Source organism: Rhinopithecus roxellana, chromosome 6, assembly GCF_007565055.1.
Source record: "Rhinopithecus roxellana isolate Shanxi Qingling chromosome 6, ASM756505v1, whole genome shotgun sequence".
NCBI lineage: Eukaryota > Metazoa > Chordata > Mammalia > Primates > Cercopithecidae > Rhinopithecus > Rhinopithecus roxellana.
This window is the reverse complement of record NC_044554.1, coordinates 113,387,729-113,676,086: the sequence shown is the minus strand read 5'-3', so window position 1 is coordinate 113,676,086 and position 288,358 is coordinate 113,387,729. Positions and strand designations below refer to the sequence as shown.

Here is a 288,358-nt window from a genome sequence, read left to right as displayed (position 1 = left end):
AATATTAAAACATCCCTAAATGGAATGTTTCATCAGTAAAGAAAATACACATATAGCTCTAGCTATATCCTGTCATCGATCTAAGCACGGAACAGAGGCAGGATATGGCCATGGGCTTGCATTTGTTATTAATAGGAAGGCTGAATTTTTCAGGACAAAAATAACATTATCCTCTGAACTAAGAAAATGTGAAGCTGTAAATAAAAATATTAGGTTGGTGCAAAAGTAATCATGGTATTTGCTGTTACTTTTAATGGCAAAAACCACACTTACTTTTGCCCTAAGCTAATAGGTGTGCTTGCCAGCTGAGAGGACAGTATACCTGGTATTGCTCTTCAAAATCCCATCCTTGGGGCTCAGTGACTGTTCTGGATAAAAATGTTCTTGGATTCCAATTTGGGGAATTATAATTCAGCAACATGAACCCTGGGTTAATTATCTAGAAATGGTGAAGACAGATTAACAGGGACCCGCAGCTCTGAGGGCCGGAAGGAATGCATACCCTGGGGCCACACCTGTGTCTTCCCTGGTAGCAAAAGAGAGGTCCCAAGGAGACCTCAAGGACAAGGCAGTCAGGCCTCTCCTGCCTGAGAAATCTACCACATTTGGAGAAGCAGCAGAAACAGGATTCCAAATCTCATCAGTACTGCAGCTGCCATCGTCCCAGCAAAAGGATGCGATGGTTTGAGAAGAATGATAGGCCCGTGTTCTGCAGCCAGAGCTGGAATTCCTGTTATCCGCACTCAGAGGCAAGGACGCCCGCCTCTGGACCTGCCTCCTCCCTTGTGAAACAGGAGTGAACCCCTCCCTGCCACTGAGCTCAGAGAGCCCGGGCAGGGGCCTGGGAGCCTCATTCACCCGGGACCTGTTGGCTTCAGACAGTTTTTCCATCCATTCTGAAAAGCTTCCAGTCCTTTTTCTTATTTTCCAGAATGTTTCTTTACATAACAGTTTCAATTTGGTTCTTCTTTTTAGGGTGTTTTGTCCCGTACTGTGTTATCCCAAAATTTACATTTTGAACTCCTTATCCCCAGGACTTCAGAATGTGACCGTATTTGAGAGACGGTCCTTGAAGAGGGAATCAAGTTAAAATGAGACAGTTGGCTGGACCTTGATTCAATCCGACTAGCGTCCTCATAAGAAGACACAGACACACACACAGAGACGGCCATGTGAGGACGCAGGGAGAAGGCCATCTGCAAGCCAAGGAAAGAGGCCTCAGGAGCAACCAATTCCTGCTCACATCTTGGTCTTGGACTTCCAGCCTCCGGGACTGTAAGATGATACATTTCTGTTGTTGAAGCCTCCTGTCTGCAGTGCTTTCTTATGGCAGCCCTAGCAAACTAACATAGGGCAAGTGAACACAATAAACAAAAATTCCTGCAAGGCAAATGGTTGTTAAGAGAAATAGTCCATTGGGTGAAGTGGTGGCAGGCAAGAGCTCAGATTTAGTACAGGAGTTTGGGGGCCCTGTCCTGCCCCGCCCCACTGGCAGACAGCCTCAACTGCCCACAGCAAAGGGGAAGAGACCAGGGGAGGCAGGTCCTGGCCACGCTGGGTCTGGGGAGCTCGTCCTCAGGTGCTGTGTGGTGTTTCAGGAGCTCCCAGGAGGGGACAGCAGGCCAGCTGTGAACAGCGGCTAAAGGCAGGGCATTTGTGCCTGGCTTGGAGGATTGGATGGAGGAGGAGAGGAGACAGTTTTCCAGGCCTGAGACAGGATGAGCTCAACCCGGGTGGCAAAGAGGAAGCACGTTTGGGGTGTTTGGAGCAGAGGGAGTGTCCAGAACAGCCACCGGGAGCAGTGGGTGGAGTTAGAAAGGGTGAGCAGAGACACCACGGGAACTCAGGGTTGGGCTCCTATGGAGGGCTCTGAACGCCTTGCTCAGGAGTCAGCTTTGGACAAAACGAAGCTGTCTACATCTGAAGAACACTACTCTCCCCTTCACCACCAGCCCTAAGAGAAGACAAGCTGAATCAATGCACGTTTTTTATTAATTTTAAAAACATGTTTTGTTGATCTTCAAAACTGTTTTAAGGAAAGGGGAGTCGTTGGAGATGTTCCAGTTTGGGAAGGTTGGTGCCCTGCACGGCGACCGTGGCCCGTGAGGAGGATGAGTCTGGGAAGGTTGGTTCCCTGCACGGCGACCCTGGCCTGTGAGGAGGATGAGTCTGGGAAGGTTGGTGCCCTGCATGGTGACCCTGGCCTGTGAGGAGGAGTTTGGGAAGGTTGGTGCCCTGCACGGCGACCCTGGCCTGTGAGGAGGATGAGTCTGGGAAGGTTGGTGCCCTGCACAGCGACCCTGGCCTGTGAGGAGGAGTTTGGGAAGGTTGGTGCCCTGCACGGCGACCCTGGCCTGTGAGGAGGATGAGTTTGGGAAGGTTGGTGCCCTGCACGGTGACCCTGGCCCATGAGGAGGATGAGTTTGGGAAGGTTGGTGCCCTGCACGGTGAGCCTGGCCCATGAGGAGGATCACCAATGGGGTGGACGAGGAGACTGTGAAAGCCCCTCCCCAGAGGAGTATGGCAGGTCTGGGCCCCCGAGAAGACCCGTGTGTGGCAGCCGGATGCCTCTGCTCCCCGTTCGCTCCAACCCTGCCACGAGCCTGTGAGCTCACCCAATTCCGATAAGATCACAGCCCTCAGGGTGCGTGGTTGCAGGTCCATTCCCTGCGAAATCAGAGTTAATTAATACAAGGCCATGGACAGAGCCCGACAATCGGGGCCTATTCTCCCCCAGCTGCGCATGAACAACTCCATGTAATATTTATAAACCAAGTTATGCCTGTGCATTGAAGAGAGGCTGGGCCCTGAGGACTATTTTGCTGTCCTTATTTCATGAGTTCAGGAGTTCCACAGGGAGGTGACAGGCAGACCGGAATCCTCGAGGCACACCCCACACAGCAAACTCTGGGCTCCTGAGACCTTTAGAGGAAACCTCTACCCCACTCCACCCTAGGGCTGATGCCCATCTTTGAGAAAGGCCTAATATCAAACTGAATTTACTCTACAGATATCCAAACAGACAGCTACAGGACCCTCTTGCAGTGGGGAAGATGTAGCAAGAGCCCCTGACTTTTGTCAGAAGAGTGGGACTTGAATGTGATTTGTACTTACTGTCCTTGAGGATGGGAAACACACCTTTCTGATCTTCATCTCCTCAGCAGCCCTCGGGGGCATATTCTCTCACCAGGTAAGTGCTAATTAAACATTTGCTAAGTGAATGAATGAATGAATGAGTGAGTGAGTGACTCCAGATGTGAACAGAACCACAGAGCAGATCCTAACCTCTAAAACACATCTAGGGCAAGGATGGGCGAACTTTTTCTGTAAAGGGGCAGACAGGAATATTTTAGGCTTTCTGGGCCATGTGGTTCCTGTTGTGACCATTCACCTTTGCCACAGACAGTGTGGAAAGGGGTGAGCGTAGCTGTTCCAATCAAACTTTATTTGTGACACTGACCTTTGAATTTCACATACTTTTCACATGTCGTGAAATATTCCCCATTTGATTTTTTTCAACCACTTTAAAGTGTAAAAACCATTCTTAGGCCATATTTGTCCCTCCAGCCAGAGTTCGCAGAGCCACCTTCATTGGTGGCCAGGGTATGACTGGCCCAGATGCCACAGCATCCAAGGAATCATGTAGAAGAAGGGAGACCAAGTCATACCCTCTGTTGCTGGATTTCTGCCAAGGCCCCAAACCTCCTACTTGAGCAGCTCAGATCCTAAATGCAGCTGAAGCTGCTTCATGTGGCTCCCTTGAAGCCAGAAACCACTGCCAGGGCCTGCACCACCACCCACCACCACCCCCAGGCCTGGGTCACTGTCCCACCGTTAACAGGAGCTAGAAATATGCTTCACTGTGTTGCTAAATAAGTCTTGTTCTGTGACTAAGACTTTGGGGGTTGTTTGTTACACAGCAGAAGCTTGTCTGTCCTGTTTGATACACGCCCTGTGTCTCTGCTTTAGGAACTATCTGTTGACTGCAGGTTAGGAAGGTGAAGCTTTCCTCACACTCTTCTCACTACCCCTTGAACAATAGGTTGCTTACCTTTGCAAATTTAGGTGATATTTTAAATTTCTTCCACCGACATTGAAGGTATCTTTTGGCTTTCCACCATGTACATCAGGGTGGCAGTAAAGCAGTCTTAATCTGACCTCCTGGCTCTCCTTCTCCCGCCCAACTTCCGTCAGTTATCACTGTACCTTTTCATTGTCGGGAATTGTAACAATAGCATTCAACTTGAAGCCATAAGCAAGTCTTCAGGGCTTTATTCCTAGGTTGATTCTAAAAGAAAAATAGTTTTTTTAAAAGAATGAATGCATGTATGTGATTATGACTGTATAAAACTGTTCTTTCCAGGGCCAAGTAGCACAGTAAAATTTTATTCTCTACAGGTCTGATGTTAAGATCTTCTGCCACTCAAGGGAGAAGGTTCCCAGCATCAGAGTTGAATGGATTTCCTCTTCTTCCTACCTGGAATATGACTTTTTTGTACTGTTTTGGGGCTTTTCCTAGACATTATTATTAGTCCTGCCTAGCTGGACTCTTCCTTCTGGCTAAATGGAACTTGACTTGTTCAGGTGACAATATGCCAGCCTCAGGAGTCACAAATAGTCCAGTCAGTGGGTCTCTAATCTATCAATTAGCATCACCCAGGAAACTTTCTACAACCACACATGCCCAAGTGCCACTCCATGCCAGCTGGACAAGATGTCCTAGGGTGGGACCTCATCTCCCATTTATTTTAAGTTGAGGCCAATCATAACCATTCTGCTTCATCTTGCCAGATACGCAACTTCCCATCCCATCTTGAAGCCGAGGTGCACATAGAACCCACCTGTGGCCAAACAGACATAAGAAAAGGTCTGCCGGAAAGTTCTGGAAGTTTTTCCACTGTGACAAGAGGAAAGACCTTCTCCACCCACCCTCATTGCTCCTTTCTTGCCTTTGAATGCAGTGTGGGTACACTGTGCCTGAAAATATGAGGGCCACCTCCTCATCATGAGGTGACAAGCTGGAGAACAAAAGGTCCTCATGCTGAGAGTGGCCGAACAGCGCAGTGGAAATAGCCAGGTCCTTGATGACATCTTTGAGATTCTGAACCAACTCAGAGATGACCTGTCTCTGGAGTTCTGTTAAGTGAATACTAAATGCGTTCATGGATTAAGCCACTTTCAGGCAGATGATCTGTTACATGCAGTCAAAAGCTCCCCAACTGACAGACCTTACCATGTTAGAGAAGAAGTGTTTCTTCTTCCACGTGGCGCTGCTATCTCCCAGCTCATTTTTCAATCTATGACATAAGCCAGTTTTGCTTTATGGGGTCCTCTTAATGCCCACTGACTTCTTGTGCTGGCTGGGCTCTGCTGCTCTCTGAGGCTACAGTGTAACGTCATTCTTGAAGGCATTTTCATTGGACTCCCAGGGTAGTGCCTCTGTTTCTTGTTTGCCTTGCCTTATCTTTATTGACTTTCTGGAATATATCCTCAGGTAGCATTTTCAGCAAAGGCCTATCAGAAACAAAATGCATCCACCTCGCCCATGCACTGAATCATACTTGACCTTGATGCGGCTGCTTATGAAAACACTGGCTCTAATCTGAATTTCGCCCCTTTGTGGGTGGCCTGATTTCCCCTCCTTGCAAGGTCCTCCATGCTTTCCTTTATCTTTAGTTTTCTAAAATTTCATCAAGATATGCATGTCTTTTTTCACTTATCATGCTGATCACTCACTGAGTTCCTGTTATTTTGAAAATCTGTGTCTCTGTTCAGGTCTTGAAACACTCATATATTACTTCTTTGATAATTTTCTTGTCCATTTTTTCTCTGTTCTTTCAAGAAATATTATAGTCTGATATTTTTCTTTCCTTAATTGATCTTTTGTGTTTTTTTTGTCATTTTTCTCATAGTTCCCATTTTACTCTGTTACCTCCCAACTCCTCTTTGATTTGTTTTACAATCCTTTTGTTTTCATTTCTGAGTATTCTTTCTCAAAGTTTCATAATACCTGTTCTTGTCTTTAAATGCAGTATCTGCTTGAAGAATACTTCAAAATGTTTCATTTTGAAATTAATTTATGATCCCAGAATTGTTTCTTTTCTATCTTGGGTAGTTATCCTTATTTATTCTGATCTTCCTCTTTTGTGCTGCTGGTAGGTCTTCTTTATGTATTAAAGATTCTATGATTCTATGTCATTAATACTTAAGACAGAGAACTAGGTGGACTTCTAGAAAGGTAAAGGGGGTTTTACCTGGACACAGATCTGTTTTCCTGCCGTTTGTTCCCTGAATGGGGTTGTTGGTTAACCAGGTACTTTGTGTGCAAGTACGGTACTTAATGACTGGCCCACAAGGAGCTCACCATGAAACTGGGGTCCCTAAAGTGCCAGGCTGGGAAAGGCATCCTGAAGTTCCTGCAGGAAGTCCGTCCATGTCTGTGGTATAAGTCCTGTTCCTGCAAACCTGCCACCTGCATTCCACGTGGGGCTGGCAGTGGGTTGGGGATGGGGCAGACCTACAGGCCAGGGGAAGAGTCATGAGCATCCCCAAGACAGACTGGCGACTCCTCCGGTTCCAACCGCCACTCCTGCCACACCTGTGGCCACACCTGCAGCTCAGATCTGCCCCACCTGGGAAGCAGCCACGCCCAGTCTCCTGTTTGGTCCAAGGTTGTGCTTCCCCCGCTCTGCCACCTGGACCAGCTTCCATCCAGGTCAGGTCCTATGGAAATCTGCAGAACCATCTCACCGCCTGCCACCCACCGTGACCTGTGCTGTTACAGATGCGTTTCTGCATTCGCCTTCACTGGGCTCTCAGCAGGATCTGATGCTGCTGGGGACGAGCAAACAGGGGTTGACAACTTCTAAACATCAACTTCTCTCATTAAAAGAATCACATTCTGCTTAATTACTACCATAAGTCACGCTGGGCACCTCTGATTCCACAAGCCTGTGCTGGACAGCACCAGGCCGCTCGTCCTCCTCCAGGTCTGCTGGGCCCTCTCTGCTCTTTTGCCTGAAGCAAGCCACACACGGAAATGAGAGGAAACAAACACCCAGGTGTTCCCCTCTACCTAAAGAGGAGAGTAGCTGTGGGTCAGTGCCCCTGTCTCCCTTCCTTCTGGAGGTAGTTCTGGGAATCATTCTTGGCTTCTCCAAGCAGAGCCCCGACTGCCTTCAGCAAGAACCCTAGTGACCTCCCCAGCTCTTCCTTCCAAGTCTCATGCTCCTCCGCCCTCACTCCTGATTTCTGGGGTCACCTCCCCCATAAATATGTTCCCCACACCCTAATCTTGGGCTCTGCTCTCAGTGGGGCTGGACCTAAGGCAGGCGTCGCATCCTCCGCAGGGGATGTGAGAGTTTCTGTTTATTGAAACATGCTGACATTCTTAGAATGGTGATGGCTGGAGGCAGACGGCCCAGGGAGCTGGGCAGATGAACAGGTCCAACCAGGGGCTGTCGGGACATTTGCTCACAGGGCCATGACAGGTTCCAGAGGGAGAATAGGGAAGGGAACAGTGATGAGGAGGGCCTCATGGGGAGGACTCTAAAGCAGAAGTCAGCCAAGGCCTGGGTGGCGTCCAGCTCAGGACCCTTGCTAGGATCTAGCCACAGTGAGTGGCTGCCAAGCATCTGCAACAAGCCCCAGGGGAGCCCCAGCTGCACCTCCTCTGGGCCATGGGCAACCAGGGAGCCGTGCTGCAGACAGGGCCACCCGAGGGGAGCTCCCACCCACTCCAGCAGAAGGAGATCTGGCAAGGCCTGTCAGCCGGTTAGCCTGTCCAGGAGAAGTTTTTCTTTTGGAGATGGAAGAAAGCCTAATGGTGCATCCTGAAACCCGAGGACATGTTCTCATGCTCTCACCCTCTGAGCAATAGTGTATTGAGCAGGAACCACTCAGGGTCATGTAGCAGGGGCTGTGTATGGTCCTCAATAATCACCTCCCTTTCCTTTTAATAATAGGATTTCCCGCATGACCTCCAATGTTAGCTGAAGACATGGCTGCCTAACCAGAGACTGCATTCCCAGCCTTCTGGGCAGCCAGGTTTGGCCGAGCAACTTGCACCAATGGGCTACGAAGCAAAATGGTAGCCTCTGTATCACTAACTTAATAGGCCATTGTTGGTTTGGGGTATTTTGTGTGTACCCGTCTTCTCTTGCCCCCTTTCCTATGGCCGGGAAATTGTTATGACTGAGCGCTGGACCCGGGACAGAAGCCACATGTTGGAGATCCTGGCGCCCTGCCTGTCCTGAAGGAGAGGAGCCTCTGTAGCGTGATGTGGAAGAGAGATGACTCCTGTTTTTACCTAAGCAGCCACATGTGAAGGTTTCTGCAACAGTATCTTAGTCTCCACCCTAATAAATAAAAGGATAGCCTAATGGGGGATCATTCAAGAAGGCCTTCCTGAAGAGGTGGTGCTGAAGCTGGAACTGAACAGAAGAGAAAGGAGAGAGAAAGGCAGCACGGTGAGGGCAAGGCTGCGCCCAGAGAATGATGCTTCCCAAGAACAGGCTGTAGCCCCTGGATCGGGAACGAAGAAGGAAGGAAGACGCAGTGAAGGGATTTGGAGCTACAGAACCAAGAGATCTCCCTTCCTTAGAGCAGACCCCACAGGAGACAGCTTTTGAAGAAAGCAGACACATCTCTAAATGTGTCAACTCGTAGGTTTGTATTCCTGCCTGCTTGTGTGAAATGTGCCCTTCTGCCAAAAAAATAAAAATAAAAATAAAAAGCACAGCCACAAGTGTGAAGTGGGCATGGGCCTGGACTAGAATGTCCACCCCGACTCTGCAAGGAGACAGAGCAGCCACTGTACATGCAGCAGACTGGGGAAGTAGCAGTCACAGCACAGAATCACTCTTAGAAAGGAGATATACTTGTTTCCCCAGAAATCCTTGGTGAGTGCCTGGGGTCGAGGACGCAGTCAGAGCCGCACTGTGGAGACCCCGATGGAAGGAGAGCACAGGTAACGCTAAAGCTAATGAGCCCTGGAAGCCCCCTCCGCTGTGTCTGTATGAAGTCTGCAAGCTCCTGGGTTAACCTGTGTGCATGGTTTTCCCAGAGGCCTGTGAACAGGGCCAGATCCTGTCTCAGGATGACAGGCAGCTCTGGACACCCAAGGGTGCAGCAGTGCAGAGAGCAGAGGAGGCCGCCACTGAAATGTGCATGCAGGCTTGGTGCACAGAAGTGCAGCTCAGGCCAGACGGGACCACCAGCTGCTCTCACAGAGCAGCTTTGCAGGAGTTTGTGCCGAGCAGGTCCCCTCCAAACTGAAGGAGTCCAGGGACCATGGCAGTTCTGGATAAGGATAAAAAGCTAAGGATGGGCCAGGCACGGTGGCTCACACCTGTAAGCGCAGCACTTTGGACAGCCAAGGCGGGCAGATCATGAGGTCAAGAGATTGAGACCATCCTGGCCAACATGGTGAAACTCCGTCTCTACTAAAAATACAAAAATTAACCAGGCGTGGTGGCACATGCCTGTAGTCCCAGCTATTTAGGAGGCTGAGGCAGGAGAATCACTTGATCCTGGGAGGCGGAGGTTGCAGGGAGCCAAGATCACGCCACTGCACTCCAGCCTGGGCGACAGAGTGAGACTGTCAAAAAAAAAAAAAAAAAAAAAAAAAAAAAAAAAAACAGGCTACAGGTGGACCTTGATCTATTTTGAGTTGTTTACTCTGAAAAGCTCTGGGAAATTGCATCCGCTCCTCACAAAGCCCCAGGGTACAAAAGTCAAGCCAGTGATGAAGATATTGGAAGGAGCAACAACCTCAGAAAAGGAAAGTGACTCTGAGCGCGAAGGAGGCGGCACTCAGAAGGGGGGCCTGGCACGCTAGCCCAGAGGCCGGCAAGCTCCCTGAGGGACAGGCCTCTGTGGGAGGAGCAGGCGAGGGGCGGAGGGAAGGTCTGAGGTTCCAAGGGGGATGGAGGACAGTCTACCAGGAACCCTCACACGCAGGGAATGCTGCCCGCGACCACCTCCTGTCTGCTGCGCAGCCCTGACCACAAGTGTTCCTGCCTGGTGTCATGCACACGTCGGAGTGACCCTGCAAGGTCCTTGCTGGGAATCCCATTTTACAAAAGTGGAAAAGGATATAGCTGAGCTGTAATTCAAGCAGGTTGGTCTGGGGCCATAGCTCACCCTGTGGATTTTCTTGTGTCTCCTGAGTGCGAGGACTTGTGCAGCACCATCAGAGGACAGAAGGCCATAACATGAAGAGCCTCTGTTAGCTGAATTGGGAAAAACTATGTCCCCTACGGTTTATCAGGGCTGGCCTCCCAGGGCACAGCCACCAGAGGCCCCAGTGAGCTGCACCAGGCAGCTTGTTCAGGAAGGATCACCTGTGAGCGCTGAGGATGGCACGGTCCAGACAACAGATAAGGCAAAGCCCTCCAGAGTCAGGGTCAGCCCTGGGAAGCAGAGACAATGGTCCCTGTCTGCCAGGAAGCCTTGCAGGTCTCTGATGGCCTCTGGAAGGGCAGGCAGCTCCCTTTGCATTTTATCATCACGTTAAACCTAAGAGTCACTTTCAAGTTGAAGTTTGCATTTAACTTTCTTTTAATTGCAAACAGGAGTTTATGGTCCAACAACATGTAACCCTGTAAATCATCATTAAAATGCCTCCTGTTGCGAAATAATGACAAGAATAATAATCGATGGGTATACATTAAGAGTGAGAGGCTTATGCAGGGCTGAGGCAATAGCACAACAAAGCAAATGTTTGCATTCTTTAAGAATAGCATTCTCATTTATAAAGTATGAGTAATAAAATCAATACTGCTGAAATTGAGCCACAGCAGGGTGGAGCGTGTTTTCTTAATCTTATGACAGGTGACTGGATAAGAATGTTCTATATTCTTTTTGCTAAATAAAAATATGACACAGAGCTTTCAACATTCTACATATGGTCATGGTGAATTTTTTTCCCAAAGAGATTCTAAATGAAGATGAGATATACAATTGCAAATATGTGAGAATCAGGCACCCTTATTAATTAGCCCCCTATCTTAACTATTCAATGTTCAGTAAATATGTGCTGATGTCTGCAAGCTCCTGGGGTTAATTGACCATTGTCTTTGAGAACACCTGAACTTCAATGTGTAGACTGAAGTGGGTGATGGTGCCCATCTTGGGTGGAGTAAGGAAGAGATGTGGGGAAGTGTTCCTTGCCTGGAATGGGAAGGACGGTGCCTCCAATAAAAAGAAAGATGACTGTGACGATGTCATCGCTGTGGTGACAGTGACGGAGAAGACCGGAGAGTGAATTCTGATACTGGGCAGCTCTGGGAAGGTGTGTGGCTGACCCTTCTTCACCGCACGCCTGTGTCAGCAGCAGGGACCTGTGTGACAGAGCAGAGTGATATGCTTAACAACTCACTATGTATAGGGTATGCAGAGGGAGCTACCCTGCAGGAGAAATGCACTTACAAAATTGGAACTATTACTCAGAGTGTGAATTCCACTGTAATCCCTGTCAGCAGCCACGTGCGACTGTCGTTATGACCTTGCACAGCTGCCTGGCTCCTGGGCAATGTCACCATTTCGGTGTGCATCTCGACCTCACTCCTCCTGGACAGAGGACCCAGACTTCTGCGGTCTCCTGAGGATCAGAGCTCTGCCATGCCACCCTGGTGCTGGCCCTGGGGCCTTTCCTGTTCCTGTCCCTGCCCTGCCTCCCTCCCCATTTCGTGCCAGGGCATATCTGCTCAGTGGGCATGACCGTGATTTTCACTTATCTACAGACAAGCCTGGTAGTGATCTCCCTGAGAGCCCTTTTCATGACTGGACAAGGGCCAGCTCTTTGCTGCTTCTGCGGAGTGTTTGCAGAGCCACACCAGGTGCCCTCGTCTCTGACATCGTCTCCTCACCCAGGACTGGAGGAGGCACCTCAAGAGGCACCCAGTGTACTGGAATCACCCCCAGGGAGGCACTCACGAGGGGCCACTGTCTCACTGCCCCCTCGCTGGGCACTGAGAAATACTCTCAATGATGAAACCGTGCCTTGGCAAGCCCGCAGCGGGCTGCCTGCCAAATGCTCTCCCAGCAGAAGGGGCCGTTTTGCAAGAAAGAGGAAAAATGATTGCAAATATGAGCAGACGTCAGCTTTCTCTTTGGAGGCTAAAGGTTGGTAGCAGGATGAGGTCATTCAAAATACACTCTCTCCTCCATCCGAATTCTCCCCATTCATTTGGACCAAAGGAGCCCTAACTCCCAGGGACAGCTGTGTTCAGATCTCCTATGCAGAAGTCACTGCCCAGGCCACTTGGGGTCTCAGATGGCCGGGCGCCCAGCACTGATGGTTTTAGACCTCACAGGCAGTAGGCTGCCTAAAAATAGAAGCCTTCAAAGCATCAGTGCTCCTGGAGCCAGACACTTTCTCAATACACAGAGAAGACACCTGAAAGCCTGATGACATTCTTCATCATGGGCTCAGCAGTGTTCATCCTACATTGCTTTGTTGTTGACGCCCTGTTACCATTTGATGACCTGGGGACCAGTCCCTGTGATTCTGCCCCAGTTAACCCCCAAGGAAACGGAGGCAGGGACAGAAGAAGAGACCCACTCTCGGGATCAGCAACAAAGACATCATCCCTGGGGAGAGCCAAAGGTAGCCAAGTTTCAGGGAGATAGGGACAAGGAAAAGCAGACGATGCTGCTGTTGGGCGCTTGGGAAGAGAGGCTGGGATACAGATGCAGATACAGGGATAGATATGGATATAGAGATAGATGCAAATACAGATGATGCAGATGCGGATACAGATACAGAGATAGAGACAGATACAGAGATAGATGCAAATGCAGATGCAGATACAGATACAGATGTAGACATGGATATAGAGATAGATGCACATGCAGATGCACATACAGATGCAGATAGATATAGATACAGAGATAGATGCAAATGTAGATGATGATGATGCAGATACAGAGACAGATACAGATACAGAGAGACAGATACAGATGCAGATACAGATACAGAGATAGAGACAGATATAGATGCAGATACAGATACAGAGATAGAGACAGATACAGAGATAGATACAGAGACAGAGACAGATGCAAACACAGATGCAGATACAGATACAGAGATAGATGCAAATAGAGATGCAGATACAGAGACAGATACAGATGCAGAGATAGATGCACATGCAGATGCAGATACAGATACAGATAGATATAGATACAGAGATAGATGCAAATGCAGATTATGCAGATGCAGATACAGAGACAGATACAGATACAAAGATAGATACAGAGATAGAGACAGATACAGAGATAGAGACAGATGCAGAGATAGAGACAGATACAGAGATAGATGCAAATACAGATGCAGATACAGATACAGATGTAGACATAGATACAGATACAAAGATAGGTACAGGTACAGAGATGGATACAGATACATATGCAGATGCGGATACAATTACAGAGACAGATATATATACAGATGCAGATGCAGATACCGATAGATCCAGTACAGATGCAGATACAGATAGATGCAGATACAGTTACAGACATAGATACAGATGCAGAGATTACAGATACAGATGGAGATACAGATGCAGAGATAGACCTCCACAGAGAAGTATGGAAGGACTAGAGCTTTACAGTCACATGGACTGAGTTCAAATCTCTGCTCCTCCTCATCCTAGCTGTGTGGCTTTGGGTAAAGTCACTTAGTCTCTCTGAGCCTCGTTTTTCTCAACTACGAAATAAAGATAACAATAACCACTTCAGGGTTTCCTTAAGAACTGAATAATTATAGCACCTATTGAAGACTTAAAATGTGAGACTCTTAGCTAAGGGGTTTTCATAGATTAATTCATTTAATCCTCACAAGAATGCTCTGCTGCTGGTATGGGGAAAATTTGGGCAGAGTGGCTAAGTGATTGCCCCAAGGCAAAGTCCAGCACCTTCCACTAACTCACACAGCCACTCCACTGACTGGGAAAAAGGAATAAGACAATGACTCATGCTAAGTGTGCTTGACTTGGTGGCTGGCTGGCAGTGATTCTCAACACATGGTAACTACTCATTATTACTAGTTCTACTGCCCCACCCACACTCACACATGCACACACTCACACATGCACACTCATATGCACACACACATTTGCACAAGTCACACATGCACACTCGCATATTCACATGCATACATGCACACAAATGCCCACAGACTCACACATACATACGCATGCATGCTAACACTCACACACATGCACACACATTCACATGGACACACACATTCACATACACATGCACACTTACACATTCACAGTCACACATGCACACAAGCTGACACATGCACACACCCACACACACGTACACACACATACATTCACACATGAACATATGCACACACAATCACACTAACACAGCTATACCACACAAATTCCCACACATATGAGCACACACATACACATACCCATACACTCACACAGTCACATGCACATACACTCACACATTTACATGCTTACATTCACATGTGCACACACTTATGGCATACACCCACATATTTACACTCACATGTACACACACAGCATACATATATACACTCACATGTGTGCACACATACTTGCACACTCTCACAGTGTACACTCACATGCTTACACTCACAAGTACACACACATGTTCTTACACACTCATGCAATCATGTTCACACATGCACATTCACACGGTCACACTTAAAACACTCACATGCACATGCATGCATACACACACATATGTACTCACATGAACATATGCCCGTATGCTCATACATGCACATCTTCACACATGGTCAGATACATTCACATATACACTCATACATGCACATACCACATACTCACACTCACACAAATGTACTGTCACACATCCATATGCAGACTCACACACACTCATACACACTGGTGATTGCACAGTGTTTGTTGGGACATCTCACTCCCTTTCCTTCTCCCTTAGACTGCCCTCCATGATCACTTCTCCCCTGACTTCCCATGAATGAACACCTCCAAAGCAAGGAGCATAGTCACTTTCTCCTTCATGTAGGCTGAAGCTCATCATGATCATTCTGACCCAAATCCAGCTTTGGGCTCAAACCACAGCAACAGCAGCAGCAAAGATCGAAGATGTACAGACAAGTGAGAGAAAAATAAAGTTCTCACCTGTGACCTTCCTTGGGGGGTTAGTGTGCACACAAACCACCTAGGGTGTGGTTTTACTGCAGATTCTGATGCAGGAGGTCCGGATGGGACCAAGATTCTGCATTTCCGAGAAGTTCCCAGTGATGCTGCAGCTCCTCAGACCATACTTTGAGGAGCAGATATTATAGAATATTTGGGGGTTTGATCCAGATCCAAAGAGTGGAAATTTTTAGAGCACTTTGAGGTGTTGGAGCACTGTGTACAGCTCTCAAGACTAAAGTGTTTTCAATGCTCACATGATTACTTGCCAAAATCCTAAGCAACAGCAATCACAAACATTATAGCAAGAAGAGACCTTGAAGGTCCTCAAATTTTTTACCCGCACTTAACAGATGGGGAGACTGAGGCCAAGAGAGGCTGCAGGACTTCCTCAAGGTCACACAGACACTCAGCAGCCAAGCCAGTCTCTAGCGTTCAATCTACTGTTGCCCAGTGAGGCAGGAGCACCCTTACCCTGCTGTGGATTATCCAGGTATATGTACTGTGGGCAACATTCCTGGGCATAAAGCTTTGTGAGCGATGGAAGTTCACACCATTTCTTCTAGCCAATATCCCCTGTTCTTACTTTTCATCAGGATTATCCCCCTGTATTGTGTGACTCTTGAGCAGAAGATGACCCACCACTGAGCAATACGTGCACTCCTCTTATAAGTGGAAGTTCCCAGACCAAACTAGAAAATGCTGTCAAGAATCAGCAACATAAGTGAGCCTCAGACAGTTCTGTGCCTCCCAGTGTTTGTACAGTATCTGGAGCACATGCATGTCGAACTCCTTGTCAAGAATGCAAGATAACTAAGAAAGACCTCTGAGAGCTTTGGTCAGGTGGGGGCACAGCCAGAGGCATGTTTAGAGAGCTCCGCAAGATACAGGAAGGACTTTGGCCCAGCAGGAAGGCAAGGGGCAGTTTGCAGAGGGAGCCAGGAGGTGGAGATGGCCTTGGAGGATGACCAGAAGCCCTCCAGACATGACAGCAGGAACACCAAGAACGAAGACCAGAAAGCGTGATGTCACATGGTGGAGGCAATCGTGCAGCATCCTGTAGCTGGCTTAGAGTGGGAAGGAAGGCCTGGCCAGGGAGGCCATGGAAAAAGGTAGGCTTGGGCCAGCTTGCCAGAGATCTTGATGCCATACAAGGCTCTGGGTTTGTTCTGATGGGGGCTCCCACAATTCCCAGTTCTCCCAGGATATTACTCAGCAAAGTCATGGACTTCTGTGAGAAGATCCAAGTCTAAAGCTATCAAAACGTGGCTATTCCTCCTTGGCAGTGTTTTAACTCCCTCTCCAAGAAAAGTAGATGATCTTTCCTTTGGAACTGAATGCTCATAAGAAATATGTTCCTTTTCCTTTTGCTTTCCCAATTCACTCTGTACTAGGGAAAGCCCATAATTAGAAGCATGGCACAAGTCTTAGCCTAGGCATAAGCCATGCTGGATTTCGGTCCTGGCTGTGCTGAGCCATGCTGATGGGACAGGGACACAGCCAGTGACATAACTGGCTACCTTCAGGCATCAGGTACCCGGAGTGGTTTTTTTTGTTTTTTGTTTTTTGAGACGAAGTCTTGCTCTGTCGCCTGGGCTGGAGTACAGTGGCATGATCTCAGCTCACTGCAAGCTCCACCTCCTGGTTCACACCATTCTCCTGCCTTGGCCTCCCAAGTAGCTGGGACTACAGGCACTCGCTACCACATCCGGCTATTTTTTTCGTATTTTTAGTAGAAACGGGGTTTCACCGTGTTAGACAGGATGGTCTTGATCTCTTGACCTCGTGATCTGCCCACCTCAGCCTCCCAAAGTGCCCTGAGTGGTTTTTATGAGTGCCCCTCACTCTAGTGATACACAGATCATACAGAAAATCGAGTAAAAAAGCATGGAAGGATGGTAAGGATCCAGCTTCAACTGGAAAAGGATACCCAAACTATGTTCTTTCCTAAGAAGATTCAGTGGTATCATTTTTATGAGCAACATGGTTAATACATAAATTTAAGTGAGCCCTATATTTGAATTTACGCAAAGTATAAATTTGGGAATGGTTTTCTTTTTTCAGCCTTATTGAAGTATAATTGACTAATAAAAAATGTATATATTTAAGGTATATAACACAATGTTTGATATACATGTACATTGTAAAATGACACCACAATTAACATATCCATCACTTCATATAGTTACTATTGTGTGTGTGTGTGTGATAATGCACACATACGAAACCCACAGCTAATATCATACTCAACAGTGAAAAGTTGAAAGCTTTTTCTATAAAGGAAAAAGATAAGGAGGCCTACTCTTACCACTTCCATTTAACATAGCACCGGAAGTCCTCGCCAGGGCAATTAGGTAATAAAAAGAAATAATCTAAATCAGAAGGGAAGAAGTTAAATTGTCTCTGTTTGCAGATGACATAATCTTGTATAATGAAAACCCTAAAGACTCTGTCAAAAACAAAACCTGTTACAACTAGAAAACTAATTCGGTAAAGTTGCAGAATACAAAATTAGCATACAAAAATTAGTAGGTTGAATGAAATCTTCTGAACATGTGTGTTAGGTCCATTTGGTCTATGGTGTTGTTCAAAGTGACGGTTTCCTTATTTATTTTCTGTCTGGATGATTTATCCATTGTTGAAAGTGTATTAAAGTCCCACTACTATAATTACATTGCTGTTTATTTCTCCTTCCAGTTCTGTTGACATTTACTTTATATTTTTAGGTGCTCCAAAATTTGGGGCATAAATATTTACTGTTGTTATAGCTTCCTGATGAAGTGACTTTTTTTATCATTATATAATGACCTTCTTTGTCTCTCCTTCGGTTGCCATTTGCATGGGATTTTTTTCCATCCCTTCACTTCCAGCCAATGCATATTCTTAAAGCTAACATGAATTTCTTGTAGGCAACATATAGTTAGATCTTATATTTTTATTTAGTCAACCACTGAATGTCTTTTGATGAGAAAATTTAATCCATTTACATTTAAAGTAATTATTAATAGGTAAGAACTCACTATTGCCACTTTGTTAATTGTTTTCTGACTGTTCAGTACTTCCTTTTTCCTTTGTTCTTCTCTTGCTTCCTCCTTTGTGATTGAATAAGTTTCTGTAGTGGTTTGCTGTTACTTTTCTCTGTCTGTTGAGTATCTAGTATAGGTTTTTGCTTTGTGGTTACTGTGAGTCTTACAGAAAACCTAATTACACAAATCTATATGGAACTGATAATAGCTTATCTTCAATCACATACAAAAACTACACTTTCACTTCCCTCCTTACTTTACATGTTTGTGAGTTCACAATTTACATAGTACAAAATTTTTATACAGTGTATCCATTAAGGAAATATTGTATAGTTATCTTTAATTTTATTAATTATTTAATATTTAACTAAGCTATAGTTAGCTTTAATATTTTTGTCTTTAACCTGTATACTGGAGTTAAAAGAGATTTACAGAAGCTCATTACAGTATTAGAGTACTTGAATTTGACTATATACTTACCTTTAGTGGTGAATTTTATATTTTCACATGGTTTGTACTAGTAATTAGTATTTTTGTTTCCAATGAAGAACTCCCTTTAGTGTTTCTTGTAAGGTAGGTGCTATAGTTTGGTTTGTCTCACTCACCCACCCACAATTGTCATGTTGAAATTTGACTTCCAGTGTTGGAGGTGGGGCCTCATGGGAGGTGTTTGGATCATGGAGGTGGATTTCTTATAAATGCCTTGGTGTTGTCCTCATGGTAATGAATGAGGTCTTGCTCTATTAGTTCCCATGAAAACTGGTTGTTTAAAAAGAGTCTGGACCTCCCTCCCCTTTCTCTCGCCTTGTAGTTGCTGCACATGTCGGCTCCTCTTCGCTTTCCACCATGAGTGGAAGCAGCTTGAGGCTCTCACCAGAGCAGATGTCACATGTCGGCTCCTCTTCGCTTTCCACCATGAGTGGAAGCAGCTTGAGGCTCTCACCAGAGCAGATGTCACATGTCGGCTCCTCTTCGCTTTCCCCCAGGATTGGAAGCAGCTTGAGGCTCTCACCAGAGCAGATGTCACATGTCGGCTCCTCTTCGCTTTCCACCATGAGTGGAAGCAGCTTGAGGCTCTCACCAGAGCAGACATTGGTGCCAGGCTTCTCATACAGTCTGCAGAAATGTGAGCCAGAGAAACCTGTTTTTTAAGAAGATAAATTACCCTGCATCAGTTGTTCCTTTGCAGCAACACAAACAGACTAACACATGTCACTTTTCTATTGCAGCTTACAAAATTCTCTCTGTCTTTGACTTGATAATTTTATTATAATGTGTCTTGGTGAAAATTTCTTTGGGTTTAACCTATTTGGGGACTTTTAAGCTTCATTAGTCTAGATGTCCATATCTCTCCCAAGATTTGGGAAGTTTGCAGCAATTATTTTTTAAAATAAGCTTTCTGTTTCTTTCTCTCTGTCTTCTTTTTCTGAGAGTCCAATAATGCACATATTTGGTCATTTAATGAAGTCCCATAAGTCCCACAGGCTTTCTCTACTCTTTCTTTCTTTTTTTTTTTCCTTTTTTTTTTTTTTTTTTTTTTTTGACAGAGTCTCACTCTGTTGCCCAAGCTGGAGTACAGTGGCACAACTGAGACTCACTGCAACCTCCTTCTCCCTGGTTCAAGCAATTCTCCCACGTCAGCCTCCGGAGTAGTTGAGACTACAGGCATGCACCGTCATAACCAGCTAATTTTTGCACTTTTTGGTAGAGATGAATTTTTGCCATGTTGGCCAGGCTGATCTTGAGTATTCCCCCCACCTTGGCCTCCCAAAGTGCTGGGGCTACAGGTGTGTGTCACTGCGCCCTGCCAACTTTCTTTATCTTTTTTATTCATTTTCTCTTTCACCTCTAACTGGATAATTTCAAAAGACACATCTTCATGTTCACAGATTCTTTCTTCTGCTCTGTTGGGACGGTTGAAACTCTCTATTGCATTTTTCATTTTATTCATTATATTTTTCAGCCTCAAAATTTGTTTGGTTCTTTTTTATGATTTTTATCTCTTTGTTGAATTTCTTGTTTTAGTCACATGTTGTTTTCCTGATTTCATTGAGTTGTTTATCTATGTTCTCCTGTATCTTACAAAGCTGCCTTAAAATAGTAATTTTGAATTTCTTTCCAGATAATTCCTAGATCTCTATTTCTTTATAATTAGTTAGTGGAGAATTATTTGTTCTTCTGGTGATGTCATGTTTCCTTAATTTTCCATGTTTTTTGCAGACTTGTGTTGATGTCTGAGCACTTGAAGAAGCAGTCACCTCTTCCAGACTTTACAGAAGAGCTTTGATGAGGAAAGACTTTCACCTGCAGGTAAGCCTAAGGGTGCCAATTGGGTGGGGTGTGGCAGCTCTGGCTCCAAGGAATGCAGTGTGCAGTCTCTATTTGCCTCCATCAGCCTTGAGGCTAGAGGAGGTAAAGACTGTGGGGTTCTTTGGTGACCAAACCTGCAAGTGTTTGAAGTGGTAGTGATGGCAGCAAGGGCTGTTGGGATCTTTGGTGACAAAAGCTGCTAGTGTCCTCTTGGGGCACAATATCTTGGTCCTGGGGAGATGGGGTGTGGCAGTGGCTCAGGCCCCAGGAGGTAGGGTAAGCAGCAGCTGGGGATGAAGGTGCATCTCGGTCAGTGGCATCTCGGTGTCATGTCAGTGGATCCAGCCCCAGGAAGAGGGGTACCACAGTGACTTGGGTCTTAAGGATGTCAAGGCACAGTGGCAACTAACGCTCCTGGGGTGGTGCAGCACTGTTATGGTTCAGGCCCTAGGAAGGCCTTTCCCTGCAGGGGAAGTCCTAGCCAAGGAGATTCCTCTTGGTTCTGGGCCTGGCACAGTGTGTGGGCAGCCATAGCAGTGCCAGATTTCGGATACAGATGCTCAGAACAGCTGCAGAGACAAGTATGGGTCTCAGGGGATTACAAAACTGCTGTGCATCCATGGGTCCTATGGCATGGGTGCACCTGCTAAGGCATGACCATGTACAAACTGCCCACAGAGCTGGGGTCAATGATGCTAGGATGTACCTCAATAACTTGGGCCTAGGGAGATGGGGCATGGCAGTGGCTTGGGCCCCAAGGCATAGGGTAAGCAGCAGCTCAGCCCTGGGGATGAAGGTGCACATCAGTGGATGTCAGTGGCATGCCAGTGGCTGCAACCCCAAGAGGAGGGGTGCCACAGTGACTTGGATCCTAAGGATGTCAGGGCACAGTGGCAACTGAAGCCACTGGGGTGGTACGGTGCTGTTGTGGCTCAGGCCTAGGAAGGAGAGGGCTGCTGCCACTCATGTCCAGGCATGTCAGAACACCATGGCGGCAAGGCTCCAGGGACGGCAGGGTACAGCCATGACTAGGGCTCCAGGGGCAGGGTACAGCGCTGGTGACTTTAGTTCCTGGAACCACTGGGCCTGCAGCAGCCTGGAGCTCAGAGCTCTTTACATGATTTCAGAGGCCCCAGCGCCTCTCGTGTGTTTCCTCAAGAACACAGATCTCATCCAGCTCCATTTCCAGGATCTGTCTGAAAAGATGATGTTTCAGCCTGTGTTCCGCCCTCCTGCTCTTTGCTGAGCAGTGCTGCATAGCAGGAATAATGATTTTTAGTAGGAAAAGTTTGCCCCTTCATTGAAGATTCACGCTTTGCGATTTTCTGCCTCAAACTGTTAATACATTTTCCCGGCTGCAGCAGCTTAGCATTTCGTCTCGTCATTTTATGACGGTATTGTCATACACGTCAGACCTGGAGCCCCAGAGGGAACTTCCTGGTTCTGCAAGCCAAGAAGACCCTTTCCAGGTAGCCCTGTGACCTGTTCATGCCAAGGAGGATGCCTCTCCCTGCTGCCCTTGGCACAGAAGTTGGGGCAGATGTGTTCCCCAAGTGTACCGGGGGGAGCATAGGCACGGTGGGGTGCTTGGTTCCCTGTGATGCTTTTCCTTTACAGAGAACCTTGTAGAAGTGATTGGATTTCATGTGTAGACAGAGAGGAGTTCACAGAGAAGCAATGATGGAAGCAGAGTTCCAATGAGGTTTCTAAAAACCTGGTGGCACTCTCCCAGACATCGGTCTGGCACTTCCTAGCACAGCAGTGAGAGTCTGGACACGGTCCAGATGCCCAGGAAGGCTCTGCCTTGTGTGAATGTCAGCCCTGCCCTGAATCCCAGAGCCTAACTCTGGACTGTCTTACTTCAGGGACCCTTTCCAAGGTGCCCGCACTCTGTATAGCTCACTTGTATAGCCGTACAAGTGACTTACCATTTCTCACAGCAGCTGTGTGGAGCCAGTCTCTGCAGCCTTCGCCTTCAGCCCGTCATTCTCCCCTTGTGTCTCCAAGGGACTTTGTTCACAATTCCATGCTGTACAGGGCATGTTTCTGTTTCCTACCAGGCCATAGACCTCTCGAGGCCCAGGGACTTTGCTTTAAACACCTGCCTGTTATTCCAGTGCTTTGGAGCCTTGATGAAGCAGATACTAAATCCAGGCGTGTTCTATTGGCTCCCTGAGAACATCGTAGAGGCCGGGGTGCGACCCTCAAAGTAATAAGTGATACATTTACTCAATGGGCGCCTGTGGGAGACGCATCAGAGGTATAGTAATACACTTTGGAAGCAGATACTAAAGGAGGAACCCCCACAGCTACAATATGCCTCACTTAGCAAGATACCAGTTTCCTGCAAAGTCATACGCACATATGCAAGGCAGTTTGAAATCAATCAAGCGTTAGTTTGAATACAAGTTGGGGCCCTTGTTATTAAAATCTACCCTGTGGACTGTCCCTTGGTAAAGTTTAAAACCATTCCTGAGGCGACATCAGCAAAACGGCGGACTAGGAGATCTCAGTGCTTCTCCCCCCACAAAATAACAAAACAACACACAGACACTACACAGCTTGAAAACCACGCTGGGAGAGCTCCAGGACAGCAGAGGAGTCACAGAAACCTTGTGGAGAGCAGAAACCAGAGATGCCACTCTGCTCTGCCACCCCATTCCCCCCGTGGGGAGCAGCTTGGAGCCAAGGAGGGGTCCTCTCAGAGAGATTTCTCCCTGCAGGGAAAAGGTGAGCAGAAGGATCCTGCTGGTCCCCAGCACCCCTGCAGAACCCATAGCCTTCACTGCAGGCACCCCTGCGTTCGTCAGCGAGGTTCTGCACAATGAAGAGAGCTGCTCAGAGTCTACACCGCTGCGCTTCCCTGAAAGAAGGGGCCACCGTTGTGCCCCCACCCCTGGGGCCTGAGTAGCTGCTGCACCTGCCCCACCACCCCCCAGAGCCTGGGCTGCTGTGACACCCCCAGCCCTGGGCCCTGGTTACCTCAGCCCCCAACTCTTGGGTCCAAGTTGCCTCCACCCCCCACCCCTGGGTCCAAGTTATCTCCACCCCCCCACCTCGGGCCCAAGTTACCTCCACTCCCCACCCCTGGGTCCAAGTTACCTCCGCCCCCCACCCTGGTCCTAGGTTTCCTTGCCCCCTGCCCCTGGGGCCAAGCTGCCACAGGGCTAGGTGCACCCAGGGCTAAGTCACACTGTGCACCGCCATCCCCAGGGTCTCACTGCTGCTGGACCCACCCCAGAGGGACCTAAGACAGGAGCTGTGGAGACACCAAGGTGCCCAACAGATTAGACAAAAGGCAGAGAGGAAACAGACAGCACCAACTCCCTCTTGAGGGAGGATGGAAAGCAAGCATCGTTGCTATGCCCCATCCCTGGAGCTGGGTGTGTGGACAGGGTGCTCAGGTTGGCTTTCGGCAAGCGGCCGGTGGCTCCCTGTCACAGTGTGTGACAGCCACCATCTCCTCCCCACTTGTCTTTCAGTCTTGAGAGCAGCAACCCCACAGGTGTTCTTTACGGTCCACTGGCAGGCCCCAGGTGACAGCGGGAGTTAAGATTCTGGGGCCAGAGGAGTGGACCCAGTTACAGACACAGACTTTTCTGAATGTGCAAAACCGCACAAGCAGAATCACTGCTGTGGAGGAAGCCACTCGGAAAATCCCATCTCAGAGTAGGAGGGAGGCCAGCGGGACACCACCAGACCTCCGAGAGTGTCTTTAGGGGGATAACTGCATGTTTTTATTGGATTGATGAGGCACAGTGAGCATTAAGAGTGAACTACGCACCTGTTAAAGGAAGCATATGCCCTCCCAGCCCCTGGGAACAGCTGTGGGACTTGCTGACATATCTCCTCCCCTTTAGCTACATCCGTGTCACACCCTGTCCCTTCGCTCCTACACCCATACATCCTTCAGACGGACAGCAAAGAGCCCTGTGCTTGGAGTGATGGTGGGAGAGCCAGGACCCCAGGACCGTGGTTGACATGCGAGCCCTGTCACATGGGCAGAGGAAGAGAAGATGGGGACAGGACACTGAGGGATGTGGCAGGAACTGCTGGGGCAACTTTGGTCTTCTGAGCCAAGTGGAAGAGGGGTGGGTCAATGAAAGTGGAGACCCAGGGTGGATGCAGTGGCTCATGCCTGTAATCCCAGCACTTTGGGAGGCCAAGGCAGGAGGATCACCTGAGGTCAGGAGTTCGAGACCAGCCTGGCCAACATGGAAAAACCCCATCTCTACTAAAAACACAAAAATTAGCCAGGCATGGTGGCAGGTGCCTGTAATCCCAGGTACTCAGGAGGCTGAGACAGGAGAATCACTTGAACCCAGGAGGCGGATGTTGCAATGAGCCGAGATCACACCACTGAACTCCAGCCTGGGCAACACAGCAAGACTCTGTCAAAAAGAGGAAAGAAGAGAAGAGAAGAGACGGAGAGCCCCAGGCCTGGGGGCACCTTTCTGCAGGGATCGCTTCAGAGAATAGGAGATGGGAGGCTGGAGAGTGGGCAGGGAAGGAGGGAGGTGCAGGTCCCCTGCACTCCCAACATTGAGGGAGGGGCTTGTGCCTGTGCAGGCAGCAGGAAAGCTCCAGGCCCCTCTTGTTCTTCCCTGAGGCCTCATGGCCTCCGGCCAGGGCCTTCCTCCCGCAGGCCCTTGCAGAGACTCCCTGCAGGACTGCAGAAGCTTGTCCCACACACCTGCCTCCTACCTGAGAAACACCCTCTGTTCCTGAACGCAGAGCCTCGCCAGCGGGTGATCTAGCTGCGCTTCCCTGAACATACTCTGCTTTTCCGTTCCTGTGGCTTTAAAGCCTTCCCAGTGCTCAGAGCAGCAGCATCCTCAGCAGCCAAGGCAGGGAAACAACCCAGGTGTCCATCCAGGGACCCATGGGCGAAGAACGTGGCCACACACAGGGGAACGGCATTCCGCCTTCACAAGGAAGAAAATTCTGACACCTGCCTCAACACCCACAACACGGGTGAGTCTTGAGGACCTCATGCTCCATGAAGGAAGCCACTCACCAACGAACAAATAAATGCTACACGATTCCACTCAGATGAAATATCTAAAATTCAGAGACAGAGAAGGCGGGCTCGAGGTTCTCACGGCTGCGGGGAGGAAGGTGTGGGGAGGTCTTCCCTAATAGGTACAGAGCTCCCACCTCGCAACATCTCCACCTCACAATGTCTCCACCTCACAATGTCTCCACCTCACAACATCTCCCACCTCACAACATCTCCACTTCACGTCTCCACCTCACAATGTCTCCATCTCACCTCTCCCACCTCACAACATCTCCACCTCACAATGTCTCCACCTCACATCTCCCACCTCACAACGTCTCCACCTCACAAAGTCTCCCACCTCACAACATCTCTACCTCACAAGTCTCCACCTCACAACGTCTCCACATCACAACATTCCACCTCACATCTCCACCTCACATCTCCCACTTCACAACATCTCCACCTCACAATGTCTCCACCTCACAACATCTCCCACCTCACAACATCTCCACTTCACGTCTCCACCTCATAATGTCTTCATCTCACGTCTCCCACCTCACGACGTCTCCACCTCACATCTCCACCTCACAATGTCTCCACCTCACATCTCCCACCTCACAACGTCTCCACCTCACAACATCTCCACCTCACATCTCCACCTCACAACGTCTCCACCTCACAACATTCCACCTCACAACGTCTCCACATCACAACCTCTCCACCTCACAACGTCTCCACGTCACAACCTCTCCACCTCACAACATCTCCACTTCACATCTCCACCTCACAACGTCTCCACCTTACAATGTTCCACCTCACATCCCCCACCTCACAAGGTCTCCACCTCACAACATCTGCCACCTCACAACGTCTCCACTTCACAACGTCTCCACATCATAACCTCTCCACCTGACAACATCTCCACCTCACATCTCCACCTCACAACGCCTCTACCTCACAACGTTCCACCTCACAATGTCTCCACATCACAACCTCTCCACCTCACAACATCTCCACTTCACATCTCCACCTCACAACGTCTCCACCTCACAACGTCTCCACCTCACAACATCTCCCACCTCACAACATCTCCACTTCACGTCTCCACCTCACAATGTCTCCATCTCACGTCTCCCACCTCACAACGTCTCCACCTCACAAAGTCTCCCACCTCACAACATCTTTACCTCACAACGTCTCCACCTCACAACATCTCCACCTCACGTTTCCACATCACAACATCTCCACCTCACAACATCTCCACCTCACAACGTTCCACCTCACAACGTCTCCACCTCACAACGTCTCCCACCTCACATCTCCACTTCACATCTCCACCTCACAACATCTGCCACCTCACACGTCTCCACCTCACAACGTCTCCACCTCACAACGTTCCACCTCACAACGTCTCCACATCACATCCTCTCCACCTCACAACATCTCCACTTCACATCTCCACCTCACAACGTCTCCACCTCATAACATCTCCACCTCACAACATCTCCCACCTCACGTCTCCACCTCACAATGTCTCCCACCTCACAATGTCTCCACCTCACAACGTCTCCACATCACAACCTCTCCACCTCACAACATTTCCACTTCACATCTCCACCTCACAACGTCTCCACCTCACAATGTCTCCACCTCACAACATCTCCCACCTCACATCTCCACCTCACATCTCCGACCTCACAACGTCTCCACCTCACAAAGTCTCCCACCTCACAACATCTCTACCTCACAACGTCTCCACCTCACAACGTCTCCACCTCACAACGTCTCCACCTCACAACGTCTCCACATCACAACCTCTCCACCTCACAACATCTCCACCTCACATCTCCACCTCACAACGTCTCCCACCTCACAACGTTCCACCTCACAACGTCTCCACATCACAACCTCTCCAACTCACAACATCTCCACTTCACATCTCCCACCTCACAAGGTCTCCACCTCACAACATGTGCCACCTCACAACGTCTCCACCTCACAACATCTCCCACCTCACGTCTCCACCTCACAACATCTCCCACCTCACAACGTCTCCACCTCACATCTCCACCTCACATCTCCCAGCTCACATCTCCACCTCACAAAGTGTCCCACCTCACAACATCTCTACCTCACAACGTCTCCACCTCACAACGTCTCCACATCACAACCTCTCCACCTCACAACATCTCCACTTCACATCTCCACCTCACAACGTCTCCACCCCACAACGTTCCACCTCACATCTCCCACCTCACAAGGTCTCCACCTCACAACATCTCCCACCTCACGTCTCCACCTCACAGCGTCTCCCACCTCACAACGTCTCCACCTCACAACATCTCCCACATCACAACGTCTCCACCTCACAACATCTCCACATCACAACGTCTCCACATCACAACATCTCCACCTCACAACATCTCCCACCTCACAACGTCTCCACCTCACAACATCTCCTACCTCACAATGTCTCCACCTCACAACATCTCCCACCTCACAACGTCTCCACCTCACAACATCTGCCACCTCACAACATTTCCCACCTCACAACATTTCCCACCTCACAATGTCTCCGCCTTACAACATCTCCCATATCACAATGTCTCCACCTCACATCTCCCAATTCACAAGGTCTCCACCTCACAACATCTCCCACCTCACGATGTCTCCCACCTCACAATGTCTCCACCTCACAACGTGTCCATTTCACAAGGTCTCCACCTCACAACATCTCCACCTCACAACGTCTTCATTTCACAGCGTCTCCACGACCAGGCACTCTGATCTTCTCCATTCCACCCACCCGGTCCTCCCTGGTCCAAGACATCTTTCTATGCTTTACTGGTCTCCCTTCTTTCATCCAAGCTCCTGGAATCTGTTCTCAACAGAGCTCCAAACTGATCCTGTTAAAGCAGAAGTCAGACCATTCCTCTGCCAAAACCCTCCAAGGACCCCACTTCTCTTAGAGTCAGAGCAGAAGTCCCAGAGTGGACTCCAGAGTCCTACAGATTTGCCCCACCACTTCTCCAACCTCATCTCCCACAGCCCACCCCCACCAAGCCCATGCTGCCACAGGCCTTTGCATGGACCACCCCTCCTCCCAGAATGCTCCCCCAGAATTCTGCCAGGCTCACCCCACACACCCCGACTTCCCCTTCTGCTCAGCCAGCGTATTCTCAAAAGTCCCATCTGGATGCTCCACGCAGCTTGCACTGTCTCACTGCCCCAAGCATACCCAGTTCCTTACCTGGTTCTATTTTTTCTAAAAATACATATTACCTTTGTTGATTAAAGAAAAAAAAATAAGCTTTTAAAGATTTAAAGTTCATTTTATTAGAAGTTTTACTGAGAACTACAGCCTGAGACCTCGGGTCGGGGAGTCTGGGAGTGGTCTTTTCGATGGGTGTTAGGAGACTACTTGACTCTAGTGTTTTAGTTTGTGGTTCATAAGCAGGTGGTAAAGATTGAGTACAGGTAAAATTATGTTGAAGTTCGGGTGTGAGAGCATATCTAGTTGTAGTTATAGAAGGAAAGTTATTAATTTTGTTGGACATTTTTAAGTATTGAGGGGCAGGGCTGCGGTCCCTGGACAAACGGAGGGTATCAGGGAAAAGAATAGAGAATGTCCGACGAGCTCCACACTGCATGTGAGGGCAACTGTTTTGAAATGTGGGAAAATCAGGGGTGCTGGGGAGCTGTGCCCCTAGGTGAGAGTCGGGAGCCTTCGTCCCCAGGGGGCTGGGCTGCCAGGTCTGATAAGAGGTACTGCAGGGCCCGTCGGGCGCCATCATCCTCTTGTGAAAGAGCTGGTCCTGCTGGCCAGGAAGGCCGGGTCCACCCCCGGGAGCTCACGGTGAAGGACCTGGGCAAGTGGGAGGATCTCTGAGCCCCAGATTCCCACTCACAGAAGAAATCTACTAGTAACAAACAAATAGGGGCATGGCGAAGACAACTAACCCGCGCAAAGCCATGTGGAATGGCCTTCCCCTCCCCAGGCCTGTGGACTGTGGACAGCCTGCATTCGCTTTCAGGTTTCTAGTGGGGAAAACCCAAAACTGGAAAACCTGGACCCCTGTCTCTCTCCGTGACCGCAGATAGAAATCGGGAGGTGAGGAGGGGAAGCAGGTGTCTGGACCCGGGACCCTCACCTGGCTTAGATGCAGATGTGCATCTGCCTTACCCAGGAGGGGCTTCCACTGAGGCATGGGCTCCAGATGCTGCCTTGGGGACAGGCAGGGCCCCACCAGAAAGAAAGGCCTCCAGTTCCAGGGAGAGAGAGTTCCTGCTCAGAGAGCCCCAGAGGTAACCTGACCATTCTGTCCAGGGTTCAGGAGACCCGTATTACCCAAGGGTCTGTCCCAGGGTGTGGGTGGAGAGGGGCAAGGAGGGGACAGGGAGTGATGTGCTCAGGCCGGGGCATGGGGAGGACGGGCCGCTAGGAGGAGCAGAATGGCGACCTCAGCAGGGAAACATCCCCAGTGCCTACAGAGAGACAGGAAAAGGCCCAAACAGGTTCCATGCCTGCGTGGAGCTCGGGGGTGCTGGAGTCCCAGCTGCCCGGGATCTTCCGTGGAAACGCATCTGGAGGTTTATGCGAACTCTTGGTGCATGTTCTGAGTCTCTGCCGCTGCCAGGTCCCCGGATCTCAGACACAGACCCATGGTAGGGCAGCTTTGGTTTGGTAACTTCCTCCAGAGATTCTCAGAGTCAGAAAGTGGAGAAACTGGAATTGGGCCCCGCTCATGTTCTTCCAAGCCATGCCGCCTCCCAAGGCCCTTCTGGCTCCAGGTCAAGAGCGGGGGAGGGGGACCCGGGAGGGAACACCCAGGAACGCTGTGGTTAATCATTGCCGGTCTCCTGGGGCCGTCCAGAGCTCTTAAGGAAGTGGCCTGAGGACACCGCTGCTCGAGGGAGGCCCCTAGCTGGACATCAGAGACATTTTTCATCCCTCCCCACGCAAAATAGCCACAGGCGGGCAGCGGGGGTGCAGTCCTCATGCCGGCCAGGGATCAGGACGCAGGGTAAGGAGAGCAAGGCCTACGGGGTGAGGGGGCGATGACCTGCCCAGGACCCCAGCTACACAGGGCCTGGCCTGCCAGAAGCCAGGGCCAGCCACTCTTCATGGAGTCCCCCACCCAGCACCCCAGAAGTCACCTGAGAGTCCTTATAAGGTGGCCAGCACTGCTCAGCAGGGCTAAGCCCACCACATGAGTGCCAGGCTCACGTCCCCCAGGCTTCCTGAGTTGAGGAGTAAGCACTGACCACATGCAGGGGCAGCCTGTCCCCCATGTCCTTCTGTGGACCTCACCCCTTGACAGCTGGCCTGGGTGCAGTGTGGGTTGACTGAGGCCGCTCATCCACACTCTGACCCCAGGGGACGCTTGCCCCATTCTGGATGCTTTCTCTCCTCCTTTCCTGGTCTCCTTTCTTGAGAAAATGTCCAGCAGGTGCTGATGGAGCACATCAGTTGAGTTCATCCTACTCATGTCCCTCCCAGGAACCCCACAACCCTGGCCTAGGACAGCAGGCCCTGCAGACACCAGGCCCCGCAGACACCAGACCTTGCAGGTGACAGCCTCTCCGTGCCCCCACACCACGGGCCTCAGCTCCACAGTTACTGAGTGGTAAAACTTCCCTAACCTGAAAATCTGAAATCTGAAATGCTCAAAAATCTGAAACTTTTTGAGCACAGACACAACACCACAAGCAGAAAATTCCGTGCACAGCTCAAAACTCAGGCGCACAACACACAGCTGCTGCAGGGTCTCTGAGGGGAAACACAATTCCCTTCAGGCTGTGTAGACAGCGCAGATGAAACAGAAATGAACTTTGTGTTTAGACTTGAGTGCCATCCCCAAGATATCCCACATGCAAATATGCCACAATCCAAGACAGTCCAAAATCCAAATCACTGCAGGCCCAAGCATTCGGATAAGGGAGAGTCAACCTGTGCTAAGTGGCTGAGTTCTAAGCATGAGGGCCTTGCTAGGGGTCAGGCCTGGTCCCTGCCCTTGAGAACAGGGGCGTCTCATAGGTTTACAGTGCGTGTATGTAAAACAGAGCCTGTGCAAAAACAAAACAAAACCACAACTCACAGATACGCCCCTGAACTCTGAGGACACCAAGGTCAGCCGCTGCTCTGCCTTGACCTGCTGTCTGCAGCTCTCAGCCCTGAGACGTGGAAGAGGGTGACGTGGGCCCAGCCCCTTCTTGGGGTCTCCTTGAAGATTTGCTCTGGGGAAGCTTGAGTAGTTTCACTTCAAGGACATCTCATGTGTGTCACTGTCGTCTCCGGGATACGTGTGTAGGCAACGGCTCCATAAGGGACAGAGGGTCCTGGCCTGGCATCCTTGGTCCTCCCTGGTCAGTGAGTCTGGGACGTGTTCGTTTGGCCCGTTCTGCATGGAAAGGAGCCCTCGCCTGGGGCCCTAAACTCCCTCTTTAATCCCCGCTTCTGGCATCTCCTTCGTCCTGGCCTCACCCCATCTCAGTGCTGACCACCCTTCCCTGAAGTTCATGTCACAGCCACCACAGGACGTGGCTCCTTCCACCCTGGGCACCAAAAGCCCTGGCACTTGTTGTGGGGGCTACACAAATCCACATTTGGTGCACACAGTCTTTACTGCTGAAGGAGGAGGTAAGCTCTGTGTGAGCCAAAGCAAAAACATTACCTTTTTTTTTTTTTTTTTTGAGACGGAATCTTGCTCTGTCACCCAAGTTGGAATGCAGTGGCACAATCTCGGCTCACTGCAACCTCCACCTCTCGGGTTCACGCCATTCTCCTGCCTCAGCCTCCCAAGTAGCTGGGACTACAGGTGCCCATCACCACGCCCGGCTAATTTTTTGTATTTTTAGTAGAGACGGGGTTTCACCGTGTTAGCCAGGATGGTCTCGATCTCCTGACCTCGTGATCCACCCGCCTCGGCCTCCCAAAGTGCTGGGATTACAGGCATGAGCCACCATGCCCGGCTAATTTTTGTATTTTTAGTAGAGACAGGTTTCACCATGTTGGTCAGGCTGGCCTCGAACTCCTGACCTCGTGATCTGCCCACCTCGGCCTGCCAAAGTACTAGGATTACAGGTGTGAGCCACCGCGCCCGGCCCTACTGTTTGTTTTTTATATATCCTCCACCTCCATCACCACCACAGTGCAGACACTTGGTAAACACCTGTGGCTGGGGAAGAAGGAAATAGTTCTGAGGGGGAAGGTGCTGGTTTCCTGCTACCCTGACATATCATTGGAGAGAGAAAGGACGCCATTCCGAGACATCTGTAACACAGGAGGATGAGGGAGAAAGGAAAGGTCCACCCACCGTAGCTTCTCCCATCTTACTGCAGATGATTTAATATCAAACGAGGTGGAAACGATGCTAGCAACTTACTTCCAGCCCACTTCCTTACCCAGGACAGAGCATGGTACTGAAGACACAGGTAGGATCTGTGGGCTGTGATCAGAATTCACGCTTCCACTTTCAAGGTGAAGCTGTTCCGAGAATAAAAATGAATGATTTTTCTCAAAAATTAAAGGGGCTGCAGGGCATGGTGGCTCACGTCCGTAATCCCAGCACTTTGGGAGGCTGAGGCGGGAGGATCATCTGAGGTCAGGACTTTGAGACCAGCCTGACCAAAACGGCAAAACCCCATCTCTACTAAAAATAAAAAAATTAGCTGGGCATGATGGCATGCCTCTGTAGTCCCAGCTACTCCGGAGGCTGACACAGAAGAATCGCTTGAAGCGAGAAGGTGAAGGTTGCAGTGAGCTGAGATCATGCCACCGCACTTCAGCCTGGGCGACAGAGGGAGACTGTCTCAAGAAAAAAAGAAATTGAAGGGGCTGAGGAAGGTACAGGTGAAGACGCATCAGACGGTGAACACCTGCCAAGCTAACGTCCCAGGAATGTGCCCTCCATCCTCCTGTTTCTCAACCACTACAGCCCTGTGGGCTGCCACTGAACCAAAGGGGTAGCAAAACATCAGCAGTCGGCATTAAGAGACAAAACTGTAAAAACCAGGACAGTTTAACTTCCAGTCCATGCAAACCAAACAGAATGCTGTTTAGTGACAAATTGGTCGCTACTGAAGATGGGCAACAGCACCCAGGGTGCACAGAAATACACGCACACCATGGGTGAGGAGTCAAAGCATCAACACAGGGGCGGTCTGTTGTCTGCACATATTGGTCAGTGCGTGGACCTTCACCCCGAGACGCGTGTGCCCACGGGATTGCACGTCCTCCCTTTGGGGCAGGCAAGGAAAGAATGGGACATCACTCACCTTGCAGGGAGGCATAGGGCCTGGTCCACAAAGCCAAGAACTGGTCTTCGATGAAACCAGGCCAAGCAGGCTGCACTCCAATGCCATGTAACCCAGAACCCAGCTAGCCAGAGATGACATAAGAAAACCTAAAAGTGAGATAATTTTTCAACAGTCACTTGTCAAGAAGGGCAGAGAAATCCAACGAAAGCACAGTCCAGAAGGCGCCCAGGTATCCGGAGACGCCTGAGCCGGCTAAGTGACCGTGTGAGTTACATTCCATCTCTGAGGCTCAGCCCTTTGTATCGATGGGGACAGGTACCCACGTGGAACAAACACACTCAGTTCTGACAACAGCAGAGACTCGGACATTCTCTACCCAGGCAGCCACTCCTTCTGAGCAGGTTTGTCCTTCCAAACAGGCTCCCGTTCCAATCTTGCAGCCGACAACACCTGGGTTCAGAATCTGAGGCACACTTTTCACATTTCCTCAGAAGTGACCAAGATTGGTCCTTTGAGGATGAATTTCATCTTCTGAAGCAACCGAAGATGTCAGAAGCCAAATGCGGTGACTGCAATGGGCTGTCCAGCACAGTCAAACTACAGAAGAGCTCGGCTTCCCAAGGTGAGGACTTCGAAGGAAAAAGCACTCATGAGGATGTGTGTGGTCAAGTGTATTAGATAAAGAAAAATCGGTGTTCTTTCCTTGCTAGGGGTGTGTGTGTGCCTGCTCGCTGGCGCATCTCACACTTTGTTTTGAAGCCTCGGAGAGCTAACAGACTCACAAGTATATGCACTGGGGAACCTACTATTAAAAGGCACCTACTAGCCCATCCCTTTTGAAAGCAAGTATACCTCCAAATAGATATGTTTTGTTTTGATTATATCTCAGATCTGCTTAAAATAGGACCTAGCTGAATTTGGCTGAAATGCACATGCATACAAAATACACTTTGAGAGTCTGTGAACTCTAAGTGGAAAACTGCTCACAAATTCCAATAAACTCTTCCGGTTTTCTGTGACACGAAGGAAAACAGGTACAGGAAGCTTCCAGGACAGGGAACCGGTGGTGGTGCTAACTTCTGGAAGGAATATCTTCTCAAGACTCCTTGGTCATTTCTACCATCAGACCTCTGATTCTCCTCACCAAAGCCTCTACCCCACAAAGGTCCTCCTAGCTGAGAGCAGAGCTTCATATATGAGCATTAAAGCATGCTGGGCATTAGAAGTTTGATCTGTCTTTGCACATAGCTGCAAATGAACTTTATCAGAGTTCAGGGGAAAACGGTCTTCAGGTAAACAGGAACATGGGCCAAGTGGAAATCCCAGTCCTTTGTATATTGAGTAATGAGAGAAGATAAGATTTCTTCTTTGACAGCATGACGGACACCATCATAAAACAGTCCTGCGATGGCAGCAGAGAATCTATCTGAAGAACAAACCCAGTGCTGCGACTGCACACTGAGCAGGTTCTGCCCCCCTGAGATGTGTGGTACCCGAAAGCCAGCCTCCCTCACCAGGAACTGGGTAATAGTCCCCAGAGGTAATGGTTCTGAGATGGCCACAGTCCTCCAGATCACCAACATTAATGACTTGGCTTGGCATATTTGCATAGCTTCACCCAGATTACCATCATCAAGAAACAGTAAGTAAAGAACTGCTGACTTCACAGAAGTCTGATTCACGCTGTTGGCTTGCCACATCTCTGCTCTAACTTCATAGTAAGCCATCCGCACTATGACTTGGAGCTTGGCCTCCAGCATCCCAGTAAAATGAGCTCATGTGTCTGACCCTAAATCCTTAACCACAGAATAGTAGGAGAGCTCCTGGGCTCCATGGTGAACATGGAATCCAGTGCCGAGTCCTCCCACTTTCATGCCCTCCCCACAGAGGAGCTGTCATAGACACGGCAGTTTTTAAGACTATCGTGACAAACGTACTGATCTAATGCAGTTATAGGAGGTAAAATGGTTTACTCATTGAATGTTTGACTTTGTAAGTTTGTATACAATCAGTCACAGTCACAAGGACACGTGTCTACCAAAAATAAGTCACTTAACTTAGGTTAAGAACCTAACTTAATTATTTTTGGAAAGATTCTCACCACGCTTCATGTGTTCACTTATTTTTGTTACCTGATGACATTTGATAGGAGATGCCACAGTTTAAGAAAATTCCATAGGTCATAAGCTTAGCATGGAGGGAATTACATCCATTAATTTTTATTTCTAATTCATTTAGAAATAAATAATTTAAAGTTCATTGAGCTTTAAACCTTTATTATCACAAATGATTCCAGAAAACAAGCAAAGCCACTCTATTTTCTCTAGGAGCCTCTCCGTTCAGTCACTTTCCAGTTGCAGTGCTTTCTAGAACCATCATTTTGAGACATCCTGAACCACAATTTTCTGTCTCACCTCCCAAAAATCTGAAGCACTGAACACTGCTTTGAAAGAAGATCCACTCTATCATGAACAACTTAAGAAAGGTCAGGCGTGGTGGCTCATTACTGTAATTCAGCACTTTGGGAGACCGAGGAGGGCAGATCACCTGAGATCAGGAGTTCAACACCAGCCTGACCAACATGGTAAAATCCCATCTCTACTGAAAAAAAAAAAAATACAAAATTAGCTGGGCATGGTGGTGCATGCCTGTAATCCCAGCTACTTGGGAAGCTGAGACAGGGAAATCGCTTGAACCTGGGAGGCGTAGGTTGCAGTGAGTCGATATCACACCATTGCACTCCAGCCTGGGCAACAAGATTGAAACTCCGTCAAAAAAAAAAAAAAAAAAGAAAGAAACAAAGAAAAAAGAAAAGAAAAGAGCAAATTCTGGCTGCATTTATTTGTTTGCGTTCCAAGACAACCTGCATCAAAAACCAAGTAAGCAGGTCCCACAATCACCCACAATACTCATGAGCTTGGCATTAGTTCTGTGTCTCTGGACTGGTCAATTCTCTTCCCTACTGATTATCTCACTTTTACACCCACTGTATGCATTCCTTGAGCCACAGGCAAACCTGTGGGATAGTAAAGGGACACTCTCCCCCTTTACAATAAGAGCATGTAGCTGAGAAGTGGCTTTCCCAAGGCCACAGAGATCAGAGGGGACCACACCGGATCTCCCTCTTGAGCCCCAGCCCAGCATCACAGGGAAAGAAATGGGAAGGCAATGCAGGGGCCTCAATACCCACAAGGTGAGCATGTTTGAAAGGTCTTGGCCTCTGTCACCCTTTATGAAAAGCAAAGTCGGCCAGGTGTGGTGGCTCACGCCTATAATTCCAGCACTTTGAGAGGCTGAGGCTGGTGGATCACTTGAGGCCAGGAGTTCGAGAACAGCCTGGCCAACATGGTGAAACCCTGTCTCTACCAAAAATACAAAATTAGCCAAGTGTGATGCAGGCACCTGTAATCCCAGCTACTCAGGAGGGTGAGGCAGGAGAATCACTTGAACCCTGAAGGTAGAGGTTGCAGTGAGCCGAGATTACACCACTGCACTCCAGCCTGGGAGACAGAGTAAGACTCCATCTCAAAAATATAAAAAATAAACAAAAATAAAATTTAAAAAAAAAGAAAAGCAAAGTTGAGAAGAGTCATTATTTGAACAATTAGCTGGCAAAGACTCCAACAAAAAGCTGGCTCTGTGATTGGGTTTCTCTTAGTTGAAATGGGTATTATCATATACACACTGTGACTCAAAGCCCATCCCTGCCAGCAAGGCCCAGGGAGCCAACGTGAAGAAGAAAATATGTACTCCCAGGCGAAACAGTCAGTGCAACCCCAGTGTCCTGGACCATCCTGGCTAAAACCACATAGAGACAGATGAATCGCTCACATTGTGTTCCAGCGATGTCTTCATTGGTGAGGCTTTGGGACATCACTTAAAATTCGTCAAATACTTGACAAGTATTTATTAAATACCCTTTGTATGCCCACACCAGGGCTAGGAGCTGGGGCTGGGGGACAAGGTGGGATCTGGGAGGCATGTTAGACAGAGGCTCCTCCCCAAGACCCTTCTCATTCCACGGCAGCCTCCACAGGCCTCTCCAGCCTGCTGTGCTGCAGCGTCTCCTCCCTAGATGGAGGAGGAGAGACAGCCCAGGAGACCGCAGCTTCACACCAGTTCTGAGCTACACAGCCAGCGGCCCATGTCCAGCTACCAAGGGCCAGAGCCTGCTGGTGTCCCCTGGCCACTGCCTGCCCCTCAGCAGACACCAGACCCTTCAGACACCAGCCCTGTCGCACCCCTCTACAGCCTGGGCCATGCACCAGTAGGCATCAAGCCTGGCAGGGGCTCTGCTGGCCAGGCCCCACACACAGGACCTTCACCCTGCCCTGTGTAGCTGAGAGGTGGGTATCAAGCCTGGCAGGGGCTCTGCTGGCCAGGCCCCACACACAGGACCTTCACCATCCCCGTGCAGCTGAGAGGCGTCCGACACAAGCTGAGCCTCCAGCTGGACGATAAGGTGCAAGGACTGTTTTCAGAGGAGGAAACAAGCTCACCAGAGACGTCAGCACCCACCTGAGGTCAGGACCCCAGGCTGGCAGCTCAGGGCCGCCCTGCTCAAGTCACTTCCTACTGTCTGGGGATGGAGAGGGGCGTGTGTGAGTTCACGCAATGCTGACTTCTGCCCTGACAGATTTCCTCCCTGTCCAAGTTCATCTTGTGAAGCTGCCCTGTGTTTCTGGTGTGTCTGTGGGGCTCAAGGAGGACGGCGTGCTCCCCGCCAGGTGACAGTCACCGACAGAGCCGCGCTCACACCTTGTCTCCACCCATTAACGTTCGTGCCAAGTGCCGTGTGTTCATGGATAAACAGGCCTCTCTTACCTGACTCAACCACAAAGGGCAAGAAGAATCTGTCTCCACAACAACAGATCAGAGAGGCCCGGGGCCCGGGCAAGAATAGCCAAGGGAAGGTTATGCAGATGCAATCACCCCAAGCCCCTGCTGTCCAGGAGCAACAAAAGACAAGGAGGGATGTTTAAAGGAATTCTTGTCTCAACTTAGTTTCCTAAGGCAAGGATTTCAGAGCAAGCAGTTATAGGGAGGTGACCCCAGGAGTCGATGCAGGGTGACTGATGGGCAGGCCCCTGGGGCAGACAGGGGGGCAGTCCCGCCAGGAGCTCTGGTGTTCAGCACAGGACACAGCTGGGTCAGCCCATCAGGGCTGGGGGCAACCGAGGGGCTTATCCTCCAGCAGCCGTCTGCCCTGGGCCCAGGGCTGCTCCCAGAAACTAAGCCCGTGGCCTGCCTGCCCACAGGTGCAGTCGCAGGTGCTTGGGGAGGGTGCCCTGGGCGTGGCTGGAACTAGAGATGCTGAGGAGGTGTGGGCAGGTGCTGGCGGCGAGGACCTGAGAGATATGAAGATACACACTCATCAAATGGCAACGTGTGTGTTGTTTCAAGGCTAAGGAAACTGAGGCCTAGAGATACAAGGAGCACTGGTAGGTTTCCTAGGAGCCCAGACCAGGAGTCTGGACTGGAAGTCACCGGGCCTAGGGGGGCCTGAGCTGGGGGAGGGAGGGCAGCCGCCCAAGTCGGGCCCCATGCCATACCCCTTGGGCCTCGCCTGTGTCTTCACCGTCTACAGGCACCGAGGCCTTCCCTGTGGCTCAGAAGTCTCCTCACAGTGCGTTTTGGTCCATCATTTCGGAAGATAAACTAAAGGAGTTACGAGAATTCCAGGAAATTATATATAGGAGTCATTTCCTGCGTATAATCTCTAAACATATCATTTTGTAAATAATTTTTATTATATGTAGGAATTGTAAGAATTACAGGAAGGAGCCAGGTACAGTGGCTCATGCCCATAATCCCAATTCTTTGGGAGGCCAAAGCAGGAGGATCGCTTGAGCCCAGGAGTGCAAGGCCAGCCTAGATAACATAGTGAGACCCCATCTCTATGAAACATAGAAAAAAAAATAGCCAGGCCCAGTGTGTGCACCTGTGCTCCCAGTACTGGCTGAGGTGGGAGGCTGAGGTGGGAGGATTGCTCGAGCCCAGGAGGTTAAGGCTGCCATAAGCCAGGATTGCACCACTGAACTCCAGCCTGGGCAACAGAGCAAGACCCTGACTGCCCCTTCCCACCAAAAAATGAATTACAGGAAGGAACTCAGAGACCCTTACTAAGGGCAGGGAACTCAGAGACAGTCACTGTTTGTCTTCAGAGGACAACATGATAAAGGGCTGGCTCTGTAGAGGGAAACCCTGAGAACGGCCACTGGCCGAGGGTCTTCCCCTCTTGCCACCCAGCCCCTGAAGGAGGCCTCACCCCTCACTCAGCCTCCACTGCTGACCTGGCTCCTGCAAAGCGAACGCAGATTCCAGTCGAGGAATACACACTTAGACACACACCCAGGAGAGCTGCACACATCACCAGCCACAGTCGCATGGCTCACAACGGCCGAAAATGGAGAAAACACAAACGTCCATCGTGGACAAACGGATACACAAAACGCTCCTCCATGCCCTGTGGTGTCGCTCAGCCACAAAGTGACAAGCAGCGCCATCACACACCACAATACAGGCGAGCCTGGAAGCATCGTGCTGTGTGACTATTCTAAAGAAGCTGCCACGGGGACCTCGCATTGTGCCATTTCACTCATGCCAAATGCCCAGACGAGGGAAATCTGCAGAGCCGGAGAGTGGATCCCCGGGGAGAGGCCGGGGGAAGGGAGGGTTAGAGCTCAAGGTTACTCTTGGAGGTCATGGAAGGCTCTGAAACTGTGGTGATGGCTGCACGTATCTGTGAATATGCTAAAAAACCACTGGATTACACAATTCCAATGGGCAATGTATGGTGAGCAAATTCCATCTTGAAAAATCTTTTGTTTTTTTAAGTGACAGCTCATGGACCCAGAAAATCACCAACCAATTCCTGCCATGGGCTTAAGGAGTGATCTAGCAGGCTATGAATGGGGCTTGGCCCACTGGGCAGCCCCTGTCCTCCCATCCCCCCAGGTCCCTCTGGAGCACTCTGTCCCCACACACTGAGCCTCATCTAGCAAATGGCACTTTTTTGAGAACCAAGCTCTCCTTAAAGAACAGAGCAGGAAACTCACAGTGCACTTGCAAACCTCTGGCCTTCAGGATGCCAGCTGCCAGAGGCCTCTGTCACCCCAGACGTGTCCCTGACCCCGGCTGCATGCTTCCCACTCGGCCCCAAACAGGACAGGGTGGAGGCATGGCTGGACTTCCCAGGCAGCAGAACCAAAGACTGGTTTTTCAGGAGGAAGTGAGTGTCCCCAGGCTTTGGCACTGTCCATCACAAATGCCACTGCGTGTCGGAAGCCGCAGGCTGTCTTGGGAGCAGCTTTCCATGATGGCAAGGACACCACCAGCTGTCACCACTCAGCGCAGGGACAGGCAGATTCCCAGGGCACTGCCTGGGAGTTCCGACACAGGTGGTGCAGACCTGGCCTCAGGTTCCCAGCAGGTGCGGCTGGACAGCCAGTCAAAGAGACCCCACTGCGGCCGTGCCCACAAAGGGTCCCCAGGACACCAAAATGCCACGAGACATCATTGTGCAACTAGCCAAGATTTCAAATGTCTCCAGAGCTTAAGCCAAGTTCCATTTTGCTGTTAGTTTCTGCTGAGATGCACAGAAGTTTGTATAAAAGGTTGTTTTCAGGATTTACCGAAGAAATTGTTTGGGGGACTCTAAATGCCTGCAAGATCCAGAACTGGTATTTTTAAAAATTACTGCAAAGCCTAAACCCATAGCCTCTGAGAAGGAGCAAGACGTGGTAGGCCGAGGGCATGAGGCCATCAGAGGCCTGCACCACGGCCCCTCCTCCAACTCACTTCCCCACTCTTGAGCCACACAGGCTCACAGCTTTGGGATCCGTGAAACTCAACCCTGGCTACACATCAGAATCACCTGGAAGATCATTCCTGGGCTCCATCCCAGACAAATTAAATCATGGCTTCTGGCAGTGAGGCTAGGCAGAGGCATTTTTCTAGAACTTTCCAAATGATTCTAATGTGCAGCCGAAGTTGAAAACCTGATGAGACTGGCTGGGGCCTCGGTTCCCTCCAGCTCAAACATCCTTTGGCCCTTCTCTGTCACTCTGGAAGATTCTCTTCTCCCAGAAACTGAAGCGAACGCAGGGTCAGGGCAGTGTTTGACCCAAGGACATGCCAAGCCCATCTCAGCAAAGTCCCAGGGCAGGATATACCTGCTGGGCTGAAGACAGCAGCATGGGTCACACCAGGGCAGCAACTGCTCTCACTCCTTGTCAGGACCACCTGGGCTGCTCATCCAACACCAGGGAGGACCGAGGCAGGAGACCTCTGCAGGGAGGTCTCAGGGCCAGGGCCAGGGTTGGGGCTGGAAAGTGAGTAGACGCAGAGAAAATCTCTGGGCCCTCACACCAGCAGATCCCAGCTCTCCAGGGTCACTCGAGACTGGCTGAGCCTTCACTCAGTCCCGTTTCTCCTTGACATCTAGAAGCTTTGCCTCACAGGCACACTCCCTACCCCCAGCTCTCTTCCCAGCCCCAGCTCCTACAGGGAGGCAGGGGGCAGGCAGCTTCCGGCTCCAGCTCCCTCCATCTGCCACCTCAGGGTTGGGAAAGGGGCTGGTCGTCACCTTGTGTTCCTGAAGAGCTCTGAGATGGGAGCTCCCGCCGTTCTTAGGAGGATACTGGAAACTTGGGGCTGACCTTCCTCTAAATGTTAAAATGTCTTGTATGTCAACCATTTTGGATGCAAATGTTTCTCAAGAAGCATTACAACATTTCTCTGCATCCCTGAAGCCCACGTTGGACAAAGCCGCCTTCCTCACGTGCCTGTTCCTTGCTTTACACAACTGCGAGGCCTTGCTGGACTGAAGGCAGGAGCGAGCTGCGCACCGTGAGTGGTGGGGTGTCCCCGGCCTGCTGGCAGGGAGTCCCTTCGCTCAGCTCGTATCATTTTTCAATCTCTTCCCTTCATGAAGCCAGCCTCTAAGAATCCCTCCCCTTTCTGTCGTTTTATTTCTGAAACTGCTGGAGGTTTGCAGCCAGATAACCAAGTTAGAAATGTTTCCAGAGCAGGCAGCATCAAGTGGGGGTTACTGGTTTATTCTGAGTACATGGCGCCACTGCAAAGACAGGGTCTGTGGGGGTAAACAGTTTGTATGTTTGCGGAAGGCCTGACGAAATTTTCCCACCAGAATGTTACGGATCGCACTAGCCGATTCCAGCCCCCACAGGAGGACAGTCCGTGTGGAACCAGCGCTGAAAAGGCCGGCTCGCCGCTTTTGGAACAATCTGCCCTGGTGTCCGTATCTACTTGTCTCTGTGTGTCACTGGCCAGCGGCTTGAAGAGCTGCCCTGGTTTTACATTTGGAAAAACTGAGGCTCCAAGAGGCAAAAGGGTCCCCAGGGACACTCTGGGAAGCAGACCACCCTGACCCTGTGTTCCTCCCACTGGACTCTCTGTCTCTCTCTCCTTGATGAGCACAGGCCTCCTCCACAGCACCCGAGCTGCGCAGGATCTGAAGAAAGGAGAGGCACACTTGGTCAGCCCACCTTCTTCCTTGAGCGTCTCTGCCAGGCTCCAGGCTGAGGAGTGGGGACCACCGTCTGATCTCTCCATGGCTCAAGGGTTTCAGGCTGGTGACCATACTGGTATCTATGGCAATAGCCCCACCACATTCGCATCCCAGAATCGGACCTCCTGGCCCAGGCCAAGGTCTCCTGACCTGAGCGGAGGACTCAGCCAGAAGACGCAGAAGACATGTTTGCTGGGAAACCCGCCGGTCTCTACCCAGCTCCACAGGCTTCTGCCCGGCTCCACCGGCTTCCCTCTCCCTCCCTGAGGCTCAGTGTCCTGCTCTATAAAATGGGAACAACCCTGGCTACCCAATCTCCCTTACTAAATTGCCAGGACGAAGGAGGTGCTTTGAGAAGAGACAGGCACTGTGCAAACCTCAGGGACCTCTCCCCTCTCGCTCACAGGGCACCCGGTCCACAGAGCCTCACCTCCTCGGGTGCATCCGGGGGTGCTGTTCGTGCAATGGCTCAGCCAAACCAGCAGCCAAAGCGGCTGAAGGCAGAGTCCCTGCCCCCCTGACAGCCCGGCCAGAGCTCGCTCTCCCTTGGTGCCAGAACCCAGAGGCGCTTCGGAAACAAGATTTCTAATCTGGGTCATTTCGAGATGGCTCCTTGGCCTCAGAATCTGGCTTCACTGCCAGGGTCCACCTCTTACCCCATTCCTGTCTGCCCCCTGCACGCTCAGCCTGTTCCTCCCTCCCAAATGTCCCCAGCTCTCTCAGGTCCTCCACCTTGACTCAGAATTCCAGATTTACAGCCTGGGCAACATGGCAAAACCTCATCTCTACAAAAAATACAAAAATTAGCCTGCCACTTAATTAACCAGGCACGTGCCTATAGTCCCAGCTACCTGGGAGGCTGGGGTAGGAGGATGACTGGAGCCCAGGAGGTCAGGGTTGCAGTGAACCAAGATCATACCCTGCCCTCCAGCCTGGATGACAGACTAAAACTTTATCTAAAAAAAAGACAGAGAGAGAGAGAGAAGAGGGAGAGAGAGAATTCCAGATTTTGGTCTCACTCATGTAATTCCCAATTTCACTTGGCAAACATGGCCTCTCCCTGACTATCCTCCAATTTAGCATCAGTGAGGTCCAGACATGGCAGCACAGGACAGCCAGCAGGGCCTGGTCATGGAGCTGTTGCTGTAGGGCACATTGATACGTTGATGCCAGAGGTCACATCCCCTCGCCACCCCTCCCAAGGAGAACGTGAGGGGTTGGACTGGGTGACAGCCTTACTGATCCAGGGCCTTGGACTCCTCCCCTGACACGCACAGTGGATGGTGCTTTACTCATCCTCCTACAAGTCGCTCCTTTCCAAGTGCCATATCCCCAGAGGACGTGCCAGGTGCGGCTGCTGACTATGCTGGAGCCCCATTAAGGCATCTGTCTGCCTGACTGCACAGCTTAGGTCATCACTGGACAGCATAGGGCCCCATGGACCCGACTTCCCTTGCATCTCTCAGCTCTTCTGGGAAAGAGGCCACCTCCAGTACTAGCCCAGGATACAAGTCAGTTAGTGGCGTCAGAAGGAGAGGCCCACCGGAGAGAAAGAGAGAGTGGGCTCCTTCTCACCGGAAGGAGGGGACAGCCATTGGGCAGCACTGGGGTGTGCACCTGCTGGCACCTGGCCTGGCATGTGCTCCAGGTGCAGGAGTGACTTGGGGTGCAAGGCAAGGCTCTATGCTGAAGGCTTCAGGTGGGCACTCTGTGTTCCAGCTTTATGGAGGAAAGACAAATATAAAAGTGGTAGATATTTAGTGTGTGCAACATGGTCTTTTGTATATGTACACACTATGAAATGGCCGTGACAATCAAGCTGAGTAGCACATCCAATACCTCACATGCTTTCCATTTTCTTGTCTTAAGAACACTTGAGATCTACTGTCTTTGCAAATTTCAGATATACATTATTACTGACTATAGTCACCCTGCTGTCCGTTGACCCTCCAATGATAACTGAAGCTTTGTACTTTCTGAACAACAGCGCCCCATTTCCCCCAGCCCCCCGCCCCCAGTCTCTAGTAACCACCATTCTACAACCCCCAGCCCCCAGTAACCACCATTCTACTCTCTGATACTGTAAGTTCCATGTTTTCTTAGATTCCACATAGAGGTGAAATCATGTATATTTGACTTTCTGTGCCTGACTTATTTATTTCACTTAGTATAATGTTCACCAGTTCCATCCACGTTGCTGCAAATGAGAGAATTTCACTGACTTTTATGGCTGAATAGTACTCCATTGTGTACATACACTGTATTTTCTTTTTCCATTCATCCTCCAATGGACACTTAGGGTGATTCCGAACCTTGGCTATTGTGGACAGTGCTGCAATGGACATGGATGTGGACAGCTCTTGAAGGCACTGATGGCATTTCCTTTGGGTACACCCCCAGGAGTGGAATGACTGGTGATATGATTTCGATTTGTGTCCCTGCCCCAATCTCATGTCTACTTGCAATTCCTAATGTTGGAAGAGGGGCCTGGTGGGAGCTGATTGGATCACGGGGGTGGAGCTGCCCCTTGCTGTTCTCGTGATAGTGGGTGAGTGCTCACAAGATCTGGTTGCTTAAACGTGCATAGCACCTCCCCCTTTGCTCTCTTGCTCTTTCTGCAGCCATGGAAGACGTGCCTCCTTTCCCTTTGCCTTCTGCCATGATTGTGTTTCCTGAGGCCTCCCCGGCTGGGTTTCCTGTACAGATTGTGGAACCATGAGCCAAATAAACCTCTTTTCTGTATAAATTCCCCAGTCTCAGGTAGTTTTTTTTGTTTGTTTGTTTTGTTTTTGTTTTTGTATTTTTTAAACAGAGTCTCGCTCTGTCACCAAAATGGAGTGCAGTGGTGCGATCTTGGCTCACTGCAACCTTCCGACTCCCTGGTTCAAGCGATTCTCTTGCCTCAGCCTCCTGAGTAGCTGGGATTCATGGCATGCACCACCACGCCCAGCTAATTTTTGTAATTTTTTTAGTAGAGACGGGGTTTCACCATGTTGACCAGGATGGTCTCGATTTCCTAACCTTGTGATCCACCCACCTCACCCTCCCAAAGTGCTGGGATTACAGGTGTGAGTGGCCGCGCCTGGCTCGGGTAGTTCTTTATAGCAATGTTAGAACAGATTAGTACCACTGGATCATATGGTAGATCTATTTTTAGATTTTCAGGAAACCCTATACTGCTCTCCATGGTGGTTATACAGTCTTGGTAAGTCACAATAACCACAATGTTGAATAAATGAAACAAAGCATGGCAGCCTGTCCACATTGTCACCTCCATCTTCTGGTTACAAAGTCTCTCTTTGGACTTTGCGCCCAGCTGGCAGGGCTTTCCATGGAAGTCTCCTCCTGGAGAAGCACTCTGCCCTAGCCGGAAGAGTGAGAACTCCACACTGTGCACACACACAGTAACCTGCCCAGAGGAAGCACGTGAACCAAGAAAGCCAAATCCAAACCTTTAGGGGAATTACTAGGGATGCTAAGGACCCCCGAGCCAGGGGCTGCCAAGAGCCATCTCTGCCACTAAATGGACAGCTACCTGAAAGTGAAATCAACAGAGACCCAGGTGCAACAATCTGGCAGACTGAGCTAAGCCAGGACCACACCCCTCCTGCACAAACAAGAGATAATGGATAACATGTCATTTTCTGAAGGGTCTAATATGTACCTGGAAAGGAAATAAAGAGATATCCTCTGGTGACTACAAATTAAAAAAAAAAAAAAAATTAAAGCCAGATCCTTAAGATTGTGAACTGACATTGCAACAACCCAAGGAGTCATCAGACCAGCCATGGTTTCTTGGGAGCTGAGATTTTATGACAGCAGCAGTGGTGGACTTGGCCTTTGCTCATCTGAGGTGGGACCTCACTCTGACCCTCAACATGAAAGGCCTTCTATCACAGGGAAGGGACTGACAAGGGGATGGGAAAATGCCAATCTTTCACTCACAAAAGCAAAAAAGAAACATGGCTTTGCCCAGGACTCTGCATCAGAAACAAACAGAAGCCAAAACAGAAAGTCCTCTGCCAGGAGGAACTGGAGATCCCAGCGGTGCCACAGAGGGACGTGGTCTCTAGGTTTGTGCCCACTACACGGTGCGTGGCACCCCAGCCAAGAAACGCACATGACCCCTGAGGCACAGAAGCAAGCGTGAAAACTCCATGCTTTCCTCTCCAGGGACTCAGAGCCCCTTTGGTTTGGTTCATTACAGGACTCGCTGCCTTGAGTTACTTCAACCACAGGACTGGGTCCTACGTTTGGACCAAAAGACAGTCTTGGCATGGTCTTAGCACGGTAGGAGCTGACTAAATGCTTGTGAAGTAAATGGAAGTAGGAATAAATGATGGTACATGAACCAAAGAACACCCTTCTTCCAGATGTCTCCGGCCTCTCGAAAATACCGGGCTGCATGGTCCCTTGAATTTTAGGGCTGGTTCATGGGCGGGACTTTGAACCCACCAGAGAAGCCCAGGTGGAGTGAGACTTCATGCTGTGATCTGAGGGTTGGGGTCTGTTTTCTAGTTCTGCCCACACAGCCCCCTCAACCCTTGACATGAGCAAGGCACCTGCATTAGACAAGCTTTGGTTTCCTTCTCTAGAATATTAGAGGGTTGGATCTGATTCCTTGTTTGCCTTTTACTTCTCAATTTCTCTGACAGCCTCCAGAGATGATACCATACATGCTTTCCCGTTTCCTTTTCTGGTTGTTTTTGGGGGTGGTTTTTGGTTGGTTGGTTTCTTTTTTGATGAGTCAGAAACTCCCAGGTTTCCTGGGATGTCTGTAAACTGTGCCCTGCTCAGAGACAAGGAGCATTTTCGAGACCACATTCTGTTCCCTGTTTCATGGTCGGCTTCTGAGCACTTCGTATTTGTTTTGATTTTCATCTCTGCTCTCTGAATGATGATTTATCTGGCTTTCAGAATAGAAGGCTGAAAGGCCTAATTGTGTGTGTGGCTTCTGGGGTGGTTTCAGTTTATAAATATTTTAATAGGACTTTTATTCCTTCATAACAAATCTCTTAAAAACCTTTGTACTCAGAGCAAATGCCTTGGTTTTTCCTATTAAAAAAAAAAAAAAAAGGAAATTTTTTTCTTTCCCTACCTTAAAAGAGAGAAAAAAGGAAAAAGAGTCAGAAAAACTGTCACAACGCGAGGTGTCCCTAAGGAACCTGTGGTAGTCATACCTGATTTCAAGCAGTTCTCCAAAGCCCTGATGGCATTAATTTTCCATTATTCCTCATAGAGGTCCCAAACCTAAGACAGCAGTCAAGAACAGATATCCCTCATTTTAATTAAACTTCTTAAGGACTGTATTATTGAGTAAATAAGACATACAAGATATTTTGACCCCCAATTTGAGAAGTCATAAAACCAAATGAGACCACAGGAACCTCTGTAGTTCAGGAATACAGCAGCCCGGACCTATCCGGATAACACACTGAGATGATAGGAGGACAGAGCAGCCCAGTTCTCTTTGTGTGTGTGTGTGTGTGTGTGTGTGTGTGTGTGTGTGTGTGTGTGACTAAGTATTGCTCTGTCGCCTGACTGGAGTGCAGTGTCAGGATCTCAGCTCACACAACCTCTGCCTCCCAGGTTCAAGCCATTCTCCTGCCTCAGCCTCCCGAGCAGCTGGGACTACAGACATGTGCCACCACACCCAGCTAATTTTTGTATTTTTAGTAGAGACGGGGTTTCACCATGTTGGCCAGGATGGTCACGATCTCTTGCCCTTGTGATCCACCCGCCTCGACCTCCCAAAGTGCTGGGATTACAGGCATGAGCCAGCGCGCCCGGCCCCAGAGCAGCCCAGTTCTAAGAGAGGGTGGAAGCCGAGTGAAGGCAGGGAAGGAAAAGGAGGGACCACATCCTTGCAAAGATTGTCGCTCGCGTCCACGCCGATTTGCGCTGGCTTTTTTCCCTTCCGGTGTGCTGCTTAGCCCTGTAAATACAGGTTTAGGTTTGAAAACTCTGCATAGGATTCTTGGTTCAGCTCTGACCTGATCCCTTTTTTTCTCAATCCTTCCTCTTGTGCTAAATGCAAGACCCTATGAAATATTCCCCCAAAAATCACTTCAATAATCCCAGGTTGTGTCTACCTGCCACCAAACATGTCTCTGAAAACTCAGAAAGAAGACTCATTTCAGGGACTCGAATGTCTGACATTCTGAAGACACAGACTCCCACGCACATTTCCTTCCTATACCGGGGGATTGAGAATAAAGTGTGGAAACTGTGTATTAACCTAATGGTTAAGCCCAGGAATAAATACTGTCTGGGCTTGGATATCGTCACAGTAAAATGTATTATTGCCCTTAGAGCTACTCAGATGATGTGATGATGCTGGAAGCCAAAAGATGACAGCAGGATTGAACTCTTGCCCAAAAGCAATTACTGATTAGGATTGATTATTTCTACAAAGAAAGGTGACCGATGGATTAGTTGTCACGTCACAGCAGGTTTGGGAAAACCTGTCATAACTGAAAGGGACTAAGCCATGAAGAGACCGGAACGCTTCAAGGATTCCTCTGGATGCAGCTTTATAAACCTGGAGTCAAGAGAACGTTGATGCAACCCCTGGGGTTTCCAGGGCTGTCCTTGAAAGTTCCCATCCTTGTTCTTCCCCTTTCACCAGATGAAATGATCCCATCACTGTCATAACACCTTGAGGCGTGAGGAAGTCGTGTTTAAAAGCACACCATGCTTCTGCCATGGCTCTGATTTTTACAGAGGATTATAAAAATGCAGACCTCGTTTAAGCCCACAGTAAATTAATGGGAAATGATATGTGACTAGATATTTGAAAGCTGTTGCCGTGCCTTATTTGATTTGCCTAATTACATGTTTTACTGCCTCCTTTATGGAACTGTTGCCTAAGGTATCTGAAGTCTTTATACTTACTTCTTCCTTAATAGCTGAATCAAAATGCCATGTGATCATGTTGGCATGCAGTTTTGAAATTGTGTCCAAGCCCATTGACGTGTGTGTCCTGGAGGGAGATGGCTCTTGGTGGTAGAATGTTAGGAACCACAGATCGGCCTTCTTAACCAATCTGATGCAAAGGCTCTCCCAGCCACTCCATCACCTTCTAACCCCATGGCTCCTCCACTGAGCAAAACAAAACAAAACAAAACTAGGGTATAAATATGTCAGGGTAAGAAAGAAAACATGTACACGACATTCAAACACCGTCTGCCACTGGAAGAGAATCCAGGACAATCGTGCACATACTTGGCCTGCTACCATGGCCCGGCGAATTCAGCGGTTACCATGGCGGGGTGGAGCCTGGAGGAGGACTCCAGAGGGCAGGCTTTGTGTGGGCACTGCTCAAACAGAGAGCTGGGATTCAGTCTGTTGGTTTGTGTACTTTGGTGTGAGCCATCCTCACACTGAAAAGGCCAAGAGGAGAAGTGTTGAGTTTGACTTGATCTCATGCCTTTAGGTTTCTCTTGACATCCCGCCCTCCCCCCAGCCCGACCTCCTTCAGGCCCCTCTGATTCCCCATCTGGGGAGACAAATGACATTGAGCACTGTCCAGGGAAGATGACACTTAGGGGTCTCCCCTCTCTGTGGACAAACTGCCCTAAAAGCAGCCCAGACCCCACCAACAACGAGTCCATGCAGAAACCACAGGAACCGTCTTCACTAGGACAAAGAAACGTGTTGAGAGTGCACTTTGATGTCCGGGCCCTGAGACACCACTGGCAGCTCGAGCATTAGGGTTAGGAGAGTTGAGTTCAAGGTAACCCCACAGCAGCACACTCAGCTCCTGAGTTGAAAGACAGAGACCTGGAAAGAACCGTGGAGCACGGGTGAGAGACATTGCTCAGTGACTGTAAGCAAAGTCATTTAGCCTCTCTTCAGACCTAAATTTCCTCATCTGTCAAATGCAGTTGATAATACGTGGTCTGTCTCTCCCCCACAGCATCATGGCGAGGATTAGGCGCCCCCTGAAAACACATCATTATTAGTGGTACCTCACCCTCAGGCCACCTTGCACCGCCACAAGGAATCCTTACGTGTAAAGAGCCAGAAAGCCGTGGAGAGTTTCCACCCTAAATAAAAGAATTCACGAGGTTATTTTTAAGAGTGTAGACGCTCCGTGTGTGACATGCACACACTAATGGGACAGGTCCCATCAGGATTCCACGTGACGCCTTCCCGGTGGCTCATCCCATTCGCTGCTTGGGAGAGGCAGGGGGAACACAGCCCCGGCAGAAAGAAACATTATTTAAGTTAACTCAGTCCTATTGAATGTCCTCTTTTGTCAAATGAAAGAAGTGATCCCTGTTATTTGGCCTGCTCTGTTTGAAAACAGTTGAATATTTTACGTCGAATTGCCTTTGGCCTTAAGTGTATTTGTGCCAACTTAAGTGGCAAGTCCCAGAAAGAGAATTTGCAAGCAATGTCAGTTTGTCTAGGTGTGAAGCCACTTGCAGAGCACACCCTGGGCTCCAGGCTCTAGCTATGCACCACACACTCACTGCCACACCTCAGGGGATCCTACGACACCCACGAAGTAAACATTTGTCCCCATTTTGCTGATAGGGAACTATGCTCAGAGAGGTGAAGAGATTGTCCAAAGTCATGCAGATAGTGGACTTCAACGAGGGTTCAGAGACAGTTCAAACACACTAGCTCCAGAGAAATGACCCTCATTCCAGCCCCAGCACATGGTCATGTCCTGAAGCCCTGTGGTTCCTCCGAGCAGTGCTGTGGGCCTGTTGGCCAAAGGTGCAACACATTGAAATAGGAGGAGAACAAGACCTTCCCTCCAGGCCCTCTGATCGACGTTATCCTCAGAACAACTGAAAACCAACTTTGCAGCTTCTGTTTGGGAAGAAAAGAAGCTACATGGATTCTGAATTTGATATTTCAGTTGCCATAGTTTGTTGTTGTTATTTTTTATTGTTGTTTGCTTGTTTTGGTGTGTTGGTTTACTTTTTAAATAGCAACCATTGAAACGCATTTCACAACATGCCACTAGTTTAACTGGTTAATTAGTAAGAAACTTCTGGTAACTGACAATTATTTGTTGAGCATCTTCTGAGCTGGGAGCTGTGTGACCTGCAGAGATGAGTAAGACGGATACTCTGAAGGCTTTTTTCTAGAAATTAGCAAATATGTTGAGGATACTAATAACTACCCCTAAGTCAAAAGTCGAACAAGAACCCCCAAAGTAAAATATGAATATAAGCAATGATCCAGAAGTCACATCAGCCAAACGCCTATGACATGATAAGCCAGAAGTCCCCGGGCCACAGGTCAAGAAGGTGGGAGAGGCACAGAGGGGGAGAGGCTGCCGCTGGAGCAGGGGGCAGAAGCGAGACGAAGTCACAAGGCATGGTCTGGACTGAGTCATCGGTTCAAAGACACGGGGATCTGCAGGCTTGAAACGGGTGATCTGAGTTCAAGGGACAGAAATGGAGGGAGAGGAATGCATGTGAGCTCTCCCCTCTCTGGGTTCATGAAGAGTTTATGATCTAAAGATCCCGGCACCGTGGGCTGCAGTTACACCTCTGCTCCTTGCTCTCCCCAACAGGGCGTCCCATGGGAGACCACTTAACCCTCTGAGCCTCCATCTTCCAGTCTGTGAATATAGGGGCGCCCCCACCACCTCACTGACCGCACAGGGATGCTGGGGGTCCCGTGAGATCATGGGTGGAAATGAGCTTTGCCAACTTTCAAGTCCTGCCCAATTATAAAATGTTCCTCCTACACCTCAGACTCAGAGTTGAGCACCCTCTCAGCCACCCTGGAAGACACAAAAGAAATCAGGCACACGGCCTTCACCCTTCAAACAAACAACAGCAATAACAAAAGACGGACTTCCAAGCTCCTGAAATGGTGAGAGAGGAACTCAGCCCCCGTCTGTGGCAGGTTGTCACAGCAGACCTAGACAACACAAACACACTGAGCAGTGAGACGCCCAAGGCAGGAGGGACGTGGGTACTAACCTCCCCACACTCGAGGCTAAAGGCTGCAAGACAGTCAGCCAGACTTCATGGTGGTCCCTCTCATCTGAAATGATGAAGAGGGGGCTTCCTGACGGCCAGGCATGGTGGCTCACGCCTGTAATCCCAGCACTTTGGGAGGCCAAGGCGGGCGGGTCACCTGAGGTCAGGAGTTCAAGATCACCCTGGCTAACACGGTGAAACCCCATCTCTACTATAAACACAAAAATTAGCCAGGCACAGTGCTGGGCACCTATAGCCCCAAATACCCAAGTACTCTGGAGGCTGAGGCAGGAGAATCGTTTGAAACTGGGAGGCAGAGGCTGCAGTGAGCTGAGATCACGCCACTGCACTCCAGCCTGGATAACAGAGTGAGACTCTGTCTCAATTTAAAAAAAAAGAAAAAAGAAGAAAGAAGAAAGAAGGAAAGAAAGAAAGAAAGAAAGAGAGAGAGAGAGAGAGGAAGGAAGGAAGGAAGGAAGGAAGGAAGGAAGGAAGGAAGGAAGGAAGGAAGGAAGGAAGGAAGGAAGGAAGGAAGGAAGGAAGGAAGGAAAGGAGAAAGAGAAAGGAAGGAAGGAAGGAGGGAGGAAGAGAGGGAGGGAGGTAGGGAGGGAGGGAGAGAAGGAAGGAAGAAAGAAAGGGAAAGGAAAGGAAAAGAAAAGAAAAGAAAAGAGAAAAGAAAAGAAAAAGAAAAGGGCCTTCCGGGAGGTAGGGGCAAATAGAAGACCCGAGGCTGGAGTGAGCCCTAGGAATCATGCTGTCTGCTTAGATTCCTGTATCACAGCCACTGCTTGCACCAATCATCTGTCAGGAAAATAAAATCAAAACCAGCAAAAGCAGCTCTGCCCAGAGGAGAGAACAGGCATCTCAGCCTCTGTGAGTGGCAGGTAGTGTGCCCACCACCTCTGTTCTCCCATGCAGGTAGTGTGCCCACCACCTCTGTTCTCCCACGAGAACACATATTCTTCACGTGACACGTGAAGGCTTGAGATGCGCTAATCACGGGCATGGTGCTGTGCACAGAGATTGCTGAGTAATGGCAGCAGAGGACCTGAGGGGGAGACGGCTATGTCACGCAATCTCCATCCTTTCTGAAGCTGCGGTGCCCCATGTAGGCCTCCACTGTGGGAGCGTCCCAAGCTGCAAAACAGGGCCTCTTGCTGAGCACGGCCGGGAAAAGGTTGTTCTGCATAGAAGGTCCTTGCCCACTGGGCCTTGTTCCTTCCCACGGTGATGTGAGGAACCCAAACGGCTAGAAGTCCATGACCTTGACCATAACTAACACGGAGGCCTGCGTTTGTGTCCGCTGCCTGGTGACACCACAGCTTGCCTGGAAACGTGGCCCTGCTGGGCTGGAGTGTGGTGCTTGCAGCTTGGAGCCTGCAGTCAGCCCTGGCCCCTACCGCCGGCGCCTTCTCTGACACGCTCCCTGACACTGCACACTCCTCCACGGCCGGCGCCTCCCTGACACGCTCCTGGGACGTCTTCCGCAGGTACCCAGTGGAGTCGTGGACCACAGAGGAGCATCTGTGGAACCGGATGGCTCCTCACATGTGTGCCGTGCTTCTCTGGGCCTGTTCCCTCCCAGTGGCCCTGTGAGTGGACAGCAAGGTCTCAGCAGGAGCCTCAGCCTCCTCCTCTGGAAAGTGGGGAAAGGGTGGATGTCGGCTGCTCTGCAACAAGGGGAACATGGGCACTAAGGCCCTGCACAAACTCAGCCCCTCTTGGCAGTGCAGGGTGCTGCTGTCCAGGGGATGGAGCCTCTAAACTGTGCAAAGAGTCATGGGGCAAGGCAGGGCAGGGCAAGAACACCACTCTCAGGCACTCCTGATTCTCCCTCTTCCCAGAACCTCGGGACTACTTCCTGCCTGGTCCAAAATGCATGGCCCTGGATACTGCAGTGTCTCTCTTCCAGGTCATCTCCTATTTCCATATGTCCAGGTGGGGCTCCCTACTCTGTATTCCTGGTGGAGGGGGCCCTCTTTCTACCTTCCTCCTTCCCCTTACCCATGACAAACCCAAACAGAAAAGTGCTGAGCACCACATGGAAGCTTCCAGAAGCATCACTGCCTATGGAGAGAGTCAGAGGGCAAGCTGTCAGCCAGGTCATCTGGATTTGATTTAAGGCCCTGCCACAAATCAGATGTGTGATCCCAGAGGAGATATTTAACCTCCCTGTGCCTCAGTTTTCCCATCTGTGCAATGGTCCCTCCTTTATAGGGTTGCTTGTATTAACAGATTAAAATTTAATCCAAGAGCAATTCCAAGACATGACCAACATGAATAAGTATTACTATTACGCGAAGTTACGAGTCTGACTTCCCTTCTCGCTAAGTGCAGCTGCCTGGTGAGATGGTCATTGTGTAAAGCCTGCCCCTCCGCCTGCCAGAGAAAGCTGGGATCTCTTTGCTGTGTTCCTTGACTGCAAGTCAATGGTGTGACTGGGAGAGAAGCCCCGGAGCCGCCCCGATAGAACCATCACCCCTTTGAGTGCACATCTCACAGCAGCTGTGCTGCTGCCAGGCCAGGCCCCTGGAACCCAGAGCCCCGCATGGTCTGTGGACTCCGCTCCCGCTGGGGTTCTGTGTGCGATCCCAGAAGTGCCCTGCACAGCCTCCCTCTAGAATGCTGCTTCTATCCTTGTATCGGGGATTCTTCCTCAGGAAACACAGGTCCTTCTCTATGTACCCCACAGCCCCAGAGAAAGAAACAAGCCACCAGCAACATAGTCAGGTGTGCCTGTCAAAAAGTCCCTAAACATGAGAGTAATGTCAAAATTGCAAGCACAAAGCATGTCGAATTATTCTGGTTCTAGCAGCTTTTTTCGAAGCCTAAATATGTGTTCGACCCTCAGTTTCCCTTTCTGTGCCCTTCTCCCACCTCTTGATGGACCCAGACCCTGCCCCACACATTTTCCCTGCACCTGCGGTGCCCAGGTTCCGACCCCTAAATCTGTCTTTGTGCATCTGCTACCAAAACAGCCTTGGCCACTGATGCCCCTGGCTCTTAATTTTGCACACGAAGAGGAAAGTGGGCTGGATCCCCTCTCAAGAAAGCAGAGAAGGGAAATACTCCTTGGAGAGATGAGGTTGGGGCTTCCATGCCCCTCAAGCCCCAGGGCAGCATCGCCCTGTCCCCAACCCCCCATCCGTCCAGGAAGCCGACAGAGCAGGTCCCTGTGGTGATACCTGGGTCCTCCCAGGGAGCACACCGGCTGGCACTCAATCAAGCAAAGGACAGAGCCAAGGCCCCAGGACAGGAACGGCTGCTGGAACCAGGCTGATCCCCAGTGTGGGTGGGGCCACAACCCAATGGACGCCACAGGAAGAGGCAAGGAGGTGATTGATCACTCTTGGGTCCTGTCTTGTATTCACAGCAAGAACCGGGGTGGGACGGGGGTTGACTCTTAGTTTTCTTCACTCTGAAGAGGAACTGTTGCATGAGTTCTCCTGAGGCCAAGACCAGGGACTCATAGAACCCAGGGCTGGAAGGGCTTCTGGCGTTGACACTGTTGATTCTGGCACCACTGACTTCAGACTTCCACGTTGCAGATAAAGAAACAGAAGTCTCAAGGGGCTGCGTGGCTTGCCCGGGAGCTTGGGGGTGAAGCCCTGAGGATCTCCTTAGTCCACACAGACTGCAACCCTCCTTCACCACAGCCCAGTGCATGGGGACGTCTCCAGATAATCTCTGACCCTACTGCGATGTTCAAGTCTCTAGAAAATACGACTCTGAAGGGCCCTGGGGACCAGTGCTCTGACTGTGGAGATCCCAGGCGACATGGGAGCCCACTGCTTTCAGGCGGAGTCATGACAGTTCCATGGCCCAAGGGAGCATGGAAGTGGACAGAGCAGAAGCCGGGAGGGGTTCGTGGCACAGAGCACAGGAGCGGCCTCGGTGACACTGGTTCTCTCAGTGGAACTTGTGGCATCAGCTGCCGAATCTGCCTGGTGGATCTCGGCTTAATTCTGCTCCTGTAAGGAAACAGCCTTCGTGCAAGAAGTGGGTAAGAACAGGCTCCGTGGCTTCATTCATCGAAGAAGAGCAGTTATGGAGCCAGCCAGGGAGCCCTCCTCCAGTGGGAGTGAGCTGAGCCCAGCTTCAGGTGGTTCTGGGAAAAAGCTGCTCGTGGCAGTACCACCCCAGCACCCCCCAACACACAGCTTCGTCCTCACTCCTCTGAGGGGCCCCAGCCTCCAGGCACTGCATGTGTCCCACTCACATTGACCCCTCACCATACCACCTCCACGTGCTCTCCAGAAAGAATCTAAAGCTCACCCTACAGGCCTCTGACCACTGCTGTCTGAAGCTCTGCGTCTGAAGCTCCATGCCAGGCCCAGCTGGGCGGACGGGGCCCAAGGCACACAGGCATCAAGCAGGACTGGGGAGCGTCCAGGGGCTGGGGGAGCAGCAGATGCAGCATCCAGAGGCTGGGGAGTGTCCAGGGCCTGGGGGAGCAGCAGGGGCTTGGAGTTGGCAGTTGCACCCACTTCTCCCCTCCCACACTTGCTCCTGGGTTTTGGGGATTCCCATCAGGGAAATCAGCAAAGCAGAAATTTTGACTTGAGTGCTCAGGAGTGAGGCCCCAGCACTGCCTGTTGGCTTTTCTTCAGTCCCCAGGTGTTTCTCCTGTGCACAAGGGTTTAATACATTAACTGTCTACGGCATCTGTGTCTTAACTAGGCTCCAAGATGGAAGGAATGATGGTCTCGTGGAAGGATCTCTAGGTAGCTGGGGTGCAAGGAGCAGCATGCAGACTCAGCAGGGTCCCTTCCTCCCTGGGCACAAGGCCACCTGCCCACACTGTGCCTCCTTTCCAGCTCCCAAATGTAGCTTCAGGCTCCCCAGACAACGGTGCTAGACCACTTTGAAACTGTACAGAGGCACACACCTGAGGCATTATGTAGACCTAAGAAGAAAGGCCCATTACTTAAAATGAAGACGAAGTGACTCAACAAAGGCAAGCAATGGTCTAAAGAGAGAAAATCAACTCAAAGTCACACAGCAACATAGTTCAGGCTGCACGTTCACATCTGAGCTGATTGCCTGCCTTAGGATGTCTACTTTGACAGAGCTGGCTGTGTGATCTTTCCAGCATCCCCAGAAACTGCAGGGTCCTCATCTCTCAGAGCCTGCAGCCCTCATGCATGTGAGCTGGGTCTCCACAGGGCTTCACCGGGCTCCATGGGGCTTGTTGTGCAGGCAAGCAGGCATGAGGGTGGGAATCCCAGTCACCAAAGGGTTTCCTGCACCCTGCTTCACAGAGTAGCCCAGGCCGGGAAGAAACAGGGCTGCAGCCACAGTCATGGGGCCTGTGGGTGGCTTGAGGGTGGCCCAGTGCCTGCTGCACGGCACTGCTGAGAAACGCTGCACAGTGGGTACTCAGCAGAGCTGGCTCCACATGCCGGTATGGTCCCCTGAGGCCTTGTGTGTCTTGGCAGCTGCCTCCCAGCTGGCCTGCCCTCAGCGCTGGTGTCATGAGGATGTGATTGCAGGAGTCCAGAGAGCCCTGCAGCCACCCCAAAGCTCCTGGGCTTTGGCACGGAGAGAAGAGTGTTGCCTCAATCTGCCTGCAGCCAGGCCACTGTCAGGGTGCTGTGCAGAGTGTGGCTGGGTTTCCTGGGCTATCCAGAGCCTGAGCCCTCCAGGAAGCTGGAGACTCACATCCCCGGGGCCCAGGGATGGGGAGGACCCTGGAGTTAGGGAAAGGCGGCTAAGGTGCAGCATCCCTCCCAAATCCAAAGAGCACTGGATGCAGTCACAAGAGAACTGGAGTGCAGAAGTATCACTGGCCAAAACCAGGAAAATCCAGAAAGAAGTGGAGACTGGATGGCTGGATGGAAAGAGATTGCATGGAATTACTATAAGGAAGAAAAATCAAAGGGGAGAAGGACATGAAAGATTAGAGGCCAACCCCAGAGACTAGAAATAGAGGCAGCACCTGGAGATGCTAGGCAGGTGGGCTCCATAACTGCAGGGCAGAGCGGGTACAAATCTGGGGAAGGGAAGGGGAGATGAGGGGGACGCAGAAACTGCTGATGGGACCAGGGGAGGATGAACCAGGAGGCTGCCTCCCAACCTGGGACTGCAGGGATTTCCCAAACCGGCCAAGCCTGAGCTGAAGGCAGAGTGAGGAGGCCATCTAGCGGCAGGGGCCGGAAGGAGGGGCAGGGGCAGTGCCCAGGAGGGAGCCTGGGGCTGGGGCAGAAGAGGAGGCAGCTTCTGTCCTCAGCAGGGATGCTGGGCATGGGGTGGAGGTGGGGGAGGGTGGGGGAGGGAAAGCTGGAGGAAGGAGCGAGGGAGGGATGCGCATGACCCCAAGGAAGAGAGGCAGAGCCCAGGTAGATGAATAATGGAGCCCCAGCATGTCTGGATGTCTGGCCTTGTCAGGGAGGCTGGGGTTTGGAGCCTCTGCTGGTGCGGGGAGGGGGCCAAATGGACTTACGGGGGGAAAGGCAAAGAGATAGAACTGTCTGGCATCTGGTGGGGAAGGCAGTGCTGGGCTGTGGGGAGTGGGTGGGATGGAAGAAAGGGGAGTGAGGGGCGGGAGGGCAGAGCAGCAGCTTCTCTGGGGGGCTCAGTCAGCAGCCTGGTTCTAACACAATACACATAACTGGAATTGCTTTCTGTGCCGAGCTTCCCGCAACCCACGCGGAGGGACAGGCCCTCTGAACTTAGACGTGGGGGCAGGCTTTCCGGCCTATCATTATTTCACTCTAAAGGATTGGTCAGTCCACAAGGGGGGCGGCCCCTGATGTGCTCTCCAGGGTGTCCAGAGCTGTCTGGAGATGGAAGGGAGGGAGGGGGCCTCACGCCATCCCTTGGGGCAGGGAAGTTTCAGGAAATGCCCTGAGTCACCCAAGCTCAATGCCAAGCCACATCTTCTCCCTGCACTCTGCCAAGAGGAAGCTGACCGCACCTGGGGGCACCCCACGTCCAGCTGTGCCCACGCAGAACTCTGTGCAGCTCAGGCTTTTGTTTCCAAAGCACACCCCGCCCACCTGCGCTTTGCAGAGGTGAGCTGTGTGCACATGCCACCTCCTGGCGGGCCTGTGCACCCAATCTCTCAGGCCCCAGGGTGACAACCCCTGTGGCGGGCCTTCTGCACTCACCTGCATGTGTAAGGGGGTAGGTAGCGGGAAAGACGGGGGGAGGAGGAGGGACTGGGGCAAGAGGAGATGCCAAGGGTGGAGGGCAGGGTGGTGAAAAGGTTTGCAAGTGTCCCACTGGGCCAGGTCGCTGGTCCAGCCCAGGCACCACCCAGTGATGTGACATCCACATGCTGTGCAGGTAGACACATCAAACAGGTCGGCCTCCTCTGGAGAGGACACAGGTCCTGTTGTGTGTCTGTTTTTACTGGGAATAGGATAGGCAGCGCAGACACACCACCTGGAGATCCCCTGTGCTCAGCTGAGCTCCGGCTCCACTCGGTGGAGACTGCCAGGGCCTGGTCAAGTGGACGCTGCTCCTCCGGGGATCATGATTCTTCACAAACCATGGAAAAGAACAAGAAAAAGAGGTGGGATGGGGAGCCTGGGTCAACCTCCCCGAAGGGACCCAGACCACCAAGTGCTGTTAACGCTCAGCCTCTTATGCCCAAGACATGTATCTTAAGATGCTCCTCTCCTTCTCTCCCCCACCACACACACACGAAGTTGATCTGCAAAGGAAACTTCTGGAAACTTCCATTGTTTGAGGGCTGAGCTTCACAAGGGGCCTCTCCCCCTCCACTCCAATGGCCTGGGGTCAAGGGAGAGTGTTTAACTTCACAGGGCCCCATTCGCAGCATCTGATGACTCCTCAGGGTCAGGATTTCCCCTCCACGTAAATAACCCTCACTCCCTCATCCTATGCTAGAGGAATTATTGTACATGAGTGGGATGGGGGATGAGGAGGGGAGGGCATGATCTGTCAAAAAAAAAAAAAAAAAGCAGGGTTGGGGGGGCCTTCAAATTTTATTTTCCTGGTTTAATTAGGACTTTGGAGATTTTTTTTGTTTCACTTTTTCTGTAAAAAGTGAAGTGATTATAGACTCAAAGATTGCCGACTCCTAGGCACTGTGCCCTCTTTCTAGGAAGCCCCTCATTAACCAGAACACTGTTCCCCCAGGGCCCCTGACCCCTTGGGCTGCGGCCCCTAGGACCTGGTGGCTCCTGTGCCTGAAGGCTGGTGGCCTGCTGAGCCCCCACACAAGGCCAGCTTTGCAAGGAGCCTGAATTCCACATTCAGCTCATCCCTGGCTCTGCACTTTGCTCTGATCGATCGTGCGGGTTGTGTGAGTACAGCTTCGCCCACTCGCCTGCCCCCCCACACACCCTGCAATGGCCTCCACACACCCAGCGCACACACTGACCCCCACTCTCTCCTCTGTGCTGGGGTGCAGCCCCCAGACCTACTTTGCCCATCCACCCTGACGCCCGCAGTTCACTCTGTACCTGCCCTTGAGCACGCCTCCATCCCATTTGCAGAGCTCTACAAAAAAGAAAAAAAAAAAAAAAGTATTAATTGAAGCACAATAAAAGAACACTATTTTTACATTTTTCTAAGGCGCTGAAAGCATTTCAAATACCGGTGCTTTAAGTTATGGTCACTCATAATTATCCTCGGTCCACAGAGGCTGAGTCTTCAGGAGAGGCTCAGTCCTCTTTCTTCAAAATGCAGGGAGAAGGAGCCTGCACTCTAAAGTCCCTGGGGAAGAAAAATTAAATAACAGCTGGGCAGCTGTGCCCCTCAAATGTGTGAACGACTCTGTGCTTGATGACTGAAGCTTGGGGGGCGTTAAACTGTCCTTTAAAAACTTAAGTTGGTTGTAACTGAAGCACCTACCATTCCAGGAAAAGTCAGGGGGAAACACAAGGGGGTACACAAAGCCGGGAGTGACTGCTGTCTCCACAAGACATGCGCGCCTCCCTCCCGCCCACCTCTATCTCAGGAAAGATTTTTGTTTTTAAACTCGAAGCCTTCAGGTGAAAATAAAGCAACAGCAGCAACAGAAAAAAAAAATGTAGTCTTCTTCAGGGTTAACATCAGAAGACAAGCTTGTGCGGCTTTGGCCAATCAGATGCGCCCCTGGCAGCTATAATATAGTGCTAAAGGCAGCCTCTCTCACAAGCTCTCCAGGCTTGCTACCATTTAAAATCAGACTCTTTTTGTCTTTTGATTGCTGTCTCGCGACCCAACTCCGATGTGTTCCGTTATCAGCGGCCGGCAGCCTGCCATTCCAGCCCCTGTCTGGGTGGGGAGCGGTGGTGAGTGCCCCGCAGCCGCGGCGGGCAAGGTTATATAGGAAGAGAAAGAGCGAGGCAGCCAGCGAGGGAGCGAGCGAGCGGGCGAGCCGGAGCGAGGAAGGGAGAGCGCAAGAGAGAGCGCACACGCACACACCCGCCGCGCGCACTCGCGCACGGACCCGCACGGGGACAGCTCGGAAGTCATCAGTTCCATGGGCGAGATGCTGCTGCTGGCGAGATGTCTGCTGCTAGTCCTCGTCTCCTCGCTGCTGGTGTGCTCGGGACTGGCGTGCGGACCGGGCAGGGGGTTCGGGAAGAGGCGGCACCCCAAAAAGCTGACCCCTTTAGCCTACAAGCAGTTTATCCCCAATGTGGCTGAGAAGACCCTAGGCGCCAGCGGAAGATATGAAGGGAAGATCTCCAGAAACTCCGAGCGATTTAAGGAACTCACCCCCAATTACAACCCCGACATCATATTTAAGGATGAAGAAAACACCGGAGCGGACAGGCTGATGACTCAGGTAGGAACCCAGCGCCGGGCGTGGAATGTGTGGCTTTCCTGGGGGTTAGGAGAAGCCCAACACTTCCAGACTAAACTCTGTTTGCTCTTCGGGCAGATAGGAAGGTGATTTCACCCACTTCTTCCCCACCCACCTGCCCGCCCCCCATCTCTTCCTCTTCCTGGAGGAGAATGGAGGTCAAGGGTCCAGCTGGAGAAGTTTAGGGTGTGGTGGGGGTGAGGACGGTAACAGACGTGGTTCATTATGGCCCTGATTTGATGAGTCTTGCTACAACGGCCTTCCCCATCCTACTTCTGCCCTGGCTTGTAACTTGGGGAGACCTTCACTTGGGGGGTGTCGGCCCTTTCCAAGTCAGGAGTGGAAATGGAAGGAGAGGGTGGGAATCCCCCTCCCACAAACACGGAGTGGCCTCTGGGCACTGTGCAACGAACATAGCCTTGGGCATTGGAGCTCAGGGCCCCCACGTTTCCCGTCGCCTCTGTGGTTTTCTTTCCCACTACAACCCCCACCCTACACCTCCCCACCAAAGAATTCTCAACTGGAAAAGCCAAGAGGCAGTTCTGACAAAAGGCAGGGGCTCCAGCGGCGACTCCGCCCGTCCCTGGGTCCCTGGCTGTATCGCAGAGCTGGCTTTGCGATTGCATGTCCGCAATTGTGCCCATCAGAGTGTGAACGTATCGATATTTCTTTAAGGATGCTCTTTCCTTCTTCCAAGCCCGAGGTACCTTAGGGGAGGGACTTAGAACTTATTGGCATTGCATCACTTTAGTTTTCAACCTGCTTGCATAAGAATTAAGAGAGAATAAATATTAGTGTGGGGGGAAGGGAAGCTAAGCAAAATATGAATTCCTCTCTCTCTCCCCACCTCCTTTGAGATTTCTGAGCTGCCAATCTCCCAGCCAATTCTAGACTTTCTGAAACTCCATGCACGTATAACTGAAGCCAGAAATGGGTTTCCTTGCAAATATAGGTCAACATCCTTTTTATTGCCCTATTAAAATATTCAAGTCCTACCTTTAGGGCTAGGTGCGCACAGCGGCTGATGGAGTGGCGCTGGTGGGGCGCAAGTGCAGGGGGAGGGTACGGACGGCAGGGAGAGAGGAGCCCCCGGGCCGCCCCGCTTCCCCGACCCGATTCCCAGGCTTGCTTGGGCCGGAGAAAGGCGAGGAGCAGGCAAGGTAGCCTGCTCCAGCTGTCGGAAAGGAGAGGAATGGGAAATGGTCCTGATTTCCTTGTTCTCCCTCATTTGCTCCCGACCACCTTAAATCTGGACCGCGAGTGTAGAAGCGCGCGCCAGTGCCAGAGAGCAGCGCGATCCACAATTAACTCTGCACGGGCCACGGGGTGCCCGGTGTGTGCAGCTGGCTAGAGGGAGTTCTCCGGCTAGCCTGGGGCGCCCATCCTCTCGTCACCCTCGCTCCCTGCGGAGGAGGGGACTTGCCAGGGTCCCTCGGAACCCGATAGGAGGGAGGCGCTGCGGAGAGAGCGGCGGGGGCGTGGACACCCGAGGTCCCAGAGCCAGAGTGGGTCAGCTTCTGCCCTGGTCTGCGGGAGGCCAATACCGCAGAAGGGGTCCTGGGCTCGCACCCCTTCCCAGGACTCGGGCCCTGCCGCCCTGCTGCAAAGCTGCAAGCGCGCAGAGCCGCGCAGCGAGGCAGACGCATGCAGCCCCACTTACTCCCGGGTTATCGATCCCCCGCGGCTAGGGTTTCAGTGCGCGCGCGGGGCTGGGCTGGAGCCGCCGGGCTCTGCCGCTCCACGCGCCAGAGCACAGGCAACGCAGGAGCTAACAGCAGCGCCGGGTTCGCGGTAGCGACCCCGGCGGCGGAGGCGCGGAGATGGGGGCGCCCGCGCAGGGACCGGGGCGCAGCGCGGGCTCCGCCGGCCTGCCCTGGGCCGCGCCCCTCTCCCCAGTCCGCCGCCTGCCGGGCCTCTGGGCCTCCGCGTCCCAGCCGGAGCCCCCAGACAGGGGGCCTACCCTCGACCCCCGCCCACCCTGCCCGGGGACGCAGGGCCCAGCGGCCCCGCGCCCGGCCACTCTCGCCGCCGCGCGCACAGGCAGCATTTGAACTTCTGACCTTCTGTCAACTTCCCTCAGACGAACGAAACGAAAACAAATACTTTTTTCCTTGGGCAGTGGCCATTCCCGTTCCCAACACAAAAGGAGGGGGAAGGACGGCCCAAGTGGGGGTTGGGTGGGGAAAGCCAGGCCGGGATTATCAGGCAGACCCCACAAAGGTCCCCTAAAACCGAGGGAGTAGGGGCTGGCAGTCTGTGAGGTACCCCCAGTTGATCCCTCCCCTACCTTCCTTCTCCCGATTCCAGGAGTTAAGGGTGGGGGAGGAAGGGATGGGGAAGGCGGAGGCTCGGGTGCTGAGGGCAGGGGCGGGGTGAAGGAGGAGGCAGGGGAGCCCCAGGCCCGCGGGAGGTTTGGGGAGCCTGCTCGGACGCCCTCATTTTAAATAACCACCTAGGCTCTGCCCCAGCTGCGTGGCCCTCCTCTTCTGTCTCCCTCCCTGTCTCTGGCTCTCTAATGTGACTGCCGCCCAAGTCCCTCAACCATGGCGAGATCGTCCCCAGTGGAACTTTCAGAGCAGTTCTGGAACGCAGGAGCTGCCGGTTAATATTAACCCGGGAGAGGAAAGCGCAGACAGACACGCTCTCCCCGCGCTGGCCTAGGGTGCCAGGAGAGGGTGCTGGCGGCCAGGGGGTCCTAGGGGGCAGGAGGCCCGAGGGCCGGATCTGAAGCCTGGAGTAGGGTCCCGAGCCGCCACACTAAATAGATCTCCTGTGCGCTCTGGGGCCGCCAGGAAAGACGCTCAGGTGTGGGTTTGGGGAGGGGCTGTTCCACCAAGCGTGGGGAAAGGACAGTGGAGAGAAGTGCGTTTTGGGGGCTGGGGCTGTTTTGAAGTTGGGACGCCCCCACCCCCGCGCTGGGGGAAGCCCACCGGCTGCTGGCCGTGACAGTCGGCGCGGCTCGCAGATCAGGGAGGTGGGCAGGAGCTCAGGCGTGGGGAACAACTTGGCCTCAGCCGACACAAAGCCCGGCCCCGGCGGCCCTGCTGGGCTTCACGGTGGCTGCACAGAGTCGGGCTTGATTCGCGGCACACGACCCAATGAATTAATAACCGGCCTGGGCTTCCCGGCTTTGCCTGCGACAATCCCGCCCAGCGCGGGTGGAGGAGAGGCCGCCAGCCGAGGCCGCACGGAGCCCGGCCGGGGGAGGGCTCGAGGGGCGGGGGCGCCAACTCCCGCAACCCTCGGCCTCCGCCCCTCACCTGCGCAGCCACCTCCCGTCGCGGCCCGGCTAGGCCCCGGTCTCCCTGCCCAGGGTCCTCCATGGCTGCCCAAGTGGCGCAGTTCCCAGAGCTGGGGGCCGGGTCCTCCTCACCCTGTCGCCCTTTCCCTGGCTGCCCTCCTGGGAAGCTGTTTAAAGCTTCATCGGCGCAGCCCCAGGGGAGGGAGCTGCGGTGGGGTGGGGGGCTTGCATGGGGGGTCCGTGTGCGTGTTGGTGGTGTGCGCCTGCGCGCGACGGGCCTCACATCACAGCTCTAAACTGACCCTGGTTTACTGATTGATTTTCATGTAAAACGCGTTCAATCCTCAAGATGACCTCGCTCAAATTCTGCCCTTCCGACTTTTTTTTCTTTAACTGCTGGCAGGCCCAGAAACCTGCAGGCACTGACCTGTTACCAGGGCGGCCCCCAGCCCTACCCCACCCCCAGTTGTTGTATGTTTAACTCTACAACCATATTACTGGTTTTTATTGCTGCCAGATACACAGGACTTTTCCTGTTGCGCAATTTGTCACGTCCCCTTAAAGCGCGGCAGCAGTGGGGCCAGCGTCCTCGCCCCACCCTCTCGAAAGAGTCCCCCCACCCACGCTACAGTTAGGGCCCTGGACAGAAGCTGTCCTTCCATCGCGACAGCCAGACTCCAAGCAGAGCATCCTTCCAGACTGGAGGAGGTTAGAGGTCAGCCCCGCCCTCTGCAGCAGTCACCTTGAAATTGCCTCTCGGCCTCCACTTGGCGCAGCTTCTTGGGGGATGCCACCATCGTCATCTGTGCCAGTTCCCCCTCTTTAAATCCCGTGTCCCACCAGCAGCAGCAGGATAAACATCCAGGAAGCAAGTCAGTGCCCCCACAAACACACACAGTGGATTCAACTGCTTTCTGTCGCATCCTTATCTGAAAGTGACCCAAGGGAACCCCCACAATCTGAGCGTCAGGTAACCCCGTCTGCATCTGCCTAGTCAGTGCTTCCTGATTCCTACCAGGCAACTTCCTGGGAGACTCCCCAGGCGGAGGACTCGGAGACCTCAGGCCTTCCTGGCTCCCCTCCCCCTCCTCTCAAACCCCTCCCCCTCCCTCCACCTCTTCAGTTTGCTCTTCAAACTTGCTGGACACCATTCTATGCTGGGGCCAAGAAAACAAGAGGGGAGGAAGGGAACAGGTTAAAGAAAACAAGAAACACAATCAGACCACAGAAAAGCCAGGCAGAAAAGAGTTCCACGGGCAAAAAGAATGTGGCTGTCCAGATAAAGAATGTCTGTCCCGGTCCCAGCCAGTGCTGCAAGTGGTAACTCACCTAGCCGCCTTCCACCTAGGCTCCCGACCACCCTGCAGCCCCGCCAGCGGCTTCTGACCTCCCCTCTGCCTCGGATAGGGTTAGGGCCTGAGACAAATAAATGCAAGGCCTTCAATTCTCGAAGAAACGCGCAGTGCATTTTTCTTTATTTCTGGGAACTTGCACCCAGGTATCTGTCAGGCCTGCTGTGAGGGATTCTACTCGGAGAGAAGGTGGAGCCTTCGCAGGTGGAGAAAGGGGCCGCAGAAGGGGGGCTGGAAGTGGAGGGCAACGTGGGGGCGGGGCGGGTAGCCCAGAGGGTGCCCCTGGAGGGTCCCGGAGTTGATGTCTGAAACATGCAGGTCACTTGTTTCAGAGAAACTTTATTTGCTTCTTAGGCCCCGCTAGGAGCATCGGCTGTTTCAGGACCTGGAGAAAGGCCCTCAGCTCTACTCTGAGAGGACGTGCTCCTCCATGCTCCTCCGCAAATGCTGCCCCTCTTCCCCAGCCCGGGGCTCAGCTCTTCCGTGTGTTTGGGCCGTTCCAACCCCCGTCTCCCCACCTCTCCGCATGGCCCTCGCGCCTTGAGACTGGGCAGGGCAGGCTGACGGAGGGGCCGGGAGGGGTGGCGGCCGCCCAGGCTAACGTGTCCGTCGGTGGGGGTCCCCTTGTCTTCGCAGAGGTGTAAGGACAAGTTGAACGCTTTGGCCATTTCGGTGATGAACCAGTGGCCAGGAGTGAAACTGCGGGTGACCGAGGGCTGGGACGAGGATGGCCACCACTCAGAGGAGTCTCTGCACTACGAGGGCCGCGCAGTGGACATCACCACGTCCGACCGCGACCGCAGCAAGTACGGCATGCTGGCCCGCCTGGCGGTGGAGGCCTGGCTTCGACTGGGTGTACTACGAGTCCAAGGCGCACATCCACTGCTCGGTGAAAGCAGGTAAGCTGGCCCTGAACCCCGGATCCGCCCCTACGGAAGGCCACTGGCAGACCCCCGGCTTAATTCAAGGGAAAAAGAAACGTGGGGGGAGGCTGAGGGCCAGGAGCAGGGGCACTGGGCGATGACTGCGTTTCCGCGGTGGGAACCTGCCCTGTGAGGTGCCGGCCCCTCGAACTCACCCCGACCTTTGAGGCCACAGAGCCCAAAGCTCTCCATGACCCGAGGTGGGGTCCTGTGACTTCCTGCCCGCTTCTGGAGCCCCCACTGCAGGGGGTGAGAAAGCGTGACTGGGGGAGGGGCGCTAGGCCCTTCCAGGCGAGGGAAGGCAGCCCTGCGCGGTTAGCCAGGTCTGGGCGAGCTCCTTCCTCTCGTTTAGGGCTCAAGAACCAACTGCCCCCACCGGCTGTCCCAAGCGCAGGGGCGTCTGTCCTGCCCCGGAGCCCGCGTCCTGGCTCCTCCCCGCCGGGCGCCCGTGGATCCTAAGCTGCCTTCGCTCACTCGCTGAGCCTTTGGGGAGAGGCCTGGTGGGCGGCAGTAAACCCAGGGGTAACCACCTCCAGCATCTGGAGGCCGCGCGCCGGAAGCCTGCGTTCCTATTGGGAGCCGGGCTGGGACGCCCTGGGCGGCGGGCAAATCCCGGAAAGCCGGCCCGAGTCGGCGTGAGGTTGCCTTCTCTGGGCCTGCAACGCCACACGCTGTTGCTGGCGAGGAACAGCCATAGAGGAGGCGCCATCGCGCGCACGCGAACCTCAGGCCTGGGGCTGTGTGCACAACGCTCTCCTCCGCCCGCATAAATTGGCACGTTTAGCAAAGCCGTTCACGGTGAATTTCGGGGAAACTCTGCCTTCCTCACCCCCCTTCCAGGTTTCCCTGCTTGTCTCCTAAATTCCAAGTTAATGGCAATATGTTAGTAGGAAACACTTTAAAGGTGTCAAGGCACACTTGTAGGTAAAGGCAAGCGTGGCTTCTAGTCCCCACAGAAAGCAAAGGCGTGGAGCGGGGGCGGCAGGGGCGGGTGTGCGGCCCAGAGAGCTCCGGGCCGCAGGGAGGCAGCAGGCGGCACCCCCACCTCGCGGCCTCGGCGGCGGCCCCTGGACCCAGGGCGCTCCCTGCGCAAAACCTCCTCCCCGGCTCCCTGCCCTCGGGGTCCCCCTAGCGGGGTCTCAGAGGCCTCCTCCCAAGTGAGCAGCGCTAATCCATCCGCCGGATCGCGCCGGGAGAGCAGAGCCGCGGCGCGGGAGCCGCTCATTGGCATTCTGCGCACACGGGCGGGGGCGCGGGGCGCAGTGTGTCAAGCCGGGCCGTGCGACTCGACGACTCCGGCTAGCCAGCGCCTGGGGTCGCATTCCGGGGGGCTACGGAGGGCCTCCAACGGCCAGCCCCGCACTTCATGTCGGAGAAACCGATGAGAAGATTAAAAGCCCCCTGTAATTCCAGCAGGAAGATTCTTTCTGGCAATCTCTATTTGCAAAAAGCATGATCCCAGAGATTGGAATGCAAAGAAGACGGCCCTCCCCGCCCTCCTCCCCGGCCCCCTGCGCTCCGCCCCAACTTCAATTATTGTCCTCGGGACAGTGAGCCTCAGAGAGCGACAGAGGGCTCGAGAAAGCGGGTAGCCAAGGGGCCTTGAGACTCGGAGCTTCCAGCGCTCCGAACAGGCCCCGCCATTTAAAATTCAAATACACATCTTGAGTGCTTGGAAGAGAGGCCTGGCTGTGCAAATAGTGCTTGTGAATTGCACACGGGGGGGTTTGCACCTGAGCAAATAGGGAGGGGGAGGCCCGCGAGCTGGGGAGAGAGTGAGCTGAGAAAAGGGAGGGGAGAAAATGGAAGTGTCCGCTTCCAAGAGTGTCTCCTGTTTATCCCAGAAATCACAATGACAATGCTGGGCCCTTTATTGGATTTTAATTAGAAAATCCACACAAGCCTCGGATTTTCACACCTCGGCCAATCTCTGGAATGTTTGTCCAGTTGCTACAACTACTGCAGCTATTTTTCACTCCCCGCCCCCGCCCCTCCGCAGGCCTACGCCGAGACGCCGCAGGGTGCTGCGGCCTGGCGGGCCGGCGGGCCAGGGGTTTCCGCCGCGCAGCCCGGGTGCGGAGCGCGCGAGCAGGCGCCGCGCCCCGCGCCGGGGCGGGAGGGAAGGAGGGTGTGCCCGGCGCCCGCGGGAGCTCAAGGAGGCTTCCAGAGGAATCCAAGTGCAGAGCAAACACCCTCTGGATGGATTCGCGGCGAGGCGGGGTGTGTGCGGAGCTGGGGGTGGGGTTGGAGGAAGGCGGAAGGAAGGAGTGTCACCGGCCTCTGCAGGAAACGCCAGCCAACCTCTGTCACCGCCAGCCCAGACTTAGAGAGTCGTTAAGGAATGTGCCTGCGTCGGAATCCTGTCCCTGGGGCGGTAGGGTTGGGGGAGGGAGGTCTGTGCGGGACCCACCTGGAATCAATCGCCCTGCCCAGCGCTGAGCGCATCCCTAGCCTAGGCGCGCGGGCACCAAGCGTGCGCCCTCCTCCCCAAGACGCGCCTCCCTCTCGGAACTCAATGCCCTGTACTCTCTTCTCTCCCTTCTCCTCACCCGCAGAGAACTCGGTGGCGGCCAAATCGGGCGGCTGCTTCCCGGGCTCGGCCACTGTGCACCTGGAGCAGGGCGGCACCAAGCTGGTAAAGGACCTGCGCCCCGGGGACCGCGTGCTGGCGGCGGACGACCAGGGCCGGCTACTCTACAGCGACTTCCTCACTTTCCTGGACCGCGACGACGGCGCCAAGAAGGTCTTCTACGTGATCGAGACGCGGGAGCCGCGCGAGCGCCTGCTGCTCACCGCCGCGCACCTGCTCTTCGTGGCGCCGCACAACGACTCTGCCGCCGCGGAGCCCGAGGCGTTCTCAGGCGCTGGGCCGCCTTCCGAGGGCGCACTGGGGCATCGGGCGCTGTTCGCCAGCCGCGTGCGCCCGGGCCAGCGCGTGTATGTGGTGGCCGAGCGCAACGGGGACCGCCGGCTCCTGCCCGCCGCTGTACACAGCGTGACCCTACGCGAGGAGGCCGCGGGCGCCTACGCGCCGCTCACGGCCCAGGGCACCATCCTCATCAACCGGGTGCTGGCCTCGTGCTACGCCGTCATCGAGGAGCACGGCTGGGCGCACCGGGCCTTCGCGCCTTTCCGCCTGGCGCACGCGCTCCTGGCTGCAGTGGCGCCCGCGCGTACGGACCGCGGCGGGGACAGCGGCGGCGGGGACCGCGGGGGCGGCGGCAGCCGAGTACCCCCGCCTGCGCCAGGTGCGGCCGACGCTACGGGTGCGGGGGCCACCGGGGGCATCCACTGGTACTCGCAGCTGCTCTACCAAATAGGCACCTGGCTCCTGGACAGCGAGGCCCTGCACCCGCTGGGCATGGCGGTCACGTCCAGCTGAAGCTGGGGGGCCCGGGGAGGGGAGCGGGAGGGGGCGGGGCGGGGCAGCAACAGCAACGCAAAGCAAAAAGACACTCGGAAAAGACGCACGAACCAGACTGAGTTATTATAATAATAATAATAATAATAATAATAAAGTAGGACAGTCCAAAGTAGACTCTAAGGAAACAAGGACCCCGGGAAGTTTTGTTGTTGTGTTTAGTTGATATATATTTTTTGAATTTTTTGGTTATTGTTTTATTTTGGTTATTTTTTCCTCCTCTCCTGGCTATTTATTTGGTATGAATAGATGTTTTAAATAATATGAACCGGACCTTCAAGAGCCTTAAATAGTTTGTTTCTTGGATAATTTATTATGATCATGTGAACTGTATTCACGGGGAAAAGATTATTTTGTGAGGCCAAGCAACCTGCTCAGAGTCTATTTTTCTACATGCCCCTCGTCCCGGCTGTCAGAAAGCAAACCTCTGTCCCCGCCATCCCTCCCTCCATCTCCTGCTTCTCAGCAAGTGCAAACTCAAACGTGCTTCATGGGGGTCCACAAATTATATTTTTATACACAGAATTGTAAATTAGATTTTTTGAGAGATCAATACTTAACTGAATTACATTTCATTTTTGAAATAGTGTAAAATATGAAAATATATTATTTTAATTTAACTAGTTTCCGATGTAACAGCCATCTCCTCTGTTGTCTTTATGGTTTCATATTCCCTTTGTATTCACCATTTTGCCACATTCTTGGAAGCCAAGACTGTTACACACACACAACACACACTTTTCTTTGCTTTTTTTTTTTTTTTTTTTTTTTGACAAACTGGAAGAACTCTGTTATTTTTAACTTCAAAGAATTTATTAGAAAATAATATTTTTTAAAAGCGCACATAGTGATGAGCCCACGAGGATGGAGCCTGCAGTTTGTACAGAGAAAACAAAAGGATGTTTTTGCATTAATAAATTGAGAAATAACTGCTGTAAATTTACTAAAATGTATTTTTGAATATTTTGTAATAGTTTTATAGAAATAAAATGTGCCATGCACAGACCGCTTAGTATCTAATAACTAAGAATCCCTGTTGCAGCCCTTTTTCTTTTTTTTTTTTTTTTTTTTTTTGGCTTCTTTGTTTGGGAAACCTAGTGCTGACAGGCGCTTCCAATATTCGATTTAGATGTGTTGCTTATACTGTGAACTCAGACTGACTGACTTAGGTAACCAAAGTAGGCACACAAACCAACTTCTTCTCATGGCTGGAGAAACCTCAGCTCTGTTTGTATTTATTGTGTGACGCTCTTCCCACGCTCCCAAAGGTTGGGGGTGCCACCCGTGGGGACTGTGCTGTCCCCCTAACCCCACCCCTTATCTAGCAAAGCCTAATGTGTAAGCCCAGAGGAGGTGGCCTGGGGACGGCCACCGAGAACCTTCTCCTAGGACTCCTGTGTGTGGTTGCTGGGCAGACCCCTGGCCTGACCCTGTTCGTGCTGTCTGTGATCTGTAGGGAAGAGGCTCATTGCTGCTTTCTGAGGTCCTGTTGTGCCCCTTCCAGAAAGCATCCTTAGAAGAGAGGACCAGGTTTGATCTTCTCTGAAGCTCTATCCTCTTTTCTTGAGGGGCCCCTTAAATCCGAGTGGCAAGCCCACAGTGGCATGGGCCAGTCACTGGAATGTCGGGGCTGCTGTTGAGGTCCTCAGGCTACGCTGGTTGTCTGTGTGACATGGCAGTCAGGCGTGGACTTTGATCCCTGTTGAGTGAGCATGCTGCTGTGGGTGCTGGGCTGGGGAAGGTCCTTCCATGCTTCATGCTGCCTTGGAGGCCAAGAGGGTGTCTGCCCTTGGCGGTTGTCAGGGTCCCAGGTGGAGGACTACTACCAGTTCTTTAGCTTATGGAAGATGTGTGCCATGCTTTGTGCTTTGGGCTAAATTATCTGAGCAGGCTGAGCCTTGGAAGGGTCGCGCTGCGTGAGCTCAGGGCCTCCTAGCAGCTGGAGCCTGTGTGGAAGGTGGTCCAGGCTTAGGGAGCGGGAGTGAACAGACTTCAGCCCCACCTGGCAGGGGCTCACTCCTGAGGCTGGGACCAGTCCCTGAAGGTTTGCTCTGCTGAGGGTCTGCCCTTGAGTGACCTTCCGGGGAGGGCGTGTGCCCAGGTGGATGGCGCAGGGTCTCTGGAGCCTCCACAGGGCCGGGCCCTTTGCGCAGGAGCAGTCCTCAGCCATTTTCTGTAAAAGACTTTTCTTTAGTGTTCTAGGTGGTCAGCAGGTTCCAGGCTGATGTTTACAATCTCGGAGGAAGTGTGATGGTTTCTGTTCTTTTGGCAGTTTAGTATAATTTCAAGTCAGTCAAAAGTGAACCCAGAAGCACTGGGCACAGCAGCTCCTCTGGCTGTGTTGACAGACCTGGCGATGTGACCGTGTGGCCCAGATGGTCAGAGAGAAGCCGGTCATTGACCAAGCCCCAAGGTGCCTGAGGCCATGGTGCAGCTCTGCTGGTGACTGGGGTACCTTGTCCTCACCCAGATGGGAAATCCTGACTCCTGGGTGGCACTGCCTCCTGGACAGGCCCGGTGGCAGTGTCCGTGCTGCTGGGTGCTGTCCCCAGCCCTCCTGGTCCATCTTCTCAAGATCCGTCCACTGCTTTATATTTACAATTATTTTTCACAGGCAAGGAAAGGAAACCACTGCTTAGAGAAACTAGGTGCAGGTATCAAGAGGGTGCAGCCCAGCCCCGCCAGGACGAGGGGCCGACTTCTCATTCAGGGATGACGGAGCCAAGAGTTTGTGCAACATGTACGCTTGGTGGTTGCTGCCAGCCTCCCTCATGACTAAATGCATATCTATTCCTGTCAAAACGTGTATCAGAATGTACTTGAAACTGTTATCTTTGTGCTCTATTGTTTGAATAATTAAAGAAATTACAGAGACTCTCTTCAGTGTCTGTGATGTGGCAGAACCCGCTCCCAAACTGTCATCTGTGTTTCTCATCGTCTTCCACAAGATAGTGCTGGGAATGTGAAGGAAATTCTCATTGAGCGTGTAGACTCCGTTCTCTCAATGGGTGGGTTTGGTCAGGCTTTGGGACTTTTTACTGGTGCAAGGAGGCAGGCACGTGACTCCACTGTCTGAGGGAGTTGACAGAGCTGTCAGCATCACACCCACATGGGAAACATGGGGCAGACATGCAGGGAATGCTGGTCAGTTGCAAGATTTGGCAAGAAAGCAACAGAGCACCTGCCGGGGAGGCAAGCGGGCCTGCGGGGAGGCAAGCGGGCCTGCAGGGAGCCAGCTCTTCCTCAGTGCAGCCGCTCTGGCTTTCCGGATGGTGATCCACTCCAGGAGGCTGAGAAGCCCAGGAAGTGACTTCCGTGTGACTTCTTGAAAAGGAGTCACAAAACCCTTCGTGAACCCTGCCATTTCTGGGCACTCCCTGGGATTTATGCTCCAGGACAGAGCTAGGCAAATTTTGGCCTCTGGGACAAATCTGGTCTGAGGTCTGTTTTCACATAGCCCCTGGGCTGAGACTGTTTTTACATTTTTTAATGTTTAAAAACAAAAAATCTAATGAAGTCTGCTATTCGTCGACGTGACAATTCCGTGAAACTCAAATTTCAGTGTCCATCTGTAAAATCTTATTGAAACACACCCACACTCACTCACGAATTGTCTGAAGAAGCTTCTCCACTAGCCCAGAGGAAAGCAACAGAAACCACCCATCCTGCACAGCCTGGTGTTTACTCTCTGGCTCTCTGCCGAAGTTTGCCAACGCTCTTTCTAGGATTTTGGATTGAAATCAAGCTTGGCATTAGGGGCTGGGGGCTGAGGACAGGAGTTGGAACACAGTGGCCTACCATCGCTGCGTATTTCTCAATTAGAATTCAATTAGAATTGCCCACCCACTCCTGCTTCTTCCTGAGAGCCATAGGGGCCCCAGGAGGTTAACAAGTCCAGGAAGACCCCGGAGGCAGCCACGTCTGCCTGGTAGGGCAACATCACCCTTCGATGCTGATCAAGTATGTGCGAGGCACACCCTGTGCAGGAGAGGCGGGGCCCAGACACAGCCCGCGGAGTCCCCAGAGCAGTAGCAGAAGCCGCAAGGGGTCACTCTTCTCATCTGTGCGGATCACACCGTAGTGAGAAAACAGTAAGTCTGGATTTGGAGATGCTTTTTTTTTTTTGGCTGAGCTTAATTTTCTCAAATTAAGAACAAAATTTTTTTCACATTTCACTCTATAAACAAGCACTGGGTCCTCTTAATGAAGAGGGAGGCATGAAAGTGCTATGGAGGGTTGCATTTTAATGGCTATCTTTGGTTTGGAAATGAGGGTAGCTGTGTTTTCAGATGGCGTAAAGAGGTTGAAACGAGGGTTGAACATCGGAAAACTGAAGATAGAGTAGAAGACAGATTATGCCAGGAATCAAAGGAAAAAAAAACTCTCCCCACACAGAATTGATGCCTGGATGGAATCCTCCATCCCAGGTGAGGGCCCAAGCGTTTGCTTCCGGGTGAAGTGGACAGCAAAGCCCATTGCACCTGGGAAAGTTCCTTCCTCCGGATCTGAGGTTAATGTAAGGATTTGCCTTAGAACCCTGCAACCTAAAGACAGCAAAATAAACCCACTGCATCTGCGAGGGACGTTAAGGCCCCACCCCTTGAGCGTCTGTTCACCCCATGGCTTAGGTCTCAGAATCCCAGCTGAAGGCCTCTGGCCAGAACTCTGCGGCTCTCATGGCCCAGGCGGCCCTCTAGCAGGCAGGCCCCACCGGCCAGGAGCCTCCGCAGAGGAATGGGACTGTGGAGAGGACAATGTGGTCCCTACCATTTCAGAAAGAGGGTCCGAGTCTCTGCGCAGCCTGGGAAGCCAAGGCACGGTTGAGCCTGCCCGTGTTTACTCCACTGCGCGCCATTCTTAGGGCTGCTGTTCTTCTTACTATTCTGTGAGTGGCAAGGGACAGCACAATCTTCCCTCCCGTGCCTGCGGCCTCAAAGGGTGAGCCTTGGCCCAGTGTCCAGGTCCCACCTCCCAAAGATTCCGACTGGGGCACTGTCCTGGGCCTGGCTCCCCCAGGGCCGAGCTGCAGAGCGACCAGCACCACCCGGGAGAGAAGCAGCCGCCCCTCCCGGGCGTGCCCTGGAGCCCATCCACAGTTTGGACCTGCACCGAACACCAGCAGACTGCAGCAGGAGGCTCCTTCCGCAGTTCCAACTCGGCTTCCGAGGGATGCAGGCCGGTGCTCTCCTCCTCTCCAGCCCTGGTCAAGCCAGGGCTCCCGGGCGTCTTTCAGCCCCCACAGCCTCCGCGTGTAAAAGGCACTAGCAGCACAGCGTAGGCGTCTGAGGACTTTACCTACTCATGTCCGGGCTCTCTCCTCTCCCTGCACCTCCATGCTCTCTCCAGAATTGCGGGGTGCTGGGTGCAGATGGCACCTGCCATTGGACCAGCTCCTGGCTTCTTCTCCACAAGTGTCCCGGGTCTGGGGGGAGCCGTGGGCCCTGGACTTGGGGGAGCTAGGGTCCCAGGGCTGTGAGGAGCCGCTGACTGCAGGCCCGGGGCTATGGGGAGTCCTGGGTCCCGGAGCTGTGGGGAGCCGAGGACTTGGAGCCCAGGAGTGGCGGAAGCCGGGGTCCCGGGGCTAGGGACAGCTGGGGTCCCGGGCTAGAAGGAGCCGTGGACTTGGGGCCCGGGCTGAAGGGAGCCGTGGACCCGGGGCTGGGAGGAGCCGGAGTCCCGGGGCTGGAGGGATCCGTGAACTTGGGGCCTGGGGTTGGGGAGAGCCATGGGTCGGGGGCTGGGAGGAGCTAAGGTCCGAGGGCTGGGGGGAACCCGGATCCCGAGGCTGGAAGGAGCCGTGGACTTGGGGCCCGGGGCTGGAGGAAACCGTGGACCCAGGGCTGGGGGGATCTGGGGTTCCGGGGTTGGAGGGAGCCGTGAACTTGGGGCTTGGAGCTGGGGGGAGCCGAGGTCTGGGGTCTGGGGGAATCTGGGGTCCCGGGGCTGTGGGGAGCCAGGGTCCTGGGGCTGGAGGGAACCGTGGACTTGGGGGTCTGGGGCTTGGGGGAGCCGCGGGTCGGGGACTGGGGGGAGCCGCGGGTCGGGGGCTGGGGGGAGCCGGGGTCCCGGGGCTGGGGGGGCCTTGGACTTGGGGCCCGGGGCTGGAGGGAGCCGCGGGTCGGGGACTGGGGGGAGCCGGGGTCCCGGGGCTGGGGGGAGCCGGGGACTCGGGGGTGCGGGGAGCCGGGGTCCGTGGGTTGCGGGGAGCCGGGGTCCCGGGGCTGGGGGGAGCCGTGGACTTGGGGCCCGGGGCTGGAGGGAGCCGTCCCCGCGCTGCCCTGGTGGAGTCTGGGCGCCCTCTGGTGCTCGCGTCGGGGAAGCGCAGGCGGTGGCCGCGGGGCCGGAGCCCTGGGCCGAGGTCGGACAGCCCAGGTGAGCCCTTAAGGATTCAAGCGTCAAAGTCCCTTCAAACCGGGGGCAGATGACTACAGGCCACCTCCACCCACGGGAGCGTCAAGGAGGGGCAGCGAGATGAGAGCCAGGGGGTCACACGCCTTCCTCTCCAGAGGGGTCAGTCCAGCTTCGGGGTGCTGGGGCCGACCCGGAGAGGCCGCCCTGAGTCCGGGACCCGCAGGAGGCATCAGCCAAAGGCACGGAGGAAGGGGCGTGGGAGATGGGAGGGGATGGTGCCGGCCGTCAGCACAAGAGAGGAAATAAATAGAAAAATCTGGAGATCAGGAAGAGTATTGGCTGAGGGCAGAGGGCAAAGGCCACCTCTGACATCTCACCCTGATAGCGACCGAGTCCCGAGCGCCCAGAGCCGTCCTAAAGGTTCCACGGGAAACCACATCCTGTCACCACGACTCCCTCTGTGCAGATGGAAGAGCAGGTCTCAGAGGTGGCGCAAGGTCTCGCGGGGAGCAGAGGCAGCACAGACTCGGCCGGGGCCACCCACTCACTGCAGCAGCTCCTTCCCTCCAGCCCATCCTCTCCAGCTCCAGAAGCAGGTCTCAGGCTGAACTAACATATGTGCCAGACGGGGAAGGCCAGGGCTCTGGGCGTGCGGAGGAGGGGATGGACAGCCAGGCCGAGGGGCGCCGACCCCCGGACAGAGGTACGTGGACAGAAACAGTGTTCGCTCTGAAACAGGGACGGGTGGTGTCCTCTTGTAGTCAAAGCCTGTGTGGAAAGCGTTCTAGAGCATAGAGAACCCAGGTGAAGAGATGGAGCGTTTCTGCTGACCCTAAGGAACACTCTCCTGGAATCCAGGCTGGTGAAACACAGAGACTGCCTCACCACTAGCAAGTGCTTGGAGCTGGGTTAGGGTTAGCCCAACCCAGGCAGGCGGCGACGCAGGGCCAGCATCAGGAGGGCCCAGGGGCCTGGCCAAGGCTGGCCGTCCTGGGATAGGAGGCCCTCCCCAGCGCCACAGACAGCCCCACTCTCTGGGTGGTGACCAGCTGCCCCAGGGATGCCCTGCCTTGAGGTTGTGTCTGAAAGAAAAACCACCTCTTTCAGCTTTTTCTCCTTTGTCACAAAAAAAATTTCAGAAATAAAAACCTACTGGAAGATTGTTTATAACATGTACAGAAACCGTGTCAGGCTGAGTGTGCAGTAACCGTGTGGGATGACGGGCCACACACACCCGGGAGCACACCGTCACCGCAGCACCTGCACACGTGTGTCACACCAAAGCCAGAGTTTGCCAAGAATATTTACCCTACACCACAGTATCATCTCTTGATTCAAGCTGATGACTAATTGATTTCAGGACCCTCTAGTGGGTTGTGGGAGCAATTTTAAAGTCCCTGCTCTGTGTCCAGGGCCACATCAAGAATGAAAGAAGGGAGTGGTGAGGGAACCCCAGCCCTACATGTCCCTCAGTGGGGAGCACCTGCCCTGGACACCCGGCCAGCCAGGCAGAGTGGGGCAGAGGCGCAGCCTACCGTTCCAGGGCAGGTGAGCCACAGGCACCTCTCCCAAGACCCCTCAGTGAATGTACCAACACTGCCAACCTCTCCTCTGGTCACAGCTCACTCTCTGTTCTAGACACTGGAACCTTCCTTGCTCCACTGGGAGGGCTGTGAGCATACATGAGGCTGGGGCTTCAGGCGGCAGGAAATATGGCAAAAGAGGGAAGGAAGGTGAGTTCTGGAGCTGAGTGCCAAAAAGGGAAAGACCCCAGGAGAAGAGAAAAGAGAAGGAAAGAGAAGTGGCTGAGATGTGCCCAGGACTTCCACGAGGTGGATTGGAAGAATGCTGCCCAGAGAATTGAGCTCAGCCAAAAAGAAAAAAAAAAAAAAAAAAAAGCTTGAAATCACCAGGCAATTATTACAACTGTGGAAAAAGATAAATGAATGTACAAAGCTCCCAGGCAACGCATCAAAAACAGTCCAAGGCAGAGGCAGATCGTGTGCGGCCCAGAGAGATCGCGGTTGCTGCTAAGATGAAGCATTGGCTGGAATTAGGCAGCACACCAACACGTGGTAGGGTTTCAGTAGCTGTATTTATTTATTTTTATTTATTTTATGTATGTGTGTGTGTGTGCGTGTATATATATATATGTTTTTCGTTTTTTGTTTTTGAGACGGAGTCTCGCTCTGTTGCCCAGGCTGGAGTGCAGTGGTGCGATCTCAGCTCACTGCAACCTCTGCCTCCCGGGTTCAAACAATTCTCCTGCCTCAGCCTCCCAAATAACTGAGATTACCGGTGTCCGCCACCACGCCCAGCTAATTTTTGTATTTTTAGTAGAGACGGGGTTTCACCATGCTGGCCAGGCTGGTCTCGAACTCCTGACCTCAGGTGATCCACCCGCCTCGGCCTTCCAAAGTGCTGGGATTACAGGTGTGAGTCACTGTACCTGGCTGGATTTCAGTTAACTTAAAAAAATATAGGCAGATTTGTTCTATTTGCTGTATTTTCCTAGTTTAATATAAGGAACACACTTCCAAAACACAAGATGATGAACTAATTTTAAAGTGCACAGACCCAGGATCCCATGGAAGGCATCATAGGCCACTGTGGGTCTCTGGTCCTGCCCACACCCCACTCCTGAGTCCCTCTCTCTCACACAGCCCCTCACATCCCTGTGCTAAGGTGCCCAGGCCACCTTGGTGAACAGCAATCAGGGCGAGGGCAAGGAGGCAGCTGTGAGATGGGGGGTCTCAGCCACCTGCCTGGGCATGGTCGACAGAATGCCAGCTGACAACGTGCCCCAACCCCGGCACCTCTTCCCAGTTCCGTAATTTAAAATAACTCCATGTGATCCCCCATGCTGGGGCCATAGGCAGGAGGAGGTGACCCTAGGTCCCCAGACACCTGCAAAGGCCCAAGCTCTCCCTGAACACCACAGCAGCCACAGCGACCCTCCTGGCAGGCGATCAAAGCTATTTATAGGCAGAGTGCTGGTGTCAGTTCTCAAAGACTAGGTGTTCAGTCAAAAAAGACCCTTTTTAGGTCAGGGAAATGAGTTTAAAAATACTGTCTGCAAGTGTGCCAGACAGAGAGTGGAGGCTTTCATTGTCTTAAGCAGCCCGGGGGAGCTTCCTCCAGTGGGACCTGCTAGACCAGGACAGGCCTGCCTACCTCCCACACCTGCCCCGGCCCCTGGCTGGGCACACCCAGCAGCTCTCCCTGTCATGTCGTGTCCTTCTGCCCAGCCCTACCAGCCTCTGAGGTGGGCTTTCACCACTGCTCCTCCTGCCCCTCCTGCAGCCTGTGACCTTGGCCCCTACCAAGGAGCAGGTGGGGCCCTGGGGCCTCCTAAGAGAGATGGGCTCTGGCCACTCTCAGTCCATGCCACAGAGACACAGATCCACTGGCTGCCACTGGGGCCACTGGGGTGTCCAAGGGGATGACTGTGTATGAGTGTGTGTGAATGTGTCCATGTATGTGAGTTTGAGCGTGTCTGTGTCTGTGTATGTCTGTGTGTGCATGCATGTGTGTGTGAATGTGCATATGTGTGTCTGAGTGGGCGTGGGAATGGTGTATATATGTGTGAATGTGTATATGTCGGTGTATGAGTGTGTGTGGGGTGTATGTGTGTATCTGTGTGTGTGTGTGAATGTGCATATGTGTCTGTGTATGCATGAGTGTGTCTGAATGTATGAATGTGCACGTGTGTGTATGTGCATGTGTGTGTGTGAATGTGCACGTGTATGAATGTGAATGTGCATTTGTATGTATGTGAATGTGCACGTGTGTGAATGTGCATGTGTATCTGCCTGCAAATGTGCATGTGTATGTGCATGTGCATATGTGTGAATGTGCGTGTGTGAATGTGCATATGTGTGAATGTATGTGAATGTGCATGTGTATCTGTGTCTGCGAATGTGCATTTGTGTGTGAATGTGCATGTGTGTGTGAATGTGCATGTGAGTGTGAATGTGCGTGAGTGTGCGCATGTGTGTGAATGTGCATTTGTGAGTGTGTATGAGTGTGTGAATGTGCATTGTGTGAATGCGTGAGTGTGCACATGTGAATGTGAATGTGCATTTGTATGTGTGTGAATGTGCGTTGTGAACGTGAATGTGCGTGACTGTGCACATGTGAGTGTGTGAATGTGCATGTGTGAGTGTGAATGTGCATGAGCGTGCACATGTGTGTGAATGTGCATTTGTGTGTATGAGTGTGTGAATGTGCATTGTGTGAATGTGCGTGTGTGCATATGAGTGTGTGTGCATTTGTGAGTGTGTATAAGTGTGTGAATATTCACATGAGTGAATGTGCGTGTGAGTGTGCACATGAGTGTGAATGTGAATGTGCATTTGTGTGTGTATGAGTGTGTGAATGTGCATGTGTATGAGTGTGAGCGTGCATATGTGTGTCTGTGAGAGTGCATCCTGTGTGCTAGTGTGTGAGAGAGAGGTGCAGAGAGGCAGGGGATGAAGCATGAGGGGAGAAGGGCTGGGCACTGTTTTCAGGGCCAGCCTCACACTAGGTTGGAATTAGCATTCCCGACCACACCTCAATTCAGGGCACCTGAACCACTGAGCAGGAGCGTGCTAGCTAGGAACATAAATCCTCTAGCCTTAGACTAAGGCACAGCTTAAACAACAAATCCCTCTCTGAGAAGAGGGGAGGGCTCCTGGGACAGGGGCCGTGGGGCGAGTAGGGCACAGGAACTTGTGGGCTGGGTGTGGACACTCCTTCCTCAGGGCAGGAGGCAGAACCGGGGAGCTTGGGTGAACGGTTTCTCCTCAGCTCCAGTGGGAGTGTCGGAGGACATGGGCCATGAAGAGAAGGGGGGTCATGGAGAGAATGAAGGCGGGGCCACAGAGAGAGAGAGAGAGAGGTCATGAAGAGAGAGAGAGTGGGGTCACACGGGAAGGGAGAGAGAGAGACATCACCGGGAGAGAGACAGCAAGGCCATGGGGGGAGAGAGAGACAGCAAGGCCATGGAGAGAGGGAGAGAAAGCAGGGCCATGTGGGGAGACAGAGAGTAGGGCCACAGAGAGAGAGAGAGCAGGGCCACGAAGAGAGAGAGGGATTATGGAGAGAGGGAGGAATTACGGAGATGGAGGGATTATGGTGAGAGGGAGGGATTATGGGGGGGAGGGATTATGGAGGGAGGGAGGGATTATGGAGGGAGGGATTATGGAGAGAGGGAGGGATTATGGAGATGGAGGGATTATAGTGAGAGGGAGGGATTATGGAGTGAGGGAGGGATTATGGAGAGAGGGAGGGATTACAGAGAGGGAGGGATTATGGAGATGGAGGGATTATAGTGAGAGGGAGAGATTATGGAGGGGGAGGGATTATGGAGGGAGGGAGGGATTATGGAGAGAGGGAGGGATTACAGAGAGGGAAGGATTATGGAGGGAGGGAGGGATTATGGAGAGGGGGAGGGATTATGGAGGGAGGGAGGGATTATGGAGAGGGAAGGATTATGGAGGGAGGGAGGGATTATGGAGAGGGGGAGGGAGAGCGGCCCATCTTCTTCAGTGGCTCAGTCATGGTTGAGCCTATCTGTGAAGATACTTTTGATTCAAGCCGGACCTATACCAGGGGCTAAAGAAGATCTTAAATAATTCCTCCACTCTTCCCTGAAATTGCATAGGATCTCGTGTGTGGGTGGGGGAAGACAGATTCTTAATATGAAACACTTAGGGGGTGGGTTCTGTCTTTCCTTCCAGTTGTTCTGCCTCTCCACCCATCCTGTCATTGATGAAAGTAACAGTGGTTCTGAGCCTGCCTTCGCCTTTGACTTCCAGATCGTGCTGATGCGGGTCTCCTCAGATCACAGACAAGGAATTAACTTTGAGAAGGTAAATGGTTTTCCACACTGCGCAGTTAAGGGAAGGAGCCAGGAAACACTCTGCTGTGGTGCTCACCGTCTGCTTGGTTCCTTGCACCGTGCGGGGGGCGCTGCCCTGGGCAAGCCCAGACCCTCCACCCCTGTCATTCTTCCCAAACACCCTCCCTTTTGCGGGCCTCGTTCCAGCTTCCACCTTTGTGCTTAGTCTTTCTCCCAAACGGCAGTGCCCGCCTCTGCTTTCCAGGTGGTTACATTCCACCTGACAGACACAGAGTTCAGGGCCAGCCTGGCGGTTCCGGGGGGATGAATGCCGGGAGGAAGAAGTCCTTAGGACATGAATGTATTTAGAGTTGCCATGCCTTGGGAGATGCTCCTTCTCCTAACCTGGGGTTCCAACGGGGGCGGAAGTCAATGTATCTTTTTAAAACTTGGCCATAAGTTACCAAAGCCTTAGCATTTGTATGTATTCACTGGCTCAGTAATTTTAATTAATTAGAATTTACACCAAGGAAATGATTATGGATTTGCACATGACATAGCCACTAGTATGTTTTCCACAGTGGTATTTATAGTACAACAAATTTGGGCAGCAGCCTAAATTGCCATCACTAGGGGTTAAGGAAAGTAAGGGCCATCCATGTAAGGGATTGCTACTCAGTTATGTAAGGTGACACTGGGGAAGAATATTTAACCTCCTCAGCAAATATTTACATACATTACGTGGTGACAAAAGCTGGTTCCATAACGCAGTGTGCAGCCTGGCCCACTTGGGTGCGTGTGTGTGTGTGTGTGTGTGTGTGTGTGTGTGTGTGTGTGTAGGAACCCACTCTCTGGGCGATGCAATTATAAGTGACTTTATTTTCTCCCTTTCCTCCTCTATATTTTCCAAATGTGTCTCAATGACAGCTTAGTTCTTTGTAAGCAAAAATAAAATATTTCAATTTAAAAATGTTTAAGAAATGATTTGTTTTTGTTTCTCCTTTCCTCTCTAAATCCATGCTGGTTTTTACCTGGTCACGAGAACATCCTGGAACAGCCGCCAGGAAGCTGGTTGGGTGCACATTTGAGAGATTTGGGGCCTCTGCTTTTGCTGTTGCTTCCAAAGTCAATGGTGTAGTTTTGTTTGCTTGTTTTTTGTAAGGAATATCTGAAACGATAGTAAGTCTTCAACCTTTGATGGTGATTTTCACTTTTTAAGTAATCAGAGCCATTCAGAGAAGGATCTTGAGGAGTGTGGGGTGAAAAAAGAACTAGGTGGGCTGGCCATGAAGCCATGAGGTTTGCCTTCACGCCAGACTCAACACTGGTACCCCAAAAGGCCTTTCTCAAATATACTCATCCATGGAAAAAGTGTACATTTTCCCAAGATGGCTCCATAGGGAGCCAGATCTGCTACAAGACCCGCGATGTCTTGGGCAAGCCAGGGCAGCTCTGCCGGCTCGGGGCACACAAAGGTCAAGTGCTGGTGTCTTTGGGCATATTTTTACCCCTGCCATGGAGCCAGCTCTTTGCCACCAGAATTGTCTGCTTCACGCGGACAGGGCTGGATTGTGCCACCCGCTGCCACGCCCCACTGTGTCCATCACCGCAGGAGACCCACTGTGTCCACTGCAGAAGCCCCACTGTGTCCATCACCGCAGAAATGCCACACAGTGGCACTCAGTAAGTATCAAGTTCATGAATGAGTGAATAAGCAACCGATGAACGAATGTGGGCAGCACCAGTATCTCCGAGCAGGTTAAACACGCACACGCCCGGGCATCTGGGCACAGCCACATCAGGAAGCAGAGGCCGCCCAACGGGTGTGAGAGCCCTGACCTGGACTGAGTCCTGCAGGCTCCTGCGCAGCTTCTCCTCATGGGGTCTGGCCCAGCCGGGTGTGTCTCCAGACCCCGCATCCACTTACACAAGAATTCAGCCAGGAGCAGCCTCAGGGAGGGGCTGGAAGGACTTCTCGGGGTCATGGGAGGGGAGGCTGGCTGCCATCCATCACATACCTCGGCTGCCACAAGGCAAGCAGGACAGGCCCCAGAAAGGCCTGCTGGAACAGGAGAGGCTCAGTTTTCTCTTGTCCTGAAAGGAAGCTGGTGGCCACGTGTGGACCCACACGGCCTGGATGGGATGCTGGGCAGGGTTACGGACATGGCCAGTGTGGCAGGTAGGGAGAAGGCTGGGCTGCTCGTGGGGGGTATGGGGCCTGTTGGTGCTCAGGGGGTTCACTGTGTTCTCTTCCTGGTGCAAGCATGGCCTCGGGAAGACGGGGTTCACCCAGCGTTGCTCTGCCTCAGCCCCTTCCCTGGCTGTGACTCAGCCCCAATGGAATCAGGGCAAGAGCCAGTCGTGGACCAGAGAACCTGGGGGCTGGAGAGGGAGACGGCCCCCAGGCTGCGCGGCCGGCTGCGGTTGCTCATTGCCCAAGCGTGGACGGGGCTCCTCCTGGCCGACGGTGTCACTCAACCCCGCGGGGCCGGGTCCCTGTACTGGAGCCCCACGGCCGTCCTTGCGCCTCCAGCTGAGCAGCGGAACCTGCGCTCCCTGCCCTGGCAGACCCAAGGCCGATCGTCGCCTTGTTACTTGGCTGGTTGTGGTTTTGGTTGGGTTTTTAGCTGTCGATATGCTAACGGCTCTGCCTGGGGAAACCTGAATACACTGAGAGGTTAAGAACAGAAGTGCGGGCCAGACACGCGCTGTTCCCACGGCCAGACCCTCTGGGTGGACGCAGATGGTGCGAGCAGAGCCGGCACTGACCGTCCAGGCCCGGGGGTGGGGGGAGCAGAGGAGACCCAGGTGGCTTCAATGTCCTGGCTATCAGGAGCGTAAGGCAAACTTTTCATATGAAACTGGAATGTGTGAAAACTCACTGTTTAGAAACACTAGTTGCTAACTTGTTCGTTCTTAACAAATTGTAATCCTCAAAGGGCCAGAGAGGAGTGGGCAGGCCCAGAGGACAGATCTCCGCGGGGTCCTGGGCGTGTCCAGGAATAGGGAGGGCTGCTGTGGGGGAACGAAGAGCGGAGAAGAGGGAAGAGAGAGAGCAGGGTCAGAGAGAAAGAGAGGGACAGAGGCAGAGAAGGGGGCACGGGGTCCCCTCCGGCCGGCAGGAAAGCAAGCCTGTGGCGCACCCCTCACCCTCTCCTGGTGCTCGCTCCCAGCAGGGACAGGCATCCCAGCCCCTTCGGACGTCCAGGCAGCACTGAGGAAAGGTCCCCAGAGTCTGTGCCAGGCGGGGGCCGTGGGCAGACAGAGCGCAGTCCTGGTCTGCAGCGGGCGGCGCGGCGAGGCCCGAGACAAGGGCGGCCCGGAGGTTCCCGGGGCTGCAGAGATGCGCGCGCGGAGCCTCGCGGTCCGGGGGAGGAGTGCGGGGGTGCGCGGCGGCCCGGCCTGCTTTAGCCACGGGCTCAGCGGGGCTGTCCCTGCGCTGCCTTCTGGGACTCTCCGGGCAGCCAGGCGGGCCCGGGCTCCCTGCTCTGACGCAGCCAGCTGGAGGCCGCACGGGGCTGGTGCGGGGACGCTGGGGGCGCAGGGCCGGGGCGCCTCGGGGCTCACCCTGGGGCAGGGACAGAAGAACCGCCTGACCAGATAAGCTCCGCAAAAAGAAAAAACAAAAAACGTGAACTGGAGAATCGCCCAGGTCCTGAAATTCCTGATGCAGCCCCCAAGCGTGGCCGTCAGGGAGGCTGTCTGGGGTCCTCCGGGAATGAAATATCCCTCCACAAATGGGGGCTTCGAGACAGGGAATTCACTGCGAACTGCTTTTGTGTCTTCATAAAAGTTTTTTCCCCCCCCTTTTTTGAGACAGAGTCTCACTGCTGGCCAGGCTGGAGTGAAGCGACAGGATCTCTGCTCACTGCAACCTCCGCCTCCTCAGCTCAAGCGATCCTCCCACCTCGGCCTTCTCAGTAGCTGAGATTACAGGTGCCTGCCACCACACCCGGCTAATTTTTTTTTTTTTTTTTTTTTTTTTAGTAGAGACAGGGTTTCCCCACGTTGGCCAAGCTGGTCTTAAACTCCTGACCTCAAGTGATCCGCCTGCCTCAGCCTCTCAAAGTGTTGGGATTACAGACAAGAACCTCCTATCACCCAGCCTCGTGTTTCTTAATGTAGTATTTGCTTCACCAGTATTTTATTTAGGATTTTTTTGCATCAATATTTATAAACATTATTAGTTGGTCATCTTTTTTGTGCTATCTCTTCCAGGTTTAGATATAACTGATATATTTGCTTCATTAAAAAGACGTGGAAATTTTCTATTTAAATGCTTTGGAACAATTTATGCAGCATAAGTTATATCTAGTCTCTCAACATTTAGAATTCCTCTGTAACATGTAGGCCTTTCTGTGTGCCTCGTTTTTTGTTTTTTGGTTTTTGTTTTGTTTTTACCATTTTCTTTATTTTTTCTGTGGAGATTGGCTGGTATGAGCTTTAGTTCTCCACAGCAGTTGAAACTGATATACACTGTTTATCCTACGAAATTATCCATATCACATAGGTTTTGAAATGATCTGCAAAAAGATCTACAAAGTAGTCTTTTATTGCTTACAAAATCTCTTTTATGGGCAAAGCACTTGAATAGGTGTTTCTCCACAGAAGAGACACAAACGACCCACAAGCATATGAGAAGATGCCCAACCTCACTAGCCCTTAGGGAAATGCAACTCCAAACCACGATGAGACTCCCCCTCACACCCATTAGGGCGGCTATGACACAAAAAAAACAGAGAAACATAAAACGGCACATGTTGGTGAAGATGTGGTGAAATGGAAGGGACCCTTGAGCGCTGTTGGTGGGGATGTCAAATGTGGTGGCTGCGGTGGAAAAGAGAATGCCAGCTTCTCAAAAATTAAACATAGAACTGCCATGCGACCCAGCATTTCCACACCCCCATACAGCCACAAGAGAAATGGAAGCAGGGTCTTGAAAAGACGTGTGCACACTCATGTTCATAACAGCCTTTGTCATTGTCAAGCGTCCCAAGCGTCCACTGATGGGTGAATGGGTAACAGATGCGCTCTGTGTTTATAATGGAATATGACTCTGACTTGAAAAGGAAGGGAATCCTGATGCGGGCTGTTACATGACGGACCTTGAGGATATCGTGCCAAGTGAAATAGGCCAGTCACAAAAGGGTAAGTACCATAGGATCCCACCCACGTGAGGCACTTAGAGTCGTCAAATTCAGAGGCAGGAAGTGGAGTGGGGGGTGCTGGGGGCTCAGGGAAAGGGGATGAGAGTTTGTGTTTCATGCGGACAGAGTGTCAGTTCTGTAAGATGAAAAGGTTCTGGAGATGGATAGTGGGGACAGCTGTGCAGCAATGTGAACATATATCATATAACAGAACTGGACACTGACAGTTAAAATCATACATATTGGTGTAGAGTTTTGATGTTACATGTTTCACATAATTTGATGTTACATGTTTTACAATTTAAAAAACTCCTTTTTATCAATAGTAATTCCTTCCTTGTGTTTCTTTTTATTTGTACATTCTTTTTTCTTAATGAGTTAGTGGTTTGTCTATTTCATTGATTTTTTTTTCTAAGAACTGGGGTTTTAATCTATTAATTTTGTTAAATAAGCATTTTCCTCTGATTAATCCGAAGACTAATGGAAGAGAAAATTTCAGGAAGCTTCACATGACATCATCTGAATGGTTGTCATCAGTGGCTCCCTGGCCAGGATGGTGCCATCATCTCGGGGGCACAGCCTGCCTCTGGTGACTGAGGTGCACACTGGCAATGTAAGGGCCAGGGAAGAAGCCTAAGCCAGGGGCAGCACTGGAAGGCTCATGCCTGTCATCCCAGCACTTTAGGAGGCCAAGGCGGGTGGATCACTTGAGCTCAGGAGTTCAAGACCAGCCTGGGCAACATGGTGAAACCCCATCTCTACAAAAAATACAAAACTTAGCCAGCTGTGGTGGTGCACGCCTGTAATCCCAGCTACTCGGGAGGCTGAGAGGGGAGGGTCTCTTGAGCCCAGGAGGTCAAGGCTGCCGTGAGTTGAGATTGTACCACTGCACACTCCAGCCTGGGTGACAAAGACCCTGTCTCAAAAAAATAAAATAAAATAAAATAAAACATGGTATTCTTCCGACACCATCCACAGGTGCTCTCCTTTGGTGGCGAGAAAAAATTACCTCCATTGTCAATTTTAGGGAAAAAACAGACTAGCATCTGAGATTGAAAACATCCAGGCTTGCTTTCGAAGCTGGGTAAAGAGCTTAGGTGTGGGTTTTCATTACGTCTCCTCTTCTCAACAGCAGCTGTTACTTGGAATCAGAGAAGTACTCCTCTCCATCTGCCCTGTCCTCTAGTCACCTGCGGTAGGGCCGGGAGGTGCGGCTTTCTTTCTGGAGGGGTTTCCTCAGTGTCCAGCTCTGCAGCCTGGTGCGATGACACGTCCAGAATGCCCCACTGACTTTCCTGTCTGGATCGGCGTCGGACCCTAGAGAACAGCTGCAAGGACCTCTGCCCTCTCGCTGCAGCCTACAGGCAACACCAAAGGTCAGCAAGAAAGCTTCATTTTCGAGCCTGAAGCTTCAGAACTGCTGTGCTTCTCATTTCTTTTACGCACACAGCAATGAGCTGCACCTCGAGGTGTACAACGCATGGTTCTGTGCTTCTGTTCCTAGAGCCACCAACTGTCAGTACGGTGGGTTTCCCACACAACTATCACTTAGTTTTCCCTTCAGACGTGACTGTAAGTCACTCTTTCAAAACATGCAAATACATGTTTGAATAAGAAAAGGACCTGGCTGCACATGGTGGCTCTCAACGGTAATCCAAGCACTTTGGGTGGTGAAGGCAGGCAGATCATTTGAGGCCAGGAGTTCAAGACCAAACAGGACAACATGGCGAAACCCTGTCTCTAAAAATATTAAAACTTAGCTGGGTACGGTGGTGCACGCCTGTGGTCCCAGCTACTGGGGAAGCTGAGGTGGGATCAGCTGAGCCCAGGAAGTCAGGGCTACACTGAGCGGTGGTTACACCACTGCACTCCAGGTGAGACAGGCAGAAACCGCCAAGGGTGAGATTTCAGGACTCAGCTGCCATGTTTCAACAGGAGTTATCAGTGCCACACACCTAAACCACTTCCAGACCTCCAAAGGCTTTGTGCCCAGGGACACCCCTGGGCCTGCCACAAATACACTGCCTCACGTAATTGGTTGCACTAAATAAAGACACACCAAGACCTCCAGCATGCCAGGCACTGCTCGGGGAGCAATGATGGGAAAAAACAATACCTTCTTCAAAGGAACTACCACTCTTGAGTCTCCCCTTAATTCAAAGAAAGCCCCATTTTCTCCCTGAAATGTCAAGTCGTTTTTTGCCCGTATTCTGTAGAGATCCCATTACCCAAAGTCCAGGTTTTAAAAATAAGGAATGACTTATTCTTGGACTATGGATTGAAGTGGAACAAAACTGCTTTGGGTTCTAATCACATGGCATTCTCAGATTATGATTTAGGCTTAAAAATTAAATCGGATTTGAGAAATTCACCCAACACATTTCACTTTTGTTACCTATCGCTTCCTCCTCCATTTCAATTTCCCAAATTTGCCTCTTCTCTTGTTTTCTTCCTCCCTTACTTGGGTCCAAACCAAGGCACTTTCCTTTTCATCCTTACGAGAACGGGGAAAACAGAGTGATAAAATGTTACCTTTGAAAGCAGCCACCGTCTGCCCACTGCAGGCCACCCTGCTTGTGGAAGGCACCCATTTGCGTTACGGAACCAGAGTGGAAACTGCAAGGTTTTATTAACATGACATCCAAATTACATACAATATAGTTCACACACATTTTTTGATATGAAATCACACAAATGAAACAACAGTACATTTTCAATTACGTCACTAGAATTCACATGTGCATTACACAGAGGTGAAGAGCATGAAGAATGGCTGTGTGGCCCTCCCGCACCTGCCTGGACGGTCTGCTTCCAGCCCTGGCAGTGAGACTACGAAACCTGCTCTCAGGGATGAACACAGCCAGAACCTCGCATGTGCCTTCTTCCCACATACCCAACAGTGCTTCCACAGCCACTGTGCTCTTCCCCAGGGTCCTGCTGGGTGGCTCTGTCAAGCCCTGCAAACCGGCCTGGACCAGAGGGATGACAGAAAGGGTGCCACCATGTCCCAATCTGCTTCGGCTCTCACAGCCACTGACCCATAGGCTGTCCCACGAAGGAAGGGAGAGGCCTGTCAAGGGAGCCTCATGTCTTCCATCAAACTCAAGGGGACCAAAGGAAATGGCACTGACTGAGATGGGTGGTCCTGTTTCTACGTAAGAAAGGAGAGGGTGCTGCAGGTGGAGAGTGGGCTGGAGCTGGTCACCAGCGCCCCTGAACCCCAGCACAGACACCAACACCAGCGTTGGGGTGAGAGGGAAGTCAGCCCATCACGGTGCACAGGCAGGCTGGAGCTGGTCACCAGCGCCCCCCAAACCCCAGCACAGACACCAACACCAGCATCCGGGTGAGAGGGGAAGAGGGCCCATCACAGGGCACAGCGGGGGGTGTGATGGGAACTTCTTGTTTCCTTTAACAGCGGTTTCTGGAAACAGAGCTGCCTTCTTTTTAAAGACTTCATTTTCAAAATAGATCATAAATTATGAGCAATTTCTAACAACATGAAAAACGCGTGGGATACGTGAAATGAAAAATATGCATGATGGTATATGCACTGTGATCACAACCTCCAGCGAGGCCTGCACATGGCAAGAACACGCCACTGTGGAAGAACGGTGTCACGGGAGACTGAGCTTCCCATCTTCGGTCTTTTATTGTCATGCTGGAATACAAGTCTCTTCTGAAGACCTGTAAAAATTATCTGTAATGCTTTAAAAAATTAAAAAGACTAACTCCTCCACCCCCAACCAAAAGCAGCATACTTCGATGCCATCTGCCTGGTCAGTTCGGAGTCATGCAACACCCAGAATGCAGGCAAGGAGGTGGCAGTTGCCCTTGACCTTCGAGGCCCACTAATGAGAGAGCTGCGTGAAAGCCGCGGGCTGCAACCCAGCAGCCAATCTGGGGAGCGCAAGGGCAGCCCCCGAGCCTGGCCCCTTACAGAGGTGCGGAAGTAACGTCCTGGGCACACAGGTACCGACCTGAGCCCCGAGATAAAAATGAAGGCTACGGAACCAGAGTGGAACTGCAAGGTTTTATTAACATGACTTCCAAATTACACACAATATAGTTCAAACACATTTTTTGGTATGAAATCACACAAATGAAACACAAAACAGTACATTTTCTTTTCAACTATGTCATTACCATTCTTCACATAGATCCTGAAAAAGTTACCACAGCCGTTAACGCAAAGTGAACAAAGGAGTAGAACAGGCAACGGCATTCCCACAAGTTTAGTGCAGTGTCTGGGAGAAAACGGGATGGAGATCAAACCCAGAGAAACGCACTCCCGTCATCTCTCGACGTCTGAATTTCCAACGCTCTCCCAGTCAACACAGCTTCGCCCCCAACCAGAGCCACCCCGGGTGCAGCCTGCAGAGTGTACACACATCAGGGCTGGGAGGCCCCGTCGGCAAAGCGGTAACACGCGGTCAGACGGCCGCCACCTCCAAGTGGAGTGAGCCACGCTACCACTAACACTGAACTCAAGCACAAGAGCTCCTGCGAAAGCAGAGGGGCGGGAAACAAAGAAGCGGGTGGTTAAGGGCACGAACCGCACACTGCGGGACGCTGGCATCTGAATCGCCACTCACTCCTACAGAGCCAAACTGCAAAACAACAGAATTAAAAAGTTACTCTCTCCAATCAAAGACCTGGAGGAATAAATCGTGAGTAAAGACCTGTCAAAGCAAAGGTTGAGAGGTGATGGAGTTGTAAACACAGTGTGAGAAAGGTCAGCACCTTCCCTCCCAGCCCACGTGGAGTTCTCAAGGCTGAGGCGGAGCAGAGTGGCAGGAATACAGCCCTCACCCAGTGTGGAGCCAGGAGGCAGAGGAGAGGAGCATGGAAAGCGAGAAAGATGGGAAAGTCTGAGAGAGTGAGTCTCGGAATGGGACAGGAGCTACCAGTGATAAGAATGGTAGATGATTTAGCCAGGAAAGCAAAATAGAAATGGACAGAGAGGGAGAGCCCAGAGCATGGCATGGCCAGGTGATCCCATTACTAAATGAACAGTAGCAAGAAGAAGACACGTCCAGCAAACAGAATCACCTCAGACATGAAAAAGGTCACACTCTGTGCTTTGTCGTTGTGGTACCTGAAAATTAAACAGTGGAATTAAAGCCCAAGAGTTCAAGTCCTCATAGAGGACACCATCCTGGATCCCACGCCTGTGGAAAGCAAAGCTCGATTATAGAAATGAGTGATGGCTTTTTTTGCTCCTTTGGTTCAGGGCACCACTGTGTTCTGTGCGTGCATGTTATTAAAAATGTTACACACCTAAGAAAACACTACAGAATGCATACAACTTAAATAGTCCTTGAAAAATCAGCTTCTGCTACGGGTGCCCTTAAAATGAAAAGTAGTTTAAAAGAAAATCATGCTGAAAGAATGCATGAGGTCTACTTTCTAGAGTATATTAAATTATTAAATACAGAATACATTACCATAGTACCTGTCTGCCTATCCACTCTATGGAACATATTAAAATAAACTACATGCTGTTTCTTTTCAAAGGCCTACATTTTTCTACATACCTTTTAAAATCAGTAAAATAAAACCAAGCAAAATACCAACATGAGGACCTCCTTATCTTTTAGTTTGTTAGAAGTAAAAGGAAAAAGCAAGTACTCAAGAAATGTCTCACTAAAATACCTGTTCCATCCGCCAATCTTAAAGATTTCCTACCAAAACATGACACAGAAAAGAGAGAGTTGAGACATTTAAAACATTTGACCAGCCAAGGCAGGTTACAATGTGTGAGGCAAACGGCCTTTTCCAGCCATATGCTACCAGCAGGAGGTATACCTGGGGATCCAATATGAATCAGTGAGTTCCACTTTGGCTCCAGTACACAAACCACGGGTTTATGCACCTCAGAAGTTAGGCATTTAAAAAAATTAAATAGGTTGCAAAAAAACCTTACATAAAATCCTTAGGATTCAATATTAAGTCAAGGCTAAATGCCTTTGGAGAATTCATATTTAAGAATGTCCAAAATAACCTCCATTCACAAACTTTAAAAATAGTTGAAAATGTTAACTGAAATGCTCTTTAAATACACTAAAGTGTCTAAGCCTTTCCCTAGTCGACCTGGACTTGGGGTTTTCCGAGTGGTGGTAGTGGGGTGTCTCGGATCCTTTCCTGTCCTGCACCCACTCCTATCAGTCAATTCCCTGGTATAATCGTCACCTATAATTTTTTGAAGAACCAATGATACCTTTCAAGTTTTCTCTCGCCCACCCCGTTCCCTCCCTCCCCAAATTAAAAAAAAAAAAAAAAAAAAAATGGGGCGGAGGGTCATAGCTTAATGAAGGGAAGCCAAACTGGGTCTAAAAGCGATTATGTGAAGCCAGAGCTGGGCCTACAAGTAGGGAAGAAGGGCAATAAAAAAATGAATCCCAGGAAGAGCAACACAAAAGCGGGAAGCCTGAAGTCACCCACAACGGGCACCGCAGACACCGCACCAGGAGTGTTCCTTGAGAGCTGGCAGTCCTCTCCAGGGAGAGAGCAGTGGAGGGGAACCGCCGCAGGTACTAAAGAGTTTCTAGGACTCCACGATGTGCCGGCACAGCACGCTGCCATCACACACGCTGACCTCCTTGTCCTGTGCAATTACGTGACTAGGACCTGCCTTCGACAAGCGTCAGTCTGATGGTCTATGAGCACATTCCGCTTACCTTCCCAAGGAAATAACAAAGAAATACAAAACAAAACAAACAGAACAAAACAAAACAAAAAACAAAAGCCAAAAGAAAACAAAAGTGATGAGTTCTTAAAACCCATCCCAGGACGAAGGCTCCAGGGCCTGGGGTGTCCTTCACCTGCCCTACCTGTCCTGTCCCAGCTGGTCACCACCCAGTGAAGACGCTCCCCTCCCCTACCCCTCCAGGCCATCCAGTGGACGCCCGTGTGCCACCAAGCACCCTGGCCCAAGGTCTCTCAACTTGACCGGCCTGGATGACCTCCCGATGAGCCAGTGTGTTAGAAGCAAGTTGATGATTAACACTGAGATGACAGCTTCCCCCATCACCAGGCCTCTCCTCACCTGGGTCTGTCCATCCCTTCCTCCTCTTCACCCTAAACTCCTCTTCCACCTCCTTCAGTAACAAGGCCTTCTGTTCACAGAACTGAGCAAGGTGCTGTTTGAAAAACAGAGCCCTGGGTGCAGGATCTAAGCTCTGCCACAATTCAGAAATGCCACAGAAGCAAGCTTCAACAACTGTTTGTCTGAGACCTTTACAAATCATGCTAAGAATGACCCATATCAAAAATAGTCACGGTGAAGCCACCTCCCGCCCATCCCATCTCCTCCAGCAAGGCGGGGTGTGGGTGCCTACGGAGGCTGCTGCCTGTCCAGAAAGCAGAGAAACCCCTCAAAATTTGTCTGGAAAAATGAGATTTACTCTTTAGAAGAATATCAGTATAAGGATTTAACAAACGTGGCCAGACCAGTGGTAATGCAAGGTTATCTTAAAGTAAGCAGCTAAATGAACTTCTATTACAGCACAAAATCAAAACGAGATAACGCAAAAAGAAAAGAAGTAACTTGGCTCCACATAATCAGCTACTGGTTTACCTTACGAGATACACTGATATTTATGGCCTTTAAGCTTCTTGAATTTGTGAACAAATAATACACAGATCAGGATAAATGTATTGACTTACTACCATCTTTATAAAAATCGAATATACACACAAACACATCAACAACTGTGGAACTGTATCCATTAAACTTTGATAAGACAACACGAAGAAACTAATAGCTAAGATGTGGCTGAGTTGAAAGCACTTCCAATCCAATAATATTTTAATTTTAAAATGTCCATATTTACATTGTATGCTAAATGCTCTTGCATCTCATTTTAAATGCATGATGAATCAAGAACAAAGATAATGGTTGCAGCAGATCTTCCACGAGGGTTTGGCTGGTGTGGGCTGACTTCACGTGAGCAGCACACCCAACATGTAAGTACCACTCCTTTCTAATTCTGCTTCTTTCCTTTTCTGTAGTTTCCTTCGAGGAAACTCAACCTTCATTACTGGGATTGTCTGGTACTAAGAATCCATTTTCCACGGTCGTGGGTATTGAGAGGTCGGACTGTGTTGGGCTGTTTTAATCAGTGCTTTAAGGCAGGCCCACATGACTTTGTCAATCACCTTTCAAGAATATTCTATGAGAAAGTCTGCCTATGTGCATGTGTGGACAGTTAGAGAAACATGCACACCCCAGTGCCTGTGTCACACTCAGGTGACACCAAAACAGACCTTCCAGTGGCCATGAAGTCTATCTTCACAACCAGGGCCCAAACAGGATCTGTTTTATTAACACTGACTACAAAAAAGTCTGTTTCAATGCCTACTTTTCAGAGACAACATGCAGATTTTTGGTTTTAAACACAGCACACTCAGACTATTTCAAAAAGTGTTTAAAAAAAAAAAAAAAGTCACGAAACTCATTTCATTTCATCAGAAAGCCCTCAATGATAAAGTGAGTCGGTAGGCCTTCCCACTGCCCAGTGGGTACTGAGTGGTTTGGATCTCTCTTAATTAGAGCTCAAGGGCTACCAAAGTCACCACTCTAACGCAGCTGTGCACTGAGCCAAATAAACTAGACCAAATATATCAACACATCCGTATCTAACTGTGGAAATGAGTGGGCAGTGACAGCCGTGGGAACCCGCTGACGGGCACACAGACCTGCTGCCTAGACAGCCTCCTGCAGGCATGGTGAGGCAAGGCTGACTGACAATCCCATCTTCTGAGGGTTGGCTGGGACACTGGAGCAGAGGTGGCAGCAGCACAGCTGCAGGGTCCTAGCAGATCCTACAAGCGCTGTGGCTTCCTGGGACTGACTGCCGCAACAGCCCCTGCAGCGTGCGGTGTTACTCTCAAGCACACAGCAAACGCCGCTTTAGAATCCCCGCTACAGAAAGGATCGCAGGTTCTGGAAGACCTGCTTCAGCTCTTCAGCTTGTTGTGGTAACTTAATCTCAGAAAGTAATATAAAACGTCAACTGTGGAAACGAGATGACGCAAGTCTGTGACCGTCTCCTTAGTCCCTTCCTTCTAGGAGGCTGACAGCCCTAGCGCCATGCTCCCTCCAGCGGCAGTAAGAAAGAATGGGCTTCTATTTCCCTTAATTCTATTAACAAATGTGACACGAAATCGTAGGTAGAAAAGGTAGCTAAGATGTCTGAGTATGCCCTAGCATTATTTGCTCAAATAGCTCAGGTCCACTTTAGAATATATCCAAAATAGTGAAACTCTTTCGTAAGCAGAAATACAGTAAGGCACTTTTTTCAGTGTTTGCCCAGAATGAATTCTACTACAGTAGCTTTATAGAAAGTATGTCTCACCTACAGGAACCTGCCCGCAATTACGAAAAGCAGTTTCAACGATGACACAGACTCATCTCATTTGGGGTTATGTTGTCCCTGGAAGAAAGCCACCCTCACCCCACATCCCACAGGGAATGGCAGGCCAGAGTGCACATCTGCTGACGGACAGGGCAGCCCTGCTGGAACAGCCTTCAGAAAAACAGAGGTGACTGAAGCAAGGCCACCAAATTCCCAAGGAATGTCATGTATCACAGAGCCAGTGACAAACAGGCCACCTTGCTGCATTTAAAAAGGAAAAAACCAGACAGGTCTGTTCCACCTTCAGGCTGTTCCACGACCTCATGTGGTAGGAACTAGCCCAGAGGGCTGCCAGGTGAGGCCATCAGAGACCCTTGCTCTAGCCGAGGGCCATGCTGTGTGCCTGTCCAACATGCTGCCTTATCTGGGAAGTGTGTTAAAAATGAAAGGGGAGTTCATCGAAACTAGGAACGCAGAGTTGACGCTTTTGAAACAGTGACAAGAAGCAGAATCTGCTGTTCAATTGGCACCATTCCCAACCACCCCACTCACACCCTGGCTTTCCAGGGTATGCAAAGGTCAATCAATAATCACCCAAATTTTAATCTACGTTTTTACAAGAGCCTTCTGAGGGCTGAGAAGACAACTCGAGTTAAGCTCGGTTGAGAAGACTCTTCTAACCTGCACTGAAGATAAGTGCAACCATTATCAAATATTCTTTGCTGTGAAAACTACTTAGAACTTGTGACATTAATGTTCTTTCCTGAATCTAAGTCACTGTGATCGATCATAGAGTCAGATCACAAAGAACAATGTCTACATGCATTGTAAGCACTTTGAAAACAAAACAAAATGAAAAACTTGGAGTTCTTGGTGGTGACAACAGAATGTGAAGCAATCTAACACCAACTCCAGCCTGCTGTGTTCTGTCAGTTCAGCTCCTCTGGAATCAGGCCCGTGGCTGGCTGGCGCTCTGGACAACAGTTACACAGGACTGCGGCTCGGAGAGACCTGTGCTCCTGGGGGTTCTGCGCTGGCCGGCAGCTCCCTTGAAGAAATTCCACAGTGTGTGTACAGCCTAAGGTCAGGCTCTCTTGTTAGGAATCACTCCACGATCAGGGCCACATTTATGTGGGACAAATCTATCATATGCCTGTGAAAATGTAAAGAAACGATCGACATTAACTCTGCGCATCAGCACTCAACCTACCAAGGTGGGAGGAAACTAAAGGAGCCTGGTGGGTCCTGTTTAATAAAAATCCATCATATGAAAAGGCAGAGTGCCTGGGAAGATCTATTAAAACACAAGGGGCAATTCTCCACCAGACAAAAGGACGCACGCCTCATGACAGGATAACTCTGCACTTTGTGCCCTGGTGTCCTTCTACAGGGACAGGTGGGGACACACGCTTGCTACTGTGATGGATGGGAGGGCACAGGAAGGAGGTCCTTGCTCCCGCCCCCTCATCACCACAAGCACAGAACACACTGGTCACCTGTGGAATTTCTGCTGAAATGCTAATGCGTGGGCTGGCTCCTTGAACTTAGCTATGGCTTTCCGTTGCTGAGGAAGCATCTGTAAACTCTAGAGGAAGAAAACAAACACTTTAATGTCAGTTGTAAATGACAATCAAAAATATGAATATATATATTTAAACATTATTAGCTTTAACACAAAATGAGTCCAGGCGGACACTTGGAACAAACTAATTGATTTTCCTTTCTCCCTGGCAATTTTTCTTACTTATCCAGATAATCTATTCCAAAACAGTGCTTTACTAAATCATTACCAAAAGCAACAGTTACGTCTTCCAAGTCTAGAGTTAGGACCTCCCATCATCTGGCCACATCAGCTGCCCCAGCCTGCTCTGTGAGACCTGGTAGCAGGTACCCTTGGATGGAGACATCTCCTCTTCTCACTCCTTCTTATCAGGTGATTTTTAATAGAGGCCCCCACAAATCTTTTTAGGAACAGGACTCATCACACCAGAGGAAGCTGTTTAGTATGGGGCCCCACAGTCCACAGCAGGTGATGGCCTAGTCTACCATCTCGTGCATCCATCCAGCTGAGTGACAGTGAGGGCAGCGGTGCCTGGGGCAGCCATCAGCATAACGTGGTCACACTGTGTACTTTAGAGTTTGTGAACACCAGTCTAAGAGGGTGGTATCTGAAATGAAGTCGCCACCCACTGGCCTAAAACAATGCCAGTGAAAAAGAAATGAATTTATGAAGATTGGCTGAAAGAAATGATGAATCCAGTGAAGATTTACAAAGGAAGTGTCTGAAAAGCGTAACTTACATCTAGTCCTCAAATCTGCTGCCTGAGGAAGAGGGGAGCTGCTTTCTGCCTTCCTAAACCTGATTCAGGATCTAGGGCTGGGAGGGGCAGGCAGGAGGAGAGCACAGCGATCTGCGGATCTGTTGGGTGGCATTCTGTGAACTCTCAAGCAACTCAGAGCTCCAGAGTCTGCTTCTTCTCAATTACTTCAGGACACAGTCAACTTAGTGCCTGCTGTCTGCAGCTCGCACAGGCACCCCTGACTCTTCGTCTCGCACTGCCGCCCAGGCTGGAGTGCAGTGGCACGATCTCGGCTTACTGCAACCTCCGCCTCCTGGGTTCAAGCGATTCTGCTGCCTCAGCCTCCCAAGCAGCTGGGATTATAGGCACCTGCCACTACGCCCAGCTAATTTTTTGTATTTTTAGTAGAGACCGGGTTTCACTATGTTGGCCAGGCTGATCTCAAACTTCTGACCTCATGATCCGCATCTGCCTTGGCCTCCCAAAGTGTTGGGATTACAGGCGTGAGCCACCGCACCCAATGCCCGACTCTTCTAAGAGCAGGGGTCGCTGGGCAGCTCCTGGCATGGGCATCAGCAAACACTGTCCTGAAGGACTGCACTCAACAGGCACTTTTGGTGGCCAGAAATCATTTGCTGTGTCTGAGTTTCTGTACAGTGTAATAGAATAGCTAGAGAAAATAACTACCAGCACAGGATCCCTTGAAAATACTGAGGCATACGTGGCCATTTCATTTGAAAGCATGTCAAACAGCTACAATGGAAGCAAACAGCTACAAACATCAATGACTTGGAAAGTGTTTAAAAAGTTACACTGTATATGAAATAACTGCTCTCCATTTCAATAACTGTAGAGTGTCCATCAGTAAACAAGACCAGCAGAGCTCTAAAGGAATACTCCAACGCTCCGAAAAGGTGTCTTCCAGGGCTTCTGTGACAGTGTTTACACAGAAATACAAAGGTCCAAGTCTCCAAATTCAAGTACATCAAGAAGGCCTGCACGCAGGCTACCCCAGAAACAGCAGCACTGGTCTGGGGACATCACTGAGACAGGCCAGCAATGAGGGAGCCCATGAGGCAGCAACGGAATTGGTCTTTTTTCTGAAACAAGTTCAGTAAAATATCAGACTTTCTCCCTTCTTTCTGAAATAAAAAACGAATACAAAAGAAATTTCTTGATAGTTTCACTTGTCATTAACAGGAAAAGTAAAGCCCTACAACGTAGTCTCCTGGATACATTCTCAGCAATATGGCTTGCAATATGGCTTTCTGGACTTTGAAATTCCGCCTGTATTTCTTGACAGAGACCTGTTTTCTCTGCCAATCTGCCAGACTTGTATTTCAGCATGCACCCCTTTTGTGTATTAGCCTGTGAATGATACTCAGTCACTGAAACAACAGAGCAACTTCCAGAGAGAAAATGCGTCTGTTCTGTTCCCAGGTAAGGGGCTGTGTTGTGTGAGTGTCACTTGTCCATCCCAGCCTAACCCTAACCCTAACGTAACCCAAACCTGACCCCTAACCCCAACCCTAACCTAGGTTAGAGCTGCTGCAGCCGTGCCGTTGGGGTTCTCTCCGTTCTTCCGGCAACAGCGCTAGCATGCTCAGTGCTCCAGGATCCTGGGGGGTTTAAGCAATGCCCAAAAGTGACTGAAACAGTTTCACACAACAGCTGCCAATACTGTGGCAGAGCTTACTGTGAGAACTACAATAATGGGTCTTCTCTAAACTTATCTTGTCTAAAAATATAAAAATTCCCTCATTAGGAATGGATAAGGAAAACTAATTTCATGTATCACAAAACAATGACCGACACTCCGCAATTCACAGATAGAATCTGGATTTTGGAAATACTATACTCAAGCGAGATCCCATCTCTATAAAAAAGAATTTAAAAATTAGCCAGGCGCAGTGGTGGGCACCTCTAGTCCTAGGTACTCAGGAGGCTGAGGCGGAAGGATCCCTTGAGCCCAGGAGGTAGAGGTTGCAGTCAATCATGATCACAGGATCACACCACTGCCCTCCAGCCTGGGTGACAGAGTGAGACTCTGTCTTCAAAAAACAATAAAAATAAAGAAAAAAGAAAATATGCTGTTCTTTTTGGGAAATAACACTTCTAGATATATGTGGTGACTTCCTTTGGGCAATTTCACAATGTGAAATTAGGGCATCAGGCTGCCAATCGTACACTATTTAGTATCAGGTTTCACTTGTAATCTATGTAGTTTAAAAACCTCGATTTGATTGAGGAGCTATCCGCCAAGAAAGCATTAACTTCCAGTGAGATTCTTCAATCAGAGGAATGACTTGGTTTTCAGACACTCGACACAATTAACAAGCGTGCTGTCCTAATACTGGCTTCCTGTCTACCCTATTTACATTTTTGTACCTCCTTTCAGAAATAAACCCTGTTTTCTAGATACAAAATCAAACTATAGAATTGTCAATGTTCAACCATTTTTCACCTACCAAAATGACAAGTATTTACAATTTATTAGGAGCAGAGGAAAAGACACTTTCCAGTGAAAGCTTAAAGACATGGTCGCCAGCTTCCATTGTGAAAATAAACATGTCTACACAACTCGGCAACACACTGCCACAGAGTTAAAACTTTTCTTCACCCAGAACAAACCAAACGCTAGCATTTGCCTCAAGTCTACATACTGACCTATGTAAGGACCTTCTTCTTCACCCCCAGCACCCACATAACATACTGGCAGGGAGAGGGGAAAGGCTGGCACACCAGCTCTCAACCTGATTGGCTTTTCATTTTTCAGAGACATCTTCAGACAACTTCCGAGGAAAGCTTACTGGGCTACTATAAATAAGTAGCAAATGCAAGTTAAAAGGATACACTTCAGCTGGTAGCTTCCTGCAACTGTACCCAGCAATTCCACCCAGAACCATATGATCAAATCAACGGCCACGCCACCTGGCAGCAAAAAGCTTCCATGATGTTCAGAACCCTAGCTTCTTTTCCCCATGAGGTTCAGAACCCTAGCCTCTTTTCCCCATGAAAAGTTCCTCCTCTTTTGAGGAAGAGTCTGCATATAGCTGTGGTTGTGTACATGTCTGTGCACAGCTGTGGTTGTGTGTGTGCATGCATGTATAAAGATAACTCAAATGTTACAGGAGTACAACTGATTCTGTAATCCTAAAAACCAAGCTCTTTTTCTCCCTCTGGCCAACAATTTTAGCACCTTAAGGAATCATTTAAAGGAAAAATATACATCAGCTGCTTTTAAACACAAGTCAAGCTGCTTAAAATAAGCCCAATTTATAAATCATGAGAGATGTAAATTCTTGAGCCCCACCCTAGAACAGACACTAGAGGCAGTGGGGGAGGCACTCCCTGGCAGGAAGGGCAGAGAGCCCCTGCAGAGCCCTCAGTGGGCCTGCTAAGCATTTCTGTATGGAACAGTGTGCAGGACTGGTCCATGGGGCTCTCCTCTATACACAGGTCACTGTGTGACCAACCTCCTGTTGGAAATAGGGCGCCTGAAGCCTGCACGCGATTCCAGTGGTGGGCTGAGTGGTAAAGAAAGATTCACATCAGTGCTCTGGGCAGCTCCAGGCCACACCGAGTTTTCTGTCCCATTTCATGTTCTCATCTATTATCATATAACATGCTGGGTCTTCCTGGACACCAATTCCGGCACTTCCCCTGAATGTCAACGTTTGGGTTCTCTTGCACATCCATGTGATCACTACGGGTGCCCTGGCGCGTTGCTCCTTTTGCTCTGGTATAATTTTAAAACATCTCCTGACCTCTCCTCTTCCTTTTTCATCCCTGGTTGTCCCATCTTCCCCGTCTTATCCTCTAAAGCTTACACATGCTTATCCTCTAAAGCGCAGACAAGCTCTGTGTTCTCCTCCTCTCGGAATGATTGACCACCATGTTCTCAGAACGCTGTGGGAGAGCCTCCAGTTACCCAGCTTTTCCACTGTGGCTTCCCATCACGTGCCCACACGCATCTGTTCTTTAAGCCTGTGGCGTGGGCTTTTCTGGAACCCGTGTCTGACACTTCTTCGTGTTTTCCTTTTCAATGGTCCAAACTTCAAAACGACTCAACTGCTCACTCAAGATTCCAACATTTTCTACCTCAACAACCAGGCCTTCCTGCAGTCAGAACCAGATGTAAAGAGGCTGTCTTCCTGGCGATCCACTTTACCTTCGAAGCAGAAGCATAATCAGTCAGACGCCAAGATGATCCCACCTTCCGCCAGGTTCACAGGGCCTCCATGTTGGGCTGAGATCCGCTCTGTCTGCAAAGGGCAGATTCTCCTCTGAACAGTACCTTCTACGTTTCTATGCCTACCCCCAAATCGGCAGTGTCATGCGGAGGCTCCTGCGCTGCATCTCCGAGGGCTCTCCCCAGCAGCCTCTGGGGGATGACAGCCCCCCTGGCCTTGGGAGCACAGCTGACTCGGGAGAAGGTGGTCACCGCAGCCCAGCCTGGGAGGCCGCGCACCCACTCCCCTTCTTCCCGCTGCTTTAACACAGATGACGGTTTCTTGCCTCTTTCACTTCCTTCCAGATGAACCCAGGAAGAACGAAAGAGTTCATATGTGGTTTATGAGTAGACAGAAAAAAAAATATCTAGTCTTCGAGGAATCAAGTTCTTAACAAGTTACAATTTCTGAAACGTGGTTACAGTTCGAAACTTTTTGGAAGACCATCTTCTGGTTATGATATTTCTATAAAATCTTCTCATTCTTCCTCACTCTTTGAGTCTATAGATAAATGTCTTTGAAATGGACTTTCTGGAGAGGCTTATTAATGTAGTTTAAGGAAGTAAAACACTAATCTGATAACAAAACTGGGTACCACATCACTGCTACACTGAGAAAAGTTCTCAGATTCCATGGGTTTAAAAGTATAGTTAACATGCAGTTACAGCTGGGCGCGGTGGCTCACACCTGTAATCCCAGCACTTTCAGAGGCCAAGGCGGGTGGATCACGAAGTCAGGAGATCGAGACCATCCTGGTTAACACAGTGAAACCCCATGTCTACTAAAAATACAAAAAACTTAGCCGGGCGTGGTGGCACGTGTCTGTAATCCCAGCTACTCAGGAGGCTGAGGCAGGAGAATCGCTTGAACCCAGGAGGCAGAGGTTGCGGTGAGCTGAGATCACGCCACTGCATTCCAGCCTGGGCAACAGAGCAAGACTCCATCTCCAAAAACAAAAAATAACGTGCAGTTACTAGAATTTTCTACAACTAAAAGGCCCAAAGGAATGAACACAGGTCCTCCTGGTGTAGACACCACCTGGCATTACACCAGTGAACACTAGGTGGTGACATATCCCAAAGAGACAGAGACTCGACACTATTCCAAAACATTTAGGATAAAAAATATTTGTGGCTCATGCCTGTAGTCCCAGCACTCAAAAGAAATGGAAGCAAATGGAAGGAAAAAAAGGCCATTTAAGAGATCTATACAAATCCACAGTACAAAATGCAAAATTCAATTTAAAAGACAAGACAGAAGTTAGCTGGTTTGGCAATGGTTCCAAGCATATTCTCACAACGTAGGCTCTGAGCCTCACTCAATGCTCTGAGAAGCAAACGGTACTTGCTGTTCAGGTATGGATCTTGACAACTCGATCAGACTCAAAAATATTCAAGAAAATGATCACGACTACACACGATGAAGCAAAGTCCACAAAAGTAGCAGGTGACATATGAAAACAACAGTGCAACCCTTCCACTCACAGGGAAGTGCAGAACGCCCCAAAGACAGGAGGACCAGCAGGACACTGGGCCACACACGTGAGGCCTTGCCAAGCGCACTGGTCTGTGGCTCACAACAGACTAGGCTCGGGGTTTTTTCATCTGGACTCACTGCTACACAGTTATTGGACCAGAATTCTCCATCGCCATTTATTTTGACAATCTCAGATTAGGATAACCACATTTTAATGCATCTAAAATGCTCTAGTGTCTATTGTGCTCCTGCAAATTAATCCAGATTATGATCGTTTTGAAATATCCTTGAACATAAACTGTACGCCTCTAATAGCTGATAAAGTTATCCTAACTGCACCACTAGTGAGCCCGCTCTATCACAAACAGAAGCAAAGGCTTTGGGTTAACTCTCCATTACTACACACCAATAAAAATGAAACCTATCTCCCCAGGAATCCAATAATGAAGATGGTAGTAATTAAACCCAAGTAATATGTATGTTTCTGGAAGGGCTTTCATCTCCTCATTTTTAGGAACTGTCAACAGCAGATGGAGATCTAAAACATGTACATTAATTACTCGTATCAACCCTAGTGTGAACACGTTTCCAAATTCACCCAAGAAGCTAGAAGCTGGAAGAGATTCTTGAAAGAAAGCACTTTGGACTAAGCACTTTGGACTCCTCAGAACTCTGACATGTACTCTGTGCGTCCAAAAATGTCTTATTTCCAAAGTGCTCTGCCCTCAGACACACCAGATCCCGCCACAGGACACAGGGTGCATGGCAATGGCAACAATGGGCACCGCAGGCGACAACTGACAGGGAAGGCCAGAAATCAGACTCAACAAGCAGGTGGCTTCTTCGCTGGGTCAGCTACAGGGCTCTGGGCCTACAGACACCAGGAGTTTCTGTGGAAAACCCTGTTTCCAACGGACCTCGAACTGTGTTCCCTTTCATGCATCTCATTTGCAGCCAGCTCAGCAGGCATGTTTCAGCATTAGAATTAGCCAACTTTAAGAGATGAAGATACAGTCCAAGATACTGTCATATTTGTAAAATCTAAACCAAGTCACAGCTATTTAGCACGTGAAGCTATTTCTGGAAAGCAAGGAAAAGAAGGCTAAATACTTTAAAATGTAATGTCATTACAAATAAAACAAGTCATTTGATAGAACAAAAAATTTTGTATGTATGTGTGCAAGTGTGAACTTTCTATGACAATATGAGGATCTCAAAGGATAATCTGTTCAGTTGGAGTATTTCTTAAAATTTATAACTAAGAATCTGAAAATTTCAAAATAGACATTTGAGGCAAATGTTCTGATATTAAGTATGCAAAACAGGTATTTGTCTTATTTCCCAAGTATTATTTTAATATGAAGTAGCCAACACAATGGGCACTGTGTTTGAAATCACGAAATGACTGTCTTGGGACACAACCACCCGTGGCACAGATGCCACCCCTAGGCAGCTACCTGAATGGGTCCCACTGACATCAGCAGGCTCTTCAGCTGGGCATCCGTGGTGGACGAGGACAGCCCCTCCACAGACACCACGCAGGGCTGGGGCTTGCACTCCACCACCCGCAGGTTCTGCTTGTTTGGCATCAGGCGCCCCCGGCCCATGGGACCGGCCACTCCTCGACCTCGTCCGTGCATGATGGCCTGGTGACAACAAAGAAAATACATTCAGAGTTTCAAGCTTAAGCTTCTTCCATAGTCACTAAGATATAAAAGTGAACAAATAACTTAGACTCCATTAAAATATACCATGAGCTACAGGATTTTCTGTACTTTTTTTTTTTTTTTTTTGAGACGGAGTCTCGCTCTGTCGCCCAGGCTGGAGTGCAGTGGCGCAATCTCAGCTCACCGCAAGCTCCGCCTCCCAGGTTCATGCCATTCTCCTGGCTCAGCCTCCCGTGTAGCTGGGACTACAGGCGTCCGCCACTGCGCCCGGCTAATTTTTGTATTTTTAGTAGAGACAGGGTTTCACCGTGTCAGCCAGGATGGTCTCAATCTCCTGACCTCATGATCCGCCTGTCTCGGCCTCCCAAAGTGCTGGGATTACAGGCATGAGCCACTGCGCCCGGCCAAGATTTTCTATAGTTTTCTATCCACTATTAGAGAATGTTTTAATAGCTAAATGAGACAACAATATCCAGCAAGTGTAAGTGTAGACAGAGGAAGAGGAGGGAGCTGATGAAGCCTGCACCTCTCCAGGGGCCACACACTTGTGCTCGGTGGGCACTCTGTGTTATCACTCTGTGTAGATCAGGCACCCGTGGAGGCTGAGAAACTTGCTGCAAATGACAGTTAAGAATGTGGATCCAGTCCTGAGAGTCCCAGAGCCCCCATTTCTCCTAGTGTATTACAGGCTGGTTTCAGCAGGACCTGTTGTGCACAGCACTAAGTCCATCTTACAGTCACAACAAGCCACAGCATCATGTACCTGACTCAGCTGGCAGAGATTACATTTGCTATCCTGAAACCCTCCCAGGCAGATTCTGCAATAGAAATTCAGCCATGGCTGCACACCTCCATCATCTGCAGGCTTTTCAAAAGAAACAAAACACAACTGTGAATGAGGACCCAGGCACCCCCAAGTATAATTCTGCTGGTCTCAGGCAGGCCCAAGTATTATCATTTTTAAAATCTGCCAAGGGTTCAAAACTACTGCTCAAGGAACTTTTCAAATAGAAGAGACTGGGCCTGGCGCGGTGCCTCACGCCTGTAATCCCAGCACTTTGGGAGGCCGAGGTGGGCGGATCACGAGGTCAGGAGATCGAGACCATCCTGGCTAACATGGTGAAACCCCGTCTCTACTAAAAATCCAAAAAAAAAAAAAAATTGCTGGGCGTGGCGGGTGTCTGTAGTCCCAGCTACTTGGGAGGCTGAGGCAGGAGAATGGCGAGAACCCGGGAGGCAGAGCTTGCAGTGAGCTGAGATCACACCACTGCACTCCATGCTGGGTGACAGACTGAGGCTCCGTCTCAAAAACAAAAAAAAAAAAAGAGGAGACTGCTGAACTTTCCCATACTTTCTCCAGATTAGAAAGTCAGAGAGAACATATGTGCCCAATGTCTCCAGCCTAGAACAGCGGTGAAGCGCAGAAGGCAGGGTGGAGATGGGTGGCACGTGGTTTCCGGATGGCCTACCCGAATTGTGTCCCGGAGTTTGGGCAGAATGCAAAAGTGGCCTCCCAGTCCATCACAGAAAAAGGCAGAAAGTTTGGTGGAAACTGGAATAGAACCACTCAGGACATGAGTGTGCACACACACAAAAGGAAATGAAGAGAAAACTTCCACAATGCTTAGTACTCTGCAGAAGGCAGCAAAACTATACCTGTGAAGTAAGTTTTAAAACAGTTGCAAGGGGTTATTTCAAGAGAAACCACACTGGAAAATGTACATGAAAAGTTGCAAGTTACCCTGACTGGAAACCAGTAGGAACTAACTAGTCTTCTATTCTAACTAGAGTAAGTTATGATATTAACAATAATATCCCCAACAAATGCCTACTTATATACACCAAGCACCAGGTTTTTTTAAATGCACCTTCTTATAAGATCCTCACAATTGCCTAAACAAGATAGGAAACATCACGATCCTCATTGACAGGAGTGTTTACATTTAAGCTGAAGAAACTCAAGTGTGCTGTGTGTCAACGTGTATGGGGTTGTGCTTCTACTCAAGTGTGCTGTTTGTGTGCATGTATGGGGGGTGTGCTTCTAAGGCTTTTCTCACATATTCAGGGATGACATCTGAAGGAAGAAAATCCAGACCACAGCAATTTTTCAAGAGTCCTCCACTTTAACATGGGCGTTACTGCTGAATCTGTCTGCACAGCTGTTTTCTAGTACAAAATAGAACTTTGTCTGCTCTCATACTATGAAGCGTTTATGAGATGAGACGAACTTAGACTTCAAAAGGAGCCAGAACCATCTTAAGAGTAACACTACTTCTAAGTGACGAGATGACGAGGGGGGGATGAGCAGCTGACCTGCTGTCCTCCAGAGTGCAAAGCAGGGCTGCGTCCAGGTCTCCCTCTGCATAGCTCCACCCAACAGGGGCTACTGGCTTCTGCACCAAGAGAAACGATCAAGACTCTGGGGAGCCAGAAAGCACCTCGCTAGCAGGTGAGGGGAAGGGCACTCTGTCACTTGTGTACATGACAGGATGTGCTCCTAGTGCACAGACGGTCACTCCAACAGAAAAGGGGAGGGTGAGCACCCTTGCTTCTTGCCTGACAGCTTGAACTCAGAGAAGCTCCCTCCAATCCCCAGGGTTAAGGGAAGGATTAAGGAGCTGGGAACTGTGGCCTGGAGCAAGTTACTTCATCTCCAAAGACCTGGGTTTCCTCTGTCTGAACTGGGGCCATGAGCACACACGTGATTTCACATTTGTACAATTTCTGGTGTGTCAGTGAACAGAGGAAGGAAAGCGTGCTGACACGCAGCAGCAGCACGCGCTGTCCTGCGAGCACAGCAGATGCTGCTGGGTAGACAGTTCAGAGCTGCGGGAAGCAATCACACTCCTGGTTGGCTGTGGGTACTCTTCTGGGTTTGTTCTGTGAAATAAGTCAGGAGAGGAAAAGGCTTTGGTGAAAATGTTAATGCGTTTTCAAAGCCAGAACAAAGGAAAGGATGGTTCATTTATGAATGTGAGTACTATTGTGTGCCACGCGCTACAAATCAGAGTGTGTCTGAACACTGCCTCACGCCAACCTTTGCATTTCCACGGCTGTGCACGAGGCAACAAGCAGTACCTTCTTCGCAGGATGAATTCCTTGGATGCTTTTGATCCCTGGAGGGACAGGCGAGTGTGCGTGGGGCCCCGCTGGCGGATGTGGGGGCTGCTGGAGGCCGCCCCTGGTCAGCGTCACCTTGCGGGCAGGCTGCGGACCCACTTCTGGAGGCTGGGGAAGCCGCTGGGGCTGGCCTTCTGGGTGAAAAAAGCCATCGCTCTCTCCTCCCTGCTGAAACCAAGAAGGCAGCACACTGTTCAGTGTCCGCTCCACCAAACGCTCCTCCCCAGCATTAGGAAGCCCACCTCAGCCAGTGTTCACCCACGAAGCAAAACCATTTCAAATAAGTGTGACTCAAAACTTGTCATTTCAGTAGAGCCAGTAAGGACAATTCTCATTGGAAAATGGTCAGGTTCTAACAAGACATCTGAAATTTCAAACACTAAGATCCCCTTTAATTACTGTATTCATATAAGAGGTCTGCGATTAAAATAAATGCTGTTGAATTCCGTGAAACACTGGTTACCTTCAAAATACTTCATATCCAACATGCATTTTCACTTTCAGCATGCGTCATTCATTTTCAAGAGCATTCTTGTTAAAATGTACAGTGTGCATAAGCAGTGGTTTTAAACTCTTAACTCCTATTCCAACCTACCCTAAGAAGCCAACGAGCCCAACTCCTGCTGGCTGTGGTTCTGAGTCTTCCAAACCCATCACAGCGCCTTCCGCCCCCTCTGGATACAGGAACTTCAAATACTCTGACCTCTCCAATACAGTGTTCTGAAGCCGAAGAGCATCCCACAATACTGACTAGAAACTTCCCTTCCTTCTGCTGAGAGTTACAATTGCCATGAGCAACTACAGAGTACATGGATTTCCAAGAAGCGCACTTACTCTATGAAGAACCTTAGAAATACCAGGAATCTTATCTTTTGTGTTTTATTAAGTCTGTTCATCGATGAAGAAGCAAGTACACCCTGGAACTGCGCCACCGATGTTGTTCATACCTCCAGGCAGCATAAAAATGTCTTACAGTGGTGCCTATCGGCTACTTTCAATACCGAGTAGTGTTTCTCCCGAAGAACAGCTGGAGGCTGGGAAAGAACAGGGGCAAGGACGGCAGACACTGCCCTGGTTAATTATGTCAGGATGGATGCTTGGACTCGAAAAGGAAGACGGAGGCTTTTATTAGCACCAGGCCCACTCTCAACATCGATAGGGATGGAGTGTCAGTCACGGGATAGTAAATCCTCCCCAGAGTGTTTAGCGGTGCCAGGGTCTCCAGGGCAACCTGGTCAACCAGCTCAGAAGCAGCCCACATATCCCTGTCCCACTTTTCCTACCAAATGTATCTTGTGGAGACCAAATGGAACAAAGGGATCTGCCAAGAGAAGGAACACTGATTGGGGCAAGATGGATGTAGCTAAGATTTCTGCTAAGACTGTACAAAGTAACAGGGACTCAAGAAAAGATGAGATGAAAAATGTCACACAGGAACAGGTGGCATGAAAAAGTCTGCAAACCTCCTCTCTCCAAAACAAGTATAACCTGGACAAAATTTCCCAACACATGTGAGGCCTCTGGGAATCAAAGAAAATGAAACAAATGGAGAAGCACTTATTCCTGAGCTGTGAGGACAGTGCAGTGTGTGGCAGCTCCATCAGCACAGGGCCGAAATCCAGAAAGGCCTTAGGTCCCTCAGCAGCACTGGCCATACGTGCAGCACCCTCGGAGGGGAAGGCACAGGGAAGCCCATGGGTCTGTGGGCCTCCGGTCATGGTTCAGTTTGGAACAAGCAGCACACCAGCCAGAAATCTGAGAAACCTAATGAGGAAATTCCAGAACGGAAAGTGCTAGAGAACGCCTAGATGGGCTCTCCCCACATGGCTGCCTGGGAAGCCCCAACCCACACACAGATAACTGGCCACAGAGGGCCGTGCAGGGTCCAGAGACGTGAGCACAGGCTCCTCCCAGTTGCTGGCTGACCACTAAGCTACGCAGCAGTAGGGTCAACCCCTAGGAGGCTAGGCTAAGAAATAAAAATAAGAATATGAACACTGAACAAAAAATATTTAAACTGAATGAAAACAAAAATACAACACATCAAAATTCAGGGAGTGCAACTTAAGCAATTACATCAAAAACTAAAAACATCTAAAATCAATAATTTGAGTTTCTACCTGAAGAAGCTAGTCCCCCTTCCTCAAAAAAGGAAATCAAACCCAAGTAGAAGGAAGGAAAATGATAAAGATCACAGCAAAAAGCAATAGCATGGTAAAAAGAAAAAAAATCTGTGAAACCAAAACTTGGTATTTTGAGATCAGCAAAAAACTGATGCTCCTTTAAGGATACTGACCAAGAAAAAAGAAGAGAAGATAAATTACCAAAATAAGAAAACAGAGGGATCACCGCAAGGGACCCTAAGAAATTAAAAAGACATTACAAGCAACTTTACATCAACACACCAGACAATTTACATGAAACGAGCAAATTCCATGAGACACAAGCACCAAAACTGACTGAAAAAGAGAAAATATGAATAGAACTCTAAGAAGTAAAGACAATGAATTATTAAAAACCATTCACAGAGAAAAAGACCCAAATAGCTTCACCAGTAAGTTTTACCAAATATTTAAGGAAGAAAGACTACCAAGCTTATGCAATCTCTTTCAGAAAACAGAAGCAGCAGAAGCACTTTCCCACTCATTCTTTGGGCCTGGTATTACCCTAATACAAGGCCAAAGGCATCAAAAGAAAAGACACCTGCGAAAGAATATTCCTCATAAACATACATGAGAAAAAATCCCCAACAGAATACTAGCAGACTCAATCTAGCAACACAGAAAAGGGATCACACCTCATGACCAGGTAAGATTCATCCCGGAAGCGCAGGGCTGGTTTAACACCCCCTAGTTAACCAAGGGAACATACTATACAAAGGAAAGGACCCTGTGTACATCTGCTATCGTCCAGCCAGGGCTGCAGGTGACTGAGCCAGATGGATTCTCCCACCTAACGCTCTAAGACACTATCATGTGAATTATCATCTCCTGAAACGTGCTGATCTTACTGGAAGTCATTCCTATCTTGCACTATCTTACAGGGGCTACCCCCAACCCCCACACAAAAAGGGAAGCACTGTGAAAAGGCAGACCACTAGCACAATCCAAAGTCAGACTGGTAGTCTGTGTTTCTTAAACCTTCTCCATGAGGTCTTCTACCCAAGGTGTGAGCAGGTATCCCACCAGGCAGGGAGGGCCTATCCTAAGTACACAATTTTTCAGTCTGTATCTTAAACAGCTATGTGAATTCTCTCTAGTTTTATACATGCTTGAAATTTTCTATACTAAAAAGCTTTAAAATCTAAAAATATATACCACATACCCTCATCTTTCATGAGAACCAGTGACCATTTATTAATTTATCCCAAATCCTATTGCAACAGTGTTGCCTGATAGTACAATCTTACTGTGAGATTCATAAATTCACTATGCACGTGTTCAGCTGAGTACAGTGTTCATAATTCACTATGCACGTGTTCAGCTGAGTACACTGAAAACATTTTCAGTGACTACTGTTTCAGTGGCTACTTCCTCCTCTTTACAAGCGTGAACACTTCACACCAGCCTCCAGGTCCCATGAGGGCCCATGTGAGGTGGAGGGGACATCAGACCACTCAGTTCTCCACACAACTCAGCAACACAACAGTCTAACTGACTGTGGTTCTCCAACTTCTACCCTTTCCACTAAGGCGGACAAATGCATGGACTGTGGAAGGTGTGCTCTCTAAGAAGGACTTCCATCGTATGAACTTAAGTAATCCAAATCAGCTCCCTGGTAGCTTAACCAACCAGGTCTCCAAGGATGCCGACTGCATTTGCTGTCTTGTACGTGCTTGAGAGAAGCCAGTGGTTTAGACCCCAGTGAATCTCTTCTGTTCACCATACCAGAATGTCTCATGCACACAGAAGGCACTGAAATATCTACTGAATAAATCAGTAAATACTAGATTGTACTTTTTAAAGCTAAGTAGTTCTGAATGTGCTAAAAAGAGATTATAGTATCAGAATACTAGGTTATAGACACTGTCAATCAGTACACACGTATTTACTACAGGTCACTAAGATAATAAAAGGCCAACTTTCAGCCCAGCACCATGAAGTGTCACATGGCAGAGAGGAGACAGTACCTTTGGCCTAAAGGTAACAATGTTCATAGAACATGATGGACAGCAAGACGAATGCTCTGGCCGCTGCTTCCCTGGCAACCCAAAGCTAGAAACAAGATGGTCTAGAGAGGAAACTTTAAACAACAGCTGGCACCAGAAGTAGGATGCTATTATCTGTGTGTTGTAAGGTATACAATGCGTATGTGTATTTGGGTGATAAACATATAACACTGTAGTAATCTGATAATTTTTACACTGTGAATTAAGAACATAAACATTGAGTCAATAAATACCCCGAATAAGAAAAAGTTCTCTTCATTGTTGTTTTGAGAAAGACACTGGAGAAAATTTATGTCTGGTGATATTAAGGTCAGATAAGAACTCTGAAAAATAAAGTTCTAAACTTTTATTTTCCATTGAAGGAAAGTTTATTTTTTAAGTAGGCTTGATCTCTATTTAAAGTTCAGAAATACGGGTATTACAAAGAGCCTTTCCTTTCCTCATCTGTTTCAAAAAAACTAAAATTTCCTTATGTAGATCTTGTAATATAATGAAAGGGTCCTAATGTGATGGTGTCATACTTTGTTGATGACTTTCTAAGAAATGGCCTGAAAAGACAGGAATAAGGCCTGTGATGAGACAGTCCCTGCAGACAGAGACCTCACCTCCTACTGCCACCTCTGCTCATTCCGTTGGGCCGTGTGGGCCTTCCTGGGCCTGCCGCTGCACCCCTCCCTACTTGGGAAGCTCTTGGCCCCTGACTGACAGAGTCTTCGGTCCCAATGGCAGGTTGGGATGCAGCTACTTGGTTTTTCTTCCCAGTGGATCTGGCTCTCGATGGTCTCTTGCTTCCTGGAGGCATGTGCACCACAGTGTCCTCAGTGCAGGCAGATATCACAAGACACAGAAAGTGGGTGCTTCAGACAGAGTCTTGTGATGCCGACCACCCAACTTTCAAGAAGACTCTTCCTACAAAACTGCTCACCAGAGAGAAGCCCTGCCTGGGTAAGCTCTGGAGTTGCTTATATCCAAGACAAGTTTTTGTACCTTATACAGCAGGGGTCCCCAACCCTCACTACCTTACTACTGTGTCCTGTTAGGACTGGGCTGCATGCACCACAGGAGGTAAGCAGCAGGCGGGCAAGCATCACCACCTAAACTCCGCCTCCTGTCAGATCAGCAGAGGCATTCCATCCTCATGGGAGCACAAATCCTACTGTGAACTGCACATGTGAGGGATCCAGGTTGGTAGCTGCTTATAAGACTCCAATGTCTGATGATCTGAGGTGCAACAATTTCATCCTGAAACCATTCCCCACCGCCGACCCCAGTCCGTGGAAAAAACTGTCTTCCAAGAAACCAGTCCCTGGTGCCAGTAAGGTTGGGGCCCCTGTTATACAGCAACAAATGATATCATAAAACTTTATAATGGAAATTTCTAAGGCACTCCTGGGATCTTAATCATCAGGAGTTTTGGTATTATTCAACATATTCACCTAGTACTGGCAGTGAAATAATCCACAGCTCATATCCGTTGACTGTCTACAACAGGACGAGAAATGTACTAGGGTCGGTACAGACACTGTTTTCCTTCAGTCCCACGGATGTAGCTTTGGTATTTTGTCCCTCCCCAAACCTTCTGCTGAAGTTATCCCCAGTGCTGGAGGTGGGGGTTAGTGGGAGGTGTTTGGATCAAGGGGCAGATGACTGTGAATGGCTTAGGCCATCGCCTTGGTGATAAGCAAGCTCTGAGATCACAAGAGATCTAGCCATTCAGAGTGCGTGGCGCACGCCCCCCGCCGCACCACCACGCTCCTGCTTTCACCGAGAAATGCGCCTGCTCCCCACTCTGCATTCCACCATGATTGGAAGCTTCCTGATGCCTCCCAAGAAGCCAAGCAGATGCCAGCACCATGCTTCCTGTAAAGCCTGCAGAACCCTGAGCCAATTAAACCTCTTCTCTTTATAAATTATCCAGTCTCAGGTATTTCTTTATAGCAGTGCAAGCACTGCCTAATACACCTCCCTGAGAGGTAAGTATTATTATCCTCACTGTGCCCATTAAACAAACTTCAGTCACCCAGTAGGCGCTGGAACATCTTTGTGGCTCCAAAACCAGGGGAGTTTACGCTAACATAATTTGAAACTATATTCAGCGAGAGTTGAAACAAACGGGATTAACAATTAAATCACTTTAATTAAACGAAGGGTTACTATAATGCTGTGCTTCTGAATTTTTCTGAAGATCATGCTAAGCACTGAAGGCTTGAATATAAGTAAAAGGTTGTTTCATTTCATAAGAAAAAAATGAGTTGTTTTTTTTCTAATTAAAAGAACAATTATTCTCTTTTGACTTAGCATGAGGAAAAGCTAATTCTACAGAACAATTTCAAGTTTCTGGGTTTTACTCCAGTTCACACTAGGATGTAAACTAGCATACACATCCCTAGGTTGTGGCCAGGAGTGTGTTTTGGATCAGGTGAACAACTTCTACCCGCGGGTCAAATTCTCCCATTGACTCTTCGATTCAGCAACTTGTCCCTTTGGATTCTGTGGATCACATTCGAATTTTACTTTATTGGTGGTTTTGTTTTTGAGAAAATTTTCATTTCACCTTTCCCAATGGACAGATGTTTATTTCAAGGTACACTTCAGCCCATATTGTAGTTGATACCTACAATCTCTGTCAAGAAGTAGGCAAGCATTACTCAGAATGGCATCCGATACAGCTTGGTGGTCCTGATCATTACTTGCAAATTGACAAGTCCTGTTTGAGTCACAAAATCAGGTATTACGACAGCCATGCTAGAGAGAGGAAAACGCCGGTTTTGATACTACCCGGATACCGCAGATGCTATCCATCACCGAGCTACCTGGCTATCTGGAAATTGCTGGTGACGTTTCTGCCCAAACTTTGCTGCCTACTTTGCCACTTGTGTTTTCGCCTGGGGTTTTACCATTCACTCCAACTCACGGGCAGCACACAGTCACATTCAGCCTCTCCTGGGTTCCCAACATGCTCCGATTAAACATCATGATCCCAGCTGCCATTTCATGTCACCTCTTAGAACAAATAGCAAGCAGAGTGCACCACCACGAGAGGAGTTAACTGCAACGCACTAGACTCACACTTGGCCCAATTTATATGGCATGAACAATTTGGAAACAACGCTTTCAATTCCTTTTACTGCATATACCAAAACAATTTCCTGATTTTGACTTTTGATTTCAGTGTGTTGTAGTACAAATAACCAGGAACAAATTCTTCAACTGATTACATCTGAGAAACAAATTGATTACATATTTTTATACCTATACTCACACACATAGACAAGATTTGACTAAGAACCAATCCAAATTAAATCTACCCATTTATTTATAAGTCTTCTATAAGGTTATAATTATGCATATAATTATAGCATTGAAAGAGATCCTAAAATTACTAGTACTTAAGTAAATTTTAAAATACTGTTGATTCAAATTGAATTTTAGAAAGCTGTTATCTTAACGTCCGCATATAAGTGTTGTATGTGGGTGACAGACTACATTCTATTCATACAAAGTATGTTTGCTTTGAAACTGAATTTCTCCAGGGTGGTGTTCGCTTTTTAACTCTTTAAGCAACACTAGGTTCGGACAACATTTTAAATATCTTCTACTTCCTCCAAAGCACAGGAGAGAGAAAAGAAGTTTTGTTATCTCAGGTCAAACCAGAAACATTTTTTCCCCACAAATGATTATCTTTTAATACTATAAAAATTGCTTTTTAGACGAGGTGGGTTTTTTTTTGTTTTTTTTTTTTAATATATAAAAGGCACTATTTGAATTAAGTAAGCTTAGGGAATACTTTTTATCAGCTTAATCATTACAAAAAAAAGAGGTCTGTAGCCCCAACATTAGCAGGACAAATTTACTTATAACAAATGGTTTAAACACATAGATAAAAACACCTATTGATATTGTCAGGGCTTCTTGCAATTTGACAGATCAAATCTTATTTTCATTCTTAAACCCCATGAAGAAGTGCTATCACTGATGTGCATTCACTAGCGAGCAAATTGATTAACCCCCTCTATAGAAATCTCAACTCTTGATTATACCTATCAGACGTTAAGCAGCATTATTCTAGAGTGACAACACTTGACAAATTCCCCAGCCATTTTTCTCAGCCTTTGTGGCCCTGCTAACTTGTATTAACCCTGATGAAAAATTAATTTTCCTTATCTTCTTCTAAACCCCAAAATCCAAATCCACCAAACTGGCAACTCTTTCTGTAAAGGTATTATGAAAACCTCTAAAAGATTAATTGCATGTCTTCAGGTGACATTAAATTAATTTCTGTACTCATGACAGACATTTGATACTCCGTACTGAGAGGACAGATAACATTGTCAGGACACACAGAAGGACAGGGGTGTAGTGTCCCAGGGCAGCCTCTTATGAATTCTCCTTTCGATAAGGCCATACTTCACTGTCACCGCTAGTGTTGCTGATCTTACAGTCCAGAGACCTCACTGAACAGGTTTCTATTAACCACAACAATGCTGGGCCTATCCCTGTAATCTTTATAAAGCTCACTCAAAATGTGGACAATAAATGATATGCATGCTATACGAAGTTTCTAAATATAAATACATTTAGGGCGCCACTATTTTTTTCTCTGAAGATTACTGGATTAAACAAGGTAAAAGAAAATATTAATAAACAGGCTCACATTCTCTTCCTTCTCTGTGATAAATTATCCTTATGAAATACCAAGCATGCAAAACATGGGGAGCACTTACATCTAAAATACTGCCTATCTGGAACTGGGTCTACACAAGCAGAACTAAAACCAAATCCATACGGTTAGAGACACCAGGTTGGACAGACCTCCTAACTACCAAGCTTCATCAAAGAAAAGGGTTCTCTCAGCTCATGCATTTTGATTTTCTAGTATAGTATGGTGAGAACACGGCACAGTTATTCAAGTGCTTGCTCTCTCTCTTAACAGTCTACCTTTCTGACATTAGTTAGGCCTGTGGCGATCTTTAAAAAGCAAAATGAACTGGCCTCTGAAGGAACAAACCAAAGCCTTCAGCCTCTGAGGTGATCTCATACCTCAGGACTGTCCAATTTCGACAGCACAAACTTACCAGTCAAAAAAGAAAAGGATTACTAAAGTGAGCCACGTGCTTCTGGATGCTGTGGCTTATGAGGCAGGGCATGAAGTCTAGCTCTTCCAGCCACAGTCCCTCACACAGGGGTGCAGCCCCAGGCTCCGAAAGTGGCCCTTCCACAAGGACCTGCTCTGCAGCACTGAGCAAGTTCTGCAGAACAGGTGACCAGGGTCCTATCTGGGTAGGCTGTTGAAAGTGAAGGAAGGGAAGTTACCTAAGACACTGAAGAAAGCAGATTCCCCCTCTGCTGGGGTGGGTGAGTGAACTAATTCTGATTCCTAACTGAAGGTGAATTAACTTCTGATTCACCTGCTAATTTTACTCCCTAACATCATACTCCTAAAAAACATCATATATTAATGAGTATGGAAATTCTTATGTGTTCAAAATAATTTCTATCCTCTAATGACCAATGGTCTATCTTGCCATGTTTAGAGGCCACATGATTAACAATGCTTAAAAAGTAGTCTCTTTGGAAATTATCAATTCTGCCCACACTAAGACATTTCAAAGCTCTTAAAAACAAGTATTCATGCGCAACTGTTTCTCCTCCAAAAGGAAGACGCTAGACTGTACATCTTATCAAATAGGTGATTAATCAGGATTCTGTATGCCCTATTTTCCTTTCACTCTTCTGCCATTTGCCTGTTGCCCACTTTACCGCTCATTAGCACCTTTACACAAATGAGCTCAAACTCCACCCAGCCAACTTGGCCAGCATGAGGTGCCTGCCCTGCGCCTCCACGTGCCTCCCTCCTCCCCCAAGCACCTGGATGTGCATCTCTCATGGCCCCCACCTCTGGGTCAAAAGCCATTTACACTCAGTCTCCCTTCCTGCCTGGTCTTCCCAGAACTGTCCTGTCGGAAATCCACCTGCAGCTCTGCCCTTCTCGTGGGCAGCTTCAGACTCTGGAAGCTTATTCCTGAGTCGCTTCTATCTGGCCCCTCTCAGCTCCTCTTAGCTCTGCTATCCACTCCCAGGCACTGCCAGGGATCATCCTAGAAGTCACCTTCTGCCAGAAATCAAGCGACCAGAACAGCAGCATCCTCCTGTCCGAGACCTTAGAGGCTAAAAACATGGATTCCCCTGAATGACATTCACAAGGTGGAGGCTCTGCCTTTGCATGGGTCTTCACCGCAAACAAGTTACCACTGCAGATTCACCACTTAACACAATTCAAAAAGCTGCAAAACAGGATGTGAAATATCCCATTTTGCAAAATGAATAAAGGAGGACTCTCAGGAGGCGATAATAATTTTTTGCATGAAATAATGCCTAGAAGAATTAGTAATGATTCATGTTTTTTGTCTTTTTCCAAATTTTGCTCATTTACCGGTATCATCTAAATATCAACAGAAACTACTACTTTGATCATCAGAAGTACTGGGGAAAGGGGTAAGAACACTGCTAATTCCGCCTGTGCTATTTCAGTAAGAGAATGCAAGCCATGTTGCCATTTTCAACATAGTATTTAAAAATCTTAAACATTTATAATGTACTTGAAACTGCCTTACATCCTGAACACACAAAAAAAGACCAAACCCCCACTCAGGTAAGCAGCAGTAACTTCAAGAGCCAGCTCTGAAAACACATGGTCAGATGGGAAGACCGGGCTGCAGAGGAGCAGTGTGTGGGAGCGGCCATCCAGGGAGGCGTCCCAGAAGACGACCCACTTGAGTTGGATCCAAAGTAGTAAGTGAGCGAGAGATGGCACATCCAGAAAAGGAGCAGGAGTGACAGTAGGAAATTCTAACCCCAACCAAAGTGCTGAGGAATTTCCATGGCCTCTTAGGCCAGTGGTTCCCATAGGGCGATAGGCAGCCTCAGAAGCATGTGATGCAACGTTTCTGCCCAGCTCTCAACTCAGTGCTCAGCTGTGTCTCATGCCCTTCCACGTATCAACACTTAGGTTAGAACCTCAACAAAATTTGCAAATAATGACTGTCAATCTTTTGTTTGGTTTTATAGAGGATGAGGGACTCACTTTAAATATCTAAATAGTAATGTTTAATTCTTAGAACTATTAACTACAATAATTCAAAAAATGAAATCAAAATAGCAAAAATTACTTCCTAATTCCCACCAATGACCTATTTCAAAAAACATAGTTAAAACAAAATCCAACCGATTCAAGCAGTATCTGTATGAGCCATTTTCCTTTCTTTGCAACTCACTGTAGAAGCATCAAAAATGTGCTGAGTGGGCCCAAAAGAGAGGAGAGCCAAAAGTAGTGGGCAAAAATGGCTCCCGGATCTCCACTCCGAGGACCTGGAGCTGCCAAGAAGCAGGACTGATTCCCAAACCCAGGCAGAGAGGGAACATCTTCTTGCACCAGAAAGTGAGGACATGTTCCAAGAGTAACGGCAACAAATCAAAGGACACAGAAGCAGTTCAAAGGGGCTCTCACTGGTCAATCTGGGACAATTCTAACAGCAACATAAACAATGACAGTGACAGTTCATTGCATAAAGTAAGAATTCATAAGCCCATACTGACATAAATAAACGAACAAATAACGGAAGGAGAAGAGTAAATTATCACAGCAGGAGTATGACAGCTAACAAGTACAGGAGTGTTGGCATTAGAAAAACTTCAGTGCCTGCTAACAATAGTGAAAATCTGATCAGAAATGGGATACTTATATAGTCCCAATAGTCTCAAAGTATCTTCCTATAAATTACTTACCAATTACAAAGGGTAAAACTGTAACATTACAGAGGAGAGACTTGGCAAACACCACGTTTACCCATCCCCCGCCCCATCCAAGTGAATCCTGTCCATACTGGACAAGCCTCCCAACTGAATGCACTGGGAAGGACCTGATATCCCCTCTGGGGTGTTCCTGCCAAATATGGACAACCCGAAACTGATCAGGACGAATCCTAAGATAACCCAAATTAAAGGGCATTCCCTCTGCTCTTTCAAAAGGTCAAGGGCAAGAAACAACAGATTTAGGGGACATGATGAATACAACGAATGATCCTGGACTAGACCCTGGCAAGGTGGGGGGTAGCTACAGAGGACATAATTGGGCCAGTGAATAAAATCCAAATATACACTATGAATAAGATGATAGTATTGCATCAGTTCACAGCATTTTTATTTCTGATAATGTACAGTTGTGGTTTTGTAAGAGGATATCTGTGTTCTGAGGTAACACACCATGTCTCCAACCTACTCTCTCAAAGGTTTGGGAAAGAAGGTTTTTGTGCATGCAAATGGGCAAAAAGACCAGGATAAAGCAAACTTGACAAAACGTAAACAACTGGTGAATCTGATAAAGGACGTATATGAGTTTCTCCTACTGTTCTTCAACTAAAATTATAATAAAACATTCCCTTTCCCACCTCCTCAGGCTCCACAAAAGAGATCAGGTATATATCATTCCAAAAGTGGGAATAACTTTTGAGAAGGTAGAAAGGGAAGAAATTTACAAATGCAGTCCAACACCACAAGAGCATGATCCCACAAATAAACTGGGACCTTCGGCATGTAGCATTTTGACAGCCTTTTAAAAATAAAATACAGGAGCATCACAATTGGACAGCTGGCTTTCCTGCGGGGGCATTCTGTGCTTTTCCCATTTCTCTGTGTGGCCAACAGATTAAAGGACTGTTTACTTCATGTGCTGCCAAATTCTTAAAATTTTCATTATCTTGATTAGAATAAAACAGCTGAATTCAGTATTTGCTCTCATTTTCTTAAAGAACACTATAAACAGCCACTCCAAAAAAAAATTTTTTTCTTTTTCCTTCAACTAAAAGGGTAGTAACATTTATTGAGCTATTATCACATATTCAAGCACTGTGCCACTCACTTTACATGATTATGACAATTAATCCTTGCAAGGATCCTGGGAGGAGAGTTGGTTCTCGTTGTACTGATGAGGAAACTGGGATTCATTCAGGCCAGGTAAACAAGGTTACAGAGATGCAAAATGAAAACCAAGATGCAAACGCTTCAAAAACTATACCATTTCCTTAAATAGGAAGACAGAAACTGAACACCTAAGGCAAAGAATTTCCCCTGGCACTTGTTTGTTCTAATTCCCCTTTCTTGTGTTTAATCACGCAGAATGGTTTTAGATGACTACAGTAAGTTTACACTAAGTAAACATCTTATACTTTTTATATTTGCTCTGTTATTACTTGAATTGTTTTTCTGGGAATTATGTCTTGGTTATGAACAAAATTATAATGTAACAAGGTTGTTCTTTTGGTTTCTTAAACACTTAAAAATAGCTTTCTGAGAAATGGGCCAATGAAGAATATTTCTATATTCTAAGTAATTAAAAGAGAACCACTCCATCAAATATAATTCTATAGATGAACTATTTACTTAATAGTCAGGAAGGCACATGAAATTTTAGCAGTATTTTCTGCTATCTAACATTACTTACAAGCAGCATTAATACGTTCCTTTTGTAATCTCACCTAGCAAATCCAGACAATAAAATGAGTGACAAAAAATGGAAATTCACATACAGAGATTGATGAGCCTCAAAACAAAAGATCTCTTTCCATTTCAAATTCCCCTAATATTTCCCTTCAAAATTTTAAATGTAAAATGTGACTTAATTTGATTCACACAGAAATGTTCAAGGATAGATTCACAGCACGTAGCAAATGATGGCTATACTTAACCAGGACACAATATGCACTCCCTTTCCTGGGCCAGCGGCCCAGGTTCTGGAACCAGGATGATGGAACCCCAGCCACTCGCCAGGCCTATATTCACAGCTGAGGCTACTCACCAACCAGGCTGCTTTTTCATGTATCAAATCCTTCTCAGCCTAATGTTCCAGGCAGTCACTATCAAATCAGTTGCGTTGGCAACCAAAATGAAACCTAGCCATCATCATCATCATCATCCTAGGAGTCCCCATTAAGCATTTTCCCAGTCAATCCGGACTGCTAACAGTAGAATATTGTACCTAATCAAGAAATAAATAACACCATGAAAAACACAGCAGATGGGTAAAGAGCGTAAGATTCAGCATTAAACCACAGTTGGAAGCCCAGCTCTCCCACTTAGTAGTTGTGTGGCCCTAGGCTAGTTACAAAACCTCTTTGAGGTTCAACGCACTCGCCTCAGAAGGATGTTGTGAGTACATGCTCGACACTTAATAAATGATAGCCACTGCTATTATCTGGCATAAAATCACATATTTCTAAAAGGGGCCTTAGAAGCATTCTACAAAGAAAATGGGAAGTTAGGAAGTGCTTCTGTGTACCAGAAGCTTTCGTTTGTTGACCCCTCATAGCAGACTTATTAACCCCACCTGCAGATTGGAAATTAAAGTTCAGAAAAATGAAATGAATGTTCAGGGTCCCAAACAACAGACAACTATTCAAACAGGAGTCTTTCTGCACCCAAAGCCACACTGCTTTACCCCATCACATGACTGCGTGCACAGGTGAGCTCTCAGTCCTAGAGAAAGGCTCCGATCGCTATACTCTACAGCAAGACATTTCAGAGCAGCCAACAGCCAACACGATGCCAGCAATGAGCTCTCGAGTCTGCAGAGCCACTTTTCAAGCTTTAAACCAAGACGCTGACCCTAGTCAACACAATCGTGTAAGAAACAATGCCAGGGATCACGCTGTTCATTTCTTTTCAAAACTGTTCCCTATGCGCACGCATACTGCAGCAGCAGCCACAAAAGGGACCACCATGAAAGGACTAGACGTTCTCTTACAATGACAAGGACCAAGGAAAATCACCTGAAAGGCGATATAATTAACCACAGGGCAGACTACAAAAACCCACGGTGTTAAGACTCGGCCTCCCTCACTTTTCAGAAAACCCAGTTTAATAAAATCCAACGATAAATTATTTCATTGTAAGTAATGAAATATCGAAAATATAGAAGAAAACTCCACTTGATCCACAATTGCCTCAGAGACATGAGTATACTCACAGGAACCTAATTACGTTGTATATCATAGTAAGAAAAGAACTGTGCTTTCATAAACGTGAAGAATCCTGTGGACACATATTTTAACTGCAGTCACCCACCAACCAGAGCACAAGTTCTTGAATGGCACTATGCAAAGACAGTTCACTATCCTGTCTAGAGACGTGAAGAATTAGGAGGCTACTGAATGCAAAGAATAATTTAATCAAATGCATTAGATTTAGTTACACTAGTTAAATTAGAAAAAAGGGAAGGAGGTAATTTAGGTTAGGTTAGGATATAGTTTAGGTTAGAAAAAATGGGAAACATGAACCAACAATAAAATGTTTTTATTAAATAGTAATCATAAAACTGAAATGTATATAATGATATTCTGTATAGGTACTATGTACAAGTTAATCCTCCCCAAATGCTAAGCTCATGTCAGCCAAGGCCTGCTCAGCCCTCAGCTCATTAAGATTTCTGAAGGCAGAAAACATCCCTGAGCATTAAGATCACAGTCCCCAGATGCAGAGAATGCCTCAGCAGCAGTCAGGAGCAGAAACACCAGCCAAAATAAACATTTCCTTCTTGTATTGTCTGAAATAAGCACAATTTGCAATTAACCACCGTTAGCGATATGTTCTCTTAAAAAGAGTCCTCACCCACAAAAAAAAACAAAAAACAAGGCCATTAGGCAAATACTGTTTGTTCTGGTTCAGAGAAATCCGAACAAGAGATCTTCCCTGCTAGGTCAAAAGTGCCAAGGTGCTATTGGAGGGGCCTGAGTAAACTCTAAGATACTCTAACATGTGGGCTAGTTAACATGAGGTGAAAGATAAAGAGCTGTTCCAAAGTACTGGTTTGACAGCTATTTTCATGAAAAAATCCTTTGCTTTTCCTATGTATTGTAAAATTAGCATAACTTTGGAATTAGGTCTGACACAAAAATAAATTTTTTCCATTGGAGAAAAAGAGTAAAAATTCACGTAGATAAAATTCTTTTAAAGGAAAGCTGTTGATGAGTGTAAAAGCTGCTCTTTGATGGTAGAAACCGGACCCTTCACTTCCCAGCCTGCCAGTGCAGAGTACATGCAGCGATTGTAATAAACAGCACCAGTTCTGGTTGCTATGGGAAAAGGCCTAATTCCCAACAATGGGCAACGTCTCATCTTAAAAAGTTCATAACACAAGTAAAAGAATGAGACCCTGATTAACACAGTATTCCTAAAAACAAGGCCAAAAGCAAAAGGGCCATAAGCACTGAAGAAACTAAGGAGTGCTTGAGTTCTCACTGAAAGGTAACAAATTCATGTAATATGAAAGCGTGTAATACCATTCCTCTCAACATTTCCACTTACAATGAATAGATGTAAGAAAACAGATTCAGATAAAACAAAATTACGCATCCTACTGGATATTCTACATATAGAACTTCTAATTATAGTATTTTGTACAAAGTTTCTTATAGCACACGAAAAAGTCATAGTTTTGTTCCACAAACCAAGAATTAAAAGCACTAAATCTCAGCTAATTAACCAACAAAATGAGTTATTCTTAGGCATAAGCAAGGAGCCGAAGTGACGTACTCCTTCACATGCTCACATGTCCTACCATCCTGAAATGGACTAAAAGAGAGATGTTATTTTCTTTTTTTACTGTATATAATTGTTGTGTCTTTCACAGCAATCTTTGCTAGCTGGTTTACTCTAGAAGCCTATGTTTACAACATTCCTACTTTCTTCCTCAGTTTACAGTAGAAAACTGCATACAATGAATAGCACTTTTATAGAGCACAGCAATTACAGAGACCATGGAATTTGCTATGGAACTCGTTTTCATGAAAACAACAGATGAGAGCTACTTACCACAGCTAAGTAAGACTATATGGTGGGATACAGAAGCAAGTGTTCGACAGATCACTTCTTTATGGAAGAATCTTCTGCAGTGGAAATCTATCTGCAGTGTCTGGTTTTATCTTAGAGTGCTAAACTTATCCAAACTATAGTGGAAAACTGGACTTCCTGTGCCTGACTGAAAATGACCTGATACGGACACTGATCAAAAGAAAGAGAAAGAAATGAGGCATGCTCCACTTCCAAAAGCATGTGGTAAGAGCATACAGGACTTCAATTCTAAATTCTATGATGTCTTTTTTTTTTTTTTTTTAATGGGGCAAACTGAAAACAGAAAACAAGTAGTAGTCCAATAGTCTGGGACACAGTTGATGAAAATTAGACACATACCTGCGCTGCCCACCACTCCCACTGTGCCCACAGCTGCTCACTGAATCTAAAGCTATACACAACAAATGATTTGTGTAAAGGAAAAGTTATCTCCAAAACAAACGTAATGATTTTATCACAAATTATCTACAAGAGGAGGCTAAAAATGAGTAATATCTAATTTAGGGATTGTCACACTGGCCTTTCATTAAGACTCAAAAGAGAAAACTAAAACATGTGCCTCGTAACAACATTCTGCTCAGATGGGCGACACCTGTAAAGGCAGTCCCATGAGGTTATGACGCTGTATTTTTACTGTACCTTCACTATGTTAGATACATTTCGACACACAACTACTCACCATTGTGTGACAACTGCCTACAGCATTCAGTACAGTAACATGCTGCACAGACTTGTGGCGAGGGAGCAACAGGCTGTACCGTATAGCCTAGGTGTGCAGCTGGCTGTGCCATCTGTGTGTGAGTACATGCTAGGATGTTTAGACAATGACGAAACTAACATCACATTTCTCAGAACATATGCCCACCGTCAAGCGACAACTCTTATACCAACTTCAAGTAGGTAGAGGTTGGTTACAAGACTGCAACAGAGGTAATTTTTAATTCTTTCTTCAAAAATATTCTCTGCAAATGAGGGCATTCTATGTGAAACACAGACTCAAAGAAGCTCTCATAAAACTTGTCAACTTACCCCACCTGACAGCTTAATCACCCTGACCTTGGAGCTGATGTGGGGCCCGTCTCCACCACCACTGTTTGTCCTGTGCGTGACAGTCCTTTTCACGCCAGGCTTTGTGTCCTGGGGCCGGCCCTGGATGGACGCCACTCGAGGAGTCTGGGGCACAGCTGGCTCCTCCACATCTGTGGGTTTGATCTGGAGTACTTTATGCAGCGGCTGAGTCTGACTTTGAGGAACTGTTCTGGTCTGTCTCAAATGTTTCAGTGGTTTCATCTGTTGTCCTTGATACTGCATGTTGGCACTGGATGGCACAAAATTTGATGTTTTGGGCTGAACGGTTGAAATACTGACATCCTGGTTTTTAACAAGAAGTCTGTTTTTCACATTTTGTCTGACCTGTGCACCTGGAAAGGGCAACAGTGGGTTACCATTGGTGGGTGATGGTGACAGCGCCTGATCTTCCTGTTCTGCTGGGGGTGGGGGAGCATAGAGCTGCTGCTGCTGCTGCTGCGCAAGTCTCTCCAGCAGCTCCTTCTTCCTGGCACCAGCCTGCTGCTGCCGCCGTAACTCCTTCTGTTTCAGGATTTCTTCTCTTAGGCGTTTCTGTTCTTCGATCTTCAAGCGATATAACCTTGTTTCCTCATCTTCATCAGGAAACTAAAATGGAAAACATACACAGTTTACTTTGCTATACAGGCAAGGTGCCCATTCCAGTCAATTTCAATAAACTACAAGAAGACATTTACCAAAAGTCCTTTAATTCAGTATCTGAAAGAAGTCATTCAAAATCTGTTTGAAGACTTTAAGTATAACTCCTTCCTCTGGGGAGAGGGGGAAAAAAAAACCCACACAGCTAAAGCTACTTTGGAAAATCTTATCAGAATATTAAAAATGAAATAATGTAAATTTCCACTCATTTACAAGTTTGAAACCAATTAAACTATTCATTTAAGATATCAAAATATGTTTCAAACAGGAATGACAGCAGTAGGGAGGCCTGCTGTCACACAGGTTTTATCTGGCTCTTCCCTGACAAACCAACAAAAGGTGGGGTGTAAATGACCTGAAAGGCTCTGATTAGAACTATTGATTTTTCGTACAGAATTTTCAGCCTGATCTCAAACTCATTTGTCACAGAATAATTGGTTATAATGAACAGCACAAGTCAATCTCTCTGACCTTGAACTCATGCACTCTCCTCAGAATCAAAATGTTGCCAATTGCAGTATTGGAATATTAATGGTATATAAGGAACGCCTTTAATATTCCAAGCTCCAAACCATTCTGCAAGTCAATACAAAAAAATCTTTGAACAAGTCCAGTAACTTTCATAAAAAGCATCCAGTAAGGAAAATGTATAAAAAGTTAAGCATTTTTAAAGAATTATAATATTCTTTAAAAATCATCCATATCCACAGACCCCTTATAAAAGAATGTAACAAGATTTAATCTATCTAGAATTCAGCTATTTCACCATCTTACTTTCCCTAAATAAACCTTAAGAATTAGGAACTGAGGACAAAAGCACAGCTGAGGAGTCGGCTCGTGCCCTGGAGCTTGAGTGCCTAGTGCCAGCCCTCACTCAGGGACTATTTATCGACCTGGAAGCAATTCTGACCAACTCTCTTCTCTAAATTCACATCTAGGGCAGATTTCAAACCGCAAAAATGAAGGTGGGTGAGAGGCTGTTTATACAGGCAGGCATACAGAGCAAGAACGTGACATCCGGAGGGATAGTGGACAGAAGGGACATGGGCATTGGGGGAGCAGACGGCCGGGGACATATTAACAGGACCCAAGGTCCACTGCCTCAAAACACAGGAATAATTACTAGTCATTGGAATTTCTTCCCATGCAGTCAAGAAAGAGTTAAAGCATGTTCAGAACAGCAACTGAAATACTTGGAAAGACTACCGACTAAGCAGATTCACCCTTTATTATATCATCATCAAGTTGGGGGGACATAAGAAAATAAGTCACAGCTAAGCAAAACAAATAGAGGACCTTTCTTTTAAAAAGTAAAAAAATATATATAATCCTGGTCCCCTTTATATATAGACAGAAAATTAAAAGAAAATAAATCAAGACATTCCATTTATACTACAGCGACCTACAGGTTCCATTTCACTCAAGGCATCTTTTTGAAATAACTCTATGGAAGAATCCTTTAGAAGTTCACCTAAATCAACTATCACGGAAGGAACTGAAAGCCAGATGTGCCAGCAGGATACCTGAAAGGCAACTTCCCCTATTAGGTAGCCCTATTGTTATATAAGTAACGAGTGTGTGACTTCATTTTTCTGAAGCAAATCAGTAATACGTACTGAGTTAGGAGCTGGCTATATACACTAGAAGCATAATAAAACTTTTATCAAAGACTTCTTTATAAACTATTCCAATCCAGTTTGTAAATCTACATTATTTTTTCACATACTGATTTTAAAACCAAAAGTCACTTGTGTTCTAATTAAGAGTTCATCGTATGTTAATATTTCAACTTTGTACTTCCAATTTGGTAAACAACACATTACAACTGCTACAATAATGTATCAGAAGAAAATCTGACTGAAAAAAAATGAACTGATTAAAAGGTAAAACCAGTGTTAACTGGTTTTTATGAAACTAAGAAAGCATGACTTGCCTAAATTCTTATCTAAAGTCATTCTTCATGACACCGACGATATTGGACAAGTTTAACCCACTGCACTGCTTCAGAGCACTCCACACACATTTCACTAAGGTTGACACGCCCTCCAGGTGCCAGCCCTCTGCACAGGCCGCCCTGGCCGACCCCCCTTTACCAGATGAAGAGACTGAGGCTTGTGGGAGAAGACGGCCTCGACTAAAGCCAGGTAAAGACTGAGCTGCATTGATTATTCATACTTACTACATTCTGTGCCCACTGAAAAATTAGAAACAGCAGCAACAACATATATAATCGTAATTCAACACAAAGCAAACCCCCAGAAATTTTAAAGACCAACAAGAAAATTGGTCCTATCTTCTAGAAGTTAATAATGTAAATTAAGAAACAGTCGCAGAAAAATACGGGATTCACCACGTGTCGGCACATGACACCCCACGGGCTGAATCTGGTCCACCACCTGGTCTTATAAGTAAAGTTTTACTGGAACGCAGCCACATCTATTGGCGGAAGAACTATATTTAAATTGCCTTTGTGCTAAAATGGCGAGAGGGGTAATGACGACAGTCTGGACTATAAAGCCTACAATATCTATAAAATACTTGGGCCCTTTACAGAAAAAGTTTGTTAAGCCCCAGTATATGTCAATTCTATATAACGGAACAGTAACTGTACACGTATATAAATAAAATCTAATCTTGTAAACTAGAGAGAATACAAGTGTTTTTTTAATAAACACGGCTGTTAAGTTAAACAAAAAAAGGCCCAGGTGAAAAAAGCAGGAAGATTTTGTGAATAACTTACCAAATGAAAGCGAACTGAGACATCCAAGTTGATTATAAGGCTTCTTGTTTGAGACCAACATTTGTTAATAAGAGAAGTGTCCTACCTCTGGTTCTGGTTTTGCTTCTTCTTTAGGTTGAGCCACAGGGCTAGCTGGCTTGACTTTTACTTCCGTCTTTCCCTGTGAGCTCCTGGAACCCGCCATGGCCCGCGAGGGTGGTGACGAGCTGATGATAGGTTTCACTTGCGCTGAGGGTGTGGCAGAGCAGCGGCTGCTGCTCATTTCTATCACGTGTGATGGCGCTATGGGTAATTCACGCAAATTGCTGTTCCTTGGCGCAGTGGGCTGCATTTGCTGCATGGGTCGCTTGCTTACATTCTGAGAAGTTGTATTCTTTTCACAAAAAGAAAGAAATTCTAATTGTAAGTCGAAAGTTGGCAGAAGGAACATTAAAAGGCAGGCACATTATGAAATAAAAACACAATAAATCATTCTCATCAGCAAATGACTTCTCTTCTGGGGAGCGGATACTCTTCTTCTTGGTTAATACTTTTTTTCTCATACATAAATGTCCCGGATCCATGTGGCAGCATGCCTCATCCTAACGTTAAGGACTTCCATTGGTAAAGGTGTCATACTTGCCTACAGACAGGCTCCTCTTTATAGAAATTACACCAGGCTGATATTTAGCAGGTGCTTCAATAAAGGGACTTACAGTTTTAAAAGAATTGACACAGCCAAAAAAGCACTCTATCTGCCACCAGAGATCAACAGGATTCACATGCTACTATTTTACCTAGTCACTTAAATTTAAGCTGGAACAAGGAAAGAACCAAGCATCAGGTCAATGTCCTAAGAAACATGACCCCAGGGAGAAGAAAGGTGCCAGAACGTTTTACTCGAGAGGAAATGCTTAGTCATGTTCGTCCTGGGGACTCTCAAGAGAGAACCAACACCTGGAGGAGGCAAAGAGAACACGAGAGAGCTGGAAGGGAGGAGGGGAGAAGCAGGGGGATCTCCGAGGTTACACAAGTCAAATATCCCAGTGCACAAGGGTCATGAGAATAGACTACCATTATTCTTTATATCCCAGGTTATAAAGCACCCTCTTCTCAGATTTATAAATCCTTTCTTACTGTTCATATCACTTTAGTTGTGATGTCACTTTAAGAAAGAAAGAAAGGCAAGTATCAGGAAAACTGAGATTCCAAGTAGCTAAGTGACATGCCTAAAGCTCAAGGGTGAAAACGAGACAATACTAAAAAAAGATTGACAGGTGAGAACCCTGACCACTGACCACTAGCTGCCACACTGTGTCTCTTTTTCCTAAAAATCAAATTACAAAGTTTCATATATATATTTAATGGAGGCAAGAGCCCTGACCACTGACCACTAGCCACATTGCGTCTCTTTCCTAAAAGACAAATTACAAAAGCCTCTTATATATATTTAATGGAGGCAAAAACCCTGACCACTAGCCACACTGTGTCTCTTTCTTAAAATCCAAATTACAAAAGCTTCTTATATGTATTTAATGGAGGACAAGGGCAATGACTGTGGCCTTTTATTTTCAGAGCAATGCATTGTTTCCCAGTTTCTTTTAATGCATGACAAGTCACACATTTGCTGACGGTGCCTGAGAACACAACTCCACAAATAAATGTACGCTAATCTCTCTGGACTGAGCATAAGCTCCTTGAAGGAAAGGAATTTGTCTCTTCTGTTCACTGTTGTATTCCCAGGACTAGAGTAGTACCTGGCAACAGAACAGTCAACGTATTTTTCCTGAATTCATTTATGTATTTATTCAGAGACCAAAAAGACAGAGATAATCTACACATCAAAAAATAAGCCACTGGTAAAGGGAAAGTGACTACCCCCAAAAGTATGTTCTAAAGTTACATGTCTATTAATTCCTATCTATCGCTATAGAAATATCTAGATATAAAAAAGATGCTTAAGTAAATATTAACACAGTCTTTGGGACACAAAAGGAGTATCTTATCAATTATTGTAGTCCAGAAAACAACCACCTGAGTGCTTTTTAAAACATGGATTCACTTCAGAACTATGTACTACACATTTTAAAAGTTGAAATCAGAATTAGAAAGTATTCTGACCTACAAATGATGCCCCTCAAGTCCTGTAAGTTAAAAGGCCTCCCAGGAAGACACAGGGAAGTCACCCCTTGACACTTACATGCCGCAGCCCCTGGCGCTGGGGGCACTGCATCCGGCTGCTGCTGGCCTGAGGCTGAGCGGTCTGTACATGAGGCCGGAACTGTGGCTGAGACATCGGCATCAAAGGAGGGGGCGGGACGGACAGGTGGTGGTGGTGGTGGTGCTGGTGCTGCGGCGGGTGCTGTGGTGGGTGCTGGGGCGGGGGCTGGTGCTGGGGCGGGGGCTGGTGCGGGGGCTGGTGCGGAGGCTGATGCTGCGGTGGGGGCTGTTGCTGAGGTTGCTGAGGCTGAGGCTGATGTGGAGGGGGCAATGGAGGATGCAATGGCCCCTTCCATGTCCAAAGAAAGAGAAATAACAGTTCACAAATGGTTATACCGGGCATAATCACTTCAGTCATTTCCTTAAAAACCTCAACACAAGAAAGGCACTTTCACTGGTACCAAAACTTCATTTTAGACTTGCTGATGAAGGTAATACTATCTTAAATGCAGTAATAAGCCAGAAGCTATTACCTTAAATTTTATATTTAATCCAGTAATTCTAGGATTGAATTGTCCTAAAGAAATAAGTATGCAAACTCCTAACTCTAAAGTATGTTCCCTGGAGCACTATGATACTGAAGTACGGAAACCAGTCTACACACATACAAACACACAGACAGCATGAAAGGGAGCCGTGAACAGCACTCTTAAATGATGGCATCAAAACCAACTCACTGACATGAAAAGATCCAATGATACATTACACTGGAGGGAAAAAAGCAGGTGGCGAGAAGATGTGCATTTTAAAAAGGACAAAAAAAAAAATGCTCCTGAATTGTTTCTAGGTAATGAGAGTATTTAATTTCCTTTCTTGTACTTACATATACTCTAAGATTCTGCAATAGGGATATATTAATTGTATTTTTTTAATAAAAAGAAAAATTCTTAAAAACATTTTATCTTCCTTTAACACCCTAGATAATACTCATTTTCCTTTTTTAGCTTAGATACATATTCCATGTGTTTTTAAATAGTTGATTCAAGTTTACCATCGCTATGTATTTTAATAGTAATCCTACAATACAAGAAGAAATATAAACTTGGTAAGATTTACAGACACATGTCAATCCATGAAGCAGAAGCCGGTCAGCAGAGGGCACTCAAGGCCCTCAAATAACCAGTGAACAGCAACATTTTCCTCCCCCCATGCAAAGACTCTTCCAAACTGTCTACTGCAGGAATGTAATCTGACAAAGTATTTCCACTGGTAAACCTTTCATGAAATTTTATACAGATGAGCAAATGTATTATCAAAACATGTCCTAATTTTATTAGTAGAGCCTTTAAAAAATCCTAATAAGTAGCATTTTTCAATTCCCAAAAAATGACATTTTCTCATTTTTTTCTTGTATTGAGATAAGCAACAATGTCAAAAAAAGTTGTCTTTAATAAACAGTACATTTAAGACTAATACCCTTATTCTTTAAATAACCATAAATTAGTAGGCTCAAATAAAAATGTTTAACTTTATGAAACACAAAGACTCAACGCTACACATTTTTTCCCTGGAGGTTTGCTCAGGACGCATACCTGCAGGTTGGGCTGCGCGTGTGTGGGCAGGAACGGCTGTCCTGGGCCCGGCAGGAACGGCTGTCTAGGAGGAATGAAGGGCCGTGTGCTTGCCGACCCAGGCTGGCTGAAGTGCAGAATCCCCACCGGACCCGGAGGCTGCAGGGCGGGTCGTACGGGCCGCTCTCTCGGGAACACTGGCTGCTGTCCTTGCTGATTAAATGCTGGTCCTGGTTGAGTGAATGGTAGAGGACTCTGAGTAGGAACAGGATGGCTACTGTTAAGAAGGGTAGGAGGCGGTGGTGGTGGAGGGGGACTTCGCTGTTCCAGAAAAAGATGGCTCGGGAATCTCGGTTCACCTGAAACTGAAAGGTAACACAAGATTATTAACTTCAGGTTAAAAAGACCATGTGCTGCTCAGAAAAGCAATCTGAAGCACTATCCTAATGTGGGCAAAAATCACAAGTGTTGACAGGTTATGAATATTTGGAAACAATTCCAGATTTCGCCTCTTATTTCTAGATTGCTTCATTTGTCATTTTCTATACATAAATTCCTCCTTTATATGAGATGCTCCCATTTTGGATACCAACAATATCCAATTTTAGCACCTGAAATGATAGGCAGAACTGCTATGTACAAAAACCTGGCATTCCTAACAACATCTCCAACTGGGAGTTAAATTCAGTTTACAAAAGAAATGTGTTTGGGCACATCACCCAACACAGCTTCTGCTGTTACTCCACACCACTCACTCTTTCTGTACCTCCTAAGAAGAAAGGGTCTCGCTCCTGAGGCGGGGGTGGGGCTCTCCACTGGTCCTGGAGAGGGAGTCGTGGGGGCTGGCTGAAACTGTTGGGAACAGGTCCAGGTGTATGCTGTGGAAATTCTGGTGGGCCCTAAAGAACAACAAGAGAGAAACAGGGAGAAGGACAGAAAAATGGTATGTAATTTTCAGAAATATAGACCTGGTTCCAAGTTTTCCTTGAAAATGTCAAGTAATGTGTCTCCTAACAGTCATTGTCTTTCTCTTTCTACACACACACACACACACACACACACACACACACACACACACAGAGTCATGCATCCTTAAGGATACATTCTGACATGCATCCTTAGGTGATTCCATCATGCGAACACCAGAGTGTATTGTAACCACACACACACACCCCGAGATGGTAGAGCTTTCTACACACCTAGCCTGTATAGTACACACTAGTAGCTTGAAGGCTACACACCAGGGCAGCATATGACTGTACCGAATACTGTAGGCAACTGTCACACAATGCTAAGTATCTGTGGATGTAAACATACCCAACCCTAGAAAAGGTTACAATAAAATACAGTATTATAATCTCACGGAAATACCGCTGTCTATGCAGTCCACCATTCACCAAAACATCCTTACACAGCACATATTAACATGAAAACGAAGTGTTCAACAACAGGTGATTCTGCCATACTAAATGATCAAAAATCAAAACACAGCTACTAGAAATTAAGTCAATGTCTTAATGTCATTGTAAAACAAGAATATTATTTTTAAGCTTATTGAAATCCATCCAATTATTAGCCTCTTTCCCATGAATCCAAAACACCGTCATGACATTTATCTTTTTAAAGATGCTAATCTTTGCTATTTAACACGACTGTAGGCTGCAGCTACGAAACTGCTTCACTTTAAAAGAAAAAATCAATCAGCAATTCCTGACTTAACAGAAAAATGTGAAATGTTTAAGAAACTAAATTATTACAAACAAAACAGTACAGAGTCCTTTGGATAAAAAAATTTAAGCAAATTCTTACAGATTAACTTTTTTCAAAAACTACATGTTACTAAAACTCTTTAGAGACAAATTAAAATTACTTCATTTTTCAGTTGGCCTTTCAGGTACTCAGGGAGATTTTTTAAACCACTGTATTGACCTAAGCAGCAGCATAAAGGTAAAGAAATGTTCACCACTTTTTCACTGCTCCAAAAAGAATGAACTATTAACTATCATCAAAATAATTTTCATTTAATAGCACCTTGTTCTTTGAAACTGAGTCAATTATTTCACAACTTTTAAGTATTACTCTTCTCACAAACTTACAATCTCAATGCCTTGGCCTGTCATTTTATTACTAATTCGCTATTCCCTCGAAAAGCAACATTTTCTAGCACTGAAAATGCTCTTTCGGCCGGGCACGGTGGCTCAAGCCTGTAATCCCAGCATTTTGGGAGGCTGAGACGGGTGGATCATGAGGTCAGGAGATCGAGACCATCCTGGCTAACAGGGTGAAACCCCGTCTCTACTAAAAAAAATACAAAAAACTGGCCGGGCGAGGTGGTGGGCGCCTGTAGTCCCAGCTACTTGGGAGGCCGAGGCAGGAGAATGGCGTGAACCCGGGAGGCGGAGCTTGCAGTGAGCTGAGATCCGGCCACTGCACTCCAGCCTGGGCAACACAGCCAGGCTCCGTCTCAAAAAAAAAAAAGAAAGAAAATGCTCTTCCACACTGCATTTCCCTTCCTTCTCCCTGCAAAAGTCTGTTCTACCCATGGCATTGAGAGAACAGACAAAATGAACACTAGTATAAACACCATAAACCCTTAAGATTGTTGGCTACAAAATACTAAAGAAATGGTTTTTTTTGTTGTTGTTGTTTTTGTTTTTTTTTGAGACGGAGTCTCGCTCTGTCGCCCAAGCTGGAGTGCAGTGGCCGGATCTCAGCTCACTGCAATCTCCGCCTCCCGGGTTCACGCCATTCTCCTGCCTCAGCCTCCCGAGTAGCTGGGACTACAGGCGCCCGCCACCTCGCCCGGCTAGTTTTTTGTACTTTTTAGTAGAGACGGGGTTTCACCGTGTTCGCCAGGATGGTCTCGATCTCCTGACCTTGTGATCCGCCCGCCTCGGCCTCCCAAAGTGCTGGGACTACAGGCTTGAGCCACCGCGCCCGGCCAAGAAATGTTTAACACACAAATATTACATCTTTATAAAAACATAAACTTTAGGCACTTATTGAAACATGTACAACAGGAAGTCCAAAGCTGAAACTCTCATAGCTTTTATTACTTTAGGTGAAACAAGGAAATCCATACCATACTATTGCCTGACATTAGGGAGTGTCACTTCTCTAGATAAAGACATCAATTAAGACACAATGAACCCACTAAAAGTCAGTAACTGAGGAATATATTTGTAAGTGAGAATACATATCATATACATGGTCTTTTATCCCTAATAAATGTGTATACTTTATCATAATGATAATTTGAAAATTCACTGATAAGATACTTCGATATGGATCTCTTTTTTTGAAAGAGAGAGAGGGAGAGAGGGAGGGAGGGAGGCGGGGAGAGAGAGAGAGGGAGAGAGGGAGGGAGGGAGGGAGGGAGGGAGGGGGGAGAGGGAGAGAGGGAGAGGGAGAGAGGGAGGGGGAGAGAGAGAGAGAGAGAGAGAGAGAGAGAGAGAGAGAGAGAGACAGAGAGACAGAGAGACAGAGACAGGGAGGGAGGGGGAGAGAGAGAGAGAGAGAGAGACAGGGAGGGAGGGAGGGGGGGAGAGAGAGAGAGAGAGACAGGGAGGGAGGGAGGGGGAGAGAGAGAGAGAGAGAGAGAGAGAGAGAGAGAGAGAGAGAGAGAGAGAGAGAGAGAGAGAGACTGACTCACTCTGTTACCCAGCTGGAGTGCAGTGGTGCAATCAGCTCACTGTAGCCTCAAACTCCTGGGCTCTAGGGATCCTTCCACCTTAGCCTCCTGAGTAGCGAGGACTTACAGAGCATGCCACCATATCCAGCTAGTTTTTCTGTAGAGGCAGGGACTTGCTACGTTGCCCAGGTTGGTGTCGAACGCCTGGGTTCAAACAATTCTTCCACCTCAGCCTCCTAAAGTACTTGGATTACAGGCATGAGCCACAACACCTGGCCAATATTCTTGAATATTTAATATCTTTACTTTGCTAATAATATGCTAGAAAAATACTTCTAATAGCACAGGCCATTACATACTGTTACTCACTAAATCTGCATGAGGAATTTCAATGAGCTTGCCTGCTTTCTCCCCCTGCCAAAGCTTTTTCCTCGTTTTAAAATATTTTCATTTTTTGTTTGAAGTCAATGAAACACATGGTGTGAGCATGAATGTATCTCCTCCAAAATAATATTGTATTCCTCCGGGTAACTTAAATGTTCTATTTATAAAGTATAGCATTAGTATTCCATCTCTACTTTTGTGTATCAACACGATTCTGACATATACAGACAGTTCCTGACTTACAATGGTCCAACTTACGATGTCTGCAACTTACAGCGGCCTCATCCTGATGTAACCCACCGTAAGTTGCGGAGTAGCTGTGCAAGCATTTCAAAACATGTCTTAAAATAATCTTCCAAACTTTCTGAATGACAATAAGTTAGCAATCAAGGTTCTGCATTACTTCAAAAAAACGTTTAAATGATGCTTCTCAGAATGACACGGAATAAAACAAACAACTGCCTGCCTCTGCATGCAGAGAGGTTTGACTGATCACATTGTTTCCAACCCACGCAAATTGGCAATGGTGGTCCTGAATAAAAATCCTTTTCCAATTACTCAGCCTGTTTCCTTAAGCTGGTTCAATGCACACTTGACTACACTTATTTCTGGGGAGGAGGCACACGGGAGGGGTTTCAAACAGATAAACACAAAAGGAACCAGCAAGATTCATTAAAAGAATTTGCATTGAGAAATGTAAAACATATGGATGAAAATGATGTCACTGAGACACCAAAAAGAGACAAGATCACAGCCTGAAACAAGCTAATAGTTGTGAAAAGTAAAAATCACTCAATGTAAACTCTTCAAATGAAAAATGGGTATTTTATGACATTTTAGCTTACAAATACGAAATTAGTAACACCTCTGGAAACTATGAAAAACCATTTCCAATGTTAAGTGTGGTTATGATAGCTCTCTTCATGTAACTGAGTCAAGATCAACCACAAGTAGGTTTGATGTTGGTTTGCCCAACCACCTAGATAAGAGTTTGGATGGGGCTGATTTCGATTCAACAGAGGGAGGAGGTTTCTAACACTCTCCCAGCAATAAACACATCCTCAACACACAGAAGCACTCACTCAGGAGGAGGAGCACCGCCTGCTGGGCACGATCTCAAAGCGAACTGGACTAGAGCAACTTCAAAGTCCAAGCCAACTCACCAACAGTGGGTCTGTTGATGTTCTTGAAATTACAGACCAGTTAAAAGACAAACTGGTAAATCTGGCTGGCACTAGTGCAGCCAGGCACACACTGGGCATCCGGTGACAGCAAGAGTGGGTCAGGGAGAAGGAGCCCCGAGTAACAGCCGGGATGAGGTGTGGGCCTCCATCTGCCAAGTCTGGAACCTGGGAGGTGCTCACAAAGAGACGGACTGAATTAAATGTTCATTTTCTTACTTTTCTGGTAGGTCTTGATGCCTAGTGGGAGCCAGATTAGGAGACCTAAGAACAAAGTCTCAGCACGGGTTAGAGTTGGGGAAGTGGGTTCTAAATCAAGGCTCAGGTTCTAGGTGACAAAACAGGAAAGTACTAGCAATGCAAATGGCCATTCTTTCTACTTGCCAGGACTCACAGCCTTTTATAGCTGAGCAAATGCTCCTACACGCTCCCTACCATACAGTGACTGACAACGGCAGGGATTCTTGCAGAACTTAAACAACCATGGCGAATTCAACATGGACCAGTCAAGAACCAACATTTTATAAGCAGCCACTTTAGAATGAGGACCGAAGGGAACTCAGGCCCCCAGTCCACTGGCAGAGTCCAGGAATTCCTGGGTATGACGCTGTCACCACTGTCGATACCAGGGCCCCATGAACTCATCAACACACAGCGAGGAAACTAAAACTTATGACATTAAATCACTGGTCCAAGGTCACAACACTATTTTAGAATTTTTATTTTTCTGTAAGTTCACTCAACCACATCGGGGATTTCAATATTCAAGAAAACCAAGTTAAAGCTCCTGCAAGGGTTCATTTTATTCATGACATAATAAAAACACAGTGGAGGGAATTTCAACCCATATAATAAGAAATCTTATCAAAATTACTAAATTTGGGTTACAACTTTTCCCCAACTTAGATATAAAAATGGTAGTGTACCCCCAACTCAGAAGGTGGACACCGGACACTCGTCACATTACACATTACGCACTTCCCCTTTCCATCACAGGGTATTTCCTTGAAAAATGTTCACTCTTACATTTCTGTCTCAGCCAAAATGCAAAATTACTACAGAAAACGGCTTCTCTTGTAACCCTTGGTGCAGAACCTTTACGTTCTCCTGTCCCTGTTTCACTCTCGGGTCACCTCCCTGTATCAGGAGACGCCTGACACAGGGCCCAGATGGACCCAAGCCTCTGACTCCTCTACCCCTGTGGCCGGGCTCCTAAAGGCTGGAACATGAAGAATCCCATGAATTGGAATCACTAAAAGCTTTTATTTTATTTTAACTGGCTCATCAGTGTCAATCAGCAGTTTTTCGCCCTTCTCTCACTGCCCAGGATAATTTCACACCTCTGAGCACCTTCTAGTGATTCCAGTACACAGCTGTCCCCTCTGCCTGCAAGGCCCTCGGCATCCTCACCGCACCTCCTTCCCACCCTTCTCTGCATCCACCTGCATCTAAACATCACTTTCTACCATGAGTAATGGACTTGCCGCTAATTTTTAGAAACAGTCTATTTGTTAAAAATAAACATAAATTCTCACTCTATTATACATTTGGTCAGATTTTTCATTTAAAAGATAGGAACAGTATGCTGAAGTAGAACAGAAGGTGAAAGTCGGCCACCGACGTGCTGACAGGCCGTCAGCCCTAACTACAGTCAGCACACTTCAGGGCTCGTAACTCATTAGCTCTATCAGTCACTACTATGCTAATGAGCTGGCAAAAAAGCAGACATCGGGAGGTGCCAGAAAGAACGGGAACAGTAAAATGTACTTTCAGAGAAAGCGGTAGAGTCCTTTGGGGCTATTTCCACTTAACCCTTAAACACATTTTTATTGTATTAACAGCTGGAAATCAGCATCACTGGGCGTGAACATTTTTAATCAATTTACAATTAATTTGCCAATCTTAACAAAGAGTAAAGCAAAGCCTGATGTATCAGTCACTCACAATGACAGGTAATTATGCACTTCCACTCTCTCCGATCTCGGCTCAGTTTCCCCTTCACCCCTTTCTGGTGTGCCAGTTGCCAGGTGTGCAGCTGCAGGGTGCACTGTTCCCACAGGACCACCCAGCAGCAGGCAGAGCTCCTCCCCAGGTGCAGAAGGAAGGGCTGCTTCTGTAGCTGGCCTTTTGTCACTCAGCTCTCATGCCAGGGAAGTGCCAGTTCTCTTTAAATTTTGCCTATAATTAGAACAAGCTGAAAGAGGTCCTGATCTTTCAATCTTCATTATTTAATAGGTGAATCCCTAATATTTATTATGGCTTTTCTTACTGGGCTTAGAACTGGAAAACGCTATTTCTTAGAAAATTCTGTATTTCTTCTAAGTTCCATGATATTATCTTAGTGCCACAAGTCGCATCCTCAATAGTACAGAGGTCCTCACTTATCCACAGTTTCATTTTCTGGGGTTGAGTTACACACCATCAATTGAAATCTGAAAATATAAAATGGAAAATTCCAGAAATAAACAATTCATAAGCTGTACACTGTACACCCTTCTGAGTAGCATGACCAAATCTCTTGCCATCCTGCTCCGTCCACCCAGGGGAATGAAATCATACCCTTGTCCAGAGGATCCATGCTGAAGACACACCCTGCATGCTAGCCCATTAGTCACTTGGTCAACGTCTTGGTTATCAGATTGATTGTCACAGTACTGCAGAGCTTGCATTCAAGTAACTCATATATTACTTAATAATGGCTCCAAAATGCAAGAGTAGTAACTGTTTTATTGTATGATTAGCTATTGTTGTTCATCTCTTATTGTGCCTGTTTTTTTTTTTTTTTTTTTTTTTTTTTTTTTTTTTTTTTTTTTGAGACGGAGTCTTGCTCTGCCACCCAGACTGGGCTGGAGTGCAGTGGCCGGATCTCAGCTCACTGCAAGCTCCGCCTCCCGGGTTCACGCCATTCTCCTGCCTCAGCCTCCCAAGTAGCTGGGACTACAGGCGCCCGCCTCGTCGCCCGGCTAGTTTTTTGTATTTTTAAGTAGAGACAGGGTTTCACCGTATTAGCCAGGATGGTCTTGATCTCCTGACCTCGTGATCCGCCCGTCTCAGCCTCCCAAAGTGCTGGGATTACAGGCTTGAGCCACCGCGCCCGGCTTATTGTGCCTAATTTGTAAATTAAACTTCATCCTAGGTATGCATGTACAGGAAAAATCATGGTCTCTACTGGGGGGACTTGCAGTACACGCCCCTTGGATAAGGTGGGCACCACAGCACCGGCCATGCAGCTGCTGCAGCAGGGCTCTTTATAAACCCTTTTTCCCACCCTCCATCAGGCAGTTAATTTCAAGTCCTCAAAAAGACAGATTTTTCTCATTATAGCTAAGGCAAAACGTAACTGGGAAAGTAGACTGGCCGGCCGGGCGCGGTGGCTCAAGCCTGTAATCCCAGCACTTTGGAAGGCCGAGACGGGCGGATCATGAGGTCAGGAGATCGAGACCATCCTGGCTAATACGGTGAAACCCCGTCTCTACTAAAAAATACAAAAAACTAGCCGGGCGACGAGGTGGGCGCCTGTAGTCCCAGCTACTCGGGAGGCTGAGACAGGAGAATGGCGTGAACCCGGGAGGCGGAGCTTGCAGTGAGCTGAGATCCGGCCACTGCACTCCAGCCTGGGCGGCAGAGCAAGACTCCGTCTCAAAAAAAAAAAAAGAAAGTAGACTGGCCTCCACTCCACCCTGAGCAGAGAGTCAACCAAGGTTCGCTTTTTTACTTTGCCACAGGCTGTGATCAGGGAAAAGGACTCCGTCTTTAGCCCTTTCATCCTTCTTCCAAAAGAAAAGAGTTACTGAATTAGAAGAATAAACTCAAAGAGTTTAGTCCACAAACCTAGTTTTCCATAAAAATTCCAAGCCACCTGAGAACTAGGTACTTTACTTCTTAGGTCTCTAAGCACTATCAGATTCCCTGGAAGATTTCCCTGGAACTTTAACGTTGTGATTTTCATCTCTTCCCAGAACTCTTTCCTTTAACTATTTACATGCTGTCTAAATGCACAGTCACTGGTATTTAAATGTTACTGATACATAACAAAGCCCCCAAAATTCTCTCTCTCTCATGATAGTTTTTCCACACTCAGTGGAAAATAAAAGCCTTTAAAATCCATCACTAATGTTCAAGCAGAACTTTATTCTAACTTCCAGCGATCCTGCAGGTGCCCAGGTGGAGAAGCAGCACTCATCATCTAACCTGACAGCTCTCCCAGCCCTGTCTCCATCCCAGCCACTTACCAGCTACAGCCTTGAGCTCATGACTGAATCTGTCTGGGCCTCAGTTCGCTCACCTACGAAACAGTGATAACAATAGTACCCACCTCACAGGGGCAGGAAAGTCCTTAGGACAGTATCTAGCAAATAACAAAAGTTCATCATACATGTCGTTATCATTTTTACATGTTTTTGTAGACAGCAGCAGTTTTTGTAGACAGATTGTAAATATAATATACAGCTTCTGAAATATGTCCATGTCTTCTGTAATATTTCCATGTTTCCAAACAGGGTAAAAACCAAATCAGTCCAGATTCCGTTTGCATTCTTATTTCTGAGATCAAATCAGAAATCCCTCATAAAGTACCAGCAAGTCCTAGAAACTTTGTCTCTTGAATCTCTCCAAACCACTCCCACTTCTCTCTGCCCTTCAACTGTCGGGTACGAGAGCTGAGACCAGGCCTGCCTTATACATCAATGTGTTTCCATGCTTGGCCCAGTGCCTGGCACGCAGGCAGTTATAAATATGTAATGGATGAATGAAATGCCTGTTTGTAATAGCAAGGTATCCCCCGAGCCCCACATTCTCCACCTGGAAGTACTGCACCACGCTGTAACACCAGCTGCCCACAAAACACGGGAGAGGTGCTGAATGGCTGAAGGAAGGAAGGAAGGAACAAAGGTTAGGATGTACTGACCTAGACCTTGGGCAATGAACTGCCTGAGGCTTTTGAGCTGAGCAGATGTGAAACACATACATGCACTAGGACCAAAGAGAAGCCAAGATCTGGGGTGATCACTGGTTTAGAGACAGAAAAATTAACAGAACTGAGTTCTTACATATATGACAGAATTTTTTTTTTTTTTTTTTTTTTTTTTTTAAGAGACAGAGCCTTGCTCTGCCACCCAGACTGGAGTGTAGCGGCACGATCATAGCTCACTGCATCCTCAAACTCCTGGGCTCAAGTGATCCTCTTGCCTCAGCCTCCAGAGAGCCCAGGACTACAGGCATGAGCCACCACATCTGGCTGATTTTTAAATTTTTTGTAGAGATGGGGTCTCGCTGTGTTACCCAGGCTAGTCTGAAACTCCTGGCCTCGAGGGATCCTCCCGCCTTGGCCTCCTAAAGCACTGGGTTTACAGGTGTGAGTCACTACATCTGGCCGATAAGAAATCATTTTAACTCGTATTCTATGTAATACTGTTAACGAATGAGAGGACCATGCTGACTGGCTTCTTCCCCCTGCAGCTGGGAGAAGAGTGATGGTCACTGGCGGGAGGCCAGCAGTTCCATGCTAATAGGGTTTGGCTCTGCATCCCCACCCACATCTCATCTCCACCCGTAACCCCCACAGGTGGAGGGAGGGACCTGGTGGGTGGGGACTAGATCACGAGGGCAGTTTCCCCCACGCTGTTCTCATGATGGTATATGAGTTTTCACAAGATCTGATGGTTTAAAAGTGGCACTTCCCCACTTTGCTCTCTCTCCTGCCACCATGTGAAGAAGGTGCTTGCTTCCCCTTTGCCTCCTGTCATGATTGTAAGCTTCCTGAGGCCTCTCCAGCCATGCGGAACTGTGAGTCAATTAAACCTTTTTTCTTTATAAATTACCCAGTCTTGGGTAGTTCTTTATAGCAGTATGAAAACAGACTAATACACATGCTGTCTCATTTAATCCTTATCACAACCCTACAAGGTAGGTATTCTGCTCACAGAAATCTTCTGACCATTTAAATAACCCCCACTTAGGACAAGGTTAGAAAGTGGCAGAACTTGAATTCAAACCCAGGCTGCCTACCTGCAGAGCACACTGGGGATTCCTTGGCATGAACAGCAAATGGGGAGGGATTTTTCTCACATTCCCTGATCAGTCCCTAATCATATGTTTTATCATCACATATGTAAGTATAATTGTGCAAGTCTATGTGTGTTTCAGAGGCAAGAAAACCAGTAAGTACTACATGAAGTCAAAAGTCAGATAGCCATGGAAATTCCATGGTAGGCTTTAATAAGTAAAAGAAATTATCAGTACTCATGTGACCAATCTACAAGACCTGCATTAAAGAGGTAAGACCAAAGACGCTATCTAAGATGTAGAAAGAAACCATTTACTCAGGGTGAGTAAACAAGGCAATTTCTGACCTTGGAAGTTAGTTAAATAGAGCAAGAACAGGAAAAGAAGGATTTGCAAGTGTAGCCTGGAGTCTGTACATGCTACAGGCAGGGTGCTGACTCCTGAAGCAGCTGGGTGAAGGGCAGTGAGGGGGGAGTAACATTATGTCACCAAGTACACAGGATCCAAAGAACCTGAAGTACACACTGACCTTTATAGGTGGGGAGGCTGGCCCAGGGAAAGAGAGCACCTGAATGGTAGATAAATCTAGTCCAATCAGGATGAAGTCATGACGGCCCATTTTCCAAGATTGACAAATGCCCGCATATCAGTCAAGTGGCAGCAGGATAAGAAAAGAGGGCAGATAATACAAGACACCTCTCAGAAAAAAACATTCAATGACTGATCCATGAAATAAACCAGAGTGAAAAGGGCTGCCTCAGCTGGGGACAGTGCCTCACGCCTATAATCCTAGCACTTTGGGACCCTAAGGTGGGCCAACGCTTGAGCCCAGGAGCTCGAGACTAGCCCAGGCAACATGGTGACACCCAATCTCTACAAAAAGTACAAAAACAAATTAGCCAGGCATGGTGGGAGACACCTGTAGTCCCAGCTACTTGAGGCTGTGGTGAGAGGATCCCCTGAGCCCGGGAAGCTGAGGCTGCAGTGAGGTGCAATCACACCACTGCATTCCAGCCTGAGCTACAGAATGAATGCTGTCTCAGAAAAAAAAGCAGGGGTGGACGGTTACCTTTCTGGCAATGTCAGATGCTACTGGACACAAGGGAGAGCTCACCCGGGCAGATCTGTGGCTTGCCACTGCTCTCATAGAACTTGAGAGTTTAAATATTCAAATAAATTGTTTAACTTTTAAGCTTTAAGATCTCAAAAGCTGCTCATTGACTATTAACACTATTGCTTTTCTGAAACAGAAGTTTGACAAATAGCGGGTCTCCTGAAACGCACAGTGTCACTTTTCCTGTTTTCTGTTTGTTTTGAACACAAGTGGCACTTTTCTCTTTTCCTCTAATTACACAACTTCAATTCCGACGAACATGTCAGCCACACGGAAAAGACTGCTTAACTGCTTACCTAGCACAAATTATCACTTATTCCTTAGTAATAGAGCCCTAATTTTATTCAGGACAACACTGCCCAGATAAAAACTACATATTCCAACTTAGAAGGAGGGTGACATTTGGCTAGACTCTGGCCAACAGGAGCAGTTGTCAGCTGGAGGATGGGTGGCAGGGAGCTCCCTGGGGGACACCTCAGCTGGCCTGTACCTTCTGCCCTTGCCCTCCTCTTCTTTTGGCCTGGAATACAGACAAATGCATTAGGTGATGGGTAGATGGAAAAAAACACGAGTCCCTGATAGAGCTGCTATACATAAACAATAAAAGCTTTTTCCTTTTTATGCAAAAAATAAAACAGTCACTGTTAACTAAGTTTTCTGTCAAATGCAGCCTCATTCACATCCTGACTCAGTCAAATATTATAGCCAGTTTATTATATTGTAGCTGACATAAATACTGCTCCAAGAACCTGGCAGACAAGTCACTTTTCCTCTATGAGATAAAGAAACTCAGGTTTACAGAGTTAAAAGTGAATTAACTAAGTTTACATCACCAATGAATGACAACTAAGATGACAAGAACCCACATTTTCACACTCTTGGTTTACTAAGTGCTTTATCCATCATACTACACTGATTCTGCTAAAACAAATTTATCTCCAAGCAATGCCATATAAATCATGGTTCCAAAATCTGACATTCATAAGAGGTTCTGTTGATGTGGTCATTCCTTTATTAACTTCTATCATTTCAAGGGAACAAGGGTACTACATGATCAATTCCCTCTACCAAATACAAAATTATTTTAAAACTGTCATGAGCTGTGAATACCTCACTTAACAGAACTTTCAGTAATGACATTAATTCTACCTTTTGAGAGAAAAGGCTACTTCAATCCTCTCAAATAATTGCTCAATTTTGCTTTTCTTTATATCCCTTTAAAAATCCAAGGTAAGAAATTATTATTCTCTCTCATATAATTCTCATACAAATTATACTTTCACTTTTCTGCATCTCTTGTTAATTACATGATTTTTATCTATATTAATCCTATTCAAGAAGAACTGATAACTCTGGTTACAAAAAAAAAGATGAAAAATTTTGCATAAATTGCTTAGCACAAAGTTAATCATATAAAGCCAAGAATAAAAAGGCACCAACAGCTATTATGTGACTTATCAGCTTCCCTAAAAGGGTCAGTCCGTATATTTTAATAAGACTAATTAAATACCTTAAAAATGTCATTGAAACTTCATGAATCTTTCAATAAATTATAACCAATCTCTACAACATGTTTTCCTTTATTAATCTCACTTAAAATACAAAGAACTATATAAGAAACCAATTGACACTTAGGAACACCTCTCAGTTAATTCCCATTAAATGGGTTGAATGCAAAGAATCAAGGACACTAGTGGCCCCTGACATAATTAAAATTACAGCCCTCTATCACAATATGTTAATCCTCTTATTTCAGTATTCTCCATGGATTTTTTTTCTTTCAGGTTATGCCTTGTTTAAATGCCTATATTCATCTTCCTAGAGGGTATTTTTATATTTATAGATGCATTCTAAACATTTTGAAGGACATACCTTGTGCCAAGTACTAGGTTTCAAAAAACACCACGTGAATTTAAATACATTAGGATAATATTAATGGTTCAAGCAGTGAAACAAGAGCACCCACTACAAACTACAAAACTTTTTGGTACAAAATGGTGTTTTGATGAACCTCCTGAAGACTACTTACATTATTTCCTGAAATGAAAAACTCTTTATTTCTGCACCCTCCCCCCTCCCACGCCCCTCCTGAAACAACTCCTCCCAATGACTGGCCCTGCTGTAGTGAACTTCCTCACTTCAGTACTTAATGAGGGTCACAATTTTATGTAGTTACAACTCAACTTACTGGATTCTATGATATTTTCTCAGTTTATGGAAATTCTATTTCATATTGAAAGAGAAAGTACAGCATAAAAACTAAGAGAATTGGCCTCTAGTCCTACCTCCCATGTCCAGTTGTGTGAACTTAGGCAATCTGATCTTTCCCAAAGTCAGCTTGTCAATCTCCAAAACAAAAAAATAATAATTTTTTACTTTTGCTCCACAGGCTGCTCAACACAAACTGTGGAATACAGTGATCACTCAATGTTTTTTATTCACTACTGATTTTCAACCATATATGCTCTATAAAGACTGTATTTCCTCATTCAAAAAAACAGAAAAAAAAAGAACCAACTAAAAAAGGAAAGCAGTAGTATCAGCTATGTCAACTGAAAAGCATACAGTCTGTCTTAAAGTCTCATCTGTGAATACACTGACTATATCATCCACAATCCACTCTTAGGCATTTACTGACAACTTATGTTCCCAAAAAAAAAAAAATTCTGTACACACACACACACACCCCCCCCTCCCAAAAAAAAAAAAAAAAACCTGCCATAAACAAACGTTTACGGCAACTCTAATCACAACAAAGACTGGAAATAACCCAAATGCCTATCAGGTGACTGGGTAAACAAACTGTGCTATATCCATATACTGGAATACTACTCAGCAATAGAAAAGACAAACTACTGGCCGGGCGCGGTGGCTCAAGCCTGTAATCCCAGCACTTGTGCTGGGAGGCCGAGACGGGCGGATCACGAGGTCAGGAGATCGAGACCATCCTGGCTAATACGGTGAAACCCCGTCTCTACTAAAAAATACAAAAAACTAGCCGGGCGAGGTGGCGGCGCCTGTAGTCCCAGCTACTGGGGAGGCTGAGACAGGAGAATGGCGTGAACCCGGGAGGCGGAGCTTGCAGTGAGCTGAGGGCCGGCCACTGCACTCCAGCCTGGGCGGCAGAGCGAGACTCCGTCTCAAAAAAAAAAAAAAAAAAGACAAGACAAACTACTGACTGGTGCAGCAAACGGATGAATCTCAAATGTGTTATGCTACAGGAAAGCAGCCAGGCTCCACATGAAACCAGCTCTATGATTCCATTTACGTAACACAATTATAGGAACAAACACTTTCAGTGGTTGCCAGGGGCCAGTAGGCAGAGGGGCTAACCACAAGAGGCAGGAGAGTCCCTGGATGATTATATAACGGTAGGCACTAAGCAAAACTCACACACCTGTACACCCAGAGGACTCCATTTTTAAAGTAAAAAATTCTCATCTTTTGGAAGAACTGCTTTTTGGTTTGGTTTTGTTTCGTTCTTATTTGACATGGAGTCTCACTCTGTCGCCCAAGCTGGAGAGCAGTGGCACGATCTCAGCTCAGTGCAACCTCCACCTCCTGGGTTCAAGCAATTCTCCTGCCTCAGCCTCCCAAATAGCTGTGACTACAGGCACCCACCACCATGCCCAGCTAATTTTGTATTTTTAGTAGAGACGGGGGTTTCACCATGTTGCCCAGGCTGGTCTCGAACTCCTGACTTCAAGTGATCCACCCACCTCAGCCTCCCAAAGTGCTGGGAGCACCGGCCAGAAGAACTGCTTTGGATACTTTATAATAAAACAGGACTTCTTTCCAAGTATGCCTTAAAAATGCACCTAAACAGAACCACAGGTCTTCAACGACTCCCGGGAAATTAAATATTAAAACAAAAAAAGCAGTGTGTTTTCTAGGACACATCACTAAAAACAGGTAACTAAGATTTCCTTGGCAGAGAGGAGTTCCAAGACTTTAAACTTTGTGTCCAACATTTCATAGGCTAAATTATTAAGTTGCAGATAGGCAAACTGCACTGAGGTTAAGTCTATATATATATGGCACTCTATATCTGAAGAGAATTTAAAAGGTGTCCCAGTCAATGTTAACAGATTGACTTAGCCAACAAACAAAACACAGCCCTCTGCTGGTATGCTTAGGAGATTGCTTCCAGGCCCCCGCACATACACATGTTGTACAAGGGACAACTGTAGTTTATCACAAATTTTAGAAAGCAGTTTTTACAAAGGAGCTCAATGGCTCCAACAGAAGAAACAAGAAACCAATTCTATGCAAGTTCAAGGAGTACTTCCTGGCCTTTGAGTGAGTAGCATGGACTTTAACCCAGCCCCATCTCTACCCAACACACGCACTGCATGCTGACCAAGGAGCAAGTTAAAGGGTTACTGAATTTGATAAACCACCTTCTTTAATAGCTGTTACCATAGTGTTTAGCTGCTCCTGTTACTGCTACAGATGGGAATTCATTGATATGATTAAATTTGATGGTATGATAATGTATGGTAATCACGATTAATCAGAAACTCACTAGCAAGTGGAGGATGTTGGGTATTATGTCACCTGCATTTTAAACTGCATTCTCTCCTTGCAAGCCTGACAATGTTTGACAGCTGGAAGGATCTCCTACTATATTCGCCTGCTACTACTTATAGGTCTGATCAGAGAAAATGCCCATGATTCCTTCCACAGCTTAAGTGCTGGTAACTATAAGGCATTGCAGGCATGTAAAAACAGTAGGTGTTCAAAAGCAAGACTTTCTTTCCTGGATGGAATAAAGTCTGGATTCTCATCTGCAAGGGCTGTAATCAGAAAGAAATGTGATTTGATGCAGCAGTCTCATCAAACATGATTTGCATGAAATGGCCTATAAACACATCCAGGAAACATCCTTCACTGCCACCTGATACCATGTGCCCAAATGCAGCCCAAACTATAAGACCTGTGATGCACTGTAACTACAGAGTCAACACAAATGAGAACCTCATTTGCTAGGTCTAAGTAAGTAATAATATGATTGTTAAGAAGATGCATTTAACCTTAAAAGTATAGTTTATTTTAAATTTTTAAAAAAAGGCACTAAGAAATTATTCAGCAGCCAAACTACCTGGTATTTAACAGCCAACTGAAATATCACCATTTGCCCAACACACCAATGTAAAATCAAAGGACTGAATAGTTTTTAAAATTTTTAAACTTATTTTAAAATAGGTTTTAAAACATTCTAGGTCAAGAATCTTTAAAATGATTTTTTCATAAGCTTAAAATTTAGCTCAGGACTTTTTCATATGCTTAAAAACAGCAACTGCACAGAAAAACAAAGAATTCACAAAAATCTCAAAACAACACTTTAAAATATTCTGACAACTGACATTTTAAGTTACTTTTTTAAGTGGGCAAACTTTAAAAACAAAAACCTCTCTGAGGACAAATACATGACTAGAAAATATACTTTACGGGTAAGATAAGGACTTACAGTTCCGTATTAGTGACAAAAACACCAGGTATAGCCTTTGCAGAAAGAGAAACCAATTAGATTAATTTAATTGTAAAACAAAGAACATGTGAAATGGAAAACAGAATTTAAAATGTAGAAACTTACTTCCAGAAAGGTAACTAGCGTTTCACCCCACTACTTCCTTATTTAAAAGACAAAAAAAAAAACACAACACAGTGTTTTGTGAAATAGCATTCGACAGCCCTGACATGAACAAAAATGTGTTCATTAAATGGACTAGTGGATGGTAAGAGGCCAGACCAGAAGACTGGACAGAGCAAAGTGCCCAAATGAAACAGGGTCATCAGTCACACAGGACACGTCAAGCTCTGAGGGTATGTTACTTCCTCTGCTCATCAGCCCATGTAAGTATTCATATGTTATGTAATGGAAATATGTTTTACAATGAGAAGAAAAATAGTTTCAGAGTTCAGAACTAATGTGCATATCTGTAACTAAAATTAAGTACATAAATCTAATTTTTAAATGGAAGCCTAAATTACAAAGCACTTTACAGATCCTTCAATGAGGGACTAGGGAAAGACATGCATCCTAGTGCAAAGGCTAACATAACCAACAGTTAAAGCAATTTTCTCCAAAATGATCAAAAACAAGGATCCTTAAGACACTTATTTTGACATGCAGTTGTTTTAAAAATCATTTCTTAAATTCTCCAAATAATGCTAATTAACAAGAAATAAAAATATTACTCTAACTACAAGTAAAGCCCAGAATATCAAATTTTGGCCTCAGATTTGGATTTTTAAGAATAATTTTTAAGAATAATTTTAAAGGCCGGGCGCAGTGGCTCATGCCTGTAATCCCAGCACTTTGGGAGGCCGAGTTGGGCGGATCATGAGGTCAGGAGATCGAGACCATCCTGGCAAACACGGTGAAACCCCGTCTCTACTAAAAATACAAAAAATAAAATAAAAATTAGCCGGGCGTGGTGGCGGGCGCCTGTAGTCCCAGCTTCTCGGGAGGCTGAGAGGCAGGAGAATGGTGTCAACCCGGGAGGCGGTGGAGCTTGCAGTGAGCCAAGATCACACCACTGCACTCCAGCCTGGGCGACAGATACTCCATCTCAAAAAGAGAAAAAAAAACAAAAAAGAATAATTTTTAAAAATTTTATACACTATGAAAAATAGTATTTCATATTTGGGTGTCTCGATTTCTGTAATTTTTACTTTAAAAACTAGAAGTATTATCACTCAGCAAAATTTCTGGACATACTAGTTCTAAACTAAGCATAAATACCAAATGTATCATAGATCCTTTAAAATTTGGAAATCTAGTGGTACTTTTGTGTATTGTCTTTTTTTTTTTTTTTTAACTCTTTTAGTTGGGTACAAAGCTGCATTCTTGAATAGTTAAATGCATGTGATATAATTCTACTATGCAAATTCACATATGTGGTCTTGAAAACAACAAAAAGTAAAAAATATAAAAATTAAACTGCACACCCCCCTTTACATTACTCATTCTATGTAGGGCTCCTAATAAGCAGTAAGATCACTCTATATTAAGTTTTGGGTATGTTTATCTGACAACTATGTGCTCCCTCCCGCCCCTCCGCACAGGGCCTGTGGCTAAGTCCACCAGAGCACAGGATGACTGGGACTCTGCATGGGCATTCAGCCACAGACATTCACCAGATATCACACAAATAGGAGTAAACACACAACTCTGACTGATGTGAGGAAGCTACATATGCACTAGGAGCACACCTTTGGATAGAATGTTACCTATCCTAGGAGCAATGAGAATTCCTTTAAATTAAGGTACTTAAGCTGGGGAAAGGAAAGATTACAATGAATCTTGATTTGCTCAATTGCAAATTTCATAACAACCGGCACACAGATTTCTGAATTCAAATCTATTTTTGCGTACCAAGAAGCACATTGACTCAAACAGACCACCTGATAAATCTGAAGTTGAATGTTCCATCACTTTGTGTGTGCGTGTGTCGTCAGTTTTTAAAGCAAAATTCGGTTTGACAAATATTGACTGAACCCCAAATACAGAAAACCACCAGGATAGAAACTGAGTGGCATACAGCCATCCATAAGAACCAAGACAAAGCCTGCAGGACATCCAGCCATCAATAAGAAATCTCCAGTGGCCTCTGCTAAGCCACAACAATGCTGTCTTCACTATTTTTAAATTTTACTCAAATGAAAATTAGCTTAAGGACATAAGTTAGGTTTCATTTAATGATGCTTGATTCATTTTATAGCTTAGAGACAGCACTATGTAGAGCATTTGGCATAAAGTAGATCCTCATTAAATTTTCACAAAACTACATTTACATTCACAGGAAAGAAGTTTAATCTAGTAGTAGAAAAAAGAAAAAATACTCAACAAAGATCTGGCTTACAAATAAAACAACCAGAGAGAACCTACAGTTTATCTTTCTCCCCAACAAGACTCTGGTGGGCTTTTTAAAAACATAATACCGCTACTGTATTTTTAAAAACACACATTTCATGATTTTCTCTCAGGGAAAAATGATGATAGAAATAAGTAGTGCACTGCACGCGCTACGCCCCAAGTTCACTGTGATGTCAGCACTGGGGACTTAAAGGAAGAGACATGCTAAATCGTGGTAAAGACCTGGTCTGAAGAGAACACTTACTAAGCTACATTCACATACACAGCTCATTTCTAGCCCAACCATTTCTGATCACCCACACATACTTCCCATCTCAAAAACAAAAACAGAACATTGCACCTCACAGAAACTGTTCAAAACTGCCTTGAAACATATTTACCAAGCTTAGAGTACTATATAACTGAAGAGCAAGTTCAATTTCTCACAAAAATGTTCTTTTATTATCCTATTCTAATAGCGGCAAAGTATTCTAAGGTTTTATTCCTAACATCAGATACAATTATATTTGCACAACTGAAAAATGAAATAAAAATTGCAATTGACTATTCTAAGTTTATATTAGTAAACATTTTTACAAAAATATAAATTACATTGCTTTAGGTTTATATCTTAACTGCAAATGCTATTCACATCAAATTTTATCCTTGTAGTACAAAACATGAAAACACATCCAAAAATGATTTTAACAAAGATATAATAATAGTCTTGAAAAAGCAAAAAGTACTTAATATGTCAGTGCTTTACAATAACTAGCAGACAAACTACTCCACAGAAGAAATATATTCAATGACTAAAATCATACATGTCAGCCTTAGGCAACGGAACTAATAAAACTTGGCTTTTTAGACAACTGCTTCAAATAGATACCCAATAAAAATCACCTAACGTTTTAAAAACAACTAATTTTTAGAACTTGGTAAATAATTTATAGAAACACATTAGCTAACTATAAAGAAATCACGAAGAACCAGCTTTAGAAACTGTGTCATAATTCATAACTACAAGTCAAAGAAATTTCTATAAAATACTCTGAACCTTAAATCCAATAATGTTATTTTTGAATAATCACCTGATTATACATTCACATCCTTCATTTAAGCCTTCTTGCTAAATGCCATATATAAATGTTATCTACTGAAGTACCAAAGATAAACAGTTCAATAGGCCATTTAGGTATTTCCTGAAAATCAGACTGTTTAACCTAAATAAGGCTACCTCTGTTTTACATATAAATTACATGAAAATGTTATGGTCAGTACATTTTTTTCCCCAAACTGTTTGGGAAAAAAAAAATGTACTCTCTAGTAAAACCATGGAAACTACACACTGAACCAAAAATTCACATAAAATAAAATGTATATATTTAAACAAATATATCTAGTTAATGGGCTTGTTTCTTCTACTTAAAACACATTAGAAGAATGGATAAAATTACTGAAAATACAGCAAAGTGTGCATTTCTGTGTGTGTATAAGTGAATGAGAGTGTGTGTGAGAGAGACAGCAAGAGAGAGAATATATGCTTTCTTTTAAAGATATTTTCAAGTGAAAACATTCATTTTAAATTATAAAATGAGTGGCTCATCAAGACCCTAGAGGTTCTTTTAAAAAACAAGAGATCTCTCATTTTCATTTCCTAGAATTTCACACACACACACACATACACATGCACAAACATACATGTGCCTGTGGGCGCATGCACACATACACCTCCATCTCTCTAATAAAGCAAGGCTCTTTCTCACTTACCATAAGGCAATAATAAAATCAATATTCATATTCTTTAAGACGAACAGCATTCCACTGATGATCCTGATTCAACAATTTTACAGTTAAACAAAATTAATTCTACTCTCAAAAATCCACTGACCTTAAGCTTTTAACAAACATTTTCTATTGCAGAGATTACTGTCAATATTTGCAAATCCTTAAAATTATATTTGGCTGGAACCTCTTGCACTTGCTATATTAATATTTCTTAGTAAATGTATGCTCATCCCTATCAGAGCAGAAGGAGCAGCTGCTACTCACTGGGAATCTCTGGGGTCCCACAGCAGGTCTCGGCTGGCTCGGAACTGGTAGCAAGGGCACTGCAAGAAAAACCCCTTGCGTTAGAGACACATTTTACTCAACACCCAAACCCCTGTAATACAAGACATGAAGTTTAATATAAAATATATATTACGCGTACCAGACATATAACACATTCTGCTTATACTTAAGTTAAACATTTAGTATTTTTAACACTTCCAAAAAAGAAAAGGGAGAAAGCAGAAGTTTCCTTTTCAGTACACAACAGTGCAAGCAGAAGTTTAAATCTCAGTAGTTGACTATTATTTGGAATTAAAATATTTTGCAACAAAATAAGACAGTATTACTCTAAAATAAAAAATCTACTTTGTTTCTCCTATCCCTATCCAGATAATTCAGGTTATCGAATCCCAGTTATATTTTCCTACGCCAGTCACATACACATTTAAATCTCAACACTTATGAATCATGAAAGAGAGAAGGGAAGGAGGGAAGTGAGGCAGGCAGAGAAAGGAAAACAGCACATCCTAGGAACTGGAAAAAACGCTCACAGACCGTTAAAAATTTTCTACTACACCTCCTATGCCAAGGCTTTTAGTTTACTTTGGTTTATAAACAAGCAGGACTTCCATCAATCCACCAGAACAACGAAACAAATCATTTTTAAAAAGACATCTCAGAATAGAGAAGAAGCTAGAATGTAAGTTTCATACCTTGAGGCTAAATCAGATGTGTTTAAGCTCTTTAAAACTCACCATGCACTATACTGATCTTGATTTTCAAAGAAACTCACAATCTAAGTGCAGGCTATATCTTACATCAAAACATGCTGGCAGATACACCTAGGAAGCTCTCAGATTGTCAGGTACTGTGGGGCTGAACTGTTTGCAACTCCCTCCCCCCGCCCCAACCCCAAATGTATACAATGAAGTCCCAACCCCCAGTACCTCAGAATGTAACTGGATTCCACTGACTAGGTCTTTAAAAGAGGTAACTAAGGTCAAATGAGGTCTAGGCTGTAATCCAACCTGACTGATGTCCCTATAAGAAAGGGAAATTTAGGCTGGGCGTGGTGGCTCAAGCCTGTAATCCCAGCACTTTGGGAGGCCGAGACGGGTGGATCACGAGGTCAGGAGATCGAGACCATCCTGGCTAATACAGTGAAACCCCGTCTCTACCAAAAAATACAAAAAAAACTAGCCGGGCGAGGTGGCGGGCGCCTGTAGTCCCAGCTACTCCAGAGGCTGAGGCAGGAGAATGGCGTAAACCCAGGAGGCGGAGCTTGCAGTGAGCTGAGATCCGGCCACTGCACTCCAACCTGGACGACAGAGCGAGACTCCGTCTCAAAAAAAAAAAAAAAAAGAAAGGGAAATTTAGACACAGACAGTACCCACAGAGGGAGGAGCACGTTAGGACACAGGGAGAAGGTGGCCAATGACAAGGCAAGGAGAGAGGCCTCAGAAGGAAGCTGCCCTGCCCACACCTCGAACTCGGACTTCCAGTCTCCGGAACTGTAAGAAAATAAGTTTCTGTTGTTTAACTCGCCCTATTTGCCGTGCTTGTTATGGCAGCCCCAGCAAACTCATACACATCAGGTGGAGTTGACAACGTAGCGTATTTTTTAATTTAAGAAGTGTCTGCTAAATGCGAAATACACGTGATACCTCTTAAAAGTCCATCAGAATCACTTCAAAAACAGGGTGCTAGGATAAACTTTTTTTTTTTTTTAAACTATGATTACTCAAGGAATTCCATACATTAAGCCTTATCATTCACATTGCACTTTCCACACTTCAACTTCAAGTGATAGCATACATGGCCTGTGTCACTGCTTGATCAAATGCAAAGTGTGACTGAAAGAAAACTTACTTTTATAAAATGTAAAAATGCCAGAAGTTCATCCCTTCCTTGACAGGCTAATCTAACAAGTCCAAATTTCAAAATTAAGAGTGGGTCAGTTTGTAAGACTTTATATAAAATAGAATCCAACTCTCCCCTCAATTCTACACAGCTGATGTTACATCAATTCCATACCTAAAGTGAAACACTAGACTGGAGAAAGTGGAGAAAGAAAAAAAGAAGAATATCTCTGACCTAAGAAGATAATGAAGGTGACAAAGAAAACAACTACATATTAAATGTAAAGACGTGATTTTTAAAATCAAGTTAACAAATATAAGACACCCAGATCCTCACTAACTCGATCATAGGTACTACTTAGAATTTAAATGCCAATATCTACCAAAAAATTCCCACACAATAAAAGGATAAAACATTAAGCCTCTTTAACCAGGAGAATGAGAGAAAGAAGGCGAGGTGGGATCTCTAGAAAGCAATCTGATTATAATCAATGGATTTCTTACACAGAACCCTCTGATGAGCTGGTAATCTGCACAAAGTACCAGCCTTTTCCCTATTTAAAACAAAACAAAAAACAAACAAACAAACAAAAAAAACAAAACAAAACACACAGCAGAAAAGGAAAAACAGCTGACAAAAAAGGGTTGCTGCGGACAGTCCCGGTGGGAACAAGGCAAACACCTGGCCCACCCAAGAGAAGCCACCTCAGTGGGAATGCCCAGGCATGTGTCTGCAGGCTCTACCTACCGGGCCCTGGCTGCCCACTGTGAGCACAGAAGAATTTAGAAGGTGTGATGTTAGAGACCAGTCCAGCTGAAGCTTCAACTTGAATATCTGAAGTTTAATATTTATAACTTGTCCCATGTATTTAATGGACTAAGTTTTCAATTCATTATAATACTAAAAATCTGGAAACAAGTTACATTTCCAACAAAACAGTTTTTAAATACATTATAATGGAACCCTCTTCATCCTCAAAAAGGAAGTTTGTGCCATCAGAAGAAGATGTGTATATATTGTTAACTTTTTGAAAAAGCACCTTTCATCTATGTAAGGCTCTGAGAATCAAAGGTTTAATCTGTGTATCTTTTATGTACAGGAGACATCTTGATATTCGGTCTCTCTCAAGAGGAACTGTGCATTTCTATTTAAGCTCATTCATTTATTACAGAATAAACAACTGCTTCGAAAGTGTTGCCTATCTACCTAGCAAGGCTATTTTGTCCTTCTCTTCTGTGTCTGTGTACCTCTGAAGGTCAAAGGCAAATTACAGACAAGGGACATGTGGCACTAAAGCTCCTGGTTTCATGGTGAGAAAAAGCTAGCTGGTCCTGAGTTGAAAAACTTCTGTCAGAAAGCTGACCTTGGAGTAGTTGCTAAATCACACGTGTGCTTTGGGGTGCAAGGCCTGCATTCTACACTTGTCAGGCTGCTAACTTTTGCAGGGGACACCATTTTCATACATAGAGGATATCTTGGGGCTTCCTGATAGCTTTACCACCCTATAATTCTAAAACTATTTTAGTTAAGCTAAAGAAAATCTGTACATATTACCAAATGCCAGTTTTCCACTGCATTTTACAAGGAAATGCACAAGAAAGAATAACATAAGCAAAATCATTCCAACAAATTAGACTGACAGTAGTGCCAGGTTTAGGACAACCACTATGGGGAAGACGCAAAGGATTACTTGAAGGAAAGCCACCTTCCCCATTCAAGTATGCACATGTCCATTCATTCAACGGCTACTGCAGGAGACACAGGCACCACGCCAGTCAGCGACGCTCAGGGCCACCTAAGAGGATGTGGGGACGAGTAATACTAACCAGGGTGGGAAGAACTTTGTGGGCACACAGGGACATGCGATGGGGTCAGGAGGGCTTAGGAGTTAACTGTACTTTAAAACCTTATGCTTATCTGCCATGCCCAGTGGCCTGGTGGTGACCCGCAGACACTGTCAAGAGGCGCCCCCCTCCCTTTCACTCTGTGCCAGCCTGTCACCATCACAGTCCCCTGCTCCATGGCCACAGGACAACGTCATAATACTTCTGACCCACGTATGGGAGGGTCCCAGGCTCTAGGTCACTGGCCAATCCCCTGCACTTGAACTACTACCTTAGGCTACTCTCCACTTCTGAAACTTCTCTCCCACACCCTTGGGAGTCCCTAATTCCCCACCCATCGGCAGCATCCACAACACCCCAAGTTCTTTCACCTTCTTGCTCTCATGGCCCCTCTGAGCGGCAGCTGTTCTCCCACAGCTTCTTGCCAAAGGTCTGGAGGTAGAAGGGCTCCTTCTTGATCTCACTGCTGCTTCCAGATCCAGCTTTCATCTCATGCCACCAGCTGACATCCCCCAGCACCACACTGCCCCTGTCATGTCTCAGGGAGCTCAGCTCCAGTCTGAATAAACACAAAGATGGCCCTTGCCGTGCCCTGCCTCAGATCCGTGCCGCCTCTGCCTCCAGTCCTGGTGACCATTCTACCCTTCCATCTCACTCCCTCCAGCACCCTGATTCAAACAACCATTCAACTCTACAAAGCTCTCCAGTGACCTCCTTTTCACCGTCTCAGCCTCCTCCCTGCTGTCCTCTCCTCCCTGGCATCTACCTTATGATCCACAGCCCATCGTTATCCGCACTACCTCCCCTTTACTACTTTGTGAAAACCATGACCCTCATAAACCCAACCGCCTGCCTATTCCACACCTAGTGCGTGCAGATGAGCACAGCTGGACACACAACCATGCTGACTGCCCTCACCTCAAATCCATGCTCCTCACGGGCTCAGCAGCCCCACCCATCCCTGCGCACATCCACTCTTCCAAAGCACGAGCGGATGCTCCATAGCTCCTTTCCTCAGACCTTCAACACGCTCTCCTACCTCCCCACTCTAGCTCCTTACTACCTACTGAGGAAACTGAGGCCACCAGGGAAGAACTGACACAAGACTTCTCCACCTGCCCACTCATCTGAGCTCAGGCTTCACCATCTGCCCCAACCGTGGAGGACTCCCTGCTCCTCCATCTCAGCAAGCCCACCTCTGGCACATGGTCCTGGACAAGACAAGTTTTCCTCTCATCTGCATCAATGATGTTTCTCCTTCTTCACTAGCTCTTTTCTGTTAAGTGCAATGAATAAAAAACTTTCTCTCAAGCCTATTGGCTCCCACCAATTATCATCCAACTTCTGTTTTAGCAAAACACAGTCAAAGTCTGTCAATACAGTGGCCTCAAGTTCGTGCCCCATCTCGGCCAGGCTTGCGCCTCCTTCTCCCCAGCTCCTTTATACTTGCAGGCAGGGTCTCACCTGGAGGAAGCCCCTTCATACCTGATCACTCTGCCTGCAATCTTCCCCGAACAGCCACATTACTAACTTACGGATATCCCTCAACTCTTTCCTGCTCAGTGAAGTTCACCCTGATCACCCTATTATTAAGAGACAACCCATCCCTTCCCCCCATCCTGCTCAATTTCTCACTGCATTTCCATCTTCTACCATGCCACATAAAATACTTATGTTTACTGGTAATAATAATAAGACTGTTAGAAAGCAAGATCATGGCTGAAGAAAGCTTTGTCTGGTTTGTTCATCAATATAACTCAAATGCCAAAAATAGAGTAGTAACTCAATAAATGTGTGTGTGTTCACAGATACATGAAGTTAATGCTTCATATAAATTGCTTGAAAACAGTTTCCTAGCTTAAGGAACATGTTTAAGTAAAAATCAGATCTGCATTTATTTGATTACAACAACTAAAAGATGGATATGTCCCCTCTCCATCAGCTGACACTGGAATTGAAGGGAAACATGCTACCTGGAACCAAAGAGGGACACTCACCACTGCAAACATCCTCACCGGGAGACTTATGAAGAGTCACAGATCAGCACTTTCCACTCAATTATACAATAAGAGATACACATTTTTAAAGAAATATACTTGACCCATCAAGCTAAAATCTAAATGAATGGGGAAGAGCCAAGGAAAACTCATCCTTACAAATATGAATGTGAAAACCATTTTGCCATAGCAACGGCTTCAGTGCAATAAACTAATAAATGCCTTCAGATGCACAGTAATCTGTAACATAACAGATGCTCCTCAATATAGGATGGGGTTACATCCCAATAAGGCTATCGTTAGTTGAAAAGACCCTTAGTCAAAATGCATTTAATATGCCCAACCAATGGAACATCATAGCTTAGCCTCACCTACCTTAAGCAGAACACTCACATCATTCCACAGTTGGCAAAATCATCGGAGCTGGGAACCACAGCACCCCCTGCCCAGCTTCGAGCGAGTTTTGGGATGCCTGTTGCTACCCCAGGAGAGATCAAATCTCAATATTCGAACTATGATTTCTTCTGAATGCATACTGCTTTCACACTCTCACAAAGTCGAAAACGCGTCAGTGGAAAAATCCTAAGTCAAACCATTGGAAGCTAGGGCCATCTATGCTTTACAACAGTAAAAGGAAACACAGACCTTGAACAGGCGTGACCACCGTCCCTTTGAAGTGCGGGTTGATGTGTATGTTCTTGGGCTGCTGTGGAGTCACGGGTGGCGGGGTCATCATCATCCTTGGGGTCTCTAGCTGGGGAGGCATGTGCATTCCCTGAGGGGGGGATGGGTGGTGCGGGTGCTGCACCGGAAGCAGCGGCTGCAGCTGCTGCGGCTGGAACAGGCTTCTGATCGGCTGCTGCTGAGGCGGTGGTGGCGGTGGAGGGGGAGCCTGGGGCTGTGGAGGAGGAATTAACCTTGGAGAATGAGTCTACAAATCACAAAAAAAAAAAAAACAAAAAACAAAACAAAAGTTCACCGAAATCAACATTTAAAAGAATGCTGATGTGTTACAAATTTACCCTGATTGCATTTGTAAAGTTACAATGGAAGAAGTCTGTAGTAACAATTTGTATCAAAACAGCAGGCTAAAGAAGCTTCTCTACTTCTTCACAGTGAGGGCTCTAGTCTCACAATTGAGTCAATCTCAAGGCAAGAAGGAAAACAGCCCCAAAGCACCCAGTGTGAATTTTGAAGAAAAGAAAAATTCAGTTCAGGGAAAAGAACTGCCCACACTGAGCAAAGCCCTGTGCCAGGGACAGAAGAGCAGCTGCCACGGCCCTCCCTGTAGCAGTCCTGCATCCCCCTCCAGGAACTCTGGTAAGCAAGGCAAGAGATGCGCACCAGTCACCCTGCTCCAGAACTGAGGCCTGAAAACAGGACAGGGCTACAAAGAGCCTCCAGGAGAGGCTGGGAGGGAGCTTCTCTGAGAGGGTGGCACCTGAACTCGGTGATGAAGGACAGAGAGGTGCAAGGCAGAGTGAGGGACAGATACCCAGAAAGCAGCAGAAGCAGCACAGACCCACCTGCTTGGTAAAACCAGGAGACCAGGAAAGAAGGTATGAAAATGACACACTCGAAGTGGTCAGAGATCTCGATTCGAGGCTGGTTATTTTGTCAGTCACTAGAGAGGAAGAAATCAACAACCGCAACAGCTGCTGTGGACTGAACCTTCCCCACATTTTAAGTTCCTACTATAAGGTCAGTAGAGAAAGTTAGCTGACCTAGCTCCCCACAGTCCTATAAAGTAGGTCCTATTTACTGACCTTTTACAAGATCAAGTAGTTGGAAAGCAGAAAAGCTGGAACCAGAATTCAGGCCATCTGATTCCACAGGTTTTGCTTTTAATCGCTAACCAAACTGGTCACACAGCTAATTAGCAGTAGACCACTACTAATTCAGTTGTCTAATTTAACAAGCTATTTTCCCTGAGATGATGCCAAATTATGGAGGGCTTTTGAATTCCAAGTAAATGATCCATTACTATGCCATAGACAACATGTTTAACAAGGGATCACGAATGATCTTTTTGGTAGGAAAATGATCATTCACAGCAGTGTGAGATGAACAAGGGCAAAGAAGATGGAAGGAGACCATCTAATAGGCTATGGCGAGAGCTGAAGCACAGGAACAGCCATAGTCTGACAAAGAGCAAGAAGACATCTCAGAGGCACAATGAGTAGAATTCTAAAACTAATCTATGAATGGCCTTAGCCCACCTATCCTTCCTCCACCAGCTCACATCCACTAGCACACACGCTCCCATATGCAGTATGTTCCCTCCTTAACTCATCACATCTGTGCACATTTGCCCATGAGCGTGGGGATCTTGTCTATCTTATTCACCATTGTATCCCACAGATAGCACACGAACAGACACCGGGGCTTCAATTTTAATTGAACTGAGAGTGACCACAATGCATGGTCATTAATTCAAGACCACAGAGTTGTAAGGGAAAGATCATGTTTGTGTGATTAAACAAGTGACATTCAGGGTCTATGAAACCCATGTTTGCAGAGGTACAGGGACAGCTGGGAGACGGAGAAAATGGAGCTGGAAAGAGGTTAGGCTAGAGACTAAGACTCACTGAGAGACACTAGGTAACAGCAAGAGGAACAGTGCTGGGGAGACCGCTGAGAAAAAGGAGGACTAAGAACAAAACCTGAAGAAAAACACAACTAAAGAAAAGGGTATTTTGAAACTATTCAAAGAGATTTTAAATGCTCAATACCAAAAACCAGGAAATATTCAAGGGGATGCCAATGTTAATTAGCTTGATATAATCCATCCACAACATTTACATACCGTAACAGTGCGTTGTACCTCATAAATATATGCAATCAAAAATAAAAGTTTAGTTTGAAAATAAAAAGGTCAAAGGGAAGAAAGAAGAAACCATTCTAGATAAGAGAGTACATCCAAAACCTCATATGCCCAAAAAAGAGCTGCTCACAAAGAGACCATGTGTGATGGCCAAGGCCCCAGAGTGTGGTCCAACAGGACAAGGGGTCAGGTGGCATCTCTGAGGGCACCATTCAGGATTCAGGACAGGGAACAGAATGGAATCCAGGCAGCAAGGAGCCAACCAAGCAGAAAATGGGTACAAGCAGAGACATGAGCCAAAAATTTTCTTTCCAAAACTTTGGGGGTCAAGACTCAAAGAGACAAAATAGCTCTGGGAAGGGGAGTGAATAGGATGGAGAAAGCTTATGATGTAAGAGAACGCCGTTGGAATGGAGGATAAGATAGCCCTGATCTCATCATTGATTAGCAAAGATGAGACTATTGCTTACAAAGCTGTGTCAGTCTTAGGGTAGCTGTCTAGTTTACTCCTAATACACAGTAGGCTCTAACAGTCCAAATCAGTCACATTACAATCCAGAGATACGACGTCACCATCAGGACTGAGGACAACTGAATGTCCGTGACATTTTTAAAAGCATTAATGCCATCTCAGTTCAGCCTCTCTAAGGAGGCAGGTGAGAGATACATGCTCTTCCCTTCTTTGTGGTAAGAAAACAAGAGTTCAGCAACTTCTCCAGGATCAAAGCCATAATTACGTAAACACTGGTCTCCTGTGGGAGTTGTCTGGCCCCTAAAGAGGCCAGAATAATGAAAATGGCTATTCGACATATGGCAAGCGGAGGTTTGGGGCGGAGACAGGGAGCAATCAAGGAAAAAAAAGACAAACTGTAAATCCAGCCTTTTTGCTGTTAGAGATGCTCAAAAACAAAACAGCTGTGTAAGCAGACAGCAGTTCCTAGTATCATCAAATTGTGTACACCTACCTACTCTCCCTTTACACATCAGAGTTGGAATTCTCATGCTAAAACAAAAATTATCTCTTCTACTTTATCATTTCACAAATGAATGGCTCCTGAAATACAACATTTCAACAGAAGTGAAATGTCATTTTCTCTAAATTCAGATAAAAATGTAAAAAGGGCAAGTGGTAGACACAGTGGACACATATTTGTGTTAAATAAATTTTTCCTTCAAGATTGACTTCTAAGTAAAAAGCCATACAATCCCTAAAGCTTAACTGGTTGGGCCCAGTGGCTCATGCCCGTAATCCCAGCACTCTGGGAGGCCAAGGCAGGTGGATCACTTGAGGTCATGAGTTTGAGACCAGCCTGGCCAACATGGTGAAACCCAGTCTCTACTAAAAATATTTTTTAAATTAACTGGGTGTGGTGGTAAGCACCTGTAATCCCAGCTACTAAGGAGGCTGAGGCAGGAGAATCGTTTGAACCCAGGAGGTGTAGGTTGCAGTAAGCCAACATCATGCCACTGCACTCCAGCCTGGGCAGCAGAGGGAGACTCTGTATCAAAAACAAAAAAAGAACAAAAAAATCAACAATTCCTGTCTTTGTTTCTGAGATGTGCCATCTCTGAAATGCAAAGGACATTCCAATTGAAATTACAGGTACACGATTTATTCCTAAACTATAGGCTGTGAAAGCTTTGTATGGAGGATATTGTAATAATTCTGAGAAACTGATATTTAAGGAAAAATCTATGGTAAACAGTATAAAGGTAAAAATATTTTTATAAAATAAACAACTTCTGCCTAAATTCTATCTGTAATACCATCTTTCAAATGCAATACACTCAGAAATACCCCTCTGGAGGCTTTAGCAAGCAAAGTGCCACAGGAGCTTATGTCATCTTGGGGCATCAGGTTGCTCATTAATCCCTCCTCTGGAAGTATTTGTGGTACAGGATGATTTCTTACTACCAGATGACTGGAGTGCTGAATTTCTAATTCAGGATGACTGGAGTGTGCAACATCACAAGAGACTATAAAGCAGCAACTTCAGCCATTACTCCTGCTACGAACCTTTCATTTCAGACTAAGAAGAGAGAAATGTATAATAGGATACCCACAAAAGCTTACTGCCATTTGTTCTAAAGTTCTAGGGCTACTCCAATAAAATCTGAAGTTACCACGACAGGAGGCTGTGTAGGAAGCAACGCGGGTCTGTGGTCCTTCATCCTGCCCCTCTCGGTGCTCTCTCTCCTCTGGTCCCCCACACCACGACACATCAGCGGACCTCCTCGTCGTCCTCCCCGCCTGGAGCTGTAGCGTCCTTGTTTATGCTGTCGCTCCCTTTCTTCAAATTCAAGCAATGCTGCCTTGGCCTCTGCTGAAAGTTCTATGTGAAAAGATGTGTATGTGTTAGTTACTTTCCGAGAGCCCAAACTAGAGATCTAGGGAGAAAACAGGAAAGAATGATGTGACATGAAACTCTGCAACAGCCTGTGCTTCACCCGCGGGAAACACCTGACTAGCAGCGGCAAGGATGATACAACCAGCAACATGCACAACCCACCAGTGAGGTCTGAGAAATAAGAACAGGCTTTCCTTTATGATACAATGCAAGTGTCGCCAATCAATTTTAAATTATTTTCATTTGAGACCAATGATATGTGCTGAGTGAGGCTAAAAAGAAGTTGAAGTGAAATTTAACCACTGCCCTCACACTAGAAGGCATTTTGCAGTCACATCTTTTTTTTTTTTTTTTTTTTTTTTTTTTTTTTTTTTTTTTTTTAACCTGAGACACAGTCTCGCTTTGTTGCCCTGGCTGGAGTGCATGGCATGATCTCGGCTCACTGCAACCTCCACCTCCCAGGTTCAAGCGATTCTCCTGCCCCAGCCTCCCAGGTAGCTGGGACTACAGGTGCGCGCTCCCACACTGGCTAACTTTTTTGTATTTTAGTAGAGACGGGGTTTCACCATGTTGCCCAGGCTGGTCTCGAACTACCGGGCTCAGGCAATCCATCTGCCTCAGCCTCCCAAAGTGCCAGGATTACAAGCGTAAGCCATTGCGCCCAGCCTGCAGTCACACCTTTTACTGATGGTGTATGCCATCAGTCAGAAGCTGGCTCTACCAGTCCTACACCAGTATGATTTTCTTACTGAAGCCAGTAGAAATATTAATAGCATACGATGATGGCACATAGATGCAAGAAAACAAATTCCTGGTCCTTCTCACTTAAAAACATAACTATTAATGAACTCACTCTGAAGTCAAGGTGATTTCATAAAGAATAAAAAACTCAATTTAATACATATCATTTCCGTTTTTCATATTTTCTTAAAACTTTACTGTGAAGCCTTCTTATATGCATGCAGACTGATAGAGAAGCCAAATCAAATGAGAGCAAAGTCACATGAGAAAACACTCATGCAAACACGTGTGGAGTGTCCAGCAGCTGCTCACTGCTCTGCCAAATGCTTTAGGGATACAGAAAACATGGGCATTGGCCCCAAGAAACTTCAGATGGCACATTATTCTATATTCCTAAAGGGAACGAAAATGATTTAGCCACATATGGTCCTTTTACAACACTAGCTAAATTGGGACAACAGATCTTACGCCACATTTTCTAAAAATGTCACTGAGTATACCAAGATGCCTTCTCCTGCCTTCTTCCCCAGCCAAGGGTAAGCTTTCAATATTACCAGAGTCTACCTTCTACCTTGGATCCCATCGTCATCTCCAAACTCCTCCAAAATCTCTAAGCCACATTTTTCTTGAAATTGTTTCTATGGTACCCCTCTCCCCTTCAAAGAAAACTAGACCCCATTTGAAAGAAAATTTAATCTCTTCTTAACCAGTATAGACTTTTATTCTAATCTTGACTACATGATTAGTTCACACACACATTTTATGCAGTGAATCAGCAATTATTTTTCTAGTGGTTCTGAGTGTCAAGATTAATTTCACTTTCCTCAGTAATAAAATGGTTTCAAATGACATCTTTAATCAGCAAGTGAAAACGCTTTCCTCCAATTGAGACAAGCTGTCACAAAAGGTCACCAAAATATGACAGGATGGAAATTACATTTGTAACTTCAACTGAAATGTTAATTTCCCTTTAAGTGTTTTCTGAACTATGTCTAGATTCTAAAGAGATACATACCTCAATGTAACAAAGTTTTACACTGTACTGTCCCTTTCTAAAATGTTAAGAAAAATATATTTGCATGCAAATAATTTTGTAATAGTTGAAATACATATAGAATACACAATTTGTTTGGAAAAATAACAAAAGATAATCTGAGTTTTTTTAAAAGACAACTGAATCAAGAAAATTTTTAAAGGCCCTGCAACTACAAGGACCATTAAGTACTACTGCTGGCATTAGCAATTCTGAACTGTTTGTTACTACAGAGAAATCTCTTTCCCACAGATCCTCTGAAATCAATGATATTATTTCAAGAGAATATTTTGTGCGTGTACAAGCAGGTTCTTTAGGCTACAGCAATAAAAAACAACTTAAAATGTAACACATGCCAATGAAACTTAGAATAAAATAATCTGGAAGCCTACTCACAGATAATGCCTAACTAAAATAAATGCAGTCTTTGATTTATGGCTTACATTGCTCTCTAAGGCAATCCAAGGGCCACCTCCCAGACGAAGACACAGCTCTCAACTTGGAGGACTGGCAACTGAGGGACACTGGTCAGCGACACTGTCTTCAGAAATGGCGACTGGCTCTTTCACAGTGAACCATTCCTTACACATGCCTGCTCTGTAACCCTGCTCAACTGAGCTCCAGGAGGGAGTTAAGCACTTACACCCTACAACATCCTTTGTGTGTAATGAATTAATTTATTTCCTAAGTATGTAGTTCTGTACCATCCTTGGGAAAACTGAGAACACTGTCATTCAAATCTTTTTCTGTAAGGTTTAATTTCCACAATCCTGATTGAGCAAAAAAAGCTAGTTAATTAAGATCTTAACCTAGATGAAAGCCCAGAATTCTACTTCTAATCCAATCTGCATTCAAAATACCAATCAACAATTGTGGATAAAACTGTTCCTTAACTGCTGAGGCTGTCACATGTACGAATGTTTTTCACAGAGATGTGAATGTGAAAAAAGACTAAAAGTAACCAAAACTCCCTCCTAGATTGGAAGAGAACTCGTTTCACATGTAAAGTTTTAGAGTAAGAAATTGGGAATACCAGTGCATTATTTGATTCTCCCTTTTGAAGAATGAAGTGTTCTCAATACTAACAATGATATCAGTGGAAAAAAAAAAAGTACATCTCATAAGACAACAGGTACTCTGGTAGCAAGATATTTTAATCCCATTACAGAGCAGGCAAACAGCTTTACAGAATCAAATAAATGTAATTATTTCCACACAGAACCTGAGACTGTTCAGGTTTTTTGATTTTGATCTCTAGGAGCACACAAATAAACTGATGTGTAAAAATGTATTCAAATGTCTTGGTTTACCAAATATTGAGGCATTATCTCTTTTTCAATATATATTTCCTCAGATGTAAAATTCATCTTTTGTTTGGGGGGAGGTGCTGAAGGTAACAAGAGAATTCACTGTTTTAGGAAACCAATCTTTTGATGGACAGAAAAATCCTCCTTTGTGTTGGGAAAAATCCTAACTTCACAATTATCTGAAACTCATGTTTCCAAGCACCAAGCTTTCTTAAGTAATACAGAACAGAAAAGGGTACTTTTAACTATGGTTTCACCTGCCCTATCATCTTGCCAAACAACCACATTCTACACAAATGCAGTTAAGTGCTTTTTTCATTGTTTACAAGAATGGTCATTAATCAACCTGTTTACGTTTATAGCTACTCTGCCTCTAAGGACCTCATGCTCTTCCCCCATAATTCAAAGGAGAGGTCTTGCCCACCACAAACCAACCTTTCCAGCTTCTTGTCCCAGGATTACATGAACATAAAGCTGCCAGATGCCTTAAAAAGCAAAACAGATTTAATACAAGTTATTTAAATACACGAAATTGTAAATGACCTTGGAAAGAACAAAATGAGGGAAAAGTCCTGAGAAGGAGATGCAGGACTGAAACAGACACTAAGCACACATGCAAGCTGGCCATCACTGCAGAACCAGGATGTTACTAGTGGGTAGGTGGAGGGACAATGAACAGGGATGAGATGATGAAACCAGGGAGATGGGAAAGGCAGAGAGGCACCACAAATCAGGGCAGGGTGGTACAGAAGAGGGAAGACGAGCCATGAAATCCACAGCCATCCCACAGGGAGCGGACTACAGAGTTGGGGAAAGGCCCCCATTTGTAATGTTGTCTAGCAAGTGAATTAATAGTCTTAGAACTTGTAGCTACCTGGGGAGTTCTCAGTGACTAAGCTTTTACACATCATGGTTTAAATGTATGTAATCATGGTTAAATGTATGTAATCAAAGCCACAGCCCAGATAACAAGACCCAACAAAAGAAGTAGTAGCCATAACTAATCCCTCTCTTCCTCCACCCCTCCCCAGTTCAGGAAGCCTTATGTCTTCCAGGTGGTGGCTGTGGGTTGCCCTTAGAATTCCTTAGTATACTGCCAGGTATGGAGAGCTTTCCTTTGTTCATCTCATCCCAAGCCAAGACTGACGCGTCTCTGCTCAAGTAAGACTGTTCTATGATATTACCAATTCCTCCTGTTGACATGTTTTGTTTATTCCCATCCTTCTGTTTTAAGATCTTCGCTCCATCTTTCACCTAAGGCCAATGCCAGACTCTATTTCTTAGAAATTAAAGATGTTATATTAAAAAATCTAAGGCCAATGCCAGACTCTATTTCTTAGAAATTAAAGATGTTATATTAAAAAATCTGCTTCAGATTAACTGGCAACTTCATACCATAACTTGAAAAAAGTCTAGGGAAATCTTGGGCCACAAGATGTAGTAGCAGTAAACTAGACCACAGAGAGAACACAAAGATTCTAGAAGAATCTCTCTGAACAATCTTGCCTAGTAAATTAAGGTAAGACTGGTTGACTACTGCTAACTTGTGCATCTTTGGAGATTAGCGTCCTTCTACAGAATTCGTATCTGCTACTTAAAGTACAGGCTCATGTTTTGGACAAAAAACGACTATGAATAACAGTTTTAAGAAGTAATAAAAGTAATCATGAAAGTTAAGTCTTGATTCTTATCTAGACCAAGACCAGACAGCAGGCAGAGCCCCTGTGTCCTCCTGCCCGCCTGCCCTCCTCCTCAGAAGGACAATATCCCAGTGGTTCTGGAAGCACCAGTGCAGGAGCAGCATTGCTTGGTAACTCATTAGAAATACAACTTTCTAGGCCAGGCGCAGTGGCTCACGCCTGTAATCCCAGCACTTAGGGAGGCCAAGGCGGGTGGATCATGAGGTCAGGAGTTTGAGACCAGCCTGGACAATACAGTGAAATCCCGTCTCTACTAAAAATACAAAAACTAGCCAGGTGTGGTGGTGCGCACCTGTAGACCCAGCTACTCAGGAGGCTGAGGCAGAAGACACTTGAACCCGGCAGGTGGAAGTTGCCGTGAGCCGAGATTGTGCCATTACACTCCAGCTTAGGCAACACAGGGAGACTCTGTCTCAAAAACAAAACAAAAAAAATTCAACTTTTTTGGGCTCTACCCTATATTTAATCAATCAGAGAAGCTGGGAGGAGGTCCCAAAATCTATGTTTTAGCAAGTCCTCTGAGATTCTGATGCTCACTCAAATTTGGAATCACTGCTTTATTCTTTGCAGTGGACATTGAAAAACACTGTATAATGAGGGGTAGGGTCACTATTAAAAGTCTCTGTGAATCAGCAGCTGTCTAGTAGACCTTTCACATAGCAAGCTTTGCTCAGAGCGATTATTTCTACAAACGAGTCAGCTTGTCTCAGTAAAGACAGAGGAACCGCAGAAAACACACAAAAAAAGACAGCTATGAAGACACTAAAAGGTACAAAATATAAACCAGTCTTGTAGAGAATTCGCCCTGACAACCTTAGGGTCTTGGGAAGTGTCAACACATTCCCATAGCTACCATCCCCATGCCACCTTTTCAAGACTAGCCAGGAACCACATAGTATGTATAAGAGCAGCTCTAGGCCACAGACTCAAAAAAAAATTTTTTTTTTAATTATCTTAAACATTTTATTCAAGCATCTTAAATCCATCAACAGCAATGATTTTAAAGAACGAGTTTTACAGTACCATAACAGCACTCACTCCACGGTCCAGCCACTCTCCAGATGGCAGCCACAATTATCCAGTCAACCTTCTTTGCCTACTTTAATTACAGCAATACTATGGAGGAAGTTGAAATGAGAGTGAAGAAGGATGGGAGACAGGCAAAAAAGTTACCCAAAGTTTCTGGAATGTTCCTTCTCTCTCTAGTTACATCTGAGAGCCTAATAATTGTTCCTTCTTTCCTTTCAGTTTTGAAACGTAATCGTCCAGATTCTTCATCATCTTCTTCTTCTTCATCTGATTCTTCTTTGATGTCCTTTTGAAGTTCCAGTGTTTCCATACCTCCCTACATTGCAGACACACAAGGCAAAAAGAGAAGGGCAGCACGTTCATATTCTTTTGAATTAAATATTAAAGAATGCTAAAATATTTATTTATATTTACGAGGTAAAAAATACTGCAAAATGTCCTGTTAAAAGGCCACATGAAATCCTCAACTGACTCCAGGAGAAAATAACCTTAAACATTAACAGTTAATGTTCAAAAAAAAAAAAAAAAGAAAGGTCAAATTCTTGCTTGCAATTAACAGACAAAGTCCTACACATCATTGCTGCTTACACTTCTGAGAGAATAAACAAATTCCAAAAATTCCTGCTGGACTTATCGCTTTGAGTTTAACACAGATCATAGCAAAGTTCAATGTATTAATTAAACTAACACTAAAGTTCTATGAGTTTATTGTAACTTAAAGGCTTAACATTTTATAACTCCTGACCCCAACTACCTTCCCTTCATTGACAGACAAGCAGTCCGAACGTGCCGCTGTTGTACTGACACAGCCTCCAAAGTCTTTTCATCATTTCTCACTCCTGCTTACATCATTCTCACTGTCTAGAGTTAATTTATCACTAGCTTTGACTGAGACTATTGAAAAGGAGAAATTTTTTTTCTTTAGTCATGTCTTCACACTAAAACCAGCTTTTATCTGAAATTTTATTATATCAGTATTCCCTACAAAAATTTTCCCTAACCTCAGCCCAAATTAAAAGTAATTTCTTTATGGACAATTCTTACTGCCAAGTGTCACTCATGTTCCTAGTGAAAGAATCACCTCTCACCTCGATCAGTCTCTGTGACCCACTCTTAGTACCTACAGAGAGCAAGGTCAATTTAAACACTTCTTATCAATGTGAAGAAAATATATTTGCTCCTTTATTCTCGTGATTTATAATACGTTCTCTTAATAGAAGTAACAGTGAACTTTATTAGAAAATGCACAAGAAAAAAATGAAAACAAACCAATGACACAATCATTTTATATTCTTGCCTTTTTCAGTATTTTCGATGTAAAAAGACCAACTACAAATGCGCAAACTCTACTATAAATCCTCCAAGTGGAAAAAGATCTTCTGGAGCACAAATGCCTGAACAGCAGGAGATGACCGTAAACTACAACTTTCACCGTAAGCCTGACAATTGCACTCAGTACGCTGACGTCCAGCATACTGCAGAATTTTAAAGTACCAAAATCTCACGATTTTTGCTGGTTTGATACCATTATTTCTGTACTACTGAGTGTTTGAAATCAGAAGGATGCCTGCAAGGTACATGCTGCACCACACTTTCCAACAGAACCAAAGCCAGCTTCCTTAGGACATCTCTTCTGCACTCCCATGATGCTCTAGAGCAGCACTTCTCCAATTCAATGCCCAGTCATCAGTGGCAATCATGTTGAAAAGCAGATTCTGACTCAGCAGATTCAGGGTGAGGCCTGGGATTCTCCATTTCTGACAAGCTTCCAGGTGACGCCAACACTTTAGGTCCACAGACTGAATAGAGTAGTAAGGCCAAAAGGGAGGAAAAGAAATCACTACCAACAAAGCAAAGATTCTACAAAGTCATTTTCAATTCAACTATTAACAACTGTAAGCAGAATTCAAAGACTTTCCAAACAAGTGTAATGTAAAACAAGACAGCACTGAAATTAATATAGTTTATTCTGCATCCAAATCTCCATCTAAGAAATCTAAGGAGGATAAAGATGAGTTGAAAATTGTTTCTTCCGGCCGGGCGCGGTGGCTCAAGCCTGTAATCCCAGCACTTTGGGAGGCCGAGACGGGCGGATCACGAGGTCAGGAGATCGAGACCATCCTGGCTAACACGGTGAAACCCCGTCTCTACTAAAAACTACAAAAAAAAAAACTAGCCGGGCGACGTGGCGGCGCCTGTAGTCCCAGCTACTCGGGAGGCTGAGACAGGAGAATGGCCTGAACCCGGGAGGCGGAGCTTGCAGTGAGCTGAGATCCGGCCACAGCACTCCAGCCTGGGTGACAGAGCGAGACTCCGTCTCAAAAAAAAAAAAAAAAAAGAAAATTGTTTCTTCCTAGATATTTACCCTAGAGAAATGATACCTTATGTTCAAACAGACCTATAGGAAAATGTTTATTCTATTCAGGATCACTAAAACTGTAAACACTTAAATGTCCTTCAATGAATGAATGGATACACTGTTGTACATCCAGACCACAAAATGCTACTTCGCAATACAATGGAATGACCTATTGATATAACAGGGATAACATCATAAACACATCATTATACTAAGTAAAAGAAGTCAACCTCAAAAGGTTATATACTGCAATGACTCCATTTATATGATATTCTCTAAGGAACAAAATTATACCGGTAACCAGTGGTTAGGAAAGAAGGAAAGGTATAGCCACAAAAGGATAGCACAAGGAGTATTTTTGAGTGATGGAACCATCCTAGAATGCAAACTTCTGGTCCAAATCTTGGGGCTCAGTTAAACCTTCAACTCTATCAAAGACTAGGGAAACTGAACTGACAGACACCAACCACGGCTGATACCACTTGCTCGACTGCAGACCATTTGACGACATTCACTAAGCTAGGCTTAACTCTTCAGCCACTGAAGAAATACCACCTCTTATTCTAAATACAGGGCTTAAAAAAATCCATCTCCCTTGACCATAAGGTTTAGAAAATTAACCTGTCTGCCAAAATGTTGATCTTCCGTATAATTTTTTTTTCCCCAAGACGGAGTCTTGCTCTGTTGCCCAGGCAGTGGCGTGATCTTGGCTCACTACAACCTCTGTCTCCCGGGTTCAAGCAATTCTCCTGCTTCAGCCTCCCGAGGAGCTGAGATTACAGGCGCTCACCACCAAGCCTGGCTAATTTTTGTATTTTCAGTAGAGACGAGGTTTCACCATGTTGGTCACGCTGGTCTCGAAATCCTGACCTCGTGATCTGCCCACCTAGGCCTCCCAAAGTGCTGGGATTACAGCGTGAGCCACTCCGCCTGGCCTTCTATGTAATTTTTTAACAAGTATTACCTAGCAAGCCACTGACAAGCTACATTCCACTGATGGGTAGTGTGGGACTACAATATAAAAATCAAACTATCCTAAGATTATGTTGTGTTAACATTTAAACGTGCATGTAAATCTTTCATTTCACTATAGACACTGCCAAAAAATAGTCAAGGTTTGATTTTTAGTTACTGATTTATTGTGAAAACCTCAAAGATTTATTTTTAATTCTTAATACAGAGTGCATATGAAAATCACCATCAAAGGACTTAAAAAACAGAGAGGCCCACGTAGGCTTTATTTCATAAATGGAGAAAGAACTGGAAAAGCAAAGAGGGAACGATACTCAGACTTGTATATATTTTGAAGTTCTCCAGTTAATTCCAAAATGAAACTAGGATCTCAGTGTTTTGAAAGAAAATTGAATATTCTATCCCAAAATCTAAACAGAAACAATCAGTAATTCTCTGAAACACACACATACACAAATGTAAAAATACATATATATAGAGAGAGAGAGAGAGAGAAAACATTGCTTACAAAAAGTTCAGTTTTTAATGCTTATTGATAGAATAACTGACACATCACCAAATAAAAATGAAAGTCATTCTACCAACAGTGAAAATTTATGGGTTGGAAAGACTGAGCAAACTGTGCAAAAATTAGAAGAAAAAGAATTACAGACCAATGTCCCTCATTAATACAGAAACAAAATCCTTTTTAAAAGTAAAAGTACACGGAACTCACCAAATATAAAAAGGATAATACATCACAACCAAGTGGGGTTTATCCAGAAACATGAGGTTGATTTAACATTCAAAATCAGTCAAATCTTACCTGAAGAATTCCAAATCTATGGAGATCCTCCTCCTCCTCCTCCTTCTCCAGGAGGTGGGGCTTAAGTTCCTTTCCTCCCCTCTCCCCACAACCCCATCCCCTTAAGGTAGCCTAGACTTAGTGACTTGTTTCCAAAGAACCGAATAAGGAAAGAGAACGCAACATTACAATGAAGAAAACTGGCAGACACTGACCCAAATGACCAGGGTGGGCGCTGCCAGGGATGCTGTGGATGTCACGTGCCCAGTGGTACAAGGGTTCCATGGTGTTCTTTCCAAAATCCACAACCTCAGGTTAATTATGAAAACAGCGTCAAACAAACCGAGATTGGGAGACACCGTACAGGATACTCAGCCAGCACTTGCTAAGGCTGTCACAGTCATGAAATACGCAGAAACACTAAGAAACTGTCGCCCAACAAAGGGGAATGGAGAGACAACAATGGGGTACGTGGCTTGGGTCCTAGACCAGTGAGAGGCCATAAAGAGAAAAACTAGTCAAATGGAAATAAAATCTGGAACATGGTTCATCATTTTTTTGTTAATTTAATTTACAATAATAAAAGCCATATAATTATCTCAATAGATGGGGGGAAAAAAGCATCAACAAAATTCAATACCCATTTCTGATTTTTAACAAAATCCCAGCAAACTCAAAATAGAAAAGAACTTCTTCAATCTGATATAAAAATGTACAGCTAACATACTTAATGATGAAATAAACATTTTCCCCCTAACATCAGGAACAGGCAAGAATGTCTGTCCTGAATGTTTCTATTCACACAGTACCAGAGGTCAATGATACAAAAGAAAGAAAGAAATGGACAGATTGAGAAGGAAGAATTTTGAAACTGTCGTTATTAACAGGCAAAATGATTATTAAGATGTTAGTTTTTCCCAATTTGATTTAAAAACACTATCCATTCTCTATCAAAATCCTAACCAGACTTTTAAGTAGCTATTCACAAGTCCATTCCACAATTTATACAGAAATTCAAAGGACCATCAATAGCCAAAATAATTAAAGGAAGAATAAAATTAGTGGATTGACACCATGTGCTTTCATGTTACAGTAATCGAGACTGTATAGTACTGGTAATAAGGATACAACAACGACAGAACAGAAAGAGACTAAAACCTAATTTTGTTGTCAGGACAAGCACTGTGGCACTCCAAAGGGAAAGGAAAGAAATTACAACAAATAGTTGTGAACAATCAGAAAAACGCATGGAAAAAACGGAATCTCATACCACAGAGACACACCCAGACACAGACACACAGACACACACACACACACACACACACAGACACACACACACACACACACACACGTTGAGAAAGATCATAATCTTAACTAAAATTATACTGTAAAGTGTCCCAAAGAAAACAAGATAATAACTCTGGAGTAAACAAAGATTTCTTAGGTCACAAAATTCTTTGTACTTCATCAAAATTAAAATTTTCTGCTCATGAAAAGACATATTTAAGAAAATGAGGCCAGGTGTCACAGCTCACACCTGTAATCCCAGGACTTTGGGAGGTCGAGGCGGGCAGATCACTTGAGGTCAGGAGTTCAAGACCAGCCTGGCCAACATGGTGAGACCTCGTCTCTACCAAAAATATAAAAAATTAGCCAGGTGTGGTGGTACGTGCCTGTAATCTCAGCTACTCGGGAGACTGAGGGAAGAGAATTGCTTGAACCCAGGAGGCAGAGGTTGCAGTGAGCCGAGATCATGCCACTGCACTCCAGCCTGGGTGACAGAGCGAGACTCCATTTCAAAGAAAAAAAGAAAATGGAAACACAAGCCACAAGCTCAGAGAAAATATTTATAGTACGAATATGTAATATGTAATTATCTGCCAATGTAATGATATCCAGAATATACAGACAACTATCTATCTAGAATATATGCAGTATGTATGCATACATATTCTCCCTAAAAGATATATTGTGTATGTAGAAAATATATGTATAGACAGCATATCTTCTCTATGAAAAATATACGGGCTATATACAGCATATATAGAAAAAAAAAGACAACCCACTTTTTTTTTGAGTGAGAGACTAAAACTAGAAGCAAAGAACATATACAAAAGTCAATCACTCATGGAATGGTGCTCAACATCATTAGAGGTCAGATAAATGCAAACCAAAACCACGATGACACACCCACTAGAAGGATTACATCAAGAGACTGGCAACATCAAATGATGAGGAACAATGGGGACTCCTCCACATTACTGATGGGAGTGCCAAATGGTACAGCCACTTTGGAAAACCAATGGCGGTTTGTTATAAAAGTAAACATACCTCTAGACTGTCTCAGCAATTCCACTACTTGTTAATAACCAAGAGAAACAAAAAGACACATCCACAAAAAGATGGATAATATGGATAATAAGATCCTTTTAGTAGCTTTATTCATAATAACAAAAAAACTGGAAACAACTCAAATGTCTATCACTGGGAGAATGAACAAATGGGGTACATCCATAAAATGGAATAAATTATTAATACACACAACTACTTGGATGAATCTCAAAAACATGTTGAGGAACAGAAGCAAGACACAGGAACACACACACTAGATGACTACATTTAGGTGATGTTCCAGACTGGGAAATGCCAGTCTAGGTAGAGAAATAAGAAAAGCTTTACTCGAGGAGTCAGGACTGAACAGACAAAAACATTCTGCGTAATGGAACTGTTCCTTCTCAACCAAGGGATAGTAACTTGGATGTATACATGTATCAAAACTTACTGTACACTTGACATCTATGCTTATCTCTAAATGTAAACATTATCACCATTTCACAAGTATTTTAAATGGTGCAAAGATGTTTTTAAAGCTTCTCCCATTTCTTCCTTTACACATGCCAAAACAATTTGAAAATGGCAAGTCTTTTTAAATAACTATGTTAGAAGACAATGGCATAATTGGCACTAATGTGGCCGCATAACTAAAAAGGATTGATATTTAGTCTTTATAATTAGATCTAACTTGTTTCAAATATAGTGATTTCTCTATATGAACCAAGCAAGAACATCAGTTAAATAAAAGGAGTCACCTAAAATAGGCTTTTCAATTAAAATTAATTAATTGCTCTTAAGTTCTATAATTAAGATTCTAATATAGACCTTCACAGAGCTCCAAGAATGAAGTCATGTGGAAAACTGCAACACACTTTCTGCCGGTCTGAAGCAATGCAGAGCCAGGCGTGCTGCAACACTGGTGGGGCACAGCGCACAGCGGGCTGCTCAGCAACAGCGGGATGCTCAGCAACACACAGAGGTTTAGGAAAAGGAGTCCAGGGACTAGGAAGACACCAAAACAGAGGGGTATGTGGCCCATTAAAAATGGTGCTCCTCCCTGAGGACTATACAGTTTATTTAGACTTCTAAAAAAGATAGATCACAAGCCCGCCAAAACCAAATCCTACAAAAGTTGAAATACTAGCAACTTCTAATTCTCAGCACTTAAAACAGTATTATGTACATGAGTTCCCAATAATTATCTCATTGACTAATATTCCACAATGCAGCAGAAAAAAAAAAAAAGACCAAAGTATTTATTGCTAGTGTAAAAGACCAGCACATCACCAGCCTCCAGGAAGGACTACTGAAAGTCCTAAGATCAAGAGCATTACAAAGAACCTGCCCTCATCACAAAAGCAAGCAACATAAACAAAGTAAACTAAAACCATCAAGGAAAGGATAAAAAAGTAAATATATGAATACGTTTTAAAAACATTTTTCAACGGTAAATTTAAATTATGAGATACACAGTTTAAAAGTAAAAAGTATATAATACATCTAGCAATTGGTATAAAAAAGATAAAATAATATGGATGAGCTCTTTCTGCTAGAAAGATTCATACTGAAAACAACCCTTAGGATGTTTCACGTGAGAGTGTTAACAGCAAAAAAAAAATAATAATAATAATAATCACAAGAGTGAAGCAAATGCAACTTCTAGCTCTTTGCCTTCCAAATTCAAGGGTTGGCATTTTAACCACCTTGTGTTGCCCTGTCTCTTCATATTTTAAAAGGAAAAAGAATATTTCTTTACTTATAGAAGTTATTTTGCTTATAGTAAAAAACATTTTAAATCAGAAAATACCGGAATACAAAGGCTAAATAATTCCAACATTTAGCAGTAATCATTATTACCATTTCCATCTGTAACTACATAGACTTATTTTTTTGAGAATTACACACACATATTTAGATCTGCAGTTACAGGGGGAGCGGAAGGGAAGAATTTTATCATCTTGCTCTTTACACTTAATGCATCATGAGCACCTTTCCAAGCCAAACAGAACTAAGACAACACTTGGTATATTGCATTCCACTTTAAGGTTAGACTGTGATTTGGTCTTCTATACACTGGTTCCATTTATTTTCAATGCTGCTAACAAATACTTGATACATATACCTTTGAACACAGATTAATTCTTTTGGATAAATTTGCTAAGGTGGAACTGATGAGTCCAAGGACAAGAGCTTTAAAGCTTTTAATACTGTCAAGAACAATGAAGAGTGTAAGATTTTACTCTACTTGCAAGCTAACAAGTTAGCTGGCCACCATTTCATGGAAGCTGTAAGAAGGCTAAGACTCTTCGTCAGAAATAAGGAGACTAGGAGAATGTTATTTGTATCACTAGCAGTAGCATTCTGCACCAGCTCCAAGAGGCCCCACTCCCAACTGGGCCACGTGAAGAGAGCCAGTTGACCCTGCACACATAGGAGGTCGTGTTACAGGAGGGACCTCACTGCACAGGAAACCCTGAATGTGTCACAATGGGCAGGAAGCAAGCCTGCCCTTACTCCAGAGGAAGACACTGCATCTGGAGCTGTCAGATACACCAGAATCCTCCAAAAGGTATTCTGGAACAAAGGATAGGCAGTGATTTGTTCACTTTGCTCACAAAATCTGCAGCTAAGCGAAGGCCCCTCAGAAAACTGTCTCCTGACAATGTTTCCAAAACACTCTCTCAAGTGAATCAGATTACATCTGATCAATAATTCTGAGGTCTGTCAATATTAGATTAAAATTCTCCATTTTCTTTTAATTTTTATTGAACATGTCTTCATACACTCATTGTTCATTTGCTTATTCAAGTCCTGAATTATTTGTCCTTCTTTTTCTCCCTCCTCCGCCACACAAGAGACACTGAAAATCAAAGGAAAAAAAATCACCTTTTTTTTTTTGGACACAGGGACTCACTCTGTCACCCAAACTGGAAAGCAGTGGCGCAACCACAGCTCACTGCAACCTCTGCCTCCTGGGCTCAAGTGATCCTCCAACCCCAGCCTCCTGAGTAGCTGGGACCACAGGTGCCACCACACCTGGCTAATTTTTTGTACTTTTGGTAGACATGGATGTTGGTCTCCTGAGCTCAACTGACCCGACCACCTAGGCCTCCCAAAGTGCTGGGATTACAGGCGTAAGACACAGCACCCAGCCGGGTCACCATTTTTTATAATAGTCATCTTTTGTTTTAATATTTTAATGAGTACAGTCCAGGAATTGAAGTTAAAAACACCTAAAACTAGAAGGTACTTCCAGAAGGCACCCAGGCAATGATAGTACTTGTTAAGATTCTTATTCTTTAACTGCCTTACCATAAAAGTTTACGTAACCATCTTTTGAAAACTGAAATCTACAAAACCTTTCCCTATTTTAAGATATGCTATAGAGTATCAGGGAAGAATAAACAAAATATTGTTATCTAAAAACTAAAATAAATTACAAGGAAAAACGAACAACAAAATTAGATTTCCAACTTCAAAATACCACAAACAAAAAGGACATGAAATTAAAAGGCACCGAAGTCCTTGGTTTCTCTCTCAACTATTTACCACGGGGAATGATCTCCACACAGTCTTCTAATTCTCTCTCCTTTACTGGCTACTTAGATTCTTCTCAGATGTCTTCTGCCTGAATTACCCCTTTTCGGGTTTAACCTAGGCTGGTGCCAGCTTTGTAATAAAGACAGTGCTACAGAATTCAGTGATGAACAAGACACACCTAACCTCTACTCTCTGTGTGCTTTTAACATCTTCTTTAGCTTTGTCTTAGCTCCTTGGACATTCTTCTACAACTGGAGAATCTGGGTAAAGAGTTCTTTGTATTATTCTGTCCTTTCTCTAAGTTTCAAATTATTTCAAATAGCGAGCGAGAAAGAGAGGAAAGCACACACACACAATATCAAATTTAGTTTGGTGGAGGGGGAGAAAGGGTATGGGCAGGAAGTGCTTCTGTTTTGTAATGTGCACAGCATGCACATTCATAGACTGTCATAGTATTATTTATATTAGGGGGAAAGGGGTAAAGAAAATGTTTTCTGGGCTGAGTGTCTAAATCCTTGAAACAACATCTAAAGTAAATGGCCTAAGCCAGTAAGTATCAGTTTTCATGGCCTCTTGACAAAAGATGAAAACAGTGTTAAGAAACACTCTTGTGAAGTTCTCAGGCTGAAGAATGACTTGTGGCTTGCACGTCTGGCCCACAGGAGCTAGTTCTGGGGTAAGAGAACAGCAACCATTGAACTCTACGCCTCACCCCACCTCTCCGTACAAATGGCATCTACCTTTCAAGACCTACCTCAGAGTTCAGAGGTTCACCTCTGCCATAAAGCCTCGTGGACCCTGAACCTCTCTCCCCAGGGTTTTCCTCGGTGAACTCCTAGCACTGTCTCTGAGCCTCTCTTAGGTGGTTTTACTTTTTTTGTTTTCACATCACAGGCATTTACACGTCTTTTTTCTCCCCTACATTAGAACCCAATTTCCTTGAAAGCAGCAATCAAGCTTCGTCATCCTTACTTCTTCAACACTAAAAATGCACCTAATTACAGAAACCTGGCAGTATTTGTTGTATAATGGTCCAAATTAACTGTTATTGACTAATTAAAAAGAATTACAGCACTGCTTTCAAAGCGCTAACATATACGTCACATTTCTGAAAGATTTCCACCCACATCCCCACAAAACATTTACAACACTCTAACACTTACAGGGCACACACTATGCGGAAATCACAGCACACCAGAACTCACTTCCCAAGGAGCCTACAAAGATCAGGTTTTTCACTATACACTCACAGTTCAAAGGTATGTATCGACTTTCACTAATGCTAAAAAGATGCTCATTTTAAGTCCAGGGGGAAAAACAGCAAACTTTTTGACTCTTTTTAAAAGATGAACAAATACCTCTTCAGTTGCAGGAGCAACCTGGGCATCAGTAATCTCATCTAATTCATCTTCAGCCACACAGTCTTCCTGCTCTCGCAGCCCTTGTTGCCCACCACAAGGCTGCAAGTATTCTTCATCCTAACAGCCATTAAAGAGAAAACAAGTTTTTCTCATACAGCTTCGGGGTGGTTTTTTACGCACTCTTCGTCTTTATGATTCATGCTTAATAATTGTAGAAAGTTTTACTATGGTGATTAGCCGACTGAACACAAAGCACGAGGCCCAGAAACAGAGGGGAAGCTCCTCTGCGTGTTAACGCAAACAAAGCGTATCATGCTGGCCCAGCCACCAGAGCGAGTGCCGTGGGCTTCTGCTTCAAACTCCAAGTGCTCTGTCACACAGCTCCTCTGCAAATCAACAGCACGGAAGAGCCACCTAAAGACACAGTGTGTGTGCTCTCACAGAGGAGCTCAGCAGCAGGAGGGGGCTGAAATCATGCCCAACTCTATTTTTGTGGCAATGTAAGACAACAAAAGCGTCAGCAATTAAACAGAGGAGCTTTTTAAAAATCATATTTAGTACGTTTCTGCATTAGGCCTCCTTCCCAAATGAGAGGAAGATTCCAGGTTTTGTATGCAACTTAAGGGGTGTATAAGCAAGCAAGCATCCCTTCTGGGTAGATGGAAGAAAGCAGGCAAGCTGGCTGGAGACGACCACAACTGCGGAGAAGAAAGAAGGGCTTCTGGTATTGCAACAAGCGACAACATCTGACCCTACTCAGTGGGGGTGGACATCCCAGGGTCCCAGGCTACTTGCTAAAAAATGAACAGTAAAATGGTTCCAAGGCAGACAACCTCAAAGAGTAAACAACCTATAGAAATTTAACAACTACTTTATGGTACATGACAGTCTCATCTAGAACCCCCAAATAAAGTAGCTGTATTCAAGGTGACAAACCACCTCAGTTCCCACAATTCTTTAAAGACAATCTGAACACAATGCATGTCATTTTCCAGAAAAAACTGTTAGTGCCCTATCAAAATAACAACTATCACTACCCATGAATCACTGGAAGCAGGACATTCAGATTTCAAATAAAGCCAAATAAATGATGCTAATCCAAATCTTCAACGAGTGTACAATGGAGTACAGTCCACACCCCTGGATTCTCACTGGTAAACAACAATCTGCTACTCTTGACATAAAATGTCAACCTGAAGTTGTTTTTACAGAACAATAAGATCTCAATCTATGTTAATTTTAAAGGCCTTAAATAAACATTGCACTTAAAGGTAGAAGTCACCCACCAATTTTCTAATATTTTGTTGACTAAACCAATACACACTCCTTACTAATATAAAAGCACACATTTTCAAATGAAATCACAATCCTCTCCCAAGAAGAGCACCAGCAAAATTCACAGGAAAGAAGAGCAGAGCTGTGCGTCCAGCTTTATTGATATCTCTGGACCTCCCTTTCTTCATAGGGAACCGCAAACCTTCCCACTGTACATTCTGGGGTTTCATGATTCTACTCCCAGTTATGCACCAAAGCCCCTCCATGTGGCTTTACACGGAGGTTCCAACGGATCCACATTTCAGAGTTCAAGTCTGGCTTTAGAAGAGGGGATTAACAAACCCAAGGGAGAACAAAAATCACAGCCATACAAGCCATTTAATAAACTAAAATACCATTGGGGTACACAAAGACACAATCTGCTCATGTGTTCATTAGTCTACAGGTGAATAAATCATCTGAGCTTCAGTGACAGTCTCAGAAGACAGAGACAGAGAGGCTCCCACTGCCGAGCAAGGTGAGAGCACCTCCCAATTTAATTCTCTGTGTATTTCCTCCTGTCCAAGGAAGCGGCAATTCCAGACCATGCAGACGTTATCATTGTGATCATCATAAAACAAGAAAAGAATGACCACGGCTAGAACACACGTACGAAGATGAACTGACATTGCTCACAGAGAGACATTTAACTACTACTGCTCAACTTTCAACTTTACAACTCTCTGTGAAAACATTAGGACACTTTCAGAATGTCTAAGTATTTTTTTTTAAGACTTTAATTCTGAAAAAAAATCATTTTAATGTGGAAAAGTACTATGAGTATTATTAAACTACCACCTTTTCTTCTTTTCAAAACCTTAATCTTAGACCACAAGATGTTGGATAATTAAGTTGGACTTTATTACAACTGGGGCCTATGTGTAACCTCAAGTTTGACAATGGAATACAAGAGAAGGAAATTCCTCACTTGGAAATTCTCTTTACAACAAACTCTGCAAGAACACCAAAGTGAAAGAGGACTTCTATGTGGCTGTGTACACGCATTCCTTCAGGCACCTTCCACGCTATGATCTGTGCCACCTAGTACTAAGTTCACAGGCAAAGCCAATGTTCATGATACGGTTTAGCAATATTTGTGTCCACAGTGCTTAGACATCAGTAAAGACTTGTTGGACTGCTGAACTTACAGGAGGTAGGAACCCAGGACTCTTAGCCAATCATCTTATTTTACTGATGAGTAATAGAAAGAATAAAATACTCTACGCAATAACTATGCACAATTCTAAAAGATCTTGGTTTAATTTTCAAAAAGCATTTGAAATTACAGTGTCTCACGTTAAGGGCATACAAACACACCAGTAAACCAGAAGGCACGTGCCTACACTAGCGAAGGATTACTAGAACAAATTATTACAGGGTTATGGAAATAACAAGTTCCCCATGATGCCTTTTACGTGATTCTATTTACCAAAACTACAAACATTTCTCATTACTGTATCTACTGAAGAGCAAACATTAACCAAAAAAAATTAAATCTTAAAACTATTGAGCATCAGGGACCGTGGCTCATGCCTGTAATCCCAGCACTTTGGGAGGCCGAGGCAGGTGGATAACGTGAGGTCAAGAGTTCGAAATCAGCCTGGTCAACATGGTAAAACCCCACTTCTACTAAAAACACAAAAATCAGCCAGGCGTGGTGGTGGATGCCTGTAATTCCAGCTACTCAGGAGGCTGAGGCAGAAGAACTGTTTGAACCCAGGAGGTGGAGGCTGCAGTGAGTGGAGATCACGCCACTGCACTCCAGCCTGGGCGACAAAGCAAGACTCCGTCTCAAAAAAAAAAGAAAACTATTGAGACACCTAAATACAATCATGACTAGAACTAAATATTCTAAGGTTCCACATAAACAATCAATCCTTTTCAAAATTACTCATACACATGACCAAAATTCAGCAACTTCTAAACTATTTTTTTGAAACGAAAGCTTACTCTGAAAAAAGATGTAAATACAGAAAAGCAGAGCTACTCCCATTGCAAATGGGCTCTTGAAGGTCCCAATTTTGCATACTTCTGTCACCATTCCAACAGCCCCAATCACTCGGCCCCCATGGTGTTCCCAAAAACCCTTAAGATTCTACTACAGCTACTGAGATCACATCCTTCCCTCATAAATTTTGTTACGTTTATTTTAAAATAACAAATCTCTTTTGATGATGAATCATTAAAAGATGAGAATCTTACACCAGTACATTTTTTCTTTCTTGTTGGTTCAACTTTGGGAAAAAAAAAAAACTACCTACCAAAATCATCTTTCTGAAATAAAAAATCAGCACAATCTTGCTTCCCGATTATAGATAACGAATTATATGTGACATTTCCTAAACTAACCTCCAATCTCTTTATTCAGGTTTAGACAGTTCTCAGCTACAAAAAGGATGAATGAACAGGACATCAATCACTCTGGAATATTAGCACCTTAAGATGTCTTTAGCAGGTCAATAATCTTTTCACCTTAGAAGGACTTTATCAGATCTTGTCTAAAGCCTGGATAAAAGCTCTGCATTAAGTACTCCTAACAATTGACAGTGTATCCCCACAACACAAAGCTGTTTTCTTCCTTAGGGTACAATCCTCAAGGTCACGATTCTTTGCAGCCTTCCAGAATGACAAAGGAGCATTACCTCTGGCCAAACAAGCTGTCAACACAAACTTTGTCATAGCTCAGATAAAGAAACTGGCAGACAGTGATAATAAGGTCTAATTTCCCCTCCCTCCCAAGGGAGGTAAATAGATTTCAAATCAGTCTAGAAGCCTATGCATGGGAAGCCAGGTTATCTTTGGCCACACAAAGAAGAAAAGACTCACTGTAAATTCATCTAAAGGTTCATTGATTTCGATGTCTAACACTTCATCGGTGTAAAGTTGCTCCTCCTCTGGCTCCTCCACATATTCTATTTGGTCTTCTGTCAACTCAGCTTCGTGGCCTTCATACTGTCCTTCTTCTGGGTACTCTTGAGTATACAATTCTGATCCATCAGATTTGTGATAAACCAGTTCATCCTCTCCTTGTTCTTGTTCATACTCAGACTCCTGTTCACCAGATTGGTCATTAGTGTTGTCAGACAGTTCAAATGATGTAACCATGCCAGATGTAGCATTCAGACTAATGGTAACACCCTGAGAACTAGAGGACAAAAATACAAAAAAAAAAAAAAAAAAGCCAATGAAGAGAGGAGCTCAAAACTAAACCATTATATAAACAGCTGTTACAAAGATTTAAACCATGACTGGTAAAAAGTTATTCCAGTTACTGACAAACGCACAGTACTCCCACAGTACTCAAAGTGCTATGCAGAGCCGTGCCCTAAGCCCTTAATGCATACAGCAGAGCTAACTGTGCTATATGGAGCTGGCCACAGACTGGCAATGCATATAGAGCCTCTACTTATCATCAGCGGCAGGTTATTTGACCAAAAGAATTAAATCAACCACAGATGAAACACATCTGACTGGCAAAAGTCCAAGACTGAAATCAAATAGACTATATTTCATTCTAATTTACAGAATGAAATAGAAACTGCTAAGATTTCAAAGTAAAAATAGGAGTATTATGCTATAAGCAGAAAATCAGAGTTGGAATTTTAAGAACAATTTTTCTTTTTACATCTATGATAGAAATTATAAACTGTTTAAGAAAATCAAAATATTAAAAATTTGTGTGAAAATACATTTCAGTGTTCAAATAAATAAATTTCTATTAGTCACAAATATCTTTAAAAATTGTTCATAATTTCTAAGTAAAATAACAAAGGTTTTGAAACTGCAAAAAAATCATGTTCCACCTATTAAATCATAACAGTTGCACAAACAATAAGGTACAAGATAACATTTCCCACGCAAGATGGTGCAGATAAATCTATGTTCACACACAGCACCCAATCCTAACAAAAAATTAATACATCTCTTACACTTCAAGATACTATGGCCAAAAAACTTCAATGATGTATTTCTAAAAGGCAATCTAACTCAAAAGATCAAAATATAACAATGATGTCAAACAATGGAATTGGGAAATTTATCTGACTGGTAGAATAATTTAAAACTTATTTTTACCTGTAAAAATTATTTTATGTTAGAAAATCTGTTACAAATCCATGGCTGAATAATAAATGGCATATATTCACTAATTACATTTATAACCAAGAGCTTGTCTACATTTTCCCCATGTTTCCTCATGAAATTAAAAAAATTATTCCACCTACCAGAGTGTCTCTCTCCTCGTATAATATAGCTTACTATATGTCAACAACAGAAAGATATTCATCGTACCAGTCAACTAGAGTCTAAAGTATCACCTCCCAAAGTGTCCAAAATAGTAATTCAGTAAATGGTATCAATAAACTGGCTAAAATGAAAACAAATGCAGCAACATCAAACTGCAGGAGAGTTAAGAGTCCCAGGCCACTGCCCTCCACCCAAATAAAGCAATTCTTTAAAAGAGCAGTAGATATCCGTACTAAATGTTCATAACCTGCACTGAACAGAACTCACAGAGATCATTAAATGAAAGACCTACTGATTTTTTCTTTTTGAGACAGAGTTTCACTCTGTCTCCCAGGCTGGAGTGCAGTGGCACGATCTCGGCTCACTGCAACCTCCGCCTCTTAGGATCAAGCAATTCTCCTGCTTCAGCCTCCCGAGTAGCTGGGACTATAGGCGTGTGCCACCATGCTTGGCTAATTTTTAGTAGAGACAGGGTTTCACCATGTTAGCCAGGCTGGTCTCGAACTCCTGACCTCAAGTGATCTGCCCGCCTCAGCCCCGCAAAGTGCTGGGATTATAGGCGTGAGCTACAATGCCTGGCCAAGAACTACTGATTTTAAACAGCTGCTCTGTTTACAGAACATCCATATGGCTTCTACAGTTATTACTAGTATTCCATTTAGAATGTAATCATGTGTTAAAGATATAAGGCTACATTATTCAATTACATTCCATTATAATTATAAGTAACAGTTCCTATCAACCTAGTTAAATAAAGAACATTTATAATGAGGTAATACTGAGTACCTGAAATTTTCTTCGTCTTCATTATCACTCTGCAAAAGATCATCATTTAGCTCTTCATCTGACAAATCCGACTGATTCTAATTAAAATAAGAAATATAATTAATGTGTGCCACTTCTATAAAAAGACTTGTTACAAAGTACAAAATTACATTGACTGAATTGTTTCTAGCCTTATATTAAAACGTTTGCCACCCAGAAGGCTTTGTGGTCACCAGAGGACAATCAAGAGATCCCACACAAGGCATGTGGATCCCTCCTGGGCTCAGCTTCAAGTGCCCAGGCAAATTAAATGTAAAAACAGCAAGTATAATGATCACATTTATTCTCACACAAAAGAGAAAAGGTAAGAAGTTCATTGGTGGAGGCTTACAAACAAATAATATCTTCTTATAATACACAAAAAAGTAAGATATCCTTAAGGTACTACTAAATTTAATGCTAATATCCAAAACCTAAAGATTTTTTAAACAACATAAAAAGTGTAATTTTAGAAATAAGATTTTAAATAACTGAATCACTAAATTGAAATAAGAGATTATAATAAAACTTTGGTTTTTCCAATACAGATCACATACGAAAATAAATGTTAGCAGCTCAGTTCCCCACTCCTGTTCTTGATGGCACTCCTACCTATAAGCGTAGAGAGCCTAGCTATTCTGTCAAGAGTTCCAGGTTTTGTTATGTTATATGTATTTGAGCATCTTAGAATAGGTTTCAGGGGGTGTTATTCACACTTTCACACACTACTTATTCACACTACTTCACACTTTCTTCCCTTTTTAAAATTACTTATATGTAATAAATGGTATATATAAATTACTACTCCCTTCACAAAAGACAGTCAAAGCCACACACACACACACTGTCATACACACATATTCATTCTTAAAAAGTAAAGAGAGAAAAATCAACTTGGTTTTCTACTTAAAGGTGAACAAACAAGCAGTCTTTTTCTGGTAGTTACACCTAATAAAAACTTATCTGTATACTTTATTACAGTATTTCTGATAGTCAAAAATAATTAATCTTACTAGTACTTCTTAGTCGCATGGGACTCAACCTAATCACTGACACCACAATAAAATAAAAATAAAATAACACAGGCCACATACTCAGTTTATCTGCAGAAGGGAGAACAGATATGCGTGATAACAAAACAGACTGCTTAACTGATAACAAAACAGACTGCTTAAATGAAGTTTCTGGCTGGACGCAATGGCTCACGCCTGTAATCTCAACACTTTGGGAGGCCAAGGCAGGTGGATCACTCGAAGTCAGGAGTTCGAGACCAACCTGGCCAACATGGTGAAACCCTGACTCTACTAAACGTACAAAAAATTAGCCGAGCGTGGTGAGGCGCCCCTGTAGTCCCAGCTACTCGGGAGGCTGAGGCAGGAGAATTGTGTGAAACCGGAAAGTGGAGGTTGCAGTGAGTCACTGCACTCCAGCCTGGGCAACAAGAATGAAACTCCATCTCAAAAAAAAAGAAAAGAAAAGAAAATGACATTTCCATTAGGTGACCATATAATCTGTCATCCATTTCTGAGATTGAAAGGAGATGCCATTATGAAAGTGAGAGCTATAAGCCAGGCCTACCACAGACAAACCTCAGTTTGGCTGTCCAACTCAGTAAATAAAACTTCAGGAAATCTTTAAAAATTAATAATTCAATGAGAGACAAATTTCATTCAAGAGGCTGCTTCTCTGAGCTTTTTAGTAAAACTCTTAGTATTTGTCAAAAATCAATGAGCCAAGAATGCACCAAGCAAATAGAAAGGGAATCTGTGCTGTGTTGGGCCCTCATGGGAGTCGAATCTCCCGTTGAGGATTCAACTTTCCTCTCTGACTTTTAAACCTACTGACAGACACAGGAGACAATAAGCACAATATCCGCTTCACTGAAAAAGCTGGAAAGGAGAGCTAGGCTACAGCTTTGAGGCCAAAGCTCATTTCAACACATCCTAAGGAACTGGAGTGAACAGTTTTCTCGGGCTCCAGAGGGTTCTGCTCAGGATGGTCTGCAGGAAAGCAGGACCACAGATCCCAAGATATGAAGACAAAGTGGCCACAGATGCCAGTGAAATCCTTTCTCCCAATCTTTCCAAACAGGTCATTTCTCCCATGGGGAGAGAAACAAATATGAAAGAAAAAGAATAGTTCTCTCCAATACTCCCAAAAATATAAAACCTACATGGAATAGCCCGAGTTTAAAAACAGGAAGAAAATGGTTCGCAAAACATTCTCCAACACAGGCATCTATGAAACGGAGCCACCTCAGTGTATCAGGAGAATGTCTGTCCAACACAAGTTGATGAAGGTAAACACAAAAGCTAAAGAAGGAACTGCAAGCTGGCAACCAACTTCCACCTCACTCTTACCCACTTTCTAAAAGCTCTAGCCTGGTCACATCAGCCTGCTTTATCCTAAATTCGAAACCTTAATTATATATTTAAAACTGAGCCCTAGCCACCTTCTTGACATGAATGAATGAACTTGTCCCTGACAGTCTGGCCCGTGTGCCATCCTCAGTACTATGCACCTCCCTCGTGCTGTCTGTGCCGCAGGAGTCTTTCCAGGCAAAGGCTCCAAATTGTGCATTTCGTGGGGACCCCAGTGGGAGAAAACAATTTTTCAGGCAGCCGGTGTCCTCATCATGTGAACTCCATTCACAGACCCTGCAGTAACTAACTCGCTCTCACTAGAAATCAAATAAATAGAAATTAAGCCAACCAGAAAACATTTTTCATCTATCACACTGACAAAGATTCTTTTTAAAAAGTGGTATCGAACAGGGAATGGAAAAGTGAGGGTAATGCTTATTCACTGCTGCTAGAACATAAGTGGATCAAACATTTCTGGAAAGCAACTTGGCAATACAAGAACCATGAAATGTTTCCACCCTTAGGCCAGAATTCCTCTTTATAGAAACCTCCTAAGAAAAAAATCCCAAAAGCATAGTAAGACTTGTCCATTTAAATATCACCATAATGCCTGAGATTTACATAACATAATTCAGGAGGTAGGGAGTGAGTACGTAAACAGGAAGCAAAACAGCCTTTAACTGAAAATTACTGAGGCTGGGCGACTGACACCTGAGAGTAAACCGTACCGTTCTCTCTTCTTTTGTATATGCTTGAGATTTTTCACAAAAAGGTGTTTTAAAAAAAGTCATAAGCAATGAGCTGGAAACAACCTCAATGTACACAGGAGTGACTAGGTATACTGTAGCATCTACAAACGTTGACTATTATGTTGCCATTATAAAATATTTTAAAATAACCCTAATGACAAGGGGGAAATGCCAATGATACAATGTTAAATTAAAAAGAAGTAATGTTTTATATCTATATTTCAATTTTTTTTTTTTTGAGACCAAGTCTCACTCTAGCCCAGGCTAAAGTGCAGTGGCGTGCAACCGCAGGAGCGCTGCAACCTCCACCTTCCAGGTTCAAGGAAGCCTCTCGAGTAACTGGGACATCAGGTACGTGCACTATGCCTGGCTAATTTTTGTATTTTTAGCAGAGACGGGGTTTCACCATGCTGGCCAGGCTGGTCTCCAACTCCTGACCTCAGGTGGTCTACCTGCCTCAGCCTCCCAAAGTGCTGGGATTATAGGCATGAGCCACCACACCCGGCCTATGTTTCGGTCATATTTAAAAACACATGGGAAAAGAACAAAAGACAGGTGACAAAACGTTAGTCACGACTGTTTACATATTTTTCAGGCTTTCTTTTTTTATATATTTTCAATGCCTTGTTTCCTATAAGGTACAAAGCATTTATTTTATGTTAGGAAAGAATAGAGAAGAGGAAATGAGAGAGATACATCTCCTGTTCCAAAGTAAACACACTTCCAAAATGTCCAAAACAGATGCAACCCCGCCACTGAGACGTCGGAATGCACTGTCACGGGGCTTGCTCCAGTTCCAGCCCAACGGGAGGAACTTAACGACAATCAACTCAACTGAGAAAAGGAGGATGACTTCCCCCAGAACAGTCAGCATTACAGTCCAAACCAAATAGTATTTCTCCATCTTTACTGATAACAGTCCTGACCCCAAAGGTCAGGACTTTTTTTTTTTATGAGAGGAGGTCACATGTATTAAAAGGGAATTATTACAGCTTTCTGGAAAGAAACACAGGGCAAACCATGACATGAGGCTTGCCTAGAGATAGAAATCTAACTTCATGTCAAAGTATTTTACTACATTTAAACCTTTTAACATCTAATTGTTATTCTCCATTAAAGTGTCTTAAATACAAAGAAAAAAGTAGCCACTTTAGGTACAAAAATACAAGTGAGAGCACCTCAAAGAGTGTGCGAAATAATTCCCCCATACAGGATAAAAACAAGAGCCTTTTCCCCCAGTGACCATGACAAAGGAGGACTGAGCATCCCACCCCCACTCCAGACATCACACTACAACATAGACCAGAGACACGAGGCTCTCTCGTCAACTGATACGGATGCATCTCCATTTACTCCTATTGAATCAGGTGGATTTACAACTAACCACACTAACTCTCAGTGTTAGAAGTGATGACAGAGCCATCTAAAGGAAGGAAAGTGGGGTGAGGTCAAAGCCAGGCCACCTGCAGGCTGATGATGCAGTAATAAACAGAACACACAATGCAAAGTGGCTTTAAAAGAATTCTAAAATGCATTCATGCATTAAAGAAAATGCTAATAATGCAATATAGTAAGTTACAAGAAAATGGCAAAATTGGTAACTTTTTTTTTTTTTTTTTTTGAGATGAAGTCTCACTCTGTCACCAGGCTGGAATGCAGTGGTGCAATCTCAGCTCACTGCAGTCTCCACCTCCCAGGTTCAAGCAATTCTCCTGCCTCAGCCTCCCAAGTAGCTGGGACTACAGGCATGCACCACCACACCTGGCTAATTTTTGTATTTTTAGTAGAGACAGGGTTCCACCACGTTGGCCAAGATGGTCTCCATCTCTTGACCTCATGATCCACCCGCCTCACCCTCCCAAACTGCTGGAACTACGCCCGGCCTGGTACTTCTAATAAGAGATCTTAACTGTATCACTAATGAGATTAAAAGGGAAATCTATTAAGATGTGATAAATCAGTCAAAAGATGTGAACTTACCGCACTTCTTGAAATACAGATTTATACCACTAATATTATTGATAAATTTTAACCTAAAAGAACAATAGCTTGAGGCTGGGCGCGGGGGCTCACATCTGTAATCCCAGCACTTTGAGAGGCCGAGGCGAGTGGCTCACGAGGTCAGGAGATCGAGACAATCCTGGCTAACACAGTGAAACCCTGTCTCTAGTAAAAATACAAAAAATTAGCCAGGCGTGGTGGCAGGCGCCTGTAGTCCCAGCTACTCGGGAGGCTGGGGCAGGAGAATGGCGTAAACCTGGGAGGCGGAGCTTGCAGTGAGCGGAGATTGTGCCACTGTACTCCAGCCTGGGCAACAGAGCGAGACTCTGTCTCAAAAAAACAAAAAAAATTAAGCCTAAACTATCTTGATAATGAGAACAGTTAATAAACAGATAATGAGAACGCTGTTTTTAAACAGTTAATAAAATTTTAAAAATGTAGTATTTCACTTTCCTGCTTTACATTTCTACTTTTACATGTTTTATAATGTCTGAAATATACTGGTAGGGTTCTGTTTGTGTGTGTGTATATATATTTCGTAAACTGAATTACAGTGTGTGTGTATATATATATATATATATATGTATATACACACACACCCACAATATATATAAATAGATACACAAAATTTTTACTTCATCAAAAAGATTTAGAAAAACCTACATTAGGTTTTAGACTTCTATTTATTTTAATGTTTATTATATTTGAGTATGTTTACCTTTAAGCTTATCTCTGAATGCCTCAAAAAAGTGAAATCCAGAACAAGTATGCAAAATATGAACCTCCAAATGTTACCTTCTGTTATGGCAAGGCACAACTTTATGTTAATGCTGTCACAATCCAGTAACGGCTAGAATGCCTTGGACAAAGTAGGAACTAATCTTCAAGGATTTATTTCTTGAGTTATAATTACCAGAGAATTTACTAATAAACAGTCAATTCCTTGTGCACTTAAAAAATAATTCAGTTTACAAAATTTTTATCTATACTCAAGTTTCCAGTAATGAAACCCATGTATAGTGATTACTGCTATATGTTAAGTACAATTAAATGACTATTATTTCATCTCAGGACACAAATTTCTTACCTTTTTGCCAGATAGTAAATCTTCTCCAAGTAAATCATCTTCAAGTTCACTTGGGAGAAAAAAAGAGACATGTCAATGATTATTCCCATTAAGACTTGCAAGTCTGTAGGTCACTTGGGAATTTACCAAGAACTCTACAGCTAAGGTACCTTTTTTTTGAGACAAAGCCTCAACCTGTCGCCCAGGATGGAGTACAATGGTGCAATCTCAGCTGACTGTAACCTCTGCCGTCCAGATTCAAGCAATTCTCCTGCCTCAGCCTCCCAAGTAGCTGGGATTACAGGCATACGCCATCACGCCCAGCTAATTTTTTCTATCTTTAGTAGAGACGAGGTTTCACCATGTTGGTGAGACTGGTCTCGAACTCCGGACCTCATGATCCGCCTGCCTTGGCCTCCCAAAATGTTGGGATTACAGGCGTGAGCCACCACTCCCGGCCAGCTCGGATACTTTTACATTAAGTTTGCTATACTTTCCTTTTTCTTTATTAATAATAAAAATGTATTTTCTAATGCACAGAGAACATTTTACCTTTTAAGTATGGGAAGGCTTTGCTATAGGTAGTGCCTCACTATACTTCTAATTTTAGTTTTGCACCTTAATACGGGACCTTAATCTCTTGGGCCTGTTGAATAATCAGTAAAAGCAGAAACTGGAATATAGTAAGTCATATCTAAGCTTTCTCCTATCTTTAAAAACCTTAATGAAGAAGGAAAAGATACACAATATAATTAATTAGGAAGATCAAAACCAAAACCACTAGAGACAGTTTGACATTCATCAAACCAACAGAAACTGAAAAAAATAAATTTTAAAACCAAATGAGAACATAAAATCAAATCACAGTAACTAAGGGAATTAGCTTTGTATAACATGGATGTCCTATCAGTGATTTGCAATTTTTTCCAGCATACTTCTCTTTTAAATGATTAGAAGCAGGCTTTCTCCCTATTTCTACAATTAAAACAGAAACCCTTAGCAAATAAAAAAGCTGAAAACATTTTCCACTGCATTTATTAGAAACAAGATTTTTTTAGTTGATAAACATGGCTACCACTGGATTATGTTTTTAATTCTGGGGAAATCAATCTCTTGGAAGCAAGTAGCATTAAAAGCCAACATAGAGAAATGTACAAAGAGGAAATATAATTAGACGGACTTTAGTTCTAGGTGCAAATACTCATGGAGATTTAACTGCATCAATATTCTTGTTAGAATTGCCACTTTATTTTTTAAGGGGGGCTCTGGTTACAAAATTCTATAGGTTTTGAGAAATCAGCAAAACCATGATTTTACCAAAAAAATCATGTTTATTTTTAGCATGCCTCTCTGCAGAATATGATAATCCCAGGGAATGCATATATGGAGTTATAATGAAATGCATGTTTCTATATAATGCCTTTTAGAACTGAAAACAATCTGACAAATCATTTAATTCATGCACTAAAGACTTTGTTATTTTAAGTTATCCTCCAAAAAGTCCTATAACCTCATTTTACAAACAAAGAAAATAAGGACAAGACATGAAATAACCTGCCTAAAGTCACACAGCAGTGACAGATGGAGGACAAGAACAGCCCTTGAAAAGCAATCTTTCACAGACTCCTATACGATAGTTACAAAAAAATAACATACAGCTTCTCTCAATATTTTAAAACCACTATCGTCTATCAAATACAATTTTTGTATCTTCAGTGTTCCAACTACCCTCCAGAGGCAGGAAGAAAACAATGCTGTCTAGTCAACAATATTTACAATAACCCCATTTGAAATTTGATTCCAGATAACCAAAAACACACAAGCACCTCTTTGAAGACAGGCACTCGTCTATACCATCACCTTAAGTAACTAAAAATGGAATGTGATGCCAGTTTCCCAGGGCTAACTGACACAGTCATAAAAACAGGTGTCAGTAATTATACAAGCAAAAATCTAGAAAGTATGCCTTTTGCTGACAAGCACAAAGAAATAAATCAACCTTTAATAAATACTTAATTTTTCTAAACAAAAACATTTTTAAAAAGTAAGTGTATCAACTATAAAATAAGCAGAGAAAATGAAGACTCGTACTTGTTTCACGACGAGTGAGAAACAGGATGGGAGACAGTGGGACTCAGTACAAAACAGCAGCAAGTATAAACAGCAGCCCCAGCAAGCCACAGCATCTGCTCAGTACACTTCTGTGCCAGGCACCACTTGACAAGTTCCACATACACGAGCTTTTCATTGACATAATAACCCTCTCAGGTAGACCCTTACACTGTTGCCATTTTTTAAATGTGAAAACAGAAACACTAAGACGCTAATTTGCCCAAGGTCACCCAGCTAGAAGTGGTGACACCAGTGAGAGAATCCAAGTCCTAACTACTATGCACACACCCCACAGAAACTACATGTACTTTTCTTCTTGTCATTGTAAAGCTGGACCCTCACCAAAGATGTATATATAAGGAATAAATTTATTACATATGTAAAACTACATCCACTCTTGCCAAAAACAACAATGAACTAATGGAAATGACTGATCTCCATCTGGCAGTTTCAAAGGGGCGAGCAGTCACTCTGGCTGGCAGTAGCAGTAAGTGTTCTAGGAAATCAAACAAACACTGGGCTGAAGAGGCTTCCTGTGTTGAATTCTAGAGCTCCCTCAAGATTCCACCAGTAATCACTACTTGAGTATGAACAACCTTTCCGGCAGACATTTCTTATTAAAGCTTATAGACAATGAGCTCTTTGAAAGCAAGTATATTTTTACTTAGAAACAGAAGTTATCCTCAAAGACGTTTTTCAGGAAACAAGTATTTGTTGTTAACCACTGGGCTACAGCCTTTCAAAACCAGAAGCGAACCTGACCACTGTACATGGGGCTGTAGTCTCTGGGTCCTCCCCACTCTAGTCTGCTCTCCATCTTACCTGCCTGCTCTGTGCCTGGATTGTGTCCTCCAGGAGCAGCTGGCACAGCCTGTCCTAACCTCTGGCTTCCAGATGGAATCGCCCATTGGGAGGCACCAACATAATGTCACCAAGTAGGAGGAGAAAGATGGGCCCCTCCCTTCTCACCTGAAGGGATAGAGACTATAGTATCCCTCCCCAAACAGCCTTCACTTCCCACAAGGCCAGGGCAGGAACTGGTACTCCCTGGATGGGAACTCATTAGTTCTTTAACCTTGCCCTGTAAATAGACCCTTCATTAAATTTCTTCAGCTAAAACTTTTTGGGCCGGGAGTGGTGGCTCACGCCTGTAATCTCAACACTTTGGGAGGCTGAGGCGATTGGATCACCTGAGGCCAGGAGAGTTCAAGACCAGCCTGGCCAACACGGCGAAATCCCTTCTCTACTAAAAATATAAAAATTAGCCAGGCACGATAGCACATGCCTGTAATCCCAGCTACTGGGGAGACTGAGGCATGAGAATCGCTTGAACCTGGGAGGTAGAGGTTGCAGTGAGCTGATATCGCACCATTGTACTCCAGAGCAGACTCTGTCTCAAAAAAACAAAAACAAACAAACAAAAACAACTTTTTGAGTGTGCCATCTCTTTCTTACCTGGGCATGAGACATTCTTATCTTAAAAAACACACACACACACACACACAATTTCAGGTGTTGGTTCAGCAATGATATCATATTCTTCCAAACACCACCACCAGTACAGCACGGCAGAAGAACTTACCATAGTAATTCCTGACCCACTCTTCTCAACTTCGAAGTGTCTCTCTCTGTGTCATGCAGCACACAGAGAGGCTGTCTTATGCTTAAAACATCAAAAAAGAAATACATGTGGCAAAATCTTCATAGATGCAAACATGTCATTGAAGACAATAAAAAAAGGAAGAGTTTGTTCACAAACAACACTGAGACAACTACTATTCATAATAAAGTAAACAATAAAAACTAGAACCGTCTCACACCATGACCAAAACAAGTTTCATCACAGCAGAAAGCAAGACAGCTGCCAAAGACGTCTAAAGTCATGTCAAATGGACACAGGAGCCAACCTGAAGAAATTCCAATTCAGCAAATATCAGGCAATGTAACCACCAATAAAGATACTAAACTACAATGGATTCAACACAATCCAACATTTAAATCTATGATTTCAAAATGATTCAAAAACAAAACTCACCCCTGCAAGATGCTAGGGCTGACTTCTTAGTTTGAAACGTGGTAAACAACAGGAAAGACTCAATCACTTACCCTGTCTTTTCTATGTAATCTCCACCTCAGAAGAACTAACTGGTTTACAGTACTATTAGGTACTATTTCGTGTACTAGTACTATAGGTAACAGGAAAAGCGGAGGTATCACCACGTGCCCCCAAGTAGCTTCCAATGAGGAACGCAGCAATACTTACTATACTGCCACACCCCAGCCCCTCCCCCAAGTTCAAACCTGAATCCCATCCACTTCTAGTTCTATTAACTCACATAAAACACCAGCAGTTAAAGGGCACACTAAAAACACCTCAGGGAGTGCAATCAGCAAAAGGAAAATTCTAGAAGACACACTACCGTTTCTTCAACAAAAAATTGCATGGAACTAAAATAAGATGGGGGAGAACCTGTATATGAAACAACACTTGAAAGACAACTATCAATGACCGTGTGGGCCCAATTCAACCATAAAAAAGCACACAGACACATATCCAAACTGTGAAAGTAACAGTATACTCACACATACATTTAAAATAAGTGTGTATACATATGTATGGAGATATACATGCATGCGTCTACATACACATACATAGACACACGCACAAATATAAGAGAATCGGAAATTTAAACACTAAGATATTTACATAACAAGGAATTTTTAAAGATACTGTAACTATTGTGGCTGTATTTGTAAATCCTTTATTTTTAGAAAAATATATTCTAGAAATTTTGAGGGGGTTGCAGAGTATGGTTAAGAGATTGGCTACATGCTGATAACTGGTGAAACTGGAGGATGGTACATTGGGTTCATTGTACTAGTCTATTTTCACATACGCTTGAACTTGTTAGTAACTTAAAAATCAATTTAATCAATTCCAGGCAGACTGTGTATCTATTTTAAAAAAAGGCCAGGCGCGGTGGCTCAAGCCTGTAATCCCAGCACTTTGGGAGGCCGAGACGGGCGGATCACAAGGTCAGGAGATCGAGACCATCCTGGCTAACACGGGGAAACCCCGTCTCTACTAAAAAAATACAAAAAACTAGCCAGGCAAGGTGGTGGGTGCCTGTAGTCCCAGCTACTCAGGAGGCTGAGGCAGGAGAATGGCATAAACCCGGGAGGCGGAGCTTGCAGTGAGCTGAGATCCAGCCACTGCACTCCAGCCTGGGCGACAGAGCGAGACTCTGTCTCAAAAAAAATAAATAAATAAATAAAAATTACAACTTTCATAGACACATGCAGGAGATACCCAGAATACAAGGTAGGGAAGAATTTCTTAAGGACAAAAAGCACAAACCAATTTCCTGTGCCTCCTGAAGTGGGCACTCAGGAGGCCGCACATCATCTACCCTGACCACAAAGCACAGCCTACAGTCAGTCACGATGGAACACCAGCAAACCCAAAATAAATGGCCTGTCAACGTCATAAAAGACAGGCTACAAAATTCTTCCACATTAAGAAACGATGAAAGAAAAATGCAATGTATGATCCTGCATTGAATCTTGAACCAGAACAAAAAATTCTTTTGGGAGGTATAAAGGAAATTATTGAGACAACTAAAAACATTCTGAATAACCACTGTAGAATAAAAAATTAAAACTGGGTAGAGCACACTAGCTCACGCCCATTCCAGCACTCTGGGAGGCCAAGGTAGGAGTATTACTGACAAAAATCTGAATAACCACTGTAGAACAAAAAATAGAACTAGGCAGGGTGTGCTAGAACAAAAAAATAGAACTAGGCAGGTCATGCCTGTAATCCCAGCATTCTGGGAGGCCAAGGCAGGAGCATCACTTGAGCCCAGGAGTTCCTGCTTGCTATGATCACGCCACTACACTCCATCTGCGTGACAGAGAAACACCCTGTCCCCAAAGTAACAACAACAAACCTCACATATATATAACTGGATGTTTGATAAACTTCCTGACTTTAAAAATTATACCATATTTATATAAGTGAAAGTTCCTGTTTTGGGGAAAATACATGCTAAACAATACTGAAGCATTCGGAAGTGGCATGACGCCTGCAACCTACTGTCAAATGGTACAGGAAAGAAAATTTTACATATACAGTATATCCATGTACATAAAGAATTAGAGTAACAACATCAGTTGACAAACAGCACCTCATGAGTGTAAGAGAAGGTTAAGTGGGAGTTTCTGTATTATTCTTACAACTTTCTTGGAAGTCTGAAAAGAGTTTCCAAATACATTTCTTTCACGTTTTAATAAAAAGAATAAAAAACTATAAGGAAAAATATTATACACTTGACTGTATTCTTTTCAAAAATCTAGTTAAAGACTATTTTTTAAGCAAACACATGCCACAGACTGGGAGGAGATATCTATAAACAATAAAAATAAATTTCCAGTAAGTATAATATAAACAGTCCCTAAAATCAATAAGCAAAAGACAAACAATCCAAAAGAAAAACAAACAGATATGAACAGACCATTCAAAGAGGAACTCCAAATAATAAGCTACTAAAAGACCCACTTAATATTTTATTCAGCTCACCATCACAGTCTTTTAGTCAAAACCAGCTTTAGTACTTACTAATAAGACCATTTCTTTTCTAGGAAAGACTTCATTTTTAAGCACTATTTAATTTTTAGAATGCATGCTGGCTGATTTTGTGCGTCAGCTTGACTGGGACAAGAGGGGTCCAGCTACCTAACAAAACATTATTTCTGTGAAAGTCCATGAGGGTGCTTCCAGAGCTGATTAGCGATGAATCCACAGACTGAGTAAAGAAATCCATCCTCACCAATGTGGGCAGACATTACCCAAAAAGTTGGAGTTGGGCAAATTCACCCTTTTCTTGAGCTATCTTCTGCCCTCAGACATGGGAGCTCCTGGTTCTCAGGCCTCCAGGCTCAGATAGGGACTTCCATCACTGGCTCCCCTGGTTCACAGGCCACTGGGAATACACCACTCTACAGACCGGGTAATTTCTCAGTCTCCATAATCACGCGAGCCAGTTCTTCACAACGAATCTTTCTGTATATATTCTTTTGGTTCTGCTCCTCTGGAGAATCCTAATACACTGCATGAGTCACTGAAGAGCAATCAGCTTTATGTGGACTGTAAGGGCCTCATAGTTCTCAAGGTAGATTATTCTATATAACTTCTAGATGTGACACTGCCGTTTTCAAATTGACTGCAGCTTCGAAGTAATTGTTACATTTTCTCAACACAGTATTTAAGATGTTAAAAAAGTTATAAAGAATAACCATCATTTCTCAGCCCCACCACCCAGATTAAGCCCACATTGTATTTCTCCCAGAACACATCTCTAACCTCTATTATAACTCCTTGCCAGAGGTAACCACTCTGTCAAACTGCCATCTGTCATTACTGTGGATTTTTAAATCGTGTTTGTGTGTATTCCTAAACAGGTCATTTTCATCCACTCCTAAACAGGTATCTTCATCTTCACTGGTAACCAGGAAAATGAAAATTAAAATTAGTGAAATACCATCTACACATATTAGAATGGAAAAAACATTAAAGTGTAGCCAGATACTCAGTACAAAGTAGAGCTTAAGGAACTCTGGCACAAGGCCACTCCAGTAATGGCTCTGGGTGTCCACAAAGTCAGTATCATTACTATATAAAAACAAAGAAAAAGGACAGAAGACCTATGATCTGTTGGCAGCCCTCCATACAACACAGGCCTGGAACAGGAGCCCACGGTCAGCCTTCTACATGGAGAAGCTTCACTTTAGCCCAGGAGGGACAGCCCCACTCAAGATAGAGCACCAGGTAGTCAAGGTGCTGTGTTCAGTAAAGACCCCTTGGGAGCCAAGGGTTAGAATGACAGAGATCGGCACAGGCAGTCAGGTGAAGCACAGTGTGCACGTACCTGTCCCAGTCCTCATCAGCAGCTCTTCTTCTCCATGACCGTTCCGCGCCAGGCTTATCAAACTGGTCAAAGTCATCATCTATGAGAACAGTCCATTGAAGTCAGTTTTACTAAGTTAAAACAGACACAATGCAAATAATTCAAACACTAAAACAACTTTTTTAAGGATTCCTGACTTGACATTTCAAATTACAAAAGTTTCATATGTAACTATCACAAACACTTTAGCCATTTTCAATAATGAAACATCTTTAAAAACACAAAGCTATCCAAGAAAACCAATTCATTGAATATTGTTGGACATGAAAAATCACTAATAGGTTTTCAAAAAAAACCCACAAATGTTATTAAAGTGTTTTTTTTTTAATAAAATGGGTTTTGAATGTTTTTTTACTGCATAAAAAAAATGTGATGTGCTAAAAAGTTGGAGACTTTTATAATACTTTTTGTAATTGTCACACTTTTCCAAATCATGGAAAGCTAAGATCCCACTTAAGCAAAATAGAGATAATGCAGAGACGTGCTGAGCAACGGAAGTATAAGCACACATCTAATTCCAGGTTTTCTAGTAGCCACATTTATAAAAGGTAAAGAGAAACAGACGAAACTTTAACAGGCCGTATTTTAACAATACATTTTATTTAACATAGTATATCCAAAATATTATCACAGTATGTATGGCCAGGTGTGGTGGCTCATGCCTGTAATCCCAGCACTTTGGGAGGCTGAGGCAGAAGGATCACTTGAGGTCAGGAGTTTGAGATCAGCCTGTCCAACACAGCAAAATCTCATATCTACTAAAAAAATACAAAAAAAAAAAAATTAGCCAGGCATGGAGGTGCACGTCTGTAGACCCAGCTATCCCAGCTACTTGGGAGGCTGAGGCACGAGAATCGCTTGAACCAGGAGGCAAAAGTTGCAGTGGGCCAAGATCGCACCACTGCACTCCAGCCTGGGTAACAGAGGGAGACTCTGTCTCCATAAAAAAAAGTGTGTATATAAATATACATATAAATATATATAAATACATATATAAAATCATAGTGTATAATCAATACAGAAAATATTAACAGCATATTTCACATTTTTTCCATACTAAATGGGAATTCTGTACACACAGCACATCTCACATCTCAAAGTGAACAAGCCACATGCCAAGTGCTTGGTGCCATGTGTGACAAGTGGCTACCGAAATGGACAGTGAAGAAAGAGCAATGAAGAGCAGAGCCCTTTAGAGGCCTGTTTCTTTTTCTGTAAAAACGAAGCTATCATCTACTTCATACATTTGCTGCAACATTAAATTGGACAATGTATTTTAAAATACAAGAACTGACAAATGGTGGCACCTGACAAAGTTATTTTTATTCCTAGTAAACAAAGAATTGAAATTAAAGGTTTTCATCTCAGACAAACATACAAGCAAAGAAATTGCAGCACATAGATCTGTCTCCCCAGAAAGAGTCTAGCCTAGGGGTAGGTGGTTGGGGTAGGGAGGGCCAGATGATATAAAGCCTCAGAATTTTCCCAGCCTGGAGCTGGAAATCAATCAAGTTCTACCGAAGTAATATATCTACTCTTACCAAATACTACTGATATAGTTTGAACATACGTCCCTGCCAAATCTCATGTTGAATTGTAATCCCCAGTGTTGGAGGTGGGGCCTGGTGGGAGGCATTTGGGTCCTGGGGGCAGATTCGGCACGGCTTGGTGCTGTCCTCACCGTAGCCAGTGAGCTCTCTGGAGACTGGTTGCTGTGAAGTGTGGCGCCCTCCCTACCTCCGCTCACTCTCTTGCTCCTTCTTTTGCCATGTAAGGTAAGTGCCTGCTCCTGCTTGGCCTTCCACCATGAGTAAAAGCTCCCTGAGGCCTCCCCACAAACTGAGCAGGCACTGACGCCACACTTGTACAGCCTACAGAACCATAAGCCACTTAAACTTCTCTTCTTTATGAATTACCCAGTCTCCAATATTTCTTTATAGCCCTGTGAGAACAGCCTAATATAACTAACTACCAAACAGAATGAGGGCTTTAACAAAAAAAAAAAAAAAAAGAAGCAGAAACAAAGAAAAGAAAATTCAAGAATTAAAGACATTAAAGAATTAGTAGCCTCAAGAAGTTCCACTTCCAATATGACAGAACGAGGAACTCCATGGGTCCTCTCTCTGTGAGCCTGGTGAAAACTGTTTTATATAATAACCACTTAAAGTCTCTAAGAATAATTCTAAAGACATACAACAAATGAAAAGACACTTATTCCAGAAATCTACCAAAAATCTGGCAAGAATGGAAGCAAGAATTAATGGATTTTAAACCAGGACTCACCCCTTTTCATCCTCGAAACAGTAATGCTAAGATTCCACTCCAGACCAGTGCAACCAAGAACCCAGGACACCCTCCCTCCCCACTCAGCTCCCAGCTTTTCACATCCCACCCCCACCTCCCCGTTGTTGAGGCTGAGTTCTGGGTGAGTGTGAGCGAGAGGGGTGGGCTCCTTTCTTCCACTCAGGTCCCATTCATGGGACAGACACTGCTGGGTCCAGAGAACCCCTGCCCTGGGTCAAGGGCTGGGGGTCCCCCACAAAGAAAGTCAAGTTGAGGAGACCTGGGGCTGCTGCCTTCCCCCAGTTCCCAGGCACTCAGCTCCTAAGGCAAGGGTATCACCCAAAGACTGGTACACCACTGTCCATAGCCACAGCACAAGTGCTGTGGCTCAGAGAGGTGGGGGATGAGGAAGCGAGTGCTCCAAAACTCTCCAAAGAAACTGACTTCAAGTCAAACAGTGCTCCTAGAAACAGTGAGGGAGAGTTCTGGTGAGAGCTAATTGGGAAGAGAGTAGTAAAAGCAGCTGGAAATATGGCCAGAATGTAGATGAGCTGCTGTGCTGGAGAGAAATGGGGACACAGACAGGTGAGCAGGGCCTCTGCTTGGGTCAGAACAAATCTCAAACACTAACATGGACACTATCCATTCAAAGGAGCCTGAATGTGATGGGCTCAATTTATAAAGCAATTTATGCCCCAGAGCATTACAGAAGGTGTACTCAGAGAGAGACAATAAAAGCCATGACAACCATCCCAGGGTAACTGTGCATGCCCAAGGCTGTGGTCACTGCAGAGCAACATCAAAAGCTTCGAGGGAGGGGTGAACACTTCATTAAAATACCCCAGCCAGTCAACAAAGGAGTAAAGAAGCAAATAACAGTAATAAGCCCAGGGGTGGGAGAACAGGGAGACCAGCACCCAGAGTTGCTACAACGTATTATCTAAAATGTCCAGACTTCAACAAAAAATTACAAGATATGGAAGATATGGAAGAAACAAGAAAGTATAACCTATAATCCAAAGACAACAAAAAGCAGGCAACATAAACTCCATGTGAGAGGATCAGGCGTCAGATTTCACAGAAAAAGATCTGTAAGTAGCCATTAAAAATATGTTCAAAGAATTAAATGAAACCATGATCAAAAACCAAAAGAAAACATGATGACAGTGTCAGGTCAAATAAAGAATATGAATAAAGAGACCAGGCGCACTGGCTCACATCTGTAATCCCAGCACTTTGGGAGGCCAAGGCAGGTGGATCACTTGAGGTCAGGAGTTCGAGACCAGCCTGGCCAACATGGCAAAACTCCATCTCTACTAAAAATACAAAAATTAGCCAGATGTGATGGCACACACCTGTAATCCCAGCTACTCGGGAGGCTGAGGCAAGAGAATTGCTTGAACCCAAGAGGCAGAGGTTGCAATGAGCTGAGACCACACCACTGCACTCCAGCCTGGGCCACAGAGCAAGACTCTGTCTTTAAAAAAAAAAAAAAAAACACTTTGGGAGGCCAAGGCAGGGGGATCACGAGGTCAAGAGATCAAGACCATGCTGGCCAACATGGTGAAACCTGTCTCTACTAAAAATACAAAAAGTAGGTGGGTGTGGTGATGTGTGCCTGTAATCCCAGCTACTCAGGGGGCTGAGGCAGGAGAATGGCTTGAACCGGGGAGGCAGAGACTGCAGTGAGCGGAGACTGCACCACTGCATTCCAGCTGGCGACAAAGTGAGACTCCGTTTCAAAAAATATATATATATATATACACACACACACACACACACACATACATAGAGACACACAAAGAGACAGAAATAATTTTAAAAAACCAAATAGAAATTCTGAAATTGAAAAATAACTGAAATGAATTCATTAGAGGGGCTCAGTAGATGTGAACTGGCAGAAGAATTAGCAAACTTGAAAACAGATCAACAGAGATGACATGATCCAAAGAACAGAAATCAGAAAATGAAAACTGAACACGGCCTCGAAGAAATGTGGGGCCATGAGGAGGCACAACAATATATGTGCAATGGGAGCACCAGGAGAGGACAGACAGGAGTAGGAAAAACTACTCAAAGAAATAATGGCTGACAACTTCCAAAATGTACTGGAAAATATCTATACATCCAGAAGGCTTGACAAACTCAAATGATAATAAACTCAGAGATTCACAAATGCACACAACATAGTCAAAATGTTTCAAAGCCAAAGACACAGGAAAAAAACCTTGAGAGCACCAAGACAAAAATGACTCATCACCTACAATGGAACTGCAATAGTTGTTTGTCAAAACAGAAGTAGCCAGAGGCTACTTCGCCAGATGACCTATTCAAAGTGCTCAAAGAAAGAGACCTAAATCCACCAACGCGATCTTTCAAAAATTAAGGCGAAATAAAGACATTCACAGATGAACAAAACAGGAAGAAATTTGTTTCTAGCAGAATTGCTTGTAACTGTTGAACTGTGTCCCCTAAAAATATACACTTAAGTCTTACCACTCCTTCTGCCACCTGTGAATGTGATTTTATTTAGAAACAAGGCCAAGCATAGTGACTCATGCCTGTAATCCCAACACTTAGGGAGGCCGAGGTAGTTGCTTGAGGCCAGGAGTTCAAGACCAGCCTGGGCAATATATCCAGATCCTATCTCTACAAAAAAACTTTAAAAATTAGTTGGGTGTGGTGGTGTATACCTGCAGTCTCAGCCATTCAGGAGGTTGCAGTGGGAGGACTGCTTGAGCCCAGGAGGCAGAGGGTGTAGTCAGCTATGACTGACTCACTGTAGTCTAGCCTGGGCAAAAGAGCAAGCCCCTGTTTCTAAAACTTAAAAAGTTACTTACAGGTGTAATCAAGTTAGGATGAGATCACACTGGATATTAAAGAGGGCACTAAATTCAATGATGACTGATATCTACATAAGGAGAGGGAGATTTGGGTACAAACAGACATACACAGAGGAGAAAGGTCATGTGAAGCCAAAGACTTGAGTTATGCTGCCATAAGCCAAGGAATGCAGGAAGCCACCAAAAGCTGGAAGAGGCAAAGGATTCTCCCCTAGAGGCTTCCCAGGGAGTGTGGCCCTGCTGGTACATTACTATGGACTTCTGGTCTCCTGACCTGTGAATACATTTCTGTTGTTTTAATATATCCAGTGTGTGGTATACTTAGATGTACAGATTCTATCTTTTATCTATATATTTGTTTATGAATTTGGCAATTTTCAGCCATTATTTCCTCAAGTTTTTTTTCTGTCAATTTCTTGCTCTTGTGGGTCTCCTATGTGTATATAAGTACACTTGGTGGTGTCCCATAGGTCTTTTAGAATCTGTTCATTTTTATGCATTATCATTCTGCTCTTCCAACGGGATCATCTCAATTGACCTTCAAGTTTGCTGATTCTTCTGCTTGCTCAAATCTGCTATTGATCCTCTCTAAAGAGCTCACTTTAGCTACTGTACTTTTGAGTTCCAGAAGTTGTTTCCTTCTAATAATTTCTCTATTACTATTCTCTACTTCTTCATATATCACTCTCCAGATTTCCTTTAGTTTTTTGGTTCAGTTTCCTAAAACACTTTAAGCATATTTAAGAAGGTTAAAGCATCTGTCTAGTAAATCCCATGTCTGGGTATCCTTGTGGGTGGTTTCTATTTCTTTTTCTCCTACGAATGTGCCATACTTTCAGGCTTCTTTGTATACAATGTAATATTTTATTTACTATTTACTATTTAAAACTGGATATTTTGTACATTGCAATGCAGTAACTCTAGAAAACAGATTCTCCTTCCCCAGAGTTGCTGCTGTTACACAATGAAGGTTGCTGTCCATCTGTTTAACGGCTTTTTAAAACTACTATTTATTATATTCCTTCTTAAGTGTGGTCACTGAAGTCTCTCTTCTGTTATCTCCCTAATCAACTAGTGACCTGGTAGATTTCCTTAAATGCCTGCATCCAATAAAAAGGAAAAATGAACAAAGCCGAAAGAGAAACTGCTTCAGCGGAGGGGGACGAAAATAACAGAGAGAGCCTCTGTACCAGCTCATCAGTGATGAAAACCAATGTTAAGCTCTCAAGTTCCAAAACGGTTGCTTCCAACAGTTCTTGCCAGGTCAATAGTTGTTCCACTGGAAGGACCGGCATCTGGAATCTCCCACTTGGATTATCTTCTGTCACGTCACAGACTGGCAGAGTGGATTAAAAACAAACAAAGAGCCAGGTGCACTGGCTCTCACCTATAATCTCAGCACTTTGGGAGGCCAACGCCAGTAGATCACGAGGTCAGGAGTTTGAGACCAACCTGACCAAGATGGTGAAACCCCGTCTCTACTAAAAATATAAAAATTAGCCAGGCTTGGTGGCGCATGCCTATAATCCCAGCTACTCAGGAGGTTGAGGCAGAAGAATCGCTTGAACCCAGGAGGCGGAGGTTGCAGTGGGCTGAGATCACACCACTGCACTCCAACCTGGGCGACAGAGCGAGACTCCATTTCAAAAAAAAAAAATCCAACTATATGCTGCCTATTAGAGACTCACTTTAGACCCAAAGACACTAATAAATTGAAAGTGAAATGATGGAAAAAGATATTTCATGCAAATAGTAACCAAAAGGCAACTGGCACAGTTACACTAATACCAGATAAAATAGATTTTTAAATTCAAAATTGTTTCAAAAATTAAGAATACTGTATACCAACCAAAGGGTCAATTCATCAAGATATAACAATTATAAACATATATGCCCTGAAACAGAACACCAAAATTTATGTAGCAAATGCTGACAAAAATGAAGGGAGAAAGAGACTGCTCTACATTAATATCGAGAATTCAACACCCCACTCTCAACAAATATGAAATCCAGGTAAAAGATTAATAAGGATACAGAGGACTCAAATACTATAAATCAATTAGAACTAACAAATACAGGGTACTTGGACCAATAAGTGCAAAATATACATTATTTTTAAATGTACAGGATGCACTGTCCCTGATAAATGTTAGGCCAAAAAATAGTTCTAATGAATTTAAAAACATCAAAAGTCATGCTTCATGAAAACAAGAAGCATTCCCTATCAATGAAAACATAACCAAATTCCCAATATTTTATAAGCTAAAAATCTGGTTTGTGGCTAAGACACAGTGAAGGAAATAGTAAGTACTTAATCACAATCATCCATGGCAGACATTGCTAATTAATTACAGCATCCACTGGGTACAGTGGCTGGAGCCTGTGGCCCTAGCTACTTGGGAGCCAGAGAAGGGAGGGAGCCAGAGAAGGGAGGATTGCTTGAGGTCAGAAATTTGAAGCTGTAGTGTGCCATGCTCGTGCCTGTGCATGGCCACTGCACTCCAGCCTGGCCAAAATAGTGAGACCAAAAAAAGAAAAAAGGAGGAAAAAAAAGAACATCCAATTCTGCTGAAACCAGAACATCTTTTTGCCAGGCTAGCTAATAGCAATCACCTAGAAACCTTGCAGCAAGTACATAATCCCCGGCCTCCTCACTGATTTTTGATTCTGGGCTCTTTCTGCTTTTTAAAGCTCCCACTAATTCTGACGGACAGCTAGGGTTAGGAATCCCTGTATTCATCTCACACTGTCCATCAGTGCAGGATCTCCGGAAGGAAATTTAACTGCCATCGTGCTACACAGCACTTTCTGGAAATTTCAGTTAAATACACAAAAGCCAAAATTAGAAGCCAGGATCATCAAAAATAATTAAAGTAAGTATTTTCCCAAAGGAGAGACACCATAAAACAGCTAAGGAAAGTGGCTGTTGAAATCATTCCAAAATTGGAGAATGCAAGATAAGCAGAAAATATGAATAGAACTGAAGGGTCGTGAAACCTGTATTCTTCACAACTATTTCTTGACCACATAATATATGCCAGGCACTGTTCTAGACACCTGACATACAAAAAAAAAAAAAAATCTTCACCCTGTGTAGGTTACATTCTAGTAAGAAAAGACAAACAGTAATCCCAATAAACTAATATATGGTACATAACTTAAGGTCTTTATTGGAAAAGACTAGAGCAGGAGGGTAAAGAAGACAGGAAATGAGGTAAGGGTCAGCTGGTACAAACTGGGCTGACTATAATTTTAAAGACAATAGAGTAAAACTTAAGAAACAAACCAGTATTACATGTTAATGCAACATATTTTAATGACAAAAAGTCTATAAAACAAATATTTTTTACAGTTTTCCAAAACTCTTTAACGTCTGACTTTATAGAAAACAGCTGAATTCTTCTATCTGCTTCTGCATTCAATCTCCTGTGATATATATTTTTTTTCCTGAGACAGAGTCTCATTCGATATATTTTTTGACTGAAATACATGAAAGAAATCCGACTCCAAATAGATACGTAGTTGTAAAAAGATGTACTTTGTCTTTTCAAACAATTTCAGATATTCTTCTTTGATACTACACTAATAATCAAAAAGTGGCCATTTCTTAAAGATTGGCTGCAATGCAGAATCTGAAGCCACAGCAATGAATATTTCATACTCTCTTATGTTGAAGTACAAGCGTGTCTTGCATTGTTATTGGATCTTTAACCATGATTTTGTGCCACCATGCAGTGGTCATTTTGAAAACATTGGTTCCCTGTTTTATGTAGTACTCCAAATGCTAACACATTTCATTATCCAATATACAAAATCACAATGGTTACTAACATCACCAATCTCATCAGGAAAGTCTTCAAGTGCTGGGAAGTTCTCAAGCTCACAGTATCAAATACAAGTATTCCAAAATTCTCATTTTTGTCTGAAAACTTACATGTTATCATTGGCAACAAATAATGTACACTGTTTTACTTGAAGTGACAGGCTCACTTCATTTTCAAGAATCTATCTGCCAAGCACTAAAATCTGAATAACCACAGTCTGTCAATTGTCCTTTCAAGTAAAAATGATGTTCTACAGAAGAAATAAGAAAAGCCAGCGCACCTCACTATTAAATTGAACAAGTACCTTTTTTTTTTTTTTTTTTTTTTTAAAGAGATGGGGTCTTGCAGTGTTACCCAGACTGGACTGAACTCCTGGGTTCAAGTGATCTTCCTGCCTCAGCCTCCAAGTCGCTGAGAATACAGGTGCACACTACTCTGCCAGCTAGACAGGCACTTTTCCTGAAGACAACTGTTATACTTCATGATGAAACAGAAGTCCTTTATGTATATGCTTCCTATTTGTCACAAATATTTTTTAAATGCACTCTAGGATCAAGATTTAATTAAATACTTGCCACTGCCTTAACGCTAAAACACCAGAAATGTACCCACCATTACTTCTGCAACACTGATGCAAATGTCAGCAAGGTAAAAAAAAGGCAAACTGCCTTAATAACATTATGAAAATAGTCTGACTTCACAGACACTCTGAAACAGCCTTGGGGACTCCCAAGACTTTGAGAAATACTGTTCATCATTGAGTGAACAAAGGTAGTATGTACAAGGATGTTCATCAAGAAGTGTTTTATTAATAGGAAAAAGCAGAAATAAACCAAATGCCCAACAAAAAAAGCCAGAGCAGAGAGGTCAAATAAAAGTATAGTCATGTAGTTACGTATTAGGCAGCAATAAGAATTTTAAAGTCAAACTATGTTTCCTGACATGAAAAAATATCCCCAATAATATCATGGAGGGGATCATACAATATGGTATGGCCTCTGTGTATGTAAAATATATGTGTACACGTGTGCCCAGGATATAAGCCAAACTGCTATAATGGTAGTTATCTCTTCACACAGAATTATGGATTTATGGTCCTCTTGATTCTTCCTTAAACTTTTAAAACACTCATTTATTAACGTAATAGCTTATCTATACTAGACTAATACACAATCATTATGAAATATTATTGCAATACCTAAAAGCACAAAGATATTAAAATCATCCCAAATTTCTCTGATAAAAACAATTGTACAACTAGGAGAACATCACCACCAATGTTTATCCGTGCACATAGGTGAACACATAATGTGTGGACAAATAAAATTATTAAAACAGCATAACATATAATATTTTTAATGAAGTATTAAATTTCATATTACGTAAATTTATCAGCAAAAAAGCAAACGAATTTAAATTAACGGAATGACTGAAATTTGAGTAAAGATTCCAAAACAAAAAATACATACAAAGTGATGACGGCTGGGGAAAATCAAGTTTGGTTTGACACACCAGGTAATAACTGAGATGAAGGCTCATAATGACTATATTTTTGTCAAGTAGATGGGCATTCCAGGGAAATAACAGCACAGAGGCTAAGAAGTGCTCACCAGCCTAGAGCACAGCGAGGAGTTCAGGTAAGCTGACATACTCATAGACAGAAGTAGTCAGAAAAGAAAAGGTGAGGAGGGGGTATAGCTCAGGGGTGGAGCACTGGACTGCAGACCAAGAAAAGAAAAGGTGGTAAAAATGTGGGGCATTACTAGAAAAGCAACGTGAGAAAGCTATACTTCATATGCAACACAACCCCAGTTTAGAAAGGGTAATCTAGTAGCAAGAAGCAAGAACTAATCAATCGCTAAAACATCAACAATGGTAAAATAAAATAACTACAAACCAAGCATTAAGGAAAAAAATGTGGTTAGCATCGCAGCGAAGAAACAGAGGGGAGAATAAGACAAATGCACGAACTAGAAACTGACAATTTAGAAATTCCAAGGCATGTTGACTGACTGAAAATAACAATGAAGGAGAAGTCAATGAAAACATCAGCATTTTGAGTCTGGAATATTAGCTGTGGATTGACGGATACATGTGCTGGTTTGTTTGAGGGTGGGGTAGAAGTTAATTAGTTTGGTTTTTAAAATGCTGCATTTGTATTATTACACTTCACTCAGCCATCTTTTGCAATATTTTTTAAAAGTTTGACTTGCTGACTGTACTAAATTGCACAATCATACTGCAACACCAACAATTCCATTCAATCCTAACACTAATCATCTGGAGTTAGGGCAGGCCCCACAGATTAAGGACTCAGTTTCACAAAGCTGCCCAACTTCAGATGCCAACTGCAACGAGGTGCCCAGGCTACTCACACTTATCCCTGGCTAAAAATGCTGGGGTTATCACACCTCCCCCCATTGCTATTACTATAACAATTCACAGGACTCAGGAAAACACTGTACTCACTATTACAGTTTATTATAAAGGATACAAATGAAGAGCCAGATGAAGAGGAACACAGGGCTAGTCTGACGGGTCAGGGTGCACCACCCTCCCAGCACGAGGAGGTGCTCACCAACGAAGAGGAACACAGGGCTAGTCTGACGGGTCAGGGTGCACCACCCTCCCAGCACGAGGAGGTGCTCACCAACTCAGAAGCTCCCTAAACCCAACGATTAAATCACTGACTAATGGTGATTACAACCAATCTCCAGCCCCTCTCCCCTCCAGGGAGGCTGGGGGTTGAGGCTGAACATTCTAACCCTCTTAACATGGGGTTAGTTTTTCTGACAAGCCCCCACCCCAAAGCTATCTAGGGCCCCCATCCCCGCTATAAGCCATCTCATTAGCATAGAAAAGATAGTAAATTCGAAAGGTTTCCAAAGTTCTGCCTAGGGAACCAGGGCAGAAAAAAATATTCATTTTTTAATCATACCACAGCATCCCCCAAAAGGGCATGTCCATCAGAACCTTAGAATGTAGCCTTATTTAGAAATAGAATCTATGCAGATGTAATGAGTTAAAATGAAGTCATTCTGGAGTAAGACTGGCCCCTAAATCCAAGGACTGGTGTGGCAATTCCATTTCGGGGTATACACTCTAAAGAACTAAAAGCAGATACTTGAAGATGTATTAATATACTCAGGCTCACATTAGTATTATTTACAATACCCAAAAGGTGGAAGCAACTCAAGAGTCTATTGAAGGATATATGGCTTTAAAAAAAAAAAAGTAGCATAGATAGCATAGATACACAATGGAATATTATTCAGCCTTAAAAAGGAAGTTCTGACACATGCTACAACACTGATGAACCCTGAAGACATTGCGCTAAGTAAAATAATGACTCAAAATTTATAGGGCAAGCTATCACAAGAACCCTGTACAGCCTCTTTGTATTCTTAATATATTCTGAGTCATTTCCCTGTTTTTCTTTAGAATACAGACAAAACCTTTTTAAAGTTCCAGTTCATAGCAGTCATACTAAATATAAACCAAGAAGAAATGTGTCCACATTAGTCCAGCGTATCCATGAAAGCCAAGGGGTAAAAGATTAACTGAGCAAAACGAAAGAGGTCAATGCCCTCCTTACCTGGAAAATCTCCTTCTAAAGGCTAAACATTGTACAAGACATTCCATTTTAACAGGGGCATCAATTTTCCTTCAAGACTGAAGATAACTACCAAATTTCCATAATTCTCTATCATGCAGCAATTAGACATCTACAGTTACAAACTTTTACTTACCATTCTATTTCTTCTTCATTTCCAGAATCCTGGACTTGGATTAGACACCATATAGACTATTAGCTTGGGATAGAGTTCTAGCAATTAGCTAATCTAAGGGTCAGCAAACCAAAGCCCATGGGCCAAGTAGGGCCTGCCACCTGTTTCTGCCCAAATTTAGCTACCACCCATCTATATAAATAAGCTTTTAATGGAACATAGCTATTCCAATTTAGGCATATATTGTCTATGTCCATGGCTGCTTTCGAGGTAAATGGCAGAGTTCAGTGCTTCCAACAAAACCCATCTGCCCTGCAAGCCTAAAATATTTACTATTTGACCCTTCACAGAAAAAGTTTGCTGACCTTTGTATCCCAAAGGTTCTCAACTTTCTTTCTCCTCAGTATCACACTCATGTCTAGTATGTTCCTAGTTCAAATCACTAGTAGTCAAAATTCCTTATTTTATAGATGAAGAAATCCAGATCCTTTATTTAAATATTAACTAGAAATCAGGTAATGTCCAATAATTTCTAAGTGAACATATGAGCCTTACAGTATAACTATTAAGTTCTGAGTAGCCAAGCCAAATTTTCAGAAAGCGTTCCTACACCATGTTGCTTTAGAAATAATTTGTAGTCACTGTTTTAAAAATCTCTTATGTTGTTACATGGGCCCCAGGACAGGTTCTCCCTAAAATGAACTTTTTGTTTATGAAGTATAGTGCTCATTGGTCATTTGTCTTTCAATGAACTTTCATCATTCAGGGTTTAAAAATCAATTATAACAGAAGTCCTGCTTGACACAAGATAGAACCCCTTCTATTATGGAAGTTATAAAGGCTTGCTCTATCAACGTGGGTAGCCAGGAAGAGACAAATGAGCTGAGTTCAGCCTCCTGGATGTTCCCATTATGACTTAAAATCTACAGGAACTGACACTCATTTCTTTTCCCAGGAACCTAGACCCTCTGTTTTTTTGTTTGTTTGTTTGTTTGTTTTTGTTTTTTTTTTTTTTGGTGAGACGGAGTTTCCCTCTGTTGCCCAGGCTGGAGTGCAGTGGCGCAATCTCGGCTCACTACAATCTCCACCTCCCAGCCTAGCCATACAGCCTTCTAAATGGCTGAGTTTAAGTTTAAGGGATGAAATGTCAAACAAAGGGGAGAAAATGTTGTTAAAAACTTCTAAAATGAAAAAAGGTCACATAAAAATGATTAGGAATCAGAATGTCCTCAGACTTCTCAAGAACAGATCTAGATGCCAGAAAACACAGCAATACCACCAAAAATCTTACAAAAATGAACTCAAATCTAAAATTCTGAACCCAATCAAAAACCACCAATCAAGTTGTGAAAATTAAAAGTTCCTTCAAACTGAGGAGTCTTAGTCTCAAAAAATTTACCTTCAACATACACACTTAAGAAGCTGTGGGTCAGGCGCAGTGGCTCATGCCTGTAATCCTAGCACTTTGGGAGACCAAGGCAGGCAGATCACCTGAGGTCAGGAGTTCCAGACCAGCCTGGCCAACATGGCGAAACCCCGTCTCTACTAAAAATACAAAAATTAGCTGGGTGTGGTAGCATGTGCCTGTAATCCCAGCTACTTGGGAGGCTGAGGCAGAAGAATCGCTTGAACCCAAGAGACGGAGGTTGCAGTGAGCCGAGATCACACCACTACTACACTCCAGCCTGCCTGGGAGACAGAGCAAGACTCCATCTCAAAACAAAACAAAACAACAACAACAAAAAAGAAGCTATGGCACTGCTTAACTCTGTATCAATGTGGAAATCTGAACATAAACAATAATTTTTCTAGGAAAACCTAAATGATCGCAATTTACTTTCCATCTTACAAAACTAAATAAATCAATAATAATACAGGAAATTGAAAAGATAACTTTTTTAAAGGGAACCAGACCCAAATGGCTCTGGAGAAAAGAGTTCTTCCACAGTCAATAAGAGATTTTTACACTGTCCCAAAAAATTTCACAACTCATTCTAAAAACCAACATATCATAAATAAAAGGGCAGCACAAATGTACACAGAAATACCAAGGAAGAAAACAGTAAGTCAGTTTCCCTTATCATCACAAATAAATCCTAAAATGAAATCCAACAGTATATTACAAAGAACAAAATGTGCAGATCAAGATTTTGAACCCCAGAATGCATGCTTAGTTCAGCACTGGAAATCTATCAATACACTACATTAAGAGATGAAAGAACAGGGGAAGAACTCATAATCACAACAGACGCAGAGAAAGCATTTCGCAGCTCAGAGGCAGCAGTGGGGATGGCAGTCAGTGTTCCCGGTGCAATGATGCTAAAGGGGTCAATAAGAACCTGCCCTCAAAATACTGTGATTGTGCATTGTGACCTGTCCGGTGGTTCTCTGAGGAATCAGCTCAGAGATACCGCCTCAGAACTCTCTCAGGGCTAGAGCAGCATCCCAGGCAGTGCTTGTCAAAAGCATTTAAAGACATCCACTAACCAGGATCACCTGGGACAAGGGATGATGGACAAAGTAAGCAACACACAAACTGAAAAGCCTGGGAAAGAAGAGGCTGAGGAGGAAAACATGAAGGAATGAGAGTGTTGAGGGCTCCCATGTATACTGGGAAATCTAGAAGACAAGACCATGCACACGCTGAAGGCTGGGCACGTGCTCAGAAAACAACTTGAAAGAACCCTAGATTTAACCTCTGGCTGATCTTTGCGCTCCACATATGCAGGAGGTGAGGCTAAGGAGGGGGTGATAAGTGGCCTGCATGAGCAATGAAGTAACCTCAGCTACCTGTAAGCACAGGAGTTTTTGTTTGTTTTTTGGTTTGGGTTTTGTTTTATTTGTAGCTCCAGACATTTGAGGACATCTCCATCAGATCACTGGTACAACACAACGGAGACATGGGTGACCACAAGAGACAAGAAATAGAGTCTCTTTTCATTTGGCAAGTCATAAAAAACCAGACAACTGAAGCCCACAACAAGAAACAGCAAACCCAGAAAAGGGGCAACATTGTGACTTCCCAAATTTCCACATCACAATATTTAAAATGTCCAATTTTCAGTCCCAAAACTGAGGGACTGAAAAAATAAAGTTAACATGATTTAATCAGTTACACGGGTAAAGCATGTGGAATTGACTTACATTAGGATACAATTATAGATAATTTTTCAGAATCATACAGAAAACATTCTTTAATTCATTCCCCAAGTACTTGTTTAACACCTGCTATGTGCCAGGAACATTTGGAATGCGTGGTAAAACAGATGGCATTTTTTGTCCTCATGAGGCTTACAGGCTACTGTGGGAGGCAGATTTAAAAAACAAGTAAATAAGTAAAGAAAATTACAAATTAAGATAAACGTTCTGAAGAAAACAAGGGTGCTACAGGTGAAGAAACAGGAAAATATTGAAATTATCCAGTCTAAGGAGCAGGGGAACAAAAATAAACAGAGCCTTAAAAAACAGGGGGACATCATTAAAAGTACCAATCTATGCATTACGGGAGTCCCAAAAGGAGAAAACAGAGCACCAGGAAAAAGAATTGGAGAAAAAAATAAAAAGCTTCCAAATTTGGTGAAAGACATGAACCTACATAATCAAAAAGTTCACTACTCCAAGCAGAATAAATTTGAAGACCCACACCGAGACACATTATGATCACACTATCAAAAGTCAAAGACAAAGAGGATCTTGAATAAACCAAGAGAGAAGTGGCATGTCATGTACCAAGGATCCTCCACAAGATTAACTCTCATCAGAAACTACGGAAGCCAGAAAGTGATAGGATGAAATATTTAATATGCTGAAAGATAACAATTGTCAACCAAGAATTATTTATCTGACAAACTGCCATTCAAAAAATTATATCCCCAGGTATGACCACCTAAGGGACTTTGTCATTAGTACACCTGCCCTACAAGAAATGCTAAAAGTACTCATGGCTGAAATGAGAGAGGCTATTTTTTCCCCACTCCTCAAACTCCCTTGATTGAAGCTAAGAAATTAAGCATGAAAGATTTTCTTGAAGGAAAAAAAAAGAATTAAATGGCTATACACACATAATTATCAGTATGAAAATATCTCATTTATCAGCACTATTAGTGATTTAAATGCTCCAAAAATGTCCTGCCAGGTAAATTTTACCTGTTGAAGTACTAAAACTTGTTTCACTTTCACAATTTCGAATGAAAACCTTCTGCACCATGCTTCATACTTTCCTGCCTTACTACATACTGACACAGTGGAAGGAACACTGAACTAGAAGTCAAAAGACCTAAATTCGAATCTACTTCCCTTTCTTAACAGGTGGCTGAACATTTCTGGGCTAGTTAACTCTCAAATGTAAATTAAGATAATTGGTTTAGTATCTAAAGTCTTAACTCATCCCAGCAGTGTATCTTGCTATAAAATTTTACCAGCCTGGGGTTTGAAATACACAAAAGCGGATACTAGATGATGGGTATGTGGGTTCATTATTCTACTACTGGGTGTGTTTGAAATTTTCCATTAAAACTTTTTATTTCTAAGAATCGACTAGAAAACAAAAAATTTACAAGCACCCATTTTTTTTACCTCACCTATAAAATTAGATTAGCTAAGGCCCAAGAATGCTGTTGTAAATCTTAAGCAAGATAATGAACTCACCAGGTTGGAGGCTTTTTACAATTTGTGTACTGATTTTTTATTTTATATTTTACAAGGAAGCACTGGAACTAAGAAGATCTTGAAACTCATTAAACTATTTGTTCCTTCCCCAAAAATGCCATGTTTTTGCCTTTATGTTTTTGTTTTCATTCTCCAATAAATACCAGTTGTCATTCTCTCTGTTATTAGTAAGGATAGCAATTCCATTCCTCTATCCTTACTACTTGACTGCAATACCAAATGACTCCTCTGAAATGTATCATGGCAGGGCATGGTGGGTCATGTAATCCTCGCACTCTGAGAGGCTGAGGCGGGCAGATCACTTGAGCCCAAGTTTAAGACCTGCCTGGGCAACACGGCAAAACCCTGTCTCTACAAAAAATACAAAAATTAGCCAGGCATGGTGGTGCACACCTGCAATCCCAGCTACTCAGGAGGCTGAAGTGGGAGAATCAACTGAGCCCCGGAGGCCAAGGCTACAATTAGCCATGATCATACGACTGCACTCCAGTCTGGGCAACAAAGCAAGACCCTGTCTCAAAAAAAAAAAAAGTAAAAAATAAGCAAACACTCCTACAGACACTTTGTGGTACCCATTTTGGCTATCCAGATTATGGATAGCCAAAAAAGCCTGTTTATCTGGATTACATTCAGTGATATTACTATTTTACTATCCAGATTATGGATAGCCAAAATCCATTTTATCCAATAAATATTAACCACTTACTATACAGGAGACCAGTGATTTTCAAACTGACAATCTTGAACATTTTGTGGGTTGTGAAATTAATCTAGGCCACAATCAGCATTTTACTGTAATGAAATAGAAAACATTAGAGTGCATGGCATAGTACGGACCAGCATTGTTCATGAAATTTTTTTTAACTTTTATGTATGTACTAAATCACAATGTCAATCACATTTCTGTGGCTGCCATTTTAAAAAGTTTGAAAGCCACTGTGCTAGACAATATGCTCAAGTGAGCTGCCAAATAAGCTATCTGTAGCTATCAATAAGGTATTACCAATGTAAATATTTCTCTAAGCTAACATGATTTTAATCAGTTACACAGGTAAGTCACACGGAAATGACTAACATAACAGGATATAATTATATTATTTCCTATTTGTAAAGAAAACATTTCATTCTTTTTTTTTTTTTTTTTTTTTTTTTTTTTGAGACGGAGTCTCGCTCTGTCGCCCAGGCTGGAGTGCAGTGGCCGGATCTCAGCTCACTGCAAGCTCCACCTCCCGGGTTTACGCCATTCTCCTGCCTCAGCCTCCCGAGTAGCTGGGACTACAGGCGCCCGCCACCACGCCCGGCTAGTTTTTTGTATTTTTTAGTAGAGACGGGGTTTCACTGTGTTAGCCAGGATGGTCTCGATCTCCAGACCTCGTGATCCGCCCGTCTCGGCCTCCCAAAGTGCTGGGATTACAGGCTTGAGCCACCGCGCCCGGCCAACATTTCATTCTTTAATTCATTCACCAAATGTCTGTTGAACACATGCTATGTGCCAGGAACACATGGAATGCTAGTAAAACAGGCAGCATTTTTGTCCTCATGAGGTTTACAGGCTACTGTGGGAGGCAGATTTTAAAAACAAGTAAAAATGAAGAAAATTACAAATTGAGATAAACATTCTGAAGAAAACAAGGGTGCTACAGAATGAAGAGAAGAGAGGCACAAGAGCAAGAGACAGACATTCCTCAGATAGAATGAATTCTCAAGGAAAGCCTCCCTTCATGAGACCCACTGGATTAGGAGTCAGCCCTGGCAAGAGGGGACAGAACAGTCCAAGATGAACTTCCAGGATAAGGGAAACAATCACACAACATGCTGGTGGGGTAGGCAGGGACTAAGTCATATAGAACTCACAAACCTTGGCAAGGAGTTTGGTTTGAATCGAAGAGCAAAGGGAATTCTGGCACTCGTGACAAAATGGAAGGAAAAACTCCAAAGCATCGTGAATAAAGCCTACTTATTCTTCTAAAACAGCAATTCTCAAAACTTCTGACCTCAAAATTATTGAAGACCCAAAAAACCCTGTTTATCTGGATTACATTCAGTGATATTACTATTTCAGAAATTTAAAATGAGAAACGTAAAGGAATACACAAGCATATATTCCATTAGCCATCAGCATAACGTCTTCAGATATTATTTAGCCTCTAGAAAAAATACAAATAACACCTTAGTCTTTCTAATGAAAAGAGTGTTGACCCAAGAGTTCCCAGATTACACTGGGAATGCTGTAACACAAGTAATTCCGACCCCCAGAAAGATAGGTGAGCTATATATTTTTAAATCTTAATTAGAAAGTCTCAGACAGAACACGCAAACATGTATTTAAACTGAAAGAAAAGTGGCATATAACAAATCAAATTGCCAGAAGCGACATTCCTACACTTACTCTTCGTAGTTTCGTTTTTTTCATTTTGTCAGGCAAACGTTTTGATAGTTGGGCCAAAATTCCTAAACAGGATGACTGCAACCTAACCATCTGCTAGCATTTACTAAAACATACTTCTCGAGTATACACTAGACTAGCTTTTCAACGTTTCAATGGTAAGAACTAATCCCAAATGCTTTTGTTATCCATATTTTACCATCTTTCCAAAGTTTTCAAAATAATCATTTAAAACGTCACTTTCAAGTATCTCTCCCCATGTTTTTAATTCACCTGAAAGTAGTTTTACCTACAATTTTTTAGAGATAGGTTTTTCATCAATATTGTTCATGCTTGCAAACAAGAGAAACTATCCAAAGGAACTGACTCAGTATCTAAACCTTTTGTGTCACGTTTTCACTTTTGCAAGACGCAAATAAAACGCTAACAGGCTTTTATTAGACAACAAATAAGTTAATTTAAAACAGGGATTTATTAAAGACTATGTCTCAAGAAATCTCTTTCCAAAATGGCCTACTGTCGCACATTCCTACACACAGGTGAATCTTTTCACCTGTTATGTTTTGGTAATGGGCTTGAAATCAATCTAAATCTGTCAGGATGGCCCCACAATCTTAACCACCCACCCTACAGCGACCTGACCCGCTCTCCCTAAGTGACACTGTCGCGGTGGGGGGGGCGCGGGAGCGCTCTACTAGCCACAGGACACAAGGCCGGCTTCGGCACTTAATGCCCGCCGACGCCAGAGATGCGCCTGACACTTTAGGCAGCCTTGCAAAGTAGAGGACACACGGAAGTTCACAGGTAAGTACGATCTGCACAGCGGAGAGGAGGAGCGAGCCAGGGATAATGACAATAGGGAAGGAAGGCGGGGGAGAAAACTGAATAGGCCGAACACAAAGACAGTCGGAGCCGGGGAGAGCCTCGTCCTCTCCTAAGCGGGAAGGCCCGCCGGCCAGCACCCCCGCCCACCGCGGCTCGGCCCTGGTCCCCCGAGCCCGGCGGCCTCACGTACCTCCGGCGCCTGCTCCTCCGCTCGCTCCCAGGGCGGCCGCCATGGCACTCGCGGGGCCCGGCCTTCAGCCTCGCCCACCAAGCCAGCTGGTGGGCCAACGTGCCTGGTCCGGGCCCGGGTACTGGTGGCGGAGGACAGGGAAGGGAGGGGGCTGCAGGAGGCAGAGGCGAAGCCGGGCGTTTCGCGGTCCACAGCTGCCCCTTCGCCTCCGCAGGAAGAAAACAACAAACTACCGCAACATGGCCGCGGGCCCGCGCCCGCCGCGGTGCACCCTGGGATGATGGAGGCCGGGAGGCGGGCGGGCGCCAGGGCCTGCCCCCGCCGAGGCTGTAGCAGCCCTGAGGCCGCCGCCGAGTTTCAGACGGGGCGCGTGCAACACAAACACCCGGCAGCCACCTCCGCCCGGCTCCTGAAACCCAAATGTTTGAAGCAGGGCGGGGACGACTGCTGGCCGTAGGTCGATTCCGGGTTCAGTCGTAAGGCGCTTTGCAGCAGTCGGCAACGCGAAGCTTTACGGCAGCCGGTCTCCCGTTAGGAGTTGGGGAGGGAAGGCCCAGCGTACGGTCCCCGGTCAGGGGGCACTTAACTATCGTTTCTGTGCCTGGACAGTAGGAGAGTGGGGTCTGAATGAGCTGCAGTAGTGAACGCCGACGGCTTGTGTTGAAGGCAGGAAAGGGTGCGCACAACTCTGGCAGGTGCTTCTGCGAGCTGGGATGAGCGCCGCCCGCCCGGTACTAACGTGCACGCGCACTCGTGTGACTCCCACAAGCCCCCACTTCCTACGACCCGAGAGGCTCCGGACCCGCGACCCGGGACCCCCGTCCCTTTCCCCGCGCCTGGCTGGGCAGCGGGCAGCGCCGGGCCCTGGTGGGCTCTGCCCCTGCGCTTTGCGGCCCTGAGAACAAGACATGAGCAGGACCGACAGCGCCCCGCACGCGTGTCTGAGTTTTCGTTTTTGAGCAGTGAGAAAGGTTAAGAAACGAAGGCCTCATACGTGACGTAAAGGAAAGAGTGCTGGGTGGTCAGCTGTGGACGAAAGGGCTCAGGGATTTTGGGGTGTGGGGCCCGGGAAGGCGCGTCTGAGTGGCCGCAGTCGGGGAAGGGGGTTAACTAAGTACACACCAGCTGCAAACATTGATTCCATATCGATGAATGAGGGGCTGAGGTGAGGCGTGCTGACCCAGCAATGAGACTGGACAGGTAGGCAGGGGCCAGGATTCCGGACTTTGGGACGTTTTTCTGACTCTGGGGGGTCTATTGAAAGATTTTAGGAACAATTTACATGATAAGATTTGTATTTTAGAGAGGTGACTAATACAACAATGTAGAGGACCCTGCAGTGTGGAGAGGCATGAAACTGGAGGTCCAATGCCATGAGGTAACCAAGATGACCATACAGAAGATGCATTGGTGGAGGGGTGAAGAGATGGTAAAACGGTACGTGTAATGAAATGCTGGTCAGGCGCGTTGGTCATGCCTGTAATCCCAGGACTTCGGGAGGCTGAGGCGGGCGGATCACGGGGTCAGGAGATCTAGATCATCCTGGCCAACATGGTGAAACTCCTTCTCTACTAAAAATACAAAAATTAGCTGGGCGTGGTGGCGCCCGCCTGTAGCCCCAGCTACTCGGGAGGCTGAGGCACAAGAATCGCTTGAAACTGGGAAGCGGAGGTTGCAGTGACCCGAAATCACACCACTGTACTCCAGCCTGGCGACACAGCGAGACTCTGTCTCAAAAAATAAAATAAAAATGCCAATGGTAGAATCGTCATAGCGAAAAGAATATTTACGGTAAAATTATTCAATTTGTGTATGTTTGAAATTGTAATTTTTTATCAAAAAATAAACATTCCTGGATGAATAGCTAACGTAAATAATACCTAAAATAAAAATCAGGAACGTTTTTAAAAATAATTATTCAACTATGAGAAATCACTCCCCAAAAAAAAATGTTTTGCAAGCAACGCATTGAAAAATGGTCTCTATTAGCACATTAATACATCCATACTTAAATGGCTTGAACTCTTTATCACCTTTCATTATTTTTTGAACTGTGGAGGATGGCATGCTTAACTCAGAAAATATTTTTCAGGATAATTCAGTGGTGATCTTGAGAAGAATTCCACAAAAAACAACAACAGATTAACAGATGAAACAAGCTCATAGGCCGCTTCACACTGAATTTCTCTAGAACAAGAATCTATAAAAATTTTTTTCTTTTTTGAGACGGAGTCTCGCTCTGTCGGCCGGGCTGTAGTGCAGTGGCCGGATCCCAGCTCACTGCAAGCTCCGCCTCCCGGGTTTACGCCATTCTCCTGCCTCAGCCTCCGGAGTAGCTGGGACTACAGGCGCCCGCCACCTCGCCCGGCTAGTTTTTTGTATTTTTAGTAGAGACGGGGTTTCACCGTGTTAGCCAGGATGGTCTCGATCTCCTGACCTCGTGATCCGCCCGTCTCGGCCTCCCAAAGTGCTGGGATTACAGGCTTGAGCCACCGCGCCCGGCCTAGAATCTATAAAATTTTTTGATCAAACACCCACTGGAAAAATTTTTGAACATGGACACCCAGTATTTGAAGTTCTTGGTAAATTACTGTGAGTAAAGATTTAACCAACCCCTTTTCCTTATCTGTGAACAAATTTCAGTTTGTGTTAACTTTAACTTGCCATGGAAACCTTATGAAGGCAGAATGTTCATTGTGGTATAAAACAACATTGGTTGTAGGCCAGGCGCGGTGGCTCACGCCTGTAATCCCAGCACTTTGGGAGGCCGAGACAGGAGGATCACTTGAGGTCAGGAGTTCAAGACCAGCCTGGCCCACATGGCAAAACCCCATCTCTACTAAAAATACAAAAATTAGCTGGGCGTAGTGGCACATGTCTGTAATCCCAGCTACTCGGGAGGCTGAGGCATGAGAATCACTTGAACTCAGGAGGCGGAGGTTGCAGTGAGCCAAGATCACACCACTACACACCAGCCTAGCTGACAAGAGTGAAACTCCATTTCTAAATAAATAAAAAAAAAAATTGCTCGTGGTAAAAATGACCTCTGACTTGTATTGTACACTGCCTCTGGCTTGAAAGTACTGAATAATCTTAAAACACCTGGTGGGAAGCCATACCTTTAGCATCTGTTACGGTCTTAATTGAGTGTGGGAATCTCAAAGATAAACTCAGGGAACAAATACGAGAGATACTGGTTCCCGCCTGTCAAGGACTTCCAAAGCAAGCCCACACCCATATTGGTTTGCACCTGATTTGCATTTGGGGAGCCAAAGACTATAGCTCTTCCATGCCTGTATGGAGGACGGTGAAGTGTGTTTCTTCTCAATCCTCCAAAGTGGAGCTGCTGCCAGGTGTAGCATTATGAGTGTCAGGGGCTAAACCTAAGAAGACTACCTAGTGAGCACTGCAGTTTCATACATATCCTACTGGAAATCTTAAAAGCAAGCTTGGCTTTTTTGTAAATAAAGTGAATATAGAAGTCTTTTTCGTCTCTCAGTAATGATGAACTGGAAATTCTGTTCCCCTGCTCCTACAGAACAGATTCTGTGGAAAACATTTTTTTGTTTTATTGCTAGGTTTTAGGAATAATGTTTCCAAAGGATCAGGAAGGAAGCAAAACACTGGGCACAGTGGTTCACACCTGTAATCCCAATGCATTGAGAGGCAATGCACTTGAGCCAAGGATTTCAAGACCAGCCTGGGCAACATGGCAAAACCCCATCTCTACAAAAATAAAAATAAAAACTAGCCAAGCATGGTGGTGCATACATTTAGTTGTAACTACTCTGGAGGCTGCGGCAGAGCGATCATCTGAGTCCAGGAGTTCGAGGTTATAATGAGCTGTAATAGCACCACTGCATTCCAGTCTGGGTGACTGAACAGAACCCCATCTCTTAAAACAGCAAAAAACAAAAAAACAGCCAAAGCTGAGCAGTAAGTAGTGAGCACACGGGAAGTTCAGGGTTTCGCTGGGGAAGTCATCCCCATTCACACTGCTAATAGGAAACAAATTCTTGCACAGCTTTTGAGGAGGGAATCTAAACCCGAGGCTCCCAAGTTAGGCCAGAGATCCTGGAAGGGCTTTCTCAAATTGTCCACCTACATTCTTCACGGTTTCAGATCAAGCAACTATGGACTTAAAATCAAAGATCTCAAAATGCGTGAGGGAAGAAACCACTTTAAGTGAAAAATACAAAGTAGATTGAACTCCTAGGGACTTTAGTTATTTAAATTACCATAAAGGACTATATTTGAAAGGTTTAAGGAAATAAAAGATGAAAGAAATCAAGAACAGACTGTCTAGAGTAGCCAGAGAGTGCTTCCTTTTCTTCTATCTGAACAACGTCCTAAAGCCATTAGGCAGCACTAGTGGTATAGCAGGGCTGGGAGAGATGGGTAGGGATGTGCTGGCCAGGCTGGAGGATCAGAGCCCAAGCATCTCTTCCTGCCCACGCCCTGTGGGAGGGCTGCCCAGCAAGGCATATGAGAGCATCACTGGGTGCAAAGTATGTCCTGTGGATTGGCAAAGTGAGGAGGGCATCCACCCATGGGGGCAGTTCAACATGGGGAGTCACACATGACTAGGTTACTAGGATATAATCCTGAGGTAAAAAATTGATCAGATATATAAATATATTAAGGGTGATGGAGCTAAATTTCTCACTGTCCAAATAGGGAGTTACTTGCATGAAGAAAAAGCTAAAATTAGCCCTATGGTGTGTTGTTAGAATAAAGAATCAGAGTGATTGCACTGATGCTTTTTGATAATTGTATTTCATTGTAGGAGTAAGCGTATATGCGTATTTGTGTGTAACTGTGTGTGTATGCGCGCATGTGTTTCCTAACTGTCCACCAAGAGTGCCCTGGAGACAGCAGCCCATCCTGAGCACACCCAGCCCCTAGACCTTGGTCTCTAAATACCACTTTTCAAAAGGAACCAGTATTACTTGGAAAAACAACTGAATTCAGGGCTAGGGCATGGAATGCACAAGATCAGCCTGGAACATCTTGTTCCCTCCAAAAATCAAGGAACTGCTTGAATAGTGATAGAGATATGTCAAAAGGACACAGAAGTGAGACTTAATGGACCAAAGCAGAGATGAGATGAGCATCAAATTAAATAATGAGAATAATAGACTAAAAACAGGAAAGCTTGTGTCTATACAAATACTGATAAAGAATAAATTGAGCTTTATATGGAAACAGTATATCAAAATAGTTAAGGTGTTCCTTCCTAGAAAATATGTATTAATTATATAGTAGAAAAGAATAATTTTCAGTGGAAACGCCTCTAAAACCACCCTAACTGATCAAAGTAAACATTTTCGGTCATGGGATAAATAAAAGTTACCACCTGATATAATACAGTAAGAAGAGTACAGCATCACTTCTGTCAAAGATACCTAACCAAATCTAATTCTGAAGGAAAAAGCACACACTCCAATTGAGAGACATTCCAGAAAATAATTGGCTTGTAATCTTCAAAGATCTAATTATGAAAGTCAAGGGAAGACTAAGAAAACATTTCAGACTGAAGAAGAAAAAGGCATGACAAATGCAATAAATGATCTTTTCACTCTATTATTGGGACAATTTGCAAAGATTCATAGGGTCTGGAGGTCAGATGGCAGTAACACACAAAGTTAATTCCCTGATTTCAGTGATTATAAGTGGCTTATAGGAAGAAAGCCTTTGTAGTAAATACATACTACATACAGTACTTGTGGCTTATGGGGCATCAGGTCGGCAACTTAGTCACAATGATTCACAAAAAAGTTTAATTTTACTCTTAAACTTTCTATGGGTTTGTATTGCTTCAAACAAAATTAAAGAGAAAAAAATCAAACACTCTTCAAAATACAGTTGTTAAAAAACCCAAAGGGAAAATTACACAGATAAGACACAATTGAGAGAATTTGGGAATTAAGGGGGGTAGATAAAAAAATTTCGCAGAATGTAACGCAAAGAGAAAAGGAGATGAAGGACGTGAATGAGAGGTTTAGCAATTGAGAGACTGGAATGAGGATGCCAAACACGTGATACAGCTTGAATGTTTGTATTCCTCCACCCCAAATTCATATGTTGAAACCTAATCCCCAAAGGTGACAGTATTTGGAGGTGAGGCCTTTGGAGGTGAATAGCTGAATGAGATGAGTGCCCTCATAGAGATCCCCGAGAGCTGCCTTGCCCTTCCCGCCACGTGAGGTTAGAGTGAAAAGATGGCCACCTATGAGGAATGGGCCTTCCCCAGACACTGAGTCTGCTGTCCCCTTGATCTTGGACTTCCCCACCTCCAGAACTGTGAGAAAGAAATTCTGTTTATAAGCAGCATAGAGTGTGTTATTTCATTACAGCAGCCTGAAGGACTAACACCCTATGTAAAAATGAGGTTCCAGAAGGAGAGAATACAAAGAATAGAGGAGAGGCAATATTTGAAAAGATGATTTCACATGATTTTTAAGAATTAGTGAAAGACATAAATCCAGAGATTCAGGAAGCATAACAAGCATGGAGTAAAAAAATAAATAAAAAGAAATCCACACCTAGACATGCGGTGAAACTAAAAATTTTAACAACCAAAAAAAAAGAAGATATAAAAAGTAGCCAAAGAGAAACTTCCACCGCTGGCCGTGATGGAGTACTGAGACAGGCTTCTTACTTCACAAACAACTCGAAAACTGGACAGATTTGGAAACACTCTTTTCAGACATTGGAAGACGGGCGGTCAAGGACCACGATCCCTGAGAGAATAGCAACAAACGAGGTGGGCCTTAGGATAGCCCAGCTTTCTGGATTGTGAGGCAGGAAGGGGAAACTCAAGTAGAACAGTGGTCTTAATGATTTGGGGCCACAGGGATGAAAATTTGTAGGTGCTGGTGTGGGACATTTGTGGGTTGCAATACGAGTTCTGGAAATCTGCATGGAGTCACTTGAATATGTTGCTGTAGGGTGAAACTCCATGAGGATAGAAAAAGGACATCAGGAACAACCAGAAAGCTAGAGTAAAGGTTACTCCGGGATCTCCTAACAGAGCTTTAGGACAATCCTGGAAGGGAGTGTGCTGATCAGCAGGGAATTTAATGGCCTGCCAGAACGAAGTCCAGTTTTTTTTAAGAGAAGACAACCAAATTCAGTACTTAATAAAGTAAAATTCACAAAGTCCAGCATCCAATCAAAAATCACTACTGAAGTGAAGGAGCAGGAATATATGATCAATACAAGGAAAAAACATTGATCAATAGAAACAATATCACAGAAATGATGGAATTACCAGCAAAGAATTTCAAACAATTACTATACCTACGCTCAAGAATTTAAGGAAAAACAAGGCCATAATGAAGAAAGAAATCGATAGGAAGTGAATATTTTAGCGCTGAAAAATACAATATTCAAAATAAAATGTTCAATGGGTAGAAATAAAAGTCCTTAGAAATTTCCAGTTTTATCTCATAGACGTAGAACACTGGATAAAGTGTCACTGCCAAGGTTACAACAACAAGAACTGTAGCTTTCTTGAGCCCATCAGAAAATCAATGTTGCAGAGGAACCAAATAACTGGAACCCTAGGGAGAGACACCTGGGAAGAAAAACAGGACCTGAGCATTCGCTTACCTGGGACAGAAACAAATGATGCCATAGGTGTGGGAAATAAGAGTCAGCTAAAATGTTTAAAATGAATTTCTAAATGCCATGCGTGAGACTATGAAGTCCCTTGGGGCTGCAGAGTAGAGAAGTTTGCCTCCTCTTGCAGGCTTCTTGTTCATGAACTCCACCAGGTACTCACAGGAAAGATGGGAGAATCCTGAGAAAGTTCCTCATTATGTTGGCTGAGGGAGGGAACAGTGTCCACTCAAGAAACTCCATCCGTACACAGCTGCCTTATCTCAGCTATGGAAAAAGGCCTTCAGGGAGAAAGGCCACAAAAACTGTGGCCTTAGGGCAATGGGGAAGCCCATTGCCCTTGTGCAAAGGGGACAGAAAAATAACAAGCTGTACCCTAGGAGAGGAGAAGGGATACACGCCAAGCCCAACACTGCAGCTGATAGGAGTATTTTGAAGTCCACATCCCTGAGACCCAGACGCTCCCTGTGTAAAACGATGCTTAAACAGAACATCAGAGGATGCCCCCTCTGCTATCTCCTGTCACCAGAATTACAGATGTCAACTAAAGATGGCAAAATACAGTTGGGAGGCCCACAAGACACGGCTTCTTTCAGGATTGCAGTGCAAAGAGAAGACCCAAAGCCCAGAGGAAGTGCAGACACTGAGAAAATAATCTCACAAATGAGCTCTGTTCTAAGTACAAGGTGTCGCTGGAGGAATTTGGAGCCTTTTGTGCAGAGGATAGCTGTGGCAACAACAAATATCTCACTAAGCCCAACTCCTGAATAAGATAGCAAAGTCTCATACTAACGACCTACTAGACAACAAGATATGTTCATCTCCAATCATAGAAAATATTTACCATAGTATACACTATCATTAAAAAAAAAAAAAACGAGGTTGCAAACAAAAATTCAGTGTACAAAAAGGAAATGCTAGAAATCAAAAGCACAATGATAGAGGTGAAGAATGCCTTCAGTGGGTTCATTGATACACTTGACACAGAAAGAATAAGGTACCTTGAAGAAAGATAAATAAAAATTATCCAAACTGAAGCAAAGAGAAGGAGTGCAAGAAACAGAGCAGAGCATCTATGAACTGTTGAACAACATTGAATGGTCTAACATGTAGTTAGAAGAGAAGAGAGAAAGGAGTGGAACAAATGTCTGAAGAACTAATTTTTTCAAGATTTATGACAGGCACCAAAACATGGACCCAAGAAGCTCAGTTAACACCAAGCAAGACAAATACCAAGACACAAGCAAACAAGCAAAAGCCCCCATATCCAAATATATTCCAATTGCTGAGAAAGAAACAGTTTCTCTTTTCCTACAGAGGAAAAGAACAATAAGAATTATAGCAGCCATCTCATCCAAAAGCAGACCAGCCAGAAGACAGTGGCATGACCAATCTTTTAGGCACTGATGGAAAAACCTGTTGTCAGCAACAGTTACCCAGAAGAAATACCTAAGGAACAAAAATTGAGGGAATTCATTGTGAGCAGACAAACCCTAAGGGAAATGTTAAAAGAAGTTTTTTCGGCACAAGGACTATCATAGCAATCAGAAATCTGGTTCAACACAAAGAAATGATGAACATGGTTGATGATGAGTGTGGTTGAAATTGAATATATGACGGTAACATTTTTCTCCATATTGTTAATGCTTTGAAAGATTGAAGGAAGCAAAAATAGGGAAAATGTATTGTGTACTTAGAGCATGTGAACACGTAAAATGCATGACAATAATACAAAGGATGAAAGGGAGGAAGTGGTCATGTATTGCTATAAGGTTCTTATACTACATGTGAAGAAGTACAGTATAATATTTGAAAATAGATGCATAGTAATTAAAAATATAAACTGTAAACCCCAAGGTGACCACCAAAAAATTTTTAAAAGAAATGTGTATATATGTTTAGGAAAGATAAAAGGGAATCATTTTAAAAAGCTAACTTAACCCAAGAAAAAAAGAAATAACAAATTAGATAAAAAATAGCTAACAAGATGGTAGGTTGGAATCCAACCATGTCAACTCAGTTTCCGTTGAATGTCAATGATCCATACACACACAACGGTCCTAACACCAAAATGTGTCAGATTGCATTAAGATGTAAGAATGAAATATAGGTTCTCTATTACTTTGGGAGGCTGAAGCAGGTGGATCACTGGAGGTCAGGAGTTCAAGACCAGCTTATCCAACGTGGTGAAACCCCATCTCTACTAAAAATTAAAACATTTAAAAATTTTTTTAAAAATTAGCCGGGCGTGGTGGCAGGTGCCTGTAATCCCAGCTACTCAGGAGGCTGAGGCAAGAGAATCTCTTGCACCCGGGAGGCGTAGGTTGCAGTGAGCTGAGATGGTGCCACTGCACTCCAGCCTGGGTGACAGAGTGAGACTCCGTCTCTAGAAACACACTTTAAATATAAAGATGTAGATAGGCTAAGTGAAAGGAAAGATATGCCATGCAAACACTAACCAAAAGAAACATTGTTTTCCATGTAACTCGTTAAAATAGCTATTATCAAACATGAAAGATAACAAATATTGGAGAGAACATGGAGAAAAGGGAACCTTTGCACACTTGTTGGGTTTGTGAATTAGTACAGCCACGGTGAGCCAGCAATCCCACTACTGGCCAAAGGAAATGAAATCACTATGCCAAAGAAGTGTCTGCACTCCCGTGTCTATCGCAGCATTATTTGGCTGTGTATACTGTAGCCAAGATATGAAAGTAATCTAAGCATCCATCAACGGATGAATGGATTTTTTAAAATGTGGTACATGGCCAGGCGCAGTGGCTCACACCTGTAATCCAGCACTTTGTGAGGCCAAAGCAGGCAGATAATGAAGTCAAGAGATTGAGACCATCCTGGACAACATGGTGAAACCCCGTCTCTAATGAAAATACAAAACTTAGCTGGGCGTGGTGATGCATGCCTGTAGTCCCAGCTACTCGGGAGGCTGAGACAGGAGGATTGCTTGAACCCAGGAGGTGGAGGTTGCAGTGAGCTGAGATCGCACACTGCACTCCAGCCTGGCAACAGATCGAGACTCCCTCTCAAAAAAAAAAAAAAAAAAAAAGGGGGGGGTACATATACACAAAGGAAAACTATGTAGCCATTAAAAAAAAAAAAAAAAAGGAACTCCTATCATTTGTAACAACGGAAATAAATCTGGAGGAGATTAGGCTAAAGTGAAATAGGCCAGGCACAAAAAGACAACTAACATATGATCTTACTTATACATGTGTGGAATCTAAAAATGTGGAATTTCCAGAAGCAGTGTAGAATGGTGATTACCAGAGGCTGGGGAGTGAGGGCAGGAGGTTGGAGAAATGTTGGTCAAAGGATACAAAGTTTCAGTTATACAGGATGAGTAAGTTCAAGATATCTATTGTACAATGTGGTAACTATAGTTAATAACAATGTATTGTGTTCTTGAAAAATGCTGAGAGAGTAGATTTTAAGTGTTGTCACCACAGAACGTAAGTATGTGAGGTAATGTGTATGTTAATTAGCTTAATTTAGACATTTCATAATGTATTATACATATTTCAAAACAACACATTGTACATAAGAAAGATAAACAATTAAAAATAAGTTAATTCTTTCAAATGCAAAAGAATTGGCCGGTTGCAGTGGCTCATGCCTGTAATCCCAGCACTTTGAGAGGCCAAGGCAGGATCGCTTGAGCCCAGGAGTTCGAGACCAACCTGGGTAAAATAGTGAGACCTCATCTCTACAAAAAAAAAATTTTTAAATAACCAGGCATGATGTTATACACCTGTAGTTCCAGCGACTCAGGAGGATGAGGTGGGAGGATCACTTGAGCCCAGGAGGTCAAGGCTGCAGTGAGCCGTGATTATGCCACTGCGCTCCAGCTTGGGCAATAGAGAGATGTCCTGCCTCAAGGGGGAAAAAAAAGTAAAGAATCATGTTAAAGTGACACTAACTTCAACCAGATCATATTGCAGTTTTACATTCCTGTGATTCATTTTGTGTTGATTTCCTAGTATGCTTCTCACTGCCAAAGCCTAAAATACTCTTAATGCAAAAAAAGAGAGAGAAAGAAAGAAGAAAGGAAAAGAAAGAAAACAAACTAGAGTATCTACAGTATGGGACAAAGTAGACATCAAAACAAGTAATATTATCAGGAATAAACAGAGACGTTACAAGATAAAGGGGCTGATTATCCAAGAAGACATAAAATCCATAAATACGTGTGCACTTAACAGAGCTTTGAAATACATGAGACAAACTGATAGAACTAAAAGAAGAAATAGAAAAATCATAATTATATTTAGAACTTTAACACTACTCTCTCAGTAATTGACAGAACAAAATTCAAACCTTTTGCTCTGTGAAAGACATGGTTCAGAGAAAGAAAAGGCAAACCACAGATTTGAAGAAAATGTTTGCAAATGACAAATCTGATAGAGGACTTGCATTTAGAATATATAAAGAACCCTTACCACCCAACAAATAAGAAAACAATCTTTTAAAAGGAGTAAAATGTCTAAACAGAAGCTTCACCAAAGAAGATGTACAGATAGCAAATAAGCATATGAAAGACTTGAACATCATTAGTCATTGTGGAAATGCAAAATAAACCCACATTGAGATACCACTACACACCTGTTAGAAGGGCTAAAGTTTTAAAAATGGAGACTATCAAAGTTTTAGGAAGGACACAGAGTAACTAGAACTCTTAAACATTGCTACTGAGAGTGTAGCATTTGTACAGTCCCTTTGGAAAAGTGTGGCAGTTTCTTAGAAAGTTAAAAGTGTATTTACCCTAGCCTGGGTGACAGAATTTACATCAGCCTGGGTGTTATTTACACCAGCTTGGGTGATCCTGTCTCAAAAAAATAAAAAAGCACATTTACCAGCCAGATGTGGTAGCTCACACCTCTAATTCCAGCACTTTGGGAGGCCAAGGCAGGAGGATGGCTTGAGGCCAGGAGTTCAAAACCAGCCTAGGCAATATAGTGAGACGTCATCTCTACAAAAAAATAAAACAAAATGCACAGGATATCCATACATGGAATGCAACTCAGGAATAACAATGCGTGATCTGCTGATTCACACAATGTAAATGAATCTTGAATGCATTTTGCTACAGATCCAGAAGGCTACATATTACATGATTTTATTTGTGTTCTGGAAAAGGCAAAAGTGTGGGGATAGAAAACAGATCAGTGGTAGCTAGGTATTGAGAGTGGAGAGAAACTGACTACAAAGCATCAGCTCAGAGAATTTGGGGGCTGATGAAGATATCCGTATGGTACTGTGGCCGCAGATACATAACTGTATGCATGTTTCAAAGCTCAAAGAACCGTGTACCACCGAGAATGAATTTTCTGTATGCAAGCTTGAAAACATCACCCAGGATGTTGGGGAGTTCAAGATGGAGCGCAGACTGAGTCATGGATGGACTGTGTTCCTCACCTACCGTAACCACACGGAACCCAGTGGAGAAGAAGGGAGCTGAGCCATACACCTTTTGAAACAGTGTATTGAATCAACATGGCAAGTCCGAAGACAGAAGGAATTGTGCATGAACAGTGTACTGTAGTTGGTAATGTCTTTCCTCATGGGGGTATGGATTAGCAATCCTGAAAGCACTTTACACATATACTGCCTTTGAACAAATAAGCAATTATAGTGTAATGGGAAGAAGATTTCACACTGTCAGAGAAAATGATTACAAATAACCAAAGGGGGAATGCTGGAATGAGCCTTGCAGTGCTGGGTTTGAGTCTGAAATAGGAGTATGGGGCTCAGGGTTACGTAAACATGTGTACAGATACACACATACAGAAAGGAATTTGGATGTGTATTCGTATAGATACGTGGGTTAGTGTACATGCATACATTTCATAGCTCTGGTTATGAGAGGGCCCAGGAGCGGCGACCATACCTAGATCTGGGGTTCTTTTTCTTTTTTTTGAGATGGAGTCTCGTTCTTTCACCCAGGCTGGAGTGTGGTGGTGTGATCTCAGCTTACTGCAAGCTCCGCCTCCCAGATTCACACCATTCTCCTGCCTCAGCCTCCTGAGTAGCTGGGACTACAGGCGCCCACCACCACGCCCAGCTAATTTTTTGTATTTTTAGTAGAGACGAGGTTTCACCGTGTTAGCCAGGATGGTCTCGATCTCCTGACCTTGTGATCCGCCCGCCTCAGCCTCCCAAAGTGCTGGGATTACAGGTGTGAGCCACCACGCCCGGCCTAGATCTGGGTTTCTAAGTAAACAGAACCAAGGCTCTTTGGAACAATATCTGATTCTGATTCTAGGACTGGGGCAGAAGAAATGCAAAATGAGCCTGCAACATTTTGTGGTGCCATCAGGTAAAGTGTTAATAGTAGGAGCATGTCAAAAAGACACAGAAACCAAGCCACAGATCTCCTGGTGACCAAAGCTGGAACAATTTGAGCAAGAAAATAAATCACAGTAGTATTGGAATATAACACAAAGACTAAGATAAATATTTGTGAATCGATTTGTGAAACAATTGAATAACTCATAAATGGAGAAGAAGGACAGCGCTTCCTTAGAAAAGGATTCCCATTAATGAATGTGAAATGAATGAGGGAAACAGAGAATCACAACACACCACAGGAATAGATGCTGTAAGATCTGCAGATGAGCGCGGAGATTAGTGCGGGAAATTTTAAAGAGATGAACGTTTTCATAGCCTAAGTAGCTTTCCAAAAAATACTTGATTGTATAGGTTTTAACTTACGTCCAAAAATTTCTGATATTTGTCCCTCCAGAAGAGCTTAATTCCCCTCCCCTTAAGTATGGGCTACACTTAATAGTTCACTTTAGTAGATTATATAAAGGGGAAATTACTGTAGACTAGAAAAACTTTGAAAATTCTACTTCAATGTGAAGACATTTTGATATTATATATGCCTCCCAACCCATGTGATACAAGCACATACTTGCCCTTCCCATATCCTGTCTCCTAAACCCATAATCTTAGTTAAATCACAAGAAAACATGAAACAAACCCAAACTGAGGAACAGTTTACAAAATCCCTGACCAATACTCTTATAAAGGTTATGAGAAACCAAAAACAAAAAGATGAAGGAACTGTCACAGATTGGAAGAGACATAACAGATAAAATATCCTGAATTGGGTCTTGGAATGGAAAACAGACATTAGTGGAAAAATGTTAATTCCCAATCAAGTTTGCAATATAACTAATAGTATTCCATCAATTTATGATAGTTTCCTAGTGTTTACAATTATATCACAATTATGTAAGATGTTCACCTCGGAGAGATAGGTCAGAGGGCATACTGGAAACCAACTGTCTTTGAAATTCTTCTGTAAGTCTAAAATTATTTCAAAATAAACAGTTAAAAGCACATTAGACAATGCAGAAGAAAACGTGTGGGCACAATAGAAACTTCTCAAAAAACACACAGAAAGAAAAGACTTAAAAAGTGAACAGCGCATGACTGACCTGTAGGACAATGTCAAACAGTCTCATATGTGCATAATTAGAGCCCTAGGGAAGCATAGGAGAAAGAGACAAATCCCAGCACAGATAATGGCCAAACCTTTTCCAAATGTGATAAAAATCATAAAACTTTAATTGAAAAAACTCAACAAATTCCAAATGGAATAACCACACAGGAAGCCACAGAGCACATCATAATCAAATTGCTAAAAATCAGGGGTAAAGCAAAAATCTTTTAAAAAGTGAGAAAAAAGACATTATATACAGAAGAAGAAACATAAGGATGACTGCAAACTGTCAGAAAAAGTGCAAATTCCATGCCAAACGTCTTTACTGGTTAATTCTATCAAACATTCAAGGAAGTAATAATATACAAACTCTTCCAGAAATGCAGAGGAGAAGAAAATACTTCTGAAATCATTTAATAATATCAGAATTACCTTAATATCAAACCCAGAAAAAGACATCACATAAAAGAAAACAATAGACCAATATCCTCATTAACATAGATGCAAATATCTTTTTTTTTTTTTTTTTGAGACAGGGTCTTGTTCTGTCACCAGGCTGGAGTGCAGTGGTGCAGTCATTAGCTTACTGCAGCCTCGACCTCCCAGGCTCAAGTTATCCTCCCACCTCAGCCTCCAGATAGCAGGGACTAGAGGCGCATGCCACCATTTCTGGCTAATATTTTAATTTTTAGCAAGCTGATTCCGAAATGTATGGAAATGCAAATACCTAGAATAACCAAAAGAATTTTTTTCTATGTGTCAATTGCATTTTTCTTTTTTTTAATTATACTTTAAGTTCCAGGATACATGTGCACAACGTGCAGGTTTGATACATAGGTATACATGTGCCATGTTGGTTTGCTGCACCCATCAACTTGTCTTTTACATTAGGTATTTCTCCTAATGCTATCCCTCCCCCAGCTCCCCACCCCCCGACAGGCCCCAGTGTGTGATGTTCCTCTCCCTGTGTCCATGTGTTCTCATTGTTCATTTCCCACCTATGAGTGAGAACATGCAGTGTTTGGTTTTCTGTTCCTGTGTTAGTTTGCTAAGAATGCTGGTTTCCAGGCCGGGCGCAGTGGCTCAAGCCTGTAATCCCAGCACTTTGGGAGGCCGAGACGGGCGGATCACAAGGTCAGGAGATCGAGACCATCCTGGCTAATATGGTGAAACCCCGTCTCTACTAAAAATACAAAAAACTAGCCGGGCGAAGTGGCGGGCGCCTGTAGTCCCAGCTACTCGGGAGGCTGAGGCAGGAGAATGGCGTAAACCTGGGAGGCGGAGCTTGCAGTGAGCTGAGATCCGGCCACTGCACTCCAGCCTGGGTGACAGAGCGAGACTCCATCTCAATAAAAAAAAAAAAAAAAAAAAAAAAAGAATGCTGGTTTCCAGGTTCATCCATGTCTCTGCAAAGAACATGAACTCATCCTTTTTTATGGCTGCATAGTATTCTATGGTGTATATGTGCCACATTTTCTTAATCCAGTCTATCACTGATGGACATTTGGGTTGGTTCCAAGTGTTTGCTATTGTGAATAGTGCTGCAATAAACATATGTGTGCATATGTCTTTATAGCACCATGATTTATAATCCTTTGGGTATATACCCAGTAATGGGATGGCTGGGTCAAATGGTATTTCTAGTTCTAGTTCCTTGAGGAATCCCCCCACTGTCTTCCACAATGGTTGACCTAGTTTACAGTCCCACCAACAGTGTAAAAGTGTTCCTGTTTCTCCACATTCTCTCCAGCATCTGTTATTTCCTGACTTTTTAATGATCACCATTCTAACTGGTGTGAGATGGTATCTCATTGTGGTTTTGATTTGCACTTCTCTGATGGCCAGTGATGATGAGCATTTTTTCATGTGTCTGTTGGCTATATAGATGTCTTGTTTTGAGAAGTGTCTGTTCATATTTTTTGTCCACTTTTTGATGGGGTTGTTTTTTTCTTGTAAATTTCTTTGAGTTCTTTGTAGATTTTGGGTATTAGCCCTTTTGTCAGATGGGTAGATTGCAAAATTTTTCTCCCATTCTGTAGGTTGCCTGTTCACTCTGATGGTAGTTTCTTTTGCTGTGCAGAAGCTCTTTAGTTTAATTAGATCCCATTTGTCTATTTTGGCTTTTGTTGCCATTGCTTTGGTGTTTTAGTCATGAAGTTCAACCAAAACAATTTTTAAAACTAAGGTCAATGTTGAGGCACATATAGTATGTTTTTCCAATAATTATTATAAAGGTACTGTAATCCAGATAGTGTGGTATTGATAAGAGCAAACACTTAAATCAGTGTAAAAAAATAGTATACATTTCAGGAGTAGACAGACACATGGATGGCCAATCGGTTTTCAACAAAGTTATACATGTAATTCAATGGAGAAAGGAAAGTCTCTTCTATAAATGGTCTGGAACAACAAACCTTAACCATTACTGCACCCCACACTCACAAAAATCAATATGAGATGTATTGTAGACCTATGTTTAAAAACGAATACTATAAAATTCTAGAAGAAATCCCAGGGGAAAAATTCTTTATAACATTTGGGTTGGCAAAGATTTTTTAAAACAGAATATAAAATATACAAACTATAAAAGAAAAATTGAAAAGTGGGGCTTTCTAAAAATTAAAAACTTCTGCTCTTAGCCGCCATTAAGAAAAGGAGGAAGCAAGCCGCACAACAGGGAATATATTTGTAACACATTTACCTGATAAATGACTTGTATCCAGAACACATTGATAAGAACTCACATTATAAGACAATTAAAAGACAAGGAACAAATTCAAAGAAGGTATTTACAGCGTATATTTCCAATGAAGGATTCGTTTACAGAATACAAGGAAGTCCAACACATCAATAATAAACAGCAAACAAAAAAATAGAAAAATGGTACAAAATACAGACAGACATATCACAGAAAAGGAAGCAAAAGGACTCCAACATATTTTGAAAGATTTTCAACCTCATTAGTAACTAGAGAAATGCACAATAGCCCACTGAATTGACAAAATCTGATAGTAACAGTTAATTGCGACATGGACCAATGAGAACACTTTTACACTATGGTTGAGAATGTGTATGGTTAGGGCCACTGTGGAAAACAGTCTGAGGCCACCTTCTACTGCAGGTTCATGACCCAAGAGTCTAGTCCTAAGTGTATACCCTAGAGAAACTCTACAACTTATGCCCCAGGGATATTTATAATTGTATTCATAGCAACTGTAAGAACAAGAAATTGTAAATAACCTAAATGTCCATTCACAGGAGATTGTATACAATTGAATACATAAATTCTGGCATATTCATACAATAGACTAGTACCCAGCAGTGAAAAGGGGTGAACCAGAGATACTCCCAGCAAACTGGATGAGTGTCAGAAACATAGTTCTTTATTAAGTGAGAAAGTTCCAGAAGACCAGGAATGAACCCTAATGTGAACATGGACTTCTGGCTACAATGATCTGTCAAGGGCTCGGCAGTTGGAACAAATGAGCTGCCTGGTGGGGGACGCTGATAATGGGGAGACTATGCCAGTGTCGGAAAAGGCAGGGAAAGGCAGGGTTATGGAAGATCTCCACACCTTTCTCTAAATTTTTCTGTGAGCCTGAAACTGCTCTAACAATACTAAGTTTTTTGTTTGTTTGTTTGTTTGTTTTGAAGTCTCAGAAACTTATATGTTGTATTTCATTTTTGTGCTCAAACCCAAGTAAAACTAAGCAACATATTGTTTAGGTATACAGTCCATGTTATTTTTTCCTGATCAGGCATCTCTCCTGCTGGGTAAGTATTACATGTTATTTTTTCTAAAGTAATTTTATTTTGAGACAGGGGTCACTCTGTTGCCCAGGCTAGAATGCTGGAGGTCCTTGACCTCCAGAATTCAAACAACCCTCCCACCTCAGCCTCCTGAATAGCTGGGACCACAGGCGTGTACCACCATGCTCGGTTAATTTTTTGTTTTTGTTTTGTAGAGACGGGATCTCCCTGTGTTACCCAGCGTGGTCTGAACTGTGGAGCTCAAGTGATCCTCCTGCCTCAGCCCCCTCAAAGTGTTGGGATTATAGGTGTGAGCCACTGTGCCGGACCAAAACTAATACTAAAAGCAAGAGCATAGTAAACAATTCAGGAAGGTGTCTGCAAAGGAGTCTGGGGGGTGGGACAGAGAAAAGAGCCCCGGGAAGATGCCACACACTCGGTCATGTTCCAGTTCTCAAATAAGTGTCTGCAATTTGAGAGTGGGGTAGAGAAAAGAGCCCCAGGGGAGACGCCACACGCTCGATCCTGTTCTAGTTTTCAAATAGGATGCAGCATTGGCAGTGTTCATCCTATCACGTTGGCGTTTTGTTTTGTTTTCTTTTGTTTTAGAGAGACAGGATGTTGCTCTGTCACTCACGCTGGAATTATAGGCGTAAGCCGGGCCTGGCCTATCATGCTTCTTAATTTACCTACATGTTCATACAATCTGTTGAAATATTACATTATGTATTATGTATTTTATATTTTGTATCTGCACTCCACTTTGGATATTATGGCTCTATGTCACTTATTTCATACATCAGCATTTCCCAAAATGTGAACCATTTTAGAAATTTGCATCAAAATCACTTTTGGATCTTGTCAGAATGCAGCTTCCTGGGTTCCATGCTAGTTTACTCAATCTTAATTTCCAGAGATTGGCTCAGGAAATCACTTCCAAGGTGCTTTGTATGTCTGTTTAACACGTGAAAACCACTTCCCTGGGTGTTTTCGGGTGGGAAACGGGGGCCGCTCGGCCTGCTTCCTCTCACTGTTCACACCATGCGCCTCTAGTGTGGACTCCACTGTTGCTGTTTAGAAGCCATTTCCCCGATTTTATTTCTCATTTCCAAAGCTATCTCTTTCCCTCCTTTTATCATTTCACGTTTCTGGAGTCTAGCTGGACGAGGTATTGAGGGAACTTCTGATCTGCTGAAACTTCGGGATGAACATTCATGTTAATGGCAAGGTGGAGTTGAGGAAGAAAGTGAGGAAAGGAGCGGGCAACATAGCCAGCCCCGTCTATACAAAAATATAAACATTAGCCAGGTGTGGCGGTGTGCACCTGTGGTCCCAACTACTCGGGACGCTGAGGTAAGAGGATCACTTGAGCCCAGGCAGGTCAAGGCTGCAGTGAGCCAAGATTGCACCACTCAAATGATCCTTCCGCCTCAGTCTCACAAGTAGCTGGAACTACAGGCACACTCCATCATGCCCAGCTAATTTTTTTTTTCCAGAGATGGAGTTTCGCTCATGTAACCTAGGCTGGAGTGCAGTGGCGCTATCTCTGCCTCTCGGGTTCAAGCGAATCTCATGCCTCAGCCTCCGGAGTAGCTGGGATTACAGGCGCCCACCACCATGCCCGGCTAATTTTTAGTATTTTTAGTATTTAGGGTTTCGCCACGTTGGCCAGGCCGATCTTGAACTCCTGACCTCAAGTGATCCGTCAGCCTCGGCCTCCCAAAATGTTGGGATTACAGGCGTGAGCCACCGTGCCCACTCCACACCCGGCTAATTTTTAAAATTATTTTTGATAGAGATGGAATCTCACTATGTTGCCCACACTGATTTCAAACTCCTGGCCTCAAGCGATCCTCCTACCTCAGCCTCCCAAAGCGCTGGGATGACAGGTGTGAGCCCCCTGCCCGGCCTCAAATGTCTTAAAGGCAGAAAGAAACACTCAACTGCAGTTCTGAGACTGTGGGTGTGTGTGGAATGAGTTCAGGTGATGCAGGTGAACTCCTGGCGTGAGCAAAGGACTGACAGTGTCGATCAGAGTACTGGGAGACAGCGCTGGTGCACAGACCTGGTCTGGCCAAGGCAGAAATGCTGAAGCAGCTGTGACTCACACTTAAATAGCACCCGTTCCCAAGGAGCTCATTCATCTTATTTTGTTGACAAATCCTCATTTACTCACACACAACATCTATAGGATAGGGGGCAATTGGCCTCACCTCACAAGTGAAAAGGCCAGGAGGATGCAGAGAGGCTAATTGCTAGTCTGAGTCACAAAAGAGTGAATGGTCCTGAGCCATTTGTCTTAACCCAGTCCCGAGACCTGCGTGTGGCACTGTATCTGGGCCACAGGCCCTGTGCCTCTCCTAGGATCTCGAGACAAGAAGACAAATCTTTCTTTTCTCAGAGTATACCTGTGCATCTCTCTCTACTGTGGCCTGGAGCCTCACAAGCAGTTTTCACAGTCACATTCCTCTGCGCACGACGATGTCTGCAGTGCAACCCTTTTGAGGGACCTGTTACTATCACTTACCAAGAAAGAAATGTCAGAGTCATCCTTTGTCCCAATTTTTACTTCTCGGTTATTAATTTCATTCATAACAAATTCTCTTTTTATGGTTCTTTTTTCCTTAGCCTGTCTTTTTCATTATTAATAACACTTTCTTTATAAAGTCATGAAGAGGATGTCATCCTAATGCATAGTAAGAGTAAAATACATCATACCAATTGGGTGATTTTTGATCTATTAATGCATTTAGTAATGGAAACCATAGAGAAATGGTCACGCGGATTCTCACTTTTAGGATCTGAGCTGCTCCTCAAAGAGGGTCCCATTAAGTACAAATATGCACCATGCTGGCTTATGAAACAAGAACTTTTTCCCTTTGCTAATGACGACTTGTCATGTGACACGCACATCATTTGGTGTTATTCTGGTGAGATGCTATTTTCGGTCATGCTCCAGAAGCATATTTCAAGTCTTGCTCTGGAGACAAGGCTTACTCTTGGGGAGCTGCCTGCTCCTGCAAGCATCTCACAGTCTTCCTTTGTTATTTTACAAATGGAAAGCAGGGAGATAAAATGTCCTAGGGTGGCGCTGAGGATGGTGAAGGAAACCCATCTCAGACACCTTCTTCATGCCACATGCTGCCCACACATGAGATAACTTCAGTAGAAGTGTGTCGCATGTTGCAGAGAGCTGTATAAAATTACTGCACAATATTAATAATAGCATTGAGATTGTGTAAAAGCAAATAAAATATTGCTTCTGAATATGGGAATGTTAAATCTCTTTCTAAGTTAAATCTTCTATCTGCTTTTGAATATAACTCATCTTTTACCATTTGTCTATGTTACACCTTTGCTTCTAACATTATTCAGACGTCCGTCTTTTTCTTTCTAACATTGTTTTATTTTTCTGAGTCTACATTGTGTGTATTGCCTGAACATTCATTATTGTTACATCCATGCTCCCCCCATGTCAACTCGCCACCGGTTACTAGCATGTGTCCCTTCTGCCTTTGGTCTACCTTGCAGGGGGCAAGTGTATTTGCTTCTCGTTAACATCGGATGTTCACCTAGCAAACATGCATTGAGATATTCCAGGCCTGGGGCTGGGCAGTAGGGGCACAGAAATGAATACAAGACTGTTCTCCACTACAGGGAGTCTCAGTCTAGCATCAACCAACAGCCCTGGGCAGCTGATGTTAGAGCAGCCCAGTCCTGGAGCGAATCTGCAGGATCAAGTTATTAAAACATGTTCTTATGGAAAGAAGTTAGATTCCCCTCCCAGCGTAGGACTTGTACAAAAGCTGGTGCTGCCATTCTAATAACCATGAGTTTAATTCCTCAAGTATTAACTGTTGGTTGAACGAATACATCTGACCATTTTTATTATAATTGAAAAAGTAAACTGTAATTTATCATTTGGGCTAATGACAAACCTCATGAAGCCACGCCTCCATGAGTGTCCTGGGCATTTCCTGGGTGCTTTTTATGACGTGAAGTGACCTCACAGTGGTCACCTAACATGCCTGGAACTTAAAGTGGGGAGACTAACACTTCCTAAGGCACACAGCAACATACCCGCTCCACAATTAGTGTACTATACAGTTCTTTTTATTGAGACAAGATCTCGCTCTGTTGCCCAGGCTGGAGTGCAGTGACACAATCACAGCTCATCGCAGCCATGAACTCCTGGGCTCAAGCAGTACTCCCACCTCAGCCTCCTGAGTAGCTGGGACTACAGGCATGTGCCACCATACTCAGCTGATTTTTAAATTTTTTGTAGAGACAAGGTTGCACCGTGTTACCCAGGCTGGTCTTCAACTCCTGGGATCAAGCAATCCTTCCTCCTCAGCCTCCCAAAGTGCTGGGATTACAAGCATGCGCCACTGTGCCTGGCCAGAATGACAGGATTTTAGAATTAGGCTGGCCTGTAGCCCAGGTACTCCAGATGCTGAGGCAGGAGGATTCCTTGAGCCCGCAAGTTTGAGGCTATATTGAGCCGTGATCACACGACTGCGCTCCAGCCTGGGCAACAGAGCAAGATACTGTTTCTTAAAACACAAAACAAAACTGGAAGGCCACCTTGTAAAGTGTAAGGAAACTGGGAGTCGTGAGAATAAAGGACGTGGCTGGGGGTCACACCACCTAGAAGGGTCTGAGCCAGGACTGGTCTCCTGGATTGTGAACATTTATTGTTCTGTCCATCTAGTCAAGGAAAACCACTCTCCTTCTCTGGGGGAGGTGCTCCCTCCCCGGCCCCCACAGCCCCACGTGTAGCCAGTGGAAACTGCTGGGCTGCTGACCCCTGGCCCCTGTGGCTGACCAGGCATGGCATGACGCAAGCAACTGAGCCCATGGTGGAATCTCATCACCTGCCTGCTCTCCCTGCCTTGTCTTCAGAGACTGGCTATGGGGTGGGCATTTAGCCCAAGCTGGAGGCCCCGCTCAAGACACTGTCTGCTGCAGCTGGGGGTGTCCCCAACCTTTGAGGCAGTGAGATCCGGAGAATGTGGCCTGAGAGGAGCCATCAGCCATGCACGTCCTTTCCCCAGGGGATCCCAGGCTCAGAAGAAGGGAATGAAGAGCAAGAAAGGAGAGACAAGGGTCCAAAAAAACTCCTTGTGACTTCAAAATCAGGTTAATTTATTGCACAACCCAAAAGATGGAATTTTCACCAGCAGGAAATGAAAGGAAGGTGGGCTGCTAGCTTCTGAGCAGTAGATAAATATTTGCCAGCAGCGCAAAGTCCAACAGTCCGTCCAAAAGGCATTTGCCTAGTGTTTGTTCCTCACTTGCCAGCTACCACGTAGCACGCCCTATAGAGCACAGGGAGTGGAGAGAGCAGTGTAAGCTACCTCTGCCCAGAAGGAGATTTTAATTGGCTAAAGAGATGATGGGGCAGTGAACATAAAAACAGCCAGCGACGGGAACGGCGGAAGAGAGGAAAGCGATCTGAAGATAGCAGCGTAGACGGCCAAGGGCAGTGGGGTCCAGGGCCACAGCGTGATCCATATCAAAAAGCACACAGCAAAGCCATTGTTAATTTCTAAGCCCTCAGTATTGAGCTCTCTGCCAGAGTGGTCCCAAGATCTGGCCATTATCATCATCTTCTTTTAAAAGAAATCATTTCTTTTTTTTTTTTAGACGGAGTCTGGCTCTGTCGCCCAGGCTGGAGTGCAGTGGCTCAATCTCGGCTCACTGCAAGCTCTGCCTCCCGGGTTCACGCCATTCTCCCGCCTCAGCCTCCCGTGTAGCTGGGACTACATGCGCCCGCCACCACGTCCGGCTAATTTTTTGTATTTTTAGTAGAGATGGGGTTTCACTGTGTTAGCCAGGATGGTCTCGATCTCCTGACCTCGTGATCCACCCACCTCGGCCTCCCACAGTGCTGGGATTACAGGCGTGAGCCACTGTGCCTGGCCAAAAGAAATCATTTCTATATCAAATATCTTGTTTGAACTTAAATCCACTTACAAAAATGTTTTGCTGCTGGAAAAAGTGTGTTAACATTTTAAACAAAGTGATGAGACTGAGATAATCAATGCTAGTATGTTGGGAAAGCCAGGGGTAAATCTCACATTGACCTACATTGGTACTGAGAACATATCAATGTTCTGATAAACATTTTCCTAGTAGTATAGTTACATTAATTTAGTAGATAAGGAAGGATTTTTTTAAAAAGATCGATAAACAACATAAAGGCAGAGATAGATAAATTTGAACTCAGTAAAATCTGAAACTGCTCTGTATCTAAAGATATCACTTAAATACAAAAAGACAAGTTGTAAACCAGGAAAAGCTATTGCAACACATATGACTAACAAATAATTAGTACCCAGAAAACATATTTTTTAATTGATATATCATAATTATATATGTTCTTGGGGTCTATGTGATACTTTGATACATGTGTGCAATATGTAAAGTTCAAATCAGGTATCTATTACTAATGAAATTTTTTTTTTTTTTGAAACAAAGTCTTGCTCTGTCGCCCAGGCTGGAGTGCAGTGGCCCACAGTCTCTGCTCACTGCAAGCTCCGCCTCCCAGGTTCACGCCATTCTCCTGCCTCAGCCTCCCAAGTAGCTGGGACTACAAGTGCCTGCCACTACACCCAGCTAATTTTTTGTATTTTTTTTAGTGGAGACGGGGTTAGCCAGTATGGTCTCTATCTCCTGACCTCATGATCCACCCGCCTCAGCCTCCCAAAGTGCTGGGATTACAGGCATGAGCCACCATGCCCGGCCTTTTTTTTTTTTAAGACAGAGTTTCACTCTTGTTGCCCAGGCTGGAGTGCAATGGCGCGATCTCAGCTCACCGCAACCTCCACCTCCTGGGTTCACGCGATTCTCCTGCCTCAGCCTCCTGAGTAGCTGGGATTACAGGTGATTGCCACCATGCTGGGCTAATTTTTTGTATTTTTAGTAGAGACAGTGTTTCACTATGTTGGCCAGACTGGTCTCGAACTCCTGGCCTTGTGATCAGCCTGCCTTGGCCTCCCAAACTGCTGGGATTACAGGCGTGAGCCACCACACCTGACCACAAATGAATTTTTTAAAACTCAAATAGTGCAATAGAAAAACTGACAAAGGATATGAATATACAAATTACAGATGAGAAAACTCAAATGCTTAATAGCAATGTGGGAAACTACATGGAAAGCTGCTAAACCTCACTTGGTATAAGTGGTACACAAATTAAAACTTCACACCCATCAAGGTACACAAATTAACACACATAAATCCCACTTCACACCCATCAGGGTACACAAATTAACACACAGAAATACCACTTCACACCCATCAGGGTACACAAATTAACACACAGAAATACCGCTTCACACCCACCAGGGTACATGAATTAACACACAGAAATACCGCTTCACACCCATCAGGGTACACGAATTAACACACAGAAATACCGCTTCACACCCATCAGAGTACACGAATTAACACACAGAAATACTTCACACTCATCAGGGTACATGAATTAATGCACAGAAATACCACTTCACACCCATCAGGGTACACGAATTAACACACAGAAATACCACTTCACACCCATCAGGGTAGATGAATTAACACACAGAAATATCACTTCACACCCATCAGGGTACATGAATTAACACACAGAAATATCGCTTCACACCCATCAGAGTACGCAAATTAAGACACAGAAATACCACCACACACCCATCAGGGTATGCAAATTAAGACACAGAAATACCGCTTCACACCCATCAGAGTACACAAATTAACACACAGAAATACCACTTCACACCCATCAGGGTACACAAATTAAAACACAGAAACACTTCACACTCATCAGGGTACACAAATTAACACACAGAAATACCACTTCACACCCATCAGGGTATGCAAATTAAGACACAGAAATACCACTACACACCCATCAGGGTACACAAATTAAAACACAGAAATACCACTTCAGATACAAAACACAGAAATACCACTTCACACCCATGAGGGTACACAAATTAAAACACAGAAATACCACTTCACATCCATCAGGTTGGTAGAAACATAAAAGCTGGACAATACTGAGTGCCAGTGAGAGCGTGGATGCTGGTAGAAGCATACCCTAGACCAAGGGCTGCCAACCTCTGGTTAGGAACTGGGCTACACAGCAGGAGGTGAGCAGTGGGCAAGACAGCATGACCACCCGAGCTCCACCACGTGTCAGATCAGTGGCAGCATTAGATTCTCATAGGAGCGAGAACACTATTGCAGACTGTGCATACGAGGGATCTAGGTTGTGTGCTCCTTACGATAATCTAATGCCTCATGATCTGAGGTGGAATAGATTCATCCCAAAACCATCCCTCCAATGCCCCGTACATGGAAAAATTGTCTTCCACAAAATGGATCCCTGGTGCTAAAAAGGTCGAGGACTGCTGCACTAGCGCAATCATTTTGAAGAGTAACTTGGCAATACCCAATACAGTTGAACTGGAACATTCTCTTCTACCCAGCAATTTCACAACGAGTTACAGCCCCTAAAGACCTTCTTGCATACGCATGAGAGGATGTGAAACAGAGGCCTTGCGGTGTTGTTGATAGGAGAAAATACAAGCAAAGATCCCAAACAAATAAAAACATAAAAGACAATATCTAAATCCTGATTTTTTTTGAAAGCCTGGTTAAACAGATGGTGATAAAAATCACAAAATAATGAGCAAGAGCTATGCACACCAACACGGAAAGAGCTCAGAAACGAAGTGTCAAACAACAGGTGAAAAATATGTAAAGTAACTTTTCGCATAAAGCCAAAGTATAAAGGTGGGTACAAGCAGGACAGACATTCTGCACAGTGGTGACAACATGCGGAGGCGCTGGATGCTGGTTCATAGTGAATTCAACACTGTGTTTTAGACTGGGTTTGTTATACTAACCTCTAAGACTTGTTGGATGTCAGTAGGACTGCATTATCATAGAAAGCGGACTTTCCTTCTCTATTCCTATGGTGGGAGCATCTCTGGAGTCTGTGAATTCCTCTCTGTCACAGTACCTTGTTTTCCATGGATTAGTTTTATTTGTAAACATTTATCATTATAAATATTAGAAAACATCAGCTCTATTAGTCTGGAATCTTTAACATTGGAAAAATCAAAAAGCTTTTTTTTCTTCTTTTTTCTTTCTTTCTTTTTTTTTTTCCGAGACAATCTCTTGCTCCATCTCCCAGGCTGGAGCTAAGTGGTGTCATCTCAGCTCACTGCAACCTCCTCCTCCTGGGCTTAAGCGATCCTCCCACCTCAGTCTCCCAAGTAGCTGGGATTACAGGTGCACATCGCCATGCCCAACTAATTTTTTGTAGAGACTGATTTTCACCATCTCGCCTGGGCTGGCCTTGGATTCCTGGTCTCAAGCAATCTGTTCACCTTGGCTTCCCAAAGTGCTGAAATTACAAGTGTGAGCCACCACACCCTGCCGAGAGCAATGTTTTATTCAAAGTTGTTTTTGAGTTAAATATGGAGATGGGATAGAGGCCACCCATCACACTATTCATTTATCAGCTGGACATTGATCTTTAGAGCTAATTTGAGATGTTTCAATGAATTAAAACTGCCCAACAACTTTTTTTTTTTTTTTTTTTTTTTTTTAGGTTGGGTTGAGCTTTGTAGGAAGATCCGTCCTATCTTATTTTTTACACAAAGGTCTCTGAAATCTCCTTTGGAATCAAAAGTAACCCCAAACAAGTCATTAAGATTTTTCTCTGGGGAAAACTGATATTCTCAAAATGAGGTCCAAGTTTTTTCCAAAAACAGAAAGCAAATATGCACCTGCACCTCCATCAAGCACATGCTGATGTGCTGAGCACATGGCCAGGAATGAAAATAGTCAAATAAGAGCTCGTTCCTACCATCCAGAGTCTTCAGGTTCCCAGAGGAAGCAGACAAACAGGAGATGACTGAAGAAGCGGGGTCAGAGGTGTGAGGGGTTGCACAGAGGCAGTGCTGGACCAGCGGCTGTCGGGAGCTGCCCAAAGGGGACAGCTGAGTTTGGGAAGAAAATAGTAAGGAAAATGGGTGGAGGGAAGGCATTTGCCACAGTGCTACAAGGGCTGTGACTTTATTCTTATCTCTTTGACCCAGGCTGGAGTGCTGTGGTGTGATTATAGCTCACTGCAGCCTTAACGCCTGGGCTCAAGTGATTCTCCTGCCTCAGCCTTCTGAGTAGCTGGGACTCTAGGCACGTATCACTACACCTGGCTAATTTTTTATTTTTATTTTCAGAAGAGATGAGATCTCGCTATGTTGCCCATGATAAAAATAATTTATCTGAAGGAGAAACTGAGTTATGCGTAATGGACATGTGAAGAAGGAGACCCTCAGCCCCCTTTCCTGTTTCGAGTGCCCTCGAATGCTCAGGCCTCATGGCAGGACCTCGGCAGCTTGCAGGAGCCAAGCCCACCATCTTCAGAAGGCAGCCTCAAGGCCTTACTGTTTGTCCTTTAGGTGGGGAGGGAGTGGCGTAAAGTACTTTTCTAGTCAAAAATAGTACTCCTCTTAAGTGGAATTTTAGTAACAGAATTTTTGCCATCTCTTTACATTTCCAGAGGGTTTTTTAAAAGTGCCCTATGGAAATTGAGCCTCAGGAAACCATCTGGCTGCTCCACCCCTAACGGCTGCCAGGTTGGTCACTGAGGCAGGAAGGAACTCAAAATAAATGGCAAGGAGCTTGGGAAGTGGAACAAAGGTGTGGATGGGGGCTGGGCGCAGTGGCTCAAGCATGTAATCCCAGCACTTTGGCAGGCTGAGGCGGGTGGATCACCTGAGGTCAGGACTTCAAGACCAGCCTGGCCAACATGGTGAAACTCCGCCTCTACTAAAAATACAAAAAGTTAGCTGAGTGTGGCGGTGGGTGCCTGTAGTCCCAGCTACTCGGGAGGCTGAGGCAGGAGAATTGCTTGAACCCGGGAGGCGGAGGTAATAGTGAGCTGAGACAGAGCCAGTGCACTCCAGCCTGGGCAATAGAGACTCTGTGTCAAAAAAAAAAAAAAAAAAAAAAAAAAGGTGTGGATGGGAAGGATGGACAACAAGTGACATCACGCATATTTTGGGCTACATGGGAAGCTGTGGGACGCTGAGAAAGGATTCTAAGCAAAGAAACAACAAGATCGACTTTTTGGAAAGATGAAGGAAGTCCATGGGGCAAGCAGGTGGGTGGAGCAAAGGGAAGACTAGGGCTGTGGAAGCCAAGGAGAGGCTGCAGTGAGTGGTGGTTGATGTGGGGCACCTCTTGTTTGGGGACAGTGCCTCAGTTTCCATTTTGGATAATCCCTTCTCCCCCAGGTCAGAGGCTTCCCATCAGGGGTCTCCCATCTGCTGCCTCCTGCAGCGGAGAGGTGAGCATGTGAGCCAAGCTCCTCTTGTGCCAGGGTTTGGAATCTTGAGCAGACTGGCTCAAGCATGAAGAACAACTGGGGTCCTGTGCCTCTCCCACCTGGAGCTGCCCTGCCCTGTGCTTCCCAAGCGTGGTTCTCCAGCCTCCCTGGCGTCCCTGACTTTCCATGAGCTCTTCACCTGTGTGCTTTCCCTTCAACACCTTGTCTGCTACAAAAACCAACAAAAACCCTTAAGTGATACTAAAGTTATGTGGTTATTCAGGTGCAAAGTAAACAAAGACACTTGGCAGTGGTAACGGTACCGGGGGAGGAAGATCTGAGAGGCAGAATCCACACCGCTCAGGAACCAACTGGGTAGGAAGTAGCAGGGGAGTGGGAGGAAGGAGGCTGGGATGGCTTCCAAGACCCAGGGAGGGAATAGAAAAGGCGAAGCATCGGGGAGTGAGCGGGAGAGGAACATCCTGTCCCTGTGAACTGCCAAACGCTGTGTCACGTTCTGGTCCACAGGTGTCCACGGCCAGTCTGGCGTTTAGCAAAACATCTTAGTGGGAGATGTAGATGTGCCAACGTCAGGTATGGGTGTTGCCAGATGCTGAGGCTTTGAAGGTGATAGTCTCGGGAGAGCAAGTGTGAGAAGAGCAGAGGCTGCACGCGGAGGCCCAGGGAATGCGAAAGTCTAGAGGAAGTGGACAAGAGGAGAGCAGGAATCAGGCAGGAGGGGGTCACAGAAGCCAAGTCGGCATGGGTTTCCAGGGGAAAGTGGTCCGCACGGTGGAAAGCCATAGAGAAGTAAGGTGCAGACTGGAAAGATGACCAGATTGGGCAACTAGGGAGTGATTGGCAGCTTCTGCACAAATTGTTCTCATGAAGTGCTGCAGATGAGTTTGAGGCATGGGTAACGACATGCCCTCAGCAACCAAACAAAAATAGTCTGGACAGCTCCCATCATGGGTGCCCATGCTTGTTGCTTTGCCTTGGTGGAAGACCAACCCTGCGTCATATCTGGACACCTCCTGTGATGCACTGCGTGTTTGCGTTCTCCTCCCTAATTCATACCCAGAAACCACAACCCCCGATGGCACGGTATTTGGAAAAGCAAGGTCGGTGGGAGGTGATTAGGTCATGAGTGTGGAGCCTTCATGGATGGGATTGGTGCCTTTCTAAAAGAGACCCCAGAAAGATGACCTCTCTCTGCTATGTGAGGATACAAAGAAAAGCCAGCCGTCTGTAAACCAGGAAGCAAGCCCTCCCCAGAACCTGGCTGTGGCAGCACCTGGATCCCAGCCTCCAGTCTCCAGAACTGTGAGAGGTAAATTTCTGTTGTCTGAGCTGTCAGTCTACGGTGTTGGGCTGTCGCAGCCTGAACAGACAGAGATGCCTCACTGAGGCCGAGCTCCTGGGTGGGCCACATGGGTGTGGACTGGACACTCTGCATCTGGCCGCAAGATTTGGCCCCCTGAAGGTCTTTAGTCCATTGTCAGGGCTGGTCCCTGGACTTCTTGGGACTCTGGATCCAGTGCCCAGAGACTTCTACATCCTCCACTCATGACTTGTAGGGGCTGAAGCGGAGCTGGCCAGTTTGCAGAGCGTTGCGGAGTGGATGGAGTAGCAAGCCCTGGTTAGCCTCTTTTGATGTTTGACTGGTTAAGGGAGGGTGTTCTTATGGGAGAATTTATAGTGTTATTAATTTAAAAATAAACTAATAATATTTTGTAAGTAATTTTGTATATTTTTTCATTTAACATAATATCTTTTATATGACTTTATAAACGACTCCTTATAACATAGTTTCAGTGAGTGCATACAATTCCATCGTAATATCTCCCTCAAAGCTTCCGAGGACCACCGGAGTGATGTGGACCTGAGGGGCCGAGGGTGCAGGCCAGGGCTCTGGGGAGCAAATGTGGGCTCAGGCTGGACGGGGCTGCTGCTGGGGATGGGGGACGGCATGGTGTCGGCAGCCACATGGGATTAGGGCGACCTGATGGGTCTCAAACACTTGGCCTGCTCCCTGCTGAAGACATTTGCTGAATGTTGAGGCTGTGCTGGGCAGGAAGAGAAAAAGCTAAACTAATGGTGTCTGAATCTCATCGTGGAATTTTCTGCAGTCTCTCAGTGTGAAGACAAGGCCTTGAGCTCAAGGACTGGGAAGCCTTGGACTGGTGGGCTTCCCACCCTTGGACTGGTGGGAAGCCCACCAGGCGCTTATGAAACCCCTCAAGAGCCACACTTGTCACCTTCATGGGCTTGGTAAGCCTCGGTTAACATCAATTCCTCCGCGTCTCCTTCCTCTTTAGGATTTCTTCATCAGCGATTCCCTCCGTCTTGGCCACTCTTCCCCCTCTCTGTCTCTCCTTGACCCATCTGTTTCCCAGGTCTCATTTCAAAAGCCACTCAGGGACACTTTCCCCAAGCCTTCCTCTGTCCTCATCTGATCCCATCTGTGTTTTGTATGATCTGAGGTAATCATTCCCTCCACCTTTCCCTCACAGCACTTTTCTCCATTTGTAAATGTCCTGGATATGTTTGCTGGATCATTTGAGTCATGCCTGTTATGTGAATAAGATCACAGCCATATTGTTCTCAACTTTAGTGTACTGAAGAGTCACATGGTGCCAATTAGAATTCAGATTCCTGGGCCTTGATATGAGATGTTCTGATTCAGGAGGTCTTGGGGCAGGGCCAGGAATCTGTGTTTTTCTGGTCCAGGATCGAATTCAGGATCACATGTTGCATTTAGTTGTCATGTTTCTTTCTTTTTCTCTCTTTTTTTTTTTTTCCTTTTTGAGACGGAGGCCCAGGCTGGAGTGCAGTGGTGCAATCTCAGCTCTTTGCAAGCTCTCCTGGGTTCAGGCCATTGTCCTGCCTTAGCCTCCCAAGTAGCTGGGACTATAGGCGCCCACCACCACGACCAGTTATTTTTTTGTATTTTCAGTAGAGACTGGGTTTCACTGTATTAGCCAGGATGGTCTCGGTCTCCTGACCTCATGATCCACCTGCCTCAGCCTCCCAAAGTGCTGGGATTACAGGCGTGAGCCCCCACACCTGGCCAGTTGTCATGGTTCTTGATTCTTACTTAATCTGGAACAGATCCTCAGTCTTTGTTTTAATTACGAGCTTGTCACTTCGTGGTGACCTTGTCACTTTTGCAGAGCTCTGGACAGTTATTCTGCAGGGTGTTGCTCAGCTTGCCTGAGGGCTTCACTGTGCGTTTGGGGCAGGAAACCCCAGGAGGGATGTGTCTTCTCTGTGCCTCAGTTGGTTTGTCCTGTTTCTGCTGATGGTAACTTTTATCAGTCATTCAGTAGGGTGCCTGCCAGGTCTCTCCACTGGGAAGTCCTTTTTCCTTTTGTAATGTGTATCTACGTATGGAGAGACACTTCAAGGCTGTGTGAATATCCTGCTCCTAATCAAACTTTCCCCCACAAGCTTACCATCCGTTGATGGTTATTGCTGAATGACTATGATGATGGGTGCCAAATGATGGCTGTATAACTTCACAATTCTGCATGTATACTTATGATGCTACTGCAAGGAAGAGCCTTTACTGTTTCCCATTTATTTATGCATTCAATTCTTTATTTATGCCAGATGTAACCCTGCTTTTTAATTTCATTCTATGAATTATAATTAATTATAATCATTACTTAAAATGTTCAAAATGTCACAGATTTGGCCATTGGAAAACCCTTCGAGTTTTAGAGAATTTGGTCAAAATGCTGTTTCCCAAATATACTAGGCTGGTTCTTCTCTTGCACACTCCTCTTCAGTGTGGCTATGTCATCTATTTCTTCTCTCTTTTCTTTTTTAGATGGAGTCTCACTCTATTACCGGGCTGGAGTGCAGTGGTGCAGTCACGGGTTCAAGCGAATCTCCTGCCTCAGCCTCCCAAGTAGCTGGGACTACGGGCATGTGCCACCACGTCTGGCTAATTTTTGTATTTTTAGTGGAAAAGAGGTTTCACCATGTTGGTCAGGATGGTCTTGATCTCTTAACCTCATGATCCGCCCACCTCGGCCTCCCAAAGTGCTGGAATCACAGGCGTGAGCCACGGTGCCCGGCCTTTGGCATCTATTTCTAATACAGTTGGGTCAGTTAGTTTCTGTTTGTATTCCATGTGGGTCCTTCCAGCTTATTTATTTACTTCATTTATCTTGAATGGCTAGCGTGGTTCTCAAAATCGAAACTAAGCAGCAGATGAACAGAGAGCACACTAGGTCTTCTCCTTCTTACACGAAAGCGACCTCATCCTGTAGAGACACCACAGTTTACTCAACTCCTGTCCTACTTGTGGCCATTTCGATTATTCCCACAATATTCTGATGGCAATCAGTGCCGCAGTGAGTAATCTTGCGTGTATGTAGTTTCATGCTGTCGGAGGTATGTTTTTAGAGTGGACTCCTAGTAGTAGGTGATTCAAAATAAGTGCAGTTGTCGTTTTGTTACGTGTTGTGAATTGCCTCCCAGAGTTGTGTCAGCTTTCACTCCCACCAGCAGTGTGGGAGGGTGCTTATTCCCCATGGCCAGCATCAGAAGAAGGAGTTGCCAGCCAGGTGTCGTGGCTCACACCTGTAATCTCAGCACTTTGGGAGGCCAAGGAGGGCAGATCACTTGAGGTCAGGAGTTCGAGACCAGCCTGACCAACATAGAGAAACCCCCTCTCTACTAAAAATACAAAAATTAGCCAGGTGTGGTGGCATGCACCTGTAATCCCAGCTACTCAGGAGGCTGAGGCAGGAGACTTGCTTGAACCCGGGAGACAGAGGTTTCAGTGAGCTAAGATTGTGAGACTGCAGCACTGCACTCCAGTCTGGGTGACAAAAAAAAAAAAAAAGGAAGAAGAAGAAGAAGAAGAAGAAGAAGGTGTTTTCATACTGATTTTTACTAATCTGATAGGCAAGAAATGGTATCTGTGTGGCTTCAATTTGCATGTTTCTAGTCATGAGTGAGGTAGAACATGTTTTATATGGCGAGGATCATTTTGACATCTCTTTTGTGAATTATCTGTTCATATATTTTCTACATTTTTCTTTTATTTTTTGGTTCTTTTCTTTCCATTTTAAAGACGTCTTTATAGATTGGAGACATGAGTCCTTCATCCGTGATGTGTGTTACAAATATTTTCTCCCAATTTATCAGGCTTTTTTGTTCCATTTATGATATTTTGCTGCACAGCTTTATTTTATTTTTATGTAGCCAAATTTATTTTTCTTTTTCTTTTTTTTTTTTTTTTTGAGATGGAGTCTCGCTCTGTCGCCCAAGCTGGAGTGAAGTGGCCGGATCTCAGCTCACTGCAAGCTCCGCCTCCCGGGTTCCCGCCATTCTCCTGCCTCAGCCTCCCGAGTAGCTGGGACTACAGGCGCCGCCACCTCGCCCGGCTAGTTTTTTGTACTTTTTAGTAGAGACGGGGTTTCACCGTGTTAGCCAAGATGGTCTCGATCTCCTGACCTCGTGATCCACCCGTCTCGGCCTCCCAAAGTGCTGGGATTACAGGCTTGAGCCACCACACCCGGCCTATTTTTCTTTTTTAATTGCCTCTGGATTTAGGATTATAGTTAGAAAGATTCAATGTGCAGGTTGAATAGGAATTTAATCATATTTTCTTCTAGTACTTTCATTATTTTATTTTTTAAATATTTAGATCCCTGATCCACTGGGAGTTTATCTTTCTGTTTGATGTGACATATGGATCTAATTTTATCTTTTTCCCAAAGGCCACGAATTGTCTCACTCAATTGACTAAAACACTCGTCCCTACCCCAGTGGCGTCAGATGCCACTTCTGCCGGACACTGATTTTCCATGTGTTTCGGTCATTTCAGGACCCTCTGTTGTCTGTTCACACACCAGCACTGCACTGTTTTCTTTAAAGAAGCTTTATAGTATTGTTTCCATTCATTGTCACAAGTTTTTATTCTAACCTCTGAATTAAGTGGGATTCTTAAGTGAAAGCACTTGGTCTTTTGAAAGCTTTCAGAAAATAACGATTTCCCTTCCCTTGTTGAACCTGACTACTTATTTTTATTGCACTCTGACTTCTAGGAATATTTACTGGAGACCCATTGATAAGTAAGCATAAATATTGGGTTTAACTTCCAAAGTCTGATATGGGGGAAAGGTAAAAGATGAGACAGCTGGTCAGCCCACAGCTGAGCTGTGATGCCTGGGCTCTCTTTCTCCAGTAGCAGAGGCAGGTGCCATGGGGTGATTCCAGGGGCAGAGGTGGGTGCCAAGGGGTGATTCGAGGCTCCCAGGCCTCCAGAGGCCTTGGCTCAGAACTGGCTTGCTGTCCTGACCACCAGTCACAGGAACCACCCACATTTAAGGGATGGGGAATAGACGCATGGATCCAAGAGAAGGGTGGAACATTGCGCCTCCTTTTGGCGATGAATCTAGTGCACACCCGTGAGTTTCCCACCCCTGCAGTAACAAGTCACCACAGTGCACTTGCTTAAACAACACAGGCCCATTCCCTTACAGCTCTGGAGGCCAGAAGTCTACAGTGAAGGTGTTGGGAGGTCGTGTTCCTCCTGGAGGCTGCCTGTGTTCCCGAGGCCCTGAACCCCCGCTCACATCACTCCACCCTCTCACTTCCATCCTCACAGCTCCCAGTACGGACTCCTGCCTCTCTCCTAAAAGGACCCCCGAGATCACCTGGGATGATCTGCCCATGCCCAGATCCTTCACTTAGTCACATTGCAAAGTCCCTTCTTCTGCCATGTAAGGTGACATATTCACAGGTTCTGGGGATTAGGAGGCGAACATCTTGGGCGGGGGCAGGGGCCCATGATTCAGGCTACCTCAAAACATGAAAAGTTCATTTTTCCTTTTTGTGGGTCCAAAGAGGCCAGATACAGCTCAGCCCAACACTAACATTCACACCCTGGCCATCCATCGGGACACTGGGATGTCAACCCTCTCCCCTGTCCCTTGCAGTATTTGGACTGCAGCATGACCCTGGGGTGGGTGGAGGGGTTCCTAGAGGAGTCAAGGTGACCTCGAGTGGGTGGGCTGAGAAGCTAGGGTGCCCCCAAGGGGACAGCTGCCTTTGGCTGGTGTTTCTGAGTTAAGGCCAAGTATACACAGAGGAAGATTCTGGCTCCCACGAGCAAAGTAGGAATTCCACCCAATTCATTTATCTGATGACATTGTTCTGCATTTTGAAAACCTGTGGTGGTAGTTTCTTTCCCTTAACTATGGAGCCGTCACCAGGAGATGAGACTGCGTTGGATTCCCGTTGGATGTCCCTTATGTTTTGCTGGGTATTTTCTTTTCCTTAACTGTGGAGCTATCACCCGGAGATGAATCTAGTGCATGCAAATGAGTTTCCCACTGCTGCAGTAGCAAGACTGGGGTGGATTCCCATTGGATGCCCCTTATGTTTCGCTGGTGTCCTGTGTTATTGTGCACCCAGGACCTTTCCACATTTTCCCTCCTGGGACGTGATGGCCTGGGTGGTTGATGCTTCTCCAGCTCTTTCCTTTGCTGCTGTCAGCTCAGCTCATGTTTGGAGCACAGAGCTCCCGGGAACTCACAGGCCATAGTGGGCAATTTCCTGGCTGGGGTTCCTATTTATCTAGGGGTGCTCCAAACGGTGGCATGAATGTCTCCCATGATCTGGGAAGCTCTGCCACAGAAAGAGAGAAGCAGACGGTCCCTGGGCAGTGTCAGGCACGCCCTCCCTCTCAGTCTGCCCTGGACACCGTGGTCACAATTCCGTGCTGTTAGCAGGCCAAGGCTGCAGGCCATGCGCCCTGCTTGAATGCGAAGAAACAAGCTGGGAGATAAAGTCTTCAAAGGAAGGTGGAAGAGAGACGGCTACTGGAATTTTAACCCCACGCTTTAAAGGTATCCCTCAAAAAACATCCACATCACCAGGAGTGGTTTCTGGAGAGTGGAGGGGAGGAGGACATGGTTTCCCTCCCCCAGGAAGCAGGAAGTGCCAGGAGGCAGCAAGAAGGTGCCTCTGTCAGTCAAGGAAAGCCGCATCTTGGGGAATTTTGAAATTACCATTGCCTGGGAATTGAGTCTGTGGAGCTCCTGGGGGTTCCCGGGTGTGGAGCACCAGCACGGGCATCCTGGAGGGCTGCTTCCAGACTTGAGCCGTGGGGGCAACTCTCCCAGGGACCAGGAGACTCAAGCCACCTGCAGTGCAGCCTCCCCTGGGGCGTCCCAGATAGAAGGGAGGAAGTGCAGAGAAACCCAGACCTGCTCTGTGCAGTCAATGGAAATTTAACAAAATCCATCCCCTTGATGAATTCCTACTTGATTTGATTTGACCTAGTTGCAGATTTTTATTTTATTTTATTTTATTTTTGGTCTAATGATGAGAAAAATAAGATTTTTTTTTTTTTTTTTTTTTTTTTTTTGAGACAGAGTTTCACTCTTATTGCTCAGGCTGGAGTGCAATAGTGTGATCTCGGCTCACTGCAACTTCCTCCTCCTAGGTTCAAGCAATTCTCCTGCCTCAGCCTCCCAAGTAGCTGGAATTACAGGCGCCCGCCACGATGCTGAGCTAATGTTTAGTATTTTTAGTAGAGATGGGGTTTCAGCATGTTGTCCAGGCTGGTCTCGAACTCCTAACCTCAGGTGATCCACCTGCCTCGGACTCCCAAAGTGCTGGAATTACAGGTGTGAGCCACTGCGGCCGGCCAGATTATTTTTTATTTGAAAGAAACAGCAGTTTGAATCACATTGAAGGCCATGAACAGAATGACGTGAAGTAGTGTGGTCAGGAAAGCCACCAGCTACCACAGGCTGCCGGAAGACCATGGCCTCAGGGAGCCACAGTCGGTAATGAGGCTTTGAAGCGTTGTGCGGCCAGGCTCACTGGGTTGTGGTTTTCTCTGAGGCGTTGTGCGGCCAGGCTCACTGGGTTGTGGTTTTCACATCATGGATCACTCTACTCCTTCTTGAGGGATCGAGTTTTTAGAGGGTCTCGACCAGCGTTTTAATAAATGAAACGTGCCGTAGAGAACAGAATGAAAACTAGCAGAAGACACTGCACCCGCTCAGGTGTTTCCTCAGGAAACTTTGTTCCCTGTGTGTATAGCGTACGTGTTCCATGTCACCAGGCAAAGTGTAAAAGTCCTTGGAAAGCTCAGTTTGAAGAAAAAGAAGGCGACTGTGCTAGAGTTGCTTGAAATTTTGTTGGGAGGGCAATTTGTACTTCAGCTCATCATTACTGGGCGTAGCAAAAAGGGAAACCCAGAGTTTAGGGAAGCAGAGGCTTTCTGAGAATGCAAACTTGAGCAGCATCTTAAAAAAACGCAATTCATTTCACTCTTTCCACGGAGCTCTGTATGCAGGAAGGGCCATTGATTGTACCAAATCACTTCGGATGGAAAGTAATTTCCCATATTGCTGTCATTCTACTTCCTGGTTCCTTCCTGGGACACTGGGGATAAAGGAGAATTCCTTTTCTTCCTTAGGGCAGCAACAAAACCTAAAAAAGATCCTCAAATAACAAGATAAAGGCACACTTTCCTTCTCCATATGGGGGACCTGAAATGAAAATTAATGAAACAGAGGTATGTGTTAAAAGTAAGTTTTAAATCTGATTGGAACCTCTGCTTGCGCTACTAAATGAAATTAATTAGTGACCTAATTGGCCTTGTTTCCAAAAATCCACCCCAAGATTCAGGCAACAGCCCTGCGTTGCTCAAGCACGAGAATCGCTTGAACCTGAGTGGCAAATTTTGCAGTGAGCCGAGATCGCGCCAGTTCGCTCCAGCCTGGGTGACAGAGAGAGACTCGGTCTCAAAATACATACATACATACCTACATATATAAGTGCTATAAACTTTTGTATATGGGTTTTGTGTGGACCTAAGTTTTCATTTTTCTTGGGTGAATACCGAGCAGTGAAATTTGTGGGTAATAAGGAAGCTTATGTTTACCGATAAAAAGCTGCCAGTCGGTTTCCAAGGTGCCTGTGCCACTTGCACCAGCAGAATGTGGCAGAAGCTGCTCTAAATCCCTGTCAGTACTTGGTATTGCCAGGTTTTTAAAAATATTAGCCTGGTGCAGTGGCTCATGTCTGTAATCCCAGCATTTTGGGAGGCCAAGGCGGGCAGATTGCCCGATCTCAGGAGTTCGAGACCAGCCTGGGCAACACGGTGAAACCCCGTCTCTATTAAAATGCGGGGAAAAAAAAAAAAAAAAAAAAAGCCTGGCATGGCGGCCAGTGCCTGTAGTCCCAGCTATTCAGGAGGCTGAGGCAGAAGAACTACATGAACCTGGGAGGCGGAGATTGCTGTGAGTCGAGATTGTGCCACTGCATTCCAGCCTGGGCAACAGAGTGAGACTCCAAACAAATTAGCCATTCTAATAGATGGGTTGCAGTATTTCATTGTGGCTCAATTTGTTTTTCCCGAATGATAACTGGGGTGTTGAGCTCTTCCACGAGCGCCGTTGCCCTCCACATACTCTCTTTGGTGACATGTCTGTTCGAACCTTCTGCCCATTTTTAAATTGGGTTTTCTTTTGATCAAGTTTTCATCATTCTCTTTATAAAGTGAATAGGAGTCCTTATCAGATCTGTGCTTTGCAAATTATTTCCTTCCAGTCCCTGGCTTGTCTGTTCATATTCCTAAGTGTCTTTCAAAAAGTAGAAGTTTTAAATTTCGATGAAGTCCAGGTTTTCGATTTCTCGTGTGGGTTGTATTTTTAGTGTCCTGAGTAATCTTTGTGTAACCCAAGGTTGCCAAGATTTTCTTCTATGTTTCCTTCAAGAAGTTTTATGATTTTAGGTTTTACACTTAAGTATGGATGATCTATTTTCAGTTAATTTTTATTATGGATCACAGTTCAAATTTTCATTAGAATGATTATTTTCTGACATAAAATATAATGTAGGCTCATTGTAGAAAACATAAAATGGAGAAAGTAATAAAATTACCCATAACCCCGCCGTAAGTGAGAACCACTTTTGGTTTATCTCCCTCTTTTATGTACAGTGTGTGGTCTCACATAGTTCAGACCAGACTGTATAGAGAATTTGTATCTCCCTTTTATCCACTTAATACTTTATTATAAATACTTGCTCCTATGCTGTAAGTAAACCAATTTTTTATATGAAGTCTCTTTTACTGGTTTTCTTCCTCCTAAAACAGGTTTGTTGCATAAAACTTAAAAGCATAGATGAGCAAAAGAATAGCATGAAACGATCAATAATCCTACTATTTAGAGACAGCTTGCCTATATCCTTTCAGATGCTTAGCTCTGAAAGTATGTATGGGCATGATTTCATTGACTAAATATATACAGTCGTATAAATGTAATTGAGTTACTATTCTGTTGCAATATTTAGAATGTGTCCTGCGTTTTACTGTTACACGTACCGTTGGAGTGAAAAATCTTGACTCCGTATTTTGGATTTCAGATTTTTTCTCGGGTTAGAGTCCCAAGACGGTTGCTAATAAAGTCAAAGGCTATGAATATTTTTAAAGCTCCTGAGTCTCTGGCTCCAATTCCCTCCAGAAAGGTTGGATCAATTTATTTTCTCTCATGTAGGACTCATTATTAATACATTTTGATGTGCAATAATTTGATAGTGAATCATGACATCTTGGTGGGTTTTTTTTTTATTTGATTGCTAGTGAGGTTAAACATTTTTTCCAATGTTTACTATCCTTGTGATGACTTATTTTGCGATTTCTCTGCTCTTCCTTTTACTTATAAGTGAGCATGTCTATCGGGGCACACTCAGGCATATTCACCTTTAGAGAGAAAGCATCAGAAACTCCTAGCAGTTTGACATTACCACTTAGTATAATATGTGGAAGAGACAAGGAAAATGTATTTCCATCAATCTTGGTGTGGTTGGCTTCTTGATTTTCTGAAAAATAAGAGAGACAAAGTAGATTTTTTGACCTTTGAATTCTTCAATTACCATGCCAAGCTTTCAAGACAATTAAGACATAAATATTCTTTATATAGGATCTTATCCTTCTTAATCCCCGATTGAGACCTTGTGCTGCAGGAGCGTGGTGGTGTGCAAAAGCATTGTTTCAGAGGATGCAGACGTGTTAATAAAAGGTGGGTTGTCAAATGTGTTTAGAAAGAAAATAATGAAGAAAGAACATAATTTGCCTTTCTTAGGTGTCCTGACGATATCACAGTGGGCATCGAACGCCCCTTTAGCTCCCGCTTGGTTTCTGCTCTTTCTGAGCCTTGGTGCTGCCATCTGCTGGCCGTCCTCGGCACTGCGTGTGAACGGCTCCTGAGAAAGGACCAGTCTTAAGAATGGCCGGGCGCGGTGGCTCAAGCCTGTAATCCCAGCACTGTGGGAGGCCGAGACGGGCGGATCACGAGGTCAGAAGATCGAGACCATCCTGGCTAACACGGTGAAACCCCGTCTCTACTAAAAATACAAAAAAAAAAAAAAAAAAAAAAAAAATAGCCGGGCGAGGTGGCGGGCGCCTGTAGTCCCAGCTACTCGGGAGGCTGAGGCAGGAGAATGGCGTAAACCCGGGAGGCGGAGCTTACAGTGAGCTGAGATCCGGCCACTGCACTCCAGCCCGGGCGACAGAGCAAGACTCCGTCTCAAAAAAAAAAAAAGAAAAAAGAATATGGGGCTGAAATGATTGAGGGTTTAAGCCTGTTTTATATTTCTGGATAATATGTAATATGAGCATGTGTTGTTTAATATGGCCTGTCAATTCATTCAAAATTGAACACATGCTCCGAAACAATCCAGATTTACAGTTTGATGCTCCCATGTTGGCTCTGCAACAGCTTTGATGGTGATGGAGATGGTGATGGTGATGGTGGTGGTGATGATAAGGAAACGCTAGAGATCTTGTTGACGTTATATAAAGGGTCCTTGAACAGCAGAGTTGGTATAGGATTTTAGAGAATGCGTGAGTAACTGGAACTCCTTAGAGAAGCCATTGCATTGAAGGTTGCAGACTTTCTTTGTTTCGTCTGTTCAAAGGGAAATCAGGGGCGGGGGACAGGACATTCAAACCAGGCTGGGTAGGTCTATTCTGCTTTAGAAAAATGAGATTTTCAAAACTCGAATTCATAAGGTGAATAATTTAAAAGTAGCACTTGATTAATTGCATTACAAAGGAATTCTTCTGTTTGGAAAAATATGCTTCCTATTTCTTTCAAATATATTTTATTCACTTAAAATACTTGGGTTAACACATTATTCATAATATCATTCATTTTGGGGGGTGCAGAAACACCAGTACCTTGAAACTACTAAATCTTGAAATGCAAGATCTTATTCATCTTTATTATGCTTAGATGCAAATTTTGCATGGGTTACATGGTGAGAGTAAAAGAAGACTCATCTGCAAGTCAGTTTCAAACTGAAATATGACTCATCAAATAACTTTTAGTATTTGATGAAAGATGCGCATTTTTCTTTTCCTTTTGAGTCAGAACATTTTCTTTCACAATTTCCTGCTGGGAGAGCATGAGGACTGATCTATGGGAGCAGAACAAACCCATTTAGGCCACTTCGAAAACGCAGTGCACTTGGCAAGGCCAGTCTGAGACCTAGGTAATGACTCACAGTTTAGGAAGATATGCCTGCTGGTCGATTCAAGTTCTCAACTTAGCAGTTTATTTAGTCTAAGTTTGTGTTCTCATTCGGAGCTCTCAGACCATCAAATGGCTATTAGGAAAGAAAACAGAACAAAATCAAAGTGAGCTTTGGGAACCAAACCTCAATGCAGGTCTGGGCTGTCACTCTCCACCCCACATTGCCATGTTATTGTGTTTTTAATGAGTGAGGAGCCTTTCTCATAGGGGCCAGCCCCCGACAGCTTGGATGGGACACTGAGACACAGGATGTTCAGCACAGACACCCTCCATCTGCTCAGTGCTGAGGAGGCATTTGTGAGCTTGCTGCTGTGGTTTGGAAGAACCCCAAAGCTAGGCACCGTTGGTAGACGGTTGTGTGATGTGTCCAGTTGGGCGAGGCTTGGGACTAAGGTGATCCAGGTGGCCTTTAAGAGATTTGCAGTTGAGGAATATTTTTGGCCGATGAGTAAGTCTCAGGAATCCTGCCTGCTTTGGGCAGCAAAAAGAACATTCCCCGCCTTCCAGGTCAGGCGAATGGCTCACACCTGTAATCCCAGCACTTTGGGAGGCCGAGGTGGGAGGCCAATCATGAGGTCAGGAAATGGAGACCATCCTGGCTAAAACGGTGAAACCCTATCTCTACTAAAAATACAAAATATTAGCCGGACGTGGTGACACGTGCCTGTAGTCGCAGCTACTCGGGAGGCTGAGGTGGGAGAACCTGGGAGGCAGAGGTTACAGTGAGCCGAGATCATGCCACTGCACTCCAGCCTGGGTGACAGAGCGAGACTCCGTCTAAAAAAACAAAAACAAAACAAAACATTCCCCACCTTCTGGAGATGAGGCATCAACACTGTAAACAGAAGGGAAAACTGGCAACTTCAGAAGGCATCATTGTAGGAATTTGAAGGTAAATGAATATGTACGTATTTCCAGATGCAAAATGTGTTTGGATGATTTGAGAACCATTTTGCATCTCCACTGCTTTTGAAGCTCCCACAGGTACAAAATGCAGCCGTTTTCCTAAACACCTGCTTAGTTTCTTGATCTAGTTGGATAAAAGAGCAGAACTATGAAAAATTACTCCGACAAGCATTCCTTTAATCTTCAGACAGTAAACCATCTTTAAAATCTGATGAAAACACTTTGAAACAAATAAAATAGCTGGATGTGGGATTCCCTGGAGAGAAACTAGGCATTTTCCCATATTCCTCAGATGTTTTGGAGTCAGAACACTGTGGTTTTAAAATCTAAAGCCTAAATTCTTGATTTCTCTGACCTTCTGTAACCATCGTTTTAATGTATGCAATTTATTTCTAATAATTAATCGTTTCTCTTGTTTCCCCTCCTAGGTTCTGTGGTTTTTTTGGGGTCCAGGCACAGGTTGCTCTGGGGCTCCCAGGCATCTCTGCAATCAAGGAAATCGGTGCCAATTGTGAGTGGACAGGGTGGAGCGGGACAGGGACCAGGTGAAAGGGAGGGAGGGCTGGGGATGCTGATACAGGAGCTAGAAAGAAATTATTTTAGGTAGGTAGTAATGGTAAAGGAGTCCTTGGCAAGGTTTCCCTTTTAACAAGAAGCAGTCCCCAAATCATTTCCTTTTTTTTTTTCTTTTTTTTTTGAGACGGAGTCTCGCTCTGTCGCCCAGGCTGGAGTGCAATGGGTGGATCTCAGCTCCCTGCAAGCTCCACCTCCCGGGTACACACCATTCTCCTGCCTCAGCCTCCCGAGTAGCTGGGACTACAAGCTCCCGCCACCTCGCCCGGCTAGTTTTTTGTATTTTTTTAGTAGAGACAGGGGTTTCACCGTGTTAGCCAGGATGGTCTCGATCTCCTGACCTTGTGATCCGCCCATCTTGGCCTCCCAAAGCGCTGGGATTACAGGCTTGAGCCACCGCGCCCGGCCCATTTCTTTTCTAACAAACAAAGAGTAGCCTGAAAAATAGAGCTGCAAACATAAATAAGCAAGCTGGAAGTTTGCACGGGCGAATGCCGGCAGCTGTGCCAACAGAAAAGGGCTACCTGAGGGCCGGGCGTGTTCAGCATGGAGGCGCCATCTTCCCTTTCCTTTGTCACCACTTGCACAGTAATGAGGCAGGCAACATGGTGCCAGCCAGGTAGAGAACCCACCTACATAATAAAAGATTGGGGTGGCAGGCCAGGCGCAGTGGCTCACACCTGTAATGCTAGCACTTTGCGAGGCCAAGACAGGTGGATCACTTGAGATCAGGAGTTCGAGACCAGCCTGGCCAACATGGTGAAACCCCATCTCTACTAAAAGTGCAAAAATTGGTCAGGTGTGGTGGTGGGCACCTGTAATCCCAGCTACTTGGGAGGCTGAGGCAGGAGAATCGCTTGATCCCGAGAGGCGGAGGCTGCAGTGAGCTGAGATGGCACCCACTGCACTCCAGCCTGGGTGACAGAGACTCTGTCTCAAAGAAAAGAAAATAAAACAAAAAATGAGACGGGGGCGGCCAGCTTCTTCATGAGCAATGCAAATGGCACACCTAGTCCTAACCAGTTCTTTGCACATCATGCACATGGCACACCTGGTGCGACCAATCTTTTGTGGTTTATGTACATCAGACAGTGCTGCCTCAAGCTCATTTAAAAAACCTCCTGCACTTCACCTCGGACCAGAAGACCCTCTTAGGGCGCTCCCTCTCTTCAGGAGAGTGCTTTTCTCTTTCTTTTGTCTATTTAACTTTCACTCTTAACCTCACTCCTCATGTGTCCACGTCCTTGATTTCCTTGGCATGAGGCAGTGAACCTCAGATATTACCCCAGACGAACAATGCCACTTTCACGTCTCAGTTTGTTTGGGTTGCTGGAAGAACGTATCAGGCTGGGTGGCTGGTAAACAACAGGCATTTATTGAGGCTGCAAGTCTGAGGCCAGGGTGCCAGCGCAGCATGGCCAGGTTCTGGGGAGGGCCCTATTCCAAGTTGCAGAGGGCTATCTTCTTGCTCTGACCTCAGTGGTGGAAAGGCTCCAAGGGTTCCACCCTCATGATCTCACCACCTCCCAAAGGCCCCACCTCCAAATACTTTCATCTTGGGGGTTAGGGTTTCAACATAGGAAATCTGGGGTTACAACGTTCAGTCAAGTAAAGGGAACTGGTAGTGGATGGAAACAATACCCTCGCCCTCCGGGGGAGCATATCCACTGGTCTCCACGCCTTCCTCCTTCCCCTCCTGCCTCTGTGTGCTTTCCCTTCCCCGTCAGCCGTCCCAGATGTTAGTTTAAACCCGATCTCTCCCATGTAGGTTAGTCTTTGAGCGCGCTCTTCTCCACCTGCTTGCTGGATTACAGCTTTTGTGGCGGGGGAGGGATTCATGGTGAAACGTGAAGGGAGGTGGTCTCTGTTTTAATCTAAACAGTTGTGGGCATTGTGGCCTGACTGTGGAACAACAAAGGTGAGGGCACTAGCTGAAGAAGGAGCGGGCGTCCTAAGCCTGGCATGATAAGGATGTCTTGGGTTGAGGGTCTTCACCTGGCTCACAGCAGAGTCTCCTGGGAGCTTTGAAAATGTGTGTGCAGGGGCCCAGCCCCAGGGGTGCTACTGCAGTTGGTCTGGATGCAGCTAGTCTGGGTGCTGCTGGTCTGTGTGCAGCTGGTCTGGGTGCAGCAGCTGATCTGGGCACAGCTGGTCTGGGTACAGCAGCTGGTCTGTGCGCTGCTAGTCTGGGCACTACTGGTCTATTTGCCGCTGGTCTGGGTGCCACTGGTCTGGGTGCCACTGGTCTGAGTATAGCAGCTGGTCTGGATACAGCAGCTGATCTAGGTGCAGGAGCTGGTCTGGGCACTGCTGGTCTGGGCGGTGCTGGTCTGGATGGTGCTGGTCTGGGTGGTGCTGGTCTGGATGGTGTTGGTCTGGGTGGTGCTGGTCTGGGTGGTTCTGGTCTGGGTGGTGCTGGTCTGGGTGCTGCTGGTCTGGGTGGTGCTGGTCTGGGCACTGCTGATCTGGGTGTCCCTGGTCTGGGTGCAGCAGCTGGTCTGGGCACTGCTGGTTTGGATGGTGCTGGTCTGGATGGTGCTGGTCTGGGTGCTGCTGGTCTGGATGGTGCTGGTCTGGATGGTGCTGGTCTGGGTGCTGCTGGTCTGGATGGTACTGGTCTGGATGGTTCTGGTCTGGGCTCTGCTGGTCTGGGTGGTTCTGGTCTGGGTGGTGCTGGTCTGGGTGGTTCTGGTCTGGATGGTGCTGGTCTGGATGGTGCTGGTCTGGGCCCTGTTGGTCTGGATGGTGCTGGTCTGGATGGTTCTGGTCTGGGCCCTGCTGGTCTGGGTGGTTCTGGTCTGGGTGGTGCTGGTCTGGATGGTGCTGGTCTGGGTGGCGCTGGTCTGGGCCCTGCTGGTCTGGGTGCTGCTGGTCTGGGTGCAGCTGGAATGTTTAAGCTTTGCAGGTGGTTCTCACGTACAGTGAGTCTGAGAGCCTGGCCTCAGTGTGGAAAGGGCAGGGGTGATCCTGGGGTCACCATGGCGTCTGTCCTTGGGGCTGGCTCTTGGCTCTGCCTTGGGTGGGCTCCCATGAGTCCTGTGGAGAGCCGGGCTCTTGGGAGGTGGAGGCAGCAGGTAGACACAGTACCACCAGAGAGCCTTGAGGAGCTGCATTGTCTGGGCAGCCATTTGATCCCCACCCTGTGCTAGGTAGTGCGCAAGGTCTGAGAACACAACAGTCAGTGAGATGCAGGTCCGAGTGCCCTGCAGAAGGATGCATTAAGCTGACCAGCTGCCCTTGGCCTAGTAGAAGCTCTGGCTCTCCTGGCCACTGGTTGGTGCAGGAGTGACCACACAAGTCGGGGAGCTGGGTGCACCCCAGAGCTGGCAGAGCAGTGGCAGCACCAGCCAGAGGGCTCAGGAGCTCAGCTTTGTGGGGACATTTTCCTTTAAGGGCAGGGCATAGGAAGAAGTGGCTGGATGGTGTAACACTAAGTTAGATTATGAAATATCCTGTGATTTGATGCTTTTTGTGAGGACACGGGACAGAGGTACGACAAACACCTCCGTACTTTCCTGCCTCATCAGTTCTCCTGGGGGCAAGCTCACGGGGCTTAGGGGGTAAGGAGACTTCTAAGGTATTGGGTGGGGCTTGGCTGTGGTGAAGGATGCTAGGAGCTGATGCAAACAATGATGCCCTCCCTCGGGCAAGTCTGCTGGCCACCAGGCCTTGTTCCCTCTTCTCCAGTGCTGCCTCATTTGCTTTTCTATTCAGCAGTCTCAGATGTTAATTTTAACCTGATGTCATGGATTTGGTGTGTTTTAAGGAGACTCTTTTTTTTTTTTTTTTTTTTTTTTTGAGATAGAGTTTTGCTCTTGTTGCCCAGGCTGGAGTGAAACAGCACAATCTCAGCTCACAGCAACCTCCACCTCCTGGGTTCAAGTGATTCTCCTGCCTCAGCCTCCTGAGTAGCTGGAATTACAGGCACCTGCCACCACACCCAGCTATTTTTTTTTTTTTTTTTTTTTTTTGTATTTTTAGTAGAGATGGGGTTTCACCATGTTGGCCAGGCTGGTCTTGAACTCCTGACCTCAAGTGATCCACCTGCCTCGGACTCCCAAAGTGCTGGGATTATAGGCGTGAGCCACCGCACCTGGCCAAGGACATGTTTTATCCAGGGCACCCACGTGATTTGTTCCCATGCTTTGACAGTAGAGAAATAGCCAGTGGGTCTGTCCATGGTTCCTGGGTATTTTTGAAGAGTTCTTGACTTGAGATTGCCTGGCCTGCCCTCCCCTGGAGAAGGACCAGAGACCCAAGCTTCTGGGTTTTGCAAAGGCTCCAGTATTGAATCCAATCCCCTATTCCCCGGGCCTCACTTGAGAACCAGTGCTGTCATTCATAACAAACCTGAGTGCCAGTGTGTGCTTGGTAAGCTTCTCTTGCAGTGTGGGTTGTAGTGTGGCAGAGAAGGGAGCTATCAGTTTGGAAAACCAGGGCTCGCAGAGAGGAAGGCCAGTGTCCTGGGTGGGATGGAATTCCAAATGAGCAGGAGAAAAGCACTCCACATTCCCAGGAGTGCACCTGAGCCCAGCCGGGCAACTGAGCTAGAAAAGGTCATTCATGGGGGCAGGTGATTGGCCAGGATCAAAGTCAATCATCCTGTGCCCTCCTTCCCACGTTTCGGCTTTGCGGGGTGGCCACAGAGAATCCCCAAGTCCCTCGGATTGTGGGAACTTTCTCTCACTGAATCACAATCAAAGTAGATGCTGGGGTTTTGTACTTTTTTTTTTCTCCTCTGAGGTTCATTCCCTGAAATATTTGTTTTTAGGAGGAGTTTGGATTTAGGATTGTAAACTGCATTGTTTCTTTAAACCTTCTTTTCAATGGACCACATTGTAAACCTGGGGGAATTTTCATATTAAAATGAGGCAAAAGGTTTCTGCACCCATCTGACTTAGTTGAGTCAGTTGTGTTTTCGACTGTCACGCTGCACAGTGACTGAAAAAATACTCAAACTAGGCACGGCCTCTCAGGGACTTTAATGTGCGCTTATGCCTGGGGACGTGCAACTGGAGTACAGAAACGCTCTTGAGGCATCTCAGCCTCCATGAGGACACTGGGTGGCCAAACCCAGACTGTGCAGAGGTGGTAGGAGTCGGGCCCATTTTAGAATCTGTGTGACAGCAAGTAAGAGATGTGACCCCAAAATAGAGGCGGATGACTGTGGGTTCATGCAGCTGGCTAGTGCCACGTTAGAGAAAACAATTCTCGAAGTCTAGTGGTCAACTGATTGTCTGGGCCTTAGAATGCATGTCACCAAAGAAACGTCGCGAGAACTGCCGGGGGCCTCCCAGCCGCCCTCTGAGGCCCAGTCACTAGCTAACAGCAGCCATGACTTACTTGTCAAAACTACCCATATTTTCCTTCTGGGCAGTGTGGCTATCAAGAGAGCTTGGCAAAAGGACCCAGAGGCCTGGCATCTAATCCCCGCTTCACTGCTGTGGGAACAACTGAAGACCAGGCAAGGGACAGTGAGCAGAGGGAAGGGACAGTGAGCACTGGGCTCATTGGAGAGGTACAGGAAGTGAGGCCACTGTCTCTAGCAGCCACTCAGGAAGCCAGACCATAACCCTCTAACCATCAGCCCCAAATGGCCCGGGCTTGGTTCATAACTGCCGCTTCCCTAATTGTTGTCCCCACTAACAACTCAGGAACTTCTCCAGCAAGGGGGCCGCTCCCTCACCTGTGTTTGGCAGAGTCCCAATGTGGGCAGGGGATGGGTAGGCCTCACTGTGAGAAAAGAAGCCTCCTGCCTAAGCACCAGGCCGGTTCCCTGGCTGGAGGCTGCTGTCGTGGGAACCTGGAGATGGCTCAGAAGCAGCATGTCCCAGTGACACACAAGGGCTGGGCTCCCGGCAAAGCCCCACCCTTAAGCCTGGAACCGTGGCCCTAAGTGAAAACAGCTGACTCACTTTTCTACCTGAACGTTAACTTTTTGGCCTGCCCCGCCCCATCCTCTGCCCATAAAAGACTTCAGCTGGCAGCGCAACACAAGCAGCTGAGCATCAGAGGCTGTGGCTCGACATGGCTAACTTCAGACAGCGTGGCTTCAGAGCGGGCCGGGCTTCTGGGAGAGATACCTTCCCACCCCCTTTCCAGCCTTCTTTTCTGCTGAGAGCCACCCACCACTTAGTAACGTCTTCCGCATTCATCACCTTTCAAACAGCTCGCGTGGCCTGATCCTTCCTGGACAGTGGACAAGAACCCGGGTGTCGAGAAGGCAGGGGCTGCCACCCTGACCCTCCACTGAGCTGGTTGGTACTTGGCTTTCCCTGGACCGCAGAGCTGAAAGAGCACTGGTTGTAACATGCTTGGACGCCGCTGCCGGGCCCTTACAGAGCCAGCTCCCGCCAGAGAGGAGCCACAGGCAGCTTCCAGCACTGCGGGGCCCTCTCGGAGCCCACTCCCGCCAGAGAGGAGCCACGGGCAGCTTCAAGTGCTTGTTTGCTGCAGTTCCCTGACTCACTCACTTGCATGCTCCCTCCTGCAAGGAGTGGCCAGCGTGTACGGCGGGGGCAGGGCGGTGCCAAACCAGCCACTCCAGTTGCCATCCTCAAAGGGGTCAAGAGATCATGTCCTGTCTCACCAGGAGATTGGCTGGGGGCACATTTGGTTTTCTCTGGTTGGTCCTGAGTTGCAAGTGGGGACAACAATTAGGGAAGTGGCAGTTATGAACCAAGCCCGGGCCTTTTGGGGCCGATGGTTACAAGGGTTATGGTCTGGCTTCCTGAGTGGCTGCTAGAGACAGTGGTGGCTTCACTTTCCGTACCTCTCCAATGAGCCCAGGAGCCGGCCTGTAAATAGCAGGGCTGGTTGCTGTGGAGACAGTGCTCTCGCTTCTTACAAGCCTGGCTTGTAGATAGCAGGCTGGCTCCTGGGCTGGTTGCTGTAGAGACAGTGGTGACCTCACTTCCCGTACCTCTCCAATGAGCCCAGGAGCTAGCCTGTAAATAGCAGGGCTGGTTGCTGTAGAGACAGTGGCCTCAGCCTCACTTCCTACAGCCTGGCTTGTAGATAGCAGGCCGGCTCCCAGGCTGGCTCCTGTGGAGACAGTGGTCTCGCTTCTCACAAGCCTGGCTTGTAGAAAGTGGGCCTTCTCCTGGATTGGTTGCTGCAGAGACAGTGGCCTCACTTCCTGTACCCCTGACTTGTGGACAGTGGGCCAGCTCCCGGACGTGTGGCTGCAGCTTGTATCTCCAGGCTCTGTGTCCACAGCTGGTCTGGCTGCTGTCCATTTAGATATCCAGGCTCTCAACACTGCCGATAGCTTCTCTGGCCTCCTATAAGCCACATAACCAATGTGGCCCTCTGTTCTTTCATGTGTAAAAATCAAGGGTGCAATGTGCATGATCTCTGAGATATCTGCCAGTTCTAAAATTCTATAAAATAATTAAGTTGCAAGAAATTACAACTTTATGTCCACTTAGGTCCCGGGTGGGCCCCTGCATAGATGCAAATGTTTACAGGCTCTACTTGCTCTGTTCGGAGCCTCCTTCAATTAATAGCAGACCGTCAGGGTCTGGGAAAACAGCTTAGACAGACTCTCACCTCCCACAGAAGGATGCTGAGGTCCAGAGAGGGGAGGGGGGCTTGCAGGTCCACCCTGTGCCATGTGACTCCCAGCCCAGGACGAGCAGGGCCAGCACTTCCCAGACTGGAAGCTGTGTGCGAAGTTCAGGCCAGGCTCCTGTCTGTGCAGAACCTCCTACAGCGGGGCCTGCGAATCTGCATTTCTTGGTGCCCAGTCGATGCTGATGCTGCTGGAGTCCCACCAGGCTTCGAGGAGCCAGAGACTGGTTACTGTGGCAGGTCCTCACCCTGTGCCCCCATGGAGGCTGGTGCCAGGCAGTACGGGGCTCTGCAGCCAAGGGGAGTACACCCCTCTGCGTGGAGGTAAACACTGCAAGGAAACAGACCCAGTTACTGAACTTGAAACCACTGGGGACTAATTAAGCGCCTGTGTGAAGATTGTAAGCGCAGTGGGAGTTAGAAGGACGCGGTCTGTGAGCTCATTGTCCCACGGGAAGCACTGCCTGGCTGTGCTTGTGCCTCTGGACACCTGACTTTATCACAGACACTCTGACTTCTCAGAAAGAAATACGAGTGACATGTCACATGCCTGTGCTCACAGCACAAACCATGTCTCTGCATCATGAGGGCCGGTTCCAGGTGGAGTGGCGACTTTCCCACAGCCCTCCCGCTCCCATGCCCCCTGCATCCCTGTCCCCATCCTCAGGCACTGGGAGTGAGCCACACCCGCCTGCCTCTCTGTGGCACCAACACCGAGGCTTTTCAGCCCTCTTTTTTTCCCCAGTCCCCTAAACTGCTTCCGCCACGATCCCCCTTACTTCGGGGCCTTCTGACCCAGTGGCTGGCCGCTGGATCCTGAGGGGCCGATGAGGTTCATGTCCCGTGGTGAGCTGAGGTGTGCTGCAGCTTGGCTCTGCGTCCGTTCTGAGGTCCAGCACAGCCACTGCAGCACTGGTGGTCGGTTGGATGCCACATCCCCTGGGCTCTGCCCCACCTGCTCAGCAAATGGACCCAAAAGAGCTGCCCTCCTAAGTGAGGGAACACATATAAAAATATGCAGACAGGAACACCTAAAACACACACAGACACACAGGTGAACGCATAAAACAAAAGGAACACATAAAACACACAGACACGCATGTGAACACATAAAACAGGAACACATAAAACACATGTGAAGACAAAACAGGAACACACAAAACAGGAACACAAAACAGACACGTATGAACACAACCGACAGGAACACGCAAAACAAAACAGACACACATGTGAACACATAAAACACAGGAACACAAAACAGACATGCGAACACATAAGACAAACGTAAAACGGACACATGTGAACACAAAACAGGAACACACAAAACACAGGAACACAAAACAGACATGTGAACACATAAAACAGGAACATATAAAACAGGAACGGATATGAGCACATAGAAACAGATGTGAACACATATAGACAGGAACGGATATGAACACACAGAAACAGATGTGAATACTTATAGACAGGAACATATACAACATACACAGATAAAACAAAATAAAACAAACGACCCCAGCAGGGGCCATAAAAAGGAAACCAACAGGGCGTAGGGATGGCTGAAACCTATACTCCGCGGAAGTGGGAGTGGGGCTAGTCCGGAAACAAGGTCGGGATGCCCTGTCAGTGACGGCACAGCACGGCAGAGTGTTAACATTTCAACAGCTCCACACATGCTCAAGACATTTTCCAGCTAGCATGGTGGTGAGTGCCCCGAAATCCCAGCTACTCGGGAGGCCAAGGCGGGAGGATTGCTTGAGTCTAGGAGTTTGAGACCCTCACCTCTAAAAACAACAACAAAAAGATGTTTCCCAGGAAAAAAAGGACAAAGCATTGAAAAATACATGAAAAAGACGAGAACATCAGAAGCTCACTGTGGTAGCCCGACATCCAACAAGTGGGAACTCCCAAAAGTGAGGCTGGAGCCCATGGCGGGTGGAAGGACCTGAGTTTCCAAATCGAAGGGACCCTGGTATGTGTTGAATTGTGTCCCCTGCTCCACATTCATACGCTGAAATGCTAACCCCAGGGTGACCTTATTTGGAAACAGGGTTTTGTAGATGTGATTAGTTAGGTTTAGATAAAGTCCTGCTGGAGCAGGGCGGGCCCCCAGTCTAATATGACTGGTATCCTTGTAAGGGGACATTTGGACAGAGACGGTTGCAGAGGGATAGCACCATGTGAAGATAGGAGTGAAGCAGCCACAAGCCAGGGAGCGCCACGGCTGGACAACCACCCGAGGCAGGAGGAGGCTTGGACAGATCCTCCCCAGGGACCTCCAAGAGGAGCCAACCTCGCTGGCACCTTGTCCTGGGACTCCCAGCCCCAGAGTTGGGAGGCAATGCATTTCGGATGTTTGTGAGCCCCAGCCCGCGGTGCTGCATTTCAGCAGCCACAGGAAATAAACACAGGCCCCTTGAATGCCCAGACGCATAAGGGAGGAAAAACTCACACGAAAGCATATTGTCACAACGTTTCAGGACACCACTAATGAAGAGAAGCTTCTAAAAGCTGCCAGAGAAAAAGCACATCAAACAAATAATCAAAGGAAAATGCCATTTTGACTTTTGGGTCCGTTTGGTTCCTGTGAGAAGCGGATGAGAAGACAGAACTGCACATGCACGGATCCCGCAGGGCAACGCGGCTGCGGGACAGGAATTGGAGGGGGCGGGAAAAGTTCTTGGGCCTCAGAGGAGGACACCCCAGTAATGGAGATGGGAGGAAGGATGGGGGAGAGCCGTGGCCTGCGGCAGCCCAAGGTCATGAGGATCCTCATGACTTCACGGCCATCAGAGGAGACGAGGGTCCCCCAAGAACAGCGCTGCCTTGGAACCCTGTCATGTGCCTCCCTGGCTGCACAGATGTGGCCACAGATTTCAGAGCGGTGCAGCTGGGACTCTGAGCCATTCCATGCTCCTGATAGCTGGAAATGCGAGGTGCAGGTGGAAGTGCGGGGGCAGAAGGAGGCATGTGTGGGAGGATGAAGGCGCAGGTGGTGGGTGGAGGAGCAGGTGTGGGGGTGGAGGCATTGGGGGACATTCTCATGGCTCCACACCTTTTCAAGCACAAGCTAGAAGGTCACATTCCATGATAAGCCTTTGGAATTTAGAAGGAACATGACTTCCCATCAGGAATCCCATACCCAGTAAATCATCAATCAGGTATGAGAGTGGAATAAAGATATTTATAATTTTATAAGGTCTCAAAAAGTATCTTCACTGTGGTGTGGTGCTGTGCGCCTGTAGTCCCAGCTACTCGGGAGGCTGGGGCAGGAGGATTGCTTGAGCCCAGGAATTTGAGTCCAGCCTGGGCAACATAGTGAAACCTGCCTCAAAAAAAAAAAAAAAAAAAAAAAAAAGCTTCAAAACACCCTTTTTTTGAAGCTCCTGGAGATTTTGTTCCATTTAAAGAGGGGAGTAAACAAGAAGGGAGGCATGGAGTCCAGGACATGGGGGAGCTGATAGGGAAGTGCCTGGTTCAGCTAATCAAGGTTTGCTTTACCATGCTGAGAGGGAGGTTGAGCTCTGCCCAAAAAGCTGGCTGTGAATTTAAGGTGGGTGTAGAAAATTAAGTGAAAGAGGAAAGAAGTCAGTTAACTCCAGGATATACAAAATCTGTACGAGAAAGGAGATATAATCAAGTCCAGGGGCTCGGTGGTGAGGGCGGCTTCACAATAACAATGTTAATGCTAGACACGGATTTAACAAAAACGACCACATGCCCAGGCTCGGGGAAAGCACAGCGGGCATGAGAATATGTGTGTGCAACAGTGCATGTGTGTGCAGCTTCGTGTGTGTGTAGCTCTGTGTGTGTGTGCAGCTCTGCGTGTGTGTGCAACTCAGGGTGTGTGTGTGTGTGCAGCTCTGCGTGTGTGCGTCGGGGGCAGTTACTAAGCTAACTCCTCATCCTAAATAGGAAGTTCAGTGAGTGCAACATTGAAATGCTAAGAGATGGCAGTACATGGCTATTTGGAAATGTGGAACTCAGCAGGAAACAGTTTGCAAAGCTGGAAGTGTTGCTTCTGGGGAGTGAGCCCTGCAGGTGCGGTGGGAGCCAGGTTTATATGTGCTGCTTTGAGAAACATTAAAAGGATACCTGATATCCCCCGAAAGCACTGCAGTATGAACACACACATACAAACACACACACATAAACACACACATAAACATACCTGCATAAACATACACATGAATACACACATAAACACACATATGTAAACATGCACACACACACATAAACATACATGCATAAACACGTACACACATACACATATACACATAAACACACACACAAACATACACAAACACACACATATACACATACACACACATAAACACATATACACATAAACACACACACACTGTCTCCCCTGTGTGTGGCCTGAAACGTCGAAGAATCGGCCGAGAGAAAAGGTGAGCCCCCTGGAGTGGAGGGTTGACGGGCCGTGTTGCAGGAGAAGTCTGGCTGATCTGACGTTCCTCGTTCCCGCCCTGGTCTGGGTGTGCTTGCAGTCATTTCTGAGGCATGTGCTTTTGACCAGAGCCCCAGGTACAGCTCAGATGTGCTCAGATTAACAGGGTCCATCAGACAGGAGGAGGTTTTTCTCCCCGTGCGCTTCTGGTAAAACAGGCTGGATGTGTCTGGGAAAGGATGAACCAAATGCATACAGCTTTTCTTAGGATGAGAGGAAACAGGGAAAAACATTCACGATGCAAATGCAATATTGTTTATGATCCGTTGGAACATTATTTCCCTAGCGTGAGCCCTGTTAAACACAGCCTTACTGTGCCTCAGGCAACGAGGCACATATGGCTCTAAACTCCTATTAAAACTGAGAGCAGAATTGAGGTCTGATCTGATCATCGCCCTGCTGCTGGGGAAGTTTAATGATAGCTAGAGATGCTTAGTGTCTAATCTGTTGTGTCAGAATTGTGGTTCCCAAGGTCACAAATGCTGCAGCATTGCAGCCTGCAGAATATAGCGTGTCACGTGGCATGACAGATCATGAGAGCAGCTATGTTCCGTCTGAGAAAGACCCTCTTATACCAGGCTTTGTTTTCAGTGGCTTTAGTTCAAGGACAATTGGTGCAATACTAGGGTTGGAAGTGGTCTTGTAGCTCACTGCATAATATCCCCTCATTTGGTGGAAAAGTGGAGTCCTGGGGTCGTTGTGACTTGCTTCACGTCAGTCCATTATTGATGTGTCAGAAACACGTTTTACTGGCTGTCCACTGTGTGCCAGACCGGAAGTTATGTTCAGTGCCAAGGTCCAGGGAGAGTGGTGCCCAACCCAGCCCAGGGAGCCCCTCTATGGAGGGTTGGTGGGTGGGGGGTTCCGATAGAGGCTGAAGGTGCTGGAGCAGGGCTCAGACTCACACGGAGGGGCAGGACAGTGCTCTGGAAAGTCTTCCTGGAGGAGCTAATCTTGACTAAGTCTTGAAGGACTAGGAACTGCTGGGAAGGGTGGCTCAGCCTTTCAGACTGAGGGCAGCCTTTGCACAGAGGTGCAGTGCATGTATGGAGCTCTGAGCAAGGTGCCCAGAGGATGGTGCTGCTGTGCTGCAGCCAGGGGCCCCTCGTGCAGGGCTTTTTTGCCAATGCACAGGATAACCCTTGGGGTCCCTCTTCCACTGTCCTGATAAGTAGCATTCGGCTTCCTTCTTTCCATACAAATCTCCTTTATCCTCAAGGCAATGTGGGAACCCTTGGTGGAACTTGGCCTTTGGGTCTTTGGGTCATATTTGGGTTGGTTTTTAGCAGCATCACTGTGGAGAAAGTTCTGGAGAGTCTGGAGTGGGGAGAGGAGCCTGGAAGATGGGTCTGCAGTTGTTCAGAGGAGGGAGGAAGATGGGGGTGAAGAGGAGGTGAGTTGGGAGGTATTGAAAGATTCAGTGGTTTAATGGAGGGGTCAGGGAGGGTGTGATATATGGTCACTCCCGAAGCTCTCCCGGGTTGCAGCTCCATGCCTGGTGCCCTTGCAGGCTAGGGCTGCTGGCTCTACTGTACTGGAGTCTCGTGGGCACTCCTGCCCTCAGAACTCCACTGGACATTGCCCTGGTAGGAACTCTCTGAGGTGGCCCCACCTCTGTGTCAGTTATCTCCCTGGGTGCTGGGGCTCTCCAGGTCATCCTGTGAAATCTGGATGGAGGGAGCCATGTCCCCACAGCTCCTATGGAGAGGGCACTGCACAGATGCTGCCAGAGTTTACTGCTTGTGACTTCCAGAGGGGTGGGCTGAGCCGCACCTGGGCCTGCTTGAGCCACACCTGGGGTGGCCAAGGAACACTGCATTGGAATGTGGGCAGCAGAGCCTTGAAATCATTCTATCCCCAAGGCCCTAGCACTCTGGGCCTGTGACAGGCAGAGCAGCCCTGAGGAGCTCAGAAGTTCTTGGGGTCACTCTTCCACTGTCTTGATGAGCAGCATCCAGCTTCCTTTTCTCCATACCAATCTCCTTATCAGTGGTTGTTTGGCTACACCCTTGATTTTTTCCCCTAAACATGCTTTTTTGCTCTGTACATGGCCAGGCTGAGGATCTTCCAAATGTTTAGGTTCTCTTCCCTTTTGATTATAAATTTCATTTTTAATTCATTTCTCTCTTCTTTCATTTTACTATAAGCAGTCAAGAGAAGCCAGGCTGCACCTTCAACACTTTGCTTAGTTATTTCTTCTGCTGAATACCTTATTTCATTGTTCACAAATCCTTCCTTCCACAAAGCACTAGGAATGAACACAATTCAGCCAAATTCTTTGCCACTTTATAGCAAAGATGGCCTTTCCTCCAGTTTCCAATAACACGCTCCTCACTTCCTTCAGAAACGGCACCACAATGGCCTTTACTAACCATATTCCTACCAACATTCTCATTCTGACCTCTTATCAATCTTGAGGAAGACTGAGGTTTTCTCAGAGGCTCTCCTCTTCTTCTGAGCCCATACCTGAATTGTCCTTAATGTTCTGTTCACAGCAATGTAGGCTTTTTCTAGCAGGCACCTCCAAACTCTTCCAGCGTCTACCCGTTACCTAGCTGCAAAGCAGCTTTCACATTTTTAGGTATTTGTTATAGCAATATCCCCACTCCTGGTACCAATTTCTTTCTTAGTCTCTTCAGGCTGCTATAACAACATACCTTAGATTGGGTAACTTAAAAACAATAGATATTTAATGCTCACTATTCTAGAGACTGGGAAGTCCAAGATCAAGAGCCACGAAGCGTCAGCATCTAGTGAGGGTTGGTTTCTTATAAGGAGCGTCTTCGATG

General features: G+C 45.7%; 2 protein-coding genes and 1 long non-coding RNA gene across 7 annotated transcripts; 2 read left to right on the top strand and 1 right to left on the bottom strand.

Annotated features, from left to right (window-relative positions):
• The first annotated feature begins 62,554 nt into the window (after positions 1 to 62,554).
• On the top strand, positions 62,555 to 71,904 carry SHH (sonic hedgehog signaling molecule). Its single transcript, XM_030932987.1, is given in 4 exon segments — positions 62,555 to 62,988; positions 68,236 to 68,439; positions 68,441 to 68,498; positions 71,078 to 71,904. Coding segments are annotated over 4 exon segments (1,398 nt in total). The 5' UTR covers positions 62,555 to 62,679.
• Positions 71,905 to 93,279: 21,375 nt separating this feature from the next.
• RBM33 (RNA binding motif protein 33) lies at positions 93,280 to 228,697 on the bottom strand. Of its 5 annotated transcripts, none has more exons than XM_030932067.1 (18): positions 228,292 to 228,697; positions 207,506 to 207,584; positions 199,488 to 199,536; positions 193,270 to 193,346; positions 191,065 to 191,383; positions 175,719 to 175,890; positions 169,541 to 169,749; positions 165,238 to 165,523; positions 158,892 to 158,950; positions 137,432 to 137,564; positions 136,687 to 137,030; positions 135,135 to 135,443; positions 133,041 to 133,328; positions 129,520 to 130,164; positions 111,378 to 111,587; positions 108,090 to 108,278; positions 100,121 to 100,209; positions 93,280 to 99,777 (listed from the first exon to the last, which is right to left on the bottom strand). In XM_030932067.1, exons 1-18 carry the CDS (start codon positions 228,332 to 228,334, stop codon positions 99,729 to 99,731), a joined length of 3,549 nt encoding a protein of 1,182 aa, XP_030787927.1. In that variant the 5' UTR covers positions 228,335 to 228,697; the 3' UTR covers positions 93,280 to 99,728. The 5 variants fall into 5 exon arrangements, with proteins under 5 accessions (XP_030787927.1, XP_030787928.1, XP_030787929.1 ...); XM_030932068.1 differs by having other exon boundaries at positions 111,378 to 111,584; XM_030932069.1 differs by having other exon boundaries at positions 165,238 to 165,490.
• Positions 227,956 to 232,036, top strand: LOC115898214. Its single transcript, XR_004057895.1, has 3 exons — positions 227,956 to 228,080; positions 229,595 to 229,728; positions 231,870 to 232,036. It is a non-coding gene; the product is annotated as an uncharacterized LOC115898214 (long non-coding RNA).
• Positions 232,037 to 288,358: the final 56,322 nt, after the last annotated feature.

Bases quoted from the DNA above. Each gene is read 5' to 3' on its own strand.
- RBM33 (XM_030932067.1), bottom strand. From the start codon at position 228,334: ATGGCGGCCGCCCTGGGAGCGAGCGGAGGAGCAGGCGCCGGAG. The intron at 175,891-191,064 runs GTGAGTCTTTTC...TCTGCAATGTAG, and splicing joins AACCTTTAGATGAATTTACA to GGAGGTATGGAAACACTGGA. The intron at 137,031-137,431 runs GTACAGAAAGAG...GTTACCTTTCAG, and splicing joins AGACCCTTTCTTCTTAGGAG to TTTCAGGTGAACCGAGATTC.